Below are 288358 nucleotides of genomic sequence, written 5' to 3'. Positions count from 1 at the left end.
TTTAGCAGCAATTAAAACTTACCCCCAACAAGTATGTCTGCTTGCTGGAGCTCATTGGTTCGTAATCGATCGCGATTGTCAGGTGCGGAGTCTGCACTGTTGGTTAATACTGTTGGGAGTTTCGCCATTTGTATTGTGACAAGAAAACAGTCAAGTGACATTAATTTCAGTGCAAAGTGCATAAAGGTGATTTCGTTGACTTCGGTAACAAATAAATTAACAGGGAATTGGAGCAGCTGGCAGGAACATTTCAACTATAACCTTGTATTTCTGTGACAAAAGAAAAATAGGGAATAAGGAAAAGTATTCTCCAGAAACGTTTGGATTATACAATCGGCCACAAGTTCATTTCAAGTTCAAGAGCTTGCAATCTGAAATCAAAAAGGTAATCATTGACTTTTTTAATCCAGTACATCTCTGGTAAGTGAAAAACAGAAGGGACTGAATAGAAAATCTTATGCGTCATTTATTTTAACTTTTAAAAAGTCAAAGGAAAACTTAACGTTCAAGATGAGTTTGCCAGGAGACGATGTCCACCAGTATGATACCCAGTACTCAGCATTTGCAGAAAATGTGGCGATTTCTCCTATCATCAGGAATACTCAAATAGACACGTCATCTGCAAATACAACTTTTAAGTTGAAAAGCTGGATGGAAAAATCTAAAGTTCATTCATTATCGTCAACAAAGGCACAGGACAGTGCGAAAAACGTCGAAACCGAAGAGAACGAAAACGTGCGGGAATCTTTGACAACGTTTGCCAGCAATGTTAGTATTTTAGGGATCAAGAATGTTGTGGACTCCAAAATCGGTTGGTTCCGCAGAGTTATGTGGCTTGTGTTTGTGTTGACCGGGTTTGGATTCTTGATCTTTCATCTAAAAAATCGCATTGATTATTATTGGAGTAACCCAGTCTCCGTCAACATCGAACTGCATTACGTGGACTTCATCCCGTTCCCCGCTGTGACTATATGTAATAATAACAAACTGCGCGTACTGAATTTGTATCATACGGGCGAAATTGACGTCGGTTACTTGTTTACCTCACCTACAGCGACCACTACGAAGAATCTGAGCAGTTATAACTGGACCGAGTTTATCACGGAGTACGGGCATGATGCCCCGACGATGCTTAATGCGCCGGGTGTAAGTAATATATTTATTTCGATTTGTTGTTTTTTAACATCGTTCATTACAATTCGTTTAAGATTTAACATCCTTTTTTTACCTCATTATCCAAGCATAGAGATTTCTCCACACGGAATGACACCGTGTTTCTAGTTTACTTTATTTGTATCAATACTGTCGTACCGTGGCATTTAGAGTGGAGAATAACAGGCCTCGCAAGCAGTGAAGACCCATACAAAAAAGGACGCCCCCCCCCCCCCCCCCCCCGCCGAAAAAATAATTCACAAAACAACACAACACCCGTGCTCGAGGTGTCGATCTCTGCGCATAATACTGTTCCATCCCTGTTTGGGAGGTCTGGATAAGCTATATATGTTTTTCATCGTGAAACGGACACCAAAAGCTCAACAGTTAATGATTAAACGATTTAATTCTAAATCCTTTTTGATGTCAGACACGTCATATCTATAAAACTGAACGAGACGTAGCATTAATTGCATTTTGTAGAGCGTAATTAAAAGATTTAGTCCAAATGGACGACTGGCAGTAGGCCCCTGAAATATGCAACATATGAATAGCACATATATAAGTTTACTACCTTTTTCGCATTCACGTTGTCAAGGTAAATGGTTGAAATACCTTTACAATCACTTAACTACACTTAAATTGCATTACATACAGAGATCGTCCACTCGACCACATTTAAATAAGCAAAATATCAGTCCTCATCTTATCCCCGTCGTCATTGTTTCCCGTTGTAACTTCTTTTCTTTCTATCTTGTAGTCCTGTGAATGGAACGCCCAGCCCTGCTCTGTGGATAATTTCACAAGAATCCTCACGGAGATGGGCGTGTGCTACACGTTCAACCATGGTACGCTCTTCTTAATCTGATTTGTATGAACGGAAGGGGTCCATCAGTATTGCCAGCAGTGCAAGGTTTTTGTTGAGTTTAGAGAATTTTATTGTGTTTATAGAATTCATTGTTTACATTTTATTTGTGTATGGCGATCGTAACCCGCTATTGTTGAATTTAAAAACGACTTTGCGAACTGAATCACCTCTATAAAGCAAATACATGTAAGTAAACGCTGTCCACATAAGTAATAAAACAAACCTTTAGCATGAAGGCAACTTATTCATAACTAACATAAGCAAGCAATTATAACACAGGGGTGAGTTATTGTCTCAAAACACGTCTAGGAACCCGATATTGATCACGCGTCTGTCATTTCCCCTCTTGTGCTTAATGTAAACTTCACGTTTTCAATACATGTCCCTCCAATACGTGTATAATAATAAAAACTAATTTCAACATCAATTTTTGATTGATGTCTGCCTTAACGATATCATTATCCCATTCTTTCAAACTGTGAAAGGGCTTTTAACATGGCATGTTTAAATCGCATGGCGCCAATATTTTAAAAAGTGGTCGTAATGCTGATGTAGCAGATGAACTCCGCTATTGTGCTTCTCGATTAGAAGTTGTGTGCCAGTAGGTGGGACAGAAATGGTAGTCCGCTAGGAAACGTAGTCCGTTCCCCAGTAATTTGTACAGCTGACATACGTCCCATATACTAATCCCGATACTCCAACCTATCCTGTACAAATTATATGCGATCCCTGACATCCGTTCCTAGGACTACCATTCCTGTCACACTTGAATAAAGGGAATGTGATGATATGGGACGTCGCGACATTCTGATTGAAAATGTAACTGTCAAAATCTAGGAACTGGGTATGAAGTGGCACAATGTAGTTATTACTGGTATCTCGTTGAGTTATCACGAACAGTTTTAAAAGAATGAAATTAAATGTTCGACGTGGTTCTGTACCCACTTTATATATAACGATTCTGTGGCGTGGCTCACGTCAATGAAAAGTGTCCATATAATGTATATTGCCAAGAAAGTCCATGTACTATTTCTTATTGAAGTTAATTGATTTGACAGGTTTACGTGTGATATGAGGATCAATGCGAGTTACATCTTTTATGCAAACAATTCATTATAGGAATTTCACTTTCATAAAACCACTTCATAAATATCTGCATGTAAGAAATCCGTTACAACCCATTAAGGTAATTGATCTACGTTGACATAAAACCTCGTGACTTCACCACTGTCCACGTGATCTCCAGTATATTCTTTTTTTTTTTTTTTTTTTTTTTTTTTTGATAATTTAGCATGATTCAGGGAAACAGGTTTGGCAAATCTGTCTATGTTGTACATCAAGAGACGCCTTTCAAAATATTCCTGTACACTGCTGTTTTTCTACATTTTATTAATTTCTATTTTATATTTTAAACTGATATGTGGTGGTAGTAGTATATGGTCGTTTATCAATACACTGCCATTTCAACCCCTTTACTGCAGCATTTAAGTCAACTGGCTAACTGGTAGCTGGTCTAAAAGTAGACCCACTTGAGCTTGAAAAATTGAGTTTTATTTACGTAGTCTTCCTGTTGTGTAGCTTGTGAAGTTAACAATTATTCTTCTGGTTACTAGATGTAGACTAATTTTTTTACAGGTGACACCAATCTGAAAACCGAACTCTTAGGTTCGACATTTGGACTTAAACTAATTTTGAACGCTGAACAGTACAATTATCTGGCTACAACACACAGTGCTGGCTTTACAGTGAGTTATTTTGCATGAATTTTACGCTTGCCTTCCAGGTCACCTTAAGGGGGCCACGTATTTATAACCATAATTTTTTTGAAATTCTTTGTAACGGTACAAAGATGAAAAAAGTAATAGAAAGATAGGGTTTGGATTTTTTATATAATTTTTATATGTCATACTGACATATCTCAATTATCTGGCACACTGCTAACGTAAGCGTAGAGACAGCGTAACACTTGGACTTTTCTCTTAAATCCAGGTGCTACTCCACCACCCCGATGACGTCCCGTACATTGAAAACCTGGGCTTTCAGGTTGCTCCTGGAGAGAGTATCAGTGTTGGCATCTCACAAACAAAGGTATGGTTTAGTTTAGTTTAGTATGGTATGGTATGGTATCGTTTGTTAAGGTATCTTATGTTACAGTGTAGTGCAGTTTAGTATTGTAGGTATAACATTGTAGGCTTAGATTTTATAGTGTTGACTTATTTTGATCAGAAGATATGAATTATTGTTCAAAAGCCCTAAAATACACGTAGCTCAATCAGCGAAGAAAAAATATTTACATTTATCAAAACTGTTCATTCAGTGAAATGTTTAAACATGCATGCAGAGTCAAAATTTTGCCACGAAACCCAACCAATGACATCACATATAGTTTGAAAAAAGTATAACTTAGAGAAATACCAAAGAAAATCATTTCATACATGTATTTCCCGAAAATAATATTAAAACAGTTATTTTCTGCTTTATTTCTGTGTTCTTAGCAGTCTGACTGCACACTGACTGAGTGTGCAATTGCGCGTGCAGCACATCTATATATGGGAGTAAGAATGATGCCTATGCAATGCGCGCCCAATTCCACTTTATATATGGTAGCTTTACTAATCACTGGAACGGATAAATAGGTCAATTTCCAAACAGAAATTTGAAGAATGCTCGGTTTTAAAAGAGGAATTAATTTGGTTTCTGACCTGACATTTCGAGGTTATTTTGGTCGTATAAGAAACTAGTAAAAGTGGTTTAATGAGTTTCTAGGAACCCACCCTTTCTTTGTAGGTAACTTTAGGCAGACCTAAACCTAAACACATTTTTTATGCATTGCATTTATTGCAGGTAACGAATTTACCGTCTCCATATGGGAATTGTGCAGAAAAAAATCTGGCATATTATGATTCGTATTCTACGTTGAATTGCATAGCGGAGTGCACGTGAGTATCTCTAATTTAACAAAGCAAATATTTTTCTCAGCTTCTTTACTGCTTTGTGTTCACGTAAAATCGCATTATAAGTTGAGTTCTGGGGATAGGTGGGGTTGCTCTTCACGTATGATACAAAGTGAATTTAGATACTAGAGCACTAGTATCTGTAATCGTGACTGCACACGTTAATGGCTGATGCCCAATGCAAAAATAGCCATGGTTAATTCAGTGCAAGTGTAACTTACAAACGGGATTAGATGTAAAGGAGAAAAAATGCAAGGCATCAGAAAACACTGAGCTTTTTATCAAAATTTTTGTTGGTTTTTAGGATCATAGCATGAAAAAAGTAACATAACGACTGCTAACTGCTTATTATCATAATATTAATGACTGAATATATTATTTTTAATCACTATATAATTAAAAGACTGTTTATAACTTTGTGTTAGGGAATGGAAAGCGAAAAGAGCCGATATAACTGATGTTTAAAGGAACGAATCATTTTTTTTTTTCAGATTGAATTTTACAATGGACAATTGTGGCTGCCGAGCTTACTACATGATAAATGTCCCCGGTGTTCCAGAATGTTCTCCGACACAATGGTGGGAATGCCTTGACGAATTACGTGCAAATACATCGGCTGCCCTGCAAGCCTGCGCGTGCCCCGTTCCTTGTGAAGAAGTCCACTACGGTTATACCATTTCCCACTCAAAAATGTCAAACGCTATCACGGCTGCATTGATGGCCGGTTACCCTGGCACTACAGAGGACTATTTCCGAGACAATTATTTGATTTTGCAGATATTCTATAAAGAGTTGAATTTCCAAGGGATAGAGCAACAGCCGGCATATTCCGGTCTCGCGCTGTTTTCAGATATAGGTGGCGCGCTGGGCCTGGTGCTGGGGAGCACTTTGATGACAGCGGCAGAAATAATAGATTTTGCGGTCAGTTTGTGTTTATGGGTTGCCTTTCGGAGGAAATAGTGCCTCGACAAGAATAAATTAATGCAGTTGCACAGGTGTATGCAGCAGGTGTATCAATGATATGGAATGTAGAATTAGTTAAACCCTTGTCACTTAAGGTTTGAAGGCAAACACACTACTTCAGCTACTACCATTTTTTTTTTTTTTTTGCACATTTTCAGAACAAAAAAATGGATATCACACACCGAATACTTGAGGATCTCAGCAAGAATCAAATCTTTAATGGATAACAATTTTATTTTGCACTTGTGTTCTTAAGGTTACAAATGCGCCAAACAACCGTCCCTGAAAGATAACATGTGACATCCAAGGATTCAGCATAAATATTTGTATAACGCCCATTTCCCCTTCATCCTGTGTCAGCTACTGTCAGCGAGAGGGTGTGGTTAGAAATCCGCTGCAGAGGTTGTACTTAAGTACTGACATTTTCGTACCTACAAAAAAGTAGCCATTTGTTAAGATATTTAGATTTTAACAATTGTAATTGGAGATGAAGATTATTTAATTCGAGAAACCATATACAAAGGTAATTGATTCTAATATATATTAATGAATATACGGACGGTTATATTTGTGTGTGTGTGTGCGTGTGCTATTACTTATATTAAGTAAAGGACTCGGGGCGATTTTTACGGTTTTTAATCTCGCTTACAAAACTTTGCCTTTGTTTAGTTATAATCTATATACCTCAAAATTTGCCACCTACTCTTCACAAGCACAGGGGTATCATTACTAATCGTAGCTGCTTTCTTCGTCATAACAACATAATTAATTTTTTTTAGCACTTGTAGATGATTAAAGTACACGGTTTCTACTGTATATTAAGTATGAAGAAAAAATAATAAAAGAAGACGGGCCAAAGAATAAGTTTAGTACAGATGAAGCTGCATATTTTTCTAACACGAATCTAAATTGATTGGTGACCTAAATTTAATACTGATGTGTCTTGCAGTTGCCATGAGATTCATTATTATTTATAAAAATGATTTTATATATTAATTTCAATCTTTTTACTTTATTATTTGTAACCAAGAACATATGTAAATATAGGATTGAAGTCTTGGATCGTTGAAGTCTTTGGCATAGTGAGTCTGCCATAAGATACAAATCATATGCATGGGAAGGTGGAATGGATCCCATGTTAATGTGCAAATAAAAACATTAAACATTGTTCAGAACCAAATGCACTTATAAGTGACAAACAGAAAATCCTATTTTCAACTTGTGTACTATGTTATGCTGTATACAGCAAAAGCGTGTCTTTTAGTTGGTTAGTTGCTTATGGGAAATCGGATTATGACCAAATCAACATAGTCACAACCAAACGAATGTCGTTTATGTCCAACTAACACAATCAATTTATCAGGGAAGAAAATGGATGAAATAGACACGCAGCGTGTTTACAACATTAAGGAAAACATAGACAATTTTATAAAGTTTAGTAAAAAAAGATCTTAATATAGCGCTACGATTGATATCTTTAAATTGCAATATTAGGAAACCAAAGGAATTCTACATGTAGGTCAGGCACGGAAGATAATGGTTTGTAGGCGTCTAGCTATAGGGTATGTGTGTTTGTTTTGATTCCACTAGTTCAATAGGAAAATAAAGTGTTTTGAAATCCTACAGTGTAAATTATAATCATAATTGGAATAAATGTAACATCCACGTTTGAAATTTCTTTAAAATACTGCCTGGCGGCGTCAAAACAATGAAATACAGTGAAACAAATAACCATTTTCTGTTTGCACAATATAACAACATGTCCCTTTGCCCGTATATTAAACTAATACATTGAATAGTACCGGCAGTCTTTTGGTCCTACTGATTTACCGAAAACAGTGGTTTCCGAGTTACCCCTGCTTCCCAAGACTACTCTCGGATTTGCACTCATCATACGTTTTCGATCTAGATTTCCAGACGAATATCGATTTTCTGAACTAAATGTAGACAAGAGAATTCTATTACTAAGCCACAGTATGACTAAGGCATCTGCTGGTTATAAGACTGCTTACATCGTATTGTCCGTTGTTGGTGTTCTTACAATGCGTTTTAGTACAATATTTGGGGTTTCACGAGCATAAGGATATACAGAGATCATGGACGGACGCTTGACACCAATTTCCTTCATTGAAGACCAGGTAATGATATGGATATCTGTTATCGATGGGATAGATAGGGAAAGTGAAATATGAATGGGAAAAAGCATTATTGATTGAATATACATATAGAAGAAAATAAATTTGGATTTATGTAAATGTGATCATATATTTCAGTCGTATATTTTAATTCAGTCATTCAGTGAATTGTTAAAGAGAAAACCAGTGAATAACAGAACGTTATAGTTTCATGTCCAATGTGACTAAAAAGGAGTGCTTGATGTCCGTAGTTCCGTCTTACCTTATGTCGTTTATAAGGTTTATCTGAATCTCTCTCTCTCTCTCTCTCTCTCTCTCTCTCTCTCACACACACACACACACACACACACACACACTATTTCAATAAATTGCTGTTGAATATTTAAGATTACTTCTTTAAAAGGTGACAGTGGAAGAATGGCAGTATCTTAGCGCATGTGAACTAGGCCAGATCGACATTGTAAAGCAATGCTTGGAATCAAACTCTCTAGACAATAACTGTGTGGATTATTTGGGAAGAAACCCCCTTCACCTTGCTATCAATAGCCGTGATTTGTTAATGATTGAACTGTTGCTAGATCACCTCAGTTTTGCCAGTGTGGAGGAAGCCCTTTTACATGCAATCACTAAAAGGGAGGAAATCATCATACGCTTGATTACAAATCACCCCGTATACAAGGAACACGAAGAGGAAACGAAAGCTGGAAAGAGGTTGCACTGCCTACAAGAAGAGCGCCGCCATTTTTCCTGCGATGTTACACCTTTAATGTTGGCCGCGCAATACAACTATCACGAAATCATCAGATTGTTTCTTTCTCGAGGACATGTGATTTCCAAGCCCCATAACTTAAACTGCAGCTGTTCTGATTGCCTTGAGTTGTACGAGACAGGACCGCTCAGACTTGCTCAAGCTCGCCTTAACACTTACCGGGCTCTTGCCAGCCCTGCCTATATCATACTCTCCAGCAAAGACCCCATACTAACCACTTTTCAACTAAAAGAAGAACTGCGATATATTGTATCCAGGAAAAGTGAATTTATGGTCAGTATTACATAGCACTATCGTTATTATTCAACCTCGCGAACATGATGTGACTTATTTTTATGATTATAATTTTTCATCGTTAGAACACGTAGTACCCCAGATGCAATATAAAGTAAAATATTAGCTCTATCGTAATGAAAAAAAACTCCCTGTTGGCCTGTATGCGTACTATTTACTCCCATAATGTCTTACGATTATTGCTTTTTCCTATCTGTTCTTTACTAGGATTCAGACAGTGAATCCCTATTGTAAGAGAGAGTGATGTTGTGTGGATAATGTTGCCTTATTTCTTGTTATTTTGCGCTTCTTTGCTTTAATCACAAATGCCAAAATCATAATCTCACGCTCTCTGAAATTTCCTTTCTTTTTTATGGGGGGGGGGGGGTAAACTGCTGCTATTTACCATAAAATACATGTAAATTTTTAGATATATTAAAATATTGATATTTAAGAGAATGGCTATAAGATATTCGAAAATTATGACAGAAGAATCAACATTTTGTGATTATTTTTGACTTTCCAGCACGATTACAAGGTACTGATAGGACAGTGTCTTCAGTTCTCGTGTGAGCTAATGGACTTGTGTCGGTCAACAAAGGAAGTGGAGGCTATATTAGGAGACACAGACGCTGACGGCCGAGACCCACTGGCCAGGTTCAAACTAGCAATGCACTTACAAGAGAAGAAGGTGAAGACTGTATGCTTTTCTTTGTTGTCTTGTAAGAAATGTGGTTTCCAATACCTCGTCAAAATTTCATATTTTTGACAGTTAAATATTAATATGCATATATGCTAAACCGACCATTTGATAAAAGCTCTTGGTTGAACTGAAATGCTTTTGTATATTTATGATTTTGCACATTTATCAAAATGATACTCAAAGAAAGTATCTTTTCACAATATCAATCAGAAAAACAAAATTCAAAATGTTATGGATAGAATACGACATCGATTTGGGTAGAAAATAACGAAACAAAACACAGAGTCAAGAGGATACTTAATCAGCTTGGACAGTAAGAAATATAACACCTTTAAAACAACTGTAAAATAACTGTTATAAAAACATTAGCTTTTTCGATATTTAATGATATATTTCTATCGCTCGCATATCCAGAGACAGATAAAGAATTAGAAAAGGGCCTTTTTTCTGGAATGATAAGCACGACAAAATTATAAGAAGCATTATTATAAGAGCGTGGGGGCTTGAAAATGAAGAAAAAATATGTAGACACTAATCACACGTGGTACAGAATATATTTTTGAAATCTTTAAAAACTTTTTAAAAGATTGAGGGTTGATATTTTAGATGCCTGGAAAGAATTTTTGTGGTGAAATAATGGCCAGTACTCTGGCAACAAACCACTCCCATAGAAATGTGGTTATTGGACATAAACATGTCTTTTATAAACCAGAGATATGACAGAGATATTAGATTTATTAACTACCTACTTTTGGACTTTGGAGAAAGCACTCAGAGATACCCATGGTATTAACACAATTTTTGTTGTGTATCACAGAATCATCTCAACCATAAAAAAGGTTGGGTGATATCCCTGAAAAAAAATAAGTAAAAAGTCCTCCCCCTTAATACATGTACATACTGATTACTATTAGGATGCTCAAACGTTCATTGGCGGTAAATTATGTTATTTCAATATTAAGCTGTTGATTGAAGACAAAATAACATAACACAGCTAATGAAATGTTTTTCTGGTATATTTATCTTAGTCTGCTTTTTTATTTCTTTCAACAGTTTTGTATTTGGGTAAGAGTTATTCACAGGTATTCTCTGGGTAAAATGACAGTACTAAATAAAAAAAAAATAGAGCTATGAAACCGGTTAATGATAAAAGTGCACCGAGGACTTGTTCTACATATCATGAACAAACTGTAATAACATTGCACATATTGTTATGCCACAGCCGAAGTTAATCTGTAATCATGAATCAATAATCACCGCCAGTTGCGACACCAATTAAGATCGATTTATTATTAGTTCCCCTACACACAATCATATGTTAGTGTGTTGCATGTTTTATCTCTTTACGTCTGGTCGGTATCGATCAATAATAATTTTGGAAGCTTTTATTGACATAAGAGTGATGGTTTGTGTGAAACAGCCTACGGCAAAATCATTGAAAGATTGCCCTGGTGGCCTCTAGAGTCGCTTCAAACCAGTATTATATATATATACATTGTATATATATTTATATATAGCTTATAGTCCTGTGTTTTAAGATTAATGGCCTTTTGGACTATTTCTTGGTAATAATAATAATTTCGCTTCAAACTCTGAGCGTGCTGGCCCCATATCATTTCCATTACGCTAGTATATGCTTTTGGGCAATCTGGTAAAGAATGGAGCTTGTATTTCAAGTTTATAAAACTTTTCCGGTCTTTAACAATTGCACTATTATGGCCGAACGTCATTATTTAGAAGAGTTAAGTTCAATTAATGTTATATAATATCTCCCTCGTTGTTTTAGGCTTGTAATATTTCACATGTGTATCAACTTTTATTCTACACTATGTATGCAAGATAATGAAAACATCGGGATGTAACATGTAATCTAAGCTTTACTGAGAAAATATTGGTTATCAGCGTAGTATTGTTTTTCAATTCTAGTTCAGTCGTGTTGTAGTAGAAACTATACAAGCCATTATGAATCATTTCTATTGGCGGTGAATGCTGAGAAATGAAAGACAAAACGTACGATCCACCTGTCTTATTAGGGATGAAGTATAGCTTGAAATTTTGGCTTCACATTTCTCTAACTTTGGACAGTACGGAAGAGAAAAGATGAAGCTTCACAACCGAAGGATATAAGATTTTCCTTGTTTTTTCCCTTAAGCTTGAGACAGTGTATGTTTGATGTCTTGTTCTTATATTTCAAATGGCTCATTATCTCAAAACTGATAGCGAACAAATCACTTTTTGACAGAAAGTAGAAAAATACTAAGCAATGATGACAGTCTTTCTTTTTATTACTTTTTTCTTTCTGTTCACTTCTTTTCAATCAATAACCCTCAAAATAAGCTCTTCCTTGATTCAGAATAAACAATGAATCACCGTATGCATCCACTGAATAAAGCATAATTATTAAAATAAATATATGCACCTGTTAGTTGAGAAAAAAAAAAAAAATATATATATATATATATATATATATATATATATATATATATATATATATATATATATATATATATATATATATATATATATATACCAATGTATCCCAGGACTTATTAATCTTTAAACCATACTTTTCATTATGAACCATTTGTTGTTTTTTTTTCATCAGTTTGTTGCACACCCCCACACCCAGGAGTACTTGTCCACCATCTTCTACGGCCGCTTCAACCACATGAAAAGCCTGGCATCGTGGAAGAAAATTGCAGTTATCATAGTGATCACACCGTTCTTGCCTCTCCTCTTCCTGCTTTACCTAGTTGCTCCAAATTCATATGTAAGTACCAACACTCCATATAAACGCACTACATTTGAAGATATAAGATAATGAATTACATTGTGCTGAAAGTTTAGTAATGAGATTTGCAGAAACGTATATTTGGGCAATTATTAAATAATCGACATATTGTTGAAGGTTCTATTACAAGTTCCAAGCATCTAACCAATATCTGTAGGATATACTGTATTTAGCTAACAGTCAAAACTATTTTTAAAAGAATATTAGAAACATCATACAACAAGATACCATATTGGCATCAGCATAAGCCTCCTAGTAGAGCACCTTGCCTTGTATGTCAAAAACCTTCGACATTTTTACCATCGATTGCAAGGAAGAATGTATCATTTTTGCAAGTGATTAATGTCAGTTGTGTTTGTTAAAATAAGGGCACATCTTTATGGTTATCTTGTATTTACTTGATTCTTTCAAATACTTAAAATACAAAGTAAATTGTAGGTATGTATTAATACAATAAATGCGCTATGTTTTATCATACTCACATATAAGTTCATACACGTACACAGTTGCCTCAAGGCGCGAGAAAACCACAAACCTAGTAACATTTTGGAATCACTACTAATGACTTCAGCTGGATAACAAACAACCTCTACAGATGAAAAATGATATTTTGGTTATGGTGAATCAGTGCTTACGTGATAACTGCAGCGAGCATGTTAAAACAAATACGAGTTTAATCGCCTGGGCACCACAAGCAGGCCTTGTATAGATCTAAAATTGGTTCGTGGCCAAAATAAAACATTCTTAGTATGTTCATTGGGGATTCCAAGAAAATCAATACAGGATTGCATGAGCATCGACAATTATTGAAAACTGGCATTAAAGGTCTCTAGGCTCCGTACAGTCATTCGTGTATTGCCTTTTCCTGGATTTTCCGCAATTAACATTATATTGTTGTTTAATGTTGCATTCCGAGCATTTTTTCAGTGCTAAGTACATACAAACGTCGATCACGCTTTCTTGGATCGCAACTGGGTGGTTTGTTTGTTGAATCTGCAAATTTGTTTCAGCAACGAAGCTATGCCTTCCCCCTATCCAATTGCCCTGTGCTACTTGTATGTCCACGACCCAAAGCGCCAAGCGTATAATAAAACATGTTTATTGTGCTCTACTCTTTTAAATGTAAGCTGGAGTAAATAACTTTCCAAACGAGAAACCATAACACCATAACGTAGTTTTAAAAAACTTTTTCATTGTGAATGTCATGAATTATGACTGTAGTTTTTACACATTTCCTTCGTGGTAGGTTGGGATGGCACTGAAAACCCCAGCGGTTAAACTGGCAACAAGAACGGTCTCTTATATCTGTTTTCTACTCCTGATTGCCTTGGCAACATTCCGATTGGATTTCTACACCACTGAGAGAGACGCCTCGGGGACCTTAAAAAAAGATGCTCGTTTTCGCCACGACTTTCGACCTGCGCAGGATGCCCTTGTTACCAATATACAATGGTGTCTGGTTTTCTGGATCTTAGGTATGGACGTATTTTCAATAAAAAATAATAACCCATAAAGCTTATGGGCCTACAAGCAAGATTGTAAAAATTCAATTAATTTGATCTACTCTTCCGTTACCACACAGTGCACTATTTTGTATAAAGAGAAGATTGTACAAAACGCAAAGAAATATTAACATGGACCATTTCCACTCAAAATATGCTTTTAATTCTTCCCCTTACACCCCTTCTCATTCAGTTGCCATGCATTGGCTTTGATGGTGCATAATTTTAGATGTTGATGTACCTGTTGTTTTACTCTAATTATACATGCATTACCAAACATAAAAATGCTGTAAAATGCATAATTTCCTTGTAGACTATGTCTATACAAAAACTTAAAATCCAGTTAAAATCCAAAGACAAACATTCCGTGAGTAAGTATGCAGGATGTCTCTGTTAGGCGAAGGAGGTTCATCCTCCCAAACTTACTGGTATATGTACTTCACTTCTTCAAATGTAACTTGCTTTATAATTGAAATATTCAGTTACAAAAATATTTAACAGACACGCAAAATATATTTTACAATACATTTATCTGTTTTCCTCTAGGTTCTTTTTGGACAGAGTGCAAGCAGGTTTATTTTTCTGGTTTTAAAGATTACTTCTGGGATTTTTACAACGTCATCGACACCTTTATGATGGCCTTCTATGCTGCATCGTACGCTTTGCGGTTCGTAGCACAGATGAAGATAATGGAAACACAATACACCTTTGACGCCGAGCTCAAGTTGGCGCGGCAGCTGCTGTTTTCAAACAGTAGTGATGGCGTGGAACAATATGTGCAATTTCGTCAGCAGTTGTTTGGAAGCAGAATACCACAGGCGTATTTTCTTCGCGGTGGTAGGTTATTTATCTATTATTATTGTTCTATTGTTCTTCCTCCCCTTCACATATGATCACTCTCATATACCCTCTCTCTCTCGCTCACAATCACGCACTCACAAACACGCATACCACACGCACACATCGCACGCGCATACACATGCACTTTCAAAGGTTTACCGCATCTCTCATGAAAGGACGGCATTTAGCAAAAGCGCCCCAGGTTCTTAATATGTGATTGATTAATAAATTGAAACCTATGTTAGACAAAATCCAGTTATAGGCAAAGAAAAATTTGTAGCTGATGCGTTCGTCTAGTTTACGTAAAGCATACTAAATACCACACAGCATCTTAATGCACTGGTGTCGTAATTAATGGATTAATATCTCATCTTATTTATGCCCTTGCTTTATATCCTTTACATTAACCATATTGAAATGGTTTTACGATATCAATTCCACATTGTGAGCTGTGCTTCTCAACATGGCCATCAATACATACCGATTTCTTTCAGATCGATTCTGGTGGGATCCGTATGACCCTGAAATTGTTTCGGATTGTCTTTTTGCCGTGGCCAATGTGCTCTCTTTCTCACGGCTGACTTACATTATGCCAGTCGCTGAATTCTTAGGTCCGCTGCAGATCTCGCTGGGCAGAATGTTCGGGGATATTGTCCGTTTTACTATATTGTTTGTTTTGGTAAGTTGCCTTACAACGTCATACTGTGTAAACCAACTATTGACCAATAAGCAGAGAACCTTTTGATTGAAACCCCGAATGAAACCTCACTTATTCAACTCCACCCCACCCCCCAAATAAAGAAGAAGACGAAAAACAGAACTAAAAATATTCTGGGCGATTTCTTCAAAACTGTTTTCACAAATATATTCCTTTTTATTATTCCAGCTTTTTCAATTTTATTTATCTATCATTATTATTATTTTAATTGAGTAAATGTTATGAGTCACCCAGCAGAATAAGAATGAGAATTATGAATAATTCTGATACATGAACTATGATAATGAATCAGGTGACCAGTCCATTCAGGTCATATTCCTATTGAGAGGTCTCAGGTTGAGACCGCAACGTCGACCAGTTGCTAAATGCAAGTTCCACTATCAGTGTTATTTATAATTCTCACAATTATTTTTATTATTTTGCAGATCATGTCTGCTTTTGTACTAGGCCTATGTAACCTGTACTGGTATTACGGTATGTACGTCATACAGCCCGACGATTCAACGGTCAGCAACGAGGCTTTCCGAGGGTGAGTCAGGAATAATTGGGTAAAATTTTTTATAAGGACATTTAAAAGCAATCAACTTTTTAATTAGAATTTATCTAAAGCTGTATATGGGTACTTATCAAGAAAGTCCAGGAAATAAGAAATAACATTATTGGCGGTCTGTGTTTTGAATACACAGAAAATGACCGTAGTAATAGGCCGTAGTAATAAGTTTATTACGATAAAATAATAGGTTTATTACGATAAAATAGCTTTCCTCGATAAAATAATAGGTTTATTACGATAAAATAGCTTTGCTCGGTTGCCCAGTGGCTCATTCAATATCATTATAAACCCTATTCATACCGGGTGGGGTTGTTTACGTGGCATGTTTGTTATAGTAATTTTTCTTAATTTTTTTTTTTTTTTTTTTTTTTTTTTTTTTTTTGCATGCAATTTCATCAATTTGTTACATTGTTTATCCGCCTTCAGAATACAGTACATGTTCGCAATTTTGACCCCATTCCCATACCTAGATCGACCTAGCAGGATCGACCCATCTCCGAGGGGTTTCTCGCTAAATTTCCTTTCAGCTTTAGCGGCTTAGATGTCTGGCACCCCTACTGAAGCTGCTAAACGACAGTTAATTACTCCCAAAGAGCTTAGCGAGAAGCCCTAAGGAGATGGGTCGATCCTGACAGATCGATCTAAGTATGGGAACGGGATGTTTGATATCGTTTATGGTTATCGATTTACTACTAGAAACAAAAGAGTGGTGGGGTTGTAAAAGACCCCACTGGATTTCCTCTAGTTGTATACGGTATTTTATTCTGTAAATTCCGCTCAAATTATTTATTAGATTAAAATATGACAAAAATATACAGAGCAATGAAGGAAAGGGGAAAAATAGCATATCTCAGATTGGAAAAGTTGATAAAGATGAGGGTCACATATTCGAAGCATTAGGCACAGGTGACACTGAGAGTGCAAGTAGTTATGATCCAGAGATTGAACAGCAAGAATAGCTGCAATCTCTTGGCACCAAAGAGGGTGAAACTTGTCAGATTAGACGAAGTCATGACTAGCTCCTCGAAGATGCTGTTAAAGGGGGGGTGGGGTGGCAGCGAACGCGGACAAGATTTAATGAATGACATCGGTCATTAGCAAGAATCTTTGACTCATTTTTCAATTGAATGAGTTGTAAAGCATCAAGAGTGGTTGGAAGCCGAATAAATAATGCGAACGAAATTGTGAAAAAGAATGTTATTCCTACTCATGATCATATTTTATACATGTATTGCCTATACAGTCTTTTATCTTTATTCAATAAATCAAACATCTTAAACTATATTTTACGACATCCAATTTTTTTCATTTACAGTCACATTTGAACAGATGTAGCTCGATAAAGGTGTACATGTGATTTTTTCTTGCGCAGATGTATACGCCAACACACGCGTGCACGTGGGTACGCACGCTCGTAAGCTCGCTATAAACAAACAAACACATACACACGTTGGTTAATAATGCATTTTACTGACCGTTGCCCAGTTATCTTTTCTTATGCACTATGTCATATTGCTCATTCCAATATGTCTATGAGCTTGTGTCATCCCTTCTCTTTCTCCTGAAAGGGGTTTGTGGTCTGTGGCGTTTGGGTTTCGCAGCTTCTGCAGGCTTTTTACTGGAACCGTCTGGAAGTGGGGCCACGCCTCTTTTCTTTTGCCAAGAAAATCGAAACCTGGGCCACTTGGGAGAGCTAGGACCGGTTGGCGTTTCAGCGCGGGGTGTCTCGGGCCTGGTAGCTCTCGGCAGGTACGGTGCCAGGCTGAGGTCCTGGTCGCACTGGGGACAGTTCGGCATGGTCACATTAAAGAAACTTGCATTTGACACTTTCTCACTAGATCTAATCTACAACCAGGCTCATTTCTGAAAATAATGTAGTGATTTTAATCAAAATTAACTGTTAATTCCTGTATAACCTAAACAGAGAACTGTCATTAAAACTGTTCACTTGGAGTGTTATTTTTATCAACTGATAATACTGCAAACAAAATAAATGTACGTAACAGGAACAAAACGAACAACAAAGTTAATTGTAGTAATAGTAAATTAATGTTTATTTGCAAGACTAAAACATCATAACTTGCTTCAGCGTTAGTATCATACCGTGTGAATTGACTAGCATTAGGAAGGTCTGGTTCCACAAGAGAATATTTCATTGTCTCGGGGACAGCACCGGGTAATGCCGGGCAGATTGCCTCGTACACCTGAGGCGTCAGTTTTGGCATTTGAATTGGAGGGAGCTCTTTGAAAACCAGGCCGTCTTCCATCCGGTCTTTCTCTTTTCCACTAGAGAGAGGGTTGAGCCGAAAGAGGTTCTTCTTGATATTTTTCAAATGCTGCTTCGCCGTTTTCTTTTGCTTAGTTGGCCGTTCAAATTCATACGGACTTACTGGTAAATGGTATACCTGTGTCGGAGCAGTTGCAGTGTCAAAAATGGTCGACAAGTTCACTGGTTTCTTCATTTTATGCCGGGCTAACTGAATTGGAGCCAGCTCCAATAATTTGCTTATGTCTGTTGTAAGCTCCTTTTGCAGAATTGTGAGTGTTTTTTTAGGTTGTGGGGCGACTGACAAATCTGGGAAGCTTGATGGCAGAGTACTGGTCATGTTTGGTGCGTTTGGCTGACTGCTCACCTCTTCCTTATGTCCCTTGGCTTTAGGAATCGCAAGTTTTGGATACTTCGACGTGAACAATGCAGAGCTTTTGGCAGAAGGCATATCCATACCTTCTTTAACACAGGCGTTTTTTTTTTCACCTTGAGGCTGTAATGTGGCTCGATCGGCGCCAGTTGCTTGGGGCTCAAAGCTAGGAGACGCAGGTGAAGTTGGCGTAGACAGAACCTTTCTTGTCTCTTTTTTCATTGGTCCCGTAAGGTCTGGAATATCTCCCCTTCTTGAGGAAGCGGTCAAATATAGTGTGACCTTGAGGTTTGTCTGCTTCACTGGACGACCACACCCAGCTGCGAACTCTCTCATGGGGCGCTTGAACATCTGCAGCGGGCCCTCTCCGTCTCAGCACGAAAAATGTCTGATTTCAAAACATTTTCTTCGTCTTTTCTGCTTCTTGTTGACTGTTTTTCATATATGGAATTAATCGTTCCATCATCTACTTGCATCGACTTCAGACTTTTAAAACAAAAGCATAGACAACTCATCTTGCTGCTTTACAATATCACTTAGATTTATGGCAACTATAGTGACGTGCGTGACGTCACAGATGAGGTGCGTAACCTCAAGGCATCGCAAAGATAAATGTGAAACAAAATAGATTAAAACCAAAGGGACGTTTTATTACTCACTGTTTTATTTTTACTGAAACTATACGTGTTTCAGTAAAAATATATGTCTGTTTGATTGTTTAGTCATTAATTATAAAAGCCACCAATTTATACACGGATCTTATAAATAACTTTCAAGATTATAGTTGATAATGACGTCATAAAGGATCGGTAACGCCAGAACAATCGGTTAGATGTGTGTTGTAACCCCCCCCCCCCTTATATCATAAACTGGATTTCAATCGCATGCATGCATTTGTATAACTTTAAAGAGGACGTATTGTTTGATACACCCATAAATTCAAATATCTACATGCACCAAAAATGTCTGATTTTTCTTTTACAATCCATTTCAGCTTGTCGCAAACGTTCGCCACATTGTTTTGGGCTTTATTCGGACTGGTGGATAAAGGTGACACCGCCATAGCTGCTGGAGAGACGCAAAGTAAGTGCCGTATGTGAATATCGACTATAAAGGTACGTATGAACCGAGCGTCGGTGGGGCATGGATTCCCAGTAACACATATAAACCACTTCTATAAGTATAGTTATACGACTCAAATGCAATCGATATGCCAAGGGATAAACCATATTAATCGTTTGATTAGCCATAAAAAAGCTTTAAAATACACCTTCTTAAAATCTTTGTCATAAACTTAACCTACCTTACTTACCTGACCTACATGTACGTATATGTCCCATTTATATACAGCATAGAAAGCAACCAGATAAATCCATTCAAATATCACTTTTCGGGTAATATAAAACGATTTTTTTCTTTGCTGTTTGAAAGTCAGAAACTACCAGCATGTGGTGACATTTGATCTACTTTTGTGGCAAAAATTTAAAGATGCATATGAGCATCTTTAATTATTTCGTTTTCTGTGCAAAATATTACCTTCTTGTCACAAATCTTCGCACAGTCTTTCAGGTGCCTGGATCTCCACGCCTGGTGGAAGGGGTCGGCACCGTCCTTTTCGCGGCCTATCATGCCGCCATGATTATTATCATTCTGAATATGCTCATAGCTCTGATGAGCCACAGTTTTGAGGACGTGCAGGTAAAAACAGTGTTTTCTCATTTTTTCACACATGCATATACTCTTAATTGCTCAAAATTAAACTATCAATTCATTAATGTACTATATTTATATACGTATTGTTCAAGAAACGAGAAACGGACCCGCGATCGCACCAAATGTATTGTAGAGTAAAATTAATGTAATGTATACCGACGATATAAGCCGAAATATCAAATAGCCATGGTTAAATGAAACAGTAAAATGTTAAATAGTGAAAGTGAATGAAAATGTACACGATGTTTTCCAAGTGTTGTTATTGCTGGGTTTATGCAAGGCATGTTTGCATGTTTATGCAAGGCATGTCTTCTGTAAATCACAATTAAAACAAGCCAGTGCAGCACAATACCCCTATAAGGCAACAGAGGGCAATGGAGAACAATGTAATAGCAATATCACATCAGTGTAGGCCTAAATGGTGAGAAAATGGCACCTCACATAATGAAGCTACAGGTTGAGAGTGGAATCACAATATCACGCCCACTACCTATTTCTTCCTCAGGCAGACACGGATCAAGAGTGGAAGTTCGCTCGGGCCAGACTCTGGTTGGTCAGCATAGAACATGGCTACACTTTACCAGCGCCTTTCAATATCATTCCATCTCCGAAGTCGTTCCTTTACGTTTTCACGAAACTTGGTAAAACTTACCATAGATGTAAGAGGCACTCAGAAAAGGAGGTAGGGTTGTTCCCAACCAATGTTCTCGTTCTTGCATGGTGAAGGAGTACAAAGTTGTTATAAGAGTTGGGAACACGGGTTAGATGTTTTGCAATTTGATGTAGATAACTGGATCATTTCTGTTATATGAAAGCGATTAAAATTGAGATTCAGATTTAAGCTGTGAAAGAAATTATAATGAACGGATAGAGGTACAATCAAGTCTGCAAGTGATCTTGAGTCGCCTCTTTTTCCTTCAGATGGCTAACAGACAGCCAAGTAGAGAGTACAAGACGACCATAAGACACATCGCGAGGAGATATCTGTTTAAACTTGAGCAAGAACGTCATAACGTTGATATATCGGAAGGTGATTTCCTTTCATGGTTTACATAAACATACATACTCATGTTTTGTGCTATTCATTAATTAAGGTTAGTCTCCTACTGCAGAAATGACATCTCAATTGACAGCCTACCAATACAACATCCCATATTCTTTTTGTAGTATTGAAAGTTATATATATATATATATATAGAGAGAGAGAGAGAGAGAGAGAGAGAGAGAGAGAGAGGGCCTGATGAGCTCAAAGTTAAAGTATATAGTTGTTCTCAGAATACGAACACAATTTTTTTTGATAATATAAAAATACGGAAATAGATTTTAGAAATAAGACAAAACAAGTAATCATACCCACTGATACATACTAGCACGTATTATTATTATTATTATTATTATTATTATTATTATTATTATTATATTTTATAAAAGGAGTCATTTTATAATCGTTCCATAATACATCTTTCTTTTCTTGTTCCCAGTGAAAGCTGTACAAGAGAATCCCAAGTCTCCGGTGACTCCACAAGGAAGCGTGCTCCCGACACCGTCTCAGTCCATGGTGATCCCCGAGGCGCTGCAGGCGTTGCGAGAGAAAATCAGCTCTAGGTTACTGGAACAGGGAGCAGAACGTAAGTTTCTTATCAACTCTACAGTATAATGGGTAGATATCTCAAATATGCTGAAAATAGTTGTTTTTTCTCGTACCACATGTATAAATATGTACACGTGTTTGCGAATATAAGTATATATAGGACCGAATGTCTTTGCCTTTTTTTCACTATGGCCAACTCCTTTATGGGGCTAACGTCAGCAGTGAAAAGGTGTATGTCCAGATATGTAGGAATTATTTCTTTCTGTTGTAGGCTGAATCAGTTTTTAATGCGATATTTACGAATCATATAATGATTTTGCGTTTTACTGTTTTCTTTGCAGCAGGGTTGGGCATAATGTCAGATTACCAGTACTTTATAAAAGCTAGAATTTCTAAGATTTGTTCAATTTTTGCTCTCTCGTACTTTCTATATTGTTTATACAGTATGCATTTATTTTGTGTAATCATGAATTAAGACATTCACACGTTTATTTGTTTGTTTGGGGTAATCACTTTAAATCTTGGTGATATATTTCTCCTTTCCTCAAACAGTGACTGAAGATGATAAGTCTCCAAAGCCGGCGCCCAGGTCTGGCGTACCTTCATCTGTAAGTTTACCAGCATTCCCTATAAATTCGGCGACTCCTGCATCAGTACCTGTTAGATCGGGCCAAGCCAAGGTGATCTCTAACACCAGACATCGTCCAGACGGTACTAATGTAGAAACTCAAGAGGTAGCCTGGGTAAATCCGCCCCGGAGCCTCAGTCTGAATACCGCGGGCGGTGGGCGAAGCCATGCTAGAAGTTCGAGCGATGTCATTAAGGGCCTGCTTAAGCCGCCTACCCCTCAAACTCTAAGAAGAGGCTCGCTGAAGGGGCTACTGACACAGGTTGACTCTCAGTCGTCTGATTCTTTGCGTTCTTCTGAACAAGATTTGGATAGGGTATAAAACTACAGTCATCCAACCTATTAGGCCCTATCCCTAAATTGATTCATATAAATTATAAAATAACAAGAAGTGACTTCAGATATTGACTATTATATCATACATTGATGTCTTTAATGCATATTAACAACTGTTCAATAACGAGCTCATCCAATCGACTAAAAATGGAGTAAACGGGAGGACCATGCCCGCACCAGGCCTGACACATGATGATATCTCCATCCCACCCTTTTTTTAGAAGCATTTCTGACCGCACTCAGAGAATGAATCTTCAGTAGTAACACTCCATAAGTGTACATCAAAGGAAGCAACTATCTTAAAATTACTACGAATCTTGGTCGTGGCGTGCAAGCTGATGAAAAGTAAGTCAAAAGGTCATGGGTAGAAAATACCTTGTAGACATTTTCAAGGATGATAGATTATTTTATTTTTCTTTTACTAATGCACTTGATTAATATGTGGAAATCTCAATGATAGTCATTCCTTTTAGTTGAAATAAATTTGACGAATGTGTTTTGCTTCTCTACATCACAGGTTCCTGGGATGTAAGCAAATACAACATTCTCTTTGAAAATCTACAACCCGTCTTATCTATCTGGCGAAAGTTAAGTGTCGTCTGCAGCACAAAGCTCACTTGCTCCCTCCTGCCTCATTGCACTGCGTGGTGTTTGGGAGCCATGTACTCTCGCATGGAATTTTCATGATATTTTTCAAGATTAGAAATGCACTCGAAAATACAGTTTAGCATTGACTAGTTTAGATATTATGTTGTCACTATGTCGAGAAGGGGGGATACTAACCATTTAAAAAGAAAAAACAATTTACAGGTTCGGAGAGTCACTGTAAAAATCGATTGACTGGGGTCGCGGTCCGCGGATAATGGGGCGATGCGAATTCAGTGATGTTTCACTTAATATCACCTGTCGCTGGCACTGGTTAATTTAAGACCAAACACATAAACCAATATCAAACAACTCTTTTAATTCACTTTGTTCTTAATTCAGTAAGCTTCACCACATAGTCTAATTTTCGTCTCCCAACAAAATCGCCATTCACATAATTATAGCTTTTTGTGGTTTAATAGATATATTGCTTAAATCAAAAGGTTAGATTAAGTCTATCAAATCAAATATTTAAGCCCAATTATGACGACTTCCTCGTATTCCTAATGATTTTGAAACGTGACATATTTAGGCTTCATCTCAGACACCATAGACCTTGAATATGCTTTTACTCATCTCCATGCACTGGATAATCTTTCACTCGTGACATTGTTAGCAGGTACTGATTTGTTTTGTTACAGTGAACAGTGGTGATTTTTTCATCATGTAAATGGTGGTTCGAATGGACGGAGATACTCAGATCCACTTTAAACTTTTTAAGATAATGGCAATTTTTTTTAATTATAATTAAAATGTCAGAAAATTCTTCCTTCGCTGACCTGCCACCCCTCCTCCCTCATGTGGTCGAGAGCGTGCGCTTGTGGGCGTGCTTGTGCGTGTGAGGGGGGTCGGAGAAGTCTACCTGCTACCCCTGACCCCTACGCTTATCAGTATACAGCGCAAAAAAATACTATGGCGTTTTAAGTTCATGGCCTGTTTAATACTGTCACATTGACGTTGTACAACACTAAAGAGTTTCATCGAAGGTGTCATATAGTGTAATAGTTTCTTCTAGATGACAGATAAGAGTTTTCTGCACCCATAGAAAGAGAACTAACTGCACCCTTCAAATAGCAGCTATAACCCCTGTGGCCGTATTCCCTGAAAATGATGACTTCTTAGATACCGAAATCTTTGATTGCAAATAACTTCGATCATAAATGCTGCCTTGGAGAAGCTATGACAGTAAGCGCAGATCAATATCTCACATGTAATTTACAATGTAATGCATTCACCGACTTTGAAAACAAAATTGCGTCAAACAAACAATCGCTGTTTTCGTCGTTCTCAATTCATGCATTTCATTGATTTTAATTGACAAAATTGTATTTTCATTTTAGAGTCTTTGGCAATCTCTGCCTCATTAACTACTTATATTATCAGTGCAAATGGATAGTTATATACCATTGCGTTCCATTGTTCACAACAATTGCCTGTAACCGGCATAAGCTATAATAGCCTATTCCCTCCTCCGATCTTACTTCGTGAAGTCAAGCCAAGATGATGACCTAAAACTCAATACTTTAAGCTCGTTACGAATATACATTGAACCGTGCGCACCTGTCCATTGCTTCATAAACGGCAAAAAGTCACTCTACAGGTCGTCAGGCCAATTGTTATTGTCGCAACAAACGCACTGACCTGTGAGTCTCATGCCTTATGCAATGAAAAGCATTTTGCACGCCTCGCCATGCACTTACCTACGTGTTAATAATTTACAAAGCTTTTCCAGCATTGTATAAAAAAGAAGACTTCTTTACTACAAACCATTGTATTTTAAAGGAAACAGGGCTAAATTATTGAATTCTGTAAAAGAAATTCTCACTATGTGGGCTTGCAATTGTTCAAGGAGATCAACGCAACGTTGGTTCTTATTGAAAATAAACTTTTATTCATGCCCTGTGCTGTGGTGTGGTGATTTAAAATGTTTCTTATTGTAAACAATTAACTGGCAAGAGCATATGGTGCTGTTAGTATTTTAAAAATAATTTCCGTCCAGCAGTTTAGCTTACATATTAATTATTTTGCATAATTACAGGTGCTAGGCAAAAATGAGGTTAACTTATAAATAATAATTACATTAATTTATAAAGGTACAGAGTCTAGCTCTGTTGATAACACAGATCCGCTTTACGAGACTTGATCGATGCCACGACGTGTGTGTGTGTGTGTGTGTGTGTATGTGTGTGTGTGTAACTGTTGGAGTGCATGTATTTTACTATACAAAGTTAACCAAACGTGTTGTGATAATGTGCAATCACTTCATTCAACAAGTGTTTGCTGTACATATGATAATACTGTTTCAGTAAAACTCGTGGTGGTCCTTATTAGTATACAATATTGGTTATATATATGTAAAATAAAAATGTCAAAATATCTAACTGAGAAGCAGTAGTGTGTTTTAAAAGCTACTTTTCTTGTTAAAGCTATCCCTATATTTAACAAAAAATGAATACTAACAATTATCATGAACAACACTGAAGTTACCGGAAAACTGAAAATGCCATCTAATCACATAGCAAAAGCGCCAATAAGAAAAGGCTTGTGTCACTGCAATGAACAAGTATGCGTAAATTAACGTAATCTCCTATGGCGTGGATTACTACATATAAAAGCACCTTTTTGGCAATTGAGCAGCTGAGTGCCAGTTTTCACTGTGCAAAATACGTGTAAAAATATTTGTGTAAAAAAATAAGTCACATTGTTTACATGGTACGAATGAAAGCTACTTCTCACTAACACCTCAACTGTCCTACATCATTCGCAAAACGACTCTCCAATCTCTCTGGTTTTTGGCTGACTTTTCTGTGCCAAAGACATACAATAATGCAAATACTAATTATCCTTATTTTCTACAATATACAATATCGACAATTTAACTAAATGACGAAAGTTCAGTCTGCCTAAGACCGTTCAGGAAATCATGCTATAAAGACCCGCTTTCATATTTTCGAAATTTTCAGCGAAAGGGCTTTCATTGACCCATGGACATAATGCTCATTGTGTCTTAGAATATCAATTTATAACAACTGCCATTCTCAAGGTTAAGTCTTCTTAAACATAATGGCTCACATGCCTGCTTCGACCGTAGTAATATTAACCTCTAGTTTTATTGCACTAAACTACATTACTTTGTCAAACAGTGAGATCTAATATGCTAGACAGAATAGAGCACTTTTTTCTTACAACATAGAAACGAAATGCCTCCAGTATTTGTGCAGGCAAAATATACTACAAAATAATCCTATGAAAGACTTCTTTCATTGGCCTACGCTTTTGGAATCTACTTAAACATTTCAACAAATGATAGATAACTCGTCTAAGTTGTTTGTGCAAAAAATACAAAAATAATAAATGCTTTTTATGTTAGAAAAATATTGGAATCACTTAACATTTGGCCCTTTAGAGTACGAATATAAAAAAACAATCCGTTACAAATACACTATATTTATACACAGATCTAACCTATTGTGCTCATGCACAGTCGCTGTGTATTACACCATACATCGATCCAAACGCCGTCATTAATTAAGGAGAATCTGACATAAATATAATACGAAAGGGTCACACTGTAGTCAAACCAATACTCAAATTGGCTTGGCATTTTTATGTGGTATATATATCTTTCCTTCAAAACCAACACTGAGATCTGTTTAGTAAGATTAAAATGAAATAAATCTGAACGTATATATACAATACCATTAATCTACATAATCAATACGTTTTAACGGAAACCAAGCGAAATTTACCGACACCATAAGTTCCGGGCAATTTTATATGGCGTAATAGAATCTATCACTACTACGAATACCAGTGTAAAACAAAATAAATATTAAACATGTAAGTATTAAATGTCTAATACTGGAACAAAAAAGAACAAACTTAAGACTCTCTCTTACTAGCTGGAAGCTTCACACCCTTAACTCTGGCCCCTTTCATGGTCCCTTTACTTGATCCCGATCTTGAATCTGACGTCGGCGGAAGAGAAAGTTTACTTGTGGTTCTGTCACTGCTCCCAGATTTTGGCTGAGATTGGGTAAGACGTGTTTTAATGAAGTTCTTATTTGTTAGTAAAGCGGCACCCACAGTATTCTTTTGCAGCTCTGTCGTAAGTCTTTCAATTTCTTCCGTATGTCCTTTGCATTCTTCCATTTGCGATTCCAAAGTCTTGTGAAGTTCCATACATTCTACTTGCAATTTTTGAATGTGATCATCTTTGTCTTTATTACCCTGTTTTAGCTCGTCTAGTTGTTTGGTAAGCTCTCGGTTTGATCGTGTGATTGTTTCTACACTTTCAGTCATGGAGGATCGAGCGCGTGACGCCTTTTCCCACCACGTGTTCTTGCTTGCAAGCTCGTTTACATGTTCTTCTAATTTACGAAGGTCTTCTCTGGCTTCCTTCAGTTTGTCGTTTAAACGGGATTTTTCGTTCTGCAGACCTTTAACAACAACTTTGTGGCATTCATTCTCTGCTAACATTTCCTTCTGAAGTCTGTCCGCCTGTGAAGCCATTTCTCCTTTAACTTTGGCCATTTCCTCCGCCAGTTGCTTGTTCTCACGATCTTTTCTATTTAGAGATTCCGTGAACGCTTTTTCTTGGTGTTTCAGTTCCGTGTTATAATCTTCCTTTAATTTCATCGTAGTTTCGTCTTTTGTGTTAAGCATGAGTTTGAGCTCACGGATTTGCGAACCTTTGAATTCAATTTTTGCGTTGGTGCTTTTCATGGCAGACTGTAGAGTGTCTATCGCAAATTTTTGCTGAGCAATTGTGTTCTCTTTCTCAGCGATGCAAAGCTCTTTATCGTGAATTTCAGTGGCTCGTAATTCCTTTTCCTTCAAAAGCGCCTCTTCTTGTTCGCACATACGAGTCGTCATAGCTTCTAAAAGAGCATCTTTATCTTTGATCTTCTCATCGCTTTGGCGAAGTTCTGATTCCAGTTTCATTTGTTGCATTCGAAAGGTGTGCTCCAATTCGTCCTTTTGATCTTCCAACCTTTTCTGCAGCAATTTGTGCAATTCCTCCAACTCTTTTCTCGTATTTGCCAACTGCAGCTCCAGCTTTCCCATATTTCTTTCAAGAATAGCTTTCTCTTGTTCAATCTCACTGAGCATGCGTGCGTGTGCATCGGATTCATTTTGAACGTAGATCAAACGCGACTGGATGTCATCAATTTGGCGCTGTAAGGCAGCATTTTCTCTCTCCTTCTGCAGTTTCAGCTGTAGATTGCGATCGTTTTCATCTTCAACCTGGCGAAGTCGGTTCTTCAAAGCATCGTGCCTACTCTCCAGCATTGAGTAACTTTCCTGTAGCTGGATGTATTGGTTGTTCAGGCGCTCTGTTTCTTGTTGGTTAGCCCCGGGAGGACTGCTGCACTGAACAGGCGGAGGGAGGTCACTGCTGCCGGTTTCCGGAGTACCGGTAGAGGATGATGTTTCGTCAACGGTCCCTGAAATGTACGTCTCTTTGTTAATGACTGCACTGGATCACAGCAGACATGATATAACCAAAAACAAAATTCTTCAGAAATTCACATTTTTTTCTTTTAATGGGGAAGATAGATACACCTAGCTTTTTCGTGTCGTAGAAAGCTAGTTATTGTATGCAATGGTTCTTAATTTGAAAACTGTGCTGTTGAAAATGTCGTTTATAAGAAAAAAATAATATTATTATGCATGTTAAGGCCTGCGTTACTTTCGTGTTAATCAAAATATCTTAAATCAAACGATTTTATACCTGCAAATCCTGCTAATGGACGTTTGAGCTTTATGAAAATCTTTTCGTTGTCGATCTCAATGGCAGGACTGGACAGATTCCAAATCTCTTCTTTCTCTTTCGTGGTCATATTGCTGTTTTTGTCTGAAAATTCAAGAACTAAGTTCAATGCACATGCCACATACATTTAGCTAACTTCTCATGTAGGCTACAGAGACTGAACACTCATGCCTGGAATTTTAGTTCGTTTGTTACATTGGTTACCACTCTCAAATTTAGTTATTTTCACTTACATGTAAAGGGAAAATAATGTTTTTACGCACCCATAATCGAAAAATACAAATCTCTCTGAGTAGAAATGTTGTTGGGGTTCCAGTCCGGGTAATCCCGTCTGGCAATCGTGAAAATTGGCTTGAGTTCATCCGGTTCCGGCCCATGACCTGGCCTATCGACGAGGAAAACGTCATACTGCTTAGGTCGGGCCGGCCGTTTGCGTGACAGGAGGGACGCCATATTTTACAAGGTCCGTCACCCTGAAAAAAATGCAAAATATATATACATCTACATGAGTTCTTTGCCAAGTTATTCCATGAATTAAATAGGGCCTCTTTTCACCAATTCTGTTAATGTAAGACTTATCAAGGTGTGTGTGTGTGTGTGTGTGTGTGTGAATGTGCGTGCGTATGTGTTAAGAAACGAATTTTGAATGGTGCTCAATCTCCATTTTTTTCTGTACCAAATCTGCCATTTCAAGCAGAAAATTTTATAGCAAGCCATACGACTGCAATGTATCCACCTTCTCTTAGTTTTGGTCAAAATGTGGCCCTCCAGTTAAGAGGTCCATAATTAAAAAGAAACAGCAGCATAAAGTATCAATATTGTACAAGTTTATTATCATATTCAAGCATATCTGTTTACAAGTCTTTCATAGCCTTGCATGTTATTGGCAAAGTTTGTGGGTTTAATGACGCGACAAATCCTGTATTAATATTGCATTCCTTTGCGTTTGTATAGCGCAAGCTAATCATTTTTTCTTTCTGGTGTTTTTATTTTTGTTTCTTCTATATTCAACACCTGAGACACCTGCAGTGTTACACTAGCGACACGAGATGGTGCAGGGGGCCATAAATATTTACCCTTCTTTGTAATCCTATTAAGTTAACAATGTATGCTCTTTTAGGCAGGGGAGCTTTGTCAGAAAGTAAATATTTCACAGTGAATACGAGTATTCAGGCCAATGATGATACGTATCCTTACTCTGATTCATTACTCCCACTCCCCTGCGCTTTCTCAATGGTTCACCATGGCCTAGTCTACACATAAATATTAGTACCTAACTTGTGGTTCTTGCAAGGTGTTTGGCAGTTGTTTCAAAGAATGTGCATTAAGAAAAAAAAGAATTAATCAAATAATATCTTAAGACGCACGTCGGCTTCCCCATTTACATATAAACCTATTTGAGCAATGACTCACGCATAAAAGTACATAAAATTGGTGATGTTTTTAATTCGGTGTACATGTGTTATTTGAAAAGACCCGTATAGTTGACATAGATGACTTATTCTCTATTAGCCCTCTTGCGCCAAACCCTTAGGGTACAGTATTCATAAAATCACATTGTGCCCTTGTTGTTGCTTCTCGTGAATATGATAAAGGCGCACTCAAAGCTGATTACGTGTTCAAAATTAATACTTCAATAATCTTATTCAGGTTCCGAAATCTAGATTTTCTGTGATTGCAGTTTCCCGTGCTTTTTCACTTTTACAACGTAAGTTACCACAATTTTTGGTTAGGAATAAACTGCAGTAAGGTCCGGGTGTAATGACAAATATATAAAATTTTGATAAAATAATCCCCTTTGCTATTAAGTGGTTGTACACGCAGATGACCTTTATTGACCTTCTTCACGGCTCCTTGTTTCTCATAGAATGGGTTTGACCCGTTCGCAGTGAACCATGTAAAAGACAATAGAGGGCGCCATCGTTTGCGTCATTCTCAATGTTGGACTTTCGACACGATTGGAAAATCCACCCTTTTACCTTGCACAAAAAATACAGTCCTATCGTTATATGTATGTTTTACGAGCTACATGTAGATAGAAAGAGATGAGAAAAGATGCACTATTTGTCACAGACTTTTCTTTTAATTTCTTCCGTTGTTAAAAATTTTCGAAATATAGTGTACAGTGTACGTGTAAAACTGTTATGTGAAACCCAAAATTTTGTACACATTTTCCACGGAACAGATTAAAAAGCGAAAGTATAATATAATCCATGTCTGCAATTATTGTTTTGATTTCAGCTAGCCACTCCAAAAGAAGAATACCCGTTTCATATTTTACCAAAATGGTCTACTGGAGGCTGTTTCTGGTGGATTGTTTCACTTTGACCCGAAAATTGGTCTACACTTTTAGACAAAAAGATTTGAGTACTTTGACCCAATATAAGTCAGGGATAGCGCAATTAAATAAATAAATAAATAAATAAATGACATGAAGAAGGCAAAATGTTGAGCCTTAAAGTTTGTGCCAATTTTTGACCAAAATCCCACAGTGATGCCCATTAACTAATCCTGCATATTTAGAAAAGAACGTATGTGTGAAGCAATAAGTAGCGTTGACCTGCCGCCATCGACCTCAGGGAATCGCCTAAGGTAGAGTGAAGGAGATTTTGATACATTCACGGACCATCTCTCTTGGTTTGTATCTCTCTCTGCAGCCTGGGGTTTTACTGGTGGGTGAAACTGTTCAAAACAAAGTCATGCGGACCGTGACCTGTGAGGTATCATTATGGTATAACAAGGTACGTCTCACATAGTTTATGTCACTTGTATGTTTTAGGGGTTGTAATAGAATATGGTGTCGATCCACGTGCAATAGTATGGGGCCACATTACTTTTGAGGAATATGTTTCACTTGCAAGCACTACGTAGAGCTTGAGGTTTGGTGGTGACGTGGACAGGCAACCAAAGAAGAGAACTGTCAAGACTTGTGGCAGTAGCTAAAATTTCGTGGTCGCATTGGTCATGGAAGGGTCGCAGCCCGGTCTAAACGGAGCATTAGCTTTACTTGTCTTATTGAGACTATTCACTTAATTTGTCCATTTTGAAATAAGTGCTTCACCCCATCTCCCTCACCAAGAGGAAGGGATAGTTAAAGATGGATTGCAATGACCACCAATCAAGCACCAAAGCATGACAATCACGGCGAATGAATTACACTTAATTAAAACACATTCGTATCTGGAAGTCGAAAGAAAAATGAGGCTTAAAACATGCAAAAACCTACCTCACAGCGACTCCGAAACTACCCAGGACCCTACTCCAGCCCCGCCATTTCCCTTGTAGCGAAAGGCGAGAGCGCGTTTAAAGATCCAGATTCAATTGAAAATCAGTGATCGAGAAATATCTGATTTCAGAGTAGATCAACTGCATTGGGTACCGTTCTATTGTCTGAACCTGAAATGCGTTCACTAAGTAAATTTAGTTGTATAAGGGAAAACATAAAAGTAACTGTAGCAATTGTTAGACCCCACAAAACCCACAAAACATGGATATTGTTATGGTTTACCATTCGTTCGTGTAAGAAATCTCAGACCCGTAGATGGGTAGACAATGAACTCAAACCAACACGAAGTGGCTGACAGCCAAAGATTGTGACCAGCGATAAAAACCCACGGGGGTGTTATCAAAATATGTTAAGTAATACATCATTCTATCAAATTGGGTAACTCGCACGAGGCAAACTGGGCGGTATTTTTATTGTTGAGATTAATTTTCAACGATATGACACTTCATCACGCATTTCCTATTGCTATATGTATTGATTATGGTAAATTTGCAATAATTTGGGCTTGTGATGTAACCGTAGACACATCAAATGTATTTCCATGAGAAAGGCCTGCACCACTAAAATTTCGAACTAGGATAAAATATCACAATCATTTCACTCGCTTTGTTTTTATTACGTCCAGCTTTTTTATTTCCTCATTTGTAAAGCAAAATTAACAAAAGGAAACCTAATTAATGTGTAATAACTATAAAAGCCCAAATAGACTCTGAATATATCCTTCACAGCCGGTGACATTTATATTGTGACATTATCTGGCCAGTGCCTCCTGCAACGCCACTAACATTAACATAAAAAAGAATTCATGTAGATGTACCTTTTTGAAAGGTCCCCCAACACTGAAAAGAAATCCAGCCCGTATTGCTGACTTGTGTAGTGTTAACGCGTATCAAACAGGTGAACGCGAGGTTGATTTGATTTTCATTCTGCGCACAAACAATGTCGTTATAATACAATGTAAAGGTTAATTGTCATGTTCAACTACCAACCTAGTTGACTGGAAAAAGTGCAAATATCTCCATTTTAATTAGGTGTCAGATGTGGGTCAGACTGGATTCTATAGCTCTTTACCCTGACAGAAACAACGAGCAAACACATTTATCTGGATGCTTATCAAATGTCAATGTGATTGAGTAATTCTGTGGAAAAAAACTAAAACTGCGATTCACGTCTCAGCGTGAATAGAGAAAGGTGGTAAGAATGGTTATCGCTGAAAAACCTGCTTATAACATATTTAGAAAACTTATTACGCCACTGAAGCATGTTTTTTTTTCAACCAATACATGATAAGCATGACTAACAGTAGTACCGTTGCTGCTTTCATAATGCATATCTAAACCCAGGCCCGTAGCCAGCAATTTCAAAAGGGGGGTTCTTTTTCTGAAAAAGTGAACCTTTTCCCATAAAAACTTCATGTACCTAGATCAAATTTTACCCACAGTGCACCTTTTCCCAGCAAAAGGGGCGGTTCTTTCGAACCCCCCGAACCCCCCCCCCCCCCCCCCCCTGGCTACAGGCCAGTAAACCAGTTTTTATCTTTTGCAATGGATGACACTATAGGTATGCATGAAAAATATTTACCTATATTTAATAATTTCTTACACCAAACGACAGAAATTAAAAACCAATCTTATTTTGAAACTACACTGCACTATGGTGCAGAATCATGGCCCTGTTCATATTGTTCAATGATTTGTAATGCACAATTTCAAATTAAAATTATTTTATTAAATGATTTGTGTCAGGATGATATAGAAACAGTTGACTGCATGTAGTGACAGGAAACTGAACAATTATTTCTCACCTTTTATTGAAACATATTTCTGAATACGTACAAAAAATAGTTCACTTAAAGACAGTAATGATAAATGATAAAAGTAAAACTATGAAAGATGCATATACATGAAACCAGGATTCTTCAAACCCTTAATGCAAGGAACTATGTAAAGCTGAAAATGTACAGTTCACTCAGTTACTGTCAATATCTCCCATTATCTTCTTCTGAAGGCTCCCCTTTCAAACTGGTGTGATTTCTATTCCATTAGGCATATTAAAAAAATGTAATAAATTTTAATTTTTCTTTAAAGATGAATTAAATTGATTTATAGGAATACAATAAATCAAACCACGGTCACAAACGTTGGAGTGATGATGCCACTTTTGGGCAGGCACCTCTTTTCAAGTTCAGTGTCTCATTTTTGTCATGTATTTTGTGTACCAAATTTTCCATGAAATCCGTACTGATGACTTGCTCAAATCACCCTGGTGTTAAAATGGCATTAATAATTCTTTGAGAGACATATGATGTACACAAAGAAACAGCTAATTTTCCAGAAGCAGACACATTTTATAGATGATAATGGATCTATTAACATGTACAATACTACAACCTCTTGCCAATATCAGAATACATTATGCATGAACTTCTTAAGTAGATGTAGGATAATGATAAAATGAAGTTAGCCATCTTTAAACTGGAGCATCTGTTATCTGACTGCTGAAGTTAGTTAAAATATATCCAAAATATGGCTTTAACCAGTCAAATCCTACTATATTTGCTATCTTTTGTGCAAATACACATGGCTCTTGATATAATTACTTTCTTGCAAACATAAACCTTGTGTTCAGCCTTATCATGAACTGCAAGATCTTTCATTAATAATCTACAGTTAACTTTGTTTTAGACACTGTAAGAGATACAATACAAATAAATATTCATAATATTACTTATTAATAAATAAGCCCTCAGTAGTAATAGGAATGTAATTAACAGCTAATTTTCTTTTCTTTCGCTCAATTTGATGACCAGTCCAGATCACGTATTATATTGGTCTTGGTATGTGTAGTCCATACACTTCTTGTGTTATAGTAGGGACATGGCTGACATTAGGTTCTGCCCAGTCCCCGAGCCCTTGGAAGCTGGATACTCTATGGACAAGTCTGTGTGCTATGGAATAACCTCCACTTCCTTCCAGTTGAGACAATACAATAACAACTTGCCTGTAGAAAAGAATATAATCATATATATATACATATATATATATATATATATATATATTTTTTTTTTTTTTTTTAATGTACTGTAAATTAACACTAGTGTATGAAGGCATAATGGTTTCTAGCAATTTATCAACAGTTTTAAGCAGCCCTCACTAGCAAATAACTTCCCATTATGGATTTTATCTGATTGATCTCTAATATCAAGCACTGGTGAATAAAGAGAAATATTGTGATGATCATCATTAGCTCCTGAAGCTGGTCCCTGAATTTCTGAACTGGGACAAAGAATAATTACCAAATTAAAATTTTATCTATTGCTAAGTTTGTGACATACTTGAAAACATTTATTCAAGACAGGTATATACCACATTTACCTATAATAAATTTTAACATATACAAACATTTTACACACTTATCTTATCTTTAAGTTAGACAAGAGACGACAATAACTTGTCAGTGAAGAAAGATTGTAATAATATTCACCAAAAAAGTGAATAGCAATTTAAAATTGGTGACGTAACTTTTGTCCAAAAATTAACAAATGTAAAGTGTATCCCTTGCCCATCCTTTGATACTGCTTCACCATGCCCCTTACCTGTGTAGTGGAGGGACACTGTCCTGTGTGATGAGAGAGCCCCTGGTGGAGACCACATTATAACTCTCTGTACAGTCACATTGCACTTGTAAACATCTGTCTGGAAACCTGTTCTCTATCACTACCACAATGCCAGCCCAACCATGGGTTAAATAGTACGCTGTCATGCCCTCTCGACCCTGGAACAATACAGACAAAACATATAAGTTTATAACCATAACACAAGTCCAACTGTGGGTTAAATAGTGGAACTTCAAGCTTCTCTTGCTTGGAGAAATTTAGACCCATTATAAGTAATCTGCAACTTTATCAAAATGTCACAGATGCATAACAACAGCCCAACCTTGGCGTGGATTTTGTCTCCTACGGTCTGAGAGCCAGAGTTCAGCATCATACTTTTTTCTACAACTTGCAATCATCTCATTGACAAGGTAAATTATGAGCTTCGGTTGTACCACTATCAATTATTTCTCAGGCTTTAAGAAATGGTTTGTTTATGTTCATGTGTTGCAAGGAAACAAGAATTGTGACATAAATAACATCAGAAATGTACCTACCTCATGTCTGGACCCCTTGGCCAGTGTCATCTGTATCAGTGTGTCTGCAATGACGGTCTTAGGGGCTTCAACTTGTTCTACCAACACTGAACGAGTGCTGCTATGGTGGACTGTCATCACATAGTTAGTATGGAGGCTAGCACCTGGATAAAAAACATACTTCTTTGTCACATGGAATCTTCTATATTTTGAATCAGTTGAAGTACAAGTGGGAAGTTCAAGTGGGTTATCAAAAAGTGTAAAATCCACTGAGAGTTGAAAAATTTTCATTACTGTTGTAAGCACCAACACCATTCAAAAAGTCAGAAATCCACCGACAGTTGGATAAATTTCATCTTTGGATAAGTGTGTGTGTGTGTGTGTGTGTGTGTTTGTGTGTGTGTTTGTGCTTGCACACACATGCCCACATGATTGTGATCTAGGCATGATCTTTTCTTTGTGTTCTCTTAACTGTTTTAAACTAGCTCCTCAACCATGTACAAACTGTTTAGAAAATAAATACACAAAATCTTGTACTCAAAAATATGTGAGTGTTTCCAAAAAAAGCTAAAAATTCCACTAGATAAAAACAGTTTTGATAAATAACAAACATCCCATTATAATCAGGTAAATATTTCATCATGAAAGCCTCCATAGCCTCCTTAGCCTCATTCTGTAGAACACGCCTACCTGGTCCCCAGTGGTTGAAGGCCATTCCCACCACTACATACTGCCCTTCCTCCAACATGGCATGACAGCCAGTAAAGCTACGGACTTGCCGCCTGCTGTGTGACTTGAGGACCCCCACAGGATGGTGAATATCACTGGAAGCTCTTAGTACTGCCAGACACAGGTCTACAGGACTCCTGGAAGAACGCTCTGAGCCTCTGGAATGTAGTATTTAATAGATAAATTAGAGTAATCTATTTATCTGCCTGTCTGTCTACGTGATAGTTAACTTTCCAAAAGAAGTCCATGTTATTATTTACTGAATAACATCAACTTACAACCAACAAAGTTTGTGACCAACATATTTTACAGAGTTTATAAAGTTATAATAAATAAGCGCAATCCAAGATTCCTTTGTACATTGTAGCACTGTTTCCTGAGAGCCAATACAGCAAGGTGCCTCTCACCATTGCATTAGCTGTGAAACTATGAAAATTACATACAGTTTCACTGTGCTTGTACTGTTTGATACACATGCAATTTGGTTGAACAAGTAAGACAGTATAAAATGAGGACACAATGGGCACAAATTGTACTGTAACAATAGCACATACCTTGAACCTTCTTGAAAAAGACCAAATTCTATTTCAGTTGGTTGGTACACTGTAACCATGGCAACCTGCACTGGTCCTTTAGCATTTGGTGGGAAACTTCCTTGTAGTCTCATCTCTCTCCAGTCTCCCTTGACTTTGCATATATCAACGCTGTCAAAATAGCTGAAATATTTAAAACAAATATAAAAAAATACCCCAATGAACACTGAAGAAATATGTAGGACTGTGACAGCCATGATAACAATGATGGTGACATGGACAGGCACAGAATATTTATACAGACATTGCAAATCTTTGTATTTTTAAATGTAACATATAAATAAATAGTTTTTGAATTATTTCCATATCAATAACTCCCAAAAAAGAAAAACCTAGCAAGTCAAAGCACTATGTATTGAATGAAGGGATTTGATTTCATTCCTGTGCTTTTGCAGTAACATAGTCTCCTTACAATCTAAAACTAAAGGAAAACCTATACCTGAGAAAATCTTCCAGTGACATCCAGAATATTCCTTCCTGTCCTCCATGAACCAGTAGTTGGTTTTTTCGTGTTTTTTCAATTTCTTGCCACCTGGGGGATCTGTCTGACCAGTCGCCCTTCCAAGAAAATCTCCCCCATGGGTTACGAATTTTCAGAAGTCTGAAAAAGATTTTGATATTCATATGTATTCTTTTATACAAAATAAAAAAAAATAATTTTCAAACTCTGTGTATCAGGATTCATTTAAAGTAACATTCAACAAAGTCTTTAAAAGATTTTTACACAATAAATACAGATCTTATCCCATCTTATATCAGGAAATTAAAGGTCTGATAAAATATATTATTTACCACTGACATAACTGACTTTTATACCAATAAGGTTAAAGGTAATATATCATCAATCAGATATAATTATGTCTGATGACAGACATGATGCAACTTTCAGGTTGACATTTAGGTATTATATTATATAATAAAATAATTACTGACATTCCCTTCTGGTCAATATTAATGTTGTTTTGAAGACCTCATCCAAAGTCAATTATTTTATAATATTATACCAGTAAATTATACATATGTATAGATATGGAACATTTTGTTGACGCAATTGAATATCGTAGCATTTGATGATAAAATGGATCTTTTTATCTGTCTAACCAATTATTATCTTTTGGTTTCTTACCTGTTCCCAATAACATTCTGCACATCAAGTATGGAATATGCATGTCTAGCACGTAGACCTAAGTCTTGATAAAGTTCTTCATTGGCATTCATGTTGCCTCCACCACAAGATGCACCCATGAGAAAGCTGGAAATAAAACAAGATTAAAATGAATCTTCAGTAAATATGAAATCATGTAATCATGCCTGTGTTGAAAGACTCAAGATTGCCCCATGGTGAGTTTAGTTTGTGGTTGTTATGGTAATATTAGCCCCTGACTCGGCTCAATTTAGCCCCTGACTCGGCTCAAAATGTGTGTATTTCTACTTTATTTTTACTTCTAAAGTAATGACCTAAATGTGAATATTTTATTACTGTACCATTTTAAAGTCCAATTTCCCTATATTGTTGATAACATCTGGATTAAGAGACAGGGAAGTAAATAACACAAAATGTTTACAAGCACTGATAACAAACAGCTGCCTCACACACGTATTATGTATAGACCAGGAAGTTCTGTAGGGGTGAAACGTACTTTGATGGCTTTATTCCAACAGGATATCCAGGCCAAATTTATAAAGAATGTCAAGTCATTTCAGTTCACAGAACTTCTCAAATGAGATACCATATGCTTATTCTAATAAGATAACAACATCCAATTCAGTACAAAAGACTAAGTCACAAATTCTTTTAAAATAAAATGCAAAGTATACATGGAAAGGAATATGATAATGATATTGATTGATTTTACCCTGATTCTCTGGAGCTGAGTAGTTGTGCCCATATGAAGTCAGCATCCACTGGATCTTCATGGGGACTTCCACTGTCTGGAGAAAATAACAACAATAACAGAATCTTTATCACAAAGTACAGTATGAATATGCTATATTTTGCATTACAATTATTGATTATTATGGCCTTCATAAGGATATTTCAATTGGTATCCATCAGTTATAATTTTTCTAGTTGATGGAAAAACTAAATCAGAATATCAGTATCCTGACAAGAAAAACTGAGATATGAAATTTCACTCCCTGGAGATACAACTATTATGCAGTTTTCACAGAGCCTTAATAAATGGCTTTCAGAAATATTGACCTTTGACAATAACTATGATATAAAAGATGTTCACCCTGGAATTTTTATGAACTGCCATATATAACTAGAATATTCGAATAACTGTACTGCACTGTAAAGGGGTATTTTCAGTGATAAGAACTCCAATGACTTGAAGATCCATACAGTGTTTCACAGCTCTATGTCTGAATCTAGTATTAAAATGACTGAAACAGACAGATGTTGACCCTTCTCCAGTAGTTCAGAGCTTGCTATCAATAAATTGTAATTGGGATAACAGTGAAAATGCACAGGATTAAGATCAGATAATTCCTTCCTTTCATTATCCATTTTAGGGCCAGCAAAAGACTGTAATCTGAGCTTTCTGATTCTTCAAATTAACTATTAATGTTGGAATTGCATAAGGAAACACAATACATATTAATAAAATGCATGCAAATCTTAAATTTGTGGTAGGCTTTTTTTCCTGGGGGGGGGGTTGGAATGCCTTGAGGGAAGTTCCCTATAATCCCATACTTACTATGCAGTGCTATACTCTCACAAGGCGCCCCAGTCAGTGTGGACAAGCCCTCTATACACCTTCCTGCTATGAGGGCTTCATAACAGCCATGTACCTTGGCTAGGGCTTTCTCTATCAAAGGAACCCACAGCTGGCGCCTCTTAGCCTACAATTAGAATTTTTATACACAAATACATTAAAGTCATATTTTGCCACAAAACCTGGCCAAATGCCACCATATAGTATCAAATAGCATAACTAAAAGAAATGCCCAAGGGCATTGTTTTATATTTTCCAAAAACTGATATTTAAACAGACATTTCTTCTTTTTTCTGTGCTATATATAACCCTTGGCCATTTTGACTACTTATTTGTCTACTTGTGCTATTGCACACCCAGCAGTAACAAAAACTTAGGCATTTAAAATTGTTCTTTCAAAGCAGAAACATCTATATTAGTTACACTGTCATATGAAAGAAAAGAAAAATATATTGCAGTGTCAAGGAAAAAATTACCATACCACTGTGTAAAAAAATGTATATTCAACAATCTATATCCTAACAATAACAAAAACAGAATAGATCAAGTACCCAGACTTTTCCCCACCTGAGAGTAGACTAGCCTTCCAGAGGCATCACACGGGAAGAGGTCATCCACCAGGACAGTGGTCCACAGGCCATCTTTACACAGCCTTATCTGGTATGCTCCCTCTGGACACACCTCACGCGTAATGACCACTTTCTCTACCAGGTCTGGCCTCTCTGCTAGCACTGCCAAGGCACTGAGAAACCTGAAATGTCAGGAGGGGCACATAGACACACCATCTGCTTCTATTTAAATATCCCCATGAACATACCTGCATGGGTAGTTTGCACTTGTATATACATGTAGTTGAATGTGGAGTGACATCCTTAAAATGGGTTTGAAAATTATGGCATATGCAAAAGTAGGAGATTTAGGTTCTGTAAGCACATAAACATGGCTCTGTTTAAGTGTCTCTGTTAGGTTCATGAAAAAGAAAGATTGTATACAAACACATACATATGAACCTACATATGAATACACAAGGACACATATATTATTAGAATATACAGATTTATACTAGAAGATACTGCAAATAAAAGCGAATTCAAAAAGGAATACCAGCAATTCCCTAGGACACCCTGTGATATATCTGATGGCATAGGACTTCTCCTGAATACAGTCCAGTTGGTCATCCTCTCTTGCATACTATTGCAGGCCACTTCCTGTGGTCTTAACCACTGCATCACTGGGGAATCAGGGTGATCTTGGGGCTTGTAGTTGAGAGACTGTGGACCCGGTCGAAACTGATCATCAACAAACCTATCTTTATTCTGAAATATCATACAATTTGGTTAAAATGATAATCTATTTCATTAACTTTTTTGTGATCTTATTGGTAACAAATTATGCATTCCTCACTTCTATTGTTTTCATTTTAAAGACTCTAAACCAAAAGATTACTAATACCACATGCACATTTCTTTAGCTCTCCTTTGAGATGTTCAGTATTATCAAATATTTCACACACAAATCTGTAAACTTGCAATTAAGAAAAGTATTTATCATCTACAGGCTTATCTCTACTCTGAAATGTTCAGTTCAATTAATGAAATATTTCACAAACCCAGTTCCAGTTTTAATCATACTTCCTGTGATAAGAAGCAGAACAATTTCCTGATAACTGATGTCAACATGATCAATGCCAGGCAGTGAAAGCCAATGTCATTCTAATTTGATAAGACAGGAAAAGACCAAAAGCTACTGAATTAAAATTTGCTTATCTAAATCAGTAAAGTGAAGTGTAGACAATGTCATATAGACCACTAAACTGGGTAGTTTGATGGGTGGAAAGATGGATAATTTACATAAATGAGAGTCAGGGAAAAATATATGTATTCAGCACAAAGCTAGAAAGGCTGCAACTGACATCTACAATTATAAGGACTCTAAACTCTTTAGCTCCATCTAAAAATGGTGATGATTTTAATGTTTTACAGACATGCATTAGTATTAAGTACCTGTTTACAATATGCAATGATTCCTTCCCAAATTTCCTTAGCTTTCTCTTCTTCCTTATGCCTCACAGTTTCCATCAGTTTACTCTCCTGTCTCAGCAAGGAAGAGAGTGGTACTGATGGTGGAGGAGAGGTAGGGGCTGGTCCTGGAGACTGGCAAAACAACAATATATCATACAATAAAATTATCATATTTTCATATCTTAATCAGATTTTACATATAAAATTTAAAATAATCATCGAATACTGATTTTTTCATTATAAAATGCAAATGCTTAATACAACAACAAAAGTCAAATCACACAAAAGCTATTGAAGTAAATATTGGGTCACACCGTGTGTTAATTTAGCAATATGTTTGAATTCATTTTTATTTTAGAGTGTAATGAGACTGGATAAAATATTTAATTGAAAATTACCACATGATTTGTCTGGGGCTGAGAGACACCATTTAGTTGGGCAGCTGTCTGTACTGAAGTCCCACAAACATGGCACGTCTTTGCACTCAGGTCATTGACATAGGTACAGACAGTGCATGCCCATTGCGGCCGAGAGAAGTGGTTAGAACTTGACAATGGTGACAGAGGTAGAGGAGGCAACTCAGACTCCACAGGTTCTTTGTGCTTTGACACTGACTGCTCACTGTCAGTCATTTTGGTTGTACTTGATTGTAAATGTGTGTTCGTTGCTGATGTTTTAGCATTTGCTGCTGTTGCAAGCAAAGCTGCAATCGCCTTATTCTGTGGTGTTGTCACTAATGCTGCTGTTTTGTATCTTGCCACTGATGTTGATGCAGGGGATGTGATTGGCACTGGTGAACTGTTCAGAGGAGATACATCGTAATCTAAAGGTATATCATCTGCATTAGGTAACAAGACTTCCTTCTTGGATTGACAGGCACCACACACTGGTGCAGTCACTGGGTTCTGTAATGTACATCTACGGCACTCCCACATTTCCCCATGTGATAATTTGTCTTCCTTCACATCTTGGGGTCTCGGGAAGTCACACATTTCACACTTGGTATTAAATGCTGTGTTATTAAAAGTGCACATTGTGCATGTCCATGTAGAAGCCTTCTCAGAATCAGTTCCTGGATCAGGCTGTGAGGGATCTAGTTGAAAATCCTCCTCCATCTCAACATCTTCCGATGTGAGATCAACAACAGGCTCTTGGTATTTTTCATGAGAAAACAAGTGATAAGAGCCTCTGGTTAGATCAATGGGGTTCTGTCTGGAACTACCTACAGCACTGGTCTTGGTAGTTGTAGGATTATTACACATATCACATTGTTTCTGCCACAGGGGATTGCATGAATATAAGCAGTGCTTACAAGTCTTCTCTTTCTCTTCTCTGACACGAAGGGACTCTTGTGATGTGTTTTTTTCTTTAGACTTTGGTATCTGCTTAGGAAGACTACATAAAGTTTGGGGTACAGCAGAGTCAGAACTACTTTTTTCCAGATGGCGGTGCTTGTTCTGAACTGCCAATGCCGAGCTGGAAGGAAAGGTCACTGGGGTACTTGATGTTCTACGGGAGTCACATGCAGTACACTGCTTTACAGTCACTGGATTATCTAATGTACATTTCTTACACTTCCAAGTTGCAAAAGCAAAGTCGCCTTCAGAATTTTGCATTGGGACAATATTGTCATTAGTGGTCACAGGTCTCGCAGTATTAGGAACTGGAGGCTTATAGTTTGTGCTAGGGGGATATAAGATTGAGCCAATGGAAGTACAAGTGGTATCACTCTGTATGTTTGTACTATTTACAAATGTTGGAGATATTTTTCGAGCTCCATTCCTTCCCTGTAGGTCCTCTTTGTCATGTACCTGTATAATTACAGGGGTGGCTGCACAGTCCATTTCAACATCATTTTCTTCCAATTTGCAAGTAGCATAATGTATCTTCTGAGTTGTATAATCAGGTAAAGTGGAGCTGTTTTTGTCACTTCTTTCATATTCTTTGCTACTGGTGACTGAAGCAGATTTTAGAGTGTTTTCTTTATCCTGAATTTTTTCCTCAGTTGTACCTGGCAAAGGTTTATCTGAAGAAGCTGTTGCCACCTTTTCATCCTTCTTATTTTCCTTTAATGAACCATCAGGATTATTTGAGGAAACACTCTGAGGGACAATCAAGTCTCTCTGGTAGCTACACTTCTGGCATACTTGTACTGTAAGTGTATTGATGAAGCGACAGTACTTGCAGCACCATTCCTTGGTGATTATTTGACTGTTTCTGACAATCAGGTGTCCTTCTGCAGCTCTCTCCATCTTTAGTCTGAAGTAAGTGAAAAGAAGAAGTAAACAGTAGTAAATATGTATAAGCCTGTAGTTCAGTGTCAGCATAAAAGATATAGAAAAAATCTGACAGTAGTTCAATATGTGGCCTTCTACATGAGTCATTGTCACATGATAACAACATTACCAGTATAAAGATAGATCTATATTTTGGTAGCAGTTTCAACGGGGGTTCTCTTTCTGAAAATGTGTGCTCTTTAAACATCCTTAGTTGACAAAACGTAAGAAAGGGGTAGAATCTACATCAAATTTCTATTCAGAGCGGGCATCCTGGGCATGAGAGGGCGGTCCTTTTCACAACCCAACACTCCTGTCCACGGACCTAAAAGAAAGCACTCGATTTAATAAGATTATCATGTAGTACAGTATTAGCCCACCAGTTGTCATACAGGCATCAAACCAAATTTACCCATCAGTAACGCTTTCCTGGCCCTGGTAATCCCCAACTGCTTTCTCTTTCAACCCATTGTCGACAAGGTGAGAGTTACAGTCCGTACAGTGCTCTGCTGATCGAACCTTAAGGCAGCGGTAGCAGACATCAGCGTCCTTACTATTGAGGTAATTACAGTCATTGCACCTCCACTGAAGTACAGAGGCAGTTGAACCCATAAATATGGTTAAAATTTGTAAAATCGTGGCCACTGCTATTCACTCCACCGATTGTAAACATAGCCTTTCCCGATATCAAAAAATCCCCTTCCTTAGATTAAAAAAACTTTTTTCATTGGTAGTTACCATGTAACTTGCCCATATTGACCAACCAGCAGGCGCGTTACGAAATTCTGGTGACGTCAGGGATACTTAATCGACTCTCCGCCATTAAACTTCCTGTTTAGTCCCGAAGTTAGTTTCCTGTTCATTTCTCAAAGAATGACAAATCAGAAGAAGGGACGAAGTCATCGATGCAGCAGTGAAGGCCGCAGCTAGTATGGATATCATTTATTCTGGCTGGTTAACTAAATCCCCTCCAGAAAAGAAGTTAAACGGACCCATAAAGTTTCTGAAGGCGGTAAGTGCCTTAAATTCGAGATCATTCATTTATTTGTTTACGCTTGTTTTTGTCATAATAAATATTTGAATTAGTGCCAGGGTTAAAATGGTCTTGTTTTAATATCACATATTTCACACTACAAGGTGATTATCTAGTGGCAGTCCTTTGTGTTATTGCATTTAACTGCATTAAAAGTGTTACGTATGAAGTATAGGCAACTTCTCCCCGCAGAGAACCGAGCGCAAGGATGGCAAATAAGTGCCACTTGTTGAGGTGGCGACCCACTGTCGACCACAGCTCTCCCTGTGAGGATATTAATGATGCCGTGACCAGATGGTCAGTTGAGATAGCGAGGCTTTCTCTCTACAAGCAGTTGTTGAGAATTTGTTGAGGATTTCCAGTGTAATACTACGATATATACATCAAGTGTTTTACCATATGAAATATGTGAAATCAAAACAGGCATTTTGCTTGTGGTGTGCCTAATGGTGCATTCTTATGGCAGTGAGGGGGTTGGGCTTGTATCAAATGCAGCTTAAATTGGCCATACTCGAAATGCACAGTCCATGTTCTGTAGTAAAACAGTGAAGGAATTTGAGTGTTTTCAACTGGTTATTCACCCTTTTATATGTCTTCAACTTTTTATTTGAGGATCAGGGTACATATGCATTAAATAATCTGTCTGTGGTATTGAAGAAGTTGTTGTTGGTTGTGCATTAAACTATTGTTGGAATTCCAACTTGCTCATCATCTTATTTCCTGACACCTGGGCTCGTTTTACTCTAGTTTGGTGTTCACAACTGATATGTAGCTATGCTGTGTATGACATGCCCCTTTGTTTTGTGTACCCTAGATGCCAGTGTCTTACCTCATGTCACATTTGATGCTATCAAGAATGTATTACCACATTCTTAATATTATGCACATCAGTGGCCCATTATGCAGTGAGCAAAATTAAGTGTGGAATTTAGATGAAAAAGTCTGTCAATATTTCAGGAAAGTAGTTTTTGTGAAATAGCAGTCGTAATATTGTGTGAATGTCTTTATGATAATAGTCATATTCATATGGTCATCTTGACCCCTGACTATTATCATAAAGACATTCACATAATATTACGACTGCTATTTCACAAAAACTACTTCAAGATTAATATGACTTTTTTCATACAGCATTGATGTAAACAAGATGCAAATGTTGATTTTCTGTACTTAGCCCAAGTTACCTTGGTGACATTGGTTGTCCTATAGCAGAAGACTAGTTTATAAGGTCAGATCTTGCTACTCAGCTCCACAGTGCATGTTTGTGGAGAATGTCTTGGACAGTTTCCATTATTGTGTTCCTGTGCCCAGAGGAGGTTGTCAAGATGAACATATGAATATGACAAAAGGCAGGGATTTTGCAAAATGCTTTAATTGGTATTCTTTAACATCAAATTGAAACATATGTTCTTTATTTTTTTCCTGATATCTTTTATATAAGTTTTGATGCTTCTGATTCTTGGACTGGAGTTTGACATTTTCATCAAGCCTAAACTACAGATTAAGCCAATAAAAGTAGTTTGACTTCCTTCATTGAAGAGCTTTTTATGGAGAGTCAGCTTTTTGTAGCTGAAAGATAACATGCTTTTAATGCATAACTGTTAGATTCAAGTATTGATTAGTGTAGTGCTGACCAGAAGCCAAAACCATTAACTCATCCATTATCTCACAACCAAACTACTTGGACTGATGAAGCATTTGCATCATGTCTGTCACGATGAATGAAAAATGAAATTTTAATTGTAAACTAATGTGTGTGCATCCATTGGAACCACGCGTTTGCTTTAGAAGAAGTGACTCTTCTTAAAACACTATATTTATCCTTTAAGTGGATAATTTTTGTTATGTCTTGAATGTTTAGGGCACTATTTCTACTTTACACATTTTAATAATTTGGCTGAACAAAATTACTGGATGTGTTTGTTAGAACTCCTTAAAGCTTTTCAGTAAGTTTGAAATTAAACTTACCTGATTGAGTTAATTGGAAAATATGCTGGCTTTGATTTGACATGCTGTAACTAGCATTAGTAGATTACAGTGTACTCAATATCTGATAGTAAGCACAATGCTAGACTGTATCTTTATAAAATTATAGTATGCAATATACACTATATCTCTGTGGTCATGTCATGAGTACAGAGGAATGAAAGAAATCCACTCCACATATGCTGACTCAAGTGGAATAAAATTTGAATGATAATTTTTACAGTAATCCATCATATTGCTGACTCAGCTGACTAATGTTTGAATGATAGTTATTTGATAATGAAGTGATTTGAAGGCAAAATGGACAAATGGGTCTAGAGTGAAAATAAAACTTAAAAGTTTTATGTATATTCTGCTGACTCAAACTACTTGTCATATATTTGAATTCTTATTTTCAGAGTGATGTGTAAAGGTAAAATTATACAGGTGAGAACTGACTCACTGCCATGCATACTGCAAATAGGTACAGATGAGAACTTAATGTGAAATGACTGTATACCTTCCTTTTTATGAAAACGGAAGTGTCACTGAACTAATCTGTCACAACTTAAAAGTAGGTCATGAACCATTCAACAATAGTAAACTACTGGTACGTTACTTCTTTTCCACACAGTAAAATGTTTTTGTTATATGTTGAAATCTGAGGAAGGTAGAGTTGTAGTAGCATCTGTACTCCATCTCCAATTTTTTTTTGTAGTAAATATAGGTAGAAAAGTGCATAAAATTCATACAGATAAAGGTTGTTACAGAGGGGGAGATACTGTTGTGTTCAGTTTTTATGTAAATGGAATAATTAAGTCTGAGTATAACAGTTACATGAACTTATTATTCTCTCATAGCACACATTATTTCATTATTATCAGTTTATTTGATTCCATTTTATGTGAATCCCTTCTATTTCATGTGAGTTTGAGAGGATGATATGCATTTTAAACCAGGAAGTATGCTCTTGGGATAAATTAATGAAATTATCTCAGATTTATTTATAGGAATTAGAAAAGATATACAACTTCCTGCCAACTGGAGCCATATTGAGCAAGTTTTTGTTTGGGAAGTCCTGTGAGTTTTCTTCTCATAGTTATTCTCTGTTTGTCTATTAACAGCAAGTCAGTCTACACATAAATTCTCCTGACAGCAAAAATATAAATTGTTTAAAATGTCTGTAGGTTGTAAGCTAACCACCTCGTCACAATGCTAAACCTCTGGCACAGGGACATGTTCTTGCTTAACAAGAATAGCAGCTGCAAAAAAGTATTTGCTGCTGCATTATATATATATATATAGAGAGAGAGAGAGAGAGAGAGAGAGAGAGAGCATAAACAATTTCACACTGTATCTTCAGCACTGAAGAAGATGACCAAAAAATTCTACAAAATGTCAAATGAACATTATCACAAAGAATTACTGATATTACAGGAGGACTAATGGAAACCTGCATTAAAAATACAAAGCAGGATTGATTTTAATGTCATTTACAAATGTAAAAAAGATCTGTATTTGTGGCTTAAGAAGTGTACACATGTTATGCACTTGAAGTGTCAAGAAGCCAGTTGTTTGGCAATGTGTTTTTGATATTTTCTGTGGTCTTTGGTTCCATTCATAATATTCCCATGCACTCAGCTCTAAGACCCCATAACCTGTTGTATATTTGTACTCAATTAACTTGTTGATGTTATGAAAAGTTGAAGTGAAAATCTTTCCATGTAGGATTGGGGCAAGGAGGTTGTGAGCATGTCCAGGTTTCTTTAATTTTGGTATTATTTTGTGTTTTAGCCCATGGGTGTTGTGTAAGGATTTGTGTATATGATTATTTTTAAGAAAACAATTACAGGAAAATAATTTTTGAAGAGTCTTTTTAAAATGTTGAACTGTCTTGAAAGCTAAGTGGAAGATTTATTATTCTCATAAAAAAGCATTACAGTAAATTATAAAAAGGATGCAATATAAAATAGGGCAAAATGTGTAATGGTGACAACTGGTGTTTACCAGTGCTGCCAATAAATATTTACATTTGTAATGCTATTCTCATTCTATTGCACAGAGTTGAAATGTAAACAACTGTTTTACAGCTTAGCATCTTGGCAATGTGAGAACGCACACATTTGTCATACAATTATGGTATTATCTTTAAATTTTTACTATAACTTATGACTCTAGGAACGGGGAAACACCTGCTTGTTTACATGTCTTGACAAAAAGGATAACAAAAAGGATAACAAATAGGCATAGGTATGTTGAAATTCAGTATTCACATTGCCTAGCATTCAATGGCAGTTGAAGAGAAAAATGCTTGGCCTAGAAAGCATTGTATCTGGGAGCCATTTTCATGTCATGTGTCATGGAACATACAAAAAGCTGCAGAAAAAGGGAGCAGTTTATGACCAAAACGTTTTACAATGATGTTGAGCTGACTTTGGAGCAAGGAAAGGAAAATAATTTCCAATCGCCCATTAGTTTTAAAATTTTCACTTTGATCAAATTGATTCAGCTGCAAAATTGACAAATACTAGTCTAGTAGTTCAAGAGATAGAGATAATTAGATATATGTGACATATGACATGGTTTTGATGAAGTTTTTGGGTATGTAATTAAGTTCATCAAGCCAAGCAGCTGGTGCCCATAGATAAGAGCAGATAGATGGCAGAGTAGCCCCATAAACTACCCAAGAGGTGGCTTGGTGAAGCCTCTGCCAGAAAGGACTTCCAGGTATTCAGGGACCCATCTTGTTGAAATTCCTCAGGTGGTCTTTCCTGGGGTTTTGCAAGTGGTTGATAAAGTGATGGACTGCTGTTTTCTGTTCCCTCAGTTCAGCTTGATTGTATGTGTCTTACTCTTATTATTGTAAAAGCAGTCCAAGCCAGGGTTTGTGTGAAATGCTCCTTGTTGAATTAACCTGAGGACCAGTAAAACTTTTAAAGCATATATTGATAGATAATTGGCCTTAATCAATAATGCAGTAATTTTCACTGTTACCTGTCAAACCTCGGTAGTCAGTCATTTTGACACAGTTTGGTACTGGCACAAGATTCTCTCGATATCTGGAAGTCAAGTCATGGAATGAATGAGGTATCTGGAAATCATGCACTTAAGTGTGGGTTTAGATCTTTTGCTGGAGTAGTGCTAGCAATTTTTACTGCTTAGCCAAATCAAAATTTTTTTCACAAAATGATTTAAATTTGACTAAAACAAGTCAAATCAACCCTATTTTGTTTAGCCAATCATTTCTTCTTGATTCAATGCAATCATTTCTGACATATTGCAGTTAGATTGTGGATGATCCATTTTCTTGAAAAAGAATTTAGCCAATTGTTTTACCTTGTGTTATGTTGTTTTGATAACCAAGTCCCACTCTGCACAAAAGTGCCATTATTTTTTGGGCTATATGCATTCCATTCCTGTGCTTGACTAGGTGTGTTTTATTAGGCTGTGGAAACTGAATATATGTATAAATGTGATTTTACTTTGATGGTATTCTCCGGTATCATGTCTATATTATAAAAGATCATATTTGAAAAAAATGATGTTTATTCGTTTTATGGGGAAATATGTTATAATTTGGGGGTAATTATGGTATTAATCTTGTTATATTTGTTGAGTGTTAGGTCTGACTGACTGTCTGTCAGTACATTTGTGTCAGTTTTAGGAACATGTAGATTTCTTTCAGTTTGCAAAAGAAGAATATAAAAATGTACACCATACCGCATTTTTTTGGACCACTGGTATTTTTTGCGTATTTTTGTGTATCTGTATGATAGATAAAACCACAAATGTCTATGAAACCACATACCTTATCATTGGCTTATGTAAGCGTACAACATGTTCGTTTGCACGTAACTATTGTAATTTGTTACAAGTGCTTTTTTTCCTGGTCTTAGGGTTGAAATCTAAGAATTCCAAGTGTTGCGTTACATCACATTACATTGTGCTAGTAGTTTTAATTTTTTGTATGGAATCTCATTCGCCTCCATTGTTATATTTGTGCATTAAAGACGATGGTGATGGTAGAAAGTATGTATATATATATATTTATAAATGCAACTTATCACTGCTACAGTGATGTATTTGTTAACAGTCAAGGTTTCTTGTGAATATTACACAAAGTGAAAGCTTATTTTTTTCTTTTTGAAAGAAGTATTTGGTTTTATATGATATTTCTTATTTAAACTGAAGAGATGTCATTTCTAAGAGATAATAAATATCATCTCCAGTGATTTGGAGATTCCAGCAACTAGAACTGAATGTGTCATGTAGCAGAGGTCCTGCTCTCCTCACCTGACCACTCTCACCTGCTGCAATCTTACAGTCCTTGGCAATACTGGGGGTCCAGGTCCAGGGGCGAAAGATAACTTTTTCTAGTACAAAAGAATTTATTTTCCAAGTTGATATTTTTCTATTTTGATAAGTTATTGACTAGGTGAAGCACTTCTCTACTCTAAATTTATTACTTGGATGGCTACTCAGTGCAATTACTGTGTTGACTTTTTGTGAAAAAAATGGTGATATTTTGTGGCAGAACTTTGATATTTACTAGAACAAATACAGTACTGGGGATTTTTGGTTTAAGACTGCTGCCCTGGTTGTGAGAAACCTGGTGAAAGTTATTGCTTATTTATTTTAAAATTTGCAAAAGAACCTCTCTGCACATGTCATTACATACATGTACATTTAATGAAGACATACTTTCCTTCTGTGCAAGACATGAAATTCGATCAGTTTAAAAGAAAAAGTGAAGCTGGTGTTGTGGAAGGGACATAAACTCAAGAAAATGATTACTGCATGTGAAAATGTTGGTCCTAGAAGTACAAAGGGAATCAGATGGTGATGTGTTCTGTGTGAGAGATTCTAGGTCCTGGAGCTTGGTCAAGCTTAACATTATTTTATTTTCTTGAAGAGACAGTTTTATGATTTTTTAATTCAGGCTGTTAGCAGTTAGCTGGTTATAACCTTTCATTTCTCCCCAGAGCTGTTTTCTTCATTATTTTATGCCAGGCATGTAGAGTGCTGATTTAAAGGGTGAAATACTGAAAATAGAAAATGTCAGCATTAACTGACTCACCACTTGATACTTGCTGGTTAACTCCAGCTGTCTGCTTATGCAGTGCTGCTCTGGACCCCAGTAGCTACATTTTCTGTTTCTGTATACAAATTCAGAAAACTACAAAGTTGTCATTGAGGTTGGGTGATGCAATTGTCTTGAAGTAGGATTGTCAGTTATCACAATGGCTAGAAATGTGCGTGAAGGATGCTTTTGAATTTATGGCATGGCTGTCTAGAAGCTGTCTGAAGCAGTTATTGGCCTCACAGTGAAGAAGCTTCATGCATTAACTTTATTGGGAACTTGCTATATGGGTGTTGCAATTAGCATTGGCAGGTAAGCTTTTATTTTTGGCTTTCTGAAACTACAGTAGAATTTTTTTTAAATGTAAATACATGTAAGGACAAGTCTTGTGCTGCTTTTCAAGCTAGAGATATAAATTGTAGAAATAATCCATAAATTCTCAGTAATATTACGTTTAAATTGTTAAAATGCAGCTCTGCACAAATGCTGTATTTTGCTTCTTTCCACTGTGATTTTCTCCAGTGTTTGCTCTGCCATTGCCAGTGATGTGCTGTTAAGTGGCCTCTTAGTAGAATTGTGTGATAGTTGACATGATGATCTATCAGACTGATCACGGCTCTTAAGTTCCCCAATCAATAACCCATGAACAATTATAAACCCATAGTGATACCATATGTCTTAGTGATACCATATGTCTTATTTGTGCAAAATTCACCACCTATTCCATAAGAAAAGCAAAACCTGCTTTGTATCTATCACAAAATTATGGAATTGATATTCTGTCTGTCATACTGACACAAAGCATTCAACCTCAGAAACTAGAATTTAATAGCTAGGTGACAACAAGGCTTTTCCCAGTGAACCGTCCATCATTTAGATGGCCGCTGGCATCAACGGATGGCTTACATTTTTAAAGATGGCTGGACAGCTTACTGGCTGGATGGCTTGGCTTGTCATAACGGCTGTAGACAACTTAGGCCCCATTCAGAATGAAAGATCCTAGTACTAAGAGAGCATTCACATTGAGAAGAGCCGAGGTCTAGCAAGGCCAAGACCTAAATATGGCGGACCTACATGAAAGGAAGACCAAGTAATCCTTTAATGGTCTCACAATGACATTACGCGGTCTTCCTTTCATGTAGGTCCGCTATATTTAGGTCTCCGCCTTGCTAGACCTCTTCTCTTCTTGATGTGAATGCTCTCTAACTGGTCCAAAGCTCAATTATGGCAGACCCTACATGAAAGGAAGACTGTTTGATCCTGTAATGGTCTCTATGCCTCTGATCGAATAGAGCCGATATTTAATGACCGTGCCCCTGCAGGGACGACGCGTGGGGAGGCATGTGAGGGGCGGAGATTAAGTGATTAAATTATCTTCCTTTCATGTAGGGCCCACCATATTTGAGCCTTGGACCTGTTAGTACTCAGATCTTTCATTCTGAATTGGGCCTTACAAAATTCTTATTAAGTGATTAGATGTACCTTCATGATGTGTCCCAGTTGAATAATACTACTTTGTAGTACATGCTGTATTTCAATGAAGACCTAAGTACCACCTTATTATAAAACATCATTAAATGTTTCAAAGACATAATGCATACGGAGTGCAGCAGTGACAAGAGTGGCCTACATCCAGAACAAAACGAAGGTCCTAAACAAAATCTAAGCAAATTTACCACCAAATTATGGGTGTTGGTGTGAAATTGCCACCACTGACAACCTCAAAGGGAATGTCTGGCAAAGAACGCATACCTGTTTATTAATTGAAGTTAGAGAGTAGTGGTCAGAGAGTAGTCCGTTAATCTTATTGCATTCAGCTTAGTCCCTGTGGATTAAGTGGCATTAGCTAGGTTGGTAATAGCCATTGTGGATGCTCCCTTGGACTTAATTAGTTCACTTTCAGCTCCCACATCCCAAATCGCACCACTAAATAGCTTTTCTTTGTCAACTTGATTAGAAAGGTGTTCATTTCTCCTGCCGATTGGCAAGTTTGAGTATTGGAAGACTGTATACTACAGTAAGCTGATAATATGGCTATGTGCAGTGGTAGGCTTCTGAAAGATGTTAGTTTAATGTAACAGAAATAATGAAAATGTTCTTAGAAATACTCATTCTGTAAAAGTGTTAGAATGTCATAACATTGATAGAGTATGTAAACATGTTTTCTTGATAAAGTATGATAAATATCAGTTGGGGATTTTAGCCAGTTTATTTTATTCTAAAAGAAAAACACTGACAAGTTGTAATGCTTGTAAACTAAAGGAGAATTTGATGTTTATCTATCAGAGTCGAGTCTCAGTAGTTGCTTATCTTTTAGTGTAAATGGGCCTGGACAGTAGTATGTCCTACAATCCTGCACATGTCATCTATCTTCAATTTGAATACAGTTTTTCCCATGTGACTGTTGAGGAAATTGGATTAAAACTTGGAGCCAACTGTTTTCTTTTTGATCAAGGCTGACAGCTTGTTTACAAGGAATGTGTATAGGTACAGTGGAGATGCAGTGTTCACAATGATGTTGGATTCCTTTCCAGGAGCATGACTGATTTTTACTTAGGATGGTTTTGTGCACTGTATCAGGACAGGTAGGGTAAGCTATATTATTATTATTAGATAAGTTCTATTCACCTCAGCATGGGAGTTTACTAATATAATACAGGTATGGAAAAGCACAAACTATTAGATTAAAAGGGATGTCACTTTGGTTTAAACTTGTACACAAAGAAGATGCAATACAGTGATGTTGATGTTTATATGGAGATTTTTTTGCTGGAAGGTTTGTAGATTTTTTCTAGATGAATGGCAGTTTGATTTTCTAAAACTCATGAATATGAGATTGCAAAGACAAGACAGTGATGGGGAACCACTGCCGTGTATAAGTGGAAGTAGTTGGAAGTTTCAAAATCTACTGGAAAGGCAAAAAAAAATGCAAACTGCATATAGTGTACTAATGCTGCTTAGTGTTTGCAGATACTTGGGACAACATATGCTGTTAGGGAAGGGGCAAGTGCTTGCCTTTCTTTAATATGAGCACATTTTTTAAATGCCAAGCAAGCCTTCAACATATGACTATGGTGTATCTTGCAAGGAAGTATTTTATTATGGTTGGCAAGTAAATTAAAGCACTGACTGTGAGTCTTACCTCTGTCACATTAAACCTAAGTATTTTGGGTAGGTTTGTTGTTGATTTATTAATTTGACATTTTGACTATGGTGTACTCACTGTCTCAAGGTCGTTTTCAAGTCTAAAAAGTGAAGAATTGAGTTGTCTCCAGATGTTTTCCTGTAAATCATACTGAACGGCCCTATTGGATGACAACATATCCTAATGCTGCCCGTGGCATGCAAATTTTTGGAAGTTGTCTAAGACCCCATTTCTATACATGTGCCATCAGTCTAACTCTGCAGGGACTCTTGCATAGTGCAATCATCTAGACCGAATGTTAGCCTCCTTTTGTTTCCACATAATCATATAATCACCAGCTTTTCTGTATTGTACTTGATGCCAGGAGGAGGCATCTTAAGCTGATTGCACTCAGCGAGAATCCCCCGTAGCATTTGGTCAATTCGTGTAGACTAGTGTATCTATGAGAATGGGGCCCAAGGTTGCAATAAAACAATTTAGAGCATATTACTTGGTTTAAACCTAAACTCATTACATTACAGTCACTTAGGCTTCGTTCACATGCAATGTCTATTTTCTAAAAATCTATTTTCTATTCGCGCTATCTTATGATCACGGTCTGTGCCCTGAATATCCCGCCGCGTAATTACTGGCAGCGCGAGCCAGTTACTTATAGTAACTTATAGTAACTGGCACGCGCTGCCAGTAATTACGCCGCGGTATATTCAGGGCACAGACCGTGATCATAAGACATACCGCTAATAGAAAATAGAATTTAGAAAATAAACATAGCATGTGAATGAAGCCTTAGTATCTAAATGTTGTGATTAAACTGGAGAAGGAAATGTTCACATATGGTTGATGACAACAGGATATAGAGTACCAGTTGCCAGCTCCAGAAATCTCCAGTGAATTCCAGTGGTCTGGTCACAGTGTGGAGGCGTCATGGATATTGCATGCATCATTAGTTATGTGTTAGTTTAGGAAAGAGACTGTGGTTGGTAGCCTTCATGCTTGAGTTCCGTGTTGTCATTATTTCTGTACTCAATCTCATGTTGTCATGGGAGTGTTTGTCAAGTGAGGTTTGTCTCCTGTTAAAGTGGATCTAAATAAATGAAAATGCCAACATTAATATAAAAAAAAAAAACAGCAATAGCCTCCATAGTAACTTTTTGATGGCAAGAGAAAAGTGGTTTAAAAACAGAAGTTGGTTTGGAACTTTAAAAAGTGAAACTAAAGAAACAAAAAGTACTTCGGGAATTTTTACTCACACTTCCTGGATTTGTAGCCTTATATTTATTCCATTCAGTTTCACTTTCAATTTTTCTGCTCATGAATTTGTTTTCATTTTCCAGTTGTAAAGTTTCTCAAATGTTTTGTTGTAGCTGTTTTTAATAGATAGATATATATATACAATCATTCTCTGAATATGAAAATAAAGTTTTAAACATTGGAATATGCCATTCCTGTATAATAAAATATCCACATGAAAGTTCTTCCTGTGTCTGCACATTGTTAACCATAGTGAAATGATGTGCATGTATATATGTGTACGCACACACGGTGCTTGCACATGCACACACACACACACACGTAAAGTTAAAGCATTCTACTGTCATAGTTGTCAATATTGGCAGCTAAACAATTCTATTTATTTGTTTAAAATGTACAATTATCCACAAGGAGGTTTTCCCAATATTGTGAAATATATTGTATGCTTAGTTAATCTCCTAAACTTGGCATAAATTAAGAGCTGATGCTAAGATAACATGTAAAGCATGCCTGCAGGCTGCACATAATACATTATCTAGTCCATTCACTAGATGTGATATTAATGTCTTTATCACAATTTCATACAAACAACCAAAAAAAGACAGTACATATCATAACTTTTCTTTGATATGCTGACATGGTGCCCTCTGTTTTAAGTACAAATAAAGACAGCGTCAACAGATTTTTGAGACTTGTTGAGGTCAGCATCATAAAGTAAGAGAACTTTATTCTATTCGCATGCTCCTTTGAAATATTAGAACTGTGCGCCACTGGATTCAGGGCTTGACCTGTGTGTTGATACTGGCATGGGCACAGGCTGATCTGTTGTGATGATGTAATCTTGCTCTTTGAACTGTAGGATGTTTGAGATGTGGATGTTGGATACTTTTAACCTGAAGTGTCAGTGTCAGCTCAGGAAACTTTGTGCTGGTGTCTGTTAGTGTCCTTAGGTAAGGAGATGAAAGGGAAGCCTGGGGGAACTGGTTTTTCAGGGCATTACTTGTTTGTGGAAGGATGCCTTCTACTTCGAATTTAGAGATCAACTTATATTGGAACTCTATGTGAAATTTCATTTACTCTTTTGATATAAGCTAGAGAGCAGGAAAGAGTATATGCAACATTGTATAGATAAGTGTATGTATTCTGAGTGGTGTAATGAACATATAAAGCATGGCAGTGCACCAAGAAGACTAATGTCTGTCTGAGTAGCTAATAGTGGTACTTCTGTCCTTTCTATATTGATACATAAATGACATGCACAGATTATACAAAACTTGTGTCTGTCTTAATGCACTGCTAAGATAGCCAGTGTTCATGGGGGGGGGGGGGGGGGGGGGGGGGCTGCACCTCTTGTTCTGTTTTATGGGACATCTGGAGTACATTGATAAGAAATCCAAATTGGAAGAATATGTAGACAGATGCTGGATATTGTTTCTTAAGGTTGTGAAGTTTCCATGAATTTATCACAATGTTTTGACTGATAACTTCACAATTTTAAAAATATGTAACATAGGTGATAAAAAAGAAACATATCAGGCATGATCATGTAAAGATAAACAGGGTCGTATCAGTTCATACTGTTCCAGGCCATGAAATCAAATGCCAGACACTTGCCAGGAGTATGTTATCAACTACAATTATTTCATCTGATTGTTGAATGTTTAATCTTAATCCCAATTCAACACTAGTCTGCATTATATTCAACTTTTGTTCCCTTATAATTTGTTCCCGTATAATTTTGTCACATGTATGTATTTGATATACAAACTCGATGCCTGCTGAAGAATCAGGTAAGATGGAAAGTTCAGATACTGTTTATTAATACTGACAAGCAACTGACTGAAGTATGAACAAACTGCTTTCCATATATGATATAGTCTTTGACCTTAACAAAATAGTAATACAAAGGAAATAATACAAAAATGAGCATTCTTGCAGTTGTTTTAAAGATATATATGAGTACTAGTTTATCTAAAATTATAAATCGATAAACATTATCAAAAATTATACGAATCAGTTGATGCACATAATATCTCCTGATCTTCTCATCAGACATATAAATCATATATGACAGCAGCATCAGACAGGGATAGTACCCAAGCAGGTAGAATTTTGTGTGATCTTATCTAACATCTATATACCAGCCATTACTTACCTCAGAAGGTGGTTTGGCAAATAAGCCGCAGGGTTTTTTTTACATTGGGTACGTCTTTTTTGCAGTAGATGGGCTAGAAGCCACGTACACATAGATGAAGATAACCATTGTTTACTGAATGCAAAAGCTATGTATAATAAGTTTTTTATATGTCAGATACAAGACCATTAATTTTCACCTAGTCCAATTCTAATAAGATTTGAATGTTTTTTTTTTTTAGAAAATCTAGTCCAATTCTAATGAGATTTGAATAGTTTTAGAAAATTGAAATCAAAGATTTTCATTGTTTTTTTAATCACTGAATAGGAGGCATTTTGACCATTTGTTTCTATTGTTTTTGTCATGTAGACATTTTCTCCAGTAGTTTGAAATGTTTCAACACAGTAGGAGTGTACATGCATTATTGTTCATTCATTGATAACTTAATAAGTATTTTAAGCGCTTTATTCAGGAGGAGAATAATTTACCAGCAGTCTATTTATAAATAAGTTGCAGGCAGAAAACAGATGTGTTTGAATTGCATGAATTGCAACAAGACAATATAAGTCACTTAATAGAAATTGGTACTATACAGCACCTCAAAATAATCATTTGTTTTTGGCTATTTTTTGCATATAAATGTATGACTTGATCATAGAACTATAAATCCTTATACTGTAGTACTGTGACCATCAGAACAGAACCCTGAAAACTGCCATTATATGAGTGCTCTGACATATCTTGCCACCTGATCTGGAAAACTAAGGACCTAATGTCGCCACCTGTTGTTGGCAATGTTTTGTAACACATGCTGCCCCCTGTTGAAAGAATGTGTCATGACCTTTGTGCTGACACCTGTTGTTGAAAATATTACGGTATTCATTACCTTTTGATTATAAACAAATAATTGTCAGATACATTTTAATGCATAGCAAGAATCCCTGCATAGATAGATAGATCCTGCTAGTACAAGAACTTTATTCTGAAAGCTCCCAAAGTCTCCTTTGTATGAAGGTATTTACTAGTGATAAATCTTGCCATAAAACAATAGATTCTGCTCAGAATATGAGATACTATGGTACTGTACTTTGCCACACAATAGTATTTTGTATTGACAGAAATGCATTCTCTATAAATGAAAATGTAAGCTTCAATATTAAATCTGATGAGGTGAAATAGGCTGCTAAGATTACAAAATAATTACTTCCTGGTATAAACTTAATTCAATTATTTTTTCTTCAACATTCACATTGGGGGAAAAAAAGAAAGCACCCAGTGATTCCTTTTTATTAAATGGCTGGCAACATGTGTTATAATATTAGAAGTTAACAAAGAAATAATTGAGTGTACCCCACAGTGCCCTAACAATTCCTTGGCTTAATGTCTTGTCATTTAGAATTATGTGATTGACAAGTGTCAAAGGAGCCATTCAGCATGAGTTTGGTCAACCTAGCTAGTGCACTAACACTACTTTCTACTGGTGTAATCACTGGCTTTTCTGTATTCTACCCAATGGAAGGAGATGTGTGTTAGCCTGCTAATCTGATTGCATTCAGCGAGAGTCCCCGTGGTCTTGGTGCGCACTAACTAGTGTGCATTAATTCTGAATGCAGTCTAAGTCGCACTAGGTTGCGTCTGAAGATGCGCCATAGACTGTTGTGGTGGGTGATTGTCTTTGATAAGCTTGATATAGATATTGTGAGTATTCTGTTAACTTTAAGTACTGTGTAGCTTTATTGTATGTTCCTGCTAACGATATGTTTTTTTACTGTACGGGAAAAGTCTAGTACTGGTAGCTGGTATGAGCTGAAAACATGGCTTACACATATATTATGCACATATTGTTTGGAGCTTAATATTGTTACTAGTAAACTTTTATCAGGATTGTTGCTGTGTTGTGACCAGTTCCTCTTGATAATGGCTTATTTTCAAAATTGCTGGGTTGTGAGTTTTCAGTACAGTTGCAACATCTCTTCCTTAGTACAAGTCGTCTCAGAATTGATCAACTTTACCACAGAGAACCAACCCAAGCCAGTTCACAGGCTTTATGGAATCACCAGACTGTTGGACATGCCTGACAATTTTGATCTCTGTTCCATGAAAAATTCCATATCCCTAGTCCTTATGTCTGATAAGTTTTCAAAGTGACTCAGAATGTGTAACTCTAAGGGGTACATTTTCATTTCTTATCTGGGAGGGTTAATTTACATCACAGGTGATTTTTTTTATAGAAGATTTTTTATGGACAGACATTAGATATTATTAGCTACACATGCTTCATTCTTTTATTGAATTTAGCTCTGTTGCCTCTCATCAGTCTTATTTTCTGTTTAGCATGTGCATCATAGATCTCAGTAGAAAGTGATGATATAACAATATGGCTGGAGTCTAAGTAGCAATTTAAAAAAAGAAAAATTTACCTAAAAAAAACACAAATCACGTGACAGTAATGTGAATAATCCACAAGACATGGTAAATTGTCTACTTGTGTCCATACATTCCAAATGTAAAAATCTGGTCAGTCTTGATGGCAATTTTGAGTTAACTCTGATAGAAACTAGTCCAGATCTGCGTTTCTTTGGACTGTGTTCACATTAGAAAAGTTAACCAGATGGGACCATGATCAGGCCTTAACAGTGGTCAAAATTGCCAGTGTGAATGGCCTAAATGTTAAGCAGCAGCACTGTGTTGACATTGAACAGTAACCTTGAAAATAATGTGGCACTGTTTAGCCCTTCTGTTTTTGTGTTTGGTTAATGACTAGATGTTCTTGAGACAAATAAATTGTATCTGTGTATAAACACAGCTAGGAAACAGGGTTGTCTGGAGTTGTTTTATCCTGTGGGAACACACTCCAGAAATAGTTCTTCAGACCCCTTTATCTTTTGTATTTTAGGCTTAAAATATCTATGGTGGCTTTTTATCTGGTGTGTTCACACTTAGGAATAAGAAGGTTTCAGAGCCCTTCTTACCTGTGAGCGTGTGAACCCAACCTGAGAGTTGCTTTGATGATATCAGGTGTATTATATGTGCAAGGTGATTAATAGGCCCATACCTGCATGTCACACCTGACCTACATACATGGAGTTGACAAGACCATAAAACTCCTCTGGCCTGGGTGAATTACCCAGTGAGTGTTCGAATAACTTGCATTAAGGGAAGGAGTGTGCTTTGATGTCTTAACCTAGTGTTATGATGTGGTTGGAGATGGCAGAGGTGGACAATGAAGGTGCCGTGTAATGCTATGTAAGCTGAAGCAGTGAGGATAATTTCTGGATACGGGGCCCACTGGATACTGGCAGAAGGACGCTAATCTGTGATAGTCTACTGTAATAAGGTAAAGTGGGCTCCACTAGTATAAAGTACAGTAATGTGGGATTCAATGCAGATTGCTTGATAATTTTGAATAATGGTTAAATTGGAATGATGATGGTTTAACAAAATGATTGCATGTGCAGTGTAGGCAGTGATAAAGCATTTGTGTGGGATGGTATAGACACTTACAAAAGGAAAGGGAGACCCAAGGGAAACTGAACTTGTTATCACACATCCACTTGCAAATATCAGCAGTGTTTGAAGACACAGTGAAGTGTCACGGACCTACGTCATTCAGTGGGACGTACAGCAGTGATTGAGTAGAGCACTTATTTAAATGACATTGCCGCTGTACACTGATGAAATATGTCATCTGATCTGATGGTATGCTTATCTAGATAGAGGAACTTATTTTTGTATAGCCTTCGTCATCAAACCATTGTGAGGGTACTGGTAAAGTCATGTCTGTCAACTAGGTCCCACGGATCTGTGTTGCTGTATTTACATGCAACCTAGTTAACAGTTCTGGGAACTTGATCAGGATATATCTGCTGAGAATTTCAACCACTGAAGTGGGACAGTTACCAAGATGCGATGTTATGAAAAGGTTTTATAACTAACAGGTGATTTCTATATATATATGCATGTAATGAAGAAGAAGAGCCAGGCTACTGAAGTGGAACTGATATATAGGTAATGAGTAGAACAGAGTATACTATACAGTGCAAATGCATGCATCGGCACACACACAGTTTTGTTGATATATAGCTTATTATGGAGAAAAAATCTCATTTTGTGGCTTTGGAAGGAAGCAGCAGGTGTCCTAATAAACTCCACCAATTTAAGTTAATTACTAAGTTAATTACTAAACGAAAGCACCAGATGTAATATGCTTTTGATATATTTTAGCTCAGGTCCAGTGCATTGAAGAGATTTCTGTAGAATTTGGTTTGTAAGGAATGTTACATGATTATATTGGTATTAATGCAATATCTTTGAGAACTAGCATTCGTCACCTGATGTTATGTAAACTTTGTCTACTCAGTTGTTATCATGTTTGGTAGAGAGATGGTTGAACAGATAATACAAATTTTTTATGTTGACCGAGTGTGGCATGTCGACTTTAAATATATTTCTTTTTTCCCCATTTCTACGCGTGTATAGTTATGAAAGTGTCTGTTTGGTAAGTTTTAGACTTAAAAATAAAGCCTTCCCAGTATTGGAATTTTCACTTTTATTATGCCTTTTAAACTTTAGGGAACTTTGCCTTTGACAACAGAACATGAAAGGTCTGGTTTTGAAACATGTTCACCCTGAATAGAGTAGCTGCTATCTCCCAGGTCATGTTCTATTTGGCAAACAGGTATATAAAAGACAGTGATAATAAGGTCTTGGATTTCCTTCAGAGCTAGACAGTGACATGCTTATAGTAGGTCTGAGAAAGTTGGTGTGAGGTCATGTTGAACTTAATGGATCTGATGTAGAAAATAATTCACATAGTAAAACATTTTATATTGGGGCATATTGGAATTCGTGAAGGGAATGCAGTGCTTGCTCATACAAGTACATATCAAACGTGCATGCGTGCACACACACACACACACACACACACACACATTTAAGGTAATGCAATGCATATATACTAGTAATATATAGAATAGAATTCTGCAGATGTGAAATCTGTCATATAACTCTTGGCACTAGGCATGGAAGTCTGTGTTTAGTCAATTAAAAAAATAATTAAACTTCAGGAAGCATCCATTTGATTGCCCCTCCCCCTTCCATCATTTTCTTTCTTCCTGACACTTGTTTTGCCAACTGTTCAGCTTTGGCATCAATACAAGGAAATCTCTGGTGGAAGGTTACAACCAAAATACCTACTTCCTGGATTTGAAGCCAAACTTTTTTGTTAGACTTAGTTAGTTTAGATTTGAAATTAATTTTTTAAAAGTTTATTTGAACACGGCCTACTATATTTTAACTGTGACAAAGGCAGTGTAATGTATAAAATCATACTGGACCTGTTGATAGAGCAACTAAAGTGTTTGGAGGGCATGTTAAAACTTTTTGAAGGCCATTTATAGAGGACAATTTGATGCATATTTAAATGCATGCTGGTTGTGATTTTTAGAAAGAGAAACTAGCTGAAGTGTATCTGGTTGATGACTTAGTTGAACATGATCTGATATGATAACATCATGTGAAACACCATGTTGTGTCAGCTCATGGAACCAGGCAAAATAACAATGAATGATAGAAAGAGATACGGGAGAGTGATACCCTGTTCACGCAACAGGCATTTATTCGGATAAATATTAATTAGGTCAGGATTCTGATATAAATGTGGATGTGTGAATGCATGAAAATTTCTGTTAACTGTTTTCTCAAAATACTGCAAGTTGGTTGGATTTCTGACAGTAATTGGAATAACTCACCACAACTATCAGTAGGTCAAGGTCTTACTGTGCATTTGCACACAAATGAGCAGGGAAACAAACTACTTTTGCAATCTTTTGCTCTTTAAGTATGAGTGCCGAGATTGCTTAAATGTCTTTTGAGTTGTATTTCATGTTTCAAATAAAAACAGATGGCCAAAAAGCAGTACAAGTAGGGCAGTAAATGGAACCATATTTTTGTGTGCACTGTTGTCCCATGCAGTGCAGATGGGACTGTTCAATCAGGAAGTGGAACCTGGATTTTCAGCGTGGGATTCAGTTTTGCTTTGCTGTGTGTGCACAGGGAAATGAATCAAATTTTTCATCTGAAATTTCAAATTTGAAAAATCCTCTGATAAAGATGATAGTGTGAATGAGGTATGAGAGGGTATAGTGCTTTGCAACACAAGTGACTTCGTAAATTTGCAAGTGAACCAACTGGACCCAGTCATACTGTTTCTTCCAGTGAACTCTGTAAATTAATCCCACAGATGAAGCTACCTGTCTACAGCATTGTCCCCCTCTCCATTGAGCCTTTCATGACACTACATACCTGCTGAGCCCTGGAGACAGACATGGCTGAAAGAAAGGACTCATTTTCAAGTATAATTAGCTCCTTTAGGCCGCGTTAAATGCTATTAGGATACAAAAATGACAGATTTGTTGCAGTCTCAGCACAAGATTTTTCTCCTGAGATTCTAGTTGAAAATTGAAGCAGTTAAAATTTTGATTTCAGCAATTGTAGGAATTTCAATTGCACTTAAATATCTTTTATTTTGACCTTGAAGGGAATAATTTCCAATAACAGCTGTGTTTTATTTAGTTTACTTATTTATTTTTTAATGTATCCAGAGTTCTGTTGAGAGACATTATGTGGAAACCTGAAGACATGCCATAATGCAGCACATATTTCTACTGCTGTTTTTTTTACTTCTTTATTTAATCACATTATGCAATGTGTGTGTCAGAATTTATGCTGAGGGTGAGGTGAAAGTAGGAAAGGGAAAACTTTTCACCACTGCAGTATTTTTATAGAAATATCCTAAAGCTATGTCATTGCACCTGGTTGTTAGCTACATAACAAAGTATCTTAATGATGTATTCTACAGGTTTTTAAGTACCAGGTAGTCATATTGGTTTGACACATGTATAAGCAGTACCAGGTACAATGTGAAGAAAGTAGAAGATGAGTGTTACAATTTGCCACAGTCCGAGGCACATACTTATGGTGGTTGAAGTTTTGTGTTTTTATAAGTTGGGCTTGAATGATTCCCTATATTGTGTTAGTTTCTTGGTTGAATTTTTAGTTTTAACTGAGAATGTGTTGATTTCTTATTTTGTCCTAGCACCTGTGAAATATAATACTGCTGATCTGCAAACCCCTTTTGTTTGTTTGTTTGTTTCTTCTTTTAATTTATGATTGGTGTGCTTTTGCAAACTTTTAAGAGAAGTTCCATGAGAGCCCCCCCCCCCCCCCCCCCCCCACACACACACACACACACACACATGCACACATTACAGGAGATGTGTAACTGAATAGGTGTCAACAGAGATAAGAGCCCCCCTTGTGTTTGTGTCTGACTTTATTACTGTGTCAGACTTAGTGGGATTTTATGAGATATCTGCCAAAGGACACCCACATGCATTGGAACATCGCACACACTCAATTTTTAAAAGCTTTAAAATTCGTTAAACACTGAAGTGAAGCTTAAGTACAGGTAACTTAAACTTTATTCCACTTATGTGAAATATTGATAAACTTTATTCCACTTATGTGAAATATTGATCACAAAAAAGTTGGTAACACCATAAATAGTCTTAATTATAGCATGTATGTAAGTGCTATTCTTCCGTGATCTAGGAAAAGTTGTAATAGGATAAAATGTAGAAAAGGTTACACATATGTTCTAGGTTTGGCAGAGATGTGGCTTCCTGGTCACTGTTAATGATTGAGACAGGTACAGCAATGGCTTTTTTAAAACAAGGTTAAAATTTCAATAACTGATGGCAAGTACACTTTTTTGTTTGCTGTCAACTCATTATAACTAGCACTGAAAGAATCCACAACAGCTGGATCTCATTTTAGTAAGGCTCTCACATGGAAATTTAGCTTTCTTTCTGTCCTGATGTAGAGGCTGTCCAATCATATGAGAGTCCAAATACCAGTTGTATGGGGGAAGTGAATCAATTCAGTACAAAATTTGAGTAACCACTTAAATGATTTTCTTCTTGGCAAGGATCTATTCACAATGTTTAAATTTTTCCAGATTGCCAGTATTTTGTCAGAAGATACATTAACAGTTTGGCAATTACAAATATGAAAGTGGCGAAACAATAAAATCATGGTTGCTACTTACAGATCAGATTACAAGGATGTAGAATCAAGTTTGTTCTAAGAAAGATGTCTGTAAGCATTTTCTTTCTTTTTTTTAATTCCTTTATCCTTGAATTCGTTTTATTTCCATGAGAAGGTTATGTCAGATGGTTATTTTAATGCTTTAAATCTTCTATTGTATAAATGTTAATATATTTTCAAAGTTAAACTATTTGTTTGACTGATGTAGATAAATATTTTCTTATGTATTTATAAAAATAATAATTATTATAATTATTATTATTATTATTAGCCTATTACACAACTTCATAACTTGTATGATGCAATATGTATTCTAAATCCAAATTCAAATTTATCTCATTTATTGGAAGGAATAATTTGATGGAATTCAAACCATTTTTATCTTATCGGATTTACTGTTGGTTTGTAAAAGCATCAAATAATAGCAATTTAAGAAAATGTAAATCTTAGATTGTAAATGAAGTCTTCACGGGAAAAACTGCATAAGACAAAAGTAAGTAAAATATTTTGGTGTTTTCTCATGCATTCTATATGTATAGGAAAATATCAGAGACTTGGTATAATTTGGCACTCCTGTATTCAAGAAACTGAATCTGCTTCTCCCGATACTCATTAGTTAATTAATTAAACTAAAACTAAACTTGCATAATTCCCATTAGGGCATTTAGAGTAACTACCATTAGAAATGCAATTATACCAAGTCCTTATGCCTAGATTAATTGACTTGGCATTTTAAAGCAGTGGATTAATTCCTTGAATTTTGTATGACAATGTACTCTATCAAATTAATTTTTTGGAACCGGGAACTTGATCAGTGTGATTTTATCTTCATTCAGGTTTAATAATTCTAAACTGCCTTAGTTTGTTTTCATAAAAATGATCAGGGATATCTGTGATGGCTAAAAGTTGTAATTAATTAGTAACAGGAAGGAGACCAATAACACAGATTGATGCTACAGATCAGTTACTTTTATTCCCTTTCTTTTCTATGCCTGGATTAACTATGTTAGATAATGTTAGCATCAAAATATATGGATCAATGTCTTCTTCACAATTGATTGACAAATGTTTAACTGATTTAACTAAGAAAAGGTATTATTGGTATTGTGCACAAAAAAGTTACAACCTAACTTAATTGGTGTACACCACCGTAGATAGTGAAGTGGAAAAAAGATTTTTAAAGAAACTTCTTGTTATATTGTGCAGTAATCCCTCTTCCTGGTTAATGCTGGAAAGGGTTGGAATCTTCTTTTTATGTGCAGACACATCATCATCCTGTGCTTGGGGTCAGTTAGTGCATTCTCTTGTAAGAAGTGGCCCAAATGTGCTGGATCTGAAGTCTGTAATTCAGGAACCATAAAAGCTAGAGTCCTTTTGTTTTTTACAATTTGAAGTGTTTGTCAACTACAACACTTACAATGGTAGGGTTTGTTTGTTTGATTTCCATATGTTTTAGGGGTTGCATTTTTTTTTTCCAAAAAGTAATGTGCAATGATGAATTTTTTTTCAGAAGTGAAATATTCCAAAAGCAGCTAAACACCCACAGTTCCACTTGTTAAGGAAGTGATATGTTGGCTTAATGTGACCTCATATTGGACATTTGGCATACTTTACTATTTAAAAGGCACTTTGCATATATTTTGCTATCCCATATTTTTATACAGCTAAAACAGCTAAGTCCATAGCTACCATTTGATCTGATTGAGTTTAATCTTGTTAAAATTTGGTGTTAAACATCATATAAAATATATCTCATAAAATCAGAATTTACAAAATGACATATTTTGTGCATCATTATTTGTTTTTCGTCTGTACATTTTACAGCTTTACTGCTTGTTATATAACAAAAGAGTCATTGCACTTATTAACTAAGTGCGGAGAACGTGTTTTGAATATCTGTTTGAGACAGTAGCATGTAAGACATGAAAGCCAGGGCTGTGACATGAATACAAGGGTATAATATAGATGTCTACCATTGCCTGTAACTAGGAAATTCTGTGAAGAACTGAATACAAAATACCAGGAGGTAAGTCTTTAGAGGGAGAGTAGGAGGCTGACTCATTAAGACTTGAAAGTTCAGCCCATGTATATAGCACTATTGTCTTAAAGCTCCACTGTGCTGATGTCATCAGTTACAGAGGTAAGGGCAGGTGAAATGAAAGGTTGGTGAGGAGAATATTACCTGTGAATAAAAACAGGTGGAAATAAGGTGTGTACATGAGCAAAAAGATCTAAGGGATTGGCGTGACTGTGTGAAGTTGAAGATGTACGTAGTATCAGGTGGGTACAAACATATAGAAATACAAGATGGGAGCAGTTTGACATGGAGGGCAGATAGACTGTTGACCTAATACTTGTACTAGTAGTTAATTTGGCAGAAAAGACAAGGGATGTCACAGCGTTGGATATGATGGTACACTGGCATATAGAAAGGGCAAGAAGGGCTGAAAATGGAAACAGTTTGGCATGGATATATATAAGAAATACAGGGTAAGGTATTACAGTAAATGTAATATGTAGAAAGAAATATGCAGAGGAATGGTTTAAAGGGGGAAGGGAGGCTGCTGGTGCATATAAAATGAATGAGAATGAGTTAAAGTGCACTAGGTACTGCACATTAACAGACTAACAGCATTCACAACTAGTCTATTAAATCTCTGTTTTAATTAAATAGCTTTAATTGCAAGCCCCCAGCAGGGGTAGTGCATGTGGTAGGCTGGGTGACCATCGAGGGTTGTGTGGCATTGCTTTCAAGTGGGGTTTGCAGATTAGTTTGTCCAACGATCATTTGTTGTAAATGTGCTCTAACACGACTCGTTTCCAATGTACTGATATTAGCTATTGCACACTTATTCCTTTTGAACGACCCCTAACATGATACTTAAACTGGTTTATCAATAGAAGTATTTTGGCAAAATTTAACACACAAGATATACTACTAGTACACATTCCCAGTCAAGTTGTGACCCAGTGTATCATCCAAGCAGACCATGTGGTTGTGCTCTTGCAGATTGCTGTCATGAGTGACCTCACACCCATGGTCTTAGGTTGACATGTTATGGTAGGAAGATGTAATACATGGATTACACAGTTCACTTAGATAATAACCACTGAATTAGGTCCTCACAAGTTGATTGGGGAAAAAACGGCCTAAGACATGGACCAGGATGTATAAAAATTGAAGTTGTTTTAGTAATATACCTAGACAGAACAAGTATGATGGAATGTCTATGAGCACCTGTGGTATATATTAAGACATTTGTTAAGTGGTATACCTGCTGTTTTTTAACTGCCACTAGGTGTCTCTGGCATCATGATCCCACAGCTAACATTGCAGAGAGGGATTGTGATACAACTGGTAACAGCAGAAAAGACATCCTAACAGATAAAGCTTGATCAGTATCCCTTGAAAAATAACAGTATCTGTCAGAAAAGCAACAGCTTCTCAGTACCAGAAGATACTAAGAGCTTAGTATCAACAGAGGGATTGGTTTATTTTAAAACTACACTTTCTTGAAGGTGAGATCATTTTGGAGGTATTATGGATTTTGAACACCAATAAGATGGAGACAGCAAGGACAGAATGCTGTGTTAACCGGTCTGTTCTATTTAGTTTGCCCAGTCCAGGCCCTTTTTTTTTTTTTTTTTTGGGGGGGGGGGGGTTATATCTGTCCATATGACAGTTTTGTTGCCTTGTGTTAGCTTTTGAAAACCCCCACAAGTATGTGCTGACCCCCACTCAGGGTCCAATCTGTGTGTGTATAAACTAAGATGAGCATATTGTGTTTTACATAGCCCAGCGTGGTGGTATTGCTTTATGTTTGTTGATAACAGCAAATTCCACATTTTCCACTTGTTAGCTTGGTCTTGGTTTGTTAATGGAAGGGGCAGTTATGTCAAGAGGCTTAGGAGTTAATAGTTTTTATCATTAGCTAAGCAGTGAAGAGAGGTTGTATGGCAATGTAGTGGATTATGTACTATTGCTAGGTTTGCCTGCACTTGTGTACTGGCAGTCTAAATGGGGTGCTGATGTTGTGTCATTCAGGTGTCTGGAGATCACAGGGAAAACAAGGGGAAATGGCAGCACTTGATAGGGCAATGAACTGGTCGAGAACATTCTCAAGAGATTTGCTACAGTGAGACTGACATTAATCTCTCTGTTGTCTCACTGCCATTGTAATGTTGAGGTAAGAGGAAGGCCAGAGGTGGGGGTGGATAGAAATGTTCATAACACAGACTGCATACAGTACAGCACTTAGTTGAGTCACCACAACAAGACAGTGCTGAGAGTCATATATATTCTACCCGCATACTGGCAGTGTTGTGCTTCACAGTCTTGTGGAGATATTTTTACAAGGTTTGAAGAAAGATCAAGGTCTTTTTTTTAAATATGTTTTCCAACAAACAGTGAGGGTTAAAGTACATATTTTTCAAATCCATATATTGCCACACCACAGTCCTGTGAAGATAATGGTAGATTCAAGAATCACCTTGGTGTTTGTCATTGGTCTCAGGCAGTAAGGGTAAGAAAGAAATATTTTAGTTCATTAGAATCATTGAATTTTCAAAGTTAAAATCATGGTCAATATTACTGATTGTCACTGTTGGCATTTTCCAAGTGTGACTTTGAATTCCCATTGGATTAAAATCCTCTGAGTTTTACATTAGTAGTACATTACAGTGCATTTTTAAAAGTAGTACAGGATTAAAATGGTAGTTATAATAATTATGCTTTAAATATGGGTTACATAAAAATTGACCAAAAAAATGTGCACTGCAGTATTCAAATTGGTTGTTTATCATTTTTGTAAGTTTTAATATCAGTTCTTTGGTCAGTATAGTTAATTATATGTCTGTCAGCTTGGCAGCTTTCCTAAATTTCCAGTTAATGTTGTAAATTGCTGCAGTAAGAGCAATTGGTTTCTGTGATAATATGAACCTAAAAAGGGATGATCCAAATTATTGTGAGCAGTCAGGCTTTTCCTTGTCTGATGAACTCATCAGCTTCATTACAACATTCTGATCAATACATTAATGACATTCCATGATGTTTAAAACTTATGTGATCATTTGGCTATGATGGCTTCCTTTTCAAAGTAAGATATTTTCAGTCGTTTCTTTTGTTACTCACATTAAGACTAAAGAATAGTTTAGGTAAAAGATTCTTTATATTTAATCTAAGTAAATTTGACATGTAGGTTACTTTGGTAAAGTCAATGTTATGGTTCTACACAATAAAATGCTACTTAATTAACAAACCTAGTCTAAATGGCACTGTAAATATTCTACTAAATATATTCTCCTGAAGTTCAGACACGAGAAGTATGTTTGTATGAAAGTTTATAGATGAAGCTGATCATTTTCAGTTCTCTTCTGCATCTCAGACTGGGCTACATATAGAATCAGCAGCCAAATCCTCAACTTCTTTAGATAGCCCTATAGTAGCCAGACTGCAAGGAGCCAATGTCAAGTGAAGAGTTTATTATTACAACCAAATTTGACCAACACATGCTGGCAGGAAAAAATACATAGGTGATAGTCAATGATACTAATTAAGTGGATGGATATTTCTCATCTTATTGAGTTTCATATTGTGTCATGGTTCTGCCCAACATAATGCTGCTCGGAGATCTGAACAAAATATTGTGTGGTAACTTTAATTTTAACCCATTGCACATATCTTGAGTAGACTAGCTTAAATTATATGGCTATTATAGAGTCAAAATTCTTGCTATTGACAGGATTCCAGTTCAAAGACATATAATTAGCTTAAGATTGATTAGGCTATTATATGAACATATGCATTTACATGAGTATGTGTTACTCTATTAAAACCCACGTTGGGCTGTTTAATTTCAAGTCTGTTTATCCCTTGGTGACTGTAGAATCCAATTAGCTTGTAGAATTCAATATAGTTATCAACATATGTTCAGGGCTCGACATTAGCGCCTGTCCGCCTGTCCGGGACAGGTAAAAATTCAGTTCGGACAGGTGAAGTTGCAGGGTTGGCTGTCCGACGGACAGGTCATGCTTTATGAGAAATTTGGAGCAAAAATCTTTTAAAAATCATTTTTTGTTGCATACTAACGTCTTTTTGCCTCTTCCTAGAGGACATTGAAAAAGAGTGACCTACTTTTGGCACAAAACACATGCAGTCGCAAAACGAAGTCTGAGCAAACTTACCGCCAAATTATGAAAGTGAACACCCTCCAGAACTTCAGCAGACAAAATTTATTCACATATCAGGTTCACTACTGAACATTTATTTAGTTAAAAATTTACGTGGTTTAGTAATAAAGACACTTCCAAAAACAGAAACTACACAAGTACTGTGCTGGAGCCAGATTGGACTGGATGAACTGGCTATATCTAGTTCGTTGTCACGGCAACAAACTGCCTGTCAATCAAACACGTTGTATGCTATCTGCTCACTATAGAAAGTGAAATCTTTGGGACTGAAGATCTTGTTGAAATGTTGTTTATTTGCCAAAATATTACCTGAAATTATGTATGATGTTTTTTTAATGACTCTAGCATCACCTCTGTTATTTACAGTTTAAAATTTAGTGCTGGAATATGATAAATTAACATTGCTCTCATATACCAGTGTGATATTGATGTAAGGAAGAAATTAGTAATAACAAATATGAGAATTTTAATAAAAAGAAGGGGAACTTTTTTATACTGATTTTATTTAGTTCATATATGTTTAAAAAATCAAACATGTGATAACCCCTTAAAAAGTTAAATTGTTAACATAAATATAAGTAAAGTATTATAAAATTTCTTTAATTTTCATTGAAATTTATTCAAATATTATAAATTTTGAATATTTTAATAAAATTAATTTAACAGTACTGTACCCCCTCCCCACTTCCCACTCAGGGTTTTTTTTTAGCTTTGGTTAAACTTCATGTGAATCTGTTATCAAATTGCAGACTTACAATTAGTAGACCCTGTACCCCAAATCCTAGGAGAAGCCCTGATGTGAATTATCAGACTTAAATGCAAGATTAAATCTTCAGGAGTTCACAAGTATGAAAAAACAAATTTTAATCTGAACATAGATTCACTTTAAGGTGCATTTTCGGGGCTCATATGATTGAATGTTTTGGTAATATATACATTAATTTAAATGTATGACCACACATATAAATTGACAAAGTTCAAACGTATGAATAGAAAAAAATTATTGGTTTTGTGGACAGGTTGGATTGAAAATCGGACAGGTCAAATTTATGAGCACCTGTCCGAAGGACAGGTGCTCATAAAAGTTAGTGTCTAGCCCTGATGTTATCTAATTATTGTGAAATATTAACTGTCAAAGATTGGTGGGTGTTTAAGAAATTCACTAGTAGGAATTCTGACCAACTGTCCAGAGTAAGTGGTCAGAGATCAGTTGGGCTGTCACTGGCTGTGGTCACTCATTATATGGGTATTGAATTCCACTAAATGAGTCACTCGGGGTTTTATAAGTGATTGTCTATCCTGGATATTAACATTTGAAAAGTGTAATTTAAAGTCTCATTAAATAGTTGATACTAAGTTTTGTATTTGGTTGAGTTAGGAATGACACTGACATGTCGTGGTTGACCACTTTAGGCTGCAGTTCTGAGTAGTTTGCAGTAGGGTAATCAATACTGATGGCCTGGAAACTGTTGCTGTGATTTTATTTTAATGTCTTGGTATTGTTCAATGAATACAAATAAAATGTTGCCATATCGTGCAGCCATAATAGTCATCACATGTTATTATTCTTATTTATGAAAACCCTGTGTTTCAGACCACTGATGGAGACTTCCCTATTCCAGCACCTACACTGTGTTCGGTGAACAGCATGAAGGTGCTGGCCACACAGGGGAGTTCTTCTCAGTAGCTTCTGAAACTCAGATTGATTGTAGCATTACAAAGAATGACAATTGCATCTGCTCTGCTTATTCCAGGTGAAGAAGCTCCACGGCCTCACAGAACAGGTACATTATGGCATGATGTGTGGGACAGGGCCTAGGGTCACTGACCTTTAAGGTTAATGACCTAAGGTTTAATAACCCCAGGGAGGTGCTCTCTGGCACAGAGATCTTGAACAAGTTAAAAAACCATTGCAAATTACTTGTAAAAATCCTGATTTTAACTCTTTTGCCATGTGCTAGAAAGTACCTCAGTCTTCACTATTCCTAACCACATAGACCAGAGCCAGAGGTTAGAGCATGTAGCTACTTAGTAGCATGTTGAGTGGTTTCTATTGATGTTGTTTCTAGCATGTAGTTAGCATGTTGAGTGGTATCTGCTGATGCTGTTATTGTGCTGTGTGAATATGGATACCACTGCCATTTCTGTCAAGTTGTGGCACCCTGAACTTGGTATGTATGTACTGTGTGATCAGGATTTCTTGTCCTAAGAAGCCTGTCTAGTAAAACATAGCCTCTAGATCTGTTATGGAAGACAATACAAGAGAGGGACTCCACTGGTGCTAGAGGTTGTAAACTAGAAGTAGATAGAAGAAGACATAGACGGTCACAGTTTGACAGGAAATGTGGCCCGTGTCATGATATGTCTGTCCCCCTGGCAGGCCCAGGTTACATGGAGTGGTATATTTTAGAAATATAGTCTGTACCAGTGCACTTTGAGGTCCTAACACATCTATACACAACAGAGGGTTTAATAGCCATCAGTCTCTTAAAGTGTACTGGTACTGTACAAACTGTATCACTGAAGTCTACCACTTGATGTCAAAAGGGTCTTATTCTGTCTCACTTGCCTGGTTTGTTGTGCCTTTCCACTGCATGTTTTGTGTGTGTGTTCACACAGCCTAGTCTGGGACTACATTAGGGTAGGGCTGTGTTTGGATTTTGTGATATCATGAAAATTTCCATTTCTGTGTATTGTACTCTATAATACACAGAAATAGCATGCTTACTATCACCCCAGTGTTTTCTTTTCCACCTTTGATGTGCTTTTATGCATATGACTTAATAAAGTTATATACATATATATATATTCAAGTTTTGGATTGAATGTGCTATAATGATATACCTTTATAGGTAGTACACTTTACTCATGCTTAAAAAAATTGTCACCCTTGGATGTATTTTATATATGCAAAGCATGCAGTGGATAGCAGATTTGTTCCTATCATACCTATGCTAAGATGACTAGTGCCAATCCCAAGATTAGGCATATATCTTCCAACTTTTTCTTGCTTAAACTATCATGCATTCACTCCTGTTCATGAAATAGGGTCAAGTTGTTTTCACTCACCTGTAGGAAATAGACTCAGCTACACAGTGAGTACTGTATTATGCATGTGCTGCCATAAATTTATATATATATATATTCTATTGCCATATACTTGTTTACTTGTACATGTAGCTGCATCTACAAGCATAAATGTCCAGATATCCTATCTTTGAATTCTCTACAAAATTGAATTGGTGTTGAGAAATTAGGTGTTGAATTGATATCTGAAGAATGAAAGGAATAGTAGGTAGGAACAGTCCAGCAAATGCTCTTTCAAAATAAATTCTTATTTAATTTAAGTATCTTGCACATATGATATAGGTATAGGTTTGTGGCCACACATAGCTTGGATAGTTGTAGTGAGTATAACTACACAGACAGCTGAAAGTACTCAGTTTTAAATAGAATATATGGGGGCCTTTGGTCCCAAAATAGAGGCTCCTGGTCGGACATGCAGCATAACCTTTTCTCTCTTTCCCTGGTATTTTTTCTGAACTCATTCCTTGGGAATACTTGGTGGAACTCCAGGTACCAAGTTTTGGGAGATAAATGGTCTGCAGTCTGAGGTGCTGTGGAGAACAGCACAGTGGCTGAGGTTAGTCGGAATTAATTCTTCACTTAAAAGTAGTACATTTATGATTGAGTCTTTATGCATTGCTCTTTTGTGTGTTAGGAGCATCAGTTGACTGGTGTTATTGGATGTAGTGGACCATTTCTCCATATCTGGGACAGGTATGTCTTTTCAAGTGTATTTTTCCTGGATTTACAGAAATATTTTACCCTGAAGCAGGAGAGAATTGGTGGACAAAAATTGATGTTTCCATTTCCCAAATATTAGCTGCCCAGTGGCAAAATGTCTCATAGCTTTTGAACCTTTTCCAAGTCCTTGGATGATGCAATATTGACAGTTATATTGACTGAATTTCCAGGTTATTGTAGTATATTTGATTTCCTAACCTAGTCACCTTCAGAGAATTTACTGCATTTGTTTTGATGCTGCATATAATAGATAAATGGAAAGTGTCCATCAGAGTGATAACTCATATCATTTAGTGAAGTGACTTCTAAGGAAATTGATCATTTGAATTATTCCTAGAAGCATGGTAATTTCCTCTCATGTTCCAAATTGAATTGAGTTTTGTTTATAATTTGATCTTCTAGGAGTTTCCTGGGCTTTTGCTATATGATATCTGAAGTGAAGGGATTGTTAAGTAAGAACTAGAGCACACAAGGAAATGACTGTATCATATTTTTATCACAAATCCATATTTTATCACAAATCTTAATGATATCTGAAGTGAAGGAATTGTTCAATAAGAACTAGTAAAAACATGAGAAAATGACTATATCATATTTTTATCACAAATCCATATTTTATCACAAATATTTATGATATTTTAAGTGATGGAATTGTTCAGTAAGAGCTAGAGCACCTGAGGAAATGACTGTATCGTATTTTATCACAAATTCATATTTTTTTCTATTTGTATTTTGCTTGTTGTTCTCTACTTATTAAACTCCAACTTAAGCTAATCATTTTATGTAGATATTGAAGGTATTTTACAAAGCTGTCCCCAATTGCTTTATTCCTTGTGATTTTTGTACTGTGACACAAGGTACCCACATCTGAGAATAGGTTATATATGCTGTGTCGGGAGAATGAACATGATACTGATTCAGTGAAGTAACTCTGTACCATCATTGCCAAAGCGAACCAACAATGCATTGCTAGAGTCCTCCTGTGGCTGCATCAAAATGAACAGTGTCATTCTAAGTCCAGTTATAGGTTGAATAAGTGCTGGAGAAATGGCTTAAAATATGTTTGTTGCAATATATGGTATTGTGGCAGAGCATCAGGAGATAAATTAATATATATGTATTTAAAAACATTCACTGAGACTTCATTCACACATTGGCACAATTCCACACAACTGCATGCAGTGAGTGTAGATGCATGCAGGTGTTTGTTTGTTTGTTTGTTTGTTTGTTTGTTTGGGTTGGTAGCACTGTATAACATATTTAGTTGAATTAATTAAAGAAAGTTCATTAATTTTAGAATACAAAATGATAAGCACTCTAACCGTAGGCTAATGAAAATCATATTTAATAATAAGGAAGAACAGAAAAAAAATCAAAATGCCAAGTCATCTTAGTAAATTAAAATAGGCTTAAATAAAATGGAGCCAACAAGAGAGTTAAGATTAAACCAAAACAGAAGCAACATGTAATGGAGATAAAGCTGGCTTATTTCTAGGAGTAATCCATATGTTGCCAGGATACGTCTCTGGATGGGCTCCTTAGTGTGAAATGTGGGGCTGTTTGCTCTGTGAATTAGGCTGCTGCTGGATTGATGGTTCAGGAGTGGAGTAGGTGAACATTTACAGGAAGGGTAATCTCAGGGACCAGACCCTATCTTGTTAACTGTGGATCGATCTATTTTCAAGGGGATTCTTGCTAAATTGTAATCAACTTAAGTGGCTTAGATAACTGTCATGCCTACGGAAGCTGCTAAACAATAAATTATACCCTAGCTGCTTCAGAAGGCATGATATAGACATCAAAGCCGCTTAAGCTGAAAGCAATTTAACGAGAAACCCCTTGGAGATAGATCGATCCTTTTAGATTAATCTAGGAATGGGAACCCAGTCTCAGTGAGATGTAATGAGGCTGTCTCTCAGTGTCCATATGTACAGATAAAACATTCAGATAAAACATGGACATGCTGCTCAGTGTTAATGTTTGGGAATGTTTGATGGGGCGGAAGAGGGGGGGAGGGGGTAGGCTGAGCCAAGGAGATTACTGATTGAAAACATGTATATAAAGAGAAAAATGACTTCTGCTTTTGAAATATTTTGATACCCACTGATATTACAAGGGTGCAGGCCATGTAAAAAGTGGTCATTGGATGAGGATTGTTGCAATTTTTGTACTTCTTTGCTCTTTAAAAATCTGCACAAAGGTGTTGTTTACAGCTGTCAATGTACAACTTGGGACTCTGCAAGATATCCTGATGAAGTCTTAAGGGGATAATAACTCTTCGTTTGGCCAAAAAATTAATTTTCCTGGAATAAACAACAATTTTCCCATACTTACCAATGGTTAATGAATCCATTTTTACATTCAAAGTTAGTCCCTGGTTTTTTTCTATAAAGTTTGGTTTTTTGTTAAAATCTCTTAAGAGATTATAACAGAGTATAGCCATCAATGGAGGTCACATGGTCTGAAGACAAGCTTAGATATCAGAATAATAGCTATAACTGCTGTTTTTGTGGTAAAACAGAATATATTATATTTGTATGAGTTATTCACAATGTTTTTATTGTGAAATATAAATCTCATATGAAGAGTTATTATCCCTTTAAGGACAGATCCTCAACAATAAGGAAATATTAGCAAAATTTTCAAAAATTTTGCAGGAAGTGAAAAATCTTATTTTGGGGAAAAGCATGTATTCTTTGATAAGTTGAGAGAAAAGGGTCTACAGAAGGAGAAATGACACCTTTTTTAGGCTGTATGAAGTGATATTATGATGCTAATGACAATTGGTGAATGTTGTGCTTTATGTGCCAACATAGTTGTGGAAGGACATGTTATTTTCATTCAAGTAAATGAGTTCAATGTATTCTTCTCAGGGGTAAACAGCACAATATGCTGGCTCTCAAGTGTTCAATGTCAGAGTTGCAATAGGTTATATTTAAAGTAATGTTGCTGTAATAAATGTATGGTCACCAGCCTCATAACTTCCCTGGAATGATTTCAGGTGGACCACTGCTGAGCTGCTAAACTATATATTTTTTTGACATCTCATAAAAGGATGCAGATCTTTCCCCATTGTAAACAAGCCTGGCCTATGGTGGATATTTTTCTCAATGACTCACAGTCATGTGGCTGATTTTATTATTGACTAACAACTGTTGAGAATCTGGACAAAATACTATTTAAAGCATAGGGTGCTCCCTAAGATAAGAATGATACAAAGTGTATTATTTGGAGAATTTTTATACTAAGATATGATGATTTATATTGACAATAGGGAAATATTTTAACATAGTACCTGCTAGATTGTAATTGAGTGGCCAAATTTATGTAAAAGGAGCAGTTTTCAATGTATGATATATAGCAGTCTTTGATTTTTGAGAGTTTGCCTAAGTAACTAAATGTATATATGCATATAAAAGTTTTCATAACAACACATTCATTGGAATCTTTGTGAAGTGGCAGTTATGTTATTTTCACACCAAACTGTGGCAGAACTAGGTTTGATTGATGCCCTCTGCTGAGGACTGACCCAGCTGTTACTTATTATTGACTAATTATACCCAGGAATTTGACTCTAACATTAGCAAACTGTTTATGATAATAGGTTTTTTAGTTATTGACTTTTTCATCTTGCAAATTTGCTATTTTTATTTTATTTTTTGTCATTTTTTAAAAGATAATTAAGGACCTTAATGATTTTACTTAATGATTTGTTGTTCTTTTCAGAAATGGAAGCATCGTTTTTTTGTCCTTGGTAAACCCAGTGGAAGTCTTCCTGATGTATATGCCTTAGACTACTACAAAGATGAACAGTTGAAAAAGCTGATAGGCAGGGTTGACTTAGACCAGTGTGAAGAGATCACTTCATCACTTAAGTCATCACAATACAAACATTTATTCTCCTTGAAAACAAAACACAAGAATCGTGAGCGCGTGTATTATCTGGCAGCAGACTCGGAGCCTGCCATGGTACGCTGGGTGGATTATTTGTGCTCAGTTTGTGGGCTCAAGCAAGATGAGGATGATGATGGTAAAGAAAAGAATAAGATGGTGACCTTGATGTGACCTTAAACAGTTTTTAATCCCTTTTGTTTTAGCCAAAATACCAAATTTTCACCAGTTTAATTGAACAAAAACAGTACTCAAAGCTTTTTAAATTTTTCTCAAGTTAATGAGAATTATCTATTATATTTGATGAAATTAGTTTGTTAGGGCTATGCTAAATTATAATATAAAGTAATTCTAATATCTCTAAATGAAATATTGATTTATGTTGTTGTGCTCTAAATTTGTTTTTATCAACTAAGGGTAAAACCTTCATCAAAGTTCTAACCATACATTATTTGTAAGTATAAGGGTATCTTTGATATTCCAGTTCATAGTGAAGCGTCTCTTCCTCCAGTACAGAGTGACTCCAGTGCAGCCATGCAGACAGGTGAAGCCCAGCGGCTGGACGGACTGGAGATCACCACAGCAAGTAAAGATCGCAAGATGAATGAATATGCCCCAGAGCCTGGGAAAAACAAGGCTCAGGCCACAGCTCTGGCCAGTGCACAGGCCGAGGCAAGGGGCTACATCCCATTGGATGAATGCTACAGTGGTTCAAGGTCACCACCAATGCAACAAAATGGGGCATGTTTAGGACAAATCCCGCCATCTTCCAGTACATTGTCAGCCCCTGTTCACACACGCTATCCTAGCTCAGACAGTATTCCTGATGTTCCCCCTCCTCCTCCTCCTAAGGATGCTACCCCTCCCCCTAGATCTCCTCTAGGCCAAGCCTATGATAGCCCACCTAAGCGTATAACAACAGAGTCAGTGTTATCAGACACTTATGATTTCCCACCAGCGCACCATCCTTCCAGATATTACAACCTGGATGACTTTGATGTTGAACGCCAGGGTCATAGGAGTATGACTTACGATACACCACCCCCAAGGAAGATGTCCCTACCCACAGGGCAGCTGGACAGTTTATATAAGCTGCCACCACCACCAAAACCAACTTCACCAGATAGAGACAATGTGGTGTCAGCAGCTGGGCTGTATGCTGTCCCACCCTCCAGACACGAAGGCTCTATCAGAGATTCCAACTCCAGCCGATCTTCAGGAGTCGCACCTGATTCTGGGTTCACTTCAGAGGAGTACGATTTGGTTCCCAGGAAATATTCACCAGAGGAGATTGCAAGATCAAATCAAGATTTCCATGTCAGGAGAAGTTTCAATCAGAATGATTTACAAAGAAAAAGTGCAGGGGATACCTATGATATCCCTCCTACAAAACACTCTGTTCTGGCAGGTCTGGGGACAGCTGTTCCACCCCCTCGACCCCCAAAACCAGTGAGTGGTCCTGTACCAGACCACCATGCTACTCCCTATCAAAACCTGCCATCAAACAGTAAAGTTTTTACAGATCTAAATGCAAATATTCCAGTAAGAGCGAGCACAGCGAGTACTGATAGCACTGCTGATGATATCTATTCATTCCCCAAACGTGCAGACATTGATGAATCAAGTGCAAATCAAGGCAGCACGGATCCCATACTTGCCTTTTCTCCCCCTCCTCCCACTGCCTGTCAGAAAGTGCCACACAAGTACATTAATGCAGCCACTGGGTTTGTGGAAGAGCCTGCAGGGGATGGACAGACTGGAGAAGGGAGGAATGAGACATTGGCTTATTACATGGACATGGAGGGGAGTACCCACACGCTGAGTGATAGGGCTTCACAGAGGGAAAGCACTTACACATTCATGGGGGACCAGCGAACAAAAGGAACAAAACAAAACAATATCTCTTTAAGTGCTGTAGTTCAGCAGCCTCCCTCTGTACATGGGCATATGAGTAGTCAGGCTGAGGCTTATGTGAACCTAGGAGATGGTGGCAGCAGAGAGAGTGACAGGGTGAGCAGTTTGTACCAGGTGCCGCCCTCCTCACGCCCTGTACTGGTAGATACCCAGCAAGTCACCCCTCCCATGGTCCGGAGAAATGATTCTGGGAATATGGGAAGAAGACCAACAAATACAGGTATCTGTGTATGAAGTTCATGATTCCTTAATGACTTATGTAGTATTTATTCACATTATTCTACTTGCTGAGGATTATCACTTTGCTTCAATGGATTTGTGTTCAAATTGCAAATTGCTAAGTATATCTGTAACATATTTGTGAGAGATAGTATAGCTGACACATGATTCCTATTCTCTCTTTATTCATTTCTCGGTAGGAAGATGGTCTTGTCAAAAATTCCAACACAATCTTGTTTATTAAAGTGTAGTTATACCATTATAATTTGACTTTTCAGAATCCACCATGTCTGTTGAGGATACCTATAGTATTTCTTCCACAGCCAGGACAAGGAGTTTCCGCAGAGAAACCCCTGCTAAACTCCATAGTAGTCCCAGGTAAAATTACTGTTTCTATCTATCTTCAAGACTAAGGCCCTATTCAGAATAGGGGAGTAACTAGTCCCGAGGGTCAAATATGGCTACCCACTACAAAGCGTGCCGTCTAATCCGCTAATAGACACTGAATAGATGTCCCCTGGGGAAGTATTCAAGTGGGTCGGCCATATTTGACCCTCTGACTAGTAAGTCCACTATTCTGAATGAGACCATAGATAAGAAATGATAAGAAATGAACTTATCAATCTGGTATTTGGTTCTGGGACTCTGCATTAAGAAGGGCAATACATTTATGTGTATACATTTTTATGACAGCCTTAAACTAAGGTAAAGGGAATGTAAATGATAGGCAAAGTGTACTGTGAATTTTTTCATTCTTTTAAGTTTGAGACAGTATGCCCCTCTTCTCTCTCTCTCTCTCTCTTTCTTTCTCTCTCTCATAATTAAAATTAAATGTTTCAGACCTTTCTTGAGATATTTCTTAGATACCAAATGGTGGCCCTTCACAATAAGGTGATTTATATGTTCACTTGCAAAATTGTATTTGTGACCCACCTGATGGTTTCATTTTGTAGACAAACGCAAGACATCCCCCTCCCAAAGCGTGTCCCTCCACCACATGGCAGTTTTTCCTCGAGTTCTGATGATGATAGTGAAGATGAACGACCACGAACTAACAGTAACAGTAGTGCAGGTAGCAGTGGGAGAAGACTGGTATGTCAGGCTCTGTCACACACTTATATATATATATATATATATATATATATATATATATATATATATATATATCTGCCAAGGCCAAATAAAAATTTCAATTCACTTTATATTTATTCTGTAATATTATAATTTCATTCTTACCTAGTCAGATTTTAATTTGGCCTGGGTAGAATTTAAATGATATATAAAAAAGATATTAAAAAATGATTCAAACTCTACCTCCATTTTTATTTCCTGGGAATCAAGATAGATAAAAAGTTTGAATAATTTTTCTTGTCTTTTTATAAGCTCCCCAGCTATGGGTAGTGCACTTTTTCATGTGAATTGCCTTTTTTTTTTTTTTTTTTTTTTTTTTTTTTTGAAAAAAGGGAAAAAAGAAAATGAAAAAAATCTGGATAATATAATATTAAGTTTCACCCCCTTCCATTGGGAACTGGTTCATTGTAAATGTTTCAGCATGTCTCACAATATTTCTTTTTTTCCAGCCCCCTCCACCCCCTCCAGTACAGTGTCTTCAAGCAACACCCCCTGCACCAAGAAAACAGAAAATTGTGGAATATTTAGATCTAGATCTCTCGGATCATTCATCTGATCAAGAGAAGAGTCCCAGGCTGACCAGATCTCCGCCAGCAGCACAGCGAAACCAGACTGACTATAAAGAAATTGATTTTCTCAAGACCAAAGCCTTGGAGGACATCAAACGAGATTTGGATAGCAAGAGGAAAAGTAATGATACGAATTAATATGACAGACACAATGGTATTCAATGTTACAGAAGCACTGCTCAGTTTTGATGAATATAATGATATATATTTCCTGCAGATGGCTTGAAATCTTTATTTCTTCATAACATCATTTGGAATCTAATAACTCCTTATTTAAGTTGAGGTAACACAACAGATAATAGGAAATAGGACTATTGACCATAAAGACCGAGTTATGTTTTAAGTTTTACCAGTATGTTTAAGATATTTTTCCTCATTATGTCCCTATCCAAATATGTTTGTAAAATTTGTATTCATACATATTTATGTCTGACATAAGTATGTGAAAATCTTGTTAAGCAGTGTTACGTTGATTCTTGATGCAACAGTGGCTAAAATAATCTCTTTCCTTTTGAGTCTTGTTAATTTTTTTATTTCTTATATATGCTTGTCATTTTGACCATGGACATTCATTAAAGTCTTTTTTTCACACTAAGGACATCATTTATTAGCAGGACATTTATACATTAATGGAGCTATATAATTATTTGCAATGTTTCAACTCGATGATTAAGCAATTTACATGAGGTAACATATTTGTGTATATTTATTGTGCAGATTATGTCACGCATTCAGATGTAATTTCAGCGTTTGCACCAAGGTTCAAGCTATGTTAATTTTTTACACTATTCAAGTTTGAACTTATAATGCCATTATTAATGACAATGACACATTATATCAATAAAAAATATATACATATATTTGCCAGATAACCTTTGGATATATATTGCTGTCCATTTGCCTTCCAGAAGGGATGCAAAAGTTAAGTCTAAGAAATTTCATAGCCAACAAGTGTAAGGTAAATGTAAGATAAGTTGGCAGTGAAAAGCACGTACAGCTGCGGTTTAGTAACTGTTGGAGCAAATTGATTCTAACAATTATTTTAGTCACCCATGATCAAGCTCTTCTGAAATAATGTCACTGTCTGTGGATTTTCTTCTTTTGATAATGCATTTTACATGGATTGATAACTGTGATAATAAAATTACAAAGATGAGGCAACTATACATTGAGGCTGGAACAAATATGAGTAGAATATGCTGTACATTTGTTCCAAGAAACACTATATATGTATATTATGCTGCTGTAGTCTAAAGTCACTTCCATTTTGAATTTAGATTTGTAGTGCCAGTGATACATTGTATTACTTTCGAAAGAATCCCTTTGTATTAATAATGCAGTTGATAAAGTGGTATTGTATAAATAATCCATATATTTTTGATTGACAATGAAATGTGTACAGCATATACTTTTGATATCGCACAGTGTAAACTTTAATTGGCAGATGATTTCATAGTGGCAAATCTGAAGATTTTATTGAGCACATATAAAACTAGCCAGTGTTGAAGTTGAATTTATTAATTTAGGGATTCAGTTTAAGAGCATCTTTTGCAGTACTATTTCTCTCATATTCAAGTCTTTCTGAACCAAATGTTATAGATACTTAAAGTTCTATCAGGTTATTTCATTTATAATTAACATATTTCCAATACTGTTTCCTTTTTACAGGGAGAAATCTTGGAACAAACGTTACTAAATATGATAAGTTTTAAAGTAAAACATCAAAATGCAAATATTGCAAGCAATGCTGCCATTTTGTAGAATTGCTTAAGATGGCCTAGTGTTAAAGAGAAAATTAGCATTTGATATTTCACAATTAATGAAATTATTTTGCTGCTTGTAACATTTGTATATACGTGTATACGTGGCCATGAGCAATAAAAGGACAGTGTTTATAAACATTTTGAAATTCTTTCTTTTTGTGTGTGTATTTTCAGTAATAAGATACCTACCAAGTCAAGTTTTTTTTTTTTTTTTTTTTTTTTTTTTGTGGATGTTGCATTGGCATACATAAAGTTAAACTTGTATGAGATGGGCCATTATCCCATGATGTGTCAGGTAATATCTTTTTATTTTTTCTGATGTATGTACAAAGTTCGGTGACTTGTTGGCCCATGAGGCAGGGTGATTTGCATATATGTATATCACATGTCACGTTAATGAATAAATATTATACTATATTTGGATATACCATGAAGTATCTTAACAGGCGTATTTGGAATCTCCAGGATGTCCCAGTATGAATGTAACCCGCGAAAGTGAACGTAATGTATTGTACCACTAGCGTTCGCGCTGGCAGTATACATGGTTTTAGTCCCGATCGGTCTCGTCCGCCGTATCCGTTTGATCCGCCGGCTCTGCCGTCATGTCACCGTTAATGTTTCTCCTGGACTACAAGAGCCTACAATATCTATATCTGCACGTTCACGATACTTGGTAACAAAATTGGGACATGGGCAACATGGCGCCGATCATATGAGCACGCTTTCCGCTTAGTATATGCATCGTAGTTTGCTTTGTATTCACAAATTTTGGAAAATGTAACATACAACACATACAAATATTATTAGTCGTGAGTGCACTTATTTTCGCAGAGTTGGGGAAGCACGCTGCGTTCCTAAACCGGCGGTTTTACAGCGACGACATGAAATCGTCTCTTGTGTGCACACTTTCCGTTCATAATATACATCGTATTTTGCTTCGTATTCATAAAGCTGGGAAAATGTGGCATTAAACACATACAAAAATTATCAGGGAAGAGTAGGCCTACATTTAACTTCACAGAGCTGGGAAAGCACGCTGCGATCCTGAATCGGCGGTTAAACAGCGATGACATGAAGATGTGTTAGTTTTGGATTGATCAAAGACTTTGTCACCGTAATTTTACCTGCAAGTGTTATCGCCGTCTATGCTGTATTTATATAGCCTTTTTTATCTACTGGAATGTATTTCAGGCAAGAAAAAACATCTTCAATGTAAATTATTTTAGGAGATAAAAATCATACATTCAGTTTTATTCCCTGTAACATGTTGAAAAAAGGATCCAACTTAATAATTAGAAATTTTAAAGTTAATCAATTCAGTTGTTTTGTTTATTTTTCTAACAACTTTGAATAAAATGCATCATTCAATTTCAGTGCATAGAAAACCAAACATCAATGACATACTAGGCGCTACAGTATGTGTTAATTGGTAAGTAAAAATCCATGCAGAAAAATAGGACCACGCTGCAGAGGTTGATGAGCTTTCCCCACTTGAGGTACACACAAACAAAAATTCCTACTGTATAAATAGTTGTGTGTGTGGGGGGGGGGGGGGGGGGTTGGTGATGTGTGCACGAAAATATTGTTATAATGCTACTGGTGTAGCATGCCTGGTCTGCCTGACTTTAAACTCGTTGACAGAAACATGTAGATGCCAATAACATAAAATGCCGTTGTTATATTAGGCGCAGTAAATCTGCGCAGAAGCAACTAAACGTTACAGGGCCTGTAAGCTTTAAACATGTAAATATGAAAATGAACCTTGACGGCGAACATGATTCTTCATATATTTAGGTATCAAACCGTTATTCAATTCGACATTTTATCTGGCATTTTATCTGACAAACATGTATGAATACGATATATGACATAAAAAGCAAAAAAAAAAACTTATTAAATACAAGTTCAATAACTTCAACAGTTTCGAATATATGGCACTGAAATTTAGAACAATTTAGGAAAATGATGTTTTAATTAATGCTGAAAATTTCATGACTTAACCTTTTTTAGTTTTGACACCCCGAAAAAAAACTTAAGTCAAATAATGCCTTCCGGCCTATGTGCCTGCTGGTCTGAGATGCCAGTGTCTGTTAGACCCCATTCCCAGAGATTAGATGGATCCAAACTAGATCGACCTAACTCCCTGGGGGTTCACGCTAAATAGCTGTCAGCCGAGCGGGCACGAAAGTTAATTACCCCCTTACAGCTTATAGTAGGCGGGACGGACATTTAAGCCGGATTATCTGACAGTAATCTAGTGAGACTCCCCACGGGGATAGATCGATCTAAATGTCTGGGAATACGCCCTTAGTTTTGACGCCTGTCAGGTGTTCAGACATGATTTTTTGTGTAGATGGAAGGCAGTTGGATAATTTTAAGTGAGAGATCAATATTACGTTGCTTTAATTGATAAGGAAAAGGCTTTTTATTGAGGCCTGTGAAATAGAAAAGGGATGGATTGGCAACAGGATTTTCAACGAATTTTCCGTGAAGAACTGCAATCGACAATATAATTATCTGCTTGGAAAAAGATAAAAGATACCGACTCGACTGTTAGAAAAAAGTCCGGGCAGACCTAAAATTGCACCCACACAGGAAAATAAAGCTGCTGTAGAAGCCATGGCCATTTTACAAGAGGATCAGCCTGCACCTGCATCTGCCGGCATGGCATGATTGACTTAAAATTTTTATTTTTACGGTGTGCCAAAACTAAAGCCTAGATTACATTTGAAATGCAATGCCCACACGGTGCACGTATAAGGCCTGTAATACCAATTTCGTTTGGCGTCTGAGCGGAGGTAGACGGTGGCCGTGCGAAATCGCACGGAATCGTACGGATTTAAGACCATGTAATGTAGACATACTCGGCGTAGCCCGTAGCTCCTAACGATTTCAAAAAAAAAATGTACGGACAATTTCATCGCACGGCGCCCGTGTAAATGTAATCTAGGCTTAAGAAAGGTAGAGACGTAATTATCAGCATTTATTAAAAACATCATTTTTCTACAATATCCCAAATTACATGGCAATATCTTTTTTAAAAAACGGTTAAAGTAACTGAACTTTTTCATTTTTACGGTGTGCCAAAACTAAAGCCTAGATTACATTTGAAATGCAATGCCCACACGGTGCACGTATAAGGCCCGTAATACCCATTTCGTTCGGCGTCTGAGCGGAGGTAGACGGTGGCCGTGCGAAATCGCACGGAATCGTACGGATTTAAGACCATGTAATGTAGACATACTCGGCGTAGCCCGTAGCTCCTAACGATTTCAAAAAAAAAAATGTACGGACAATTTCATCTCACGGCGCAAAATGTTAAAATCCAATAACGCAAACTGTTGTCTGATGCACAAAACAATTGTCCTCACTGGAACCATCTTCATATGACTACCTGAGAGCCTTATTCTCACTTAAAACATTAAACCTATACATTGCCTCAGACTATCTATTACCAGACGTGAGTCATCAGTCGCGGCAGCTTCTCACTTTACCTCCTGATATGAAACCTCTGAACTTTTCTTACAAATCAGTGGGCTGGGAACCGAAATATCACGTTTTGATCCAGTTGATCTACAGACCTAGGGGCGTATTCCCAGAGCTTTTAGATCGATCTATCCCCGCGGGGAGTCTCACTAGATTACTGTCAGATAATCCTTCTTAAATGTCCGTCCCGTCTACTACAAGCTGTAAGAGGGTAATTAACTTTCGTGCCCGCTCTTCTGACAGCTATTTAGCGTGAACCCCCAAGGAGTTAGGTCGATCTAAAGTAGATCGATCTAATCTCTGGGAATGGGGTCCTAAACGCAGAACTCATGACGCATTCAAGGAACACCTTCAGATCATCAAATTGGCGTTCCACGCACACCGATAAGAGACGCGATTAAAGCCTCGGTCACAACCGGACGCACGAATTTCAGGATCGTACGACCTCTGCGATTTTTGGGTGTTGCGGAGGCTGTGGAGGTCGTAGAGGTAGAGGAAAATCTGTCTTGCGAGTCGCAAGGGCCACATGAGATGTCCTTTCAAGCAGGGATGCTTATTGCAAGGAGCGCTGGCCGTGGAAATTGTACTCTTGAGTTTGTCTTGCTTCCTGTGTACAAGGCACACACTCACCACTTACGAAGGGGATGCAACGCACGGCGAAAGTAGTGCCCTTTTGCGTCAGTTTTGCTTCACACTTGCCTCACACGTTTGTGGTGACGTACTGACGGCGTACGTCAGCTTTGCTTCCTGTTCTCCTCTTTTTTCTTCTACCTCCTCCCTTTTTTCTACTATGTAAGCTTCTTTCTCTTGCCTTTTGGAGGCATACTAGAAACTAAATTGAGCAAAATTTGAACATTTTGAAAATTGTTGTACACGTTACACAGTCGACGTTCACAGTGACGCACGTGCGACGCATTCCCGGTGTGCTCTCGACTTTGTTCGTTAGTTGTGAGGGCGTGCGCCTTACTCAACACGCAAAGGGCACTTGTTCCTTCATTGCTTGCGACGTGCATCTTGCACAACGAGCGTCTTTCTCGCTAACTCCGTGCGAGGGGAGCAAGTTAAGCTTGCGGCCTCGCTGTTCGCAGGCTATTCGTAGAATCTTTTGGACATGTCCAACATCCTCCGTAAGTGCTTATATATGGGATGTCTGCGACCTCCAAATTTCGTAAGAAGGACTTGCGTGGGACGTGAGATTCTGCGCAAAATTTGGACGCAAACAGCCCGTAAGAGCCCGTACGGCCGGTTGTGACCGAGGCTTAAGGTAGCTAAATTCATGCAATCCCGCCGTTGCACATAACCAAATTCATTCGATATCACTGAAAGTGTAACGCGGTATTAATACTTGCTGAATCCAAGAATTATTCTTTTAGTAATAGGCATTTTGGTGACTGCATTGGTACAGCGGATCATGGGTTTTAGATACAGATGGAAGATGGCACATGTTTCAAACTTGAAGAAGATAGCCAGTCTGTGCCCTCTGTCTCGATTATCCATGAATACTAGACTAACATTTGCAGCGAAACAAATGCAGGCTCCTACTAAAAGGATTTCTCTCATTGCAAATTGCGTTGCACCGTAATTCTTAGTACATTGGCATGACTAATATATATAATAAATAACCAAATAACATTTTTTTTTTGCCCGTTGTTCATTAACCAACGTGATTATCTCACTTCTCCATTGCCTGTCACAACAGCAAGCATTGCAGTTCCCAAATTGAGTACGTAGATATTTTGCTAAATATTAAAGGGATAATAACTCTTCGTTTGGGCCAAAAAATGAATTTTCCTGGAGTACACAACAATTTTCCCATACTTACCAATGGTTAATGCATCCATTTTTACATTCAAAGTTAGTCCCTGGTTTTTTTCTAAAAAGTTTGGTTTTTTGTTAAAATCTCTTAAGAGATTTTAACAGAGTATAGCCATCAGTGGAGGTCACTTGGTCTAAAGACAAGCTCAGATATCAGAATAATAGCTATAACTGCTGTTTTTGTGGTAAAACAGAATATACAGGGTTACCACTTAATATGGAATATTATTTTTTGTCGAGAAATTGTTCTACAAAATATTTAATTTCTCTCCAACTATTTTAAATCCAAAACTGAGGGGTCACTCTATGTGTAGCCAGGTGTGTTACCTAATTACCATGCAACTTTCGAAACAATTAATGTAAGCAGTTGCATGTTCTGTGGTCAGAAATGTGAGGGGTGGTCTTTTCGGCAATTTCTGCCCTTGTATAAAAGCGCATGGGTTTGGTCAATCTTTGGAGTGTATTTAGAGAAGCAACAAAGGGATCGCTCTGAAACTTGTCAGTTACCTTAGAGAAGATATGGTTCGACAGCTAAGCAACGCAGCTTACTATGGGATTCTTGCTCTCAGAGAAAATGGCTAGAAACGGATAGCCATTGCCAGACAATTCAACATTTTTCAGGAACCGTTAATAAAGTCCTCCAAACAAATGCTACAGCAGGGGCACCTACTCCAATACTTCCACCAGGGTGTCCGCGTACCACACCAAGAAGACAGGATCGCCTTCTCCTTAGAGTGCCCCGTGCTGGTCGTACAAAGACAACCAGTGTCCTCAAAAAAGAGTGGCAGAATGCCTTTCAAACGCCCGTTTCAAGGTCCCTTGTGAACAAAAGATTACAGCAAACTGGTTATTTTGCACGAAGACCAGTACGTAAACCACTGTTAACAGCAGGTCATATACAGCGACGTCTGCAATGGGCTGGGGACCACGTGCTTTTGCAGCCAAAACACTGGAATCACGTCGTTTTCAGTGACGAGGTCAGATATGGAATTTTGGGGGTTGACTGTCGAATCCGTGTCCGCCGATGTGTACAAGAGGCATAAAACAATGATTGTGTACTACTTAGGGTGCAAGCAGGGGGTGGTAACGTCTCTGTTTGGGGAGCATTCCATGCCGGTGTCCAGAACCAGTTGGTTTTTCTGGGAGGCAACCTCAACCAGGGTTCCTACAGAGACATTCTACAGCAAACAATGCTTCGATTTGTAAGAGTCATCTTTAGGAACAGCTTTGTGTACCAAGACGACTGTGCAACCCCACATCGAGCTCGCAGAATCACTGTTTTTCTTCAAAACCAGTAGGTTCAGCAACTGCCCTGGCCTGCAAACTCCCCAGTAATGAACCCAATTGAAAATCTGTGGGCGGAAGTAACTCAGAGAATTAATAGCTATGGTCATCGGCCGGTAAATAGTGATGAAATGCGACAGGCAAATATTACTGCGTGGAATGATATCCACATCCAAACTCTAAAAAACTTGTCACAGGGTATGGCATGTAGGATGAGGGCGCTGCAAGCGGCTGCTGGAGGTCATACCCGCTATTGATGACTTTTCATGATTTACTGTAATGATTTCTTTGACTGTGTAACTTATCACTGTCCGGAGGCTATCATTTTCTTTAATATCTTAGCTTAAAGTTAATACTGACATCAAACTGTTGATATGATTTTCTGGGGGTGTTCTTTTCTTTTGAATGACATCTTATGTCAGATTTGATATTATTGACCAAAATATCTCACAATGGAAGACTGGATATTTTTCTCACTCAATGATATACTTTTTTGATGAATCAAGCCAAAAAATATTTAATCAGCACTCAAAAATAACAATGATAAAAAATATTCCATTTTAAGTAGCAACCCTGTATTATATTTCTATGAGTTATTCACAATATTTTTATTGTGAAATATAGATCTCATACGAAGAGTTATTATCCCTTTAAACTTTACAGGCTATTCGGCATCGAATAGCCTGTAAAAATAAGTAACACGTTAAACAGGTCTAAAATATATTTAGTTATTTTACTGAAATCAGTATTTCTGTTAAATACGATACTGCAATGTCTAAGTATAACACATAATTTCAGTGGAGGATTAATTTTTTCATAAAACGCTGTCTGCGATGCGCAGTTTAACTTTAAGTTACTGATAAATTATACGGCATGTATGCCTTATAAATCGTTTTGAACTAGCGAAATAAGTATTTTGTGATTTATCCAACTTAATAACCATCTTAATGAATTCGTAGTTCTATATACCCGTAAAGTTTAATATGGGGTTTCTAAAACACAGATTTTTTTTATTAAATCGTTTCCATTTTAATTTGCATCTGCCCTTCGAGGGGGTAAAGAATAGGTCTTTCCCTAACTGATATCTTGGTTTTACCACATGCAGTTTATGTTTCGTTTGCATATCGGTTTCCCGCTGGTCCATCAGCGGAAATGAATTTGACAGAAAATTCTTCAAAGTTATAAATTAACGCTGTAGTCCCCAAAGTATACGATGGGGGATATAAAGCTTAGTCGATAATGAAGATGTCTACGGTCTTTGAAAAAGTTTTTTTAGGAAGAAATAATACTATAAAACTATAAATTATTGGTTTGCCTGAGCTTTATGTTTTAGCGGACCTGCTAGTCATCGGGGGGGGGGGGGGGGGGGGGGGGGGGGTCAAGTATATTACTGCCTCAAAATGAAGTACCAAACAAGGTTGTATTAAGGTGCTAATTATCTCAAGGTATCAATTTGCCAATATTTCCATTATATGAATAGAATACAGAAAAACTGGTGCGTTGAAAACAAGAGAAAGGCGTGTTAATCTCAAAATCTGATTGTATTCAATGGGACGATAGTTTCTCCTAAGAGGAGAAAAGATGCGCAGGTTTTATAAACATAGCACTGCAACTTCCATTTTCGATATATTGGAACCTTTAATGTAGGGATTGGTCGCGTAATGCCAAAGTTAATCCATTATTGTTCTTGACGTATGTTGCTCGATTTTTTCGAAATGTTGGCTCAACACCTATCACTACAAAAGTGCCGACATGATTGCTATCCCAGCTGTACTTGAATGCCTGGTGTTTCCACAAGGGAACGCGAGTGCTTTTAATTGACTTAAATTCTTCAGCAGCACATCTGTACTTGAAAGTTTTCCTTGATTGTTGCAATGCAGTTAAAACGCGAAGTCAACAAAAGTGCCAATTCAGTGTAATTATTTCGTAAAATTGGAATGCTACTCGAGCGTTTGCTTTTAACTCTGTGGCAAACACGAATGCCATGACACTGTGCAGCTTCAAAATTCTCTGCACTTTTAAGTAGACGAATCTGTGATGTGAAAATATTTCAACACAAAACATCACCCTTACTTTTCAAGACATTGTTCATGCCTGCTTCGGATCTTTGTAATTTTATAAAAACTCCGTATAACTTGCATTGTTTTGTAAAATGAAATTACAGAAGGGTCAGAACGTTAAATAATAGAGGTATATACTGTAATCGTTGTTAAGGAATATAAAAGTACTTAAAACTTTTCAATCAAAATAAACCTAGGGACATGTAAATATCGGTGTTTGGGGTTTGTGGACCAAGTAATCAATAGACAACTAAAATTCAAAATATGACGAAGATCTCAGTTACTATAAGTTACTATAAGTAACTGGCTCGCGCTGCCAGTAATTACGCCGCGGGATATTCAGGGCACAGACCGTGCTCATAAGATACCGCGAATAGAAAATAGATTTTTAGAAAATAGACTTTCCATGTAAAAGAAGCCTTAGTGTAGCAAAATATATTCTGTTGAAGTTACAACATGGAGTCGTTTCATTCTTTTCCGTGTGCAGAGTTTAAGACATGGAACCTGGGAATCTCTGTAGCAGTATTACAGATAGCATTATCCAAAGATGTGAGCCCATTGAGCCCAGACCCCTAGGGTTATATTATAAAAAGTTTATTTAATGTAATGTGGGGGCCCGGGATAAGTTAAAGGGGGCTCCCCAAAAGCAGTGTTTACTATAACACACTTAAAGTCCTAAGGAATCCTAGCATGGGAAATGAAAAATTCAAGATGGCCGCCAATGCCATAGGAAAATATGGGTATCAACTAAAACCAGACAGATATGCCAATTATCAAATTTAATTTGTTTCTCAGTTTTTTCCATAACTTAAATTCAGTACCCCTATAATATGTATATGGTGGATAAAAATTGTGTTTCCTTTGGCATTTTGAGAAAATCCAAGATGGCTATATGGGTTAAATGCCTCCATATGACCACCATCTTTCTGGGCATAGACTGCTAAAGGTTCAGTTATCTTTTGGTGGATTATTGGCCCAGATTCTAAAGATAATTTGGATAAGAGCATTTCAGGTTAAAGGGGTGATCCTTTGCCACTTGATTTCCAATCTCATTTCACAGGTTTTCAATTGGGTGATTGGGCAGGCTAGACCACCGTGTTGATTTTATACCATTAAGGCCACTCTTGTACAGCCCTGGCCCTATAGGGTGTAGCGTTCTTGTTTTTTAAGAAACGGGCGATTTCTGTCCCCAAAGACTTTTTCTACCGATGGTAAGGTGCTGGCCCAGAATTGCAAAATGTTCATAGTTCAATTTTCAGTAGATACCAATGCGCCCCAAACTATTATTGAAGTGGACTGTCTGGTGAGAAAATGCATATATTCTTCTTCATATAAGCACTGGATAATGTTCTCCATACTCTCACCTGGCCTTCTACGTTGTTCACGGCGAAGATGGGTTCAATATAAAATAAAAATAGCGCCAGTTCTGACCCACGGTCCATGCAATGGTTCCTGCAGCCCACATACTCTTCTTTGTCAGCGTACCAAGATGATAAGTCGTTTCTACCTGGGAATCCTTGTGTAAATTTCTGAAGCATCAAAACCTTTTTTTGAACAGTTCTTTTGCTAACCTGCAAATTTCGCGACCTCTGCAAAGCTAATTCGCTGCACGGTTCAAATCCCCTAAGCCTTGACAGCAAAAAAAATACCTGTCATCTCTTGCACTAGTCTTCTTCGGGCTGCCACTTCATGGTACTTTTAATTTTGTGTTCTCCGTCCTTCTGCAAACTCCACATGCAGTCTAATCTGACCCACCATATCTGGAGAAAATCTGGGCGACATCTTTACCCTCCTCCATAAGAGTAACAATTTCTTTTCTTTCGTCATTTGTGGGCTCCCGTAACATCACCATGGTAGCAACTTGACAGCCAGGAATGTGTTAAACATGCCAAGACAGCCTTCTTGGTGCACATGGATGAAAATTTCTCGCTGGTTAAGCTAGCAATAAATCGCAAATCACTTTTTAAGAACGGGTTCCCCATGTCCCCAGTGCACTATTCACACAGGTGGTACAGTACTTTTGTCACCCCCTGTACATGTGACAGCAGCGTGTCATGTATTCGTCTTAGATGGTGTAGCTGAATACATATTTAAATAGAATTTTTGATGTATTAACACAGGTTGATTTATTAAAGCTATATCGAACATGATAACAAGTGTTATTTTAATTCATTACTAATATAAATCAATAAAAAGCAAAGAAAATATGTTTGAAAAAAATCCATTTTAAATGTCAAGTCTGTACATTGCATCACATGAATTACTTGATTCAGCAAATCCCTCCATTGCATTAATAAGGGAATCACCTTTTTCAAATCTAGGCAACAGGGACAGTTGTGTGATCCAATATGTTTACATCCGAATGGCAGCGCAGTATTTAATTGCCAAATTCAATTCAGATTCGAATAATTGCTACAGTGTGACAGTATAGCACTTATTACTGATTTGGTTATAGTGAAAATGTCTTAACTTTCATTTGTCATATTCGCCCGTCTAGTTACAGAGATATTGCAGAAAATTGGAAATCTGGCGGCCATTTTTTCCTTTTTTTTTACAAATTAGACAGTTAAAAACGCAAAATTTCGCTTGGGAACCGGGTTAATCGGATTCAGCATGCCAAAATTATTCTAATAAGCCTGGTTCCCAACTTTTACCCCAAAATGCCCCTACCATTCATATAGTGGAAATCCCACTAGACTAACTGTATTATCCATTCACCAGAAGTTATACATTTTTGTTAGAACGAATGCATGTGCGTATGACGACTTTAAATTGTAAGTTCAAACTCTCAGCATGGGAAATAGTGTAAAAGATATTGCAAATTGAAGACACCTGGCAATCCTTCATTTCAGAGTTTTAGACGTGCACTCTCCCGTAAGCTCGGTGAAGCTTGGCTGCCCTATATGGATACACTGGAAACAAATTTGTCGGATTTCTTACTCTTTACGAAAGTAAAACCATGTAATTCCAGTGCTGCAATACCAACCAGCAGAGATAAACGACTTACTAGCCGTGTAATATAAGAGATTTTTTGCTTTTATTTTCTATTTTCAATTTTGCTATCTTCGCAGTGGCAACGACCTAATGTCCCTCATGAGATGAATAGAATGGGTTAATAAGTAAGTAAACTATCTTGCAATTTGAAAACCAGTTACATCAAACTTAATTTTATCGCGACCAAATGATGAACTTTTGAATGAAAATAATATTAAATCATTATTGTGCTCACCACTTCAGTGAACATAAAGGACAAGTTGTCGAATCCTGCACCAATTCCACATTATGTAGTCATAGTTAATCAACATGTTATTATCTAATTTGTGTCTGTCCTGCATACATAAATATTATTTCAATTAGTATGTAAATAAGTAGCAGCCACCTGCATGCATAGATGCCCTGTAGATAATGTGTATAAAATTTGTACATAATAAAGACACTTAAGATTTGAGACTGAAGATGTGAGGTTGTTCTGTAATGCTTCTCTGTGCACGTAAAGTGAAAGACTGAGTCGAATCTGGAGTCATGTCGGAGCCCATAGATTAGTTAATTCGTTAGTGGAAATTCTTACATTGAAATTCAATACAATTATTTATTAAAGTGAAAGCCATTTTGGTCGGTTCACAACAAAGTGTAGGGGAGACCGGGGCTATTTGGACCCCGGGGTAAGTTGGCCCCCCATCAATTTATTAACGTAGTCCATTCTTGCACCATGCATAAACGGCTGCAATCCTTAAATCTAAAAATTGTCCACCTGAGGCTAATTGCCCCCTTGGCTCGGGGCAAGTTGGACCCCCATATTGACCATAATCCTTTGCGCGCAACAGAGCTACAGACCATTGTTGAAACAAATAATTACCAGTATAAAACTGAATTAATAATAATAATAATAATAATAATAAGATTCTTATATGGCGCCTTACATTCTATCTCAAGTACAATAATGGCTAATATACTAAAATCATTAAAATGACTACATAATATTTTAATCATAAACTCTCATTGGAAACCATTTAAAATTTACACTACTAAAAATCAATCTTATCTGTATTAAAAAACATATATATATATATTTAAATAAAATCTAAGAGATATAGACAGAATTAAAAATGTGGGTCTTTAAAAGAGATTTAAAATTGTCAAAGTCTTCTGTTTTTCTAATAAAATTTGGTAGACCATTCCACACTTTTGGGGCGTAGATTATAAAAGCACGATCTCCATAACTTTGTTAGTTTCTTTAAAAACGAAAATTTATTACTCGTTTTCATTCAAAAACCTGCTTTATACCATAATTAATTTATTCTCAATTAATAAAAAACACATTTTATTGATAGATATTTTGGTTCTTGCAACATATACGACGTGACGGACGGAAACCTCAATAAATCTGCCTCATTTGAACTATTTATTCATCAAGGACTCTCAAAAATCAATTTAATAAATTAAAAATGCATAAAAATGTATTTCAAGGCGTTTACATGGGATACTTACTTCATTTTCGTATAGGGTGCCAACTTGCCCCAAACCTGGGGCCAACTTGCCCTGTGGCGGCAACCCCCCTGATATCAATTGTGTTTTTTGTCAAATTGTGAGCCATCTGGCATTATATTTAAAAAAATAATGACGTTGCATACGTAGCTTAGTTCATGGGGCTTACTTAAAAACCGGTTTTGTTACTCTAAGACCCCATTTCCAGAGATTAGATCGATCTACCTTAGATCGACCTAACTCCCTGGGGGTTCACGCTAAATAGCTGTCAGCCGAGCGGACACGAAAGTTAATTACCCCCTTACCGCTTGTAGTAGGCGGGACGGACATTTAAGAAGGATTATCTGACAGTAATCTAGTGAGACTCCCCGCGGGGATAGATCGATCTAAAAGCTGTGGGAATACAGCCTTAGTCATTCCTAGTTGGCTCTACAAGGCCAAAAGTGTCTAACTGGACCAACTAGCCCCGGTCTCCCCTATTCCAGCAGGTGCACGTTTTCCTGACGCACTGCTTTAAAAAGAGTGGAAAACTTCGAGTGCGGAATGTCAGTCCGAGATTCCATACTATTGAATTCAGAGACGGAAACAAACAGGCAGAAGCAGACTTTTTTGAAAAGAAGATAAGGAGATACGGAGTTGCAATGTGTTCCTGGTCTTGAAAACATCCTACTAGGGCAAAGATGGTGTCAAATCATAAATATTTAAAAACGCTTTGTCTCGTCAGAATCGAATCAATGATGTAAATATAGGCACTAGAGCTATGCTTTACCCAAACAATATATCTTTAGTTTTGGATCCACGGAAACTTCCAAAGCAAACGGATTTTCATAAACCAGAATTATTTGACACAAGCAGGAAGATTTTTCTCACCGTTTGATTACGGCCAACTCGGTCAGAGGCCTAAATCAGAATGATGTGAGTAGATGTTGTTACTCAATGAGCGCTGGGTCGTATTGCGGCCAGGGCCTTATTATCCCCACACTTTTGGGACAAAAGTCGGGGATCATCTTATCCCGCCCGTCCGTGCGTCTGTGTGTTAGTAATTTCCTCTATCTCCTCCTACATTTGTAGACTATTGCAGGAAGGAAGTTGAAACTTTGGGAATTTTAGTGCAACAGGGGGTTGGGCTGTCCCTGGGGGGTGGTTGATTCAAAATTCTTATGACATTGTAATTTCTGCTATCTCCTCCTAGACCGTCAGAGATAGAAAATCGAAACTTTGGGAATTGGTAGACCCATATTCAGGAATGTGCATGGGCATTTTGGAATTTAAGTGCCACAGGGGGTTGGGCTGTCCCCGGGGGGTGGTTGATTCTAAATTCTTATAACATTATAATTTTCACTATCTCCTCTTAGACCATTACAGATAGGAAACTGAAACTTTTGGAACTGGTAGACCCATCATCAGGGATGTGCATGGGCATTTTGGAATTTTAGTGCCACAGGGGATTGGGCTGTCCCCGGGGGGGGAGGGTTGATTCTAAATTCTTTTCACATTGTAATTTCTGCTATCTCCTCCTAGACCGTTAGAGATAGGAAATTGAAACTATGGGAATTGGAAGATCCATCATCAGGGAATGTGCATGACTCTGTATTCTCTGTGACGATAAAAAAGTAGTATCATTTTTTATTTGATTGTCCAATTTATAAAAATTTCAGGAAAAAATGGTGTGAAAAAGTAAAAATGGGCGATCTTATCTTGCATGACCTGGAGGAGGTTAAAGAGAGGCCCAAGTGCTTTTTACAGACTTTCATAGAAGCACAGCGAGGTTTCTCTTTAACTGCTTTCAGGTCAGAAAGAATTTGCTATATATTTAATGTTAAAATACCGGTGACTTTGTAAGCCCATAGGGCTGGGCCGTTACATATATATTCACATTATTGTATTATGTATTATATTTGTATATATTGGGCATTGTTATGAAAATAAATCAATTTAACTATATTTCTATGAGTTGTTTACAATGTCTTTATTGTGAAATATAGATCTCATACGAAGAGTTGTTATCCCTTTAAGTGAATGGGTAATGGGTTTGGTTATTTGGTCATGCCGTATGTTTTCCATAATCCCACGACAGACCAAACAAGCGGGTCCAAGTGTCACCTTCAATAAGTATTCAACGCATGTGTGTTTGTGTGTGTGTTTGTGTGTGTGTGTGTGTGTGTGTGTGTGTTCAGTTGAGCTGAGCTTTTCATATTTTCTACAATTTATTCAGCGAAGACCATGCCAAGCCAAAACTATAGAATCGCCCAATATCATATCTTTTAAAAGGGTTTGAGACAGCTATAAATCCTGCAATGTTGGCCTATGCCACTCAGTGAACTGTATTGCTTGCTGACAGCCATTGCTATCGATCACTTTACAGTGTAAAATATCTAGTGTGAATCTTCCCCCACAGTTACCAACAAGCAGTACTTGAAGTAGGATCCTAAACAAGCGGTTGTGCCTTAAATATTAATGGTGTCTCTTGACGCTAGAAAGTCGAGATATATGACTGTAAGGACCACAACATGGAGCAATAGAAGCAACATATTGATTTTTAAATTAGATATTTATTACTTGCTTTTTCCAAGTGATATGATTGTTGCTGTTTTTTTTTCTCATACTTTGTGTTCACAATTTATCTTATATGTAAAATAAAAATATATATTATCAACAATGTTTTAAAGAAAAAAATGGAAAAATATATACTTTGCAAAAAGGCATATTTACGTGGATTGTGCATTCATCCTTGTGAATGGCATACGAAGGCACTGTACATACGGTTCATTATTACACAGACAACAATAATTGCTCTTTAGGTGAGAGAGAAGGTGAATCTGAGGTAGCAGTAGCATTCTGGCTCCGCGTCAAAGCTATAATTGCCGGTAATTCCCTTTGCACAATTTGGTATGGATCATAATTGTCTTCAAGCTTAATTTGTTAACCATTTCAGCAATGACCCACAAAAGGTATAGCACCACTGAAAAGGGTGAAATAACTTTTTAGTTAAAATCTAAACCTCGACAGAAAATTCCAAATTTGATTTTGTAGCACTTATGAACTTTTGAATATTTCCTCAGTCAATGCAACGCGTCGGCTGCTTTCAATAGGTGTTTCAGAAAACGCACTGTGGAAATCCTCCACTCAACTAACTATCCCCGTCACCCTGATATCAGAAAGCTGACGTGTGGTGGTTCCCAGCCCATTTCTATCAATGTGACTTGGCTACTGGAGAACACCCCCACTGGCCGCTGAAGAACCCTGCATTTCGTTCTCCATCGACATTTGGAAAGTTCACATGGTTACTTGTTTTAGAGGCGAATTTCCAATGAATTCAGGAATTCAGGACGAGTCACTGGGCTCACCGGAGAAAAGATCTGAATATTGTACTGTGCATTAATTCAATCAGCAGGATAAATTGCTGGAAAAATCGAAGACTTATGTGGTTCCTTTTGCCAGATGTCTGCCTTGATGATCACCATGCTAGGGATTTTACATAACCATCAAACGGCTGAGAAGATAGAGAGATACCAATTATGTATGTGCACACATGTGGTCTGTAACTTTGATAATTAGAAGTGGTTTTGTTCCACAAAGAGATATTAGCTAATTTACTGTGAAATATTTTAGGGAATTTGTATCCGAGTGTCAGAACAGTGACTAAGATAGTGGTAACAGTGGACAATTATGTAGCACTGTTTTACTGGTGGGAAACATTTTGTAGACCCGCTGATAAAAAACAACTTAAAATTGTCTCTTGAGACACTTTGGCCTACTATATCCAACTATTAACTGGAATTCAATACATTTTGATACCCTGATACTACAAAGCAGATGTTATTTCAAACCGATCATATAACTTCTGACCTAAAGGCTACACTTGCGATTCAACAACTCATCGTTTCAAACTTAATTCAATTTTCTGTCAACGAAAGGCCACATTGTTTGATTTTCCAAATGCCATTCTTCTTTCTCATTTCCAGTGCTTCATACGTCACTTTGAATCCTCTCACCGCAACCCTAATTTCATATTTCCGATTGCGCTGATAATAATAATAATAACTAGAGGATCAGAGAGGCGATACCGCCTCCGAATATTGTACCACCAGCTGGAGTAAGCGCATTCGTATGGAACCCCCCCCCTCCAAAAAAAAGGGACACCACCACCAGTCTTGTGCTTGACAAGCTCTATAAAATGCAATCAACAAGAGTTTTCAAATTATGCAAAAAATATAACAAAAAATGTTATAATCAAGCAGATTTTCCAATTGACCTGCATTTTCCTACCATTCATCACTCCTGTGATTCTCTAGACAAAAGGCCTATTGGTTTTCCTTGAAATGTGTTGTCAGTGGTGCATATATGCTGACAAAAGAGAAAACCTAGGGGCAACACCGGGCACATCTCTGCTAGTTTTGAAGATGAGGGACAAGTAAATATGCAAAGCTCAGTTCATGGTGAAAAAGTAGGTCAAAGGCCAATTTCAATATCATAGTATATGAATTTCTATTCAAGTTCAATAGTAACCATGGGCATTTCTTTGCTAATTTTGCAGATTTAAAGGCCAGAAAACATGCAAAAAGGAGTTCATCATAAAAGTAGGTCAAAGGTCAAATTCAAGGTCACACTTAGATTGCCAGTATATGACTTCCTATTCAACTTTAATAGTAACTATGGACCTATCTCTGCCAGTTTTGGAGATATAAGGGACTAAATGTTACAATTTTGGAGTTACAATAATGTGCCATAAATTTTCTACAGAAAAAATCAATTAAAATAAAGAAAAGGTCATTTTGGCTGAAATTCTTGAAATGGGAGGTGTTCAGAAGTTCCAGATGTTCAAATTTGATGAAATAATGTCATTTTTGACCAGAAGTTGTCTTCCTCGCCAAGCCTTATGTTTTATTTTCCCGGAGTTCAAAATTTATTATCCATTACCGTACTGTACATTTTGCTTTCACCACCACAATGTACTTTTTGATACAGCAAAAACCGTATGGAATACAAAAAAACGGAGACCACTTCCAGTGTTGGGCTTTACATGCTCTACAAAATGCAAAAAAGAATGGGTCTCTAGCATTAACGGTTCCCGAATTAGAGATCAGTTTCGGTATCTTATGGCCGCTACTACCGTGAAAATGCACCGATTGACCCCAAATTCACGGAGATGAAAGATGGCCCGAAGGGTAACACTTTCAACAATATTTTTTGAAAATTTTGGCCCGTTTGACCTGGAAATAAAGGTCAAATGTCAAATCCAAGGGCATATTTGAAATCTTCACATATGACTTTTGGATAGCCGTCTGTAGAAATTTTTCCCATAACTCCTTCCGTAGGGTAGATAATTAGCATTTAATTTTGCCATTTTTGGACAAGGGTACATTGCAATGAGTGCCACACCTAGACCCCAGCACCGACAAAGCCCAAATTTTACGTGGAACGAGTTGAGATTATAGGTGACCTAAATCCAAGAGATGGGTACGCAGGGCCTTACCGTCTAGGAGGAGACGCGGTAACGGTGACATGGCGGCGGAGCCGCAGGAGCCGGCGGAACGATCCGGACGGGACTAAAACCATGTGGTACAATAATAATAATAATAATAATAATAATAATAATATTAAAGGACGCACAGTGTTGCAATATAGAGGCTTATTACACAGAGTGGTTGACTTAACGCACCTTATAAAAGCACAAGCTGATCAAGTTTTTTATTGCATATCGTTTTCATTTCATACAGCAGCATGTGCATGTAATTCTTTGTGTTTGATAGACCGGTACATGTAAATGATAATATGTTAAATGTTGTTGAGACATGTGAACCTATTTTAAATAAGTATTTTCTGTTTCAGTCCTTATACATACAAGAACTAAGAAGTGGTTGGAAATTTGCAAATAAGAGACCTGATAGCAAATGTGGTTGCTGGAAACGCACACACACACACACACACACACACACACACACACACACGCACGCACGGGGAGATAGATAGAACGATAGACGGAAAGATAGATAAATCGTACTGGAATGGTGGTAGACCCAAGAGGCAAGTGCTTTACATTTCTACAGCAATACTGGTTTAAATACATTATCATTTGTGCACTTTCATTATACGAATATTTAAGCAAACTTTTACCCATTAATTTTAACAATACTACCGGTTATTTGTTTGTTTGTTTGTTTGTTTGTTTGTTTGTTTGTTTGTTTGTTTATGGTTTGTGTTGAATTAATGGAATTTACACCGAGTTCAAAACAGAATTGTCCTAAATGCAGGGTTTGTTATTTGAATTATTGTAAAACAATCGGGCGGCAAAAGTTTGGGTTTTCTGGCCTACATATTTTCTTCGTACATAATGTACACATTGATCTAGAAATGAAGCCGACTGGCAGTGGCTGGTATTGCGCCCACGTTGAAGACTCAAGCTCATCGAATATACATTGTACTAGTACACGGTAGTGTAAAATGTTGTTCACATGATGTATCTAGTATGGTTATACAGGCAGGCCTATCCAACTACCAGACTCGGCACCGAATGATCCAGAATTCACCGGTAAATTGGACCACACTACCCGCTTTCAAGGTGTGTATCAGATCGCATTACATAGTATCAGACGCGACACCGCTCTTGCCTAGTACGCGATGTGATAGTGACGATTCTCAGCGGGGTTGAAAAGCATTGCATCACCACTCAAAATTTGTTCAGGGTATGATACTGTGTAATGCGATCTGATACACACCTTGAAAACTGGTAGTGTGGTCTGATCTGTGATGAACACTCATATAACTTATATGAGTGTTCATCACAGTGCATGAGTGTTCAGCACAGTGTATTATATCGTATACAATAAAAAGTAACTACAGACACAAAGCATGAAGGTAAAATGAGGAACAAGAGGTTTTGTTTTATGATTAAGGTTCCCATGTAAAAAATGCGAGGATTGCGATTCACACACAGAGTATGGTATTTACGTAAGCTAGGGCCAGGATATCACAGATTTTCACATACACGACGTTTCAGTTGGAAATACTGTAGATGTAGTGCTTGAAATTTGCAAACGTTTTCGATTTTCTGTTTATTTTTCGTTAATTCGATTTTTCCCCTTTTACATCTGAGTGCAAGCGGTCTTACTTTTGTAGTATATAGTGGAAATGTCTTTGTCCTTCATAATACTATCTCCATTATTTCGACTGCTTTCACCGGAAGTGGTGTGCTCAAAGTTCTGCATTACTCTGTACGCGAGGACAGTGGATTTAATAGGTCAAATCGGAAGATCTCCGGAGAAAACAGATAGCACGCTCTGAAAGTTTCAGTGCTATTCAATGATGACGCACAGCTGATTTATCGACATAGAGAGTAAGGAGAAGACACCAGTGCTACCATAACGCTGGGAGTATCTTTGAGAAAAGGCATTTACGAATTTTTCCATCATTTCTATATTGAAATAACGTGATTTGGAATAGTTCAAAATGCTTTCTTTTTTTGGGCTGTACTTCCGTATATTCTCACACTGGAAAGAAGAGAACATTTACTACTGAAGACACTAAGCGTTGACGTCAGACGACTATTGACAGGTTTCCACTCGCACCCGTAATGACAGCGGTTTAACAGTATAAGCAGTGTGCTTGACTCATTGACACGTTCTTCAGCAAAATTGTTGGAACTCGGTATCTAAAGCTTAATTACATTATAAAGAATTATTCTCGCACACGTTTCCCTAGAAATGACATTTAAGCTATGTGTCGTTATTCATAACTTTTCATTATATCGACGCGGTAGGGAATCGAATGGCTGTCACGAATAGTGGTAGAGACGGCACCAGTATCAGGTAAAATGCCACGAGAGGACAAAACCCATCTGTAGAGATCAGTAATGGGAGAGCTCTTGTGTTTTAATCAGATGTTCGATATGAATCGGCAAACAGAACGCAGACCAACAGAACATTCATTTATAGCTATACGCATCTAGGAAGGCATCCTATTATGTTAGAAAATCCTGAGATGAGCCCTGGAAGGAATGTTAGTGCCACTACTTTACAATTGGCAGGAGGGTTATCAGGTCATTTAGTAACTGAGGACAGCGGTCACAGTAAAACAAATTTCACCAAAGAACACAGTCTGCAAAACAAAGCAATGTTGAATTCACCAGAAGGACATTTCCACATGTTCTTGAGCCCGGAGTTAAGGTATTTTTTAATCACAGCCATGATTTTAGTTATCCTTTTCACCATCATAGGAAACCTTTTTACTTTGATTGCCATTAAAACGGCAAAAAGGCTCCGGTCTATAAGTAATATGTACATTGCCAGTCTGGCTTTCGCGGACTTACTGGTGGGTGCCTTCCCAATGACCATAATGCTTGTGTACTCGGTAATATACCAGGATTATTGGCCATTCAGCGAGTCCTTATGTTATGTGTGGCACTACTTGGATTTTCTTACCTGTTCGGCGTCTTTGACAAACATATGTGTTATAGCTTATGACCGTTGCCAGACGGTGTCCAGACCACTGAGATCTTTATGCACGAGGACCAGACGAAGAGCGTGCCACTTAATATGCATTGCGTGGCTTGTTCCTGTGATCGGGTGGGCTTTATTTTTTACAATTATAAAATTATTCAATGGCGGAAAACTAGCCAACGGAGATTGCCATTTATTATGGAAACCTCATATTGTTGTTGTACTGTTTGCAATCCTCCTTATCTATACTCCTGTCGTGGCCACGTTAATTTTGTTCGTGAGAATTGTTAACGCTCTCAAGGGACATACAGTATCCATACAAAAAAGCATGCGACAAATTAATAGAGACCTAGCACGGATGGACAGTGAGGATGCTGTTAGCATAACAAGTATTCCAAGCTGTCACAGATTCTCTATTAATTCTCAAGCACCCGCGGACATGAATCGTTGTGTGTTGCGAAAGTGTCCACTAGGCAAAGCAAAAAAATTCAGCCGATCTAATGACAGTTCAGGTGGCATCAAAGTGCTGTATAAATCAGCGGTCATACATGGTGATTGTCAGGAAAACCTCTATGGTGAGGACGAGCTACGTGAGCTTGAACATCAGAAATTTGGGTGGAGAGAAAGGCGGTTAAAAGAACGTGCAGAGGCCAGGAAAAACGACCTTTTTGACGAACATTCGGATGTAACCACGACAAATGAAATTAGTTTTACAAATTGTAATGGAGTCGCTGCGCCTGACTTTCGTGGCTGGAGTTTTCAGGGTTACTGCCCTCCTCTTCACCTGAGCAGTAGTGACAGAGAGGGCCAGGAGAATATTGACATGCCATCGGTGGATCTTCCGTCGTCTCCAAGCATTTTTGAAAATACAAGGAGACACATGTCTCAGAGGTCCTTCTCAACGGAATCGTCCACCATTACCCCGAAACTAGATGATTTAAAGGAAATTTCTTTTAAATTCCCGACTGTTTCAGAAAATGAGTTTCGCGCACAAAAAGGCATAAAAGCACTAAGTAACGAATGCGGAAACGTTTCCCATGCTAAATTTCATGATCGAGAGCAGCCGCTAAGGCAGGCAGCATGCCCAGATATGTCTGATTATAAGATTCATACATATCTGGCAAGGCTTCGAGCTCAATGTGACCGCGGCTCACGAGATGAACGCTCAAGTATTGAGAAAGTGAGATTGCTCCAGCAATTTCGCGCCGCCAGAACATTGGGTATTATAATGGGCTTCATTATGTTATGTTGGCTGCCGTACAGTGCACTTTGGATTATAGAAAGTTTCTGTGAGCACTGCATCCCCCAATATGTTTTTAACATTTTCGTATGGCTCAATTATGTGAACTCTACATTCAACCCCATACTTTACTGCCTTTGCAATCCATGTTACAGAAAGGCTTTTAAATCAATGATATATGGGAAAAGGAATTTATTTTGTAAGAACTGACGAAGACTGCTTGGTGTTTTTTATTCAGTTTTTTTTTTTTCATTTTGAAACTGAAACCATTTGATGTTATGTTACTATAAACATCTTTTTATTATACACATTTGTCCGCACATAATCCTCCCCTACTTATTTTCGTTTTGGATTGTCCGGCCAACTACGGTCAATTTCTGCAAATACCACTGATAATTCTTTTGCCCATAGGCTTCGGCGTTAATATGTTACACGATATAGGCCTACTAGTATTCAAGTGCACTGTGGTACTGCAAAACAAACATGTGGATGGCTTATATATGATATATTCACACCTAATATCTGACTGTACCCGCATTGTTCCTCTGTTAGCATAATCACATTTTACCCGTGTCCGTTGCTGTTCGTTTGTCGGGTTGGCAGCAATGCCATTTGTATCCAGTCATCTGCATGGTCGACCTCTGTCACTATACTTTAAACCACCTTTGAATACCACCTTAGCCTTTATTAAGCAAAGTACTATCAGGCAGTAAAACAGGAAATGCTTTTTAGCTTGGCATTCAAGGTTCACTTGAGATATCTTAATTTGATTTTTGGTCACCATCTAATGTGTTTATCTCTACCAACTATTAAGAATTAAAGTAAATTTTGACGAAAATTTGACGTAAATTTTAAAGAAATCTAGGAAATTTTATATGCAACATATGAAGACATCTGGTAAATGCCTACCAAATAGAGCAAACCCCGGGGAACTCCGACCAATAAGTATACGGTTAAACGACCCACTCGTGGGATTCTTTGCTGAGTTTTAAGAAAACTCTAGATCTGCCTCATTGCCATTTTAACGATCGGACGGGAATGGATACTGCATTTAATTGTGCGGTCTCAGACATCAGGCGTCCAGCTTACACGGTATTTCCATTCCCTCTAGTTATTTTATGAAACTCGGTGCAATCGCTCCATCATTTTCCACCAGAATTTCAGAGTAGCTTGCAATTGATAGCAGCTGTCTTGTTGCCAAGATTGAGTGCTTAGGTCTGTTCAGGAAAGCCATCTGATTACAAAGATACACTATTATTGCACTTCTGGTCTCAAGCTGTGCTTTTACGATTCAGTGTCAATGTACCTTCAGTGCTGATTCTGGGCTATTTACCATTTGGTTTATTAAAAGTGCCATTCATTTCTCTGGCATTGTTTTGAAGAATTATTTTTACATTAATATTTAAAAAAATCATTGTTTCAGATGCTCTTCACTAATATTCAAGTGTAAAATACATCCTTATGAGTAATGAAATAGTTTTGCCTGCTATAAAAATGCGGCTCTACAGTTTTTCTATGCGACAAGTTGCAGAAGATATATGAAAGCAACGCTAATACAAAACCATACATAATTACAGGGTATTTTTTAGCTTGATATAATAATAATCAGTAAGTATTTAAACTAGTTCGTGTCCGGATCGTTCGTTAATTGTTTCTTCGCTCCAATATTCTGCTAACGGAATCTGTAACCGGTTCAATTATTTTGACTTAAGACCGGTCTTTAGATAACAAAACGAAAAAAAAAACTTGATAATAGAACAGAAAATAAAAACCAAATGTAATCATTCTTGTCAATACATTGAATATATAGATAAATAATGTTATTATGCTCTGCCATAATTATGTTCATATTTCTGTATTCATAATTTCATGTTTTGAAGCCAGCTTACACCAGAGTCAAATCTAATTTTTCATTTATTCTATTTAAAGGTGTATGATGATTCCAAGGAATTCTCTCCATGCAAGGTCGACGAATCCATCATAAAACGCATTGAACGATATTGGGGGCATTTTAACATGCTCTCAGCATGGGACACTTCTATCATCTTCTGAAGACTGTTTATCAATATTTTTGTCATTTAATTTTTTACAGAATTTATCAGGCTGTACATAGTGTTTCACTCTACCCGCCTTTCTCGTTTACTTTAATAGGCCCGCGCCCAAACCTTGTGCCTCTGACTTGGGCATTTAAACTTAGTTCAGCACTGAGCTTTCTATATTGGGTCCATTGAATAGTGGTTCTGTTATTAGCCTTCGTAGAATATGAGTAAACCTTAAAGGTCAATTATACTGGAATGTTGCTCATGAAGTTCACGGATTGAGTGAAAACCCCAATTCTAATCGCAACAAATTATGTGCACACATTTTATTTTCTACTTTTCTTCAAATGTGGTAAAGATTTCAGAGGGGGTTGTCTCATTCTATCCTTAGGTTGAAAGTATATATCCAATTCATCCTTTAGGAGGTAAGATATATTTCAAGATAGATCTGATTACAAATCCAATAAAAAAGGCTCTCAAATGCTTGAATCCTATAAAAAAACTGAGAAGCAATAGTTAGTTGGCGACATTTTTACAAAACCGCAATGAACGAACAGAGCACTGAATAAAATGTGTATGCTCTGCTGATCTTCAAAGATATTTTTATCACTTCTCATAACTTGTAATTTAATAATTAATTTTATCTAAAACATAAATAACTGCATACCAAAATAAAATGAACAGAGGACACTTCACCCCCCCCCCCACCTGGACCCTGAAAAAAGCAGCAGTTTTAGAAATGATATAAATTTTGAATACATTTTTACAGCTTGTGTTTGGCTAAACTTAACAATGCCCGCTCTTTTGTTACGTTGCAGCAAGTAATACACCATTCAGCTGGGAAATGGAGTCAACACAACAAAAGGCAGTTAATTTCCATAAATAAAGAATTGGGTCCTATAAGTCTTAAATCTCCCCTTCTAACCTTAACTGGCCTGAGCGTTTGCGCAAATGCAGATCATGATCACCGCAAAACATGAAAATATTTTTTAAGTATCTTTCAAGTTCATTACGAATGACGGAAGCCTGCAAGGTTAGACTGGTATTAACAATGTCGTTCCTGTAGAAGCCAGACTTCCAGAGTGCAACTAGTCGCAAGTGATGTGGTTTTCATCTTGGTAATGGCGTGGGTTATAACAAACATATAATATTTATCTCAAAAAACACTTCTTGTAGGAAAACAGTGTTATACATTGATAAACTGAGAGAGAAAGTCCTTATCATTACAGACAATTTTTATAAGAACAGAGTAATAATAATAATATATTAACAATAGCATTACAGACAATTAAGAAAGGTACTACCTCTGTTCTTATTCTTCTTATATTTCTATCTTTTCTATCTACGTCATGTGTTCACAGTGAGACTTGATAAATATATTTAAGCTGATTTTAGCCTGGTCACAAAACAAAAGCACCAATGGCAAAATACGAGATGAGCCTTATGCAGTTCGCCAATCACACACGGTCGATTACCAAACATCAATGAGGCCTACTCACGTGTAACCGTAAGCTGGGTCGTAAAAGGTGCACTGGATTTTCTAATGAGGGAGCAAAACTTGGCAAACATACATGTAAAACAGTAAACAAGAATATGATAAATGATATACATCAATTTGTAGGGCACTGGGATTGGAAAAATATCTTGGGTTCGTGTAGTTTCGCTCCTAATACTGTTTTTTTTTTTTTTTTAATTTAGAAAGGAGTATGGGTGACATCTCTAGGTATGTATCTCTGTTTTTCCAACGGGTCCTAGTAGGAGTTACATGTATACAAGTGCTTGGTGAATACTAGGAATACTGTAAATATCACGAAGAAGGAATATTAAAATGGGAAAATTTTGGTAAAAAGGTTTAAAAATCACTTTAATATTATATCGCAAAAATCCATTAACATGTGTATATAAAAGGGCTAACGGCCTAGAAAGTTAAGAGGATGGATGATGAACATTATTCAGATAACGTGTTTACTGCAATGGAACTGTGATTGGTCATTCTGTGTGCTTAGCAGTTATCTACGCGCCACTTCAGAAAAGACAAAATAAGAAACATGGAATCGGTAGATTGTGTTTCGACCGTTTAAAATTTACAACTTTATGTTCAATTTAAGCCTAAGCCTAAGTTTTCCTATATTAAATGAAGTTCAGGACGGACGTATGTCTTGTCTACTACAGGACAAACTGGCATATGATCTACATATGTATTTGTTACAACATGATTGGTGTATTCAGATGTCGCCCAGGATAGCCTTTGAAATGATATTAACATCTTAAGTAAGCTCTATAAGTGTGTGTGTGTGTGTGTGTGTGTGTGTGAGAGAGAGAGAGAGAGAGAGAGAGAGAGAGAGAGAGAAAGAGAGAGAGGCATAATCTACTCTGCCACAAAGTAACAAATGCCTTATTATCATCAGTCTTTACATTTATTCGTTCTCTACATGACTTAAGCCTAAAGGGCCATTTCATATATTTATTAAATTTTGAAGTCTAGCACATTTAAGCAGGGCTAGTACACCAAATGTCATTACCACGAATGGATACAAGGCACCTTTTAGAAAAACACGCAGGTAATCTAAAAGAAGTTAGGAATTAAGATTTGCGTCAACATAACACCCAGTACACTTCTACTTCTCTCAATATCAGCCACATATAAAGTAGAGGAACCCAATGCACAATGCACAGTAGCATTTATCAGTGCACGTACATGTAGCTGTGTCTGTGCACACGCTGGGCTTTTTTAGACCTAGATTTATGGAACTTGTCAATAAAGGGGAACAGGCACGTCCCATTGAGATAATTATTTATTGATTATCGCCTATTATCCTTTCATTACCTCTTTTTTCATTGCTTGTGCTAATGTTCTAGGGGTTTTTCTTTTATTAAAAAAAAAACAATAATTGCATTTCCTATGATTGCATCTGCTCTCAGTTAGGTAATCTGTAGGATTTTAAAAGTAATTTTGGTACAATGACATCTTTTTTATGATATTGACCTTACAATATATTAAAAAATAAACTACAATAACAAATGAAATATGATATTCAGACAATATTATATATCATAAGGGCATACAATCTGTTACTTGGTGGTTGGTTTAAGGATGTTTCTTTCATTGATGCATAGTGTAACATGTTGGGCTTCGTTTGTAATTGTCTTAAGTCACAGGTTTCTAAAAGATATTTGAATTTTTAATTTAGTTTTCAAGTTCCAGACAGAAGCTCCCTATATGTGGAACATTGAAGCAAGAAATTGATTTCACTTTGAACCACTTCCAACCATAATTAGGAAATTATCTATTCAGGGGGCGCGGAATTTGTTTTTTCCGTGTTTCGTGTGCACCTTTATCCAAATTTTGCTAAGTTTTGCATGCCATGATTTGGAATCGGTGCTGTTGGGCACAATTTTCTTTCATAATTTGTACATTTTGAACAGCAAGTAGACATTCTGCAAAAAGGAATGAAGCAGTGTCCTCTGCATAAAACGCTCACACGCATTCGCGACTCTTTTTTTTTTTTATTGTGCAAGTTAAGATTGGACTGAATATCAAAGCAACTTGATTACCCTTTTTCGGCCTTAAAACCATATGCATGGACATAAAATATCAGTAGCTGGTTCAAAAGGAAGGGGGAAACGTGTTGAGACTCAACCTTAATACATGGACGAGGTAACTAATTTTTAATACGAGTTAACACCTTTTAAGCTCTGCGTGACAAAAAAATGATATAGAACTCTGATAATGAAATTGCTCTCGGAAATTGGCGTGATACCGTAAAAACCTTGCATGCCACGCTAATAAAACGTGCGGAGAGGAAGGTGCCGAGTGCACCACAATCTACAAATCACGACAACCACGTGCAGGCCCCACTTGCAAAACGAAGCATAATGCCGGTTTTGTGATGAGCAGGAAATTACAAGTTCGACGTCAGCACTTATAAACCTTCCTTGAAGATTTCTAAGATTTGTTCATAGGAACACGCTGTATTATAAAAATGGGATAAAAAGAAAAAAAAATGGATTGTCGTTATATTGTTTCAAAAGGTTGGCGGACCCATGTTTTTGTGAGTGAGTGTGTGATGCATATTAATCTTCCCATTGCCAGCGCTCAGAGTCATTGCAAAATGCAGTGAAGGAAATTAACATTGGCCACACCCCGCATGTGTAACGACCTTCTCAAAGATGATACGTCTCTATAGAACGACAGACGAATCAAATAACGTAGTGAAGCTTATTGATCTATTTAGCATTGTTTCACACAGCGTGTGATCCCGAAGGAAAGCCGTTAAGACATGAGTGACAGAAAATATATTAATTTTGAGGAAACTTGGAAAGACAGAGATTTTGCAGTACAGTTAAGTGAATGAAAAGTGCTACTTAAACAATAGCAAATGGTAAAGTTGGTGACAGTGATGAAAGTGTATGAAGCAATGCAGGACTGTTGACTTCTGAAGGGGGTGTAGGGGGCAGCTTTTATATGTTTTTGAATAAAGAAAATTTGATAGATTGAGTTTTCTTAAAGTATGCTGAACCTACTAAGTACTGACACACAAATGTTACTTGTATGCTACTTCCAATAATAAAAAACATGGAAAACGAGGAAACAGGGTCGGAAAGACTACAAAGTTCCCCTTCAACAATATTTTAGGGACGGCATTTTAGGACTTTTTGTATGATTCTTCATGAAATTGCCGTCACTGACCGTTCAAGATACAAAAAGGTACACTCTAGACTAAGCACATATTTTCCATCATAGCCACAATCAATGTAATTACATCACTTATAAGGACTAGCGTTAGCGTTCTCTATCATCTGATCCTTCACCATCTCTGTAGATCACATCACCGTCTATCATAGTGTATTTAATATCCACCTTTAAATCAGATAGGGGAACCCAGGACAGGGATGGAGGTAGGGAACTTGTGGAGGTAGGGCTGCCTATGATAGAACCAAGGTCAGATGGGCAATAAGCATATATGTGAGATCAAATCAGGTGTTTGTGGAATTGAAAGGATACCTGCGACAAAAATAGATGGCACACGTCACTTTTTAAATAGAAAAAATCATGTTCTTCAATAAAATAGTCATACAATAGGTTTGAATATTCAAGTGTATTACATAAGACCCACAAATATGAGAAAATTACTGAAGTTTACCCCAAGAAAACCAGTTTTATATTTAAGAATTAGGTAATATAATAATGCATACCGCACTTGTGATTAACGAATAGAATATTTATCTGATCTTCTCTAACACAATCCCTATCAGTGATGTTATTGGACCCATTCATTTTGCCTAAGGAATCTGGTGGTTAAACCTGATCACTTGATATCAAGTATAAAGTCTGACAAAATGTAGTTGCGTTTGACAATTTTAATTTCTGCAAACCCGATTCGTGTTACTGGGATGGGGATTCGTTGTACCTTGTCAAATAACAAAGACTAAATTTACAACCGAGGCTTCCTCACCTCACTGAAAAAAGGTGAACTGCCGTGTAAATCAGGTGAAAACCATGGTGAGAGGTTTTCAGATGGAACCAAGGTTAGAAGAAGATGGAGAAGAAAGAAGCAACATTTCTACAATTAACACGCCTTGGTGGAAAAAATCGGCTCTTAAATTGGCACCAACCTGTTGTTGGAACTTCATAAATGAAACTTAACAACACTGCTTATTTTGCGTGGATTATATTCACCAAAATGGTGCATTTCGCACTGTTGGCATCATTGGAACATTTTTTATTTTTTCGATAATTTCCCTTGAATGCCCATATTCAGCGTAACACTTACTGTTCTTTTTCCCTTATTCTTTTAATTTAAGTTGGAACGGATTTGCCAATAAAGAAGTATGGGGTTTGTTCCAGGTGTGAACGTGTGTTCCGTCTGAAACAATGAGATACATTTTAAAAAATAGCAGGTAACTACAGATACAAGTCCTTACTGACACCCTTTTTATTATTCAAGACAGCGGCTTGTTGTACAAAGTATTAACCCCCTTAAATTGCCAAGGCATCTCGTGATTGTTGTATTTTTTTCTTAGATGCTGTACACTCCTTTCAAATCTCTTCTATTGCTTTTAGTTTAAAAATTTCACATCCTTGAATTTTTCCGTAATGAGAGTGTTTGTAACTTTTTGAAATACATGAATCTTTCAAGACATCCTGTGTCTTGGTATAGAAGAATAGACATTGTTTCTTAATAGTGATGTTTGGTTAAGTTTGGTTTGGTTCAGGGATTCAAGAATGTTTCACATGCTGAAGTTTGCCTCATAATTAATCTCCAGGGTTGACACCTAATATAGAAAGCAATATTTGCCTTGGGTTGTAATATTCTTCACCAAAACGTGTATTAAATGAAAAGGCTGGCATAAAAAAGCATTTTCTTCGTGTAACTTCTTATAAAAAAGGATTGAATCTATTTAAAATGTCAGCCCTGCTTGTCGCTGGTTTACTAGTGTATACTGCTGTAACCTTTTTAGTTGTTGTACTCTATCCGCTCATGGTGCTTTAATGGTTATGTGTTTATACATGTGGGTCGCTAGAAGTTACCCATCAGTTCTCGAACCTGAAAACGACACATATTCAAGTTCTAGATCAATAAGGTTGTTCATGGTTTTAAGGAATTGTATTTACTTATAATTCTGATAATGATAATCACTGACCTTGGACAAAATATTGAGACAAGAGCAAAACGTATCTGTTTCACAAAAAAATTGTTCTTAAGTCGGCGATTATACCACTTAAAATTTAATAGTAAGAAGTTCAAGTTCTTATTTCATATAACTGATGTTTTTGTTTTAAGGGATACATCTGTTCGCTTTGAAAAAAACAACAACATATTCTTCCCGTATTACCTATGGTTAATGAATCCATTCCGACATTCAAAGTTAGGCCATGTAATTTTTTCAAAAGTTGTAAACAAATTCAAGCCTATCATTTGTCACAAAGCTGAATTTTAACGGTAATGGGTATCCCAAAAAAATTTTAAAAAATGAATTTTTTCAAAAATTTTATTTTATTTTTTAAACCGTGAATTTCTGTCCATTCTTCCCAAGTAGAATATGATACAATCTAATAGTTTTTTTTTAATCAAAGTAAAAAGGCACTCAGAGAATGCAGACCTCGGACAAGACAGTTCATTTCTCATAATTAATAATTGATTGATTAACCATTGAAGGATCACTGCCACAACTTAATCTATTTTAAATTGGCCATTTTTGGTCTATACTAAAACAGGGGCGGATTCAGGATAATTTGAAGGGGGGCGGTTTTTTAGAAATGACAGGCCTCGGATGCGAAGCAGACCCTCGCCCCCTCCTCCACCCCCTTGACGTGGGGTTCGGGGCCCGCTGAAGGGCACCGAAAAAATATGGTATTTATTATAAGAGGACAAACGGTGCCATTTGCTACGGTCTAGAACTATGATTAAGCTATTCAAAATTCTAATATCAAGAGAGAAGTATTGGTGTGATTTATTTTTCAGAAACCGAAGAGGGGGGGGCAGGACTCCCCAGACACCCCTCTAAACTCGCCACTGCTTATACCCCGGTCATACCTTCACGACGCGGGGTCGGAGCGCGGCTAAAAAAATTGGCAATTTTGGTTATATTAGTGCGTAGGCTGCAGTGTTTTGCATGTGCTGCAGTCTCGGCCTCATTGTGACGGCCAGCACAAAATCCATGCGTTGTACTGGTTGTGCCTACGCACGGCAGGAAAGGTCTCAAAAAGTGTTAACTTTCAGTTTGCGCTCCCCCCCCCCCCCCCCCCCCCCACTCTAAAAAAAAAAGAAGAAATAGAAGAACCAACCCGTCCACATCTGTGTTGACGTGAAAAAAGTGGGCAGGGGGCTTTTAAAACATCATTCTGCGCTCCTACTGCCTTGGACAGCCGTACGTGTGTGAGGAGGGGGCCTTCCCCCAATATATTTTGAATTAAGCCATTGATGTTGTGATTTTGTCATGTAAACCAAATATTGGTCTTCAAAATGGAAGATGGACTGCCTTGTATGAATAAAATTAACAAACCTAGGCGGGACTAGCCTCTGTAGTAGACAGCGTATGGAGTAATTGCTCTCTACAAAAATTGCCCTGTTTACGAGAAGACGCATTACTGTCTATCATTAAAAGACCCAGTTCACTAGAAAATGGATCGACTTTTTATATCAATTTTTGATTCCCCATCGAGTGAATTCTGAATCATTCTTAAGTATATAGAGATTAAAATAGATTAAAATAAATGAAGAGAGAGAGAGAGAGAGAGAGAGAGAGAGTGTGTGTGTGTGTGTGTGTGTGTGTGTGTGTGAGAGAGAGAGAGAGAGAGAGAGAGATTGAACAATAAAAATGGAAGTATACGGCATTTCGGTACTGAGTTTACTTGTGAATGACCCTTAAATCGGGGCTTAAGTAAGCTCAGTATCTGAGGGCATTTCTAAGGGCAAATTTGGGACAAAGGAAGCCAAGATATGAAATTGCCTCGTACACAATTTAATGAATGCACTTCTTTTGTTTTCGTACTAAAAGAGAGGAATGTCAAGACTCGCCTACCGCCCCTGGTTCCTCTCTTGACCTGAACTCAAAACTAGGGAAATTTTTTTACCTAATCTTTGTTATAGAAACAAGTTAAAGATGTTTCTCTATGACAGATAAGTTGAAAAAGATTACCGAGAGAGAAAACTTTATTTTTAGTGTCACTTGCCGCATGAAACGTTATTATACTGCACGTAGAATATTAACTGCAAAAAGCATGCCAGGAAATCTATTACATTATAATATGCGCCTTCGGACAAAAAATTCATAGAATGTGCTAGATGGGGCAAAGCAAAGATGGTATTGTTAATACTGAATTAATCTTGTTTTTACTTTAAAATAGAATAACTTAAATTAGATAAAAAAAAAGTATGTTTTCAAGTAAATATTCGGTCAAATATTAATTCTTATACGGCGTAGCAACCACTTTATATATAATGAAAAGATAATATTTTACCAATCCGATGAAATACAGTATAAAATATTGAACGAACAACTTCAATAAATTAAACCAAGAATTTCAAGTCTTTGATTAAACCAGCTCGACTTATTCCACTATTAGTTTATTAATTTTCACACGTTATTGAAATCTGGAGTTTTTTATATTTATGAAGTACTAACAATACATCGCAGAACAAAGCTTGAAAGATTGTTAACGCATTGCATAAAATTGTTTTCAATTTTAATTTGGCAGTTTTAATTGTACAGTTGTACAGCGACGGGCTACTTATTGCCTCAGCCCTTTATAACGAACGAACAAAACCGATACTTTTTAATTTTACCTGGCCACTAGCATCTTTATCTCATTTACATCATTTACATCATATCCAGAAAAATAATGACAACTGATTTTTAGTACAATTAAAAACGCCTGTGAAAGAACCCGGGACTTTTTCATGTTGTTAAATTTCAGTCTCTCGGTTGAAATAAAGAACCCGACGTTTTTTAACGCGCTTCAAAAAGAGAAAAAACAATGCACCCTACCTCCAGAATGTTACGACACGTATTGTTATAGACAGGTATGAATCAAATTCAAACAGGCTAATTCAGCTTTGATGGAAGCTGTCAAGCGCACAAGACTATGAATGACATTTTTTTAAACAATATTCAAACACAATTACTTCACTCTTTTCTCCGAACATGTAAAACTCCAGTATCCTTTGATTGACAAGATGCCAATCAAATTCATTAGTTTTGATAGTTGCTGTCAAGTAATAACAGCTTGATTGGCAGGTTATATAAACAAACGTCAATTACAACCATTACACAGTGGATCACTATAGTCGTCGAACACGTTTAGTTCAAGCTTCCTACATCCTTTGATTGACAAGGTGCCAATCAAATTCAGTTAGTTTTGATAGTTTCTGTCAAGTAATGACAGCTTGATTGGCAGGTTATATAAACAAAAGTCAATCATAGCGCACGGTGATTTCTCTCGCCGTGAAACAGTGAGTGCGCCGAAAGAGAACGCTAAAATCTGAAGTTAGTAATTAACTTACAAAATATTTCAAGAGAATATATATACACCATGTTTCCAAAACTAGTTCTTTTTCTGAACCTTTCGTTGTGTTTAATAACAAACTATTTTGTAAAAAGAACAATTCAGCAAAAAAAAAAAAAAAAAAAAAAAATATTCTAGTAAAGAAATATGACATTTGACGTTATTCTGGAGGTAGCGCATGGGTCATTTCAAAATTAGTACAACTATGTACACCAGTATGTGCGTAAAAGTAGGAAGAATAAATGTTTTTACATTTTGTGTGGAATGTTGACAGATTCTTTTACTGTCAAAGTCTACTTTCTGCAAAATAATAAATAAATAAATAAATAAATAAATAAATAAATAGAACGATACTAATTCATTAAAGGTGACATTCGTGTTGTGATTGAGGTAAGTGGTTTAATTCTTTAGGGGCTAAATGTTAGCAAGGACCTGTGGTAATAAGTGGATGGGAAACAAAAATATAACTGTAAACAAAAATATTACTATCCTATTAAACAAACAATGCGCTACTTGGCTCTTGTAACTTTTTTGTTGGTTTATTTTACTGCAATAAAGCGTGGATAAAATAGTTCAAAGCGCCCTCACAGCGCCGTTGCTGTTGCGACTTAAGCTGCTGGGGTTAGGTGAACGGCCGAGGGCAGGGACGGTTCCAGGATTATTAGAAGGGGGGCTGGAACGACAGGCCTCGGATGCGCACACCCCCCCCCCCCCCTGTAGGGTTTGGGGCCTGCTCAATGGCCCCGACAAAAAAGTGGTGTTTTGGAGAGCAAACAGTGCCCTTTGGTACGGTTTAGAACTATGATTTAGCTCGGCAAAAGTCTAATTTCAAGAGGCGAATATTGGTGTGATACATTTTTCAGAAACCGAAAGGCCCTGACCCCCTCTAAATCCGCCACTGTACTAAAAACAACTTTTCGTACGCGGTAATAGCATAGCGCATCTATAATTGTCTCAACATGATTGTGACGTCTACCGTAGAATTTACAAAAATGTGTTAGGTGTGACAAGTCGTTGACCGCAATAAATAGTAGGTCTTAATACACGAGTTTTAAACAGTTATTTCATTAACAAATGTAGTTAAATGTAGTTTAATGCACGTCTCTTTGCACTTTTGTTCCCCATCTACTATCCAAATAGAAGATCCTTCTATGCGATTTTTCGTTTTAGGTTTTTCATAAATCTCTTTTAAAAATGGAGAATTAAGTGCATGGTAAAATACCAACGCACGGGACACGGTGCTTTTTTCATTTGTGTCGAACACCAAGAAGTAACGCGACATATAATCCAGGAGGGTTTTTATGATTTGATCACTTATTCAATAGTAGATCTAAGAGGGGTGCCGCACCCCTCCCCTCATACGTGTATCTTCTATAATACCCAATTTCCCACTCCCAACCTACTCCCAAAGAATTTTATAAAAAACAAAACAATATTTGAAAAAAAAAACTACAAAAACAAGCCGTTTTCCATCAGTATGCTTTACATATTATAGGAAAATTATTTTTAATTTCTGTTTTACATTTGCCAAGCAAAAAAAAAAAAAAGACATTTTTTGCCCTCACCCCTTCCCTTTCTAGACTAAATCTTGGATACCCGGGTGATATTAAATTTGTCACCTGTGAAATACTTTTGGAATTTAGTGACATGATGAGAGTTTTCTCCCTTCATCGAGATAGATTCTATCTCGAAACACCTGAATTAAAAGTCTAGCCACCGTTGCATTTTAGCCAAGTACGCTTTTCATGTATGTTGCAGCAGAATTCTTTTACTTATTTATTTTATGTAGGAGATTAATTTTCACAGGAATGAAAACAAAAACTGTTTAGTCTACGATAAAAATAGGAATACAAATCATTCACTTTAATTTTAGAAACGACATACGTTCTCATTAAAAAGTCAAAATAAAGTCAACTGGTAATTCATTGCATTGGAAAATAAAAATCTGCAGACATATGATGTTCTGCATTTTTTTTCACATTTTTCACAATTTCTTTATAGGACATCCCTTTTCACTAAAATGTTGTGGTAATTACACTGTAGTATAATACCACATTTTACCCACGATCTAATGTTAATCTAATCTCTCTCTCTCTCTCTCTCCAATAAAGTATTTTACAAAGTGCACCTTCTTTTTTAGAGTAAACCTCCCACTATAAGCGTCCTATTCCCTTTGCACCTACAGAAACTATGGCAACCCTTTCTGAGGTTTGCATCGGCAAATGTTAGTTTTTCTGTCGGTAAGAACGATCATTGAAAAATATATATTCGCACTGTTAGAAGGGTTATTTTTATTTCTTTTTCGAAACTACTCTGAATATCAACAAGAGGTGAAATGATTACAGCCAAGTAGATGGGCTACTTGTAACTCTCTGGCCTCCGGGTCTCGCATAATTATCATAACTCAGAACTCTGTACTTTATAGAAAAATTTTTGATGCAAGTCCTGAAACTGTTGTTGTTACTCTACACTTCCCTTGAATTTTTATTCGCAAACAGAATAAAAAGAAATCTGTATTGTTTATTATTTTTAAAGGGTGCGTTCACAATGTATCCATCGTACAAGGTACTGCGCACTAACTGTACGGAGACTCTCTTCGAGTGCAATCCGATTAACACGTCTCCTCTTGTTTGTAACATAGTCGCAAAATAACTGTCTTTTCTGTATTTTACTAAGAGTGCAAATTTTAAAAAGACAACTTGATTATTTTTCTTAAAGTTACGAAGCTTCTTGCGAATTTCATTTAACTTTTCAAAATAACGGCATTTTTTAGGTGACTTTGAATTCTTAAGAATATGAAGCCCCTAGTTACATTTTCTGTATAGTCACAGTACCAGTAGTAGGCTTATACAAAAATGTTAAAATGTTATTAAAATGGTAATGCTTATGCTCTTTTAAGAGCCTGAAAATATTATATAACATTGCTTATAGATTAAAAGAATATATTTTCTGTTCATTTAAACTACTTAAATCTCACTCTTTCTGTCAGTTTTGACATCTACGTGTACATTATTGTTAATAAGTCTTGTGACTTAATTGTATTATTTTTCATTTCCAAGGAGAATACAATTTCTTAAAATACTTTTTTCTTTTGTATTATACTTGATTATCATCTATTCACCAGCTGGTCCATCCCAAACAATCGTTGTTAATAAGGGAAATCATAGGCCGCGGTGTTTTGGTTTTTATGCTATCTCAACCATGACTGTGACGGTCTCCACAGATATCACCCAGACAGAGCATGAGACAGGATGGAGGTAGATAAAATATTTTTTAAAGAAAATTAATGACCTGGGAAGTCACATTTTTCATGTAGTTTAAAACCGAATATCGTCAAACCAACCTGCACAGCTAGTAAGATAAAAAGCCATTTAGAAAACAGTACCTGTCATAAAATGACTGCTCCAAATAGTAAGATAAAGAAAACGAACAATTATTTATATTTTAGGAGTGTTCTGTCTCGGAGTATGCTGGTCGCGTCACCAATGTTAGTGCGATAAAGTTACTATGCATTTTGTTAGGGTGCGTTCAGAATGAATCTTTATGGCACTAGCTAGCTCGTGTGCACTAACTGCCGGTACACGGTGACTATCGCTAAATGCAAACAAGTTAACAGACCAACACGCCTTCTCTTCTTTCCAGCGCACTTGCATAAGTACCAGCTTTTCCGAATATTCTAATCAACGCGTGTTAAAGGGCGATAACAGCTGTTCATTTTGGCCAAAAATGGATTTTCCTGGGGTAAAGGACCATAAGTCCATACTAACCAATGGTCAATGCATCCATTCTGACATTCTAAATTAGTCCCTGTTTTTTTTCTAAAAAGTTTTTATTTCTTTTTTTTTTTTAATAGATTACTACAGACTGTAGCCATCTATGGCGGTCACATGATGTGATGACAAGCACAAATTCCAGAAAAACTGCGCTAAATGCCGTTTTGGTGGTAAAATAGAATTTATTATATTTTTAAGAGTTGTTTACAATGTATTTAGTAGTTGAAGTAGTTGAAATCACAACCTTTTCAATACTTTCCTGAACTTGCATAAAAAACATTGCCAGCCGATGAACAGAGAGAGAGAGAGAGAGAGAGAGAGAGAGAGGTTTTGGGAGACCGTTCAGATCACTAGAACACCACCTTACTACCAAAGGGCTATCCCCTGTAACCCTTGGGGGGGGGGAGGGCAAAAGTGTTCTCCATGCAACAGCCACTTGTGTAAACGGGGTTTTAAATGCACAATACATAAATCACAAAAGTTGAAAGCTCTGATAAGCTTTATGCTTTCATTTAGTAGAAATTTGAAAAGTTTTTTTCTGCAAAATCAATAGCTACATTGCTGTTATCTCGAGAATGTCCTTATTGCCAAACAAATCATACGATTCCATTCTTCAGGTCAAAGTAAACAGCATAAATAATATAATACAATATAATATTATATATTAATTAGGACCAACAAAAAAAAAAATGCTTTCTAGACATGTACTGGTATACTGTAATACTATTTGAAAAATCCAGATCCATTAAGAATTTATTCTCATTCTAATTTTCACAAATGGATATATGTTTAACTCAAGATTGTAATTTCTATCTGCGACATGATAGAGTATAAACAAGTATAGACAGAGAACAGTAAGAGGGGGCTTTGCCCAAAGTCTACATTTCAACGTATTGGCAAAATGGTGAAGTGGTTATTTCCCCCCCTCCGAAAAGTCAATCATTTATTATTAAGTGGTAGAAAAAAACCACAAACTAGAAATAAAATTGTAGATCTAATCAATAGGAAAAGGCCACAAGAAATATCTGACAAATTTTGTTATAAAAACAGTAGATATATATTTATTTACATAATGTACACATGTATAATTTTGCTTGGTTCTCTGTACAGTAAAAATGTCAGAAACATAATTTTTACAACATTAAGAAGTAAATACCATTTTCAAAAGCAGCAAAAAAACTTGGCATGCATAGTCCAGTAAAGTTCCCAGAATTGGCAGAAGCTGAATGCATAATCAGGCTGTCATTTCCAGACCGGAAAGGATATAATTTTATACATAAATCTATATTTTAGAGACCTTAAAATCTTGATCCCTGCAAATGGATAAAAAAGAGCAGTAATCTTGCCTTCATCTTTATCATTTATGCCGGTTTGTTAACAGAACAATTTTAATAAATTTCTTTTGTCTGTTGATGTTTCAGTTGATGTTTGTACTAGTTTACCTCAGTTAGGAAGTAAAAAAATGCTGGTAAACTGCTGTTACAATACTGGCCCAGCGCGTAAATGTACCGCTACTGGCTGTGGTCTGGTGTACAATATCAAATCTATTTTAATAAATTTAGAAATAATCAGTCTATACATCATTTCATTAAATATGATCAAAAGCCTCAACAGCATATTCCATGTTGTGAAAAGTTGTTTATGTCCAATTTAATCTCTGATTAGATTATTTCTTTTTATGTTTTATGGAGCCTCTGGAGCTGGCTCTGGATGAAGGGCGGGACTCAGACTTCTTCTCTGGGGCAGGCGTGGATGGTTTTGATGGTGGCTTGTCTCTTGCTTCTGACTTTTCTTTGACTGGGGTGGATGGCTTAGTTGTTTCCTGTTCTGATTGTGCTCCTTGAGACTGGGATGCTCCAGCAGATGGCGCTGGTAAAGTGACCACAGCTGCTGCTGTACTCTGGGCTGGCTGGGCAGGAGGGCCAGTGTCAGACTGAGTTTGTTGAGCTGTGGCAGCAGCACCTGGTTGTGGTTGCTGGGCTGAAGAAGCAGACTCACCCTCGATCTGTAAAGTTAGCTCAGCCACTTTACGCTGTAAAGCTCTCAGAGACTCCTGGGTCTTTACCAGGTCCTCTTCAGCTCTAACTGCTCTGTCTTCAGCAGCCTGGGCTCTCTCTTCTGTTTCACTATAATTAAGAAAAAACAAAAAATATTTAAAAAACAAAATGAAAAAATTAGCCCATTCCCATTCTAAGGCTAAAAAACTTATAACTTTAGAGCATTATGATGACAATTGAGCTGTTTACTTTGTATGGGAAATTAAAAGCAGCAAAATTATTTCTTACAACAGCTGTTGCTGTAATGTGTCCACTGCTGCCAGGGCTTCAAATGCTTTCTTTGTATTGGGTGTGTCTGGGCGTGAGTGTCCTTCAGCATCCATGGGCTTCCTGTGCGTCTCCTGATGCAGTGGTTTCACATGGGTGTTTTCATCAAAGCCAATTATCTCGAGAGTTAAAGATGCAGGCTCCTTGAGAAATAAAAAGTGTTCTATAGATACCAGCAGTAACAAAATGTATGATGACAGGACTAAAAGAAACTAAAGTACTTAAGGAATTAGTGCAAAAGGATGGACAACTGGATGGATTTTAATATTTTGTACATTTACACATGTATCTTATCACAGAAGAGCTAAGAACTGCATTTTGTTTGAAAGTATGATTACATGAATTAACCAAGAAATGGACTATGATATCAGTCTGGTTTATGTCATAAACTATATATACTATAGACGATCTACTATAGACTACATATATACTATATATAGACTACATGTATCTACAGTACCTGTATAGTGACATGTTTTTCTTTCTTCTCTAGGTCTCCTTCAGCTGGTGCAGTCTCCTGCTCTCCCTCTGCATTTTCTCCTCCATCTGCCCCTCCTTCCTCAGCCCCTCCTGTGGTGCCCTCTGTAGTGCCAGTGCTCAGTTCTGCAGGCACACTTGATGGTACAGGAGCCTCAGTCTGTGGCTCTTGAGGTTGGGAGGTTTCTGGCAATATATCTTCAGCTGCCTATAATATATAATGTCTCGTATCAACCTTGTTTTTATCTTTATGATGACTAAGCTTTATTTGAGTTTTACAGCATTTTATTTAAAGATAAACTACTGTATGAAGAACATATTACATACATGTTGAATACAAATGTTTTAGGTATCTGCAAGTTCATACAAACAGAGCAAGAGTGTTTCACAAGATATTTGCACATACATTATAGTTCCTGGTTGACTATTTTTTTTTTTTTGTTATTGAATGAAATAAAGATTTAAAACACAAAAGTGATAAATGAGTGATTAATTGTATCAATCACCATGAAAAGGGAAAAAATTCCAATCCTACCTGAGTTTCAAGCAGTGTTTCTGGGGTCTGTCCCTGAGGGTTTGCTAGTTGTTCAGGTGTTGACACGGTCCCTGGAGTACCAGGGGGGACTTCAAGCTTCTCCTTATCATGGTAGGACTGGGGGGTCTTTGGTGCAGGGGTCTGTTCCCCTGGCAGTGTGTTAACAGTGGGGGCAGGGGTGGCAGTGGGAGCAGGGGTGGCAGAGAGAGGGGTCAGAGAAAGAGCAGGGGTTGACTTGGGAACATAATCCAAACTTTCCCCAGTCAGCTCTGCAACCAGCAAGGAGGCTGTTTGGATCCACTCATCACATTCAGACTGAAAAGTAAAAAAGATATATGAAGTACATTACATAATCATGGCCAAAACAGAAGGAAGCCTAAAATGTATGGCACCAGCATATGGGATGCTTAAATGAATTAAAAATGTATATCTTATCATTATACCCTTTTCTGATCTGAGGATAATGTTTCATCAACATTGGTCTAGACTGGCTGCAGTAAAACCAGGGCAGACCTTGTTCACTTCCTTCATCATATAACTGTCCGTACAACTTTAAACAAGTTAACATTTTTACTTCATATGAACAGTTGTTTTTGACATGTATGTGATCCCCACACTGACAACAATATAATCTAACAGATAAAAGAATGAAAATACTGCTTGTTAAACCAATAGGCCACCAATTTTGAGGAAACAAGTCAAATTCCTTAAAACATAACATATTCTAAGATGAACCAGAGTGCTATCTGATAATAATACCTTGAGCTTTCTGAGGTCTCTCATCTCCATGTCAGCATTATCCTCCATGGCATCCATCTTCTTCTGTACACTAGTGGCAACTATATCCAAACAGCACCTGGAAGACAAACACATAATTTATAACTCCAGGCATCTGTCAATCAAGTGAAGTAATAAGTTTTCTTAGTGAAATGACTTGAGGAAAAGTCGACTTATAATTACAATGTCACATATTATTGCATTTAACTTGTATAATGCCTCAAAGGTTTCTTACTGTCCAGTTAAAACACTTCAACAAACACTTCAGAGTAGATGCTGTTGCAAGTCTAGGTATATATACATATAGAGAATGCCATTACTAAATCATGATACATTCTAATATAAATATATATTCTAATATATATATAAACACGAGACATGAGTGATCCCCAACTCTGATTTCATGGGAAAACAACTGTATTATATATGTATATTGGGACTGTATCAAAATGTCCACATACTGTGTGACGTATCTAGAGAACATGTCCAGCCTCTCACACATGGTCTTGGCACTAGATTTGATCTGAGATACTGGCACACTCCCCAGTAGAGCAGCCTGGCTGGCCTCAGTAGAGCTGCCCTCCTTCTCTGGAGCCAGCCGCAGCAGGATTTGTACCATCCACTTCACCATCTCTGTGTGCAGGGTATTCACCTAGTAACATTTCCATATTTTATCTTTTATTATACTTTTACATTATTATTATTATTATTTTACATTTAGAGATAACATATTCTGAAAAAAATTACTGTGTCAGCCCTGGGTTCAAAGAAGTTCTGAAGTCCAAGGGAATACAACTGTATTTAAAGATTATTTAGTAAAAATTAATTTTATGAGGACACATACAAATTAATTACCTCTGACTCTTACCTCTTCAACAAGTTTGGCATCTTCACTTTCTATGCTGTTTACTGCTGATGTCAACCATTTCTGTACTTCTTTGAATACACTGGCAACCTCAACTCTAAAATGATACCATTCAGTAAGTTATCAACCTAAATGGAGAGTCTCATAGGGGACCACACAAACCCAAAAAACTGTATAAATATCTGTATAATATTTGTATAAATATTTTAATGTTTACTTCTTCTTATTCATCACTTATTCTTCACATGGCTAGGATATGTTATTTTTTGGTTATTTTCTGGCAATTCCCACAATGAATGAACTCATAGACTTAAGAGTAAGTTTTTTCTTATCTTTCATCATTTCCCATTTTGGGGAATTATAAATTAAAAGAAAGTCTAGAAACAAGACTTAGTATAATGTATACAATTTGTCATTTTACACTTTATTCCTTCCTACCTCCTATGTTCCTTCTTAGCTGCCTTTGCTTCTTCATTCTGTGTTTCACCTATGAGCAGCACACCATCATCAATAAAGAGGATCCACTCATCCAGCAAAGAATAAAAGGTCAGCCAATCCTGATCCTTCAGCTGTGCACCACCGTGGAGCATGGTGTTGATTTTGTTGTCCCAGAGCTCCAGATTGTTGTTTAGGTTGATAAGAACCCGTGCAGTACCTAAACCATGAAGGAAGTGAATAGTATAAAGCTTTAGCATTGATTTAGAAATAAGTGATCTTGAAATAAACCAAAATTAATGTTACAGGCATTCATGCCATAAGAATTTGTTGTGGTGCTGTTAAAAATACAACTATTCAAAAGTCATCATTTGTGCATTAATAGACTAATACGGTATATGTCTACTGTGCTTTTCCACCTTACCATTCTCTCCAGTGAGTCGGACACTAAATTGCTTGATGAGCTCATCAATTTCCTAGAATTTGAAACAATTATTTCATCATTCTGAGTAAAAAGAAGAAAGTTAATTGCTACTGATTAATGAAAATATAAATATATGGGATATCCAGTGCAGGGATAAGCAGTGATGATTTCATAGACAACATAGATTGTAGTTATTTAGGAAAGCTACTTATATGCTAATTATCTGCCATGCAATTGGTAAAACGCATTGTGTTAATATTTTACATACACTGAGAGTTAAAATGCTCAGGATTTGCATGCATGATAAAAAAAATTTAAACACAATCTGGGCTTGCTTCTATTTTCCTTTGTAATGACACATCTGAGTTATTTTGGTCCAATCTCAAATCCCAGAAATTATAATCAATTTTATCTGTGTGTCAAGATCTGTGAAATAAGCCCAGTCTTGTGGCAAGTGGCAATACTCACATCAAATAACACATGCATCTGTGCACAGGCAGGGAGTGAGAGAGAAGAGAGAAGAAAATAAGGTGGGGATTAGTGCATTTAAAGCAATTAACACGTGCAGAGTGTACATGTAAAACTATACATGTATGGTACATAGTTGTGCTGCAAAGTATACTACTAGATAACTGGCAAAGAATGAGATAGTTACCTTGGGCGAATAATAATAATAATAATAATAATAATAATAATAATAATCTGTATTATTCATCCAAGCTGTAACACGACAGAGACTGAGGTTCTGTTCACAACAAGGCTTATCTCAGACCACAAACTGTCCAAATGATATCACTTAATGACTAAGTGTGCTGGTCTAAAACTAAATTTAAAATGTTAAGATGTGGAACTCCTGAAAAATCTAATCTTTTGGTATTTTAGTGGGCATACTTTTGTGCTTAAAGTTGGTCTTGCTGTGAAGAGAACCATAATATTTCATATTTTATGTTCTACCGATAATCATATGTTAATATATTCATTCCCTGATGAATGTGCTGTTTTAGTAAGGTTAAGCATACATTAGAAAATGGCCCAGAGCACAAAGAAACAGGATATACCAACATCATTAAACACAACTGCATTTTGTGACAATGTACAGCAAAATGTAGACACAAAATATTTATGAAACAATGTTACTCTTTACTTAATTTTCTCAATATTATAGCAAAGAGAGATAATTCTTATATGAGTATCTTCAGCATCACACACACACACACAATAATTTATACCATGGCTGGTGCTTTGAACAATGGGATAATTGCACTTGTATTTCGCTTACACACTTTCCTGTATTTTCATATGCTTCTGTGCGTTCATCCTATTTTTTGAAGTGCCAGCCGTGGCATAAGTCAGTTACAACTACTTATAGTCCACTGCATGCGATATACAAGAGCAAATTATATCTTGGCTGCACCTCAATATAATTAAGCTCTTGTATGTTGCATACAGTGGACGATTTGTGATGTAACTAGTACAAAGAAGCAACAATCAATGATGGCACATAAACAGTCATTAAAAAAATTTTTAAAAAGAAAATAAATTAAAGAAAAAGAATAAGTAATGTCTACACAAGAAGGATGGTGAAATCGTACTAAAAATTCAGAAAAAAAGTTCACCAAATTTTACCTTAACAATGGCTTAACTTTCTCTAAACCAAAAATCTAACTAAAATTTTCTAATATGGGGTCAATGATAGGTAATGCCTTCAAATACAACCAAACAAAAGATGTCTCCAACGACAGTGGCTACGGCTGTGATGAAAACACAGACAGACATAGTGATCAGAATATAAGTGACTTATGAAAATTCATAAATTTAACACCATTACTTCCAAATAACTCTTGCATTAAAATAACCTTGACCCACTTACCTCATTCATCTTTATCATAGGACCATATTCATGGTGCTCCTTGTTGTCCTCATTTCTGTGACGACTGAAGATTTTCATGGCTGTCTCTGTCCAAGACTCCATCTGTTTCTTCATCTTCCTCAGCATGTCTTCCATTGTAAGCAACAGGTCACCACCAAATTTCTCCATCTCTCGTGACAAAATCTGAGAATGGATTAAATTACTATTGTTATAAAAAAGTGACTTTTACAGATATGACTAATTTGTACTCAATACACCTATCAATTTTTGAATAATTTTACAAAAAGAGGAATTACTTGTTACACATTTCAATGGGAACAGATAGCAATATAAACATTTATCAATAAAAAAAGTTGCAGGTTAGAAGTAATAAAGAACATATTTCAATCCTCTCATGGCACACAGGTTGTTCAATATTAATAATGTTTAAGCTTAGGGACCAAGGTGTAAGTGACAAAACCACTGAGATTTTAAAACAAATTTTTGAAATCCATAAAAACCTGAGAGAAACACATTTACAACTACACATGCACACTTGCTAAAAATTGAATTTCTCTGTCTAGACATAAGAGTAAATTTGCTTGATTTGACAATTAGCAGGCCCTTTTTTACCATTCAGTTTTTTACTTTATAGATTAGACATCATTACTGGAAAGGCACCTTTTCACAGAAGTGAAATGTAGTTGGTGAAAACACAAAGGACATTAATGAAAAGGTATTTACATTAATACATGCAAGGGTATTCATTCATACTGTTGTGATTGCCTGGTTTAGCTTCAATACACTGAATCAGATGATATCTCCACATGCTGAGAGCTGTGGCCAGGGGAGAGTGCTGTGAAACCATGCAGGTGCACTCACCCACTGGTAAAATGTTACATATGGTGACTGGTCAAACTTGGATATAACATGCAGATTGTGCTGATTTGTCAACTCTATGCATTTTACAAGTATTCTACACATTTTAAGTATTGAAGACTAAAATTGTTTGCAGGTGTTATTCTATTGTTAATATGACATAAAACAATAGATCTACATGTATGCATTTTGATTACTGCCATGTCACTAACATTTATTGTGGGGGAGGGAGGGGATGTAAGACAGGTATCTTCTTCATCATATCTACCTCTTGCCAAGACTGAACTGCTGAGTAAGTGTCCAGGATATGCTGCAGCATAATAGTAGCAGCAACACCATTTTTTAACGTTGAAAGTTAGCATTTTTATGGATAAGCGTCTCATATAAAATCACACCATATGAAGAGATACTGCAAGTATAGTTTCAATTTTGTTTATCTGCTTTTGAAAAACTTTAAACATTCAATCTTAATGTTGTTTTTTCTTTACTGATTTTAAGTTGTTGAAAATCCTGATAAAATTCTTCACAAATCACAAGGTTTCACAAATGAAATGGAATAATGTCCTACGTGTACCTCTTCCCAGCCTTTGATGAAGCCATATAATTCTTGAGTAGCAGCTGCATCTGGTGGCTTGGTGAATTGTCCATCCTTGTTCCTGATAGAAAAAACAAAATATTTTTACATATACTCTATTTAGGATGATAATGACTGACACAGTATCTACCCCATATATTATTTTCAATATGATATAGATATAATTCAAAAGTAATATTACAGATAAAAAATCTGTATAATTTATGTCAAGTTGCATTAAAAGTGTAATACATTGTCAAGTAAATTTTTAATGGTTTTTGTGACAAATTGTCAAGCTTTAACTTGAAATGATAAAAACTGCTTGACAAACTGAATTAAGAGACAAAATTGTTGTGACAATTTACTGGTATTTAAATATAGTTTATCTGAATGTAAGGGTTAAAAACTTTAAAAACATGCTACAAAATTTGTGAAACTTTCACAGACAGTGCAGGCAAATTAGGCCAAATTGTTTGATTAGAAGTCGGTAGAAACTCCAAACACCATGTGAATGTGCATTTGTGGAAGTGCACGTTTTCAAGTGGAGAACAAATGCTGTTGCTTTTATCCTACTTACAGTGCTATTTTTATGAACACCTGTATCCAATGTGTCAGTCCTTCTTTTACACTCAACAACTTTGTTTTCATCTCATCTTCTCTTCTTCGTATCTCGTTATTAAAGTTCTCAGTAATTTCTCTCCACCCCTCTACACACTCTGTGAGTGCTGTGATACCCTCTGTATCTTTGTCACTTAGAAGAATGGTGAAGTGATTGGCTAGCTTTGCCCAGGCTTTTTCACTGATGTGAAGCCTCTTTGCTGTGTTCAGGGAGTGTTCTTCTGTAACCTTGAACAGATATTCAAAATCCAGTGAGCTATGATGAACAAATGAATGAATAATTGAATTGCTTTAAGGATACTGTAAGCGTTTGCCAAAAACTCCTTATTTACTGCCTTACATACAAGGGTACTTTCTTTTGGATAGCAGATAATTATGTCTTTATTTTGTGATAGCACGTAATTGAAGTCCATACATTTGTGGCCAACTACGCCAATTTTTGGGAAAAAATCTTGTTTAGGTATGAAGTAACACCTCATACCAATTGCAATCTCACCTCAAAAATTGAAAGGTGTTAAACTGATATAAAAGTTTTGAGTTGCCTATGCTTGTACATAGCAATAAAAAATTTAAATACCGTTATTTTATATTTTCGAGGAGTTTTTTATTATTTTGATTAAGCACAAAGTTAGATGCATTATTTAATAATTAGTCACACTAAAATTATAATTAACTTGTCTCTTTTATATTTGCCAGACTATACACAATTATAAATGTAAACATGTGCTAACCTTGTAACCAGACACAAAAAATACCAAAACACCCAAAACAGAATACATATTTAAACACGAGTATTAAAGAGGGTCTAAAATTGTAACTCTTTCTTTCTTCATTTGGTGAAGCATGAGTGCCTCTGTACATCTATCCTAATACCTTGAGTGCCAAGCTGTATGCTGCAGTGCTCCACAATTCTTTCTCCTCTGAGAGCATGGTAACCAGTTTCTCCAGTCTAATTCTCTGGAGCTCATACAGGTCATGGTACTCTGCTAGAAGACTGGCACTTTTCTCTGAGTCTACCAGGGCATTCTTTAGTTCTTCTTGGGCTTGGTGTGCCTGCTGTGTTACTTTTTTATCGTGTTCCTTTACCTGGGACAGTTCACTGTAAAGATAGTAGTTTAGGTAAAACTACTTAAAGTGCATCAGCTGTGTTGCTTCAGTGTGGAATACAAGTATGAATCAATATCAAAATAAATACTGACAATGCATAAAAAGTAAAATGTAATTCATATAAATGGAATTTGTTAATATTAACAATGAGACAATGCTGTGAATAAACTAAAATTGGACAGCAAAGCTTACAAATTAGACTTATATCAGAAAAGCTAATTCTCATTGTGCCATTATAACATAGACAGGCACACTCCAGTTAGCATCACATTTACACTGATGAACTTCATGAACAGTTCAAACCTGCCTTTCAAAATTTCACTACTTCTTCTGCACTGAGTTTGCTATTTAAGACAAGTTCTAGATTTAAAACATACCCCAGTAATTCATTTAAAGTGGTATTTAATTTAAATGCTTTTGGCAGAAAATTATTGATATTTAGGACAGTGACAGTTATGGTACTGGGATGGAAAGCACCAGGGATTCATCATATGCATGTAGAAAGACACTTACTACTAGTATTTGAAAACAAAACAGAAAAAATAACACAAAATAGGTTTTTTGTCAATTTTGATGCAAGATAATGTTTAAAAACATTTTTTTCCAAAACAGATTAGATCAAGATTTTTTACTCCACATGTACTGGTATTTCAGATCAAGACTACAACAATGGCAATGACAGGTGATGGTTACATATATACGTACAGAGACTGTTCATAAAAATCAACCAACACTTACTCAGTAAGTACTCCTATCGTGTTTTTAAATCTCATGAGCTCCTCTGTTAATCTTCTATCTAGTGCTCTCTGAGCTAACACCTCTTCATGTAGACTGAAAACAAAATGTGAAAATATATTCAGAGTAAACTGTAGAAGCAACACCTAAAGGGCAAATATACAGCAGGATACATATGAGCTAAAACAGCCCATACATGAATACTAGTAAATCATGTGGTCATGTGTTTTAGGACAAATTCATGACAAATTCATGACTACTCCTGAAAAATAATGATTTTTGTAAATTTGATGGTTAACACCATCCATAGTCTGCACCAGCCAGTTACTCTGCAGTGTAAATGTATATACTTAAAGCAAGGGATTGAGTTAAATGTCCCATAAAATAAAATTACATTTTCTTAAAATAAAATAAAATGACATTGACCACAGATCGAAAAAAAAAAATGTTGCCTAATTTTCACAACTTGTGGACTTTTTGTATATATGAAAGAGCCTCAAAGAAAGATGTCATTTTTAAATTAAAATTTAAATTTATTATACTAACTGGAAAAGCACTCACAGACTGTAGACCTCTGCCAATAAAGTTTACAGTGATAAATTGTAGTAGTTATAAATGTAAGAACACAATGGGTCAAGGTCATGGACCATATCTCACAATGCTGAAGAATCATTTCAAGATTTTTGGCTCAAGGTAGTGATCTGGTTAATGGATCACCACTAAAATCTAATCACTTTTAAGTTTGTCCATTTCTGACCTATCCTGGAAATTTCATCAAAATCCATCCATGACCTTTTTGAGTTAGACTGAAGATAAACAAACAGAGATAAAAACATAAACTTTTTGGCAATTGACTATAAACGGACATGAAAAGGTCAAATCAAAAGTCTGAGTTTTTATCAATTTACAAGAGTGGTGAACTTTTTATAAAAGAGTGCATTATAAAATTTACCATATATAAGGACATATAAAATACACTTCCCATTACCTTTTTATTTGCCTTGGCACTTTATTGAGCAATCCACTGTATTTATTCCTCAGATCTGACAATAGTTCTCCCCTCTCAACACACTCTACACTGGTCTGAAACACAAACAAAACCTGCTATAGATACATCTGTAATAATATCTATAAAGGTTATATAGCAGTCATGAGCCTAGGTTTGAAAAAAAAAAAAACTCTGAACCAGATTTTATTGCAGATCTTGACAAATCTCAGGAACCATTAGAATTGAATAAAAAAAACACGGAATCCAACATTTCCACGGAAAAAGCTTATGTCTGATATAGAAAATGTTTAGTTTGTGATAATATATAGCATAAAATTAGTGTCTGTTTCTCCTATTCAATTGACACATATAATAACCTTGTCACATGTTTCAAAAATTTTAACTCAAGTACTAACTTATGTTTTCAGTCTCTTGGGTTAGCAAATAAAGAATTCTCACCTGTCTTATCAACTCATGGAACACAATATTGAAGATGTTTTGCTCCTTTTTAATAAGTTCAAGAAGATTGTGCATCTGTGTTGGTCCCTTGACTTCAATGTCATCATCATCAATGCCCAGCCTGTCTAGCATCTGCTCCATTGTTTTCTTCAGTTGTATCACTTCATATCTACTGCTAGGTTTCCTGAGTGATAAATTGATACCAGTACATGAGGCATTTTACAGGAATCCATAATTATTATTCAAGTAAAGGAGTTATACAAATTATCAAGGAAAAGTGTCATATTGTTGATAAAATGATACCAGAATTGTGTTTGAAATATTTAAAAAAAAAGTTAAAACTGTTTTTCAATATAAGTTGCATTTGTCACAGTCAAATTGCCAACATGTATGGGCCTATTTCCAGATAGCATAACGTGTAGAAATTATTGTAAAATCAGACAAGATTTACAGGATTTGGAGGAGAGTGGGATAAAGATTAATGGCAGACTAGCAAGTGTGGTGTGGCAACAAATAAACCCCTGAGCAAAATGAAAAGTATGCTAATATTGGTGCAAACTCTGCAGCAAAGAGCTTGCAGGAGTTTGCAAGAAAAAATTTATTGCTGCTAATTTGCAGTAGGCCCAATAATTTGCTAAGGGAAGTCATATCATGATACTTCCTGGTTGATTCCTCTTAAGTTTTGCTGAATTGCAGTCAATTGCATAACTGTATGGATGTTTTGGTATCTGAGACAACAATACTTTTCGTAAGACCTACATCCCATGGATTGTGACACTTTTTCTAGTTTAAAACCAACTTTATATGCCCGAATAAGGCTATATTTCCATTCTGCAATTTTTGAATATAGTAGTATACATGGTGAGTGCTATTCATTCATTTTTCAAAAAATAATAATGTCTGTATACAGAAATTTAAAATAATCATAGACATCATTTTCTTTTATCAATCTTAATATTTATGGATGTACACAAATAATACTTACATTGATGGGAACATCACTAGATGCTGAACATGGTCTTCTGGTTTTGTTGTATATTTACTGAAATACATTACTTTTTTTAATATGCTGTTGTGAAATAATCTTTCACTAATTCTCATAAAATTGGGACATAATTTATTCAAATTATGAAAAAAGCACTGGGCTATTATGAGGAAAAAAGGATTATAAATGTAATGCAGGGAATAATTTCTAGATATGAAATTGAAATATCTTAACTAATGACCTTGCTTTTCTTTTTCCCTCCAGTGAATTTTTAAAATTATAAGAAAAAAAAGCTTAAACTCACTCATCATGGTACTCTAGTCCCATAACTCCCTTGTTTTTCACAACATGATACTCCTCAGGAATTAGTGTATCAGGAAGCTGAAGGCTTTTCTTTGGTGGTTCATCTTTCCTAACAACACTGACATCATAGAGGTCTGGTTTACCTTCTTCTGGATTTTTCTCTGGCTCTGGTACATCATAAAGGAAAGATATATCCCTACAACAAGAATGAGGTTTCTCCATCAGAGTTAAAATTGCAACTAAACATATGGAAAACAATAAAACATTCAAATTTATGGTGGATTCAGGGACCTTGGCCTATAACCTGGTGACCAGAATATCCATACTGCACATCATCTGGTCATGACAAATGTGAAAAGAAAGTAAAATTTAATTCTTTTCACTGAACTCTACATGCATCTCAGTGCAATTTACTATACCGGTAGATGTCTTGTAATTTTTGACCCTGATACAGACTGGGTGTTGATGTTGCTGCATCTGAGTCCAAGAAAGCCAGCAAATAAACAAAATCTTTCACTGCCAGACTAGGAAAAATTACCCCTGGCCCAACCCCTGAGTACTGAGTGTCAAGGGGGGACAGCAGGTACCATTTATGAATGACTGGCATGTCCTCAGATGGCTCGAACCATCCTACTTGAGAGGCTAACACAAGGCCATCCAGACAGTTAAATGTCCCTATCATCATCCTAGCATAAAAGTCTTCAAGTAAATTCACCCAGATTGACAGAAGGACTCACAAGGTAATTCCACTATCCCCCCTCCTCCCTCGAACCTGCAGATAGAACCCAGCGATATAGCAAAGAAAACATTCATATGCCAATTAATATATTGTAACTTACTTTCCAGCACCACAAGAACAGAGTGTTTGTTCTGTCAAATGCTTAAATTTATCTCTTCTTTTGGAAAAATTCCATACATTGGCTGGCTTCCTTCTTGTTTTATTCTGAAAGATTAAATAACAAATAAGAAGTAGAAAAAAATAATTGCTTACAGTTTGTAACATAATTTGGCTGTGAATATATAAGGACCTAAGATGTCTTCCTTTACATGGATGCATTGATATGCTCCCCACTGAAACTCATTAAAAACATGATGTTTATCCACAGGCACAAAACAATACAAATCTTACAAACAAATTGTATATTTAGCCTCAGTATTCAACATAAACTTACATTTGAAACATCTAGATTCCTGAATCTTGGAGGTGGTCCAAGCTGTTCCTGTGGCACTGGGGGCTGTGTCAATGCAAACAACAGATCCTCTGGGACAAAGTCACTCTGTAAGGATGTGGGCAGAGGCTTGGTTCTATCCACCACATGGTCACTGGTCCTCAGTGGAGATAGAGCAGCTGGAAATGATCCTTAAATACGTGACAATGCATCCAACTATTTAACACTATTCCCAACCATATTATTGCATTTGTTTTTAAAGCTTTTAAAACAAAATAATGAAGTACAGGGTGGTCCATAAAAACGGCTTTATTTAAATTGAGGTGGAAATATAATGTTGTTTTTTAAGGACCACCCTGTATTTCAATTTCATTTTTAACTATCATCACTAAATTGTTAGATGTATATTTCAGTTGCAATCTCCTTACATTTGTCATGTCAAAAATACAAGAATGAAAAACACGTACCACATTTTGGATTTTCTTTCAAAACATATTTCATGCAAGTAGCTGGTCTAAACACCAGATAATTGTCCTATCTCCCAAATCATCATTTCTCTTTAATTTGCATTTTGAAATTCCAGCAATTATTTTGGTCTTTCTTTGGAAAATAATTTTGAACAATTTTTTAAAAGTCTAATTCTATTTGAGATTTTACAGTAAATACAATTTTTGACAACATGCACATTATGATTTTGGGATATCATGTATGAGAAGAAATGCTAATAATATAACCACTGGTTTACCTAAAATGCACAATACACCACATTGTATTGTACTGAGATGCCGTGCACGATACACTGTATTGTACAGAGCATCTTAGTGCAATATAATACTATAGAAATGATGCCGGAAGCAAGTACTTTAAAACATCATAGGAAATATTCAATCTCAAGAAAATATGAATTATAAAAGCAATATATATTACCAGGAAATAAATATCACTGACCCAACTTAAATTATATAACGGTATGATTTGTTTATTGTCGGGGTGTCTGCCATATTGCCAAGAAGAGCCACTTACTATATCTTCTTGAGTGGCCAATATGGCAAATGAACCGATGATTCATAAATAGACCATACCAAGATGGTCAAGTTGAATTAAGAATATTAATAACCTAGTATTGAATTTTTGTATAACAAATAAAAAAAACTTGCAGATTGCATTGACTTCTATATCAAAGTTATCAGACTTTGTCTGACGGTATTGTACTTCACAGTGCTTGACCACTTATATCAGGGGGAGGGGTGCCATTTACCTGGATGATTTCCTTCATAGGCCTTTGTAATTAGCCACTGTGTTACTGGTTATGGGATAAAATCAGCCTTAACTGACACTTACACAAGTGTCAACCCTAAGTATGAGGTGGTGAAAAAAAAACGCATTTTTTTCAGATGTGGAATGTGAGGAAGACCTGGAAAGTGTCCATCACCAAGAAGTAATAAGAACATAATCATCATTATAAAGTTACCAAAAACTGTATTAAATCACCTGTGCTAAACAGCCAGAGGGAATGGGATGGGGGTAATGTTATAAAGGCTTTGGCTTCACTCCAAAGGCTTCCTTTGGTCTGTATACATGTATTAATTCATGCCTGGGAGGACAGTATGAACACCTGCTTGATGACTTTTTGAAGGAGAAAAACACTACTGTTACCAGTATTGATAATGCAAAACGACTCTCTCCTTATCTGTAATAAAATGAACTGAACACACATACTAGTACACATATCTTGTAGTAAAGGACCAAATCTTGTTTTGATCAAAAACCATGTCTTTTGTCACATATGCATAGTCTTTGGGAATTAAAAAATTCCTATCCGATTTTTTGGATGTGTTGGCAATGCAGCCTGGTACACTACAAGCTTTTGCCATTTTGCTTTTGTATGTGTATCACTGTTGTATGACTAACTCAGAGATACACAGTAACAGTACCGTCAAGCCTAAAATTTACCTGTAACATTTGCCAGCAATGCAATGTCAAAAGTTGATAAAATCAATTGCTTGTTGAAGATGTGCTCTTCAAAGAGATATGAATATTACGGTCATCCAGGTAAGCAAATGAGTTCTTGCAATCGACAGTTGTAAGATTCCTGATCACAGATAACGATCGATATCTAAGGCCAATTTTTTATCTCTTAACCAAGTGTGCAGCTGCTTATTACAAGGGCCAGCAACGGAAATCAACCTAGTGAATAGCCTTTCCTCCCTGACACAAATAGTCAAACCCTGTGAAATATGATATCATCGGACAAATTTTGACAACTTTAACATACAAATCAATGCAATCTGCCATGTTTTTCAATTTGTTATATCCCATTTCTGGTGAACTTGCTGGTTGCTAGGACGTGTGATGTCATCCCGACTGTAAGAATATTATTACAATTACCAACAACTAACGAAACTAATTTAATATACTGACACTGTAAATAACCTACTATTTCTGTCTTTTGTAATGGGCACTACTGCCTTTTTAATACTCCGGGGGGTTTCTGAGGGTGTACTCTTTTGGGCCCCAGGAGGGCTGGGTGCTAGCTGCATCTCTCTTGGTACTACTGCAGTACTCATTCTGTACTAAGCACTGTTTTAGGAAATCTGAAATGTCAAGACTAAAGCTGTATTACGTTGTGAATGCCTGTTATATCTGTTTTGAAACAAAAAAGGAGTGTAAATGCTCTCTTGTCAGGAAGAATTACACGTAGTGAGTAAATTAGCTTCTTATTTGACTTTAGTACAGTGTACTTCGGACTAAAAAATAGGAAGAATGAACTTCTTAAAAAACCACAAAGACGCATGAGAGAAAAACTTACATGCAAATAATTATTACTTATGAGATGATTCACATATGATTACCAACTGAAAGTTATATATTTCTAATATTAGTACATAAGATGGAAAATATTGAAATCATACCTGCAAAAATATCTGTTTAGTCGCCATGTTGAGTTTACATAGTTGTCATGGAACACGGAAGCGGAAATTCACGAAATGATGCATTGTGGGTCTACCTTACGCGATATTTTACGATAACATCATAGATGTAGAGAAAACATGACAGGATGTCCCACTCAGACGTGCTGGAACTTTTACGAAAAAATACAGATTTAGAGTATGTCAAAGAAACAAACAAAGTGAGTGTGAAATAATGTTTGCTTCTTTTTTACATATATTTGGAATATACAGTTCTTATGGATAACTAAACAACCCCGCATAATCGCACGTATACACGCTCGTCTTTCATCGATCATTCACAAATTGCCATTTGCGTATGAGGGTCAATACGACCCCCTCTTTTTATATACAGACACAGGTGTGTGTGTACATATAGCCATCACCTGCGATTCTCGTAGCCGTTGCCTTGCACTTTCACCGAAAACACGATAAGTGGAAAACCATTTGTAGTGCCCTTTTGGCTTGAAACTTACAGAACTGATGAATATTCATAATATTAGGTATATCAGAAAATTTTTCAAACTGATCAGAAAATTATTATACTTATATATTCTGAAAGGTAATACAAAAAACAGATGAATTCTTTTGGAATTTTTAAAATATTTCTACAAGCAACAAAGATATTGAAGTTTTTTAACTGCAAAAATTCACCAAAAGTGTTCACACTCTTCAGCTAAAAACCTGTGACTACTGACCAGCAATGAACTCAGCTGTAGCGTAGCTCAAATTGCTTGTGACCAATTAGGGGCTGTATGTTAATCTAATGACCCGGAAACAAACCCAAATTGGCGACTGCACAAGCACATGGCTGGGATGACTTCCGTGCAGATCATGTACTATAAATATTGCGCATCAAATAAACTATACTTTGCATGGTTCAATTTTCATGATTTTTCGGCATAATATTGCAAATTTCATGAACTTTACACAGAATAAATTACAAAAACTTCCATGCAGTGCTTATCTGAAATTTTTAACATTTTGTCGAGGCAAAACTTAAAAATGTCCTCAAATCAAAGTTCTCTAAGACTGCAACACGGGGAAAATCCCGTGACCGGAATTTACTCTTTGATTTACAGCTTATTTAGTAAATGGCTTGTATTAGTTTATTTACATGGAGTTAAAAGAGATATTTAAAAAAAGGGATGTCATAGGTGAGCTGTTAGCAGGACGGTCTCGGTTTTGCACTTCACTGCCCCTGGATAGTTACTACTGTAGCGCCCCTAGCAGATTGTGATATACCTAATAATATGCAGGTCAAGTTTGAAAATCAGCATGATCAGCAGACTTTACAAAAGGCGTCAGACCCTCACATATGCCTGGCAAATTTAGTCTCAGTCCAATAAAAATCCTGTATCGATGGTCCTTATGTCAGGCGAGGTTACAAACTGACTGGGAAATTCAATGTATAAATATAAGAAATACGTTGTTGTTTCTTTTTCCGATGATATATTTTACTTCAAAAAGAGAGACGGGATGAAAATCACGGGGAGTTCCTAGCCAATTTTACATGATTTATTGTACCACCAGCGTTAGCGCTGGCGGTACACATGGTTTCGGTCTCGTCCGGATCGTTCCGCCGGTTCCGCCGGCTCCGCCGGCTCCGCCGGACGGCTACCGTTACCGCTTCTCCTCCTAGACGGTAAGGCCCCCCATACCCATCTCATGGATTTAGGTCACCTATAATCTCAACTCGTTCCACGTAAAATTTGGGCTTTGTCGGTATTGGGGTCTGGGTGTGGCACTCATTGCAATGCACCCTTGTCTAAAAATGGCAAAATTAAATGCTAATTATCTACCCTACGGAAGGAGTTATGGGAAAAATTTCTATAGACAGCTTTCCAAAAGTCATATGTGTAGATTTCAAATATACCCTTGGATTTGACCTTTGACCTTTACTTCAAGGTCAAATGGGCCAAAATTTTCAAAAAAATGAAATTTTTTACGAAAAAAAATTTTTTTGCCCTGTTATTCAGACACCACACAGACTTAACCAATAATATTATTGGAAAGTGTTACCCTTCAGGTCATCTTTCATCTCCATGAATTTGGGGTCAATCGGTGCATTTTCACGGGAGTAGCGGCCATAAGATACCGAAACTGAAAACTGTCTCTAATTCGGGAACCGTTAATGCTAGAGACCCATTCTTTTTTGCATTTTGTAGAGCATGTAAAGCCCAACACTGGAGGTGGTCTCGGTTTTTTTGTATTCCATACGGTTTTCGAGTTACGCTGTATCAAAAAGTACATATTGGTGGTAAAAGCAAAATGTGCAGTACGGTAATGGATAATAAATTTTGAACTCTGGAAAAATAAAACATTAGGCTTGGCAAAGCAGACAACTTGTGTTCAAAAATGACATAATTTCATCAAATTTGAACTTCTGAAACTTCAGAGCACCTCCTATTTCAAGAATTTTGACCAAAATGACATTTTCTTTATTTTAATTAATTTTTTCTGTACGAAATTTAAGGCACATTATGGTAACTCCAAAATTATAGCATTTAGTCCCTTATATCTCCAAAACTGGCAGAGATAGGTCTATAGTTACTATTGAAGTTGGATAGGAAGTCATATACTGGCAATCTATATGTGACCTTAAAATTGACCTTTGACCTACTTTTCACCATGAACTGAACTTTGCAAATTTTTCTTCCCTTTTATCTCCAAAACTGGCAGAGATAGGCCCATAGTTACTATTGAACTTGAATAGGAAGTCATATACTGGCAATCTATATGTGACCTTAAAATTGACCTTTGACCTACTTTTCACCATAAACTGAACTTTGCAAATTTTGCTTTCCTTTTATCTCCAAAACTGGCTGAGATAGGTCCGTAGTTACTATTGAACTTGAATAGGAAGTCATATACTGGCAATCTAAATGTGACCTTAAAATTGACCTTTGACCTACTTTTCACCATAAACTGAACTTTGCAAAATTTGCTTCCGTTTTATCTCCAAAACTGGCAGAGATAGGTCCATAGTTACTATTGAACTTGAATAGGAAGTCATATACTGGCAATCTAAATGTGACCTTAAAATTGACCTTTGACCTACTTTTCACCATGAACTGAACTTTGCAAATTTTGCTTCCCTTTTATCTCCAAAACTGGCAGAGATAGGTCCATAGTTACTACTGAACTTGAATAGGAAGTCATATACTGGCAATTAAATGTGACCTTAAAATTGACCTTTGACCTACTTTTCACCATGAACTGAACTTTGCATGTAAAGCCCAATACTGGAGGTGGTCTCGGGTTTTTTTGTATTCCATACGGTTTTCGAGTTACGCTGTATCAAAAAGTACATATTGGTGGTAAAAGCAAAATGTGCAGTACGGTAATGGATAATAAATTTTGAACTCTGGAAAAATAAAACATAAGGCTTGGCAAAGCAGACAATGTGTTCAAAAATGACATTATTTCATCAAACTTGAACTTCTGAAACTTCAGAGCACCTCCTATTTCAAGAATTTTGACCAAAATGACATTTTCTTTATTTTAATTAATTTTTTCTGTACGAAATTTAAGGCACATTATGGTAACTCCAAAATTATAACATTTAGTCCCTTATATCTCCAAAACTGGCAGAGATAGGTCCATAGTTACTATTGAACTTGAATAGGAAGTCATATACTGGCAATCTAAATGTGACCTTAAAATTGACCTTTGACCTACTTTTCACCATGAACTGAACTTTGCAAATTTTGCTTCCCTTTTATCTCCAAAACTGGCAGAGATAGGTCCATAGTTACTATTGAACTTGAATAGGAAGTCATATACTGGCAATCTAAATGTGACCTTAAAATTGACCTTTGACCTACTTTTCACCATGAACTGAACTTTGCATGTAAAGCCTAATACTGGAGTGGTCTCGGTTTTTTTGTATTCCATACGGTTTTCGAGTTACGCTGTATCAAAAAGTATATATTGGTGGTAAAAGCAAAATGTGCAGTACGGTAATGGATAATAAATTTTGAACTCTGGAAAAATAAAACATAAGGCTTGGCAAAGCAGACAACTTGTGTTCAAAAATGACATTATTTCATCAAACTTGAACTTCTGAAACTTCAGAGCACCTCCTATTTCAAGAATTTTGACCAAAATGACATTTTCTTTATTTTAATTAATTTTTTCTGTACGAAATTTAAGGCACATTATGGTAACTCCAAAATTATAACATTTAGTCCCTTATATCTCCAAAACTGGCAGAGATAGGTTCATAGTTACTATTGAACTTGAATAGGAAGTCATATACTGGCAATCTAAATGTGACCTTAAAATTGACCTTTGACCTACTTTTCACCATGAACTGAACTTTGCAAATTTTGCTTCCCTTTTATCTCCAAAACTGGCAGAGATAGGTCCATAGTTACTATTGAAATTGAATAGGAAGTCATATACTGGCAATCTAAATGTGACCTTAAAATTGACCTTTGACCTACTTTTCACCATGAACTGAACTTTGCAAATTTTGCTTCCCTTTTATCTCCAAAACTGGCAGAGATAGGTCCATAGTTACTATTGAACTTGAATAGGAAGTCATATACTGGCAATATAAATGTGACCTTAAAATTGACCTTTGACCTACTTTTCACCATAAACTGAACTTTGCAAATTTTGCTTCCCTTTTATCTCCAAAACTGGCAGAGATAGGTCCATAGTTACTATTGAACTTGAATAGGAAGTCATATACTGGCAATCTAAATGTGACCTTAAAATTGACCTTTGACTTACTTTTCACCATGAACTGAACTTTGCAAATTTTGCTTCCCTTTTATCTCCAAAACTGGCAGAGATAGGTCCATAGTTACTATTGAACTTGAATAGGAAGTCATATACTGGCAATATAAATGTGACCTTAAAATTGACCTTTGACCTACTTTTCACCATGAACTGATAGGTCCATAGTTACTATTGAACTTGAATAGGAAGTCATATACTGGCAATCTAAATGTGACCTTAAAATTGACCTTTGACCTACTTTTCACCATGAACTGAACTTTGCAAATTTTGCTTTCCTTTTATCTCCAAAACTGGCTGAGATAGGTCTGTAGTTACTATTGAACTTGAATAGGAAGTCATATACTGGCAATCTAAATGTGACCTTAAAATTGACCTTTGACCTACTTTTCACCATAAACTGAACTTTGCAAAATTTGCTTCCGTTTTATCTCCAAAACTGGCAGAGATAAGTCCGTAGTTACTATTGAACTTGAATAGGAAGTCATATACTGGCAATCTAAATGTGACCTTAAAATTGACCTTTGACCTACTTTTCACCATGAACTGAACTTTGCAAATTTTGCTTCCCTTTTATCTCCAAAACTGGCAGAGATAGGTCCATAGTTACTATTGAACTTGAATAGGAAGTCATATACTGGCAATCTAAATGTGACCTTAAAATTGACCTTTGACCTACTTTTCACCATGAACTGAACTTTGCATGTAAAGCCCAATACTGGAGGTGGTCTCGTTTTTTTTGTATTCCATACGGTTTTCGAGTTACGCTGTATCAAAAAGTATATATTGGTGGTAAAAGCAAAATGTGCAGTACGGTAATGGATAATAAATTTTGAACTCTGGAAAAATAAAACATAAGGCTTGGCAAAGCAGACAACTTGTGTTCAAAAATGACATTATTTCATCAAACTTGAACTCCTGAAACTTCAGAGCACCTCCTATTTCAAGAATTTTGACCAAAATGACATTTTCTTTATTTTAATTAATTTTTTCTGTACGAAATTTAAGGCACATTATGGTAACTCCAAAATTATAACATTTAGTCCCTTATATCTCCAAAACTGGCAGAGATAGGTTCATAGTTACTATTGAACTTGAATAGGAAGTCATATACTGGCAATCTAAATGTGACCTTAAAATTGACCTTTGACCTACTTTTCACCATGAACTGAACTTTGCAAATTTTGCTTCCCTTTTATCTCCAAAACTGGCAGAGATAGGTCCATAGTTACTATTGAACTTGAATAGGAAGTCATATACTGGCAATATAAATGTGACCTTAAAATTGACCTTTGACCTACTTTTCACCATAAACTGAACTTTGCAAATTTTGCTTCCCTTTTATCTCCAAAACTGGCAGAGATAGGTCCATAGTTACTATTGAACTTGAATAGGAAGTCATATACTGGCAATCTAAATGTGACCTTAAAATTGACCTTTGACTTACTTTTCACCATGAACTGAACTTTGCAAATTTTGCTTCCCTTTTATCTCCAAAACTGGCAGAGATAGGTCCATAGTTACTATTGAACTTGAATAGGAAGTCATATACTGGCAATATAAATGTGACCTTAAAATTGACCTTTGACCTACTTTTCACCATGAACTGATAGGTCCATAGTTACTATTGAACTTGAATAGGAAGTCATATACTGGCAATCTAAATGTGACCTTAAAATTGACCTTTGACCTACTTTTCACCATGAACTGAACTTTGCAAATTTTGCTTTCCTTTTATCTCCAAAACTGGCTGAGATAGGTCTGTAGTTACTATTGAACTTGAATAGGAAGTCATATACTGGCAATCTAAATGTGACCTTAAAATTGACCTTTGACCTACTTTTCACCATAAACTGAACTTTGCAAAATTTGCTTCCGTTTTATCTCCAAAACTGGCAGAGATAAGTCCATAGTTACTATTGAACTTGAATAGGAAGTCATATACTGGCAATCTAAATGTGACCTTAAAATTGACCTTTGACCTACTTTTCACCATGAACTGAACTTTGCAAATTTTGCTTCCCTTTTATCTCCAAAACTGGCAGAGATAGGTCCATAGTTACTATTGAACTTGAATAGGAAGTCATATACTGGCAATCTAAATGTGACCTTAAAATTGACCTTTGACCTACTTTTCACCATGAACTGAACTTTGCATGTAAAGCCCAATACTGGAGGTGGTCTCGTTTTTTTTGTATTCCATACGGTTTTCGAGTTACGCTGTATCAAAAAGTATATATTGGTGGTAAAAGCAAAATGTGCAGTACGGTAATGGATAATAAATTTTGAACTCTGGAAAAATAAAACATAAGGCTTGGCAAAGCAGACAACTTGTGTTCAAAAATGACATTATTTCATCAAACTTGAACTTCTGAAACTTCAGAGCACCTCCTATTTCAAGAATTTTGACCAAAATGACATTTTCTTTATTTTAATTAATTTTTTCTGTACGAAATTTAAGGCACATTATGGTAACTCCAAAATTATAACATTTAGTCCCTTATATCTCCAAAACTGGCAGAGATAGGTTCATAGTTACTATTGAACTTGAATAGGAAGTCATATACTGGCAATCTAAATGTGACCTTAAAATTGACCTTTGACCTACTTTTCACCATGAACTGAACTTTGCAAATTTTGCTTCCCTTTTATCTCCAAAACTGGCAGAGATAGGTCCATAGTTACTATTGAAATTGAATAGGAAGTCATATACTGGCAATCTAAATGTGACCTTTAAATTGACCTTTGACCTACTTTTCACCATGAACTGAACTTTGCAAATTTTGCTTCCCTTTTATCTCCAAAACTGGCAGAGATAGGTCCATAGTTACTATTGAACTTGAATAGGAAGTCATATACTGGCAATCTAAATGTGACCTTAAAATTGACCTTTGACCTACTTTTCACCATGAACTTAACTTTGCAAATTTTGCTTCCCTTTTATCTCCAAAACTGGCAGAGATAGGTCCATAGTTACTATTGAACTTGAATAGGAAGTCATATACTGGCAATCTAAATGTGACCCTAAAATTGACCTTTGACCTACTTTTCACCATGAACTTAACTTTGCAAATTTTGCTTCCCTTTTATCTCCAAAACTGGCAGAGATAGGTCCATAGTTACTATTGAACTTGAATAGGAAGTCATATACTGGCAATATAAATGTGACCTTAAAATTGACCTTTGACCTACTTTTCACCATGAACTGAACTTTGCATGTAAAGCCCAATACTGGAGGTGGTCTCGGTTTTTTTGTATTCCATACGGTTTTCGAGTTACGCTGTATCAAAAAGTACATATTGGTGGTAAAAGCAAAATGTGCAGTACGGTAATGGATAATAAATTTTGAACTCTGGAAAAATAAAACATAAGGCTTGGCAAAGCAGACAACTTGTGTTCAAAAATGACATTATTTCATCAAACTTGAACTTCTGAAACTTCAGAGCACCTCCTATTTCAAGAATTTTGACCAAAATGACATTTTCTTTATTTTAATTAATTTTTTCTGTACGAAATTTAAGGCACATTATGGTAACTCCAAAATAATAACATTTAGTCCCTTATATCTCCAAAATAGCAGAGATAGGTCCATAGTTACTATTGAACTTGAATAGGAAGTCATATACTGGCAATATAAATGTGACCTTAATATTGACCTTTGACCTACTTTTCACCATGAACTGAACTTTGCAAATTTTGCTTTCCTTTTATCTCCAAAACTGGCAGAGATAGGTCCATCGTTACTATTGAACTTGAATAGAAAGTCATATACTGGCAATCTAAATGTGACCTTGAAATTGACCTTTGACCTACTTTTCACCATGAACTGAATTTTGCAAATTTTGCTTCCGTTTTATCTCCAAAACTGACAGAGATAGGTCCATAGTTATTATTAAACTTGAATAGGAAGTCCTATACTGGCAATATAAGTGTGACCTTGAAATTGACCTTTGACCTACTTTTTATCATGAACTGAACTTTCTTTCTCTTTTAACTTCAAACTTGACAGATAGGTTCATAGTTATTCTTGAACTTGAATATGAAGTCATATACTGGCAATTTACTGTGACCTTGAAATTGACCCTTGACCTACCTTACGAAGAACTTAAATTTGATTGTACCATATATGTTTTTTGCAATAGTTTAAAAATTCTTGTTGATTGCATTTTTACAGCTTGTCAAGCACAAAACTGGTGGCTGTGTCCCTTATTTTGTGTATGTGGGGGTCTATACGAATGCGCTTGCTCCAGCTGGTGGTACAATATTCGGAGGCGGTATCGCCTCTCTGATCCTCTAGTTAACCTCAGTTTCACTGGCATATACTATTTTGTGACTGGCTGAGGTTTGGGATTCCTGGATGATGTAATTGACAGTCTCATTTTCATTTTTGTATTATCCTTACACGACAAAATGGCTGCAACACATGTGCTCATGATTTTCACATTTTTACAGTCTGACTTAAACGTATGTTTCTTCATTATCAGTTGTGCACATTACTCATGGCTAAGCTTTTTGTTTAGAAAAATGACGTTGTTGAACTTAAAATACTACGTTGGTGCACAATGCGGCAACAATGAAAGTGAATTGAGCAAGAGGAACAGATTAATCGGAAGTTTACTAAAATTGGAAAGTAGGTAGGCCCTTGCAGACTGTTTATCAGGAGGAGAGGAAAATGGTGTGTACCGAGTGTCAGGAGTACTAAAGTTATCATTATGATCAACCGCAACATAAATCTTACAGCTTTATTATGGGTTCTGAAAATTATCGGACACTTGTATGTACATGTGCCATTCACGACCACGAGTTGGAGAAAGTAAACATTAACTTGATGAAGGCTCACAGTTTGAGGTTCTTTTTATAAATCAAAAAGAAATAAATTGAAGGCGGAATTTAGACTCAGGCTGAACAGTCCTTATCAAAGCTTCAATTGGATGAAAGAGACTGCCTGACTTCATGTGTTATTGCCAAAAACAACGGCCGAAATGGTTATCTGATTAACAGATGTTTTTATGGACATGTATATGTTTGATATAACTGGCTACACATTCTTCATACATATGTTGTTTTTAGTCCTCGTGTCATTCTACAACGCCTTTTTCATTAGATAAAAAACAACTAATTATGCAAATAATTTTTTGTCTAATTATGTTTCTTTTTATTTTTTATCATATTTTTTTTTTTACAAATTATTTAATATAAGATTAAATGTTGATGATTAAAAACATTAAAAAATGCACCTGAATACATAAATAATTTGTCATATTTATATTATTTTACGTTGGTCTGAGAGATTTTGTTTTGGTTCGACAGAATATTCAAGCTTGTCTGACCGAACGTCTGATAGATTTTTTGGCCTATCATAAAGTCTGATGATTGGGTCATTATTTAATAAGTTATGTTGTTTTTTTTTGCTTTTTTTTTCAGCAAATGTGCAACACTGATGACAGATTTCAAGGAAAACCATGTCACTTACTCTTCTCAAACTTACAGAAAAGTAACATAGGCTTAAAATACAGCTTCAGTTTGAAAATGTCTTATTGTTTAAATTTTCTGGAAATTATAGTTTTTTGTTAGAATTAAAATTTTCATATATCAAAATTTTGAACTTCCATGGGCTTGAAGACCTTTGCTAGTCACATTTTCTGAATATCCGTGATACTTTTATTTTATTATCAAAAACTGATGGTCATTATTCTGTTCAACATTATGTAATATTGAATCAAAATTGGAGAAAACCCTATTTTGGGCACTGCCTTTATAATGACCATGAAAGAAAAACCATATCTCATTACTCTTCTTAAACTTAAGGAAAGAAACATAGGACTAAAATGCAGCCTGAGTTGGAAAAGCAGTCTAATTGGCTTCTTTTCCAGTTGTACATTTTTGTGAAATTTTTCTTTCACATATTGGAATTTTCAATGTGAGACTCCCATGGACATGAAGCCCAGTGGAAATGAAATTTTGTTAATGTCCATTTTTTAATAGTAGATAATTAAAATTAGTTGTATTTACACAGTTAATCATTATGTAATATTTCATCAAAATTGACAAAAAACCTACTTTGTGCACTGCCACCATAAACGTTATGAAAAGAAAACTGTGTTACTTACTGTTTTTTTAACTAAGAAGAATGATTCTAAGGATTGACATACAGCTCAAATTAGAAAACCAGCTCTATTCCATTATCTTTTTTATTGAATTTATGCAATTTTTTTTTTTTTTTTTTTTTTTTTTTTTTTGTGAAATATTCATTTTTCTCATTCTGGCATTTTCTCAGTGTGAACTTGAACTCTCATGGGCCTGAACCTTAATGCTTTTACTTTCATTGGTTTAACCTGTTGTGCATAATTAAAATTTGATGCTGACTGTGCAGTTAAACATAATGTATTATTGCAGCAGAATTGACAATCTCCTATTTTGTGCAGTATTATTTTCTGCTTTTTTAAAGGCGTGACGTAGAAATTTCAGGGGCCTGAAGACCTCTGTCAGTCACATTTGGGTGGTCAGTCTGTAATTTTCCCTTGAGCTAAGTTCAGAGCTATTTAGTCACTTGCCTAATTAAGTTTCAAGTGGCCATTAAATGAGATTACATAAAACACACATTTTGAGATTTCCCTGTAAACTCCCATAGGTTAAGCTCTTTTCCAGATAACAGTGTCCATGATAAGGAAGCAGTGATAATTATGCAGGCAAATGTTTAATATTGCAAATAAGTTTTGTAAAAAATTATTTTGTGCAGTGCCAACATTGATGCTATAGATGAATAACAGATGTCCTCTGGGTCTTCCGGAAGACTGTCAGATTTTAAAGTTTACATTGACGGGTATCTACTTTTTTCTGTGTGAAGACCATCATAAATGGAGGATGGATCAACAAAGATAATTTGGAATACTGTCAGAAAATATCTCTGGATCTGCTCCTGTTATTGACTATGTTACTTGTTGATTAAAATTCAATGTTGATTGACTGTGCATTATTTATTATTGCATCCAAATTGACAAAATGACCTATTTTCTGCATCTTTATTTTCTTTTTTTGTCTGTACATTTGACAGCTTTGCTGCCTTGTCTAGTTCATTCATAATTTTATTATATTGTTTAGGTAAGATGCAAGCTATCTGGTCATGAAATGCCTTACAAGTCTGCCATCATCAAGAGCTATTTACAAGGCAAGAAGTATCAGAAATTATGCGAGAAAAAGGAGTTTGATTGGTCAGATTATAAACAGCACCTTGTGCAAAGCAACAAGAAACATCATGAGTAAGTACATGATTATATGATATTGAATTTTCTTATTTTGCAGATTGACGGGGGGGGGGGTTCCATATCAACTCATCCAGCAATGGTACCCTTTGTCATCTGATTATCACATATTTTGTAGATATTGTAGGGACTATTAAAAAATTAAATAAAACTTTGAATTGATATCTCAACTTATTTCAGAGTTATGACTCCTGGGTGATTAGGAATTTTTCTAGCTGGCTGCCATCACTATGTGCTTGCCTGAAATATTTCTTTACAAACGCACACATGCACACGCACACACAAAATTGTTTATCATTCTCAGATTCATAGGATTGAAATAAAACTTGAGATCCAAAACCAGTCTGGTTGGATTGTTGCACTATGTTTTCTAGAAGTGCCTTGAATATGACCTGGAACAGCATTGCCCAGTCTAACACCAGCTTTGCCCAAGCTTTTCCAAAAGAATCAGGTCTTTGTTACCACATATCCTCAAAATCTACATAGACTTTAATATACTTTTCTGTTATGGAATTAGGTCACATGTATCAGGTTGAACCTGCTAGTCATACCAGCTTGAACCTGTTAATCAGTCACAGATCAGCTCTCATACCATGTTGTTGTACCACCAGCGCAGCGCTGGCAGACACATAGTTTTAGTCCTGACCTGTCTCGTCCATCTACAAGAGCCTGCGTACCCATCTCTTGGATTTAGGTCAGGTATAATCTCAACTCAATCCAGGTAAATTTTGGACTTTGTCGGTGCATGGATCTGGGTGTGGGGATCCCCCCGATGAACCTTTAAATGCCAAATATCTCTCCAACCGAAGGAATTATGGGAAAATTTACTATACATGGCTGACAAAGCCAGATATGGATATTTCAAATATGCCCTTGCAGTTGACCTTTGACCTTTATTTCAAGGTCAACTGGCCAAAATTTTCTAAAAATTTGAATTTTTTGCAAAAAAAATTTATTTGTGTCTATTTTCAGAAACTACACAGACTTAACCCACGGGAGAAGCAGCCATTAGATGCCAAAACTGAAACCTCTCTTTAATTCTGGATCTGTAAATGCTAGAGACCTCTTGTTTTTGCATTTTGTAGAGCTTGTGAGGCGCAAAATTGGCAGTGGTGTCAGTTTTTTTAAAACTTTTTTAAATAAGGTTTGAAAGGACACAAAAGAGGATTTGGTGCCAAAAAATTCATATTTAACAGATTATATAAGGGTAAATGGTACTTTCTCTTTGGCACTTTAAATATGTCATCACTATTATATAAAACTGCTCACTTGTTGTTGGTAAAAGGTGGTGGATTTTGTTGTCATCAATGCTCACTTTTTGTAGCATTCTTTTATACAACTTGTCACGCCGACATTGAAGTGATGCAGTTTTCTGAGATTTTAGTGCTTCTTGGTATGAGTTTTCCAGAAATAACTTGAGGCACTGTAACAGTTAAATTATATAAAATGGAAATAAAGAAAAAATGTGATACAATCATAACAGCACTATTCTTAAACAAAAAGTTCACAAATTAGAGGGCGTGATCATTACATGATTGCCAGCTTTTGATTAAGAACCAGAATAATTAAGTTTAAATAGCTATAGCTCCATTAGATCATAAAGGGCAAAAGAAGTAATTACATCAACAGACATGATTTCAAATAACTGATCTAAAATTTACCTGTGGTACTGTATAAAAATATGAACATACCGAATATCTCCATTCTTGCTTGAAGGGGAGTATCACCCAGTTCCTTCTCTGAAAAGCTAAATAATTAATTCCTTATAATATTCACTAACAATATTTTAAATTTACAAATAAATGTTGTTCAAAGAACACCCCCCTTCCCTCGAGTTACATTGTATCTTAAAGAACTATACACCTCAGGGGCAACTTGCACTGCCTCGCTTAATATAACTACAGTAGGTTCAGCATACTGCCCCCTCCCCCCTTCTTCCTAATGGTATTAATTGTGAGTCATAACATTGCAATCCAGTTACAGTATCTTGTAAAGATTTAATATTTCAGTAGGTAAGTTAGCATGCAACCATACTTTACAACTATAGTTGCAGTACTTAGTGCGAGTGATTTGGGGACTGTGAGTGCATTATACTCAAAAGAAATGTTTATTAGCACGGAAGCTACTTAACTTTCACTGTCAGATGTTTTGATTTCCCTGCTTCTTCCCATTTTAAAGAACTTTTAGTGAACATAACTCGCTTACCTGTTCCTCTTCTTCTTTATGCCCATACTCACCACTGTTCTAGTAAGACATGCTTTTTGTTTGTTTACACCTTGTATCTGAGTCTAGGAGCCACGTTATTTCAAACTGTCAAGATGGCTGACTACTGGGGTTTGAAAGAAGATGGTGAATATGATTATTTTTTTACGATATTGATTAAGGCCATTTATCTGCCATTTTATGTTTTAAACATTGCAACTGTTCTCAGATAAGTTCAACATGAAGCAATCCATGCACTAAGAATGTGTTTCAAATCCTATTTTTTGTCCCTTTAAGAGTTGCGATATCTGAAAAAGTACAACGTATCAATATTCAGTGGTGAAAATAAAATGTGAAATACTCCAAAATTAGCATAGATATGCCCATAGTTACTGTTGATCTTAATTTGGAAGTCATTTAATGGCAATCTGTCTGTGACCTTGAAATTGACTTTTGACCTACTTTTCAACCACGAAATGCACTAAACTTTTTTGGACCTTATATCTCCAAACCTGGCAGAGATATGCCCATAGTTGTTCTTGTTGAACTTGAATAGGAAGTCATATACTAGCAATCTAACTAGGACTTGAAATTGGACTACTTTTCATCATACACTACACTTTAAAACTTTTTTGGCCCTTATATCTCCAAAACTGGCAGAAATATGAACACACTTACTGCTGAACTTGAATAGGAAGTCATATACTAGCACTCATCCAGAGATATGCCCATATTTACATCTGACCTTGAATAGGAACTTTTTTATTATGTACAGACACAGATGTGTCTGTACATATTGCCATCACCTGCGTCTGTCGTCGCCGTCGCCGATCATGTCGCCGTCGCCGTCGCCGTGCACTTTCAGCATTAACACCATAAGTGGAAGACAGTTTTACTTTTTGGCTTTATATTTACAGCGCTGACTAATATTCATAAAACGCAGGTCAAGTTCGAAAATCAGCATGATCGGGCCATTATTGTAGAATTTATGCTGTTTTTTCACTTTTTAGCATATATGCAACACTGTTAACACATTTCAAGGAAAACCGATAGACCTGTTGTCATGAAACTCACAGGAGTAATCAATCTTACTAAAACGCAGGTCAAGTTCGAAAAACCGGCATGATCGGGCCACCATTTTACTAGTTATGCTGTTTTTTACACTTTTCAGCATATATGCAACACTGTAAACACAATATAAGAAAAACAGATGGGCCAATTGTCATGAATGTCACAGGAGTGGTCAATTTTACTAAAATGCAGGTTGAGTTCGTAAATCAGCATAATCGTCCATTATTTTAGAAGGTATGCTGTTTTTTCACATTTCCTCAGATTCAATTTTTAGGCATGTTAACAGTCTCATTATTAAACTAATAAGATACTTGAAAGTGTTTGTTTGACATTTCCTGCATCTTTACAACATTGTTAGATGATTTTGTAAAAATGATGGTAAACATGTTATCGTGTATTGTGTAATAAAGTTTCAAAAATGGAAATAAACTCATATCATTGCAATTTGTCAGATTCAATCATTCACTATGTTCAGAATCTCAGAATGGAAGAAATTGGACATTTAACACTGCTCTATTGATACTTTTCTCATCTCATCAATTTTCTTAGTTGATCATATAAAAATGGCAGTAAACTGTTAATTTTGTTTTATGTTAAAAATTGTTAAAAATGGGAAAAAAACATTTCAGAACAGTGCTGTCTTGTTTACATTTTGGCATTTTCAAGTTGTGACTTTGAAGTTCCATGGGCCTGAAGACCTTTGCTAGTCACATTTTCTGAATATCCATGATACTAATATTTTATTATTAAAAATTGATGGTCATTATGCTGTTAAACATTATGTAATATTGCATCAAAATTTGAAAAAAACCTATTTTGGGCACTGCTCCCATGATTACCTTTTAAGAAAAACCGTGTCACTTAATGTTCTCAAACTTACAGGAAAGAAACATGGGACTAAAATACAGCTTCAGTAGGCAATGCAATCTGCCAGATAAACAGTTTTTTTGTGAAAATTTAATTTTTCACATATTGGCATTTTCAAGGTGTGACTTTGAAGTTCCACAGGCTTGAAGACCCAGGCTAGTCACATTTTCTGAAAATCCATGATACATATATTTTGTTATTAAAAAATTGATTGTCATTATGCTGTTAACCATTATGTAATACTGCATCAGAATAGAAGAAAACACAATTTTGGGTGCTGCTGCCATGATGACCATTATGGGAAAACCATGTTACTTATGATTGCCAAACTTTCAAAAAAGAAATACAGGACTAAAATGCAGCCTGAGTTGGAAAAGCAGTCTAATTGACTTCTTTTTCTGGAAGTTTTACATTTTCAAAGTGTGAACTTGAACTCCCATGGGCCTGAAGCCTTATGCTTGTTTCACATTTTACTTACATTGGTATTACCTGTTGAGCATAATTAAAATTTGATGTTGAATTTGCAGTTTAACATAATGTACTTTTGCATCAGAATTGACAGTAGCCTATTTTGTTATTTCCTGCTTTTTGTCTGTACATTTGACAGCTTTGCTGCCTTGTTGAGTCTTCCTGTGACCTTGAATGCAATCTTTGGCCTAATTTTTGGGATCTGTCGATACTCCCCTGCACCGATACTCCCCCTTAGTAAATTAGTGCGCATCGATATGACCCCACACCGATAGATCCCCGCATCAATACATCCACAGTAAAATTGCTGATGTGGGCGCACTGTTACTCCCCCACACTGATACTCCCCCACATCATTGCTTCCCCACATCGATACTACAGGGGAGTATTGGTGCGGGGACGTATAGGGATGTAACCTAATTTTCACCGTGAACCACACTGCCCAAATTTCCTAGGTCTTGATTTTCTACTGAACTTGGATGGGAAGTCCTATATTCTCATTCTTAATACAGTCAACCTTGGATTTGACCTTTTACTTCTCCCCATGATTTTGTTATAAAATGTAATTTTCTACCAAAAATTGAGAACTCTTGTTTACTGCATTTTGTAAAGCTCCTCAAGCACAACATTGTAGGAGGTCAATTTATTATTATTATTTTTTTTTTTATTATTTTTTTTTTTTGGTTTCCTTTTGAATATACTAACTCCACCTGGTGGTACAAAACTCAGAGGCTGTATCATCTCTCTGATCCTCTGATCTGATCCCCTTATGAATTGAGAATGGGGCTTCTGAAGGAAGCATCTAAAGATTTTCATGTTAATGAGTTACTTATTTTTCAGTACGTCGTAGTTCATTTTACATTTGAGATGTCAGACTCCCAAGTATGTGCTGCTTGTCAGTATTCAGAAATGTTATCTCCATTTTAATGTTTTATCCTAAATCAAACATTATAAAATGTAATTCATGAGTTAGATTGCAGTGAAGGTATATTGCAATGGATTTATAGAGCATTTCATTAAATTTATTAAAGGAAACAGTTGTTCTGCAAGTTAACATGGCGTCACCTGAACAACCAGTCTTCTCACATCCAGAGGCATATTCAGGGAAAGAAATTTCAAAGAGCCCTGCGAAAGTGTAAGTGCTGAGCTTGATGATTAACAGTTTCTTAAAAAACTGGTTCTTGAAGTCTCCCCTATGTGAAAAAAAAAGTAATTCAACATTTTTCTGTCAAATGTTTTTTTTTTATGGTCACTGGTTTGAGATTGAATTTTTTAGTGTCATGCAAAATCTATTGCAGGCTTGTTAATTGCTTTTCTCATTCAGATGAGGAATGTCAGAGGAATGGAGACACATACAGGCCACGCAAAGACAGGAACATGGATGACAGTTTTAGTAGTAAAAGTTCTTCAAACAAGAAAGGCTCATGGATGCAGGTAGAGTCCAGTGAGGAGGAGAGTGAGGTGGACAGCTTGAGTGATTTATATCCAGGTGAGATGTCTGTGTTGAAACTCAAGCAGAGGACAGTGTCAAAACACTCTGGACAGTCTTTTTATGTACAGACACAGATGTGTCTGTATATATTGCCATCACCTGCGTCTGTCGACGCCGTTCATGTCGCCGTCGATGTCGCCGTTGCCGTGCACTTTCAGCGTTAACACCATAAGTGGAAGACAGTTTTACTTTTTGGCTTTATATTTACAGAGCTGATGAATATTCATAAAACGCAGGTCAAGTTCGAAAATCAGCATGATCGGGCCATTATTGTAGAATTTATGCTGTTTTTTCACTTTTCAGCATATATGCAACACTGTTAACACATTTCAAAGAAAACCGATAAGCCTGTTGTCATGAAACTCACAGGAGTAATCAGTCTTACTAAAACGCAGGTCAAGTTCAAAAATCGGCATGATCGGGCCACCATTTTAGTAGTTATGCTGTTTTTTCACTTTTCAGCATATATGCAACACTGTTAACACATTTCAAGGAAAACCCATAGGCCTGTTGTCATGAAACTCACAGGAGTAATCAATCTTACTAAAATGCAGGTCAAGTTCGAAAATCAGCATAATCGGGCCATTATTTTATAAGTTATGCTGTTTTTTCACATTTCCTCAGATTCAATTCTTAGGCATGTTAACAGTCTCATTATTTAATTAATAAGATATGTTAAAGTGTTTGTTTCACATTTCCTGCATCTTTACAACATTGTTAGTTGATTATTTGAAAATGATGGTAAACTTGTTATCGTGTATTTTGTAATAAAGTGTCAAAAATGGAAATAAAATCATATCATTGCAGTTTGTAAGATTCATTCATTCACTATGTTCAGAAACTCAGAATGGAGGAAATTGGACATTTGACACTGTTCTATTGATATTTTTCACAACTTTCTTAGTTGATTATATAAAAATTGCAGTAAATTGTTAATTTTGTTTTATGTTAAAAAAGTGTTAAAAATTAAAAAAAAAAAAAATGTCAGAACAGTGCTGTCTTGTTTACATTTTGGCATTTTCAAGGTGTGACTTTGAAGTTCCATTGGCCTGAAGACCTTTGCTAGTCACGTTTTCTGAATGTCCACGTTACTAATATATTATTAAAAATTGATGGTCATTATGCTGTTAAACATTATGTAATGTTGCATCAAAATTTGAAGAAACCCATATTTTGGGCACTGCTCCCATGATGACCATTTAAGGAAAACCATGTCAATTACTGTTCTCAAACTTACAGGAAAGAAACATGGGACTAAAATACAGCTTCAGTAGGCAATGCAGTCTGTTTGGTAAAATTTTCTGGCAATTAAACAGTTTTTTGTGAAAATTTAATTTTTCACATATTGGCATTTTCAAGGTGTGACTTAGAACCTCCACAGGCTTGAAGACCCATGCTAGTCATATTTTCTGAAAATCCATGATAGCTTTTATTTTATTATTAAAAATTGATGGTCATTATGCTGTTAAGCATTATGTAATATTGCATCAAAATAGAAGAAAATACAATTTTTGGTGCTGTTGCCATGATGACCATTATGGGAAAACCATGTTACTTATGACTGTCAAACTTTCAAAAAAGAAACACCGGACTAAAATGCGGCCTGAGCTGGAAAAGCAGTCTAATTGGCTTCTTTTTCTGGAAGTTTTTAGTGAAATATTCATTATTATCGTTTTGGCATATTCATTGTGGGACTCAGAGCTCCCATGGACATGAAGCTGAATGGTAATCAAGTTTTCTACATTTCCATGCTATTTATAGTCAATTATCAAAAATTGGTGATAATTATTCTGTTATTTATTATGTAATGTTACATCAAAATTGGCAAAAATCTTTTTGCACTGCTACTACAAACATTATGAAAAGAAAACTGTGTTACTTATAATTATTTTTAACTTACAAGTATGATTTTTAGGATTGGCATGCAGTTCAAATTAGAAAGCCAGCTCAATAGGGTTATCATTTATTATTGAATTTATGCAGTTTTGTGTGAAATTTTCATTTTTCTCATTCTGGCATTTTCAAAGTGTGAACTTGAACTCCCATCGGCCTGAAGCCTTATGCTTGTTACACATTTTACTTACGTCAGTATTACCTGTTGAGCATACTTAAAATTTGATGTTGAATTTGCAGTTAAGCATAATGTACTTTCGCATCAGAATTGACAGTAGCCTATTTTGTGCATTGTTATTGTCTGCTTTTTGTCTGTACATTTGACAGCTTTGCTGCCTTGTTTATAATTGCCATCTCATGAAGTAAATAAGACCAATTCACAGTTTTAGTTTTCTTGTCTAAACCCGATCTTTTGATAAAATTTCCTGAGATAAGGTTTCATAATTCAGTACTTCTGTTTTATTAGACTTCTATTTAAAATAGAGTTGCTTAGTTTATTTGAAAATAGGAATATATGCCAGTATGATAGTTGTAAAATTTGCTGTAAATGGGATGTTTATGTTTTGTGCATTGAACAGCATCAGTGTCAAAGTTAACCATGCATATAATATTGTCTTAAGAATGTGACATATATATCGATCTTGTTTGTTTTAATGGGGTCTTTGTGCTTCTTCTTAATGCATTAAGGAACAAGACATTTTCATTGATGTCAGCTTTTCCAGTTGTGTGATATATTTCTGTTTTCGTGTTTAATCTTGGCTCTCAACGTGGCAACTTATATTTAAGGCCTGTCTGATGTTAGTGAAGAAGAGCAGGGCATTGAAGGCAACAGTGATATTGACCAGGGTGACTTGGAATTTGAAAACCCAGAGGTGGTTAAAAATGGCAGTAATAAAAGACCACTTGTAAGTGAGCAGATATGTTTTATTTATTATTCGTGACAGCTTTACCCCCATAAGTACCAAACCATTTTTTTATTTTACTTTTAATTTTTTTGACATTAATCTGTAAAAGGAACTGTTCATGCCAAAATTGCATTATTCGTTAATTTTTAATTATTTATACTATTTTATGTGAATATTGTTGCATTTAATTTTTGTAGTATCTGTACATTTGCAAGCTTTGTTGTCTATATTTTGATTTGGATTTCTTTTGTTTTTCAGAATGGAAAAACTTTAAGACCAGTTAAAAAAACAAAAAAGACATACGGAAGCATTCAATGCCCATCAATAAAGATAAAAGAAAATGGGCATAAACAAAGATATTCATCTAAAGTAAAGAAAAGTTGAAAGATGCGCTGTCATGAAAGGGGTATTTTTTGTTTTTTTTTAAATTTTGTTGACATAATGTTGCTAGGTGTGTTTTTTTTTTCTAAATAATCGTTTAGCATCATGTATCATTTGATGATACACCATCTTAAGGGAAAACTTTTCTTTACAATAGTTTTGAAGAAATTGATCATGAATAGAGCTATGAATTCTGAAGGAAGTTTGTTTCTTGCAATAGCTAAAAGAAAAGGAATGATGAATGTTAAAAAGACCAAGAGAAAAAACTATTTTGCCAATAAATATGTAAAATATTCAATGTTGTGAATCCATTGCCATGAAATTAAGAAGGAAAAATGATAATAAAAAATTTTATGAAGAATGATTAAAGAAAAGCTTGTAACTACTTAAAAAGTAGTTAAATATGTTTAATCAATACAGATTAGGACCAAACCACCAGAATGTACACCTTGGGAGCAAAGACAAGGAGGGATGACCTAGTGCATAACATCGGTCTCACTCTGCAGTGTATTGCTCATGACAAATTTAATGTATAGGTATAGGGAAGAGTTCACAATTGAGGCCATAATTGTGTGTGTACATAAAAAAGATTCCAGATTTCTTCATCTTTATTCCATAGTTATTCCCATCTACATATTTAGGCAGATCTTTTCAACAAATGTCAAAACTAGCTCTACAAAAGCATGGATACGTCCATCAATCCATACTGACATGCTAATAACAGTGAAATCCCCCACAAATGGAGAAATGCCAGTTTTCTTTTGCATGACACACTATCACAGTGGCATTGAGATCTCCACTAATCACCAGCAAGGCAAGATAATTCACTATGTACTAGGTTCTATAATTGTATATCAGAGCTGTCTTAATTTAATTATTCTAAAATACTGGCAAAAATGTACTGGGCTACGTATTTTGAAACATTGCTTTGTATGATTTTTTTTTAATTTCAGAACTGCCTTGTCACAAACCCAAAAAGCATATTATTTTCTTCAAATATGCAATTATACCAGGTCACAAAATGTTAATTTTCTACAAAATACTTCAATCATAAACCAACATTATTTCACATAGCAATTCTAAAGTATGAAATTTACATGAATAAACCCATAAGCATCCTGAACAATGAAATGTCAGCATAATAACCAATGTCCCTGAAATTCAACACTTATTTTAGCAAACTTTGTGTTCCTTTATGACCTGGAATAACATGACGTGTGTGTGTAAACGACAAACCATAACATTACAAGAGAGCCAATACTACACAAATATTGCAAACATACAAATCAAGCACTTCTTGATGAAAAAACAAAATGTTATGATATACTCAAGTATCAACATGGAGGTTGCATCATAGAAAACTGTACATACATGTAGATGAGTTGATGTCTGTACAATTCCAGCTACATCTAACTTTATGTACAGTGTAAACAAATATCAGTTACATAATAATTTAAATGACAAATGAATTTTGCAAGTTTTTCTTTTTCAACTCCATAATCTCTGGGGTCTAAGATTAAATACAGTTGACAGAAATGTACAATTTACTGAGATATATACAAAATACGTATCAAAACTACAAGAATATAGTTGGTAAAATAGTGCATCAACTGGCACTGCTGGCCTTTTCTTGCAAGCAGTTGAGGTTTAACAGAACGACAATACCAACTTGACAACAAAACATCTGTAATGTAACATTCTCTTAATAAAATTGACCATATCAAAACTCTCCTATTCACCACTGCCATAATGTCCACATGACAAGGTGACTATGATCATGAATTGTGCAAAGAAGAATAAGTCCCAGAAATTATTTTTTTTAAATATTTGTATAATTCTTTTTCTTTTAAATATATGTTACACAGAATTTTACAGAAAGACTAGCTATTGTAGGTCTGTAATTCAAACAGATTACTGAAGGTGGGCAATATTGATTACAAAGGGGTAAAAGATGCAAAGGGATAAGAAAAAAAAATGCCACAGGAGTTTTTTAGGGATGGTTAAAAAAAGTAAACAAAAATACAGAAACAATGGCAAGCTGAATAGTTTTAATAATTACATCCTATTAATTTTAAACATTTTCTAATTATTCTTATAATTCAGCACTTTTAAACTTAAAACATGGAAAATACCAGTAAAAATAAAAAAGCAAATAAAAAATGACATGGAATGAGTTATAATTCTTAACACCTGTGTAACAGAGGCAATATTGTAATGCTGTAAAATCAGCACTGGAACTCCACAGAAAATTTAATGTCAAAGAGTATAAGAAATCTAATGACATTTTCAAGTCAAATCACACATTGGCTAACACAAGGGTTGCCTACTTCAGATTGTATGTTTATCATATTGAGAATATCTGTACACTTACTAGTAACTTGTTATCATGCAAGTAACAATTTTACCTACTTTAACATTTCCTCTATCTGCTCTCTTTGGATTGAAAAAACTTAGCCAGCCACTTGGTTAGCTGACAGCATTAACACTGTAGATTGGAATGATAGGCACATTTACCTATCAAAGGAACATTATGCTTTTGTACAGTACATCATTCTTTCCAATGAAATACAGCTAAAATGACCTCAGTCAACAATGAGTTAACATTATGATTCAAGGTGACTGACTGTATCTGAAACATAGCTCTCTGAAAGTTGAAGCAGACCCATGTCCTATTATCCTCAAGGAAAAGATAATGTCTGTGAACAAACTGAAAAAGCATCAGCAAAGAGAAGACATGCATGGTCCAATATGTCTTGAAGGAAAGTCACTTCTAATGTCAGCAAGAAATTTGTCTTTTGAACACTCCATGAAGACTTCATTACAGCATCTCTTCAAAGGAAGCCATTAATTCACTCTGGGCATTCATGTCAATTTGATTGGCAAGCTGGAAAAAAAAAGGTATTGAAAACATTTCCATTTCAATCTAGTAACATCAAGGACAATCAGAGATAAAAGTTTTTTTCCAATCAGATTTGTACCCTGCACTACATGGCTTAAATATTTTGACTCGAAAACTTTTGCTAAGTTTTATCATCCATAATAGTTCTATAGTGAATTACAAGCATATTGATGATCTGCCACAAACCCTAACCCTCTCTCCCTTTTATATATAATATTGATATTTGTAAGTTTATCTGCTTACAGCTGCTCTTCTTCTCCTCTCAGTCTCCCTCATCCTTTCTCTCTCCCTCTCTGCATTGCGTTTTTCTTGTTCTTCCTGCTCTTGTTGTCTCTGTTGTTGAAGTTGTGACTGTCTAGCTTTTTCCAAAGCTTCCTCTTCCTCGCGCTCCCTGCAGAATACAACAGGCATGTCCTATATAGTACTCAGTAAGATTCCTTTGAAATCCATCTAATCTAAAACTGCACTAAATCCCCTGTTAATAAACAAAATTCACCTGTCTAAAATAAATGACAGCACAGATGAAGAACATGCCATACAGATTCAGCTTACTAAGTGTTTCACAAGGAATCGAATGTGTAAGGCCCTTAATATATTGAGTGGTATAGTTTTCTATATCACACCAGTTGAAATGTTAATATCTTTTTGTGCAGGAGGTTTTTCATCTTAAGTCATCAGGCAGATATGGAAGACAATGACAGACAATGACAGACATAGGAAAACTGTCTAACAAGTAATTCATGACTATTGCATAAGTGTTTACTTGTAAAGAACATAAGATTATCAGTTACTAAAAACATTCTTTCTTCAAATTATTGCCTCTAACCTTTGCCTTTCCTGCTCTGCTTTGTGTCTCTCCTTCTCAGCTTGTTCTTTGTCCCGTTTCCTCTGTTCCTCTTGCATCTTGAGCAGCCTTTCTCTCTCCTCTTTCTCTTTAGCCTGCTTCTTGAACAGTTCAAAACTGTGTGCAGCACTCGTCTTCTTGACTCCAGAACCACCGGACTGGCTGCTAGACAAATTTGCTAAACTGGACCATGAGCCTATGTTCTTGATCTTTACATCCTACAATTAAAGACCTTTCATATTAATTTACTTTTTTAAAAAATGTTTCTATAATGCTACTTTAACAACAAAATCGTAATATTATAAAGGAAAAGTATGTAAACTGTATGTTAATAAGTACAGATATTATTTCTTTACATTCATAATAGTAAAATGTCAGATTTTTTTCATTCAGAAATATGTCATATCTCTCAACTGTAATTTATACCTTTTTCTGTCCTTTGTCTGCCAGTTTTTTTAGATTTTCACTGCTCCCAGAAGAACTGAGAGAGGGGACACCAAATGAGCCACTAACTCCACTTGAAGCTAATACAAAATAAATTAATAATAATAATAACAAATTAAATAATGGGATTATTCATAATGCAGAATTTTAATAAAACAAAGATCTCCTTGCAACACATTTTCACTGGATAATTAAGACTTACTTTAGAGAAACGCATATAACTGATGGGAGGAAGCATGTAATGCAAATACATATTTTGAGTAAGTTTGGTCAAGCTTTTATGAGTTTGTTACACACACAAAAGCATTTCCTACTGTTGTGAATTGCTAAACAGGGCACCAAAGCTGTCAAATGTACACACACAAGGCAGAAAAATGATGTACAAAATCAGTAACTGTTAATTCTGATGCAATCATATTGCAATAATATAATAATAACAACAAAGGCAACAACAAATTTTAACTAGAGGATCAGAGAGGCGATATCGCCTCCGGATATTGTAACAACAACTGAAGTCAGTGCATTCATATGGGACAGCACCTACATTAAAATACAATAAACAAGAACTCTCAATTTTTCTTATGTAGAAAATTACAATTTGCAACAAAATTGTGAGGAAAAGTAAAAGGTCAAATCCAAGGTTGCAGTGCGAATGGGAATAAAGTTCAGTAGTAAATATAAGAGCCCAGAAATTTGCCAGTTGAGTTTCATGGTGAAACGTAGGTCAAAGATCAATTTTCTAGGTCACAGGAAAAGTGCCAGTATATGACCTCCTGGTCAAGTTCAATAGTAACTAAGGGTATATCTCTGCCAGTTTTGGCGATATAAAGGACGAAAAATTTGCAAAGTTTAGTTCATCAGAAATAGTAGGTCAAAGGCCAATTTCAAGGTTACAATAAGATTACCAGTATATGACTTCTTAATCAAGTTCAAAGGTAACTATGGGCTTATCTTTGCCAGTTTTGGAGATATAAAGGATGGAAATTTTACAAAGTTCAGTCCATGGTGAAAAGTAAGTCAAAGGTCAATTTCAAGGTCACAATAAGATTGCCAGTATATAACTTTTTATTCAAGTTCAATAGTAACTATGGGCATAACCCTGCTAACATTGGAGTACGGATTTCACATTTTATTTTTATCACTGTTATGTTGTGATGTTGTACTTTTTGATATAGTGCAACTTGTAAACCATAAGAAAAACAAAAAAAAAAAAGGATATCACTTTCCCTGTTGCGCTTGACATGCTCGACAAAAGGCAACAAACTAGAAGTCTCTAGCATTTATGGTTCCATAATTACAGCGACTTTTCAGCTTCGACATCATGAAAATGCACTGATTGACCCCAAACTCACGAAGGTGAAAGGAGTCCCTAATTGTAGCCCTTCATGGGTTATGAGAGCTTATGGTTGTGCAGTTTCTGTAAAAGTGGCAAAAACAAATATTTTTTTGGCAAAAAATTCCTATCTTTAAAAAATTTTTGGCCTGTTTGACCTTGAAATAAAGGTCAAAGGTCAAATCCAAGGGCATAATTGGTATTTTCACATATGACTTTTGGTCAGACTTCTGTAGTAATTTTCCCCATTATTTCTTTGGTTTGGGAGATATTTAGTATTGTATTTTCAAAAATTTTGAGCGTCACGCCCAGATGAAAGAACTGACTGAGATAAAAAAAAAAAAGTGACCTAAATCCAAGAGATAGGAACATAGGTCCATGCAGTCTAGGAGAAGAAGCGGTAACGGTGACTTGTTTCAGGCAGCCAATGGAGCCAGCGGAGCTATACGAGATGGGTACATGCTGGTGGTACTGATTATGCATCAAAGGTAATATGGATGTTAGGAATATGTAACTAGCGTAAGGCTTCAGGGGCCCATTTCATGAAGCAGTCGTTAGTAAGAACACTACTGGCGGTACAGTTAGCAAGTACAGTAGCCACCATATTGGATACGACAGACAATGGGAACTATGCAACCTTTTTATTTCATTCGTACATGTGTACGGTGAAACTCTAGAGTTAGCCACTGGTCTGACCAGTCGTTAAATATCCAAGATAATAACGACACAATAACGAGCTACAGAACTAGGGACTGCTTTGTGAAACAGCACTCATAACTACCGATCGCTAACTTAACTACTGCTTTGTGAAATGGGCCCCAGGCCCATGAGAGTTAAAGTTCATACTTTGATAACGCTAGACAGACAAAAAGGAGAATTTTACAAACAAGGCAGCAAAGCTGTCAAATGTACAGACAACAAGAAAGAAAAAGAATCCAATCAAGCTGATAACACATATCTAGAAAATGTGACAAGCAAAGGTCTTCAGTCCCAAGGAAATTCAAAGTCACACCTTGAAAATGCCATTATGTACACAAATACTGAATTGTGCTACTTTCGTTTTTAGTACTTATTACATAATACACAACAGGGCTCGACACTACAGACTGTCCAGGGCAGGTGAAAGCCCATGTCAGACAGGTGATGTTGAGGGGTACTGTCCGACGGTTGAGATGACAATTTAGGATTAAATGAGAACAAAACAAGAAGTTTTATATAATCGTCCCCATTGACAAACAAACAGCACCCATGTGATTATTAGTGTTAAAATAAAGCGGCATCTGACTGAAGCATTGAAAACCAGTGCTTACTACTGCTGTGTATAAAGCGCGCCAAAACAATAATATTGTTACATTATGCTTTGTGAGGATTCCATCACCTCCTTGATGTGCTAGGATTAGATAATTTTATCACAATATATAGCATATAAATTTAACATAACTTTGAACAGGTCATTTTTTTTGTTTCGACCTCAAGTCCCACCTGTCCAAAGGACTAAATTATGTCTAGCCCTGCACAATAACTTAGTTTCATTTTTAAATGATCAACTAAAAGAATGGTTAAGATGGGGAAAATGTTGAAAAAAATTTTTTTTAATGTCCAATTATCTTCTGGTGTCTCTCACTAGTTACCGCTCTTTGTTAGTGCCAGTGAGTCTATAACTACAGCATAACCTGTATCCAGAGGCCCCTTTCTTGCCTGATAATACCCTTTTCCATGTAGAATACCAGTGACAACTCAAATTTGTGATAGACATGATTTTAAACAATCACATCTTGCTATAGGTTTCCATCATGAAGTATTATTGACGATTCTGCATGTTAAGAAACATCTGACTATAGCTTGCCGGACTTCCAGTTTGAGAGAGGTTGGGGAATTGTTTTATTTCCCGACCTCCAGTACAAGAAACTTCAGAGCAGAGCAGAGTCTGGCTTGCCACAATATTTTATCAAAGTGATTGCATTGTGGGATATTTCAATCATCTAAGGGACGAGCTCCATGGGTTGCTCTTGACCCTTGTTAAAGTGCATTTATCTTGTTGTTCCAACATTATCATGCATTTTTATAAGAAAATATTGGCTAAATAAAGTGTAAGCTATCATATGGGCACAAGACTTTGACCAAACTTACTCGTTAACAGATCAGAGAAAGGGTCAAATCAGGACATCAATTTGACTGCATCATATTTTTCTTATATATCATATTAAGATTAGAAAGTAGCAAAATTAAGTAGCACTTACATACAGTAGCTCCAGGTGGTGCAGGTTTGGGGCTAGACTTGGGACTTTCATCATCTCCTCCCATGGTAAACTTGACTGGCTCCTTTGAGGGAGATGGTGCCTTGACTACAGGAGGCGGTGTTGGTTTATATGGTGGTGCAGTGGATGGGGCCTGATGAATGATAGATGGTGTTGGAGGTAATGCCTGTTTACTGACAGGAGGTGACCCTGGCACATTTCCCGTCAGAAGATTGGAAAGAGTACTTGTGTTACCTGGGCTTTGAGGTGTAACTGAAATATGGACATGGATAATTTAATTTGGTCATTTCACACACATTTTCTCTTGTATTTGCAATTAATGCAGGCCAACTGGTCTGAGTCAGACAACGGTTATAAATATTTTGATACAGGGTGGGGCACAATAAGAGGGACAAAAGTGAAGATTGATAATTTCTAGAAAAATAATTGTTTCTTTCCCTTTTTTTAGGCGAGTTACTGAGCAGACCCGGTAAGTTTTATCAGATATCAAGATGGGGGGAAGAAATGAGAAACAACTTTATTTTGCTACAAAGTCACCTACTCCTGTTCAGAGGCAATTTCTACATGAATATCCTGGGAGGAAAGTGCCGGTCACACATTTGGTAGAAAAGTTCAGAAACACTGGAAGTGTTGTAAACAATAGCAAAGGCCATTGTGATGACGTCGGCTCATGTTCGAAATGTCAGGTACTAGTTGGAACAATTGCCCCACAATCCCCCTAATCCCCTAGAAATGCCCACTTGCTGTGGCAGACATCTGGTGGACAAGTGTACAGAATTATCCAGTGTTTTTGAAACTATTTCTCTACAAAATGCAGATGCGTCATGCACAAACTCAAACCAGCAAGAAACATCCACTTGCCATGACAGACTGGTACCTGACATCTTGACATAAGCCGGTGTCCTCGCTGTGAACTTTGGGCCACAATGGCCATTGTTATTATAAACCAGATTTCCAGTGTTTCTAAACTTTTCTACCATATGTAAGCTCTAATGGTGATGTGAAATTTTACTTCCTAGAATATTCTCATCAACATTGCCCCTGAAAGAGGGTAGGCGACTTTGTTGCAAAATACAACACTCATAGTGGTCCACCCTGATATCAGATAAAACTTACAGGTTTGCAATGTTACCCTTCTGAAAAAAAAAACAATTATTTTTCTAGAAAATACAAGCCTTTACTTTTGTCCATCTTACTGTACCCCACCCTACACTTTAAATTGAAATGTGTGGATAAAGCACAAGAATATATACATACATAAACACACTTCACTTCTTTTTCACAAATGACATGTACTGACCAACTTAAACAGTGCTAACATACAAGAGAGACAATATAATTGACAGTCTACTACTGTAAAAGCAGGGCCAATTATTGAAAGAAAAAGTGAAACAAGAAAACTATACAAAAATATAAAATATAAACTGTCTGTGCATAAAAATAACTATTCAGTCAAAATTAATAGTCAACAGTGCAGTGAAATATTAGTCTTTTGTTACCTGTTGGTTTTGGCTGTGGTTTCGGTGTGGCCACTGCTACAGGTCTGCTTGGCTGCTGAGGCATGGAATGACTGATAGGGGCTCGTGTGGGTAGTGCTGGCGGTGGAGGTACAGGGGCTTTCTGGGTCACAGCAGGAAAAAATGCTCCTGCTGCAGACACTGGTGGGATCTTTTGTTTCTGTAACAGCTGTTGTGTAGGCTTGACTGTCCCATTAACACTCTGTGTAGATTGTCTGCGAGGAGAAGTGTGACTTGGACTCTTGCCCTGATCAAAAATATATTATTATTAGACGGCCTTTACTTTTTATATGCAAAATAATAATATCATTTTTACTCATATACTATTTAAGAGAACTTCTTGATCAGACCTTTGTTATCTGTCATCATTGGAACTTATGTAAACCCAACATTTCGCTGGAATGTTGACTACTCTATAATACAAAACATTAATCAACAGCTGAAAGCTGGAAATAGACGTTTATTTTTTCTACAAATCTGATCAAAATATACTCATATTCAGTGACAGAAACTAAAAACTGAGAAAAAGACACAAACAGGTCCTTAATGGTTTACCAATCGCAAATAACGATGTGTATGTAGTAAAAAGATAATGCACCAATTGTCTCAAAACTCATGAAACTGTAAGCCATGTAATTAATATAAATGCATAACTCAGAGTTAAGAGAGATAAATTCCAAACCCTGAAGAATTTCAAGTGCCTTTGTTAAGTAAAGACAGCCAGGTAGAAGAGCTGTCAAATGTACAGAAAAAAAGCAGAAAATAATGTCCAAAATAGGCTACTGTCAATTCTGATACAATAGCACATTATGCTTTTCAGCTCAGTCAATAGCAAATTTTAGTTAAACACAACAGGTAATATGAACATAAGTAAAATGTGGTACTAGCATAAGGCTTCGGGCTCATGAAAGTTCAAGTTCATACTTTGAAAATGCCAGAATGAGAAAAGTGAACATTTCAAAAAAAAAAAAAAAAAAAAAAAAAAAAAAAAAAAAAAAATGCATAAATTCAAGAAAAATGATAATCCAATCAAGCTGGTTTTCCAATTTGAGCTGAATGTCAATCTATAAATTATAATTTTAAGTTAAAAAAAAAATAAGTTACACAGTTTTCATCATTTGTGTTGTCAATACTCAAAGTATTTTTTAAATTTTGATGCAATATCTCTAATGATAAACAGCATTATCACCACCAATATTTAATTACCTACTATTCATAATATGGACATTTAGAAAATTTTATTTCCATTCAGCTTCATGGGAGTTCTAAGTCCCATGTGTGCAAAATGAAAATTTCATATACAACTACAGTGCTTGCAGGAGAGAATGCAATCAGACTGGTATTTCAACTCAACTGCATTTCATTCCAGTGAATATTTTCAGTAACATTGAGAATCATCAGTAACATTTTTTCCTTTAAGGGTTATAATGGCAGCAGTGCCCAAAATAGGGTTTTCTTCAACTTAAATGCAATATTACATAATGCTTAACAGCATAATGACCATCAATTTTAATTAAAATACAAGTATCATGGACATTCAGAAAGATAATCCAAGTAAAAGTCTGCAAGTCCATGAAAATTCAAAGTCATGTCATCAAAATTTAGTCACCATTTTCATATGGTTATGATTAAGTACTGACCTGTTTTATATTCAATTTATTTTTCTTGGTCGGAGTTTCTGTGGAAGAAAATGTGAACCATGCAGTATTACATTTAACATCTTTAAATATTAATCATGGTACAAGAAGGGTTAGATTACAAGGGATTACATTGAACTGCCAAGACAGTGGCACCATGAGTATTTTGGCAATTCTGGTATTTTCTCTTTTAGAATGTTCACATGAAATATCAGCACCAAGTAATTACACATTTTGGCTTTCTTTATCCCAAATGTGCCTGTGAAATAAAACATATGAGCTGAGTTTATGCTCCGATTTGGTGAGCCTTATGATGCACACTCAAGTCTGAAAATAACATTATTTTAGTGTATCATGTGTTAGAGAGTAAAAATACCAGGATTATCAATACTCAACATGCTTTTGTGTTGGGAGTCCAACCCCCTATATACTGCAGGCTCAGAAGCAAACGTACACAATCACTTGACATACACACATCAAATCTGTCAGGAGATTGACATCCCCAGCTACAATGGTCACACTAATATTTGGAAGTTCCATTGAAAAAAAAAAAAATGATTGTTTATCGTGTGCTACCTTTTGCCTGTTGTGTATCTGACATAACCGAGTGCAGAATGTGTCTCCCAGGGGCAGCGTTGTAAGGGGGCAACAACAACAAGTTTTGTTTTATTCTTTTATTGTTACACTTAATCTTCATGACATACAAAATGTACTCCATTCAATTCACAGTACATCAGTTACTTTTTAAACCTACACACATTAGTCTCCTACAACAAATATGTAAAATAAAAAAGTTTTGTAGAAAAAAAAAAAAAAAAAAAACTTGCGTACATTTAAATTGTGATAAGTACATAAGTATTATGTACAAAGGTGAAAAATTGATGGGGATAAAGCTGAGGCAGCATATACTAGATAAACCCCTCATTACAATGTTCTGGACAGCTGCCAGAATGATGACAATGTGGAATTAAAGTTACAATTCATAAAACAGAAATAAAAAATAATTATCTACAACCATTGTTCATTTCCTACATCTGTTAAATGTCCTTCACTCTGGATCTGAACAGTACTAATGAAAAACAAATTACACCAATTTTAATCAAGATCTTCCTTGCAATCTCAATTTTGTTATATAAAAAAGACATTAAAAATGAATCCTACTGAGGTGAACAGAGCCTCTCTAACGTATGCAAATGAAGCCATACAGAGTGAGGAAGCCACAGAGTGCAAAATGCTACCTGGTAGAAGGCGGCTGCTGGTCTGTTCTCATCTGCAGCAGTAGAGGCAGGTGGTTCACTTCTCTTAGTGACCTTGTACACTGTCAGGTGTTGCCATCTTTAGCTTTCATATACAACCCAGTTAGCTGGACGCATGCTGCCAGATCATTTACATGGGACACAACTGGAGCAAGTGCGCCATTTAAGCAATTGAAACTGTCTTATGCATTAAACCCTAGCTGTTGTTGTCAACCCTTCCCTCCCCCAACAGTCAACCTCCAGGGACACATTCTGCACTCGATAGCACCACATTGGTGGCAACAGGTCATAGCATAGTACTTATATGGGGATAAAATTCATAATCAATTGTCATAAAAATTTTTTTTCTATACTCACAACCCCCATTTTGCTACCCTATGCTAAGACCTGTTGCACACTTGATATTCAAAGAGATATCTTCAGTAGAATTATGAACCTTTAAAAAGATCTTGTAAAAACTGCTCTGGCAGGTTCAAAAATTGAAATTGTGATGAAATTTGCATTAAATACAATACAAAATAAATGCAAACACTGAATATTACATGAGAAGCACCAATCTCTGTGTGTATGAGGTAAAGCACAGCTTTACTCAGAGACAAAACAATTATGAAATGGTAGAACAAATGCTACTCAACATTGCATCAAGTCACTATAGGCCCGTTCTTTTCTAACAGTATATCCTATCATTCCATACTGGTGTGTTTTCAGAGATTGACATCTTAAAATAGACTGGCTATTATGTAAAAGAATTGTCTAAATGGAAACCCTGCACTGGACAAGGTTGGTAGATTCATTGACTCGCCCTTCAAGAAATTGACGCAAACCAGAAGTACCCGTTTTTTGCACAGTTTTTCCTGTCATGCCCATAGTAAACACAGTATTGTCAAGTAAAATGAAGAGTCTGACACAAAGTATCAAACGTGGCATCCACGTGCTTGCTTGTGATGCATTTAGTACACTTTGTTTACACTGACAAGTCTAGGTCAGAAATGCACAATGTTTTTCTGTCTAATAATGCAGTTTCAATTTTGATTAGTGAACTTTCTTTTATCTTCATGGTCATTTTCTGAACATTTGTATAAGATACGAAATAATTCTCTTTGGAAAATCACCTAGTAGCTTTCAAAGTACAAGTGATGACGTCACTATGCACTTCGTCGAGATCTTGAAGGGATTAGCGTTACAGTTTGCTGCACATTTAAAACGTTCTATCTCAAAATATACACAACCGCTTGGATTGAAATTTACAACAATTACTCTTCACATGATATCGCACCTATGTGCATAATTTGAGAGAGTTTTCTACAGTGCCCATTCATATTTGAAAAAGAGCCGTTTTCCGTCGATTTCTTGAAGGGCAAGTCTACGGGCTTCCAAGGAAGCAAACTTGTGAATGCATGTTTCTTGTAGTTAAATAATATGTCAGAACCTCTAAAAACATTCCACTCCAGGTGGGATGCCAAGATATAATGCTCAATGTGAAAAGGCCTAATATATATATATATATAAATATTTATGTATAGACCAATGATGACTGAACATAGTGCAGTCTAACCTGACTCAGAGTCACTAGACGAGGATCCAGACGAACTACTGTCACTGCTACTGTCGCTGTCTGAGGTACTGCTACTGCTTGCACTTAGTCTACTCTGGGATCCACCAACAACATCTACATGGGAACTCTCTACAATTATGAAGCATTGAACATGAGCAGAAAAAATGTATTTCAGAGTTTTATTACATTAAATTCAAAATCTGTACTCGAATAAATTGAAGTTCTATATCATCTCTGGTGTTCTTGCCTACTGTTGCTATTGAAAACTTTCGACTTTCCCAAACAGAGGCATCTTCAAGATTGTAATATCATTTAATAATAAAATTATTCATAGAGCTGGTACTTGAAAATATAACACAACAGAGCCATCAAATATTAAATGGGCAGCTATTTTTAAACAAGCAGTCTTGATTGATGGTGGCCAATGGATATCAGCAAAGCAATGAATAAATTGTTTTGACACATGTCTAAACAATTTTGGTGGCATTCATTAAATTACATAGGGGCAAAATGATTAACATTGCTGACCCCACACTTACTCTTCTCTAAGCAGTCCATAGTTGTAATAAATCACAACTGAACTTGTTTACAGCCTTTCCCCATGTTAAAACTTCAGGAATTTTTTAACAGATAATAAACAACCTTTATGAAAATTAATATTCTTCACCCCTTAATTATTACCAATCTACAAAACAATTTTAAAGCAATCCTGCAATAACAATTATCAACCTTGAAAATCTCACCTTTCTTTGGTGTTTTTGGCTTGTTTCCTCCCAACTGCCCTGTCACATCTTGTAGTCTTTTCTCCAGTTCCTGTTTCTTTTCTTGTTGGGCTTCCTCTTTGGACTTCCCGGGTGGTCTTTTAGGTGCTATAAAAAATTATGCAATTAGCTATGTTACATTTATGTATGTTTGTATCAAAATGTAGAAAATTGCGATAAGAAAATTTCATAATAAAGAAGGGCCTTGCAAACTATATAAAAATAAGTCTAACATATATAAAGGCATATCGCAAAACAAAGAAACAACATAATGACTGCAATCAAAAGGCTGAAGTTGCAAAAATGTGTTCAAACAAAAATAAAAAATAATAGATTAACATTAATATCAAGTTAGTTTACAAATAAAGACCTCAGTTAATGAAAAAAAAAAAATGGGATAGAAATGTTACACAATTATTTAGACTCTTAGTTTTGGCACTGTTCTATATTAACTTTCTATAGTTAAAAGACAGTCCCACTAATCCTCGTCATTCTTAATGTTCTGAAAGAATCAATTCCATAGTACTAAGTGCTGGTTTTCTAAACTGATAAGGTTTGCTTTTGACAGATGTACCTTCAAGTTCACTGAGAATTAAGCCCTTCACAGATGGCTATTGATATTTGTTATGCTAAATCTGTCTGAGGCACTCTACTAGCATCTCTTATAGACTTTTTTTACAAAAACCAATAGGGCTCATCCTAAATTTATCATCAACCTACAAAAAATTTTTGAATCTAAAAATCTCAAAAATTGTTGGAAACAAAAATGTGACCACACAACCAATTTAATCACTTACTGTAAGGTTTTCTAGGTTTCTTCTTAAGGCATGCAGCCACATAGCTCTCCAGCTCTCGTAATGTCGATGGCTTCAGCGTCTCGAAGTCGATCTCAATTTCATCGGGATTGGAATCTCGTAAGGACGGCTCTCGTGACTGAATTATGTGGACAACCCGGCCTAATTTGTCTCCTGTATGAAGGAAAAATGGATTTAAAAATCAGGTACTATAATAGTTAGGTAATGCTTGTTTATCAAATAAACAACACTCCAAAAAAATTTACATCAAGCAACAGGCAAAGGGGATATACGTGCAGGATGGAAGGCTCTTCTTTAGGGGCATTTTACAAACACACACACAAAAAAACCTCAAATTCTCACTACTGCCCCATTTATGCCAGTTTGATTTGCCACCCTTAACTCAATTTCAAACTTATATAGTAATCCATTGACTTATAAACAGAAAGTGAATTGTAATCAGATTTCCTTTTTTTGCGATCACGATTCTGAAAGCTGAGTAGCAGTTCAAGCTTTCCCCAGTAAAACACTAGATTCAGCTTAGAACTATCACTGTGCAACAGATTCAGATGTCGCGCATGGTGGTCATCATTTTACAGAAAATTTTAATGGTTTTTAAGGTGACAGCCCTCTCTACTCGTTTTGACATCTTGCTTCCAAAGATTAACATGTGCTTCGATATATTGTAATTTTCCTATTCCATTTCAAAATGTATCTGTCGCTGGCACCAGCATGATTTCCAAATTCACAGGTTTTCCAAAGAATAGTGTAGTAGTTAAGCACTTTTAAAAACTTCTCACTGATATTTATGTGGTATATATTGGCATTCAAAACAGAACCTTGCACCTTATGTCTTTTACTTTTAATAAAGTGTAATGCTGCATCCCAACTGATCTGAATAGATACCTGGGAGTTTGTTTATGTCTAAGCTGAGTTGCCTCTTTTCATCGTAAGTCATGGGTTTAGCATTGTCTTCGTCCTCGCTGTCAAAACCTGGGACAGCAGACGTGGAATTCACAGGTTTATTTTTCTTTGCACGACTGTTAGTCCTTGCTCGTTTTTGATTGGCTGTTTTTGTAGTTTTAGGAGTTTTTGATGCTGGCTTAGCAGCAGATTTTGGAGGTTCTGGTATAGATGGAGGTACCACCACTGGTGGTACTACAGGCAATAGAGGCTCAGTTTTCTTGTCTTTATCCTTAGTGTCTTTTTCTTTCTTTTTCCTTTTAGAACTTGTGTCTTTTTTCTTTTCTTTTTCCTTTTCTTTCTCCCTGGCCTTCTTCTCTTTAAGTTTTCTTGCTTGTTCCTCTGTGAGTTTCCCAAGTTGTTCTTGCACCATTGACAGCTGCAAATTGTTAGAGGTTTACTTAAAGCAAGCACTCAAATAAGTTGCATTTAACACATCAAAAAATTATAACAATCAACTTATGAAATCAGATTCGCCTTTTTGCCATCATATCCTATGCACTTATTAGGGGTTGTCTCAGTCTCTAGCACTTAAAAGATCTGTTAACAGCCACCGTGCAACAGATTCATATGACACGCATGGTTCTCATCATTTTACATTATGTATAGGTGTAAAATCACCACTAAATAGTATCAAGGTGTAAATCATTACTGACCAGTCTTTCATGTTACATACCTGTTCTGCTAATTCCTTGAGTTTTCTTTCTCTTTCTACCTCAGAATCTGACTGCACCTCTTCAGGTTCACTTTGAATACTGTCACTGTCACTGCTGGCCCCACCCTTGTCCTCAGACTGGTCCCCAATAGATGCAGTCTCTGGTGCAGATGGTGGCTCTTCTGGCATCTTAGCATACCGCAATTCAAACACATCCTACAAACAAAGACAATCATCCTTTAAAAGACCATCCCTGAAATCCATTAAACAACTGACATTTGCTTTACCATAGGAAGTTCTAAAACAATTTTATTATACATCACATTCTTCAATTGTCCCCAAGGCATGAAACAGCCAAGCTCTAAAAGGAGAAAGGCTGGGATTAACTTGGGCTTTTATTTTTTCCTCCACTGATTAAGTGTTCTGTCATGGCTCTTAAAGAGCTAAGATCCTTGCCCGGGAGGTCACAACCAACACCATCATCAAAACTCTTTCCTCTTCCTTTATAATTTCTACTTAAATCTTGTGAACAACATTTAGTTGTAACGGTTATGGGATGAGCTCACCTGTAATTTTTTAGCCATCAAGACCACATCACTATCTGGAGGGTTATACCTGTAGCAGTTGGTAAATATGACTCGTACGTCTTCAGCAAACTCTGCAGCCGTCCTGTACTCTCTGCGGTCCATTTTTGTCTAATAAATTAACAAGTATTTGTAAAAAACTGGAGCAATACTTTAAAAGATACATTCAAACACCATCAGATTAACATCAGCAATAAAAAGAATTAAGTCTTCAGGCATGAAACACCAAACTTAAAACTGGCTTTTTTTAATTTCCATAATGTAGTGATCTTTAAATGCCATACCCTATGCATATATTGAGCTCAACTGGTTGTTTCTCGAGCAGAATGGAAAATGGTTCATCCAGAAACCAGTTCACAACAATTATGACTCCGTTCACATGAAAAGTCTATTTTCTAAAAATCTATTTTCTATTTGCGGTATCTTATGATCACTCCGAGGGCAGCCGAGAATTAATTACAGCTTTGGAAGTAACTGGCTCGCGCTGTCAGTAATTACGCTGCAGGGTATTCAGGGCACGGACCGTGATCACCGCGAATAAAAAATAGATTTTTAGAAAATAGACTTTTCATGTGAACAGAGTCTATGTTTTATAATCCAAAAATACTTAGTCTATTTAACAATTAAAATGCATGAGCTACTCAACCCACCTTGACTGTTCCAAGATCCATGGGCTTTTTAATAATATCATGGTAGTCATGTAAACCCAGGAGTTCTGCATCAACAGGCTTGTAAAAAGGCCATGCATATTGCTTAAAGAGAAAGGATATAATATGAAACTCTTACACACCCATAGACAAATAAATATCAGATATTACCTCACTATGTCCTATATGCAGTGGTGGAAAAGCAATTCATGTTAATTGTTAATGAGCAAACTTCAACGTAAAAACTTGTATTAAGAATTAAAGACATAATGGAAATAATTTACCAACTTACTGAATGTTTCTTGGAGAGGAGTTCCTTTATGATATTACTTGAATACTTGAGCTGTTCAGAGAGTTTGCCCTTCTTACTTTTGGTACTGTGCTGGGCCTGAAAACAAATAAATGACAAGCTTTAACTAACATGTTGGACACACAGCTAACTTGGCAGCTGTAATGTCCAGTCAGTAAGAACAGTGACAGACAAAAGCCAAGCCTTGTTTTACAAAGTTTGCAATAAAATTTAGACTGGGGTGGGGGTGGGGGGCAACAATTGAACAAAACCAGAAGAGGTTGTACCATTTACAAGTACACAAAAAACTCTTACTGACTAAAGAGCCATCATTTACTTCACACAACTAAAATATCTTCACTGTCCTGATCTCAGGGGTTTCAAGAAGAAATGGGGAGAATTAAAAGAAAAAAAAAAGAGAGAGGGGGGGGGGGCTTTACACATCTATACAAGGAAAAATCTATTGAAACCCCTGTACTCTGTCAGTAGACTGGGCAAGCACATGAGCATATGTTGACTGGGTAAGGGGAGCGCCATGCAGCATGATGTGACTTTAAATTAAGTTTGATCTTACTGGAGCAGTCCCAGTTTCTACTGGCTGAGTACGAGATGGAGGGACAGCTGTAGGTATGATGTCATGGGTGCTGACCTGGTCCTCCGGAAGGTCTTTCTTGGGCTTCTTGATCTGTCTGTTACTCTCTCGCCTAGATAGGCCCAGCTTGGCAGCCCTGGGCTCATAGGGAGGGTCATATACACTGTCATTCACTGCAGAAGGGGTAGTAGTGTCTGCTTTCCTTTTCACGCCCTTTTTTAACTGCAATCACAAACAACTTTACTACAATATAGGCAAATGTGCTAACAGAAACCATCTCGCACAAATATGGTAATTAACATCTTTAATATACAACTGTATTTTAAAACCAAATATCAATGCCTTCTTAAACTTTTTGGAGGAAAATATTAATCTATGGGGACCATAAAGTGACTCCTCTTACATTAAACATTTCCTAAATCACCTAATACAAGAGCCAAATCATGGTCTTTTTTTTTTTAAAGAGATGTTCAAAATGGAACGAGACATCATTTCCAAGATAAGCATATGTGCAGTTCTGGTATTGGGGTAATTGAGAAAAGAACTGAATATATGCGGTGACCATCTCTATGGAGTAAAAGGCCAAATTCACTCACTTTTGTGGGTCCCACCATTCCATAGCCTGAGGAGTCTATAGCATTTGTGGGTGTTGCTGTGGGTGTTGCCGTTGTAGTTGGAGTCACACCACTTTCAGTGGACTGGGGCATTGCAGATATTTGTGATGTCACTGGAGGAGAATTTAATATAACTGGTTGTTGTTGTTGTGGTGGAAGAGGTTTTGGTACTGGTGGTGCCTTAGGCTGTGCACGCACATGATGTGGTGTTCGACCAGGACCTTTCTTCACTGGAGCAGTCATTTCGTACTCCTCCTGTGGCATTTGGGCCACTTTTTGTAAAAAGAGTTTTTCTAAAGTTTGTGCCATCAGAACAACATCCTGTAAAAAGAAAAATAGGTTAATCAATATTTGTATCACAGTATTCTTTAAAACATGACTCATAAAAACAAATTTAGTGGATTAGAGAGCGAAAAACTACATGAAACTCAATGTTTGTCTTGGGTCCAAATATGCATTTTCTATAGAGACATATAGTAGCCTGGAGTCTAATCAAACATACAATCATTTTCTTCTTGTCCAACTGTTAAGGTGGAATGTGTATTTCAATTTCATTCAGTTTCAGCTCTTGCAAATCATACCTACAAGGCAGTAGGCTTGATAAAGAGTGACACTTTATCTGCATATTTCAATATGAATGGTAATTCAAGCATATTTTCACCAATGCAACCTCTGATTCCCAAAGGTAATACATTATCCAGATTGATATGACATAACCCTAACAATCTCTCAATGCACAGTGAAAAAAGAAAATTTACCTCTCCAGGTTTGTTGTAAACATAGCAATTTGTGAACATGGTATTGAAATCCTGTATACATTCTTTTGCACTGTAGTAATAATTAGTTTCTAGTCTTTTTCTGATTGTTCCCAAGTCCATGGGCTGTTTGATGATCTTATGATAGTCCTGAAAATAAAAGTCTCAGTTAATAAATGGTGGACATAAATAAGGTACCCTTTCATTACTGTTTCAGGTACTTTTTTTAGTCAAGCTATTAAAATGACTCAATTTATTTCATATTCCATCACAGTAAATGAAGAAAACAAAAAGAGTCTGCAAGGTCAGCAAGGTGCAAGTGACATCGACATGTGGCTCTATCTCGTGTACATAGTATCGATTCATATTTTGTATTACTTATACAACAGCAGTTTCAGAATAAATCATTCATTCAAAAGAACAAATCATTCTGTTTTCCAAGTTGAAAACAATGACAGATACAAAATGAGTAAAGAGAACAAAGACACCCATCATACTTACAGGCAAGTTCAACTTGCTGGCATCCACAGGATGATGAAAGGGCCAGCCCATCTGGTGTTTATATACTGATTTCATCACAACTTTGAGCAAGTAATTGAGTTGGTTTGTCAGGCGCCCTTTGCGTGGGGGCATAGTGTTGGGTGTCTGGGAAGCAGGTGAGGAGCCAGTATCATTCCCAGGGGGTTTGTTTGAATCCGTAGGCTCAGGCTTTACATTGTTGTTCTGAAATACAATAAATATTCATTTACCATAATCTAGCTGAAAACATCGTCAACTTTGTCAATACTTTCATCAACGATGCCACCCACCAAAAATTTGCTTGCAATCAACATTAACCGACCAATAAATCATTCTTGTAATTAGACTTTAGGAAAGGCCCAAAAATCTGTCAGAAATTCGGTCTGACAAGCTTGAAGATAATAGAAATATGAACCATTATTCGTTTTCATGTGTATTTTCTTACATTTTAAATCATCGACATTAAACGAAATATTAAATCTTTAAAATATATTTATTTGTAAAAAAGTAAAATAAGAAAGAAAGAAAAAAAGTTGTTTTTTATCTAATGAAAAAGGCATTGTGGAATGACACAAAGACTAAAAACTATACAAGTATGAAGAATGTGTAGCTAGTAATATCAAATCTATGCCCATAAAAACGTCTGTTTATCAGATAACCATTTCACCCGTTGTTTTTGGCAATTACATATGCATTGTGTAACAGCAAAGTAAGGCAGTCTCTTTCATCCAATTGAAGCTTTGACAGGGACTGTCCAGCCCGAGTCAAGTCGGTAAAACACATAGTACGAGCACGTGTTGCAGCCATTTTGTCGTGTAGGGGTATCACGAAAACGAGACAGTACATTACATCATCCAGGAATCCCCCAACCTCAGCCAGTCACAAAATAGTATTTGTGAGTGAAACCGAGGTTAATAAATTATGTATAATTAGCTGGGAACTCCCCGAGATTTTCATCCCATCTCTCTTCTCGAATGAAGTAAAATATATTGTCTAGAAAAGAAACAACCACGTATTCCTTATATTTACACATTCCAGTCAGTTTGGACATAAGGTCCAACTAAGACGAAATTTGCCAGGCATGTTCGACGCCTTTCGTAAAGTATGTTGTAATACTTCATTTTTATCTTTCTGAAATCCAATCTAATCTCATGAACATCACACCTTCTGTATACTTACTGCTGCTGTGTTGTTTGTTCCTGTTTCATGTTCTTGATCAGATGTTCCATTGCTGGAAGACAATTACCATACTGCTTAGTACTGGGGCACTGGCATTAAAAATTATTCAAACTATATATATATATATATATATATATATATATATATATATATATATATATATATGCTTCACTGTTCATTTGAGTACATTATCATTTTAACACTGATTAAAGCTGAAACATAACTTAAAGAGTAGGAATCTGATCTAATCTCATAATATAAAATTTAGCAGCTATGATATGTATGGAGGGTAATCATAGCTTCAAAAATGAGAAAATCAATGTGATAAAATTTTTGATAATTTTTTTTGAAAGGTATGAAACCGTTTTTTTTTTGGGGGGGGGGGAGGGGGGTAAATTAATATACAACTACATAAATATGATCACTATCTGGGGTAGCGTTTGTAAATTTTTTCGCTTAGCCAAATGATATCACTAATTTTTTCAGTACTTTTTCCTCCATATGGTTTTAATTTGACTAAAACAAATCAAATCAACTCTATTTTGTTTAGCCAATTTAAGTCAGTATTAGCATTTGGCTAAATTGGCGAGTGTAGGTGTTAGCATTTCACAAGGCTATAAAGAATTTTGTGATAAGACATCTTGGAATTTCAGGTCTGGTTAACCTAAGGATTGATGGGTGACATGGCCAAATGTAATTTTGACAGAGCATTTGTGGCCAATCAAAGTAAAGGAACCACATATTAAACCCAAGGATTGTACAATCAGAGAAAATGACACGTGCTCAATCAAACATCAATAATGCCATTCAAAAAGTGATTCACCATACCAGACTCCAAATCCGAAAAATCCTGATTAAGGGCATATTCAGATTCACACATCTTACCAGCTGGGATGGACTAACTTTGCAGGGGATTCTCTAAGTACAATCAGTGGAATGACCTTAATTGTCTTACATGCCTCAAGCTGCTAGGAGGTTATTAAGCCCAACATATATGGAAGTTAATTAATTCCTGCTGCTTAAGGAGACGTGTCGGAAAATTAAGCTGATCCCATTGATTGCACTTAAACCAGAATCTCACCCGCCCCCAAAGTTGGAACAAACCAGGTAGTTCATTTGAATCCGAGTGCAGTTTAACATTTCGCAGCAAAAATGGACACCATAACAAGGTTTTTTTTTCTTGGCAGAGAAATGATAACTTTGATCACAGAGAATGGGTCTAGATATATTATTGCACAATGGAATGACCACAGGGAATATCATATAGCATCACTTTAAGAGCCAATACATTTGGTAGTAATCTGTCACTTTCACATAAAACAAATATGTTATTTTAGATGTTTATTTCCAACTAAAAATTCATGTGGGGACATGATTAATGTCAATTCATATCAACAGCAAAAACCCAAAAAGCTAAGTAAATAAGGAAAGCTTAGTCCTGTTTAAGGAACATATAATATTCTGATTACAAAACACTACTAGTCAACATACTTCTTTAATGTATTTCACAAGGGGGATATGACCAACATAACGACAATGTAACATGTATATATATATATATATATATGTTTAAGTGTTCATTAAAAAAACTGCTTTCCTTTTACAACATACCAGGATTTCCCAATGACTCATCATCACATGACCATCTAAAATTCGAACGATGACCTTGAGATGCACCTACTTTTAAGCACCGTTGGACAACACAATACTTAACCATTTAATGCAGCATGGAGGACAGACACAAAATAAATCGACCTAGTACAAAAACTGAAGCCACAGCATCATAACTTTATCTGGATATGGCACAAACGATTGCCTGATGTAACAAAAGCCACCATTTTTATTCCAGAACACTCCCGGCAAATGACACATACAGAGTATTGATGCTTACACTATAAACTGTAGCAAACTTATACTTTATACAGGTGCTGGAAACGTTTATAATGTAACTCACAACAGTTTTTTGGAATAAGGGTCCATGGATCCATAGTAATTGTACATTTTCGGTGCACGATCTAGCACAATGTCACTACGAACAATGGCGTCTCTGACCGACTATTCGCGCCCTAATTTAATAGTCCTTTTTCAGCCATTTACAATACTTATCTAGCAAAAATATGGACAAAGTACCCTGAGTTGATGTTAGGTGCGTTCTGCTGATAGCCTTGCAGCGCCGGATGGCTCTTCGTGTCCATTTTTCGGCTGGATTCTTCCGAACACATACACCCCGGGAAGCAGCATATAGCTTTCCCACAGACACTAATCTGCACTTTTATATGCTCCTTTTAAATTGGCGCATGTTGATTGGTCAACTACAATCACATGGCATATGGCTTTTCGAAAAAACTAAATATTCCCACATTTCCTTTGTTTAGTTTGATGGGTAAGTATACTCTGTGCATTCAGTAAAGTGCATGTTACTATCCTCAGTATATATTTTTATCAAAACGTGTGTATTATCCTTGTATTTCCGAGTACTTCCACACCGCAAATGAAGCCCCGTCCGTTTTTCAATACGTCAGCTCTTTCTTCCACCATGTTCATTGGACAGTTTGGTCATGTGACATTACCTCACTTATTTTCTCTAATATTCTACAGCGTTTCCTGCTTATTACTTAAAATTTTCGCTGACGTTTCTATGATTCTGTTACCTCATTAATATATCCTCATATACCAAGCATATCCTTCAAACTAATCTTAAATTTTAAAAGAAACAACCTAAAACTCCCTATTTACGTCTCGCGAGAATATCGTAAGATTTGACGCACGCGCGATTTCCCGCACTAGAGCGCACGTTGTCACACATGCTGTTGTTTATTTCATTCGTTTTAATTTGACTTTGCCGGTTTGAGTCCTGCAAGCAAGTGATCCGCATTTTTTCAGTTATTTGATTCCGGCAAAAGGTAGGCAAAGAGAACGAAAATATTGTTCATGATAATTACACACAGGATTATGGTGAATGCTAGACACTAAAATCTGTAACACAACCCTGTGTGTGGTGTCCCTGTCAGTGTCAATAATAAATAATAATAATAGCAAAGGAAAGGTAATTATGCTGTTTTGCTGTCGATAATATAAGAAGGGTTAGGGGTGTGTTCTTAACATCACTTAATGCTTAGCTTCAGACATTCTGCCTTGAAAATACTATGAAACAAGTAATCTATTCTTGACAAGGGGTATTGGCTTTGGCAGATAAGACATTGTATTTCTTCTTTGTGAAAGACACAAGTCACTTATTGACACCTGGTTAATTATAAAAGACTATGCCATTCTTTAAAGTAACAAGGTGGGAACAAACATTTACTAATATGTAGCACGAAAATTCATACGTAAGCACTCCTATTGACGATTCTGATATGTATTGGCTGTGCTAACACATGAAAGCAAAGGCTAAAAAATGTTGGAAATGAAAACCAGTTGCCGAACCAGCTGTGGTGCAGCAGCTCTCAAATTTTTATTTTACATCTCATCTCCTCAACACACACATTACTGTGAAGCCAACCAGTTTTTCCATCAACAGAGGTATCACTTTCCTTAAACTCATCTGTCTATCTACCAGTTTGACCATTGTAAAATCATACACCTGTTATAAACAGATGAAAACCAGGTCAAATCTACTCAGGTCATGACGCGAGGACTAGTAACCTACTGCGCATGAGCAGAATTTATTTAAAGAATGGGTCTTCTAGTTGATTTTCACTATGTATTTATGACAATATAAACATTTATTTTGAATGAAAAACGGTTGAAAATTCCATTTCTGGTATTTTATTTTCATCGATTCAGTTAATTGTGTCAGAAACATAAAGAGCGGGTGACTTGCCTAGCACTTATCGTTCCAGCCAACTCCAGACAGCATGTGGACCACAACTTCCGCTCATGTGCAGTAGGTTACTGGCAGTTATCCTGAGTAGATTTGACCTGGTTTTCGTCTGTTTATAGCGGGTGTGTGATTTTACGATAGAGCAGACCTTTTTTACTCATATGCTTGCAATCTAACTGTAACCTTGAAATTGACCTTTGACCTACTTTAACTCATTGTCCCCTGCAGTGACTGTTGCACAATCCCCTTAAGCCCTTAATACCAAATCTGGCCACCACCATGCGGTGGCGCCACTGTCAGGACTTTTCCATAACCCTGAGGAAATTCCATATGCGGCTTTTTTCAAGGTCTGTTGTTTTGTTTGTTCCAAATTTTCAGGTTTCTTAAGGCATGAAATTTGTATAATATGAAATTCTTTATAACTGGACATATTCAGGATATTGTTATTTATCGAATGAGGAAGATCAAGTCTGAATTATTTGGTCTATTAAAATTGAACACTAAATATAAGTTCAACAACTTTTTCAAATTATATAAAATATACATTGTAATACTTGTTCAGATTATATCAACAGGTATATAAAAAAAAATTCTACAAAATATAACTAAAAGATGAGCACCAGATTACAAAAAAGTATAATATTTATTATCTATATTGTGCAGTTGTGATGTGTCATCAATAAGATAAGCATTAAGAGCGCATTCCCATAGATTTTTAGATCGATCTATTCCCGTGGGGAGTCTCACTAGATTACTGTCAGATAATCCAGCTTAAATGTCAGTCTCGCCTACTACAAGCTGTAAGGGGGTAATTAACTTTCGTGTTCGCTCGGCTGACAGCTGTTTAGCGTGAACCCCCAGGAAGTTAGGTCGATCTAAAGTAGATCGATCTAATCTCTGGAAATGGGGTCTAAGGCACTATAGTCATGATTTTAATGTTTGGTCTGAGTTTGACCCCAGAAAAAATAATTTTAGAAATATTATCCATCAATATTTAGTTAAAATAGTCACCCTAGCTTATATGGTTAATTTAGAATTATTCAAAATAACGTTTTCCAACTTTTTGTTGAGACAATATTGTAACATCATCATTATGTTGTGTAATTGGTTTTGTTTTTATAGCAAATGGAAATAAGTTTCTTCTTTTACTGTGCTTTCAATAGGAAAGTTTCAAAGCATAAAGTCTAGTCACTATTTACCAACTTTTGTTATTTTGCTGCAAAGATGTCAGCTGAAGATGCAGTAAAATCTGATGCTCCAACCAAACCATCCACAACCATTGCCAGTACAAACAACAGTGGCAGCAGCAAATCTCAGCCATTGGTGAGTTCAATCATTTCAGTGTAAAAGAGTGTTGAGAGTGTTGCTAGATTATCTATATGAGTTTATTGTGACATAAGTCATGGGTCATATATTTTTCTTTCTTTTAATCCTAAATGGGTTTTCAAGAGTCTAACAGCTATTGGCAAATCTACCTGAATAGACAACAGTATACAGGATGACATTTTAAAATTATGATTAGAACTGATCTTAGGAACCAATTCAGATATGGCAAAACTGTCTTTCCTACCGGGTATGACCGATTGAAATGCCATAGGACCCATAAAAATATTGAGCTGTAGCTCTTTTGGACTGAAGAGGATTTTCTGACAAGTATAGCACTGATTTTAAATCATTCTGAATTTATGAGACTTTAGAAGAAATCTGCTGACTACTACTGACTAAAATGCTTAATTATGGGGGTATCTTAAGACATATTTATGTTACCATGGCATCGAAGCAAAACTTGTTGATATCCGTTTTTAATAGTGCGGAGACTAACATTCAACAGACAAAATCATGGACATCTTGAAAAGAATTTGATTACAGAGAAGCAGCAAGAATATGGTCTCAGATGAGGAAATAGAAAGATCTCTTTGGAGTTAAAAACTTTCTTACATTTTATTTTGTAAAATTACCCTATTTATGGATTTTCTACACTCTTATAAGTGAATTGTCCAATATTGTTTCAGTGTAATCAGTGTGGAGTGCCTTGCATTTTTAAAAAAGATTATTGAGTATTATGTGCTTATTTGGATTTTTGTGCTTTTTAAGATTTCAGTTATTGTTGCTTGTACATTCAGATTATGAACTGAATCAAGCATTACTTGATTTTCAAAAAGTGTTACAGTAGCATAAGTCAGTGCTCCAGTGGTAATTAAGAAGTTATTCTGTATTATTTATAATAAGCAGAACAAATGTCCTCGTTCTCATGTAACTGCTTGCCTAAAGATAAACAGAAAACCAAATATATATTTTGAAAAATGCTGACATGAAACCATTCATCTTTCAGAAGCCTAACTATACACTGAAGTTTACATTAGCAGGACATACTAAAGCAGTGTCATCAGTCAAGTTCAGTCCCAATGGAGAGTGGCTGGCAAGTTCTTGTAGGTTTAACAATTATTCATTTGTTCTGAAACTTCTCAATTTAACTGTCTCCAATTTTAATGTTGCAAGTAAGATTGAAAACAGACCTTCAGAATGGCTTGAATGGCGCATATCCTTCAGAAAACATGCCCAAATGAATATTTCTTTATCGAAATACACAAATTAGAAGTTCATTTTGTAAATATCGAGCTTCAAAAAAGATCCCTTTTCACAAGATCTAGGAGTTACATGGTCACATGGTCTGGTGGGGTAGGGGGGACTTCTCAATGCTACGCAGTAAGCACATTGTTTACATAGTTGTTCAGCATTGCAATATCCCAGAATGCACTGTCAAGAGTTCCTCAAACTGCACAAATATAATTACAACACGTGGGTCCGGGACCGTCACGATAATCAACAACGTATGCTAGTGTCACTTTGATGGCTCTTGCTCTATGTTACAAATAAATATTAACAAAAAAATAATATCTTACCTTCTAAAGCTCTGCAAAAAGCCTGTTTAGCTTGAGCTGCTTCCGCCGTCTCTTGTATGGCAAGATTGTGGACAGTGGACGTCTCATGTCGCATAAGGGTACTCGTTCGAAAGTTATTAGTCCCTTGAAAGAGGATATTGTCCTTCTTTTTTACAATGCATAAGCTGCAATACACCAAGTTTGCGTTATCGTCGTATACAAGCCACTTGTAATAAGTATTTCTCCTCCTTTTTTTAAACGACCTTGAAGATGCATTGCTATTTGACGCGGTATCAGCAGTCATGACAGCTGCACAAACTTTTGCTCTCTTTGTGGTGGGAATATCTGCTGTGATGATCATTGCCTCCGTCGCTACTGTTCTGAGCCGTTTTAGAGTGATCTTCGGGATCGATTTTCTTTAAAAAGCTTTGCTTTTTCTCCGCCATCATGCACAATGTACAGGTTGATCAATTGATCTATATGGACAGTTAATCTCAGCATATCAGGGATTCAAGAAAGGAGGGGCGATTGCCACTGATTTGCATAAAGCACATGACGTCAGCATAAATTTAGATCTTTGTTGAAACTGCGATGAGTAAAGAATATCTTCGTTATGTTTAACATTAGATCTTGATATCGAGAGATGTCGAGTAAACAATCAAACTTCGGTTGTGAATTTGCTGAATTGGAGGGCGCGTTTAGAACACAAAAATGCCCCGCTGTTAATTCCCTTGAATTTTGTTGGCTTAGCTCACCCTACGAATTGCGTCAACCAAATTTTTTCTGCGTCAGTGACGCAAGGGTGCATCCTAGAATGAACACTGAAGATAATCGCCAATGAATGCCAGATCATTTGCTGCTTTTTTTAGTGCAGCCCACAGCAACACACTGAGACAAATCAAAATTGTCTAACACCTTTTAACATAGCCTTCCCTAACTTCACTGTATTCAGTATGTAGCTCAGGTTGTATGTTGTCACAGTACCATGTGACACAGATTTGTCAGTTCATTTTTGCATATTCAGGTAGGGTTTTCTAAAATGCTTTTTTTCTACTAAGGGACCATTCCCAGACCCTATCAATCAGAGGGGATTCTCATTTATATTTAAAAATGAAATAAGATATTGAATCCAAGTGCATGAATTGGTTAAGCAATAATTCCGGAGTCGGAGAAAATGGCTCTTTACCCAGGAACACTCTTTTTGGTGAGTAAATCCATACAGGTCACCTATAATCAAACTTGGTTTTTACTTTTTTTTCAGCTGCAGACAAATTGATAAAGATATGGGGAGCTTATGATGGAAAGTTTGAGAAGACGATAAGTGGACATAAGCTGGTACGTATTTAATTTAAAGAGCATGTCATGGTTGCAGTATGGCAATATATTTGGATATTCTGAGGCAAAGTATTTTACAAATGTAGAATATTTTGCTTTGTCATATAACAAAATAATTGTCCCTTCTGTCCCATCTGACCAAAAGTCATATGTGGAGATTCCAAATATGCCCTTGGATTTGACCTTTATATCAAAAAGTATAACATGGTGGTGAAAATGAAATGTGAATATGGTAATGTGCCATAAATTTTGAATGTGAGGAAAAGATAACAAAACTCGTAGCAAGGGACAGACAACTTATGGTCAAAATTGACAGAATTTCATGAAATTCAAACATCTGGAATTTCTGAGCACGTCCCATTTCATAAATTTCGAACAAAACAATCTTATAGTTATTTCAATTAATTTCATATGTACGAAATTCATGGCACATTGCTATAAGTCCAGAGCAAAGATACTGCATTTTGCATTTACTGCATTTTGCAGAGCATGTCAAGCACAACACTGGAGGTGCTGTTAGTCAGGCGGTTAAGTCCAAATTATATCCAGAATTGTGCAAAAGTTGATAAAAGCATGAAACTTTCCACGATGAATGACCCTTAGGTGTTTGTCAATTTTGGATCGGGGGGCAACTCCAAAATTCACAGGTACCCGGATGAGACGCTTTCTTAAATATGCTGACTCAGCATTTTATGTACATTCAGATTTCATCAAAACGAGCACTATCAGTACTAATTATGATATCATAAATAGATTTTAAAAACGTACACTCACTGTGCACATCTATGAGAGCAATGATGACGTCACGATGACGTCACTGGGTGATATTGCACAACTTAGAATGACAAATATCCACTTTCTCCTACAGGAACAATAGTCAAACTCTGTAATGTTTCTTTTCCGTAATTTTTATAACAGAAGTGCATCCTTTAGGGTTAGAAAGGTAAAATTAGCTTGATTGCTACTTCCGAGACATTGAGCATTTTCAATATGGCCGTCAATTTTTGAGGAAAAACAGAAAAACAACCAGAAGTCGACGCATATACTATATTTGTGGCTGTTGTGAATGTGTTTCATATCGGAAGAACACAGTAGGGCACAAGACTACATCCTACCACGTCTTTGTTACTGATAAAAAACAAAATGGCCGCCAAAACATAGGGTAGAGGCAGAGGGTAAAGTAAATCAGCAAAATCAGCATATTTCATAGTATCATCAGTCTAATTAACGGCATCTTCTTCTTTGATTTTTCCGTTCATCGTGATTTTTCGTTAGCTTTTATCCTACACTACCATTATCTGTTTGTTTAATATTCAACTCTTGTGTGGTGAGGGCGTAAGCCCTCCAAGTAGTCAGGTTACCAATCTATTTGGTCCCATAGTTGAACAATACTATGTTGCTTTCTGTAGTTGTTTGAAAAAGAAATGCCCCTTTTTTGGTCAGAAAAGTCGACTTAGCTTGGCTTTTCTAAATTCTGGGACATTGGCACTTTTCGTAACCCAAAATGGCTGCCAATTTTTACGCAAAATTACATACACTGTAAGTATTCATAGCAATTTACATCAAACTATATACAGTGCGTGAAGATTCTTCATTTTAATGTCTATTTATTTACATGTTTACAAATACAGAGGTGGTGTTTATTAGGGTTTTCTTTCACATAATCTGCAAGTCATTTTAATAGAAATAGCAAAATAGCCACCAAAACGGCACGGGAAAGGCAGGTAAAAAGATAGTAAATTATGTTTTTCAGCTGAAAAAGATTTTAAACGAATGAAATCTGCATGTACATTGTATGTCAGTAAAACAATACGCCTGTGGTCAATGCAGGCGACATAATAAAACAGATTGGTGCAAAGAGGAAAGGAAATATGTTCGTCAAATTTCTTCTTCCGTTTATCAGCTGTCATCTCTGATATGTCAGCAGCAACCCCTTAATGTTTGAAAAATAAGGCCGCTGACCAATGCTAGGCATTTCCAACTTTTATTAGATTTTTTAGCAAGCTTGTCGTTAAATTTTGAAAGCTGAAACCTATCAGACCTTCAAGCAGCACCTGACAGCGCCGACAGAGGAGAAAGTAATTTTCATATTCGTTCAAGTACGGATTTCGTTTGCGGGAGATCGTCGGCGGTAGGTGATTCGCCATCGGAGCAAGATGCGAAGCCAATTTACAAATCAGAGGGAGATCGTTTGCAATCCAAGCGAGAAGAGAAGTTAATTTTCATATTGATTCAAGGGATTTTGTTCGCGGAAGATTAGCAGCGGTCGGTCCCAAACGCCAAGTCAATTTTCATACCTTTAGCAGGTGGTTGTTTTGGATCCGAGGGAGACGAGAAAGCAATTTTCAAATCCGTGCAAAGGACTTCGTCAGCGGCAGGTCGTCAGCGGGCGATGCCTTCGTTTCCTTCTACCAATGGTACATATCCTTTAGCCTGGGTCCCAATCCAACATACGGGCTTCTACGTCTGGTCTACGGCCAAAAAATTGATGCCAAGTTGTAAAAATGCCTAAAGAGGCAGCAAAGAGCAAGAGTGGAGAGGGGGAGAGGGGACAAGCAAAGTATGATTGGGTTCACCATCTTTGAACACTGCTGCGGATATAATGACCTTCTCAAACATGCACCTGTTTTATACCTCTCCCAAAACATCTCAACACGTAAGATTCCCGTGCAAAGGACGAGCAACAACCATAGGAAGCCAGCAAGGCTGCCCTGCGTCTACTTGCGTTGCCCTTGCGTTGCCTGTATTCCTTGTACGCATCACGTACGTAGTGCACGATGAGGGACACGTGCTAAAGCCAGTCGGATGCAGAGATACTTCTGGCGTGCGGAGGCTGAGCTTCTCAGGTACTGTCCACGCACTTTCTTCTTGCGCACTAATTACAATCACCAGTTACTTGATTTCTTCCCTACGATCTAGCTACGGCCCAGCCAGACGAGAGGAACCTAAAAAACCGTACGTCCTGAAAATCATGCGTGGAGTTGGGACCCAGGCTTAAGCTCATATTAGCAACAAGACACGGCACAAGCATGTACTGTAGAGGTAATTGCCGTTGCCCTTAGCCATTTACGATGTCATAAAAATCCCACAGAAAACGTGTATGAGTTCATTGTACGGTCCGTAGCAAATGTCATTTAGACTTTAGCGATCCAAATGAGATGAAGAAGCACTTTTCATATCGTCAGCGGAATATCGGTAGCGATCCGAGCGAGACAAGAAGGTTTTTTTTTTCATATTTGTTTTAGCGACTTCGTCAGCAGAAGATCGTTAGCGGGAGATAGTTACTGATCCGAGCAAAAAGAAAAGGCAATTTGAATATTTGTTCGAGGGCCTCATTAGTGGAAGATCGTCAGGGGGAGACCCGGTGGTTAGGATGCGTTCATTCGCAACTGAGTGAAATATGCTAATGTCTAGCCCTGCAAGAGCAAAATTTATTCACATGGTTGAGATGGTAACAACTGACTACTGAATGTTTATTTTGCATTAAAACGTGCTCTAGCAGTTCAGACTCCCACCAAAAAGAAATTGCCAAATTAAGTTCGTAATTGATTTTTAAAATATGTTTTATACTATTTTCAAATATTTTTATTTATACCAACCTCCTTTGAAAATTATTCTTACTTTTTTTTCATTTCATTCCTTTTATTTTTGAGTGTCAAACAAGCTGATAATGATAGGTAAGGATCATGGCTAATTTAAAATCCAAATGAACAGAAAAATCGAAGGCATACAAAGTTTTAATTAGATTAATCATAAAAGTAATAGACTGATTATACTGCTATTCTTCATCCTCTGCTGTATGCGTTGGCGGCCATTTTGATTTTTCAATAACAGAAACATGCTAGTATGCAGTCATTTATCCTACTGTGTTTTTATGACGGGAAATGTGTTCACAATAGCCACAAATAAATTATATCTGTCAACTCTTGGTTGTTTTTCTATTTTCTCTAAAAATTGACGGCCATATTGAAAATGCTCAAAGTCTCGGAAGTAGAAACCAAGCCAACTCAACGTTTCTAGCCCTCAAGGATGCATTTCTGTAAGGAATGTTTACAGGAAAGATCATTGCAGGGTTCGACTATTTGGCATATGCGAGTGAGTGGGTATTTGTCATTTTGTATTTTGCAGTAGCACCCAGTGACGCCATCATGACGTCATCATTGCTGTAATTGATGTTTACAGCTAGTGTACGTTTCTCAAATTTATTCATGTTATCATAATTAACGCCGGTAGTGCTCGTTTACGTGAATTCTGGATGTACACAAAATGCTGAGTCAGCATATTTTAAGAAAGCTGCTCATCCGGGTACTTGTGAATTTTGGAGTTGCCCCCCGATCCAAAATTGACAAACACCCAATGGTCATTCACCATGGAAAGTTTCATGCTTTTATCAACTTTTGCACAATTTTTTGGCTTAGCCGCCTAACTATGTCCCTTTTTTTTGTTTTCCATACAAATGCAATTTCTCCAGCTGGTGGTACTGTACCCAGAGGCTGTATCCCATCTCTGATCCTGTAGTTATTGAATGTCAAACTGCAATATTGTATGGTGATTGTGCTGGCACAACACCTGTAACTATGTTCTTTTCCATATATCCAGGGTATCTCTGACCTAGCTTGGTCCACGGACAGCAGGCTGATATGTAGTGCATCAGATGATAAAACACTCAAAATATGGGATGTTGCCACGGTAACTTTTGATATAAGACGATTTTGCTATTGTGTGTGAAAACTGTAGATGTTTTAATTTAGCAATCCACAATTTGCAATATAATCGATATTAAAATCGTCCTTCCATGTTGTTAAATTTAACTTACTGTGAAATTTAGTTTTAGTGATTTATTTTATGTTGATATTTTAAAACCTTTAATTTTAGTGATATCAAGGTTATAAGACGGGCTCTGTTTAGGGGACCGTTCCCAGCCCCTATCATACTAACTTTGGATCTCCAAGAAGATTCTCAATAAATTCCTATCAACTTGAGCGGCTTAAATGTCTCTCCCGCCTACTGGAGCTGCTAAAGTGTAATTAATTATCATTTATCAGCTTCAGTAGGCATGCCAGGCATCTAAGCCACTCAAGCCGAAAGCATTTAAGCGAGAAACCCCTTGGAGATAAATAGGTCCTGTTAGGTCGAGGCCCAGTCTTAGTGATTTTGCTTGAAATTTAGCATATTTTCACTGAAATTATATTTTATCCATTTCAGGGCAAGTGTTTAAAGACTTTAAAAGGACACAGCAATTATGTGTTTTGTTGTAACTTCAACCCTCAATCAAACCTTATAGTCTCTGGATCAGTAAGTAGTCAACAATATCTGTGTCTATATCTGCAGTACCCTTCATGTCTCTTTATATATATATATATATATATATATATATATATATATATATATATATATATATATATTCTGATCACATTGTGATAGTTACCACTGTCACTAACACATCTGTTGTTCACCTTATAACTGCATGCATACAGACACTTAAAGCTACCTGAACAGAAAGTTAAATTTTTATATTCAGATTGGTCTGTCTGTCCGTGCCGTCACCATTGCTGTCCAACTCATGATGTTTGCCCCATAACTGCCAAACCATATTGTTTATATACTTAAAATTTACTGAGTAGCTTTGTTTGGCTAAGAAGCAGGTTGCTTTTGAAAGTCCACATGATCGGTTTACATTTACAGTAATTATTCTGTGTGTTGCAAGTATTTGTGATGTTTGCCCCATAACTGCCAAACTGGGGCCGGTTTCACAAAGCAGTAGTTAGTTAGAACAACTAACTACTGAACTACCTCGCTAACGAGCAAACTTAGCGATTTTCGAGGGGTGTTTCACGAAGCAGTAGTTAACTCATCGCTAAGTTCAGCCGTAAAGTTTGGTCGTTAGTTCTCTCGTTACTCACCGTAGTCTCGAAACCGTCTGCCGGAAGTGGAACTCTTGCGTAAAAGTGTCACGAAAGCACTAACTCTCCAATTTTTGGTGGCTGGAAATGCATAAGAACGTCTGCTTTGAGGTCGTCGTAAAGAATCTCCACCACCTTTTTGCCGCTCTTTTTGTCACAGCTAGGCGCAACCTCTCGTAAATTGCATCATCGTATGTATATTATAATAGATTCTGCCTTTCATGAAAACGTCGTAGTCTACGTTGCCGTCTGGCGGTACGGATAGCAAGAAAGGTAGCCGCCATATTGGATACAAAGACAAACGACAAACAATGGTAACTAAGCAACCTTTTTATTTCACTCATTACGCATGCGTACGATGAAACTCTAGAGTTAGCGACTGCTCTGACCAGTCGTTAAATATCCATGGTAACAACGAGACAATAACGAGCGAGAGAACTAGCGAGAGGCTAACTACCGATCGCTAACTAACTACTGCTTTGTGAAACCGGCCCCTGTATTTTTATTATACGTTAAACTTGCTTTGTTTGGTAAAGAGGCAGGTTGCTTTCGAAAAATCTGCATGAGCGGTTTACATATACAGTAATTATTCTGAACTAACAAACAAGCTAATAGAGCTAAAAACAACTTTCTAGGTAGGGGTAAAAAGCTGTAGAGATGGGACACCTTCAGGCTTTTCCTTGAATAATTAGGCAGGCTTGTCAAACTGGCAATAGAAAATGTGAACATTAAGATATAATGTGGATAGCCAGGAGTTTGAGTTGAGATACTTCCTTAGTGCATATTTTTCTGTTTTTCTTTGTAGTTTGATGAAAGTGTCAGGATCTGGGATGTGCGGACAGGGAAGTGCTTAAAAACTCTGCCAGCTCACTCTGACCCAGTTACTGCTGTCCATTTTAACAGAGATGGTTCTCTAATTGTGTCCAGTAGCTATGATGGATTGTGGTAAATATTTGACTTTTAAGTTGCTAAAGCACAATTGTGTCTGTGTGTGTGTTTATAGCTGTGCTTATGTCTTGTTACTGCAATAATGGAAAACACGTTCAGGGATTATTTAATGTAAAAAATTAGCAGTCAAGTTCAAAGCTGGACATGACCTATTATTTCCCAATATACTTTCAACTCATGGACAGGTACTGTTGATATTGCCAGATATTTACCAGATTGTAAATACTAAAGTGCATAAGAAAAAACAGGTAACTTATTATTTTTAAACATACAGGAATGATTTACAGGATAAACATACAGCAGGCATTTGAAAAAGATCCTAATAAGATCATTTTCCTTGTAAAAACAGTGTCTTATGAATTTTTCATTTTTCACAAATTGCCATTTTCCAGGTGTGACATTAAATTCTTATTGGTCTTAAGGCCTTTGATTTAGCAATTTAGTATTGCCTCAGTAACAGTATGTAGTACATTATCAAAATTGTTTGTGCAAGTGTTATTAGCATTATATAATGTTGCAGAAAAATTGACAAAATGTTTTGTACGCTTTCATCATTGTTTGTCATTTTTGGACTGTTTTGATATAGCTGGGGGGAGGGGGGATGTCACTGTTGGGCCATTCACACTATTAAGCAAACCGCAGTTCAGTATCCCCCGATAAAACTGCAGTCGAAAAAACCCACTTTGCTTGCATTCACACTACTTTGGGCAACAATTGCTCCGCTCTAGTCAATCATACTTCCTGTTAAGCATTTGCACTATTGTTTGCAATAAAAAAAGTGATGATATGAACCATTTGGCAGGAGTATAAGTATTGATGATTGCTATGCTTTATAAAATATTGAAGATACACAGAAAGAAATATTTCCTAAAGAAAAACACAACATGCGTCTGCATGTGTGACAGTACTATGATTAACCTGCAAAATATGATAAATTGCCCTTTTTTTGCGCATTAGTTTCTTATGTAAACATCTGTTCTGGACTGTGAGTGTGATTTAGAGTTTGTCTCAGTACCGCCCAAATCCCAATCTGGATTTATTTGAACCGTGGTCTGGTGTTAGTGATGGTGAAGATTGCCAACGGAATGGCCTTAATATGGTAAATAACAGCTGGACGCTGTGTATATTCTATCAGAAAAACTTGCATGTTCATTTTTCAGTTAACTTCATGTGCCATAGACTTCAGGTTCTTTCTAATAATTAAATTTTTTTTAATCTCTTTTGGAAAACTCTAGCCGTATATGGGATACCGCATCAGGCCAGTGTTTAAAAACTTTAATTGGTAAGCTATTATTATGACATCTTTAATTATAATTTCAGATATTTCTTTCATAGATAAATGCTTTTTAGGTACAGACACATGTGTCTGTACATATACCTGTCACCTCTGTCAGTCATTGCCATTGCCATGCACTTTCACTTATTACTTATTTTACAATCAGTGGAAAACCATGTGACTTTTTGGCTTCAAACTTATAGAACTGATGAATATTAATTAAGTACAAGTTGAGCTTGAAAATCAGGATGATAGGGCCATTTTTTCCAAAGTTATGCTGTTTTTAAACTTTTTTCAGCATATTTCATCCACCATTATACAGAAAACAGGACTTATTCCAGGATATGAAATTTGGTATAAATTTGAAGCCGGACAGCAGGGCTGGCAACTTTGAAAAGTAGCCAGCCCTGACCAAAAGTAGCCAGCCCTGAATTTTTTGAAAATTACCTGATTAAACCAATTGCAGGCAAGAACGATATTAAAACAAGGACTCTTAGTCTCAAAGTGAATTTATTCAAATAGATTCTTCACTGTCAGCATCTGAAAAGTTATGCTCTGAACCCAAATCGGAAAAGTCTGATTCACTGTGACTGTCATAATCAGAGTCTGGGTTGCATGACCCACCTGTTACAAACGCTCCATGGGCATACTTATGAAATCTTTCTGGTTGTTGCCTAGAAACCAATAGTGCAAATACACTTCGACAGGTCTTGCAAAAAATGTTTGACGTTTTTACTATCAGTCTCATCACAAATTAACCAAGAAAATTCAGTTTTCCATGATGGCACAACTGATCTTTTCCTTTTGCAGGGCTAGACACTAACTTTTATCAGCACCTGTCCTTCACACATTTTGTATAGTTTCTATTTTAAGAATGGCCTGTATTACTAGAGCATGTAGATTTTTAACCAAATAAATATTCAGTAGTCAGTCTGTTATGTGAATAAATTTTGTCTTGTGAAATTCTGGAAGGTGTTCACTTTCGTAATTTGGCGGTAAGTTTGCTTAGACTTTGTTTTGGGACTACATGTGTTTTGTACCAAATGTAGGTCACTCTTCTCAATGCCATCCATACGTCGTGACGTCATTCAATTATATATTTTTATGAGAAAGACATCGTATAGCTTAGACTTGCCCTTCAAGAAATCGAGCTGCAGCTGCGTATATTTTGAGATAGAATGCTTTGTGCAGCAAACCGTAACCTTCAAGATCTCAACGAGAACCGGAAATGTGTCGTGATGTCACTTACTTGTACTTGGAAAGCTGCTGGGTGATTTTCCGATGAGAAATATTTTGTAGCTTATACAAATGTTCAGAAAATGACCATGCAGATTAAAGAAAATTCACTAATCAAAATTGAAACTGCATAATTAGAAAATTGGAAAACATTGTACATTTCTGACCTCGTCTTGTCAGTGTAAATGTTAAGAAAATTACAATAACACATTATGGAAGAATCAAAACTTAAACTGCGCAATTAGACAAGATTGTGTTGTTCTGATCTTGAATGACCACACATCGTTATTTGTCTCATTAACAAGCATGTGAATGCTGCGTTTGATACTTTGTATCAGACGCTTCATATAACATGGTGAAGGGTTTTTGCGCTAGGCATGCCGGGTAAACGGTGAATAGGCCTAAGCATGTACAAAACCAAACGTTTAGGAAAAAAAACCCTGGACTAACTTTGAATGCAGGAATGGGGTCGTTGACCATTAGTAAGTACGGGAAAATTGCCGTTTACTCAAGGAAAATCCAATTTTTGGCCAAAAAGAAGAGTTATTATGACTTTGATATGAACGCACATATTGATATACAATTATTATAGAGGCTAGAAAAATGGCCAGACTGGCAACTTTTGGAAAGAGACCACCTGGGCGATAATTGAGCCGTCCTGGGCCGTCGAACGGTCCTTATTTCATACCCTGCTGATTCATAGAACTTATATACAGATCAAGTTTGAATTGAAAATTATCTTTGTAGGTCTATTTTTTATATATATATATATATATATATATATATATATATATATATATATATATACTTTACCTTTAGGCTTAAAACTTACAGAACTGATGAATATGCATAAAACACAGGTCAGGTTTGAAAATCGGCATGATTGGACCATTTTTTTTTTCAAAAGTTGTGCTGTTTTTTCTCTTTTTTCAGCATATATGCAACACTCATAACACGATAAGTAGAAAACCATTTTTCCTTGTGGCTTAAAACTTACAGAACTGATGAATATCCATAAAACATAGGTCAAGTTTGAAATCAGCATGATCGGGCCATTTTTTTAAAAGTTGTGTTGTTGTTTTTTTTTTTTTTTTCACTTTTTTCAGCATATATGCAACACTGAAAACACATTTCAAGGCATATTGTCTCTAGTGGTCCTGAAACTAATCTTATTGACCATCTTACTTGTTGTAAGCATTATTTATTACTGTATCAAAAATGACAAAGTGACCTATATCCTGCATCTTTATACTTTTTGTCTGTACATTTGACAGCTTTGCTGCCTTGTTCTAGAATTTGTGCAATCCTGTGTGATATTTTCATTTTTTTCTCATTCTGGCATTTTTAAAGTGTAAACTAGAACTGGTGGGCCTCAAGCCTCATGCTAGTTACACAGTTTAATTTATATCCAAATTACTTATGGTGCTTTATAAAAATATGTTGTTCACTTTGATGTTTAGCAAAATTGGCAGTTACATATTTTGTGCATCTTTTTTCTGCTCTTTGTCTGTACATTAGACAGGTTTGCTGCCTTGTTTTAAATATATTATAAAGTCTGTAACAACCAGCTAAAGTAGAAGTCCAATTAAGCTGCCATATTTCAAAATTCTGTTATTCTAGGTTAGGTTTTCCTCAAAATCTTTACAGCTTATATTGAATAGTGAATAGATCATTTATAATTTAAAAGTCTAAGCTATTTTGCAGATGATGATAATCCACCAGTGTCATTTGTCAAATTTTCACCCAATGGAAAGTACATCTTGGCAGCAACATTAGACAACACTCTTAAATTGTGGGACTACAGCAAAGGGAAGGTAATGGCTGTCAGTAGCTTGTTACATCATTAGGTTCTGTATTTCACATGAAAGCAACTATAATTGTCCTATAATTGTCTCATTGAATTACAATCAAACATCAACTTACAGGTAACATTTGTTTAATTTTTGAATTATAAGCTACATTTTCAGGATTTTTAGTTTTTACAGTTAAACCCATGCATGGTAAGCATGGAATTTCATGTCACAGTGTTTGGCTTCTATCGTGAAAGAAAATAAAAAGTTGTTATTCAGTTAGAGGTAGATTGCAGTACTAGCGCTTCGTTCACTGCCATTATTAATATTTTAATAGTATGTTTCCTTTTTATTTCAATTTTCAGTGCCTGAAGACTTACAGCGGCCACAAAAATGAAAAGTATTGTATATTTGCCAACTTTTCTGTAACTGGAGGAAAGGCAAGTTTTACACTTCATTAATGAACATTACAAATAGTTCTTATGGACTGGACATTGTGTGTTACTATATTGTCCTGAAAGATGTTATTTATTATTCTCAAACCTTATTTACACTAAAAAGCACTTTAAAAGTATTTGAATTAGAGCCTTAAAGTCTTTGGCAGTTCTTGAATTTGTTCTTGATGTTGCTGTATGTGAGAAATAACTTCCAAACCTTATTTTTATTTTACTATAAATTTACTGAGTAGCTTTGCTTGGTAAAGAAGCAGGTTGCTTTCGAAATTCGGTATGATTTTTCTGTTTTTTTGCAGAATTTTGGTGACATTTGCCCCTTTTTTGCCAAACCGTATTTTTGTTTTATGTTAAATTTACTGATTGGTTTTGTTTAATAAAATCAGCATGATTGGTTTACATTAATGGTAATTGTACCACCAGCATAGTCCATACCCGTCTCGTCTGTGGCCACGTCATTGTCACTGTTACCACTTCTCCTCCTAGACTACAAGCGCTTGCATACCGATCTCTTACATTTAGGTCACATATAATCTCAACTCAATCCACATAAATTTTGGGCTTTGTTGGTGCACGGCTCTAGTCACAATGCAACCTTGTCCAAAATTTGCAAAATTAAATGCTTAAATATCTCCGTTATTAAATTATTAATGTTGCTTTCCTCGGGGAAAGTGGGAAAGCAACATTTTGACCCCTGGTATTATTGCATCAAAATTGACTTAGCCTATTCTGTGCATTATTATCTTCTCCTTTTGTCTGTACATTTGACAGCTTTGCTGCCTTGTTTTCTGTTATCTTCGTTTGACCTGCAATTGAAGAAGGAGTAGAAGTCTTCAACCAGTAATAATCGGGCAGATTATTATTGATGTCTGAAATTAAGTATTTTCAAAGATACGTTTTGGCAAAAGGACATACAAAGTGCAAGAACACAAATATTTTAATATTCAGCTTATTGATTTTCTAGTGGATTGTTTCCGGTTCTGAAGATAATATGGTTTATATATGGAATCTCCAGACCAAGGATATTGTACAGAAGTTAGCTGGGCACACAGGTAAGACTTTGTATAAGCAGGATGATTTTTTTTTTGTGTAATGTTACATCATATTATTCCACAATATTTTTGCATTAGAACAATAAAGCAAATGTGGTTGTTACATGTTTGAGTTCTGTGTAGGACTAAATCAGTTTGTTTATATATATATATATATATATATATATATATATATATATATTATTTTTTAGATGTGGTTCTCTGCTGTGCTTGCCATCCTACAGAGAATATTATTGCCTCAGCAGCATTGGAAAATGACAAAACCATCAAACTATGGAGGAGTGATGTATAGCAATGGTGGCCAGTGTTGAATTTTATTAAATCCAAAACATTTTCACAATTAAGGCTAAAATGCCACCAGGCATCTATCTACTTCATAAAAGTAAATATTCCTGGACTCTTTTTATATATAGAATTTTTTTTCAGTGAATATTTCGGATCTGCAAAAGTATTTACACTGGAATTAAGACATCATCCAGTTAGAAATTTCATCATTTAGGATTGTTCATTGTAAGAGCTTTCATTATTCTGAATTATACTTGTCATACTGATATAAGTGAATGAAACATAAAGCAGGTTTTTGCTTATATCTTGAATTTTTGAGGGGAAAGCTATCAAGTTTAGACATTCTGCAAGGTGCTTCCACCCTTTCATTTACTGACATTACTTTGATAAACAGCCATGTTCCTCTTGTTGACCATCAAGAACATGTTATTATGTCATTTCATGTAAGTTTTTAGTAGATTCTCCATGCTTTCACACAAACTCAACAGCAGCATTATGTTATGTTTACGCTGATATTTTCATGTGTATCATTTGTGTATTTAAGAAAGGCTCAAAATCTGACAAGATAGAGCTTAGTCATTACAAAGGTAAACATTTCACTATGCTTATTGTACAATTAAAATATATTCTTCTGCAGCCTTATATGTGTATAAAATGATTAAGCTGCAAAATTTGGGCACTTGAAAAATTGCTCATTATGTTAGAGTATCATTATCATAGCATTCAGAGTGAAGTTTAAATATGAAAAAGAAATTGAGTGAGTTTTGGAGATAGCATACTAAGTACCTCATAGAATGGAGATTTTAGTAGAGAATCAGACTTTTTTTGTGTATAATACCATTTTGTGTAAAGGATGTATTTTTCCTTAGAGCAGTGTAATAAATTTCTTAAAATATATAACTGTCAGTGGAACTATGAACTATTGCATCTCACCAACAGAAGACACAATTGTACAACCACCATGCGTGCTGGAGGTACCTCAGTTTTACCTCTTAAAAATTTCAGTCATGAAAATGTAGATTTTTATTTCAGTGATGTCATCTTTGCTCTTCATTGTTGTTATTTTATACCCCAATGTGTCTCATTACTGTTAATCATCTGGATATCCAACTGCCAGGGATGCTAGTGGGGTCCGGAAAGAAAACCTGAACTTTTTTTTGGCAAAGACGGGGGGGGGGGGGGGGGGGGGGGGGGGTACAAATACAAATTGATTATGAAACAATTACTATATTTCAAATTTTATTTAATAAATATATTGCAATATATGTCATCACAACTTCATGGTAATTTTCAACAGTTGTTTCCAAGGATAATCTTGACATTGACAAGATGGAAGTGCCATCAGTACATAAACACCTACCACCCATAGTAGACAGTAATGATCCCTCACGTAAGCTTGATAATCACCAGCATGATAATGATAGTCACTAAATGTTAATCCCTTTCATTTATCATTTTCAAAGATTGGTAATGGCTTTCGTGGTAATGCCCAAGCAACAAAAATGTGTAAAGACAACTACGTGCTTTGGCATGCTTAGTTGTTTTAGCATGGTTTTTCAGAGCTTTTTTAACACTGCTTCCGTACCGGATCACGTCGTTGCACCATACACACCAAGCTTCTCCGGGGGACTTTCGCTTCCGAACATAGGTAGAAAAAAAATCGTCATTATTGTCCTTTTCCTCCAGCCAACTCCAACTAAATCTATTTTTGACAGTAATGTCGATGTTTCTAATATCGTCTGTTCCCCTCTCCGCGAAATCCATTTAGTTTGGTTTAGTTCAAAATTCCGCGCACGCGGTGTCAAAACTTTCCACATGGGTGCCGACATTAAAGCCTACATTTCCAACCAATCAAGCGCCATAAATAAATCACGTGCTACGGTTGTGACTAGATATTGTGTTGAAACGCAGCTCTGTCGCAATGGTTGAAATGCGACGTTCCTCTGACGCATCGTTCGTCCAGTCCGCGACCACGTTAAAAACGAGAATTCCGGAACAAAATATAGTACCAGAAAATTTTATAACTGGACGCAAAAAACCGGAATTCCGGTAAAAACCGGAAGACTAGCATCCCTGAACTGCATTTTGATGAATTACAATAATTATTTACATACGTATTTATTTTAATAATGCCAGTGCCCGGTCCATAGCCATTTTTCAAAGTTGATGAAAGATGTGTCTGTACATGTAGCCATCACCTGCGTCTGTCGTCTTCACTATGTGCACTCTGTGTCATAAAGAACAGTGGAAAACTGTTTAACCTTTTGTTTTCAGACTTTCAGGACTGAAGTACAGTGAAAACGTGCAGGCCCTGATATAAAATCAGCTTTATTGGACCATTTTTCCCAAAAGTTATGCTATTTTCTGATTTTTTATACAAATAATATAAAAAACGATGTACAGTTTGTCTCTAAACTTACAGAACTGATGAATATTCATTAAATGCAGGCCTAGTTGGAAATAAAAGAACTGATGAACATTCATAAAATACAGGAGTAGTTCAAAAATCTGCTTGATCTGTTTATAATTGTTGAATGCCGTTTGTTTCAATTAGTGGGTTTTTCCTCAGATTCAATTCTAAGGCATGTTAACAGTCTCGCCATTGAACTACGTAATTAGATTTGTAAGTGTTCTTTTGACATTTTCTGCAGCTTAACAATTTTGTTGATTATGTCAATTGAAAAAGATCGTAAATTGGTTATTTTGTATATGTATAGCGTTGAAAACAGAAAGCTATTTTAGTACAGTTATCTCTGGTGTTTGGTTTTTTCAAGTATGTCTTTGAAGTTCCATGGGTTTGAAGACCTTTGCTAGCCACACTTTCTAAATAGCTGTTGCCTGCAGTGCATAATTAAAAATTGGTGGTGATTATGCTGTTAAGCATTATGTAGCATTGCACCAAAACTGAAGAAAACCCCATTTTGGACACTAAAGCAACCATCTAGTGAGAAAAACCATGTCACTTCTGATTCATAAACTTACAGAAAAGTATGATAGAACTAAAACACTCTTTGAGTTGGAAAAAAGCCCAATTGGATTCTTGTTTAGAAGTGATGCCATTTTTAATGAAATGTGGATTATTCACATTTTGGCATTTTCAAAGTGTGACTTTGAACTTCCATGGAATCAACATTTGCTGGTCACATTTTCTGAATATCACTGATAATTATAGTATATTAATAAAAATTGGTGTGTTAAGTATTATATAATATTTCATCAAAATGGATAAAAAATTATCTTGTTTACTGCCACTATAAATCCGCAAAAGGGAAAACTGTAACCAACAAGAATAGATGACACGGAGCTTAAATTGGCAAACCAACTTGATTGGATTACCATATTCAAAGTGTGACTTTGAACTTCCATGGAATCAACATTTGCTGGTCACATTTTTTTAATATCACTGATAATTATAGTATATTAATAAAAATTGGTGTCTTAAGTATTATATAATATTTCATCAAAATGGATAAAAAATCATCTTGTTTACTGCCACTATAAATCTGCAAAAGGGAAAACTGTAACTAAAAAGAATCAATGACAGAGTTGGCAAACCAACTTGATTGGATTATTCTTTCTCAGTGTTGGTACATTTGACAGCTTTGCTGCTTTGTTTAATGGAACCTTGACTCCAAGATTGGGGTCATGCTTTTATTTTATTATCTACAAAGAGAATGGACATCCACCACAGCAGAAAAAAGGTTAACGTCAACGTGAAGAAGAAATACTAGTTCAAAAGGGTAATAAATTGGCAATATGGAAATAGTTTTTACTTTACCTAGCCAAAGTAGTATTTTGTAAAGCAAGTTTTAATGCTAACCTGCATGTCAAGTACTGTCAAGAAAATTATGATTGTCTAAGTATGTTGTTTCACTTTGCAGTATTGTACAAGATGGGGTGCCTAATTAGGCATGACACTCCTGCCAAAATTAACAGTCTTGGGTGAAAATATATAATTTTAAAAAATATCCAAATCACTTACATCTGAAAAACTATGTATCATGATTATCTGTAAAAATTGTTCCTTGTTCAGTCTGTCAACAGTTATTTCAAATATAAGACAACTACACTGTTCCACCAAATAATTCTACATGAAAACTTCAGCTAGGCTTAATGGCCTTGCATGCGATTTTAAATGTTTATTTAACATTACATCCTTATGCATTCCCATGGACTGTGGCTAATGCTATAGCCTAATGAACCTACTAGAGGCCAAGTCTGTTTTTATTTGCACTTCTTGTTTGTGAATATACTCTTGTTCAACTTCTTCTTTGCTGGCATGCCAAAGTTTACTGATTATCCGTTCCATATTTGTCACAAACACTGTATGGGATGGTATACAACTCCTATAGACCTGAGAAAAATATGTCAATGTTAAATATAGATTTAAATACAAGTTCATTTTAAAGATTTGCCATTTTGCCATTAGTTTTGATAATATATGATTAAAGGGATAACAACTCTTGGTATGAGATCTACATCACAATAAAAAACATTCTAAACAACTCAAAATAATATATACTAGTATATGTTTTACCACAAAATCGTGACCTCCATAGATGGCTATACTCTGTAATAATCTCCATAACATAAAAACAAACTTTTTAGAAAAAAACAGGGACTTTGATTGTAGAAATGGATTCATAAACCATTGGTAAGTATGGGGAAATTGTTGTTTGCCCCAGAAAAATTCATCTTTGGGCCAAAATGAACAGTTGCTATCCCTTAAATAAAACAACTGTGTGCTGTATACAAACCTTATTTTAAGATTTGATTTTTTATTTTGTCTCACAAGTGAAATTCACCAATCTCTTTGAAAAAAAAAGTTAAAATTTGGTGAAAATGTAGGTACAAAGGCCTAATATTGTGGGCCTTAAAACTAAATTCATTAAATTCTAAAATTTATTTTACCTCTAATGAAGCCATTAACTCATATAGAGACACTGGACTCTTGGCTGGAGATTCACTGCCCCCACAAGAGAGCTGTAAGGATGCCCCAGCTGCACCAAGTTCTAGGGACCTCTTCATGGACGGGATGTGGGTGCCTTTACTAGATACAGCAGTTGGTGCACTGAATAGGGCATTAAATGACAATTAACATCGACTAAATCCTCATGAAATGACTTATGAGAAGATTGGAGAACTTTTTAAGTACCTTCCTGTAAATATTGATAAATGTACTAGAACATAGCTTGATGTAAATATAGATAAATGTTACAGTACTGGAACATAACTTGATATAAATATAGATAAATGTACTAGAACATAATGGACTATTAATTTTCTGCCTCACTACACTAAAATTTGACAATTACCTGCCAGATATATGTTCATGCAGGCTTTCAGAGTTTCTGATGTTGTCTTGCGGAGCTTGGGTGCCCATGGCATGCTTAAATCTTCTTTCTCTCATTTGAAATCCATTACGTTGTGAAAACACTGCAGTTAGAACACATTTCAGTTGGTGCTGAAATGTTTTTAATAATTAAAAACAACTGCATTATTTCAGCAATGTTTCTAAATAAAAAGCGCCTTTTGTGAACAATCATATCATATGGACAACAATTATACAATTATCAGTTGATGAATATGAAATTTAGAAAACAGTATTACCAACTTTCTAGTTTTACCTTCAATATATTGTGTACAGCATAAAAAGATGAGATTAAAGAAGACTTAAAGGAGCTTGCCAAATCAAAACAATGAGCAGAAAATTTTAAAACCAAGATTTTAAATAATAAACCAATGCTATTTCTTGCCATTTCTTACTTCTACTGCTTGCATGACAAGCCTCACAGCATCATCTTTGACGTCCTCCAGACCTTGATCCCAGGCCATCACCAGCATCCGCCCATGCACCATGCCAATATCTGGCAACATCATCTCTCTGGTACAGAAACCTGCATCACACAGATAAAAAGGTAGTGCAGGATGTTCCCATTTCTCAAAATATATTACTTTATATTGTTTTTGCATCGTGGATATTTTTCATTATTCCTCAAAAATATTATAGTACAATAACTAGAAAAGCACTCAGAGAGCGCAAACCTCTGCCAAGACAGCAAAGTCTCCATCCAATGCTGTTTCACCCCTAAATTTTCAATATTTTTGATTATTGATTGATTATTGATCCGGATCACCAACAGAAACTAATCATCTGTTCCTTGGCCCACTTCTGACAGTTCCTGAAAATTTCATCAAAATCGGTCCATAACTCAGTTTTTTTTATTGATTGATTGATTATTGATCCGGATCACCACCAAAAACTAATCATCTATTCCTTGGCCCACTTCTGACAGTTCCTAAAATTTCATCAAAATCGGTCCATAACTTTTTGAGTTCTGTTGATGACCGACGGACAGAAAGCCAGACAGACAAACAGGGGTGAAAATATAACCTCCTTGGGGGAGGTAACAAGGCAACAAAGCTATCCAGTATACAGACAAAGGCAGACAATAATTATGCACAAAATAGGTTTTTATGTCAATCTGATGTAATAATACATAATGCTTAACAGCAAAGTTAAGACTTTGAGGCATCGAACATGTTCATTTGTACCAGTACATTGTAACTTGCTTTTCTTACTGACATGAAAAACTAATAATAATAATCACTATTTATTATAACAACAAAGGTATAAAGAAAATTTTTTCCACATTTATACCAATGTGCATCAAGTAATCAAATTTATCAATTTTATTAAAAAATAACATGTTAATATTAAATTGAATGTCATTTTTGAAAAGTTGAGCCAACTTATTTGTGACTTCGTTTGTATTATTATTTGTGATTTAATATGAAAATAACATTTACTCACACCTCATGATAAAAAATTTACAGCAAAGGTGAACAGAAAAACAATTATATCGACTCACATTTTAAGGGTTAATTACTCTTGGTTTTGGCAAAAAAATAATAAATGAATTTTCCTGGAGTAAACAATTTTCCCATACTTACCAATGGTTAATGAATCCATTTTTACATTCAAAGTTAGTCTCTGTTTTTTTTCTTAAAAGTTTTTTTTCTGACACCTGTCAATATAGCCATTAATGGAGGTCACATGGTCTAAAGACAAGCTCAGAAATCAGAATAATAGCTATAACTGCCATTTTTGTGGTACAACAATATATATTTATATTTCTATATATAGCCATTAATGGAGGTCACATGGTCTAAAGACAAGCTCAGAAATCAGAATAATAGCTACAAATATTTTTGTGGTACAACAGAATATATTATATTTCTACGAGTTGTTCACAATGTTTTCATTGTGAAATATAGATCTCATACAAAGAGTTATTATCTCTTTTTTTATTATCTCCATTTAAAATAAAGTTTATATATTAAGATAAAAATTACATTTTCATATCTAATTGAATGTCATATATATAGACGAATTGAGTTAACTTTTTTGTATGACTTTGGTATCCTAAGACAGCATGAAATCCCAGCAGGTGTCAAATTTGAACAATGTGGTAAGTGTTTACTATAATTTACATACGTAAAGGGATAACAACTCTTTGTATGAATCTATATTTCATAATTAAAACATTGTAAACAACTCAAAGAAATATAATACATTCTGTTTTACCACAAAATCAGCAGTTATATACTGACAGTCAATGAAAACGCATCATTTATTTATCAAATAATATTTTAAGTTCCTTTGGCACATTAAGAAAATAAGTTTTCGTGTGAAATATGACCCATTATTCAGTCACACAAGGTGAAATAAAGGTCAGAAAAGATAATTAAAAAAAGATCATTAAAATGCAAGGTCATGTGATCAGATCTCTTCGGTTCCGCCCAGCCTCCAGCATCCCCAGGGCCCGCAGTTGCTCTTTCAGTGTCAGATGTGGCATCACAGAACTTTTTTGTCATGTGTCATACTGGATTTGGTGACTATCTTAAATAGGCTTAATTAATCACCATATATCGAATCTGATTAATTCACACCAATCAGGAAAAACATACGATTTTGTAACAGCTGATCACAAAATCACTGAAGCGGAAATTTTAAACATCCGAGTGGTCAGCCCACTCTCTTATGACCAAACAAGTGCATTTGTACTCGTTTTTATGGTTGGAATAGATTCTTGGTAAAAGTACAAGAGTACAAAAGTACAAGAAAGTTTTCTGAAGCGTTTTCATTGACTGTCAGTATAGCAATTGTTCAGAAATCTGAGCTTGTCATTGGACCACGTGACCACCACAGATGGCTATACTCTGTAATAATCTCTTGAAAGACAATTTTATCTCTTAAAAGATTATTACAAAAAAACTTTTTAGAAAAAAAAATGGACTTAACTTGAATGTAGAAATGGATTCATTAACCATTGGTAAGTATGGGAAAATTGTTGTTTATCCCAGGAAAATTCATTTTTGGGCCAAAATGAACAGTTGTTATCCTTTTAAGGCAATATCCTGGAACATTTTCAATGTAAATTTAAGTGCTTTTTCCTAGCGGAAAACTTGGGGAATTCCAGCTTGGGGACTCCCACAAGAGCCAAATCCAATTCCTGTGCTTGTATGCCAGCAGAAACGTATTCAATATGAGTGAATTTTCCAATGAAAAACTTGAAAGAAAATGTTGGGGCACTTCCTTCTAAATGATTCTTAATATATTTCAAGAGACTTTTATGTCTAGAAAAGCATTTTATCAACAAAGCATGGGAGTGGAATATGTCCTTGTGGGCTATTCATGGACCAAATGTCACTTCCAGAAAGTTACAAGAGTTTGTTAGTCCAAGACTTTCAAGAGTTTCGAGATTACCGTATAAGTCCAAGTTACAAATTCTAGTAAATAGTTATTCTAGTAAATTGTAGTAAGTTACAAAGTTTCCAGAATACGGCCCGAATTCTGTAAGTTTAAAGAAAAAAGCTAAAATGTTTTTCTGCTAATAGTATTATCTCTGAAAGTGCAGGGTAATGGCAGGTGAGGGCTACATGTAAAAACACATCTAGACAAACTGACATTTCTTTCTCTTAAAACATTCCGTTAGAATTGGTAATTTTTAGACAGTCTGCTTTGGGCAAAGTAAAAAATGCATGTTGATATATCATTGTGACAGATGTTTCAAATTAATATCACTGTGCTGCTTTATCTCTATCTCAGTGTAACTTTATGACCTATTATTTGCAAAGCATTAACCCCTTGCAGCAAAATGTCACTTACTGATTGCCCCCTCCTCCTCTGGAGGTCCTGGCAGCACCACCGAACTATAGTTCAAGGGACTGGCTGGCTGGAACCTTTGCTGAAAATCAAGATAAACAAGGCAGCAAAGCTGTCAAATGTACAGACAAAAACCAGAAAATAATGATGCACAAAATAAGCTACTGTCAATTCTGATGCAACAATATATGATGCTTTTTAGTACAACATAATTAATCAGCAAAGTCAGCCAAATTTCTACTCTACACAACAGGTAATATTGAAGAAAGGAATATTTAAGTGCCATTTCACGAGAAAGTCAACCAAATAACAGCAAGGTGGTTTTTACTATGTGTTGACAAAGTGTAAAAAGTGTATAGTTAAGGTGACATCAGATACGGGTGATGACTTTATGTCCAGACAGTGTTAGTCAATAAAAAGGTGTTCAATAAATTCATCAATATACATACCACAAAAGCTGATCTTGTTGTTTTTGCTTTTTTGCTTTTAATTTTGTGAGATTCTTTCCTAAGTGCTTTAGCAGCTGGTGTGTACGCGAGACTGGAGCAGTTCAGATCTCTAGGCACTACAAAAATTAAATAATAATTACTGTTTCCTGATAAATTTAGCCATTGCCAGTGTTTTTTCATTAGCATCCAAATTTTACCATTTACCTTGGACAGTATACTTTGCCCTAACTGGTAAATTACCATAGTTTTCACTATTATGCAGTTGAACTTTTATTTCCAATACTAGGCTTAAACAAATGTAATGGGGGAGTACTTACTCAGCATAGAACTGTAAGTCTGACATCTAGTGAGTATAGCTAACAGAAACTCATTGTGAAGATGAACTAAAATATAATCAATGGAAATTAACATTATATAAAATATGTGGAAATCATTCAAATGAGGTGATTTTAGCTCAACATATGATACATATTTAATATTTTATCACTTTTGGATGTAACTAATTTTCCATAATTTTCTTGCTGAACAATAAAGATAGGTGACACAACATAAAACAGTATAAGACAAGTACAGGGTAAGTACAGGATTAAGCGGTCTTCCTTTCATGTTTAGGCTGTGGACCAGCTAGCACTCAGCTCTTCTCATTCTGAATGCCCCCAAAGATTTTCCAAGGGAGCATGCCCCAGGACCCCTAGATATTTAGAAAATGTGACCATTTTTTTGGATGTTTAGTCACATTTTTGGAAGTTTAACGTCAAACCTTGAAAATGCCAATATGTGAAATATGAATATCTCACAAAATCTGTATAACTTCCAGAAAAATAAACCAATCAGACCGTTTTTACTTGAAGCTGTATTTTAATCCTCTGTTTTTTTTTCTGTAAGATTCAGATTAGTGTGTACTTAGTAAGTAACATGATTTTTCTTAAAAGGTCACTATGGCCGCAGTGCCCAAAATGGGGTGTACATAAAAAGGAGATAAAATTAATCTAACCCATCATTAGTGACTTTTCAGATATTTTAGATGGAAAAAAAGTTGAGGTAATCCTTATTAGGGAAGATAAGTTTAAAGGAGCAATTGTAAGATCAAAATGGGGCAAAGAATTGTGTTGGATGGAAATGGTGACAGTGACTTTTTAGACAGACAGGGAATTGTCCTAAAATCAGTACAAACATTTACAGTGTCTGCACATAAAATCAATATTCTGAGGTTTCATTATATATATATATATATATATATATATATATATATATATATATATATGTATACAATAACATGTACCCCCATCCCCCAAAAAAAGTGTGTAAGTGGCACTTTTCTACCTTTTAATACAATAGCATATTTGCATCAATTCTGGAAATCACTTTACATTTATACTTTTATCATTTGGCATATTTTTAAGTTGGTTCAGCTTATGTAACAGGACTTCATGTCTCTTCTGATAGCATCCTTAAACTGGTCTACCTACAGATGTCATGCCAGATGCAAATTATTAAAATTATTATTTAAAATATTTGTTCCAACAATAAGATACTGACCTGCCTCCCGTGTGAGCAATCTTCTGGCCTCCAAATCAAAGTCTTCTCTTGACATCTATCAAAAAAACAGGAGGTCAAACTTTGAGTAGTGTTTATAGAGTGCACCTTGAAACTTGGAATAACCCCATTAGTAGCAGTAGCTATAATTTTTCTACACTGTTATTATCTAGAACTTTTTTCAGGCAATTTTGGTCTTGTTTTTCATAATATTGACCTTGTTTGTGTAAAAGGGCTCTTGAACACCCTTTTTCATTTAAATTCAAATATCTTGGTGTTAAATGCAGGTCTTTATTATAGGTATACGGTGTTTTTCTTAATATATCAACTGAAATTGTCAAAATGTTCAAGTGACAGCTGTAAGAGATCTGGATATTGACAGGGTTTATAATAATTATTTCCTGCATCTAATTATTCAATAATGCATCTACCTTATCTCAGAAACTAGAGGATCAGAGAGGCGATACCGCCTCCGAATATTGTACCACCAGCTGGAGCAAGCGCATTCGTATAGACCCCCACATACACAAAATAAGGGACACAGGCACCAGTTTTGTGCTTGACAAGCTGTAAAAATGCAATCAACAAGAATTTTTAAACTTTTGCAAAAAATATATATGGTACAATCAAATTTAAGTTCTTCGTAAGATAGGTCAAGGGTCAATTTCAAGGTCACAGTAAATTGCCAGTATATGACTTCCTATTCAAGTTCAAGAGTAACTATGGACCTATCTCTGCCAGTTTTGGAGACAAAAGGAAAGCAAAATTTGCAAAGTTCAGTTCATGGTGAAAAGTAGGTCAAAGGTCAATTTTAAGGTCACATTTAGATTGCCAGTATATGACTTCCTATTCAAGTTCAATAGTAACTATGGACCTATCTCTGCCAGTTTTGGAGATAAAAGGGAAGCAAAATTTGCAAAGTTCAGTTTATGGTGAAAAGTAGGTTAAAGGTAAATTTTAAGGTCACATTTAGATTGCCAGTATCAGACATGCTGAAACTGTCGGTCCGATCGGTCATGACCGGCAAAATTGGTCTGGACCGGTAAAATATTGTACTTTGTCGGTCCAAAGGACCGACAAGAGTTTTAAGAGCCGCCATTTTGAATTAACAGTTAGCGTTCGATGTGCTTCAGAAATAAAATTATATAAAATCCACATCATTTTTTCTTCCATTTACTAATCTAGTGACACGTAAAAATGACCACATTTCGGTCACATTCACTTACAAAGTACGCTAGCCAATCGTATTATCCCTCTCTCAAACGAATGGGTTCTTCCCCATGGGGAATCCACCTGCTCTCGATAATTACGCGCCCCGTCATTGGTATATTGGCCGCGACACACAGACAGCTATCACGAGGGCGGTCCACGCTGCCAAGCACATGTAAACATGCAGGAAAAAATGTTTACTGCTTAACTTGGACGCCTGACTCCTTTCTCAAGAACAATTATTCATATAGGAACCAAGGATAATGACGCCTGACCTTCGAAGGTACGTATACATCGTTATTCGTTCTTTTAGGGAGAAAAAAGCGTTGATAGTAGCCTACATGTAAATGAGGTCACCCGATTCACTCAGTAAAAACGATTTCAGAATTATATAGGACTGAATATTATGCGTAATCAATGGTGATTGTAACGATATTTAACTAATGGGTACTTTCGTTTGCATTCAGTGCCTTCCGCATTGCGACGTTTAACGTAAAAAAAGTTTGACAGTTCGGTCGCTTCCGCGAACCTACCGAAAAAACTCGATCCGTGGTGTATGAACATAATGGTTCACAGATTTTAAATATCCCGTAAGCATAAACGCGATACCTGTTACCAGTACCAGTTACAGTTTTCATATTATCAGTATGTACATTTTTATTATTTTAGATTATGATATCGTCGAGTCCTGACCAGGAAGCCGTTCGTTTCCATGCAGATGAGACAGATACAGTGAAGTGGCTAGCATGTTTCATGCATTGGCACTCCCATTCGGACTACAATCTTTACTGTTTGTGTAGCATCAAAATTTGCAAATTATTTTCAAGGAAAGGAGAAATAGACCAAGAGCAAATTTTGCTACTGTTGAACAGTGGAAATGATTTTTTTTCATTTAATTTTTTATCAAATTCATTTCAATTTGAAACAATATTAATTTTTTTGAGAAATTGATCATGATAAAATTTATAATTAACCTAAATTTATGACAGGGATGTGAAATATATGATGAATTTCTTTAAGCCGTACGTGCACTATTGAATTAAAGGACAAAGGACTAAGTGTGAAATTCAAGGACTTTCAAAGGAAGAAACAAAATCAAGCTCTTCTAAAGGCCTGTATGAACCCTGGAACTTGTGAAATGAGTACAACAATAAAGCAGTGCTTCACAAGTGTGTGTTTTTGTTTTTTTTTTTTTTAATTTACAACATGTCCAAATTATTTAATAGTATTACTGAATATGTATTTACAAGAGTTACTTCTGTGTACTACTATGCAACAAAACGTTTCCATTACTGAATGGACATTTTCGGTCCGGCAAAAGTCCATTCGGTCCGGCAAAGTTTTCATCACTGCCGGTCCGATTGTCCGGCAGTTCTGAAAAGTTTTCAGCATGTCTGTCAGTATATGACTTTCTATTCAAGTTCAATAGTAACTATGGACCTATCTCAGCCAGTTTTGGAGATAAAAGAAAAGCAAAATTTGCAAAATTCAGTTCATGGTGTAAAGTAGGTCAAAGGTCAATTTTAAGGTCACATTTAGATTGCCAGTATATGACTTCCTATTCAAGTTCAATAGTAACTACGGACCTATCTCTGCCAGTTTTGGAGATAAAAGGGAAGCAAAATTTGCAAAGTTCAGTTCATGGTGAAAAGTAGGTCAAAAGTCAATTTTAAGGTCACATATAGATTGCCAGTATATGACTTCCTATTCAAGTTCAATAGTAACTACGGACCTATCTCTGCCAGTTTTGGAGATAAAAGGAAAGCAAAATTTGCAAAGTTCAGTTCATGGTGAAAAGTAGGTCAAAGGTCAATTTTAAGGTCACATATAGATTGCCAGTATATGACTTCCTCTTCAAGTTCAATAGTAACTACGGACCTATCTCTGCCAGTTTTGGAGATAAAAGGAAAGCAAAATTTGCAAAGTTCAGTTCATGGTGAAAAGTAGGTCAAAGGTCAATTTTAAGGTCACATATAGATTGCCAGTATATGACTTCCTATTCAAGTTCAATAGTAACTACGGACCTATCTCTGCCAGTTTTGGAGATAAAAGGAAAGCAAAATTTGCAAAGTTCAATTCATGGTGAAAAGTAGGTCAAAGGTCAATTTCAAGGTCACATTTAGATTGCCAGTATATGACTTTCTATTCAAGTTCAATAGTAACTACGGACCTATCTCAGCCAGTTTTGGAGATAAAAGAAAAGCAAAATTTGCAAAATTCAGTTCATGGTGTAAATTAGTTCAAAGGTCAATTTTAAGGTCACATTTAGATTGCCAGTATATGACTTCCTATTCAAGTTCAATAGTAACTATGGACCTATCTCTGCCAGTTTTGGAGATAAAAGGGAAGCAAAATTTGGAAAGTTCAGTTCATGGTGAAAAGTAGGTCAAAGGTCAATTTTAAGGTCACATATAGATTGCCAGTATATGACTTCCTATTCAAGTTCAATAGTAACTACGGACCTATCTCTGCCAGTTTTGGAGATAAAAGAAAAGCAAAATTTGCAAAGTTCAATTCATGGTGAAAAGTAGGTCAAAGGTCAATTTTAAGGTCACATATAGATTGCCAGTATATGACTTCCTATTCAAGTTCAATAGTAACTACGGACCTATCTCTGCCAGTTTTGGAGATAAAAGGAAAGCAAAATTTGCAAAGTTCAGTTCATGGTGAAAAGTAGGTCAAAGGTAAATTTCAAGGTCACATTTAGATTGCCAGTATATGACTTCCTATTCAAGTTCAATAGTAACTACGGACCTATCTCTGCCAGTTTTGGAGATAAAAGGGAAGCAAAATTTGCAAAGTTCAGTTCATGGTGAAAAGTAGGTCAAAGGTCAATTTTAAGATCACATTTAGATTGCCAGTATATGACTTCCTATTCAAGTTCCATAGTAACTATGGACCTATCTCTGCCAGTTTTGGAGATAAAAGGGAAGCAAAATTTGCAAAGTTCAGTTCATGGTGAAAAGTAGGTCAAAGGTCAATTTTAAGGTCACATATAGATTGCCAGTATATGACTTCCTATTCAAGTTCAATAGTAACTATGGACCTATCTCTGCCAGTTTTGGAGATAAAAGGAAAGCAAAATTTGCAAAGTTCAATTCATGGTGAAAAGTAGGTCAAAGGTCAATTTCAAGGTCACATTTAGATTGCCAGTATATGACTTTCTATTCAAGTTCAATAGTAACTACGGACCTATCTCAGCCAGTTTTGGAGATAAAAGGGAAGCAAAATTTGCAAAGTTCAGTTCATGGTGAAAAGTAGGTCAAAGGTCAATTTCAAGGTCACAGAAAGATAGCCAGTATATGACTTCCTATTCAACTTCAATAGTAACTATGGACCTATCTCTGCCAGTTTTGGAGATATAAGGGACTAAATGTTATAATTTTGGAGTTACCATAATGTGCCTTAAATTTCGTACAGAAAAAATTAATTAAAATAAAGAAAATGTTATTTTGGTCAAAATTCTTGAAATAGGAGGTGCTCTGAAGTTTCAGAAGTTCAAATTTGATGAAATAATGTCATTTTTGAACACAAGTTGTCTGCTTTGCCAAGCCTTATATTTTATTTTTCCAGAGTTCAAAATTTATTATCCATTACCGTACTGCACATTTTGCTTTTACCACCAATATGTACTTTTTGATACAGCGTAACTCGAAAACCGTATGGAATACAAAAAAACCGAGACCACCTCCAGTGTTGGGCTTTACATGCTCTACAAAATGCAAAAAAGAATGGGTCTCTAGCATTAACGGTTCCCGAATTAGAGACAGTTTTCAGTTTCGGTATCTTATGGCCGCTACTCCCGTGAAAATGCACCGATTGACTCCAAATTCATAGAGATGAAAGATGACCTGAAGGGTAACACTTTCCAATAATATTATTGGTTAAGTCTGTGTAGTGTCTGAATAACAGGGCCAAAAAAATTTTTTTCGTAAAAAATTTCATTTTTTTGAAAATTTTGGCCCATTTGACCTTGAAGTAAAGGTCAAAGGTCAAATCCAAGGGTATATTTGAAATCTATACATATAACTTTTGGAAAGCCGTCTATAGAAATTTTTCCCATAACTCCTTCCGTAGGGTAGATAATTAGCATTTAATTTTGCCATTTTTAGACAAGGGTGCATTGTAATGAGTGCCACACCCAGACCCCAATACCGACAAAGCCCAAATTTTACGTGGAACGAGTTGAGATTATAGTTGACCTAAATCCATGAGATGGGTACGGGGGCCCTTACCGTCTAGGAGGAGAAGCGGTAACGGTAGCCGTCCGGCGGAGCCGGCGGAGCCGGCGGAACGATCCGGACGGGACCGAAACCATGTGTACCGCCAGCGCTAACGCTGGTGGTACAATTAGCATAGGTGACGGCAGGTGTAAAAGCTTCAATCAAGTGACGTCATTTTGGTTTAATTGCTTTTGATATGGAGTTATGAGCCCCTAATTACAGATTAAAACAAGGCAGCAAAGCTGTCAAATGTACAGACAAAAAACAGAAAATAAAGTTGCAAAATAGGTCATTTTGTCAATTTTGATACAATAATAAATAATGCATATAATAGCACTGTCAGTCAACACTGAATCTGAATCATGCACAACAGGTAACATGGTCAATAACAGGAGCGGACCCAGAGATATTTTCTGACAGTATTCCAAAGTATCTATGTTGATCCATCCTCTATTTTGATGGTCTTCCAACAGAAAAAAAATAGATACCGGTCAATATAAACTTAAAAAACTTACCGTCTTCCGGAAGACCCAGAAGATGGTCTCAATCCATTCCTTCAATAAGATTACAGTTTCAGGACCATGAGAGTTCAAATTCACATGATGAAAGTCCCAATATTTGAAAAATGATGACAGTGCATAAAATAATATTACACAATGTTTTAAGACATAAAAACCAATACAACTGCTTATGTGGAAATACAGAAAATGTGCAGAGCCTCAGGCGGATGGGAGTCAAGTCAAATATGCCAGTGTTTGAGAAAAAATTAAAAAGGAAAACATAGCAAAACTAGAAAACCACTCCGAGAGCGCAGACCTCTGCCAAGGCAGCAATTTTTGATTATTGATTGATTATTGATCTGAACCACCACCAAAAACTAATCATTGTCCTCCTTGACCCACTTCTGACAGTTCCTGAAAATTTCATAAAATTCGGTCCATAACTTTTGAGTTATGTTGATGACAGAAAAACAGGGGTGAAAACATAACCTCCTTGGCAGAGGTAAATATTATTCCAATGAAGCTGCTATTCAAACTTTTAATCTTTGAGTTTGATATATATATATATTAAAAACTTATTTGCAATACTAAACAAAATTTACCTGCATAATTATCACTGCTTCCTTATTATTAATCTCTGCTTCCTTATTATTAATCTAGCAGAGAGCTTAACCTTTGGGAGTTTACAGGGAAATATCAACAAGTGTGCTTTATGTAATCTCATTTAATGGCCTATTAATTAGGCAAATGACTTTAAAACTCTGAACTTAGCCTAGTGATACCCAAGGGAAATTTACAGACTGGCCCTCTCAAAGGTCTTCAGGCCCATAAGTCACACCTTAAGAAAAGCACAAAACAATAATGCACAAAATAGGAGACTACCAATTCTGATGCAATAATACATTATGTTTAACTGCACAGTCAACATCAAATTTTAATTATGCACAACAGGTAACACCGACGAAAGTACAAGCATGAGTCTTCAGGTCCATCAGAGTTCAAGTTTATACTTAGAAAGTGCCAGAATGAGAAAAATGAAAATTTCACAAAAAATGCATAAATTTAATAAAAATGATAATCCAATAGAGCTGGTTTTCTAATGTGAGCTGTATGTCAATCCTAAGAATCATTCTTGTAAGACAAGTTGAAAAAATAGAAAGTAACAGTTTTCTTTCCATAACCTTAATGGTGGCAGTGCACAAAGTAGGTTTTTTGTCAATTTTGATGCAACATTACATAATGATTAACTGTATAAATGCCACCAATTTTTAAATATCTACTATTAAAAACATGGACATTAAGAAAATTTGATTACCACTGGGCTTCATGTCCAAGGGAGCTCCAAGTCCCACACTGAAAATTCCAGTATGTGAAAGATAAAAATTTTCACAAAAAATCTTTATAACTTCCAGAAAATTAACTAATGAGACAGATTTTCCAACTGAAGCTGTATTTTAGTCCTATGTTTCTTTCCTTTAAGTGTGAAAAGAGCAAGTGACATGGTTTTCCTTTAAAGGTCACTACGGAGGCAGTGCCCAAAATAGGGTTTTGTTTAATTTTGATGCAATATTACACAATGCTTAACAGCATAATAACATCAGTTTTTTAATGATAAAATAAAACTATCACGGATATTCAGAAAATGTGACTAGCCCATAGAGTTCAGAGTCACACTTTGAAAATCCCAAAATCTAAACAAGAGAAAACTGTATTGAAAAGAGTTTATTTCCATTTTCAACATATTTACATAAAACATAAAACAAAATAAAACATTTTTACATAAAACAAAATAATCAATTTACTGTCATTTTTATATGATCAATTAAAAAATGTTGTCAAAGGAAAAATATCAATAGAACATATTTAAATGTCTAACTTGCTCCAGTCTGAGATTCTTAACTTAGTGAATGATTGAATCTGACGAACTGCAATGATATGACTTCCTTTCCATTTTTGATACTTTATTACACAATGCACAATAAAAGGTGTACCGTCATTTTTATATAATCAACTAACAATATTTTTAAGAAGCAGAAAATGTCAAAACAACACTTTTACATATCTAATTCGTTCCATAATGAGACTGTAAACATGCCTAAGAATTAAATCTGAAGAAAAACCACTTATATACAAAAAGGCTAATAACTTCAACAAAACTTAACTGATCAAGCTTATTTTCAAACTAGATCTGTATACTAGTCAGACTGATCACTCCTGTGAGTTTCAAGACAAAAGGCTGATTGGTTTTCCTTAAAATGCATTATCAGTGTTGCATATATGCTGAATTATGGAAAAAAACAGCAGAACTTTTGTAAAAATAGTTCAATCAAGCCAATTTTCGAACTTGACCTGCGTATTATGAATATTCATAAGTTCTGTAAGTTTCAATCCAAAAGGAAAATCATTTTTACACTTATCATGTTATCAGTGTTATAAAAATGCTGAAAAAAAAAAAAAAAATTGCCCTATCATGCTGATTTTCAAACTTGATCTGTGTATTATGAATATTCATCACTTCTGTAAGTTTCAAGCCAAAAGGTAAAATGGTTTTCCACTTATCATGTTATCGGTGCTGCATATATGCTGAAAAGAGTGAAAAAACAGCATAAGTTCCCTAAAAATGACCCGATCATGCTGATTTTCGAACTTGACCTACCTATTATAAAAGTTCATCAGTTCTGTAAGTTTCAAGCCAAAAGGTAAAACAGTTTTTCACTTATCATGTTATCGGTGGTGAAAGTGCACGGTGACAATGACGACGACGACAGATGCAGGTGATGGCTATATGTACAGACACATCTGTGTCTGTACTTAAAAAAACAAAGGCATTATTTTCCTTCATTAACAATAAAATCTGAAGGCTTTTTATAAAAATCTCTTGCAGGGTTTTGAAGTACTAAGTGCTGTCATCTTGTTGGCATTTGAACAGTGTTCGTGGGTGCTCAGGTAGAAGAGAAATTTGAGAAACTAATATGCTATTCTTACCACCAAACAGCAATTAAATTATGACATTTCTGTAAATGCTAAGCTTTTAAGTCAGTATAGCACTAAAGACTTATCTTTTATCCCAGACTGAGACAAAACTTGTCATGCATGACCCGTGGTCCGATGCTTTTCGTAAAGTCTACTAGTGTACCTTTACCTAAGCACTGTATGTGCTGCCCAAAGTGCAAGATAACAGTCAATACAGTTGGCTTGGGGTGCAAAACAGCATTATTATCATCATTAAGGGGGGTTTCATTAAGATAATAAAAGAATCAACTAAGACATGCATTGTTACGTTAAAGGGTTTGCTTCATGCCGTCAGAATGGCCTGAACGGAACATATTCTTCAGAAAACATGCCCAACTAACGATATCTTTATCCAAATACACAAATTAAAAGCTCATTTTGTAAATTTTTGGCTTTAAAAAACGTCCTATTTGCTCGGCCTGGGAGTTAATGAGCTATGTGGTCACGTGGTCCAATGAAGACAATCGAGCCACTGGAGAACAGAGCGTGCTTAGCTGTCAAACTGAGCTGCATTGTCCACCTGTAAGATGACTTCTCTGGCTTCTGATAAAAGTTTATACTCATTCAAATCTCTTACCCGAGGGGTCTAAATCCTCGTGAAGCTGTGTAAAACCATTTCCCGTCTAGTCATTTCTTTAACAAGCATTTCATTATGGTTATCCCAAGTTGTATAAAACACTGCATTTGAATGAGTTAAGAGAAATGTTGATTATTGCATATGAGGTCCATGTTATTTGTGAAATTCAATTTATTTTATTAAACCGCTGACACTCCGTCTTGCATACTTTTATTAAACTGAGGTAAACAATTCCTGTTACCTTTACAAGTCCTATCTTAATCATCCATCTACCTGGAACTTCCTTTACCTCTTAATTAGAGGGTTAAATGGCATTCAATTTGTCTTGCTTGTATCGAACGCACTCTCTATCTAAGCTTTACTCCAGTTATCTCAGGTAAAAATCTACCTGTGCGTTAGTTACAAAGCGCAGCTCCCGTAGACCTGGGGGTACTAGATAAAATCTGAACACCAGGTTTATCGAGGAGCTAGAGAAAGAAAGGAAGAATTTTTCCTGCACAACTTCATAGGAATTTTAACACGGACTTAATCCAGCTTAGACCTCCAAACTAACAGGGTGACATGGGCAATTTTCACAAACAAATCATAAAACTATATTTCAGTTAACCGCCTTTAAAATAAATATACCTTTCTGGGTAAATTAAAATAGTTATTAAATCGCAAGAATATTTTTGACTTAAATGATGATTTTATTATTAATGGAAATTAAGCTACTATATGAGGTACATTTGCTGTGATTACGCTGTCCTTCATGTTTTGCGTAAGTCTACATTTTGCTGTATGTGCTTGTAATCTTTTTAAATATGTGCGTACAATTTTTGCAGGTCTGGTTACCCCCCTGTTATGTGATGAGAGTATTAATTTGGCAATTAGTTCCTTAGCTTATTTGAATAGAATTGCAGTGTAAAATTTTCAACAAGATGTTGGCGAAGTAGCCCATTACTCTTTGTAGGTATTTCCCCCGTCAAAGTTTGTCTAAAATTATCTTTCAATCTTTACTCTTTCAAAGACAGTATAAAGTTACCTGACATATTTTCGTGTAAACTTAATGACAAGCCAAGTGTCTCCAGTTCATTCCGTACTCAATTTTACCCAAGCAAATTTTTTTCTTGAGTAGATCTTTATAGCACGGTGTTATAAGCTTACAAATTTGCAAAAAAAAAATTGCGTACTGACGCAGAATTTGCGTTTCAAGTTATAAAATAATCAATCTTTTAAATTATTTAATATTTCAGATGAAATAATCTTCAGAAACAAATCCTCAAAGCATAAACGAATTAGGATAACGAACCATTTTATTATAGCAGTTCCCATTTTTTCTTTAATATAACGCTCTTTTTCCTGTTTTTCCTCAACACGTTTTCTTCCACGGAAGCTTCAAGATACCCTGAGAGCAATTTCTTTTATTTATGTTCGCGACCGTGTTTGAACTTAATTGTTTAAGTATTGATACTTAACGTCATTTACAAATACCAATAAAATAACCCCATGAAATAAATGAGATATATTGAAAAATATGAAAGCCCACCAAGACGAGTTTCATACCTGTTATTACCTGGCTTGGGAATTGCAGCGGTGCATAATTAACAGGTTTGTTGTAAACGAGCTTTTGGTCAACTACAAAGCATTTAAAATGCATCAGCAATCAGTAAGTTTGCCAACTGATGACAGTTAATCTGAAAGACTACCAGCTCTTGATATGATCTAAACCACCTGAGGTGACCATGATCTAGAGCATCGCAACTATTGTCACTGAAGTTAGTAAGTCACGGAAGACCGTCACAGACAAAGAAAGATTGTCAAAGAGAGCTGCAATTTTGGTGAATCCCACGGCAACACACCGAGGCATAACGAAAATTCCTCAACTCCGTTCAACACAACTTTCCTTAACTTCTACGTCTGTATAGTATGCACCATGCAGCTCAGTTGAGTCTCATAGACCTTTATCGTGATTGTCGTCACAGTACCACGTGACCCAGATCTGTTGCTTCATTTTTGCATATTGAGGTGAGGTTTACTAAAACGCTTTTTTTTCTACTAATAGATTGTTTTTATAATTTTTAAATGGCGGGGATCGATTAAAACATACCTCTAGTGTATAGATTGAGTGCTGTATCTTCAAAATTCGAGAAATGGATTTTTACATGAACATTGTCCTTTAAGGTATTTTAAATGAGGACTTGGTGTGAGACTGTGATCGGTAGTTTTGCTTGAGGTGCACAATACCATCATCATCAGTAGGAATTTCTTTACCAAGAGAGGTAATTAAGCTGCAATAAAAAGTGAATGTTCCTAATATATCAAGCTTTCCTTTATAAACCGTTATCCACATAAAAGGCTACGTTGACACCAACTGGTGTTTTTCGCTGCCTCAAAGCGATGAGAGAGTGTACTCATGAATAAAACCCAGCCTTACTTTAACAGTGAAACCTACTGCAGATCACCTCTCATGGCCTCTCCCTTTGTCTGCTCGTTTCCCCATGAAAAAAAGATTCTGGTTCCTCAACATCAGAATCAATTTTCTATAGTTTCTGATTGCTGTAACTGTTTTTCAAAAAGAAACTGTTCCATAGTTTCCAGGTTTTTTACAAAGGGCATTGGTTTCTTCAGATCACAATGTTTTGTCCCGAGCCCTCTATTCACAGAACAGCTGTGAAGGCTACCTGTGCGCCATAGATACCAATTTGCAGCTATTTCTGCTTCACCTCATGGCAAAGAGAGACTATAATGCCCAGCCTGCCTTCCGCAGTAAATACTACCCATGTGCCATTAATATTGAAGATTGTTCGCATACCCTTTGTAATCATAAATTCTATACTTTTCATCTAAATGAATTATTTAATTAAGTGAAGCCATATACTCTTTTATACTTAAAGTAAAGAGATGTCTCTTAATTTTAAGTTTTTTATCTTTAGATAATCTTACTTACCTTTTGCTTGAACCAGGATCTAAGATTGTGAAAATATCTGAAATAAAAGTGTAGATCATGTTTACTTATAAATTTCATAATTTGCTCTAATTCTTTGATAGAGGTTTGACAATCATGCCCTTTTATAAGGCAAGATTAATTAATTTGAAAAAATACATCAATTTGGTCGATTGATTAAATTAAAATACAACAATATAAACCTCTGAAAAAGTCAGATGGTTTGGTCCATCTGCTAAAACGTCTTGCTGGAATTATCACAATTTACTCAAAGTTCTACCTGAGAATAGCCCAAATTTATGCTTAAACATGCGTTCCAAACATTTTCTCCTTTTTAGATTTTATTTTGCTGTGTACAATCTCTGCTAACATACTTTTGCATCATTCTCCCACCCTTAAAATTTTTAATGTTAATCAAAATTTCACAGGTTACTTTAATCTATGTCTCTGCTATTTAAATAAATTTGGTTAAGTAGTTTGGATATTTACTTACTTGATTATTAATCCTTTTTTAAATAAAGTTTTTTTTTACCAATGAGATAACAGCAAATTTTCACTCCTGTGATAGCCTTACCTCTCACAACATTTGGAAGACAAAGAGTATGTAACAAACACATTGAAATTAATACATGAATTGCCAAACTAATTTATAGGCATTGTAGCGGTTAAAAGTCACCACACAAATTTATTGATAAAAATATTTTGGATATCACAGAATTATAATGGTGGTGGGGGGGGGGGGGGGGGGGGGTTCTGCAAAACCCCTGATAATTATGCGTCAACCAATTCGACATTAGAGCCACAAAAATATCAACATTTTGTTTTGTAAGCTCCATAACATGAAATATTTTTCAATGAAACCTGTAAGTGTCACTAACTGAAACAAATGACAGCTACGAAGAAAACCACGACGGAACCGAGGCCCGAGTCTGATAAACATAGACTTTTTCCTATTTTAGTACAAAATCCTTGAAAGAAACGCCCGTTTTTATTTTTTAAAATAATCTTTTTTTAATTTTTTCTTGTGTGACTCCCTTCGAACTCACAATGTTATGCTGTCCCCTAGAGCTTCGGCTAATTTCTTTCTCGCAACGTTCAGCTCTGCGGAGGCCGCCATGATGTAGACGGAACTAACCGAAATTTGCCGAATGATTATAACGAAATACCGTTTCTGCGGACGTGGCATTTAGTTATTCCATCAAATAACCTCCCCGACCTTAATCAATTTCTGCGCTCTATAAACTCAATTGGTTGCTATTAGAATATATTATGTACGATATATATTTTATAAAATAAGATGTTTTACATAAAAAATTAAAAAGTAATCTTAACAAATTGAAAAAATGTAATATTTGTTCATAAAATTGTTATATCAGAGGGAGTACGTACGATAATTAGCATGACCACGAAGCTTTCGGACTTGGCACTTCCTGTGTCAGTGCATGTTGCATATAGACGTGGCTACTATCCGGTGAAACAGACGTGTCAAGATGTCACGGCAGCAGGAGGAACTCATGAGCAAAGCAGAGGATGTTGCAGATCAGGTAAGGGCTGATTAATGTTCGGATTGTCTGTTTCAATATGCAGTTTTACACATACGTAGTAGTTTGTGGGAGCGTAAAATGTTTCTTTTCCACTCGCAGTACACCGTACTGAGGACCATGCATTTCATATGGCAGTGCATTCACCTGGCTATATTATTGTATGTTTTGTTGGCATTTAAGATACGAAGGTGAAAACAAACGAACTAAGTAAACGTGAATTTACATATTCCTATGCACGCTTAATCTTTTTTTTTTTTTTTTTTTTTTTTTTTTTTTTTTTGAAAAAAACTTAAAAGAGATTATCACAGAAGGTAGCAATCTCTGGAGGTCATATGGATGTGGTTTGATGACAAGCACAGATTTCAAAATAATTAATGCTGTTTCTGGTGGTAAAATGGAATTTATTATATTTCTGTGGGTTATTTACAATGTATTTAGGGTAATGTGTGTAATGTTATAATCACTGGTTCTAGACTAGCACGAAAATTCATGCGTTAGCACTCCCATTGACGATTCTGATATGTACTGTCTGTGCTAACGCATGAAAGCAAAGGCCTCAAAAAATGGGAAATGAAAACCTCGCGTAGTAGATTTGAAAACCACGTGTAGTAGATTTGACCTGGTTTTCGTCTGTTTATAGCGGGTGTATGATTTTACGACAATCAAACTGGTAGATAGACAGCTTTTTGTCTGTACATTTGACAGCTTTGCTGCCTTGTATGTCCCTTGATATGTATGTATAGTACATTGTACATATAGCTGTCACCTGCCGTGTAGCCGTCTGTCTTCGCCGTGCACTTTCAGTGATATCACAACAAGTGGAAAACAGTTAAATATTTTGTCTTCAATCTCATGGAACTGATGTTTATTCATAAAACACAGTTTGAAAATCAGCTTGATCAGGTCATTTTTTCACAATTTATGCTGTTTTTAACACATTTGATGAAAATAAGGGGCTTGTTGGTCACACACCCTTTTTGTCATTTCACTGTGGACAGACCCACATATGTCAAACCCTCTTGTATACGAGCATTTTTTTAAAAAGTGTGCAAACAGGCTCCCAAGTGTTCAGTATTTACAGTAATATGCCAAATAATTCGACCAAGATTTATTAATTAATTTCATGGAGATGTCATTTTGGTTGAATTGAATAAAATATAGGAATGGAAACCTTTGATATTGTTGGATTGTTTGGGGCATCTGCCAGAAGTATTACATTTTACCTGAGGTGTCATGCAAGATAAGCTGCAATTTTCACCTAACACATGTTTCAAGCACGTTTTATCCTCCTTTTGAAATCGTATTTTGCTGTTGTGTACAATATGTGCTAACATTACTTGAGATTCAAACAGGACAATTCTTCATTTTTATCAATTTATTTTCCTCACTTACGTCGATCATTTTCAGATTTTGACAGCGTATGGCATTTGGCGCCAAGAAGTCTGGACAGTCGATCTCGCTGATCTTTCAGTCGATTGTAGTAAATGCAGAACTTGCGGTATTGACTTCAAGAACATTTCCCTATCTGCATATATATTTCAATCGAACTTGAAAATAAAATTGTTTATTCTTCCCAAAATTTTTATTGTTAGCGAATGCTATATATGGTCTATATATGAAGGTGTTTATGACATATCCTACCCACTGCCGATAGTTGGTTTCATACAGAACAGACCTCTTTTTAACTCTTCCTGGAGTAAACAACAATTTTCCCATATTTACCAATGGATAGTGAATCCATTTTTACATTCAAAGTTAGTCCCTGTTTTTTTTTCTAAAAAGTTTTTTTTTTTTTTTGTTAAAATCTCTTAAGAGATTTTAACAGAGTATAGCCATCAATGGAGGTCATGTGGTCTGAAGACAAGCTCAGATATCAGAATAATAGCTATAACTGCCGTTTTTGTGGTAAAACAATATTTTACATTTCTATGAGTTATTCACAATGTTTTTATTGTGAAATATAGAATTCATATGTACAAGAGTTATTGACGAGAGCTTTTGAAAGGACAACAATTGACAATTGGCTTGAAAATTTACCGAGTCATGCTGACAGTGCAGTTGAACAATCGTAACAAGAAAATAAATTCTGTCGCATGATTTTGACATTTGGACTAAATGTTTGAGTGTAGAGAAATTAATTTTATAATATAATTAATAAGGTCTGATTGATTGGACCAGTCGAAATGCTTGGCACTTTACTTTAAAAATTTTTTTTTATTTTCTAGGTATTACGTCATGGGAAACATGTCCTACCACATGTTGCAAGATTGTGCCTGATAAGCACTTTCCTTGAGGATGGCATCAGAATGTGGTTTCAATGGAACGAGCAGCGGGACTACATCAGTGCGACCTGGGGATGTGGCTGGTTCATAGGGACATTATTTGTCGTTATTAATCTGGTTGGACAGCTTGGGGGCTGTATCATGGTGCTCAGCAGGCAACAGGTGCCCATAGCCTGTGGATTGTTATGGGGAATTATTGCACTGCAGGTAAGGAGCCCCTGCACAGAAAATTATCATATGTACAGACACTTACACCCAAACCCAATATAGAGGTGCATTTCACATGCTTAAGTGTCAAAAAATAAAATTGAATAAATTCAGAGTTGTATTCAATTTTTAAAACGTGTATAGAACAAAAATCCACAACTGTCTCAATTTAAATTCATATTTTAATTTTTACCAAGTCTTTCACATCACGCAAAAAACCTTAAATGGTAACGTATGTTCCAAAAATGTACGGTAACGCATGTTACGGGTCATTTAATTTTAATTTTTACACCATGTTCCGATATATTTTTTAGTGGTAAATTAGACATGACGTAAGGATGTGTTTCTAAATATTTAAACTTTAACTCAAGGGGCTTTGCATCATGGCTAATACTAGGTAATGTATGTTCCCCAAAAATATTGTCAAAATGTTTCATTTTGTTCAAGTACTTGCTGCAAGAGAAAACAATGTTTTCTGAAACAGGCTTGAACAAAATTATATTTTGATGGCAAGTTTTCATTATTTCTTTGATGACAATTTTCACTTTTGCATATTAATGAGCTAGTTTGCATATTTTCATCAACAAAACAGAAAAAAATGGATTTTTCTCAATTGGACTCACAAAATAAGAATTGAAAACGTCTCTGCTGAACTTGTGCTGATTCTGTTATACCATTTGACTCATTGCTATTCTAAACTGGTCAAAGTTTTTTCTCATACAGGAATTATGGTTATAAAATCACATATTCTCATGTCTGTATCTGTGGTATTTGAAATGACAGTCACCAGGACATAATCACTTACAACACACCTCACAGCCCATCCTAGTCTCTCTTCTCTCATTAGTTTCACTGTTCTTGCAGCAATACTCACAGCGCCGTTTTTTCAAAATGCCAAGGTTTACAATATTCACATAATGATCCACATCCAAAACACGACAGCTTGAAGCAGGAGCTTTTTGTTTTTGGGAGCAGAAGTTGCTCAATAAGTCCTTGGCCCATGTAGAAACAAACTCTGTGGAAGAGTACTTTTTGCTGCAATTGGTATTGTGCTGCAATTGTGCAATTTTGAAGATACAAAATATATCTACATTTACGCAGACTCTTAATTAAAATATGTTGTGAGACATAAAACATACATTTAAATATTCAGTTGTTTCAAAGGCACAGATTCAGTTTGATCCTTTTTGTTTTTATTTTCCAGACCATAGCATATAGCATTTTGTGGGATGTGAGATTTCTTATGAGGTAAGTTGGAATGTTGATTTAGATTCCTTTAGATTTGTTTGTAGTCAGCTCTTTTTGAGGGAAGTTCACCATATTACTATCATTTTCCTATCAGAAACAATTTCCTTACTAAACTTTGTAAAATATTCATCATGATATGAAATGTTATTGAAGATGCGTGATCTCAGATGTGTTTGCACCTATCATACAAATACTATCAAGAAGAGAACATGATATCATTGTTAGAAATTCTGGGAAAATGCCAGCTAGACTCCAGGACTTGCAACTCCAAAAGTTACCAGTCCTGCCCAAAAGTTATCAGTCCTACTTTTGTGTCTGTACATGTAGCCGTCACCTGTATCAGTCCTCACTGTCGCCCTACACTTTCATTGACAACAAGATAAGTCAAAAACTGTTTACCATTTGTCTTCAAACTTATAGAACTGATGAATATTAATAAAAAACTAGTAAAGTTAAAAAAATGAGCATGATTTTTTCCCCCTCATATATGCAATACTGACTGATGGCCAATCCATTTTTTTTTTTTCCATTCTGGAAGAAGATTTGACACTGGCCTGGGCATGACGCTCGTTGAAATGCACCCTTGTCAATTTGTGATACATGACATTCGCACCATAACTTCCAAACCGTATTTTTGTTTTAATTTTCTGAGTGGCTTTGTTTGGTAAAGAAGCAGGCTGCTTTCAAAAATTTACTATCGATTTACATTTTCAGTAATTATTATATATATATACTTTTTTTTTTAATCACAATTTTGGTAATGTTTGCCCCATAACTTTCAAATAGTATTTTTGTATTCATTTCAATTTACTGAGTGGCTCTTTTTGGTAAAGAGGCATGATCGGTTTACATTTACGATAATAATTTACTTTTTTTATTTCGTGAAATTTTCATTTTTCACACATTTACATTTTCAATGGCTTTTATATCCCATGGAACTGAATCACTAGTTTTTCAGTGGTTATACTATTTAAAGAAGTGTGTAACAGTGCATCAAAATTGGCGAAAACATTATTTTGTCCATTTTTTTCTGCATAATATCTGAAAATTTTACAGCTTTGCTGCCTTTTTTCCTGTATGGTGTCTGTATATTTGCCAGTTTTTTTTTGTTTTTTTTTTAAAATTAACATCTAAAAACAAAAATTGTGAATCTGACAATTGCTTCATCATTTTCTCATAAGTTACCTGGCCACCAGGCATGTTGTTTTAAATAGTTATCCATCTACCCCAAAAGTTACCAGACATGGACTTGGATAATTTCCAACACTGATGGTATGCACCACTTTTTGAAAATTTTTTGTTTGTTTTATTTAACATTGTATTCAGTTTCATGTTATATTAATTTCAGAAACCTGGCTTTGGCAGGAGGCGTGATACTACTGTTAGCTGAGAGCAAGGCAGAGGGTAAAAGCCTGTTTGCTGGTCTTCCATCCATGGGGGAAAATACTTCTAAGACATACATGCAGCTTAGTGGTCGCATTCTCCTTGTGCTCATGTTCCTGACACTTCTACGCTTTGAGTTCTCATTTCTCCACATAGTTCAGAATTTGATTGGATTGCTCTTGATAGGATTAATTGCTGTAGGTTACAAGACAAAGTTGGCTGCCCTGGTCCTAGTTGTATGGCTCACTTCTATGAATCTTTATTTCAATGCTTGGTGGACTATCCCAGACTATAAGCCAATGAGAGATTTCCTGAAGTATGATTTTTTCCAGACCATGTCTGTAGTTGGAGGATTGTTACTTGTAGTTGCTCTAGGTCCTGGAGGAGTCAGCATGGATGAGCATAAGAAGAAATGGTAAAAGCTCCTTGTGACATTTTAAAGAGTCAAAGACTCAAATAAAAGATAAGTAGATGTGACTCAGCATGCTTACACTGCCCTCTATTAGCACTGAGCTTATCATGGCTTTTGTGCCGTCTGATGTTTCATCACCTGAGCTGGGCTCACATTAGCCAGCGAAATTGAAGTTGATAACCATTTTGGCAGAGGAAAATGTTAAATTTTCAATTCTTATGTTCCACTGTTAATCATTTGGCAAAATATTGGTGTGGCTGAAACTGTACATTTAATTGTTTAAAATATGCTAGAGTGAGTCCAACAAAGGGCAGTGTGGAAGCACACTAGAGATAGATTTATGCTAGTGATGAGATGGCTTTGAAGTCTGATATCGGGGCCCAGTGAACCATTGGGTGTTTGGAATTGGATGAATTTTAAGGTGATACATAATTAAGAAGACGTCAAGTTATCAATACCCAGAGTAAACTGAAACCAAATCCACACTTTGTTTGAAACTTGATGATTTAGCACATAAAACTGAATAAAGAATTACTTGTATTCCACGCGTAAGGTAGAATTAATCAATAATCACAGTTATAGCCATACTTTACCCACCTTAGATATATTACTCATATGTTGTTTGTGTGTCTCTATGTTAAGTGTAAAATTATGTAGAAATATTGTTTACCTGACCAATGAATTGTAAACTTTTTCCACAAAATATACATGTTGGTATTAAAGAGCAAGGAATTTGTAGCTTAGACATGACATCTGCTTAGGTCAGTAAAAAGTTAAAATTATCTGTTAACACATAGCCTCCTTACTGTCAAAATTGTAGACCATTCCTTTTGGAAATGTATTTGAAATCTGTGATGTATATAGTTCAGTAGATATATATTAAGATATTTTGCTGGTAATGTGGTAGAGTTCACACTTGGCCAATATTGTCAGGATTTTCAAATTGTTAGCTATATAGGTAAGCATAGAAAGAAGTAAGAGAGGAGGCAATGTATTTCTGGCGCCATTTGTACTCTACACTTTTTGTATTGTATGTTGTGCCATAGAGTGCAAATAACATCTTGGTGCTAGAATTTCACAAGTTTGTAATTTTTCCAAAATACATTTACATTTAGAATACTGTAGAGTAAAGAAATAAAAGAAATGCCCTTAACTGCATTATATTTTTTAAGGAAAGCCCCTACTACACCCTGTTCATGGTAGTGATAAATTGGTTTATTTATTGATACTTGATATGTATAGCTACTTAAAATAGCATTGCTCTAAGGAGCAAATTTATATGCCAACTTCCATCTCCTTTCTATAATAAGTTTTCAAACGGGGTCCCATGATATAGAGGTCACTATTGGCACATTCAAGCTAACTTTGTAGTAGCTGGGTTGGTCCAACTCATACCAATTGCTATCTCGCCTCAAAATAGAAAGGTTAAATTGACGATTATAGCTTCGAGATCCCTATGCTTATACATTGCATTGAAAAAATATAAACGCTAAAATTTTATATTTTTGAGGACTTTTTCATTGTTTAAAATCGGCACAAAGAAAGACGTATTATTAAATACAGGAAAAAAAATCATTTTTGTTATTTGGTTTATAACAAAGGGTTTCAATACCCTTAAGTGAGAATCCACAGAATTGGGCTGACCCAGCCAGTACTATGTGTGAATTTGAATGCAGTTTTCTGAAATGCCAAAATTACTGACCTGAAGTAGAAAGCAACTTCACTAGATATCTCTGGCCCTGGTATTACAGATACTTGTATATCAAATTATTTACATCTTCTAGTCTTATGTGGAAAATGAACAGCAGGGTGAAATAAAATGTATGTTCACAGTACCTCAATAGTGTTAATTTTTTTTTTAATTGAATCTCTCTCTCTCTCTCCCTCTCCAATTACCCTTAAATTAAAATTTAAGATGTTCAGTTTTGATCTGAAAAGTAGTGTAACAACCATGCTTTCTTGAAAAATCCATATTTAGAGAAATAGAAGTTTACATGAGGACTCTGTATAATGTTATGTTCTCCCTTGCTGAATTCTTAGCTCTTCCTCACACTGCTTTAAAAGTATCTTTAGATCTTGGCACAAAGAATGGCTCTTTCCATGACTCGCATGCAAAATGTCTTCAGCCTGGAAAAATTGTGGAAACATTGATGAACATGGAAACAAAAAAAACAGCAAGCAGTCCCTTAAATAACACCTGTTGTCAACTATGTTTACTTATCCTTATATACTCACTTGGAAGTTGAAATATTTAAGTAATTATATACCTGCTGAAGATTCTTCAACGCTGGTTCAATCTGTTTAAGATATTGTTGCATTTTACCAATCTTCATCAAGTGAATACCAAGATTTGGATGATATGCCGCATAAAATTCCCTGGAAAAATTCATTTCTTGAATATTATAAAAAAAAGCCATGAAAATCCACTGATTTCTGTCATTCTGCAAGTAAGGATAGAGAATGATATAAATGTGCTTCAACAATTTTAAACTTTTAAAAAGTTAGAAGCTTACAAACTTTTTTAAAAAGTAATATATACCTGACAACTGAATATTTATATGCTACCAGTTTCAGGCATAGCCCAATATAATGTGGGCCTTTAAATTTACTCCAAATGGTTTTTCCCTTCTAACCTGTATGCTTCTGTTGTCTTACTGGCATACACCAGAGCTAGGTCCCACTTCTGTAACTCTATACATGCATCAAATGCACTGTCATGTAATCGGATCATTAAGATGTGCATAGGGTGCAGGTGGTCACTGACCTCAGAAAGACAGTGCCCAGATAGCTCCAGTACCATCTTGAAGTCTGAATAAAAAGATGAGGGGCCTTTAGAAGAAGCAAATAAAACTGACATTACAGAATAGTCTATCTGGATGTGTTTCAAAGTATTTATTTATGAAAGGTATGGTCACTTCCCAGTCCAGATGGTAATTTAAACACTAAACCAGTTATCTTGGATGGAGGTAATAAAACACAAAAAACAAACCTTACTCATAATACTGTACTTATTCATCCTAACAGTGAAAAATTAGCTGTTAGACTATAAAATGTCTAAACAGGATGTTTTAATTAAATCCTGCACATCTACAAGATAACACAATTTTTTGGTGCAATAATTTCATTCTGCTTAAGTTTTGTCAATATATAAGGTATTACTTTAGCAATACTAAATTTTGCAATAAGAATACCTTTTTCTTTCTTTGCCTCTGCTATTTTCTTTAAAATCTGTTCAGCATCTGCAGAGGAGCTTGAGCATTTTGACAGGTATTCCTCAGAGAAAGTATCTTTTCCACATACAAGACAAGTGTGTTGGACTCCATCTGAAACAATCTAGCACATCTAGCACACTTCTACTTTCCTTTCCAACAGTAAATCAGCCAATCTTCTGTGGAGAAATGTGTTTGACACAGATCTTATTTTCCAAATTGCAAAATGTTTATATTAGAACATGTAATCCAAAAACATGGAAATGGAATTAATGTGCCTTTCACTCTTCAACATGAAGTTGGTTTCTTACACTGAGATACAATAGATTTTATTTTTCTTTACACAGACACAGACAGTTAAAGCAAAACTAAGCAACAGATGTCCTGATAAAGCATGTCAAAGATTTGGCAAGGGAAAGAAAATGTAAGTAACTATCTGTAATATGACCACATACAATGGATTCATTTCCAGAATAATTAATTTATTTTATTCACTTTTTGTGTTCTCTCTCTCTCTCTCTCTCTCTCTCTCTCTCTCTCTCTCTATATATATATATATATATATATAAAACGTAAAAGTGTTTTTCCTGTACGAGTATATATTATATATAATAAAAAGAAAAAACGAACATCAGCTATTTTGCCCCGACCGGTTGCATTCTTTCTTCAGGGGTTTTTGTTTATTTGTTACTAAGTGATGTCATAAAGGCTAAAATATTCAATGTAGGGAAACAACCCAAACAGAAAGGGAAATGAAAGAAAATCTATTCATTAATAAGTATAAACCTACATTGAATAGATAATAGCATTGGTAAAAGCAACAATTAAACACCTATTGTTACAGACGTCACATTTTAGCCTTTATGACATCACCTAGTAACAAATAAACAAAACCCCCTGAAGAAAGAATGAAACCGGTCGGGGCAAAATAGCTGATGTTAGTTTTTTCTTTTTATTATATATATATATATATATATATATATATATATATATATATATATATATTGTATTTCTTATTTCATTCCAGTTTATTTCCTTCAGATATGTTCTCTCCCTTGTTAACTTTACACTGTTTTCTCTCAGTTTATTAATCAGGTCAAGCAAGAAAATTAGATATATATCTCATTTCCCCACTTCTTAAAAATTATGACCATACACATGTAACTTTATTCTGTTTACAGGAAATTTAGTTCACATCAATTTCCTTTTATTTAGCAACCAATAGTCCAAGTAAATTATCCTTTACATCTTCAAAGCCTTCCATGCAAATACTAATAATAATATTATCATTTTAAAACATAAAAGCAAAAAAAAAATAAATAAATAAATAAAAATTAGATATATTTTTTTCATTTTTGATGTGATATTACATAATGCTTGACAACACTACCAACACCAATTTTTATTATGTGCATCAGTTATGGTAGTTACTCAAACAATTTGTATGGTGCAATCAATCCAACTAATAAATTATTTTTTAAAATTATATTTTTCTTTTGCCTTACACTTAGAGCAAACATCAAAATAGAGCAACTTTTTTTTTGTCTTGTTTCAAGCATTCAAAAATATCATCTGCCACACTCACTGAGTTTTCAAGCCAGTCAGGCCAGTGAACGGATTCAGCATGCTGCAGCTCTTTGTCAGTTGTTAAGTTTTCAATCGTTCTTGTAAAGGAAGAAAAAGCAGTGAAATCCAAGATGTTATCTAGAAGTGAAATGTACCTGTCATTTCTATTGTGGCTCATAGGCATGCACTTTTTGCCAGGACTGCTGGGATATATTTATTTAGTGGACTGGCCACCAGTGACTTATTAATTGGGCCTGTTGCCAGGCCAGGGGGAGGGGGCTCATTTTGAAAGTCTGCTCTGGGTTAAAATTTATTCAAGGAACATGAAAGTTTTGTGGAAAAAAGGTCCACTTTTTCAGACCACCTTGCCCCTTTAAAATTGCAAACTCTGTGGTTGTTCACATAAAATGATAAAAACAACTTCTGAACTAAACCAAAAACTAAACTTTGATGTGAAAAATTTTACAACATGGTGTGAAAGTAACAAAATGTCGACAGTGTTTTAAAAAAACTACATGTATGCTAATTACTTTGAGTCAATAATGGGAACACTTAAATGAAAACAGTAAAAAATAACAATGGACTTTAAATGGAAAACTGGCTGACAATGTGAGCTCTGAAAAACTACCAGGGACTACATGTGATTACCTATCATGGAATATTCAATATTCAGATGGAATATACAGAAAATTAGAAAGACAGTAGACAGTAAACTCCCACTTTTAAGAAAAATCAAAATCTATCTGCTTGTAGAAACGAGAAAACTTTTCTATAATGCACAGGTAACCCCTCACCTAGACTACTATTCCCCTGTATGGGACAGTAGTCCGAAAATCTATGAATCATATAAATGGCAGAAACGTTCTACTAGGTTAATACTAGTTATACATCAGAAACAGGCAAAAGCCATTCCTCTTTTAATCTTTTTAAAAAACTTAAATTGGCTCAACATTTATGAAAAAATAGATTCAAGGAAATTTACAATGATATACAAGTTTGGAAATGATTTAACACCTACATACATGAGTACTTTATTTAATAATATTTTATCTAATGTTACAAAGAGACAAACAAGATCTTCAACCAAAGAGCAGTTATATTTGCCAGGCTGCTATCACAAAGACCTTTTGGAGCTCTATACTTTTATGGAATAATCTTCATAATGACATTCAAAATTTGAAAACTTTGAAAAGTTTTAAATCAGCCAATTTAAATTTTATTCAAAATAGGATTGTTACTGTTGTTATTGTTAAATCTGTATATGTTTTATTGTTATTTTTAATCATCCTTTTTGTTTATAAGTTTTATAGTTCATTTAATGGTCTTAACACAATTTTTAATTTTTTAAATAGTTTTATTTATGTAAATTTACAAACCTCATGAGGGCTGTGGGGAAGATAAATTTTTAATTTATCATGTTTATACTCTCAATAGGTAAATAAATAAATAAATGAAATTACAATGACAAAAGAATTAAGAATCAACCACCCCCTAAGGGACTGCCCAAGCCCCTGTTGCACTAAAATTCCAAAGTGTCCATACACACGATGTTAAGTCTACCAATTTCCAATGTTTTAACATCTAACTCCTATGGTCTGGGAGGAGTGGTGGAAATTAATAACGCACAAATAGCCGAGATCTAAGTTAATTGGTGAGTGACATCATAAAGTTGGCCATATTTTCAACATGGCTTCAATTTGGAAATGTGTCTCTGGCGATAGCGAGGAGGAAAGCTTACAATGTTTGTTGAAATATCTGGCTACGACTAAAAAAGTGACAGGAAACGGAACAGGAAAAAGAAGAAATTGAAGGAGGGAATGAAAGGCATCTATATTTCCAGGAGACCACAGTTTAATGCATACAGTCAGATGGCTATCGGGAGTACAGGGAAAGAAATTGGAGTTATTCTCTCATCCTGCATCAGTATGAAAATTAGACAGCAATTCATACCACAACTACAAGGGATTTGAATTTTCGTAAAAATTATTTAGCTTAGTTTGTGACATGGACTGTTTACTTGTACTAGTGATAATACCTTTTAAACTTTTTTATTAATTTTTAAACTGATATGCAAAATAACATTTACAAGTCATAGAGTATCAAAGCCATCCAAATTATTTATTTAATCAAAGTATTGGTTTTTTAGATTGTTACAATTTCAACTTTAAAGATAACAAATAAAACATGAATATTATTAAGAGTAAGTGACTTGTTTTTCCTTAAATGGTTACTAGCTGTGACAGCAGTGACCAAAATAGGGTTTTTGTACAATTGGTGCAATTTTACATAATGACTGAAATGTAACGGTGTTTTTTATAATCTTTAGACACTTAATAAACAAATAAACATGACCTGAGATCAAAATATTAAATGTGTTTGATTTGGACAGTATATCGCTGGATTTGTGAAAATACACACCTGAAGACTAACCCGAAAACCTCGAATACAAGGCTAAAGTGGAAATGACACAGAGAAGGTGGTCCTGTGAGCATGTTCTCTGTCCACCATTTTATGGAGCATATGGGTACAGGTGTGCACATCAGTTTTGCTCGTGTTTTCACGAAAATGGGGAGAGTTCGAAAGGGAAAAGGACACTTCTGTGCAGCATACCTATTTACAAGCAGTTCTGCAAACAACATGTCCTTTCATTTATTCCTGCAATCAGCAGAAGCAAAAACAAGTAAAGACTTCATGGAACCCTACGACTTTGAGATTTGATGTTACGTGATACCCTCTGAAGTAAAAGTTACTGACAAATATGGAGAAAGAATGATTACCTGACGCTGTATCAATGATACATGTTCTGAATCCAGAAATTGCCCAAGCAGTCAGGTGAAATTGTGAGTGATAAACCATCGAGATATGCATACAGGAAAAGAGGGCTTTCAATGGTAAGTAATTACACTCCTTCAAATCAGTATAATTGTTAAGATATAAGGGATATGACAAGTAGAGCACACACTGTGACTACCATTTGAGCGAGCCGGTCACAAGTTCCCCTCCCCTAACATTTATAATTTGTCTATGACAATGCTGATAATGATATTGTCTCTCAGTTTTAAACATTTGAACAGGTAATTATATATGTCTGAAAAGTTCCTATTTTAAAATTTTATTATTTTCAGATGTTGCATGAGTATGAAATGGAGGTGTTCATTTTTCAAGTTCAGACAAGAGAAAACACACAAGCTATGGCTGATGTTGATTAGATAGGAACTGGAGAAGATCAATGGAATGTCCCAGGAGGAAGACTTTGTAACTGCACTAAACACCACTTTATGCCTAAAATTAATATGACAAGGTGATAACAGTGAATGCTGGCACACAAATATATTACTCTTGCTTTTTGTAATTCAGCATAATTGTCACACAGTTAATCAATTAAAGCTCATCTTTTATTTAGGTAGCTTTTAGAAGCAATGCATTATAATGAAAATGGATAAAGAGAACAGGCCTATACCAAGGACAGAGACAAGTGGAGTCTGGTAGCCTTCTGCAAATTTAAAAAGGTCAACTACACTGTGCAAGATATACCTGTGTATTGCACATTTGGTATGTGCCAGTATCTGTAAATCGATATCAGTTCACTATCTGAAGATGGATGCATTATTGAATAATTAGATGCAGGAAAAACTGATTTTTGGTATTTGGATGAAAATGAAGGGTTACCTTCATAACCTTCAATAACCTTCAATACAGCTTCAGTTGAAAAACCAGTCTGATTGGTTTATTTTTCTGGAAGTTATACTTTTTTTGGAAAATTATAATTCTTCACATATTGGCATTTTTAAGTTGTAACTTTGAATTTCCATAGGCTTGAAGACATTTGCTAGTCACATTTTCCGAATATCAATGATAATTATGCTTTATTATTAAAAACTGATGGTCTTTTTGCTGTTAAACATTAAGTAACATTGCATTAATTGAAGAAAGTCCTATTTTAGACACTGCCTATTTTAGACATAATGACAATGTAAGGAAACCCATGTTATACTTATGATTCTCAAACTTACTGAAAAGATTCATAAGACTGAGTTAGAAAACCAGTCTGATTGCACTCTCTTCTGGAAGCAATGTAGATCTTTATGAAATTTTCATTTTTCACATATTGGCATTGTGGGACTTACAACTCCCAAGGGTATGAAGCCAAATGGTAATCAAATTTTCTACATGTCAATGCTATGTTTAGTAGATCATTAAAAATTGGTGATGATTATGCTGAAAATTATAATGTAATATTGAATCAAAAATGACAAAAAAAAACTACTTTGTACACTGCCATGGCAAACTTTATGAAAAGAAAATGACTTATGTGACTTATAAGAATGATTCTTAGGACTAACATACAGCTCCTATGGGAAAACCAGTTTGATTGGATTGTCATTTGTTCTTTATAATTTATGTAGTTTTGTGTGAAACTTTCATTTTTCTCATTCTGGCATTTTCAAAGTGTGAACTTAATTAAACTCTCATGGGCCTTATGCTAGTTACACATTTCACTGACATCTGTATTACCTGTTGTTCATAATTAAAATTTGGTGTTCACTTTGCTGTTAAGTATAATGTATTATTGCATCAGAAGCCTATTTTGTGCATCTATATTTTCTGCTTTTTGTCTGTACTTTCACAAGTTTTGCTGCCTTGTTAAATGATCAACTAACAAAATTGTTGACACGGTAAAAATATCAACAGAACAAGTATAACTGTCCATTTTGCTAAATTTGTTCTATTGAACATAGTGATTTTGAACAAAGTGAAAGATTGAAGTTGACGAACTGCACTGATATGAATTTATTTCCACTTTTGACTCTTTATTACACAATGCATGATAACAGATTTACCATCAATTTATATAATCAACTAACAAAATTGTTAAGATGCAGAAAATGTCAAAAGAACACTTTTACATTTGTAATTAGTTCAATAATGAGACTATTAACATTCCTTAAAATAAATCTGTGGAAAAACCACTTACTAAAAAACAGTATAACTTCATCAAAACTAAACAAGATAAACAAGATAATTTCAAACCTGATCTATGCATTAGTCCTATGAATTAGTCCTGCAAGTTTTAATTAAAATTTCAACAGTTTTCACATTATTTGTATTATTGGATTAAATATGCTGAAAGAAACAAAAAAAGCATAATTTATGGAAAAATTGTCCTATCAAACTGATTATCAAACTTGACCTGTATTTTATGAATATTCATCAGTTTTGTAAATTTGCAGACAAAAGGCAAACGGTTTTCATTGTATTTGTATAATGGTGGATAAAATATTCTGAAAAAAAAGCAAAAAAAAAAAACAAAAAATAAAAAAGGGCATTACTTACGGAAAATGGTCCAATTAAGCAATTCAATTGATAAAGGACACCGGCCCATAGCAAATACATCACAAAGTTACAGTTCGACATTTTGCATCAGTTTTCTCTAGCATTCAAACCATGATAAATAAATCTAGCAAGGTTGTTCAGAGCATCAGGATTTTTTGTTTTCATCATAGAAATATAACAATTTGAAGATGTATTGTTAGTATTCAAATTAGGAATGTACTGAGCTCTCGATTCCTCATAACGTAAACAAACTAGTAAAAAAATGCTTCTCATCTTCAATTTCGGAAATATATTTCTCTAAGCAATATTTACACAACCTATCTACTTTTTGTAAATTTTCATGTCTACCAGTTTCTATTGCAAGTCTCTGATTTGAAGCTCTGAATTTTGTAAATGCTACTCTGTACTTCCTAATATTTACATCAAATAAATATTTTTCGGGTTCTAACAAACTCTTAAACAATGCATAGTTTTCACAAAGTTTTGGACTATTTTGTATGTTTTCAACCCAATTTTGTCTAGCGCAGTCCTTCAGCCTTAGTAAAAATTGGCTTACAAAGGTATTTATATCACCCATATCTTGTGCTATCCATGCATAACCAAAACCATACATATTAATTATTTGTTTCACTTTAGTCACCCAGTTAGTCTTTCCATGTTCATCTAGTGTACACAACATATTATAGCAAGCTCTGGGGTACCTCTCTGGTTCCATCCTAATCGATTTCAGCCAATACTTAATACATTGTATAGTGTAAACTGGATACAATGGTAATCTACCAGGTTCTCCGAGGACCATGACGTTTGATGTCCTTGAACTCAGCCCCAATAATTTTTAACAGAATTTATGTTGAACTATTTCTATTTGATCACATTTCTCGAAGCCCCAAATTTCAGCTCCATAGCACAGAGTTGGTACAACAACATGATCAAACAAATATAGCGACTGAGTCAAAGGCACGTCAAATTTTCTGATAAAGTATATCAGAATATTCATGGTTTTCTCTCCTTGCTGTGCTAGGGTACTCTTAGCTTTGCTCCAGGGCAAAAAAGCTGATAATATCAGCCCTAGGTACTTATAGTGGCTAACAATTTCTACCTCATTATTTAGGAATCATCTTTCATGTTTATTTAAATAACCACCTCATCTAAATATGATAATTTTTGTTTTATCTATGTTGATCATCATGCCATATTTTTTGCAGAAATTTTCTAGTTTTACTATAAGCTTTTGCAAGCTACCGACCGTGTCACTTATCTCTACTGCATCATCTGCAAAGAGCAAATATGAGATGTTAGGTGCATCTTCAATTACGAAAAAGCCTTTACAGTTTTCATCATTTCTTAACATATATACAAATTTATTTAGAAATAGAGAAAACATAAATGGACTTAACATGCAGCCTTGTTTGGTGCCTATGGTACAATCAAAATAATCAGATATACCATCTTTCATCTGTATACTTGACTTCAATTGTTTATACATAGATTGAATGATTTGGACTATCTCTGTATTAACCTTGTTTTCCAATTAAGCAGCATTTTATGAATATTCATCAGTTCTGTAAGTTTGAAAACAAAAGGGCAAATATTTTTCACTTATCATTATAACACTGAATGAAGGTGATGATACTGATGACGACAGTGATGACGTCTGTGTCTATACATAAAAACAACACAACCTCCAGTGTGGTCCTTGACTTCTCTACAAAACACAAAACACGAGTTCCCTAGCTTTAACATTTCCTGAATTTGAAAGAGTATTTGGTTTTAGCACATATAGCCATTTCTCCTGGAAAAAATACTCAGACTGACTCCAAAAAAGTTCAGTCACATGCTCTTTCGGATATCTGTTCAGGGAAAAAAATAGAAGTGATATATGATAAAAATTGTGATCTGTAGAGTGCAAACAGACAAACAAACAAACAAACAATCCAACTGACCAACATACCTTGAAATCTAAAAATTTAGAAGTAACAAGACCAAAACTTCTTTCCAGTGATAATAATAAGCCCGTATATACATAATGAACCAAGGCATTGCCATAGATATCAACTGGGGGATCTGCAATGGTTATTACTACACTGTAACTTTCTTTATTACAATTGCCAAGTAGCCTAAATATACATCAAATATACATCACTAAGGTTGGACGTGAAAGCAATCATTAGTATACATTTTAGTAGCCATGAACCAGCAACAACTCCAAAATGTCTGTAAAATTTACTTTACAGTTATAATAAGACCTAACATGAATGGGTTAATAAGTAACAACAACCATCACTTTACATAAATTGTTCTAACAAGATCAATCTAGCAAACTCAGTTCTTGATAAATCTTTATATGCAACTGATATGTAGTGCTCCTTTGACCAACTAAGACTTGTACTCACTCTCCCGGTAGTAATCTGAAGCATAAATTATTTACCAATCAGCAAAGACATACAGTGTACTTCATTTGACATCTTTAATCACATGATGCACAGGGACTTGTATGCATACACAATGATAACAGTGATAGAGCCACAAAGCCAATGGGACCGCAGATAGAGATAAGTGTATTCTTGTATTATTATAGAGAAGGAGTTTTAGAAACACCCCTAACAAGGTGAGTATTCGGCAGACTATAGTCTGTGACTAACTTACTCATGTGTGAACTGATCATGATGTGAACTGGAAACAGTTACATATATTAAGTTGGTGTGCTTGTTTAGATTTAACTACACATACAGCTTAAATCTTCACAAAAGAGAATGTATAAGGGGGAGGGCAAACATACACACTGTGGAAACACATTTATTTATACCTTGTAGGTCAATGATCCTGGTGTGTGTGTGTGTGTGTGTGTGTCTGTGTGTGTTTATATAATTTCAGGATCATAAATACAGCTTATAGAGTCCTTGCTCTACTAACTAAACATAGCTTCCAAATAAAATGATGATAGTTACACATCCAAATTACAAGATCGTAATTTTTGGCCAGATATAAGCTTTTTACCTAGGACTGCCTTAATTAATTTCCATAAACCCATCATACTAGCTGGATCGATCTAACTCTTCTGTGCTACTTGCTAATTATGTTAAAATTAGTGCTTTCAGTGTAACCAGCTTCTTAATTGCCTAGCATGCCTCCTTGAGCAGGGGTAATATTGACTATTATTAATAAAACCCTTGCAGCTTGAGATATTAGTTATGATCTTGCAGTATCAGACTTCAATAGTGTATCCATACTGTTCTGCCAATTTGATATATTCCAGCAATTATTACATAAACCACATATTTATGGTTTAATTGTTTTTCCACATTTATGAGAGTCTCTTAAAAACAATGAAAGTGTAACGACAATGTTGTAAATGTTAGCCAAAGAAAAAATCACATTTTGAAAACAATTTACCTGACTGATGGATTGCACCAGTCTTATTGAGCCATCACAGTTATAATAATCTTTTGAATGCACAGTAGGAATGGTAGATTTCAGAATTATATTGTTTGATCCAATTCCCAATCTTATTGTTTGTTTTTCAATGATAAATCACATGTATTAAAAATTTGGTTGTGTATGGAAACATTTGACCACTAAATGAATTTTCGCTATTGTATTCTGTTCTTGGAAGCTTGGTATTGAATAAAGACCCACCCATTTTTCTGTTATCTTACTCTTATTTCTCACTGCCAGGTGGTCATGAATTAAACAGATTTTTTTTTTTTTTAATTTTGAAGTGTATATATAATATAGGCATTTAGGTAAGCTACAGTACAGGTTTTAGAGGGGTTACCCAAGGGATGTTTTGGTTGTGATAACTGCACAAGTATTAACCAAGTATCAAACTGTGCAGCCAAACTGTAGTCATCAATCTGATCAACTGGGGCATGGACTGGTTAAAAACAATCTCCTTGTTACAACTATTTAAAAATCTATTTCAATTTTAAGTGACAAAAAAACATAAATATATATATATATATGTACCGACATATTCTCTTACAGCTGAAGTAGAAGTTACACCACTAAATTTCCCATGAAAAGTTAGATGAAAAGATTGTCATATGCAAGAGTTAAAACAAACCTAGGATACTGGAATATGTTTCATTTCCAAAAATGGAATACAACAAAATCCAGTCAACAAATAAGTCACATTCAGTAGGCAAGGACATATCACTTTCAACATAGGACAAATATCATTTTAATGGTATTTTAAAAATTCAATAACACATGTGAAACTGCAAGAGGAAGTTATTTAATTCACAAAAAGGATTGTATGCACTCATAAAAAAGATAAAACTCAAAGGGTATTATATGATGAAGCTTGATATCAGCCCAGTTTTGTTTTGCCACATTTTGATTCTTACTATTCCAATAATGCATGGAAGGAACAGCCATGATGATGACAACTCTTGTGCAAAATATGTGAAGGACAACATCACAGTGAGTGCAATATGGTATGACCTGCCACCCTTGATACACTTGGAAGATGACGAAGACAAAGAGATGAAAGGCCTACTGGCATCTCTTATTGACCAAGTCATGAATAAATGCTATGGAAATGTTACTGTGACTTATTGCCACCAGGGGTCAGACCAGTACAGTGTGTTACAAGAGTGGACTAATGAGACTATAGCAGTTCCAATGAGGAGGAGTGTGGCTGAACAGGTATTTCAGTTGCCAGATGATGATGTGCTGTTTGTCCCTCTGATCAAGTCACCAGGTGAGGAAAAGTCTTGGGTCGGGTATAGTCTCTGGTGTAAGCCCAATGTTGACTTAAGTTTCATGTTATCTCTCACATCAACATTTGGCTGAAACCCATCCACATGGAAAGGTTTCCTCCTTTACTGTAATATTTGTATGCCTTATATTCTTCTGGGCCCGGTTGCACCAACCGGTCATAAGTGAGGCGTAGCAGTTGCGCCGGCATAAACCAGGCACAAAATGCTATGCCCGAGAAAAGCCAGTTGCACCAAACTGGAATAGTGTTTACGTCAGTCTTAACTTAGTCGTAAATTTACACCTGCCAGCTAGGTGGTGTAAGTCGGTCGTAGCTCGTTTTCCACTATAGCTAGGCTGTCACAGAGAGCGTTTGATGGCAATTATCGTAGTTAACATAGAAAATGTGAGTTGTTATTTGTTTGTTTCTTCCACAAAACTTCCGTCTGTATAGTTGGTTTTTAAACTAATTATATATATATATATATATATATATATATATATATATATATATATATATATATATGTTTTACTATATATAAACATAGAGACGAAAGCTTAGGATATCAACATTTTAAAGCTCACATAAAATGTATTAGGTCTATTGTATTTCTTAGATCGCATTCACAACGAGTTGAGCCAGGCTTTACAAATCCTGGGGACTAAATATGGTGGACGTACATGGAAGAAAAAACACCTAATCTTTTAATAGTCTCTCCGCCTCTCACACGCCTCCCCATGTGTCGTCCCAATGGAGCCGAAATTTAATGACTGTACCCCCGCAGGGACGACGCATGGAGAGGAGTGTGAGAGGCGGAGAGACTATTAAAAGATTAGGAGGTTTTCTTTCATGAACGTCCACCATATTTAGTCCCCAGGATTTGTAAAGCCTGGCTCAACTCGTTGTGAATGCAGTCTTTATCTACATGATGTAAGCTCGATTGAATTAAATGATACCTCACAGTGTAACCATAGAAACAAGGTCATAAAATTGTCGACACCATTGTAAAATTTTGAAAAAAAAGCAATGTTGGCATTAAAGGTGCAATGTTTGCATTATTTTCAGGCTAAAACGTTTCAGAAACAAATGTGAAGGTGTTCAAATATATTAATAGGAATACATACTGCCTCCATCGCGTTTTTTCTCATTTACAACAGCATACTATAGTAGCATACTATAATAATACTTTGATTCGGAATATATTTACCATTTTATTGCTATATATCCAAGGCCACAGCAATGTTAACATATTTTAATGTTCTTATTTCTAAATCAAAATGGAATAATGTAGCTTATGAGTTTCTCCGTTACTGAAATATTCCTTTTGTGTTTATTTATGTCATCATTCCATTATGACTGCAGCTGAGAACTCCTCATTTGCCCAATTATACCATCCACTTATTGTTGGCCAGTGACGCAATGGAGCATTACTCAGGCATAGTTAAGACAATCAGGGAGAGTAAACCTGGCGCACGGATGCCAGGCGTTGCGGTTTACGACAGTCGTAGCCAAGTAAATTTACGCCCTGTTGGTGCAACCGGGCCCTGTATATTAACCTGTTTGAAAAGTCATCCTGTCATTAAAAATTAAGGATTTTTTCTGTCCTTTAGCTCTCTCTCCATGCAAATCCACCAATAAAATCAATAATTAGATCTGCAAAAACAATAATTGGTTACCCCCACCCCTCAAAACACACACACACACACACACACACACACACACACACACAACACACACACACACTCAGAAATTCTAAATAGCAAGTAAGACTCTTTTTTCTTTAAAAAAAAACAGGAAATGTTTTCATTTTTTTATTCATTACAACTAGCATACTTAAATGACTTGTCTTTTTTTTAGGTTTCATCTACTTAGGAAGACAAGATGAAGACATAAATCCCATAGGTGCTGCAATATTCCAGGCCTGGCCATTAGCCCTCATTATCCTTCTGGCCGCTTGCTTTGCTGGGATCATTATTTGGATTGCAGTGAGTGGTGAAATTGTTGAAGGGATTAAGCATGTGTGTTAGTTTTTGTGTGGGTGTGGGGGGGGGGGGAAGCATTGCAGATCTTGCAATACATATGTACATTATCATTTTAATAAAACTAACCATGTGGTTTGCTAGTGTTTTACTTCAAAAGTTGGCAGATAAATATAAAAAACTGTTTCTATTATTATGAATTAAGTATCGATGTGTAAGGGCTCATTCCCAATGAAACTTTCATGCAACGATCTATCCACTGAGACTATTGCTAAATGCAATAAGATTAACAGATTGACATTGACATGCCTTCTCCAGGTGGTGAGTAGGATGCAAAAAAAGCTGGTGATTAAACAAGTAATCTAGAGGAGGAATGTTAAATTTATTAATCTGATTGCAGAGTTGGATCAATCTGATCCTTAAGATATATTCTAATTTTAATAAAGGGTTACAGGAGGACATAAGATTGTGCCGAAAATGTGCATCATTGGATGTCAAATGGTGTAAGACGTGAAGCTGCCTGGCCATTTTAACTGGAAGTACACACTAGTGGAGTGCAAAGTTGAAGCAGATTTTCATATGGTAGCTTGATATTTAAAGGACAATAGACACATAAAAATCCATTTCTTGAATTTTAAAGATTCAGCACTCAATCTATACGCTAGAGGTATGTTTTAATCGATCCCCGCCATTTAAGAATTATAAAAACAATCTATTAGTAGAAAAAAAGCGTTTTAGTAAACCTCACCTCAATATGCATAAATGAAGCAACAGATCTGGGTCACGTGGTACTGCGATGACAATGAGGATAAAGGTCTATGAGACTTAACTGAGCTGCATGGTGCATACAGACAGAATAGTTTAGGAAAGTTGTGTTGAATGGAGTTGAGCAATTTTCGTTATGCCTCAGTGTGTTGCCGTGGGATTCATCAAAATTGCAGCACTCCTTGACAATTCTTTCTTTGTCTGTGACTGTCTTCCGTGACTTACTAACTTCGGTGACAATAGTTGCGATGCTCGAGATCTTGGTCACCTCAGGTGTTTTAGATCATATCAAAAGCTGATAGTCTTTTAGATTAACTGTCATCAGCTGGCAAGCTTACTAATTGCTGATGCATTTTAAATGCATTGCAGTTGACCAAGAGCTCGTTAACAATAAAACCTGTTAATTATGCACCACTGCAATTCCCAAGCCAGGTAATAACAGGTATCAAACTCGTCTTGGTGGGCTTTCATATTTTTCAATATATCTCATTTATTTCATGAGGTTATTTTATTGGTATTTGTAAATGACGTTAAATATCAATATTTAAACAATTAAGTTCAAACACGGTCGCGAACATTAATAGAAGAAATTGCTCTCAGGGTATCTTGAAGCATGCGTATGCCCAGGCATTACTTCCGTGGAAGAAAACGAGCGGTATTTTAAAGAAAAAATGGGAACTGCTGTAATAAAAAGGTTCGTAATCCTAATTTGTTTATGCTTTGAGGATTTGTTTCTGAAGGTTATTTCATCTGAAATATTAAATAATTTAAAAGATTTATCATTTTATAACTTGAAACGCAAATTCTGCGTCTGTACGCAAAACTTTTTGCAAATTTGTAAGCTTTGTCAAACTCAAAAACATGTAGCAGATCAAGGTAAAGGAGCATTGTTTGCTACAAGTAGCATGGAAGAAATCATTAATTTTATGTGTTTACTAAATGTGCAGTTTTACATACGTTTAAATTATGCATGGAGATTTAACCTGGTAAGGGATATAAGAAAGCCACAAATGGATTTTTTAAAAGAATGTTGGGTGTAAAAAAGAGCACTACTAATAACTTAGTATATTATGAAAAGCGGGAGATACCCAATTCATTTAAGTATGAAGCTACAATTTTTTTAATATTGATTTAAATCAGCTCTTCGAAAAATTGTATTATAACACCGTGCTATAAAGATCTACTCAAGAAATAAATTTGCTTGGGTAAAATTGAGTACGGAATGAACTGGAGACACTTGGCTTGTCATTAAGTTTTCACGAAAATATGTCAGATAACATTTTACTGTCCTTGAAAGAGTAAAGATTGAAAGATAATTTTAGACAAACTTTGACGGGGGAAATATCCACAAAGAGTAAAGAGCTATTGCGCCAATATCTTGTTGAAAATTTTACACTGCAATTCTATTTAAATAAGCTAAGGAACTAATTGCCAAATTTAGACTTTCATCACATAACAGGGGCGTAACCAGACCTGCAAAAATTGTACGTACAGATTTTGAAAAATAACAAGCACGTACAGCAAAATGTAGACTAACGCAAAACATGAAGGACAGCGTAGTCACAGCAAATATACCTCATATACTAGTAGCAGCTTAATTTCCATTAATAATAAAATCATCATTTAAGTCAAAAATATTCTCGCGATTTAATAAATATTCTAATTTACCCAGAACCGTATATTTATTTAAAAGGAGGCTAACTGAAATATAGTTTTATTATTTGTTTGTGAAAATTGCCCATGTCACCCTGTTAGTTTGGAGGTTTAAGCTGGATCAAGTCCATGTTAAAATTCCTATGAAGCTGTGCAGGAAAAACTCTTCCTTTGTTTCTCTAGCTCCTCGATAAACCTGGTGTTCAGATTTTATCTAGTACCCCCAGGTCTGCGGGAGCTGCTCTTTGAAACTAACGCACAGGTAGATTTTTACCTGAGATAAATATCGCCAGCGTGAGTGCGTTCGATACTCGCAAGACAAAGGCTACAGGAGAATTGAATGCCATTTAACCCTCTAATTAAGAGGTAAAGGAAGTTCCAGTTAGATGGATGATTAAGATATGACTTGTACAGGTAACAGGCATTGTTTACCTCAGTTAAATAAAAGTATGCAAGACGGGTGTCAGTGGTTTAATTAAATAAATTGAATTTCATAAATAACATGGACATCACATGCAATAATCAACAGTACCCTAAGTCATTCAAATGCAGTGTTTTATACAACTTGGGATAACCATAATTAAATGCTTGTTAAAGAATTGAATAGACGGGAAATGGTTTTACACAGCTTCACAAGGATTTAGACCCCTCGGGTAAGAGATTTGAATGAGTATGAGCTTTTATCAGAAGCCAGAAAAGTCATGTTACAGGTAGACAATGCAACTCAGTTTGACAGCTAAGCACGCTCTCTTCCCCCGGTAGCACGATTGTCATCATCGGACCATGTGACCACGTAGCTCATTAACTCCCAGGCCAAGCAAATAGGACGTCTTTTAAAGCCAAAAATTTACAAAATGACCTTTTAATCAGTGTATTTGGATAAAGATATCATTAGTTGGGCATGTTTTCTGAAGAATATGTTCCGTTCAGGCCATTCTGACGGCATGGCCATTGTCCTTTAAAGGTACATACGAACGGAGCATCGGTGGAGTGTGAATTCCCAGTAACACATGTAAACCACTTCTACCAGATTCTTATATGACTCAAATAAATTCGAAAAGCCAAGGGATAAACTGAATAGATCACTCGATCAGCCATAAAAGACCTTTAGACTGCTCCTTTCTTTAAATTTTTGGTTGTAAATTTAACCTACTTTTGTGACCTACTTTCCTGCCCCATTGACATTCAGCTTAGAGAGCCAGCAGAAAAATCCGTTCAAACATCATTTTCGGGTAAAATTAAACAATGCCTTTTGGTAATTCTCTTAGTTATACTACTTGAAACTATATGCTGGCATTTGTTTGGTTTTTGTGACAAAAATTGACTTTGTATGCATCTTTAACTATCTAAAGATTTGTCACAATATTGAAAAAAATATATCATGGTTTGGTACAATTTAACTATTAGTTGGGATCTTACCATAAAACACCAAACAATAATTAGATACGGGTATGTCACTTCGCATACATGCAAAAATTACATGTGACAGCATTTACAGCCTCGCAGGATTTTTTTCTCATGATGTTTTTTTGTTGTGCTATCGGTCGATGCAGCAAGTTATTAGAAAACAAGATAACTGAAAATAGCACAATTTTGCACCTTCAAGCTTCGTTACATATTTTCGTATCATATATCCCATATTTCTACAAGTATTCTGAGCTCAAAGTGCCAAAAGAAAAATATTATCTTACCATGGTGCCAAAAAATCTGCTTCAACTTCACATTCAAGGCTCCACTCTTGTGTACTTCCAGCTAAAAATGACCAGGCTTCAAGTCTTTCCCCATTCGACTTCATTTGACATACACACTTCCAGCACAAGCTTATCTCCTCCTATACCCTTTATTGTGATATTGAATCCACTAGATTGAACTTAGTTACACCCCTCAACACAAACCACTTATGACACATATAAATATTTACCTCTATTTTTATATATTATATAAGGACAGGCTAAAGAATCCAGAACAATTCCCCAAAAAATTCAGCAGTGGATATGTGGAAGGCATATGGTGGGCCTTTGTTACCATGACAACAGTAGGGTGAGTAAAAGCAAGAATGCTGTACAGCTGGCCACACGTTCAAAACATTCCGACACTTGAAGTACATGTACATGTATGTCACAGCTTGGCAAGATAGTGAGATTTACACATGACAGTTAAATCAATCAAGAGGCTCAATTATCAAAATTCAAAACATTTTATTTTACATTAAAGGGGAACAAAGTAAAAAAAATGCATTTTATATCCTGCAGGTTGCTCGTTTTATATTTATTTTGCAGCTATGGAGATGTTGTCCCTAAATCCCTCTTAGCTAAATTCTTTGGTACCATCTGGATCATGACTGGCATTGTTCTTGTCACATGTTTTACTGCTACATTAACTACATCACTGTCAGCTGACCAGCTTGCCAACAATGTCCCTATTGATTTAAAAGGGGCAATGGTAAGACATTACTGTTTTTCAGCACATTTTGAGATATATTCAATTCTCAATTAAAAAATATATATATATTTACAAAATTATACAGTCATATTGACCTGAAAAATCTTAAGATGGCAATACAGTGGATTTTTATTTTTTACTCTGACAGACTATACACATACTGTTGAATCATAAAGCTTTGATGATTTACACTTTTTGCATTTTTGTTGAAAGTTAAATATTTGTTGGCCTATTTCAGGTTGGTGTATTGGATGGAACAGAAGCAGCCATGTTAGCAGAGGGACTTGGGGCCTCCGTGACAGGTAGGTTTAGGCATAACATGGCTGGCAATGCATACACACACAGACTTCTTAACAACAATACATGTCCCTCTTATTAATCCACATTTTTTGTTCTGACTTGATAGATCTTCGCATAATTTTCCACCAAAACATAGCCATTCATCCCCCTTCACAAAAAACAAGCCAAAATGACAAATGTACAGTCAACCTTTATGAGAAAATATCCTGTGCACTTATTAATGCATGCAGGTACTACATAGTTATTGAAAGTTTTATAGTTTTATTAATGAAACACTTGATCTGTACACTAGAAATGATTACTGCAAATTGATTACTGCAAAAATGAAGCGACAGTTCTACTCGTTGTATGGCACTGTGACACAACATGAGCTGATCAGCTAAGAAATGTACATTAATGAAGTTTGGAAAGGTGTGTTAAATGAAGTTGAAGAATGTGAGGCAATATTTAGAACAGATGTGTAAGACCTCACTTGAAAGCAATGTTGCTAATCCCCTTATGGTCTCCCTGCCTACCCCACACACCAGCCCTGCAGGGAAATAGCAATAAAAACCTTGTACATGTAGCAGAGATTTAGTTATTTATTGTTAGGCCCCTGCAGGCCTGGTGCATCTGGTAGGCAGGGAGTCCAATAGCAAATTATGCGGCATCACTTTCAAGTGGGGAAGGCCATACTTGATCTGCGAACCAGTTAGCATCTATTATGAATGTGGCTCCAGACACAGACATTGATATACTTCAGTGTGTTGCAGTTTGGTGCACTGAACTGCGCATCAAAGGATCAGGGATTCAAAAGTTTTCCTGAAGCTGAAAATGTCCATATAATAGGCCGCTATTACAGTTTGCATCTTTTGATCTTGTCAAATATATATATATATATATATATATATATATATATATATTTAGATGTAATTTATGTCGTATGCCTTCAATTCTAAACGTAACAATAATTTAATTATTCTTCCCTTTCTCAATTCATGTAGTGTGTGACAATGTTGTTTGTCTTATGAAGAAACTACATGACAACGCAAACATCACTGGTATAATGCTAGAATTTCACACAGCTTTACACGAATTACACGGAGGGAATCTTCAGTATGTGAAGATGATCCCACAAGAGGCTATGCTGGGCTTTTACATAAGGAATGTACCCAGAAGTAGAACCAAGTGCTTTTCTAAATATATCCGGCAACACCAGCAAAAGTTTGATCCTACAGATGAGCCAGGCAAGAAAAAGGTAAAATTTCTGTGTGAATGTTCACATATATCAGACCTTTCTAATATAGTTATCTTGTTATATGCTAATGTTTGTTATATTCTTTGTTATATGCTTATGACACACTCCTTAGCAAAATGAAAAGTTTGCAGCAATATTGCAACCAGTCTGACATTCTGCTAAGGGATGTTTTCATTGTTCTCACACCATACAGTGGTGTTCAGTGCTGCTGATGGCTTCTGTGTGACAGTATGGCTCGATTACATAATTAGACTTTAAATGCTCACTTTAACCCTCACATTTAGCCTTAATCCTGAAGGTCACGATAAGGCTACACTGTATCATAATTATGGAATTTCAATTTCAGCACTGGTCAGGAAAGTCTGCAGATGTTGCCAAGTCCCTGATGGAGACAGGTGCTACCTTAACCATCTTAATTGCTGGTTGGGCTTTATGGCTGTTTATTGTGCTGGTCATCCTAGCATGGGAATGCATTCACAAAGGCCATTTCAGGAAGGAAAAAAATGGTGGGCAACTGTTGATGATTAAGATTCCATGTTATAATTAATCTATTTCATTAAGGTTACAATGGAAAAGATACACAAAAAAGGACCTTTCCAAATAAATTAGCAATTACCTTACAGTACCTTATTCATGTCACGTTTTGATCATTTTTGACTGATCTCTGCATCTTTTCATTGAATGGCATCTTATATTTGTGATACTGTTACCATTGTTGTAACTATCTAAACAAGACCATAAAATCACTGAACAGTAACTTTCAATTTGTTTCTCAATATTTAGATTCTATTTTCCCATTCATACTGATTTACTTTCAAAAATCAAATGTACACTACCTGTAGGTCCTTAATACAACCACCTTACTGTTTAGATAGGACTGAACTACCCAAAATTGAAATTAATCTTTAAAATTTTTATACAGATCAAGTGTTTCATTAATTTTATACTAACAAGCTTGCAGAAAGATCTCAGTGTGGCTCAGACATTAACAAGATAGGTTAGATTATTCATTATCTGAAGAAATATATGATTTTTGTATAGTTTAAAATGACCTAAAAGCTTGCCTAAGGCTATTAATTTCACATTCTAAATCTATATGCTAGTCTTATGGCATAACTGTCACTTTAATAAAAATATATATCTATGTTTTTACAGCTTCTGAATCTGAGGAAGCTCCAAAGAATCGATCTGGGAGTCAAGTTAGCACAGTTTCTATGGATCCATTCATATAAGATAGGGACATAACTATTTGACTTCAATCACAAACTTGTAAGCTGTAAGTGGCACTGGTGCTAACAATGTGCAGTCAAGAACAGAGGATTGTTGTTGTTTTTTTAATTAAGAAGAATGGACATAAATAACTTGTCCCTGCACTTGTACACACGAAGTAAGTTGAAACGTGCAATGATGATAAAAGAGACCAGTCAGTGGCTTTCCAGATAACTGTGCAATGGTTGTATCTGTAGTGTGTCCTTAAAACTGACATGGCCATGACTGACATGGTGCCAATCTTCATCAATTTAGATATTTCCTCTCTAGCATAGATTGTGTGTGCCATTGTTGCTTGTGTGCAGATGAGAAAGAACCTCTGCAGGTGATGCTATATAAGAAAAAATGTAAACTAATTTTAATGGTTTCTTCCATTCTTTATTGCTCTACAACCACATACCATATTCAACCATAGACAACTACAAGAATCAATTAAGCATCTGTTTATGTGCAAAAGGACACTTTTTGAATTGAATAGGTGAAACTGACAAAGCATGCCAGTGTTTACAATCTGGATGAGTGGAATTTATTTGCTTTTTGGTTTTCATTTGAAAGTATATATAGCGAATGTTTAAGGTGAATGCATATAAAATGTAAATCCATTACATTTTGCTAAAAAACAACATTTATTTCGTCCATATTTTAGGGGGTTCCATTTGTATTTATAAATCTTCACTTCAGGATTTTGAAAACAGAATTACAGGACTTAACCACAAGCAAGAGGATTTTCCATCATAGCATACAGTATACTAAAATTGCACCTGTAATCAGAACGCTTATTTGGTTTATTATTGTCTGCATTCAAAGCACTTGCTTACTTGGAGGTAGTCATTGTTGCAAAAATGCACAAAACGTTCTGCGCATGTGTACATAGACTCAGAAAATACACAAAACTGTTTGTATATGTGCAGTTAAGCTTGATGTAATCTTCGGCCTGGGCTTTGGATTCTTTCAGCAGACTTTGCCAAAATCAATATAGGCCAACAAATTTTTTCTTTAAAGATTTCCGGACTAAAAAAATATATTTTCCATATTGATTGCTCAAACTTTCAAATTTCCAGATTAAATAGACAATTTCTGGATGGGTAGTCAGCTCTGTATTTATAAGGCCACCCCATGTCTTCTTGTAAACATTTGTGTTTATGAAGACTAAGAGCGCATTCTCAACGAATTAAGCCAGGCTTTACAAAGCCAGTGACCTAAAAATGGCGGACGTACATGAAAGAAAAACCGCCTAATCTTTTAATAGTCCCTCCGCCTCCCCACACGTCGTCCCTGCGGGGTACAGTAATTAAATCTCGGCTCCGTTCGCCATGCGGAAGCTACCTGAGAAATATTAAGTGCGCATGCTCATCAGTTAAACTCGTGGTGAAGAAAGCATGACGGCTGAAGGCGATCGAAGGAAAAAAGCTCTTCTGTTCTATTATCTTTGAAAACAGAGACGAAAAAGGAATAATTTGGCCCGTAGAGCAGCAATGAATCGACTATCTACGGAGATAATATCACCAGAGATATACACGGAAATATTAATGTTCGGAGCCGAGATTTAATTACTGTATTGTATTGGATTAATGTGGCAGTCTAAGGTTGTTCTAGGTAGTTTTCAAGTTTATCAACCCGGTTTTAATATCATTTAGCGATTTTACGACAATCGTTTACTATCCAATCAAGGTGACAGCCGAGCGTGGTCTCTTCAGCTCTCATACGCCTCCCCACGCCTCGTCCCTGCGGGGGTACAGTCATTATATCTCGGCTCCTTTCGCCATGCAGAAGCTACCTGTGAAATATTAAGTGCACATGCTCATCAATTAAACTTGAGGTGAAGAAAGCATGGCGGCTGGAGGCGATCGAAGAAAAAAAGCTCTTCTGTTCTATTATCTTTCAAAACAGAGACGGAAAAGGAATGAATTGGCCCGTAGAGCAGCAATGAATCGGCTATCTATGGAGATAATATCACCAGAGATATACACGGAAATATTAATGTTCGGAGCCAAGATTTAATTACTGTAACCCGCAGGGACGACGTGTGGGGAGGCGTGTGAGAGGCGGAGAGACTATTAAAAGATTAGGCGGTTTTTCTTTCATGTACGTCCGCCATTTTTAGGTAACCAGCTTTGTAAAGCCTGGCTTAATTCGTTGAGAATGCGCTCTTAAGACAACAGCGCTAATCCCAGCAAGGACAACGCACAGTCACCATCTAAAGTGAATGAGTTGAAAGGGTGGATTAGGCTTTTTTCTTTTTGATGTTTGACTTACAATGCCCTTAACTTATTCTCAAACTTAGAGTGAGGTAAACACCATAGTTTGTTAGAACAATAGAATTTATAACTAGCTTTACATAATGTTATTGATTTTCTTGTTGGCAGTTTGTTTTTGAAGGAAAAGCTAAAACTGCATATTCCCAAATAAGAACAAATTTCAATTTGCTCTAGGGTGATTTAAACTTTGGCTGGATTTCTCTCTGGCCTGTGACATAAATATCCTTATACCTCAAAATAGTGTATTATTTATCATAGTGTTATTGCCACTTTGATATATGATAATAAAATTCTATATAAACATTGATTATTTCTCATTGATGGATATAAAAGCAAAATGTGTATTGAAGTATTTTGTTTGACTTGTGTAATTGTCAATAGCAGTGCATGTATATGTATCTTGTATTGGTGCATATTAAATAATCAAATGATAAGGGTTTTACTCTAAAACAGCACACTCCTAATGAAATTTAAAGCTTGCTGTACACTCAATGCACACAACTTTTAAGCAAAAGCATAATAAGGAAGCAGTGATAATTATGCAGGTAAATGTTGTTTAAGGGGGGTATGTAGGTTAGAGATTTTCTCTTAAAATAAAATAAATTAAATTAAATAAATTATAATAAAGGTCTTAGCTTTTTTAATTCCTATCACATTCACTATCACATTTGTATCTTCAAAAATCTAATTATGCATGAAACACAGCTCCAACTTCATCGTGTGACGTAATATTGGGGTTTGGGGGACAAAAACACCATTTTTAAACACCTGATTTTCTCAGGCACCTGGACAGCTATAAAAATGCTTTTAATGGTACTATAACACTTGAACAAAGTACTACAAAAGGGAGTCAGGGATTTTTCTTTAGAGACATCAAAATATTAAGAATTTTCACTTTCAAAGTCAATAAAATTAATTGGAAAAGAGAGGGTCAATCAAAAATTTTTTAAAAGCACTTGTAGTGCATACTTTTCTTAATAAGATTGGTGAATTTGGTCTCCCTCAAGTGTACAGGTTGACAGTTACAGCTCGCTCCGATAATGCTATCTCGTCAATCTTGAAAGCAAAGAAAACTAGCAAAAACCCTTTCTGGGAGATTATTGTCCAAAATAGCAAATTAAATTGTTGACGGCTTTACCTGTTATCATTCTGACGATCGCAATTGCCGGTTGAAATTAGCTTGTTTGCATGCATTTGCATGTCAGAAAATCTTATTTTTGTATCAATCTCACCTCCTGTTAGTAACTTCAAGGGATTACCGCTAGCACTGCCAGAATGATTGACAGGCAATCAATTAAGCTCTAATTACTCAACCAATCAGTGGCCACGTCAATTGATGTTGGGGCAAGTGTTAGGGATGCGCTCTAGGATGTGCACACAATAAAGCATCATCGCAGGTGGTCTTGTCCACATTCGCCAAGCGAAAAAAATGGTTCAAAAACACGGTCGTGTCACAGGACGCTGTTCGGACCATCAACAACAAGAAATAGAAGCGACCAGGCAGGGCTTGTTAGAGGAAATGTGTAAAGTTGTGTTTGTCAGAAATTAGGATAATTATTGAAGAAAAAAAAACATGTCGGCTTTGAAAGTGCATACATGCATCCAGAACTGTACCTCGCGGTATACCAGCATTTAGATTGAAAATGCTAGGGCTTATTTTCCAGCTCATATCTCATTGCTTAGATGAATAATTCTGAAAAATCAAAATGTTATAAATACTACAGCACTCACGTGATCTCAGCTTACTATTGTTCGTGCAAAAAATGGAGTCTAGTGATATTATTTGCTCTATTTGCTTAGTTTTTTTTTGCACGTACTGAAATTTTACACCACTCTATGAAAGGTTACGCTAGGATATGGGCTCAAGTCTTTTCAAAGCAATCTTGTATATGATTCCAGTCAGTATTCGACAAAATGTTTAGGTTGATGTCGCTCAGAAAAAGTCCAAAACACAGAAATTATCACCATCGTCAATCGTAGAGCTTAGCATTAGTTGTCAAGATTTGATAAACATGTGCCTCAATGCTAGATCCAAGTTGCATAGATCTATAAAATCTGACGACTGTATAGAGCTGCTGTCGAAGATTGATCGATAGTTTGACGGTTGCTGTCACAGGTAGCAAGCAGTGGAATGTTTCTCTTTTTTTATTCGTATCTCCAAATGTTAAGAAGAAAATCAGAAGTACATGTATATAGCAACAACCAATTCAAGGAAAAAAGCGTAATCTGAGAAAATCCAATGTATCAGAAAAGATTCTCCTTAGCGCTGATCACAATCAAGAGCGACTATCAATGCTTTGCCTATCGCTGTTTATGACAAAAGGAGTATGACACGTTCCTGTTTTATTGTTTGGCGAGTTGTGCTCATGCTGCTAAGGTCTTCCCACTGAGTTTCCCCATGCCAATGGCCCTTGGCAATGAGGGCGGGACACAGACCAAGCCACCCGTGCCGATGAGTGCAGCATCAAAATCAACAGAAAAAACATTTTTTGTTCAAACTGTAAAAAGGTTATTCCATTAAACGTCAGATACACATTTAACCAATAATAAGACATAAAAAAACCCAAAATGATTATTTTTAGCGATATTTGGGTACATTCCCCCCTTAATATTGCAAATAAGTAATATATATATATATATATATATATATATATATATATATATATATATATATATCAAACTAAAAGATTAAAAGTTTGAATAGCAGCTTTATTGGAATTATATTTTTTTATGTTTTCTTTTAATTTTTTCTCAATCACTGGCATTTTAAAGATGTGACTTTTAACTCCCATCCACCTGAGGCTGTGCACATTTTCTTTATTTCCACATAAGCAGTTGTATTAGTATTTATGTCTTTCCACATTATGTAATATTATTTTATGCACTGTCATCATTTTTCAAAAATTGACACTTATGTGAATTTGAACTCTCATGGTCCTTAAACTATCATCTTATTGAAGGGTTGGATTGAGACCATCTTCTGGGTCAGGAAGATGGTCAGATTTTTATTAAAATTCAGTGTCGACTGACTGTGCTATTATAAGCATTATTAATTATCGCATCAAAATTGACAAAATGACCTGTTTTTTATCTTTATTTTCTGTTTTTTGTCTGTACATTTGACAGCTTTGCTGCCTTGTTTAATTACGCATCTAATGAAAACAAAAAACACTTCTGTGGCCCTAACTCTTTAAAATTGTCCCTCAGTCAGCCACAGAAAGGGTATTTGTATTTTTTCTGTAGGTTAGAAAACATTATTTAATGTTTCCATTGACTCTCCAGCAAAAGCATTGACTTTCAGCAAAACATGGTGGATAATTTCCTAAAACTACGTAACACCTTGGGTTCCATACATGTGGCATGCATATGCTGCTCACTACTTACCATGATTCTGTGAAACAACTCCATCACAGCCAGTTGTGGGACATCTCAGGCTGGACAACTTCTGATCCTAAGAAAAGTATTTTTGAAAAAATACTCTTTTTGTCCAAAGAAATTTCCTTTTCAATACACATGGCTGACGAATGAATATTGCGAAAGCAGATAAAACATGATATCAATTCTAAAAAAATTCCAAGTTAGAATAATAACAAAATCCTTAATGGGGAATCAGAAGAAAAAGCTGCCTCTGATTATTTTCCCCCTTTTTATAACTTTTGTTTCAGAATCCCTCCCTCTCTAAGAGCGCATTCTCAACGAATTAAGCCAGGCTTTACAAAGCCGGTGACCTAAAAATGGCGCACGTACATGAAAGAAAAACCGCCTAATCTTTTAATAGTCTCTCCGCCTCCCCACACATCGTCCCTGCGGGGTACAGTAATTAAATCTCGGCTCCGTTCGCCATGCGGAAGCAACCTGAGAAATATTAAGTGCGCAAGCTCATCAGTTAAACTCGTGGTGAAGAAAGCATGGCAGCTGAAGGCGATCGAAGGAAAAAAGCTCTTCTGTTCTATTATCTTTGAAAACAGAGACGAAAAAGGAATAATTTGGCCCGTAGAGCAGCAATGAATTGACTATCTACGGAGATAATATCACCAGAGATATTCACGGAAATATTAATGTTCGGAGCCGAGATTTAATTACTGTACCCCGCAGGGATGACGTGTGGGGAGGCGTGTGAGAGGCGGAGAGACTATTAAAAGATTAGGCGGTTTTTCTTTCATGTACGTCCGCCATTTTTAGGTCACCGGCTTTGTAAAGCCTGGCTTAATTCGTTGAGAATGCGCTCTAACTATTATGCATATTGTCAATGGTTTGTTCACTACACCGCAGCTATCAAGTGATCTATATGTGACCTATTTTTGTTACTAAGAATGTGTTAATAATACCAGGGCTAATTTACAACCAAATTTTGATGATCGACTCCTCTGCAAACTGATGGAAAACAAAATAAAATGGACACCACCTTCAGTACTGCATTTGACAAACTCTAAAGGATACAACAAACAAGAGGTCTGTAGTATTTACAATTCCAGACTTAGTGAGTTTTCAATTTTTGCATCTAATGGCTGCTTCTCCCATGCATGATAATGCACTGATTGACCCAAATTCACGAAGATGACAGTGACCCGAAGTGTGATCCCTGCCCATAATATTACATGTATACGTATGCTAATTTCTAAAAATTAGAATTAGAATTCCCTTACGAAAAAGTCCTATAGGATCCTATAAAATCCTATAGGATTCTACAGGAAATTGGCCCAATTTCCTATAGGCTCCTATAGGATCTTATAGGATCCTATAAGACTTTTTTCGTTAGGGATGTTTTGCAAAAATTCCTATTTTAGAAAGTTTTGGCCTGTCTGAACATTTTGACCTGTATTTTCCTTTCGAACTTTATCTGTATATTAGTCAGATTGATCACTCCTGTGATTTTCTAGACAACAGGCCTATTGGTTTTCCTTGAAATGTGTTAGCAGTGTTGCATATATGCTGACAAAGAGAGAAGACCTAGGAACAACACTGGGCATATGAGGAGCAAGCATTTGAGGGGCAAAGTTAAGCTGATGGTGAAAAAGTAAGTCAAAGGTCAATTTCAAGGTCACAGTATATGACTTCCTAATTCAAGTTCAATAGCAACTATGGGCATTTCTTTGCCAATTTTGGAGATATAAAGGCCAGAAAACATGCAAAGTGCAGTTCATCATAAAAAAGTAGGTCAAAGGTCAATTTCAAGGTCACAGTAAGATTGCCAATATATGACTTCCTATTCAAGTTCAATGAAAACTTTGGGCGTACCTCTAGCTGTTTTCGAGATATAAAGATCAGAAAACTTGCAAAGTGCAGTTCATCATGAAAATTGAGTCAAAGGTCAATATCATGGACACAGATTGCCAGTATATAACTTCCTATTCAAGTTCAATAGTAACTCTGGGCATATCTCTGGTAGTTTTGGAATTATATGGGACAGAAAAGTTGCAAATTTAAGTTCATGGTGAAAAGGAAGTCTAAGGTCAACTGTTTACTATTATACTAATCTATAGGTACAAGTAAGATGCAAGATAGGATGGTATATTATAGAGAGTTCACTCTTCTAACTGTTTTAAGCATATGGAAAAAACTGAACCTCCCCCCTTCCTTTGTTACAAAAAAAAAAAAAAAAAAGGGGGAGTAGGGGTTAGGTCAATGGCAAACAGCATTGGGACGGAAAAGTTGAAAAGCTCAGTTCTTAATGAAAAGTAGGTCAAATGTCAATTTCAAGGTCACAGTCCGATTGCCAGTATATGACTTCCTATTCAAGTTCAACAGAATAAAAGGTGCATCTCTGCTAAATTTGTTATATTTCATTTTATTTTTAGCACCGAGTATTGCAACGTTGTGCTTTTTGATATAGTGCAACTTGTAAACTGTATGGTAAACAAAAAAAGGGACACCACCTGCAGTGTTGGGCATGACAAGCTCTGTAAAATGCAAAACAAGAGGTCTCTAGCTTTTATGGTTCTAGAATTAGAGAGAATTTTCAGTTTCACAATCTAATGGCTGTTTCTCCCGTGAAAATGTACCAATTGACCCCAAATTCACAAAAATGAAAGATGACCCTAAGGGTAACACTTGCCTGTAATGTTATAGGTTAGGTCTGAGTAGTTTCTGAAAATTGGTACATTTAATCTTTTTTTTGTTTGCAAACATTTCCCATCTTTAGAAAATTTTGTCCCATTTGACCTTGAAATTAAGGTCAAAGGCCAAATCCAAGGGCATAATTGAAATCTCCTCATATGACTTCCAGCCATCTTCAGAAAATTTCTCCTTAAAATTCTTCGGTTTGGGAGATATTTAACATTTAATTTTGGACAAAGGTGTACTGGGACTAGTGTCACACCTAGACTCAAGCACCAACAAAGCCCAAAATTCACATGCTTGTATTGAGATTATGTGACCTACATATAAGAGGGGTTCTTGTAGTTTAGGAGGAAGTGGTAACAGTGACATGCGTTGAGCCAGCAGACGATACTGGCTGGGACTAAAATCATGCATACTGCAGCATGGCGCTGGTGGTACAATAATAAGTGATTTCCTTTTCCTTTTGTGGTGTTCACAAGTAAACATTTATAGGCTGTCCATAAAAACTTACCCTCTGTTTATCTCTGCACATAACACAGTTACATGTGAAGTAGTATTGTTCCATCAGCTGTTGCTTCCTTTCTGATGTTGTAGCAAGTTGGTCTATGTAACTGACCCTAACCTAAAACAGTTTTAAATACACAAGCATTTATATTTAGGAGGTACCAGTGATTGTGGCAGGATCTCATAGTATTCTCTCTCTCTATCTCTCTTGCTCTCTCTCTTTCTCTCTCTCTCTCTCTCTCTCTCTCTCTCTCTCTCACACACACACACACACACACACACACACATACACAGGACAAGTATGCATACATACATTAGCATACTTCAAGTTATATACTTTTTTCCAAGAAAAGTTATTTTAATATTTCCATTTGTTATGCTATTTCTCAGAGTTAATGCAAATATTTACTTCCGATATATCCCCAATGTCTTCCACAGCTCTCACATACAACTTGTTGCCATCAAAGACAGTGGTTGCATTAGGACAGCAGCTATGATCCAAGATGGACGGACTGCAGGAGAAAAGGAAATATGCATATAATATATCATAACTACTTTTTACACAGTGGAGGACAGTGGTTCAGATGACAAGAAAAAAATCAGATTTAATAACTTTTTTCTGTCAACAAGAGAGGAATTACAATCTTGTTACAAGGCAGCAAAGATGTCAAATGTACAGACCAATAGCAGGAATTAACAATGCACTAAAAAGGTTATTTTGTCAATTTTGATGATTACATGATACATTACATTATGCATAATAGCAAAACCAACAACAAATTTTTATTATGCACAAAATAATATGTAACAAGCATATGGTATATGACTTCAGCACCATAAGACCCCTTTCCCAGAGATTAGATTGATCCAAACTAGATAGACCTAACTCCCTGGGGGTTCACGCTAAATAGCTGTCAGCCGAGCGGGCACGAAAGTTAATTACCCCCTTATAGCTTGTAGTAGGCAGGACGGACATTTAAGCCGGATTATCTGACAGTAATCTAGGAAGACTCCCCTCAGGGATAGATCGATCTAAATGTCTGGGAATATGCCCTAAGAGTTCAAATGCAAGCAGTGCAAATCCTGATATGTGAAAAATTAACATCTCATAAAAACTGCTTAGGTTATAGAAAGAGAACATAATCAGGCTGGTTTTCTAACTCAAGATGCATCTTAGAATCAACTTTTGTAAGTTTGACCAAAATAATTAACACATTTTTCTATTATACTTAAAGGAATAATAACTGTTCATTTTGGCCAAAAAATAAATTTTCCCGGGGTAAACGGCAATTTCACCCTACTAACCAATGGTTAATGACTCCATTCCTGCATTCAGAGTTAATCCAGGGTTTTTTCCTTAAAAGTGTGTGTTTTTGTAATAATGTCTTAAAAGATTATGATAGACAGAGCCCTGTCTCACACTTGACAATCCTGCGATAGTAAGCAAGATTTTGTGACCTACTTAAAACTGCAGGAATGGATGACAACAGTACCAGCAGAGCCGGATCTTGATGGTTTAGTGCAACAGGATCCAGAACATTCTTAAAAACCAAGGAAAAGGAAACAGATATTGAACAAAGATAATTTTTTTCTTAAAGCAAAAATTTCAAATTATGAAAGATCCAAAAGGAATTTAAGACAAAGTGGCAAAAACGAAAAAGAGTGTCATAATTACCTCAAATAAACCCCAGCTCCTATAGGCTGCATTTCACCACTGCATATGCTAAAACTGTTGATAATCATCTGAAATTAAAATGGTAGATTCATATATCATTCTCTCTCTTTTTAAAGAATGTCTGTATTCTGTTTTCAATCTAACCTTCAAACACAGGTTTAGTGTAGAGTTTAAGGTTGGATTTGAATTTTACATGAGTTGAATTTTATTGGTAACAGTGGGTCTCTCTGTTATGGTTTTCAAAGTTATCTGGCTTTAAAACCTGACAAAATGTCAACAAGGATTTAAACTACACTTCCTATCACCAAGCTACTGATAATTATAAGGCTATAAAATTGAATTTGCAATATGCCTCATAAAATCACATCGCAGCAAAAATGCTCTAAATTGAGATTATATGGACAATGATAAACAAATAAATAACACCCAAAATTTGCACAAAGGGACAAAACAAAAAATCGCCAAAACTATCATTTCAACACTTTTCATCCATCATTGCTATTTATAGGAAAATTGGGAAACTTTAGAGGCCACTTTTTTATCTATGCTTTTTATTTTACTTCTTTATAAATAAAGTTAAATAGTAAAAAGGAAAATTATTTGTTGTTAAAACAGGTTTACTGTCTATTTTTGCACCCTTAAAATGCACTATTTTACTAATCTATTGTCATTATTATAATAGTATTTATAGGGCTGTAATCAATTTAAACATATCTCTAGTATACAGACTGAGTGATGTTTCCCTAAATTGGAAGCCTGAAGTTCACTCTGTCCATTATCCTTTTAAACTCACTTTCCCAAAAATTTCCAGCAGCTCTGTAGTGGGTACTTTGAGCTGATCTCCAACAAATTGCTGCAGTGCCACACACATCTTGACAAACTGTTCAGTCCTTTTTGGATCACCTTTTATATCTTCTGTGTCTAAACAAAAGAAACCTGCAGTGTCCTTAAAAGATACCTTGGCAAAACCATTGTAAACAAACTTCAAAGACTTAAAAAATATGACTATGTACTTTTGGTAGAAACATTTAAATAAAGGTGCTTCATTTTAAATGTCAATTTATCAAATATAATGAAACAATGAAATTACAAATGATCATTACCTATATGCAATAATAGTGTATGTAGTTCTTACGTGACATTAAATCATTGAATGTCCTAATCTGTGGGTCTTCTTTACTCAGAGGTGTGATTGAAATGTCATTCTTCTGAAAAGAAAATCTAGTAAAATTCACAGCTTTCAGAGGCAAGTTATATTTTACAGTGCGTATGTAATGCATCTACATTATAGGGGAGATGAAGCATATATCTTGCTTGTATCTGAACATAACCGACTATATCAATATAATGAAAAATGTAAAAATTTTTAACGTATACACCTTTTAATAAAGCTAATATTGAAATTTTTACGCTGTGACAAACCTCCAATCTCAGCAATAGCCTCAACATCAAGAGTGTGCTATCAGTGGGAACCATTGGTGCAATTCTTTTGAAACAAACACATTCTTTTTTGTGGAGTGTCCAGGAATTGCGCTAAAATAAAAGTACATATATATATGACCTTTTCCTTCTGACTGATCAACTCATAAACATTTTACAAAGGATCCAGTTGTAAGGTGATTGATAACAATGCACTATGTTAATCCAAAAAAATAACCCCACGGCCACAACTCCAACCAAGTGCAGAGATACACACTGTTGTTACAAAACAATGGTAAGTGTCATGGACTCAAAGTAAGCAGGAAAACAGAATTGACAGCATGGAATTGTACACATGACAGCATCTGTGAAAAACATAATCACATGTTGTAAAAATCTTATTGAATTAGGTAGTGAATTTCAAAACTAGTTTATTTCAATGGCAGAGTCACTGATCACCACATAACTAGAATTGGGAAAACAGGGAATCCAAATTTTATATTATGATATAAATTAGAAGAAAAAATGAACCTTTAAACATAACAAGGCAGCAAAGCTGTCAAATGTACAGACAAAAAAAAACAGAAAAAAAAAGATGCAAAATAGGTCATTTTGTCAATTTTGATGCAATAATAAATAATGCTTATAATAGCACAGTCAGTCAACACTGATTTTTAATCATGCACAACAGGTAACATGGTCAATAACAGGAGCAGATCCAGAGATATTTTCTGACAGTATTCCAAAGTATCTTTGTTGATCCATCCTCCATTATGATGGTCTTCCAACAGAAAAAAAATAGATACCCATCAATATAAACTTTAAAATCTGTCTTCCAGGAGACCCAGAAGATGGTCTCAATCCACCCCTTCAATAAGATTACAGTTTCATGACCATGAGAGTTAAAATTCACATGATGAAAGTCCCAATATATGAAAAATGATGACAGTGCATAAAATAATATTACATAGTGTTTAAAGACATAAATACCAATACAACTGCTTGTGTGGAAATACAGAAAATGTGCAGAGCCTCAGGTGGATGGGAGTTGAAAGTGACATCTTGAAAATGCCAGTGTTGGAGAAAAAATTAAAAAGCTGCTATTCACTGCTTCCTTATTATGGACACTATGTTGTCTAGCAGAGAGCTTAACCTTTGGGAGTTTACAGGGAAATATCAACAAGTGTGCTTTATGAAATCTCATTTAATGGCCACTTAATTAGGCAAATGAGTTTATAGCACTGAACTTAGCCTAGTGAACACCCAAGGGGAATTTATAGACTGACCACACAAATTTGTCTATCAAAGGTCTTCAGGCCCATAAGTCACACCTTAAGAAAAGCAGAAAACAATAATGCACAAAAACAGGAGACTACCAATTCTGATGCAATAATACATTATGTTTAACTGCACAGTGAACATCAAATTTTAATTATGCACAACAGGTAACACTGATGAAAGTAAAAGCATAAGGCTTCAGGCCCATCAGAGTTCAAGTTTACAATTAGAAAGTACCAGAATGAGAAAAATGAAAATTTCATAAAAAATGCATAAATTTAATAAAAATGATAATCCAATTCTAATATGAGCTGTATGTCAATCCTAAGAATCATTCTTGTAAGACTAGTTAAAAAAATAGAAAGTAACACTTTACTTTACATAATATTAATGGTGGCAGAGCACAAAGTAGGTTTTTTGTCAATTTTGATGCAACATTACATAATGATTAACTGTATAAATACCACCAATTTTAAAATATCTACTATTAAAAACATGGACATTAAGAAAATTTGATTACCACTGGGCTTCATGTCCAAGGGAGCTCTAAGTCCCACATGAAAATTGCAACATGTGAAAGATAAAAGTTTTCACAAAAAAAACTGTATTACTTCCAAACAATTAACTAATGAGACAATTTTTCAACTGAAGCTGTATTTCAGTCCTATGTTTCTTTCCTGTAAGTGTGAGAAGAGCAAGTGACATGGTTTTCCTTTCATTGCCACTACAGAGGCAGTGCCCAGAATAGGGTTTTGTTCAATTTTGATGCAATATTACACAACGCTTAACAGCATAATAACCATAACTTTTTTAATAATGAAATAAAAGTATCATGGATATTCAGAAAATGTGACTAGCCCATAGAGTTCAGAGTCATACTTTGAAAATCCCAAAACATAAACAAGAGAAAACTGTATTGAAAGAGTTTATTTCCATTTTCAACACCAAAAAGGCATAACTTCACCAAACTTTAACTGATCAAGCTTATTTTCAAAACTTAATCTGTGTTTTAGTAACATTGATCACCCCTGTGAATTTCAAGACAATTTGCCAATCAATTTTCCTTTAAATGTATAACAGGTGTTGCATATATGCTGGAAAAAGTGAAAAAACAGCAAAACTTTTATAAAAATGGCACAATCATGCAGAATTACGAACTTGACCTGCATATTATGGATATTCATCAGTTCTGTAAGTTTCAATCCAAAAGGAAAAACATTTTCCACTTAACGTGTTATTGGTGTTGCATACGTAAATGCCAGAAAAATTGAAAAAAGAGCATAACTTTTATAAAAATTGCTTGATCATGTTGATTTTCGAACTTGACCTGCGTATTATGAATATTCACCAGTTCTGTAAGTTTTAAGCCAAAAGGTAAAATGCTTTTCCACTTATCATGTTATCGGTGCTGCATATATGCTGAAAAAAGTGAAAAAACAGCATAACTTCCCTAAAAATGACCTGATCATGCTGATTTTTGAACTTGACCTGCAGATTATGAATATTCATCAGTTCTGTAAGTTTCAAGCCAAAAGGTAAAATGGTTTTCACTTATCATGTTATCGTTGCTGCATATATGCTGAAAAAAGTGAAAAAACAGCATAACTTCCCTAAAAATGGCCCGATCATGCTGATTTTCGAACTTGACCTATGTATTATGTATATTCATCAATTCTGTAAGTTTCAAGCTGAAAGAAAAAATGTTTTTCCACTTAACGTGTTATCTGTAAAAGTGCACGGCGACAGCGATCACTGCGGCGATGGCGACAACAGACACAGGTGATGGCTATATGTACAGACACATCTGTGTCTGTACATAAAAAATAAGTATCATGGATATTCAGAAAATGAGACTAGCAAAGGTACTCAAGCCTATGAAAGTTCAAAGTCACAACTAGAAAATACCGATTTGTGAACAATTAAAATTTCACAAAGAACTATAACTTCCAGAAAAGTTAACCAAATGAAGCTATACTGGTATTTTGGTTCTACAGTTTCTTGTACGTATCTTGTACGTATCTTTTCTTTAAGTTTGAGGATAGTAAGTGACATGGTTTTCCTTATATGGTCACCTAGAAGCAGTGCCCAAAATAGGATTTTTTTCAATTTTGATGCAATATTACATTATGCTTAGCAGCCCAACACCACCAATCTTTAATTATGCATTGCACGTAACACAGATATTTAGATATTTATGTGACTAGCATAAGTCTTCATGTCTATGGAACTTCAAAGTCACACCTAAAAAATGCCAAAATGTAAACAAGAGATAACTGTACTGAAATGAGTTTATTTCCATTATCAACACTTTTTACATAATACAAAATAACCCATTTATTTTTAATTTTATATGATCAACTAACAAAATGGTGAGATGAGGAAAACATCAATAAAAATGTTTTAAATGCCCAACCTGCTCTATTCTGAGATTCTGAACATAGTGAAGGATTGAAATTGCCTCTACATGCATATTAGTTAATCACCATTTTTGATACTTGATTACACAATAAACAATAACAGATTTACCACCATTTTAATATAATCAATTAACACAATTGCCAAGATGCAAATAATGTCAAAGGAACACTTACACAAATCTAATTAGTTCAACAATGAGACTGTTTTATTAAAATATGTCTAAGAAGAATGACTTTTGGAAAAATGGTCTGATCAAGCTGATTTTTAAACTTGACCTGTATTTTACTTATATTCATCAGTTCTGTTAGTTTGCAAACAAAAGGTCAAATGGTTTTCCACTTATTCTTTCACCTTTAAAGATAAACACCAACAGCTTTGGCATCGATGGCAGCAATGACACACAGATGATGTGCCTCTGCATAAACAGGCCTCATAAACGATAATTGCTGTTTCTGAGCACAAGCCTCAGATTCCCTAGCGCCAATGCCAATATCAACAAGCCCCACCTCAGTTTAACAAGCACAACGTAAAGTTACCAAGCACAAACTTAGCGATTCCAAGCACTATCAATTTGTCCCACTTCCATTGGGGCCCCTGGCTGCTTACATACAGGTTTTTTAATCAACTCAGGACTATTTTCAAGATAGCGGAAGATACAAGAGATATAATGGTGGAACCTGCAGAGATTTATGGGTGCAAACGAGTAATATTAGCTCCCCTTTCTGTCTCTTCTACGAAAGAGAAAGGATTTTTAACGTCCATGCCACAGCCAAATAAAGTGGCTAGATCATTACTAATAGATTTTGACGAGAAAATATGTTTCCATGTATCGATATTTTAACTTGAGCAAAATAAACGCATATTATATAAAAATTCTCAAAACAAACCAAACTACTGCATTAGCATATTCCACTATATCCATGCCGCGTATTAATACAGCAGCAATATGCGTTAGTGCTCGTTAACTTAACGTTGTGCTTGTTAATCTGAGGTGGAGCTCGTTAATATTGGCATTTGCAATCAGGAATCTGAGGCTCATGCTAGGAAATGCCTAATCCGTTTATGAAGCCTGATACAAACCAAAATAATTTTACACATAGACATACATACACACTTACTGCTCTTGAATTTAATTCTTTTACCTGACATCTGATGCTACAGTATCTGACAACTGCACAGGCTGAACACCTTTTCAGTGCTTCCTCTGACCTAAAATGTGGAAACTGCTTACCATTATCAAAAATAAAAATCTGTCAATATTAATTGGAACTATAATGGTATTTCTTCTACTCAGAGTATCCATATATTGTTCTAATACTTCATCTCCTTGAGCACATTTCTTGATCAACCTGAGAAACAAAAATTACTTTTACCTTCCTGACACAATTAAGATGTAAATGTTTATGCAACGTGTTTCCCTATGAAGCTATATCAAACGTTCCTGTTGAATGACAAGTTCAGCAGCTACACAATTAGTACTAATTAATGGTTGTCATTATGGCATAGATATGGGAGATTCAAATAACATTATCAATGCAGCATATATTGAAATGATGGCAAAAATTTTCAGTCTTGACTTATTTCTTAGACCCATATACTAGTAGTTACAGTACATTTTTTTCCACCAATTGTAATAATTGATTGACTTTTTTCCATCCCCCTAGACATACAACACATACCCCAACCCCTGCCCCACCAAGTAACAATTTTTCTTAATCATGGAATTGACATTCATACTGGTATGTTACCCAGAATTTATTGAAGATTTGTGTGTCAAGAAATATAGCACAAACAATATGAGAATGTTTTAATGTTTTTGTCAACCACACTGTATATATATTATGACCAACAGTTTGGAGACAAAGCCCTTCCCCAAATATTTTAAGGTCACAGCAAATTTGCTGCAAATTCCACCTTCATATGACCATGAAAAAGAGAAGTAAATACTACGTAGCTCCTTTGCAAGTTTTCATGAAATTTTTTATTTTCCTGTGAATTTGCACCAAATTTGCAGCAACTGTAGTTCCTTGCAAACTTCTGCAGCCATGATTGTATAAATTACCTGACTAACATACGGAACTTCCTAACTTTTATGCTCTAAGAGATTACAATTCTATTTATTTCTGTACTGGTACATAGATTGTCATGACCTTGTACAATATGATATATTAATTATCATACAATACAATTGGTGCATTACCATTTCTCTAATTGGTAATTATTTTGCCTAGCTGTTTGTGAATGAAAAAATAATCTTTATATAATTTTAATTATATGTTAAAACATACGTACTAGTAAATTTATTCATAAAATATTCTATCTAAGATAAACCTTGGTGTGATTATAAATTTACCATATACCGCATTCACAACGAGTTGAGCCATGTCTCTTCAAATCCAGGAACTAAATATGGCGGACGTACATGAAAGAAAATCCGCCTAATCTTTTTATAGTCTCCCAGCCTCTTACACGCCTCCCCATGCGTCGTCCCTGCGGGGGTACAGTCATTAAATCTCGGCTCAATTCGCCATGCAGAAGCTACCTGAGAAATATTAAGTGCGCAAATTCATAGGGATCTTAATCATGAAAACATCCCCCTTTCTAATAAAGAAATTGACCGACGATAATTTTTCACAACAGCATAAGATGGATGTGAAAAGCCATTCATTTGCGTTGGTACTCAAAAGTAAAATTTCAAGTACAGTAATTGAGTAGGGTATCTCCGTGAATATCTCTGGTGACATTATCTCCATAGATAGCCGATTCATTGCTGCTCTACGGGCCAATTCATTCCTTTTCCGTCTCTGTTTTGAAAGATAATAGAACAGAAGAGCTTTTTTTCTTCGATCGCCTCCAGCCGCCATGCTTTCTTCACCTCAAGTTTAATTGATGAGCATGTGCACTTAATATTTCACAGGTAGCTTCTGCATGGCGAAAGGAGCCGAGATATAATGACTGTACCCCCGCAGGGACGAGGCGTGGGGAGGCGTGTGAGAGCTGAAGAGACCACGCTCGGCTGTCACCTTGATTGGATAGTAAACGATTGTCGTAAAATCGCTAAATGATATTAAAACCGGGTTGATAAACTTGAAAACTACCTAGAACAACCTTAGACTGCCACATTAATCCAATACAATGCAAAAATAAACTATAACAAGTGGTTAAAACCTTCAAACCGAATGTCGTAAAGTCCCCATATACCTCCATAGAGACAATAAAATAGAAAGAGCTTGTGAAACAAGAAGCCACAATTTTAAACATAATAATCGAAATAAAATACTGCCGGGCATCGGAGCGGCCTAAAACTTGGTACGCTTACCGCAAATACTGCAGGCTACATCATCCCGTCGCTCGTTTGTTAATTCCGTACATCAATCAAACCGTAAATCAAAATTCCACCTCTGATGTTTATATCGGTCCTCTCTAACCTACCATTACGAAAAATAAGCTATGCCATTGGACAATGCGACCTCTGCGGTTACGTCATTTCCTGAATTGGATTGTAGAGAGGACCGATACGAGCGACGGGATGATGTAGCCTGCAGTATTTGCGGTAAGCGTGCCAAGTTTTAGGCCGCTCCGATGCCCGGCAGTATTTTATTTCGATTATTATGTTTAAAATTGTGGCTTCTTGTTTCACAAGCTCTTTCTATTTTATTGTCTCTATGGAGGTATATGGGGACTTTACGACATTCGGTTTGAAGGCTTTAACCACTTGTTATAGTTTATTTTTGCATTGTATTGGATTAATGTGGCAGTCCAAGGTTGTCCTAGGTGGTTTTCAAGTTTATGCACCCGGTTTTAATATCATTTAGCGATTTTACGACAATCGTTTACTATCCAATCAAGGTGTAGCGATTTGGGGTGAGTGCAGAAAAATCACCAGCCAGACCAGGAATCGAACCCGGGACCCCTCGCTTACAGGGCGAGTGCTCTTACCTACTGAGCTACCCAGCCGGTTCTACCTGCCCCTGGCACTACACTCCTCCCCCCCAAATGCCGAAAGACGCGAGCCCTTTCTCGCAACACCGCTGCCACCATTGTAGCGATTTGGGGTGAGTGCAGAAAAATCACCGACCAGACCAGGAATCGAACCCGGGACCCCTCGCTTACAGGGCGAGTGCTCTTACCTACTGAGCTACCCGGCCGGTTCTACCTGCCCCTGGCACTACAAAGGTGACAGCCGAGCGTGGAAGAGACTATTAAAAGATTAGGCAGTTTTCAGCTTGAGCGGCTTCAATGTCTAGCTGCTAAAAGATTATTGATTGCCCCCTAACAGCTTCAGTAGGCGTGACAGGCATCTACGCCGCTTTTGTTGATTGTAATTTAGCGAGAACCCCCTTGGAGATAGATTGATCCACAGTTAGTACGATAGGGTCTGTGAATGGTCCCTAAAACTGACACTTGCCTAATATTCAGGCAAAAAATTACTGACCTTTCAAAACATTGATCACATCGTTTGTACCTTTCATTCTGAGATAAAACATGTACAAACGGATATGAAGACATCACAATATCACCCCTTTTGTACTGCATAATGTTACAAATCGCATCTAATCTCAGTTGATAACGTTTTCCGCGAGTACTTCATGGGCGCAGACATATTGTTGCATGACGTCATTTCCGTTCCGACTAAAGACAATTCCTTGCATTGAATATGCTATTGTTGATATTTATAACAGCATGTCAATACAAAGCAATTGGTAGAAAAGACCATGGTCAACATGCTATAGACATTGTATTACTAATTACGTAGGTAAAAAAAAAACAGTTAAATTACATTTTAAACTGATAATTTGGCGTATAATATATAGGCCTATATCAAACCCTTTTATTTCTTGACAAAGTGTACTTGTAAGATACAGCTATACTTAGACTCTACAAAAGAGGATAATTGATAGGACTGGCCGTTACGTAAGTTCTCTTTTTAAAACAGGCTCAGTCTGATAAAAAATTTATCAAGGGCCAACAGGGGTTTCTGCAGGATTTGGGGCACAGGGAGTCCAAAATGTTAATCTGCATTTGGGACTCTTATATTTACATGGAGTCCAACCAAGTCCGTTGGTGGGGACGGGGGTGGAGGGGGTGGAATGTAATTTAATTTAACTATTGTCAAAATATTAACCTTATTATTTTTTTGTTTTTGTTTTTATATTGATCTTACCTTAAGGATCACTTAGACAAACAATTCTTCTGCTTGGTTACTTTTGATAAGATAAAAACAACGGACCTATATATTGAGAATAAATATATTTGTGCAATACATGTCAGAAGTTAATTACTAGCTTCAGATTTTAGCGCTCTCTTTCGGCGTACTCACTGTTTCACAGCGAGAGAAATCACAGTGCGCGATGATTGACGTTTGTTTATATAACCTGTCAATCAAGCTGTTATTACTTGACAGCAACTATCAAAACTAATGAATTTGATTGACATCTTGTCAATCAAAGGATATTGGAGTTTTACAGGAGAAGAGTGTATTTTAATTAAAATTGTGTTCGACGTTTGTTAAAAAATCTGTCATATATATAGTCGAGTACGTTTGACAGCTTCTATCAATTAGCCTGTTTGAATTTGATTCATGCCTGTCTATAACAATACATGTCGTAACATTCTGGAGGTAGGGGGCATTGTATTTTCTTTTTTTGAAGCGCGTTAAAAAACGTCGGGTTCTTTATTTCAACCGAGAAACTGAAATTTAACAACGTGAAAGAGTTCCAGGTTCTTTCACAGGCATTTTTTAATTGTACTAAAAATCAGTTGTCATTCTTTTTCTGGATATGATGTAAAACGACTATACATGAATTAACGTTGTTGTCGATGTTTGTTGCTCCATAATCCTTTCTTTGGTGCTCGTACGAAATCGGAACTTCGTATACGAACTGAACATGTTACTTTAATCATACTCGTCTTCTTTTACACCCAATGAATATTTTTTGATCATTTTTAAAAAACGAATGGTATAAAAAGTAAAACCTTGTCATTTTTTTCATGATCTACGGAGAGAAAAAAAATGCCGAGATAATGATGTTAGTGGCCAGGTAAAATTAAAAAGTACCGGTTTTGTTCGTTCCTTATTAAGGGCCAGGGCATTAAGTAGTCCGTCGCTGTATACTGACAGGAGCGTGCGTGAAAAACTGTTGTTTTAAATGAACTACACAAAACTGCCAAATTAAAATTAAAAAAAATTTTACGCAATGCGTTAACAATCTTTCGAGCTTTAATCTGCCATATATTGTTAGTACTTCATAAGTATAAAAAACTCCAGATTTCAATAACGTGTGAAAATTAATAAACTAATAGTGGAATAAGTCGGGCTGACTTAATCAAAGACTTGAAATTCTTGGTTTAATTTATGAAAGCTGTTCGTTCAATATTTTATACTGTATTTCATCGGATATTATCTGTTTATTATATATAAAATGGTTGCTGCGCCGTATAAGAATTAATATTTGATCGAATATTTACTTGAAAACATACATTTTTATCATACTTATTATTATTATAACGACGACGAGGTTCTGGAATCTTCAATCGTTTATTCACCACTTAATTTTCATACAAATTTACCCATATTTATACTCTAATTCTCCGTACTGATCACGCGTGTAATTATGTTCTTTTTATTGTTTATGGCGTGATTTCCAGAAACTTTCCATTGTCATGTTTATTTTACCATAGAACATTCCCTTATTAGGTAATGTCTAAGAACCTTGTTTTCAACTAAACTCATCCAAAATACTATTTGCATTACTCATACTTGAATCATGTCCAAAATTTAGTTATCATGTGATAAACAGTTGATCAAAATTAAAATATGTTATGAAATTAACCAATCACATTAAATGTTATTTACATTATTTTATTCTATTTTTAAGTAAAAACAAAATTAATTCAGCATTAACAACAGCATCTTTGCTTTGCCTCACATTCTATGAATCGTTTGTCCGAAGGCGCATATAATAATGTAATAGATTTCCTGGTATGCTTTTTGCAGTTAATATTCTACGTGCAGCATATTAATCTTTCATACCGCAAGTGGCACTAAAAATGAAGCTTTTTTCTCTCGGTAATTTTTTTCAACTAATCTATCATAGAAAAACATCTTTAACTTGTTTCTATAACCCAGATTAGGTAAAAATCTTCCGTAGTTTTGAGCTCAGGTCGAGAAAAGTCGGTTTGTCAGCAGATAAGTCAAAGGCGTTCAAACAGAGGAACCGGGGGCGTTAGGCTAGTCTGGACATTTCTCTCTTTTAGTGCGTAAACAAAAGAAGCGCACTCCAAAAATTGTGTACAAGGCAACTTCATATCTTGGCTTCCTTTGTCCCAAATTTGCCATGAAAAATACCACAGATACTGAGCTTACTTAAGCCCCGATTTAAGGGTCATTCACAAGTAAACTCAGTACCGAAATGCCGTATAGTTCCATTCTTATTGTTCAACCTCTCTCTCTCTCTCTCTCTTTTAATCTATTTTAATCTCTATATAAGAATGATTCAGAATTTACACGATGGGGAATCAGAAATTGATACAGGGTTGATAGAAAAAGCCGTCCCATTTTCTATAGAATTGTAATGGTAGACAGTAACGCTTCTTCTCATACGAGGCAGTCTTCCATTTTGAATAACAATATTTGGTTTACATGACAAAATCACAACATCAATGGTTTAATTCAAAATATATTGGGGGATGGCCCCCTCCTCCCACACTACGGCTGTCGGAGCGTGGGCTATAAAAAGAATGTTTTTTTTAAGCCCCTGCCCACTTTTTTCACTTCAACACAGGAAGTGACGGGCTGATTCTTCTAATTCTTCTTTTTTTTTTGTGGGAGCACAAACTGGTCGAAAGTTAACACTGTTTGAGACCTTTCCTGCCGTGCGAAAGCACAACCAGTACTACGCATGAATTTTGTGCTAGCCGTCAGAATGAGGCTGAGACTGCAGCACAGGCAAAACACTGCAGGCTAAGCAGTGGCGAGTTTAGGGGATGTCAGCGGGGTCCTGCCCCCTCCCCTTCGGTTTCTGAAAAATAAATCACAGCTTAATCAAAGTTCTAGATCGTAGCAAATGGCACAAATACCAAAATTTTTGGGAGCCCTTCAGCCGCGAACCCCACGTCAAGGGGGGTGGAGGAGGGGCCGAGGGTCGGCTCCGCATCCGAGGCCTGTCATTCCTAAAAAACCGACCCCCCTTCAAATAATCCTGGATCCGCCCCTGTGATTATAGCAAATTCTGCTTTACAATCATTATTGCCTGAAGTTTTTCGCCCCTGCCCCCCCTCCCCCCCCCCCCCCCCCCCCCCCCCCCCCCCACACACACACACACACACACAAAGTTTACATAACTTAAGTTGTATTTGTTTATAAGATATTTAATTGATCTACCTCATATTTAGGGATTATTGTTTTAGGAAAACTTGCACCCACACATCGATTGGTTCGACCATCTTGTCGTAGCTCTATTAGTAGGGATATTGGTCTGTGTTGACTGTCAGCCAAACTTACTGTTGAAACGTCGGCTGTAATGTGGGTCTAAAGAACTCACTTATTAGAAAAAAAGCCAAAAACCAATTTTTGTCAACAAGCATTTTTGAGAGAAAAGAATGTTGGTTCGTATGGGGAAGGGGGGATCAAAGTCTTTTTATGGAGAAGGCAAAAATGGCGCACTTTATGCG

The 288358-nt window shown here is 35.9% G+C and overlaps 14 protein-coding genes, 2 long non-coding RNA genes and 1 other non-coding gene across 32 annotated transcripts in view; 9 read left to right on the top strand and 8 right to left on the bottom strand.

Moving 5' to 3' along the window:
• LOC106164530 (acid-sensing ion channel 1C) overlaps window positions 1-7558 on the top strand; it is a 7707-nt gene extending 149 nt beyond the window's left edge. Inside the window, exons 1-6 of the mRNA XM_087010011.1 lie at window positions 1-1146; window positions 1913-2000; window positions 3656-3765; window positions 4010-4108; window positions 4865-4959; window positions 5466-7558. The exon at window positions 1-1146 is cut by the window's left edge and continues 149 nt beyond it. Coding sequence (XP_086866137.1) covers window positions 511-1146; window positions 1913-2000; window positions 3656-3765; window positions 4010-4108; window positions 4865-4959; window positions 5466-5934 — 1497 coding nt within the window. The 5' untranslated portion in view covers window positions 1-510 and the 3' untranslated portion in view covers window positions 5935-7558. The remainder of the gene's footprint in view (window positions 1147-1912; window positions 2001-3655; window positions 3766-4009; window positions 4109-4864; window positions 4960-5465) is intronic.
• A 321-nt stretch (window positions 7559-7879) lies between these two features.
• LOC106179893 (short transient receptor potential channel 7-like) lies at window positions 7880-23770 on the top strand. Its single transcript, XM_087009126.1, has 14 exons — window positions 7880-8075; window positions 8476-9114; window positions 9641-9805; window positions 12423-12587; window positions 13855-14083; window positions 14657-14947; window positions 15445-15629; window positions 16094-16197; window positions 19855-19943; window positions 20422-20558; window positions 21079-21255; window positions 21495-21603; window positions 22055-22201; window positions 22717-23770. The coding sequence occupies exons 1-14, from the start codon at window positions 8034-8036 to the stop codon at window positions 23112-23114; spliced, it is 2877 nt and encodes a 958-aa protein (XP_086865252.1). The 5' UTR covers window positions 7880-8033; the 3' UTR covers window positions 23115-23770.
• A 1871-nt stretch (window positions 23771-25641) lies between these two features.
• Window positions 25642-32897, bottom strand: LOC106179892 (uncharacterized). The gene is made up of 4 exons (XM_013563698.2): window positions 32773-32897; window positions 29810-30019; window positions 29508-29630; window positions 25642-29220 (listed from the first exon to the last, which is right to left on the bottom strand). Exons 2-4 carry the CDS (start codon window positions 29997-29999, stop codon window positions 27656-27658), a joined length of 1878 nt encoding a protein of 625 aa, XP_013419152.2. The 5' UTR covers window positions 30000-30019; window positions 32773-32897; the 3' UTR covers window positions 25642-27655.
• Window positions 32898-34623: 1726 nt separating this feature from the next.
• On the bottom strand, window positions 34624-46071 carry LOC106179911 (uncharacterized). Its single transcript, XM_087007512.1, has 14 exons — window positions 45715-46071; window positions 43425-45285; window positions 43009-43158; window positions 42110-42321; window positions 41573-41756; window positions 40988-41132; window positions 40142-40217; window positions 39412-39537; window positions 38725-38886; window positions 38247-38408; window positions 37654-37850; window positions 36985-37127; window positions 36428-36606; window positions 34624-35832 (listed from the first exon to the last, which is right to left on the bottom strand). The coding sequence occupies exons 1-14, from the start codon at window positions 45912-45914 to the stop codon at window positions 35655-35657; spliced, it is 3975 nt and encodes a 1324-aa protein (XP_086863638.1). The 5' UTR covers window positions 45915-46071; the 3' UTR covers window positions 34624-35654.
• Window positions 46072-46101: 30 nt separating this feature from the next.
• Window positions 46102-87645, top strand: LOC106176144 (uncharacterized). Of its 7 annotated transcripts, none has more exons than XM_013558393.2 (7): window positions 46102-46314; window positions 75960-75989; window positions 81739-82042; window positions 82388-84037; window positions 84315-84414; window positions 84990-85128; window positions 85617-87645. In XM_013558393.2, exons 1-7 carry the CDS (start codon window positions 46234-46236, stop codon window positions 85872-85874), a joined length of 2562 nt encoding a protein of 853 aa, XP_013413847.2. In that variant the 5' UTR covers window positions 46102-46233; the 3' UTR covers window positions 85875-87645. The 7 variants fall into 7 exon arrangements, with proteins under 7 accessions (XP_013413847.2, XP_013413862.2, XP_013413876.2 ...); XM_013558422.2 differs by lacking the exon at window positions 46102-46314 and adding an exon at window positions 55924-55965; XM_013558402.2 differs by lacking the exon at window positions 46102-46314 and adding an exon at window positions 70468-70506.
• Window positions 87646-108394: 20749 nt separating this feature from the next.
• Window positions 108395-110517, top strand: LOC147763087 (histamine H1 receptor-like). Its single transcript, XM_087008738.1, has one exon. The coding sequence runs from the start codon at window positions 108592-108594 to the stop codon at window positions 110515-110517; it is 1926 nt and encodes a 641-aa protein (XP_086864864.1). The 5' UTR covers window positions 108395-108591.
• Window positions 110518-127161: 16644 nt separating this feature from the next.
• Window positions 127162-144718, bottom strand: LOC106154496 (axonemal dynein light chain domain-containing protein 1). 4 transcript variants are annotated; one of them, XM_087009184.1, is made up of 24 exons: window positions 144544-144718; window positions 144069-144225; window positions 141635-141810; window positions 141302-141405; window positions 140464-140658; window positions 140160-140216; window positions 139175-139358; window positions 138716-138810; window positions 137731-137823; window positions 136759-136984; window positions 135845-136113; window positions 135268-135349; window positions 134962-135003; window positions 133836-134018; window positions 132434-132451; window positions 131966-132017; window positions 131545-131761; window positions 131110-131203; window positions 130703-130893; window positions 130224-130320; window positions 129465-129779; window positions 128913-129137; window positions 128414-128595; window positions 127162-128254 (listed from the first exon to the last, which is right to left on the bottom strand). In XM_087009184.1, exons 2-24 carry the CDS (start codon window positions 144196-144198, stop codon window positions 127795-127797), a joined length of 3687 nt encoding a protein of 1228 aa, XP_086865310.1. In that variant the 5' UTR covers window positions 144199-144225; window positions 144544-144718; the 3' UTR covers window positions 127162-127794. The 4 variants fall into 4 exon arrangements, with proteins under 4 accessions (XP_086865310.1, XP_086865311.1, XP_086865312.1 ...); XM_087009185.1 differs by lacking the exon at window positions 132434-132451; XM_087009186.1 differs by lacking the exon at window positions 134962-135003.
• On the top strand, window positions 144623-166164 carry LOC106154499 (surfeit locus protein 2). Its single transcript, XM_013528862.2, has 6 exons — window positions 144623-144761; window positions 156427-156584; window positions 162227-162330; window positions 162520-162684; window positions 165367-165485; window positions 165744-166164. Exons 1-6 carry the CDS (start codon window positions 144690-144692, stop codon window positions 165867-165869), a joined length of 744 nt encoding a protein of 247 aa, XP_013384316.2. The 5' UTR covers window positions 144623-144689; the 3' UTR covers window positions 165870-166164.
• On the bottom strand, window positions 156582-159556 carry LOC106154501 (uncharacterized). Its single transcript, XR_001237526.2, has 4 exons — window positions 159468-159556; window positions 158793-158916; window positions 158279-158334; window positions 156582-158010 (listed from the first exon to the last, which is right to left on the bottom strand). It is a non-coding gene; the product is annotated as an uncharacterized LOC106154501 (long non-coding RNA).
• Window positions 166165-166456: 292 nt separating the features above from the next.
• Window positions 166457-190635, bottom strand: LOC106154497 (bromodomain-containing protein 3). Of its 4 annotated transcripts, none has more exons than XM_013528861.2 (21): window positions 190613-190635; window positions 187962-188013; window positions 186765-186986; window positions 186267-186413; window positions 185491-185829; window positions 184877-185116; window positions 184306-184401; window positions 184017-184118; window positions 183349-183477; window positions 182804-182998; window positions 182071-182506; window positions 181168-181338; window positions 180353-180478; window positions 179610-179738; window positions 176802-176839; window positions 175144-175408; window positions 173627-173896; window positions 170036-170133; window positions 169592-169827; window positions 169009-169156; window positions 166457-168750 (listed from the first exon to the last, which is right to left on the bottom strand). In XM_013528861.2, the coding sequence occupies exons 1-21, from the start codon at window positions 190615-190617 to the stop codon at window positions 168685-168687; spliced, it is 3510 nt and encodes a 1169-aa protein (XP_013384315.1). In that variant the 5' UTR covers window positions 190618-190635; the 3' UTR covers window positions 166457-168684. The 4 variants fall into 4 exon arrangements, with proteins under 4 accessions (XP_013384315.1, XP_013384314.1, XP_013384312.1 ...); XM_013528860.2 differs by lacking the exon at window positions 190613-190635 and adding an exon at window positions 190092-190567 and having other exon boundaries at window positions 184952-185116; XM_013528858.2 differs by lacking the exon at window positions 190613-190635 and adding an exon at window positions 190092-190566.
• On the bottom strand, window positions 181620-181761 carry LOC112041281 (small nucleolar RNA SNORD10). The gene has a single exon (XR_002886179.2). It is a non-coding gene; the product is annotated as a small nucleolar RNA SNORD10 (small nucleolar RNA).
• A 55-nt stretch (window positions 190636-190690) lies between the features above and the next one.
• LOC106154500 (WD repeat-containing protein 5) lies at window positions 190691-209843 on the top strand. The gene is made up of 12 exons (XM_013528864.2): window positions 190691-190864; window positions 193009-193107; window positions 194117-194213; window positions 195928-196001; window positions 200601-200690; window positions 201207-201296; window positions 202710-202849; window positions 204088-204134; window positions 207069-207178; window positions 207520-207594; window positions 208571-208658; window positions 208850-209843. The coding sequence occupies exons 2-12, from the start codon at window positions 193009-193011 to the stop codon at window positions 208948-208950; spliced, it is 1011 nt and encodes a 336-aa protein (XP_013384318.1). The 5' UTR covers window positions 190691-190864; the 3' UTR covers window positions 208951-209843.
• A 2326-nt stretch (window positions 209844-212169) lies between these two features.
• Window positions 212170-233722, bottom strand: LOC106154495 (transcriptional adapter 1). Its single transcript, XM_087009927.1, has 10 exons — window positions 233591-233722; window positions 232548-232584; window positions 220101-220155; window positions 218879-218944; window positions 218562-218677; window positions 218116-218194; window positions 214710-214840; window positions 214259-214407; window positions 213855-214014; window positions 212170-213297 (listed from the first exon to the last, which is right to left on the bottom strand). The coding sequence occupies exons 1-10, from the start codon at window positions 233659-233661 to the stop codon at window positions 213130-213132; spliced, it is 1032 nt and encodes a 343-aa protein (XP_086866053.1). The 5' UTR covers window positions 233662-233722; the 3' UTR covers window positions 212170-213129.
• LOC147763086 (uncharacterized) lies at window positions 221082-222475 on the top strand. Its single transcript, XR_015333641.1, has 2 exons — window positions 221082-221589; window positions 221976-222475. It is a non-coding gene; the product is annotated as an uncharacterized LOC147763086 (long non-coding RNA).
• A 177-nt stretch (window positions 233723-233899) lies between the features above and the next one.
• On the top strand, window positions 233900-241455 carry LOC106154504 (surfeit locus protein 4-like). The gene is made up of 4 exons (XM_087009928.1): window positions 233900-234088; window positions 236314-236577; window positions 237782-237825; window positions 239174-241455. Exons 1-4 carry the CDS (start codon window positions 234035-234037, stop codon window positions 239625-239627), a joined length of 816 nt encoding a protein of 271 aa, XP_086866054.1. The 5' UTR covers window positions 233900-234034; the 3' UTR covers window positions 239628-241455.
• LOC106154503 (histone-lysine N-methyltransferase SMYD3) lies at window positions 240631-284312 on the bottom strand. 4 transcript variants are annotated; one of them, XM_087009923.1, is made up of 13 exons: window positions 284121-284312; window positions 280804-280894; window positions 275993-276103; window positions 275706-275778; window positions 275364-275491; window positions 274571-274638; window positions 273305-273407; window positions 272903-273013; window positions 269716-269782; window positions 242812-242943; window positions 242254-242428; window positions 241888-241996; window positions 240631-241747 (listed from the first exon to the last, which is right to left on the bottom strand). In XM_087009923.1, the coding sequence occupies exons 1-13, from the start codon at window positions 284219-284221 to the stop codon at window positions 241634-241636; spliced, it is 1383 nt and encodes a 460-aa protein (XP_086866049.1). In that variant the 5' UTR covers window positions 284222-284312; the 3' UTR covers window positions 240631-241633. The 4 variants fall into 4 exon arrangements, with proteins under 4 accessions (XP_086866049.1, XP_086866050.1, XP_086866051.1 ...); XM_087009924.1 differs by having other exon boundaries at window positions 275706-275775; XM_087009925.1 differs by having other exon boundaries at window positions 280828-280894.
• LOC106154502 (uncharacterized) lies at window positions 251135-266638 on the top strand. The gene is made up of 9 exons (XM_013528865.2): window positions 251135-252337; window positions 253714-254431; window positions 256286-256413; window positions 260771-260865; window positions 261105-261267; window positions 261506-261569; window positions 262551-262804; window positions 263151-263310; window positions 263960-266638. Exons 2-9 carry the CDS (start codon window positions 254023-254025, stop codon window positions 264034-264036), a joined length of 1350 nt encoding a protein of 449 aa, XP_013384319.1. The 5' UTR covers window positions 251135-252337; window positions 253714-254022; the 3' UTR covers window positions 264037-266638.
• Window positions 284313-288358: the final 4046 nt, after the last annotated feature.

The sequence above is a fragment of the Lingula anatina genome, chromosome 3 (assembly GCF_051362555.1).
Source record: "Lingula anatina isolate TDL-2025a chromosome 3, LinAna3.0, whole genome shotgun sequence".
Taxonomy (NCBI): domain Eukaryota; kingdom Metazoa; phylum Brachiopoda; class Lingulata; order Lingulida; family Lingulidae; genus Lingula; species Lingula anatina.
This window is presented reverse-complemented; position numbering and strand designations above follow the sequence as displayed.

Coding starts and splice junctions, on each gene's coding strand:
- LOC106154495 (XM_087009927.1), bottom strand. CDS start 233,661: ATGGCGGCCTCCGCAGAGCTGAACGTTGCGAGAAAGAAATTAGCCGAA. Junction 232,585..233,590: donor CTAGGGGACAGCATAACATT/GTGAGTTCGAAG, acceptor CTTTTATTTCAG/ATATTTTCACAATCTTAGAT. Junction 218,195..218,561: donor CAACAAGATCAGCTTTTGTG/GTATGTATATTG, acceptor CTTGATTTTCAG/CAAAGGTTCCAGCCAGCCAG.
- LOC106179893 (XM_087009126.1), top strand. CDS start 8,034: ATGGACGGACGCTTGACACCAATTTCCTTCATTGAAGACCAG. Junction 12,588..13,854: donor TAGTTGCTCCAAATTCATAT/GTAAGTACCAAC, acceptor CCTTCGTGGTAG/GTTGGGATGGCACTGAAAAC. Junction 19,944..20,421: donor AGCTGCTGGAGAGACGCAAA/GTAAGTGCCGTA, acceptor ATCTTCGCACAG/TCTTTCAGGTGCCTGGATCT.
- LOC106154502 (XM_013528865.2), top strand. CDS start 254,023: ATGATGAAGCTTGATATCAGCCCAGTTTTGTTTTGCCACATTTTGATT. Junction 256,414..260,770: donor GGATCATTATTTGGATTGCA/GTGAGTGGTGAA, acceptor ATATTATATAAG/GACAGGCTAAAGAATCCAGA. Junction 260,866..261,104: donor GTTACCATGACAACAGTAGG/GTGAGTAAAAGC, acceptor TTTATTTTGCAG/CTATGGAGATGTTGTCCCTA.
- LOC147763087 (XM_087008738.1), top strand. CDS start 108,592: ATGTTAGAAAATCCTGAGATGAGCCCTGGAAGGAATGTTAGTGCCACT.
- LOC106179892 (XM_013563698.2), bottom strand. CDS start 29,999: ATGGCGTCCCTCCTGTCACGCAAACGGCCGGCCCGACCTAAGCAGTAT. Junction 29,631..29,809: donor TTTGTATTTTTCGATTATGG/GTGCGTAAAAAC, acceptor TTGAATTTTCAG/ACAAAAACAGCAATATGACC. Junction 29,221..29,507: donor TCCATTAGCAGGATTTGCAG/GTATAAAATCGT, acceptor CGTACATTTCAG/GGACCGTTGACGAAACATCA.
- LOC106179911 (XM_087007512.1), bottom strand. CDS start 45,914: ATGGGTTCAACTGCCTCTGTACTTCAGTGGAGGTGCAATGACTGTAAT. Junction 37,851..38,246: donor CTTTTTCAAGAAGGTTCAAG/GTATGTGCTATT, acceptor ACTACATTCCAG/AGGCTCAGAGCGTTCTTCCA. Junction 36,607..36,984: donor CCAAGGGGTCCAGACATGAG/GTAGGTACATTT, acceptor GTATTGTTCCAG/GGTCGAGAGGGCATGACAGC.
- LOC106154500 (XM_013528864.2), top strand. CDS start 193,009: ATGTCAGCTGAAGATGCAGTAAAATCTGATGCTCCAACCAAACCATCC. Junction 200,691..201,206: donor AAATATGGGATGTTGCCACG/GTAACTTTTGAT, acceptor TATCCATTTCAG/GGCAAGTGTTTAAAGACTTT. Junction 207,179..207,519: donor GGGACTACAGCAAAGGGAAG/GTAATGGCTGTC, acceptor TTCAATTTTCAG/TGCCTGAAGACTTACAGCGG.
- LOC106154496 (XM_087009184.1), bottom strand. CDS start 144,198: ATGAGTACTGCAGTAGTACCAAGAGAGATGCAGCTAGCACCCAGCCCT. Junction 139,359..140,159: donor CTAGTGATGTTCCCATCAAT/GTAAGTATTATT, acceptor TTTATCACTCAG/GAAACCTAGCAGTAGATATG. Junction 128,255..128,413: donor ACATTACAGCAACAGCTGTT/GTAAGAAATAAT, acceptor TCTTAATTATAG/TGAAACAGAAGAGAGAGCCC.
- LOC106176144 (XM_013558393.2), top strand. CDS start 46,234: ATGGATATCATTTATTCTGGCTGGTTAACTAAATCCCCTCCAGAAAAG. Junction 84,038..84,314: donor AAGAAGACCAACAAATACAG/GTATCTGTGTAT, acceptor TTGACTTTTCAG/AATCCACCATGTCTGTTGAG. Junction 84,415..84,989: donor AAACTCCATAGTAGTCCCAG/GTAAAATTACTG, acceptor TTCATTTTGTAG/ACAAACGCAAGACATCCCCC.
- LOC106154499 (XM_013528862.2), top strand. CDS start 144,690: ATGTCCCACTCAGACGTGCTGGAACTTTTACGAAAAAATACAGATTTA. Junction 144,762..156,426: donor ATGTCAAAGAAACAAACAAA/GTGAGTGTGAAA, acceptor TATATTGTTTAG/GTAAGATGCAAGCTATCTGG. Junction 165,486..165,743: donor GCAGTAATAAAAGACCACTT/GTAAGTGAGCAG, acceptor TTTGTTTTTCAG/AATGGAAAAACTTTAAGACC.
- LOC106154497 (XM_013528858.2), bottom strand. CDS start 190,183: ATGTGTTCGGAAGAATCCAGCCGAAAAATGGACACGAAGAGCCATCCG. Junction 169,157..169,591: donor GCAGAGCAGGAAAGGCAAAG/GTTAGAGGCAAT, acceptor TGTATTCTGCAG/GGAGCGCGAGGAAGAGGAAG. Junction 168,751..169,008: donor AGAGGAGAAGAAGAGCAGCT/GTAAGCAGATAA, acceptor TTTTTTTTCCAG/CTTGCCAATCAAATTGACAT.
- LOC106154504 (XM_087009928.1), top strand. CDS start 234,035: ATGTCACGGCAGCAGGAGGAACTCATGAGCAAAGCAGAGGATGTTGCA. Junction 234,089..236,313: donor CAGAGGATGTTGCAGATCAG/GTAAGGGCTGAT, acceptor TTTATTTTCTAG/GTATTACGTCATGGGAAACA. Junction 237,826..239,173: donor GATGTGAGATTTCTTATGAG/GTAAGTTGGAAT, acceptor TATTAATTTCAG/AAACCTGGCTTTGGCAGGAG.
- LOC106154503 (XM_087009923.1), bottom strand. CDS start 284,221: ATGCAGTACAAAAGGGGTGATATTGTGATGTCTTCATATCCGTTTGTA. Junction 275,492..275,705: donor ATTCAATGATTTAATGTCAC/GTAAGAACTACA, acceptor TCTTTTGTTTAG/ACACAGAAGATATAAAAGGT. Junction 242,429..242,811: donor AGAGGCAAAGAAAGAAAAAG/GTATTCTTATTG, acceptor CTTTTTATTCAG/ACTTCAAGATGGTACTGGAG.